At 45.6% G+C, this 279,438-nt stretch overlaps 13 protein-coding genes and 2 long non-coding RNA genes across 33 annotated transcripts in view; 7 read left to right on the top strand and 8 right to left on the bottom strand.

The window, feature by feature from the left end:
* KLHL26 (kelch like family member 26) overlaps positions 1 to 123 on the top strand; it is a 17,748-nt gene extending 17,625 nt beyond the window's left edge. For both annotated transcript variants that reach the window (XM_067312902.1, XM_013940258.2), the window contains one exon: positions 1 to 123. This exon is cut by the window's left edge and continues 2,849 nt beyond it. The gene's annotated coding sequence lies outside the window, so the exon portion shown is untranslated.
* A 9,460-nt stretch (positions 124 to 9,583) lies between these two features.
* CRTC1 (CREB regulated transcription coactivator 1) lies at positions 9,584 to 65,449 on the top strand. 4 transcript variants are annotated; one of them, XM_067312992.1, is made up of 15 exons: positions 9,584 to 9,739; positions 30,267 to 30,383; positions 34,900 to 35,037; positions 36,063 to 36,124; positions 36,973 to 37,067; positions 38,567 to 38,652; positions 38,991 to 39,034; positions 39,362 to 39,582; positions 43,040 to 43,176; positions 43,824 to 44,075; positions 46,248 to 46,349; positions 51,585 to 51,671; positions 52,463 to 52,643; positions 53,424 to 53,704; positions 65,275 to 65,449. In XM_067312992.1, the coding sequence occupies exons 1-14, from the start codon at positions 9,614 to 9,616 to the stop codon at positions 53,633 to 53,635; spliced, it is 1,860 nt and encodes a 619-aa protein (XP_067169093.1). In that variant the 5' UTR covers positions 9,584 to 9,613; the 3' UTR covers positions 53,636 to 53,704; positions 65,275 to 65,449. The 4 variants fall into 4 exon arrangements, with proteins under 4 accessions (XP_067169093.1, XP_067169094.1, XP_067169095.1 ...); XM_067312993.1 differs by lacking the exon at positions 46,248 to 46,349; XM_067312994.1 differs by lacking the exons at positions 46,248 to 46,349; positions 51,585 to 51,671.
* On the bottom strand, positions 58,498 to 60,568 carry LOC136994545 (uncharacterized). The gene is made up of 2 exons (XR_010886606.1): positions 59,756 to 60,568; positions 58,498 to 59,630 (listed from the first exon to the last, which is right to left on the bottom strand). It is a non-coding gene; the product is annotated as an uncharacterized lncRNA (long non-coding RNA).
* Positions 65,450 to 67,263: 1,814 nt separating the features above from the next.
* Positions 67,264 to 104,002, bottom strand: COMP (cartilage oligomeric matrix protein). 4 transcript variants are annotated; one of them, XM_067313056.1, is made up of 23 exons: positions 103,923 to 104,002; positions 101,398 to 101,562; positions 99,206 to 99,364; positions 98,486 to 98,629; positions 83,605 to 83,856; positions 81,118 to 81,203; positions 78,826 to 78,877; positions 76,421 to 76,593; positions 75,452 to 75,589; positions 74,600 to 74,677; positions 74,281 to 74,439; positions 73,604 to 73,708; positions 73,332 to 73,439; positions 72,587 to 72,746; positions 71,155 to 71,273; positions 70,651 to 70,703; positions 70,012 to 70,205; positions 69,379 to 69,557; positions 69,107 to 69,155; positions 68,649 to 68,845; positions 68,334 to 68,506; positions 68,017 to 68,156; positions 67,264 to 67,862 (listed from the first exon to the last, which is right to left on the bottom strand). In XM_067313056.1, the coding sequence occupies exons 5-23, from the start codon at positions 83,678 to 83,680 to the stop codon at positions 67,804 to 67,806; spliced, it is 2,298 nt and encodes a 765-aa protein (XP_067169157.1). In that variant the 5' UTR covers positions 83,681 to 83,856; positions 98,486 to 98,629; positions 99,206 to 99,364; positions 101,398 to 101,562; positions 103,923 to 104,002; the 3' UTR covers positions 67,264 to 67,803. The 4 variants fall into 4 exon arrangements, with proteins under 4 accessions (XP_067169157.1, XP_067169155.1, XP_067169158.1 ...); XM_067313054.1 differs by having other exon boundaries at positions 101,398 to 101,609; positions 103,923 to 103,988; XM_067313057.1 differs by lacking the exon at positions 103,923 to 104,002 and adding an exon at positions 102,640 to 102,965.
* UPF1 (UPF1 RNA helicase and ATPase) lies at positions 103,869 to 127,824 on the top strand. 2 transcript variants are annotated; one of them, XM_067313053.1, is made up of 24 exons: positions 103,869 to 104,106; positions 110,355 to 110,497; positions 110,983 to 111,072; positions 111,598 to 111,765; positions 112,717 to 112,897; positions 113,600 to 113,761; positions 114,437 to 114,521; positions 114,698 to 114,796; positions 115,266 to 115,374; positions 116,326 to 116,485; positions 116,602 to 116,720; positions 116,965 to 117,129; positions 117,452 to 117,566; positions 117,759 to 117,902; positions 118,366 to 118,579; positions 118,806 to 118,923; positions 120,592 to 120,748; positions 121,750 to 121,892; positions 122,636 to 122,810; positions 123,544 to 123,625; positions 124,139 to 124,300; positions 124,659 to 124,876; positions 125,122 to 125,244; positions 125,364 to 127,824. In XM_067313053.1, exons 1-23 carry the CDS (start codon positions 103,882 to 103,884, stop codon positions 125,239 to 125,241), a joined length of 3,354 nt encoding a protein of 1,117 aa, XP_067169154.1. In that variant the 5' UTR covers positions 103,869 to 103,881; the 3' UTR covers positions 125,242 to 125,244; positions 125,364 to 127,824. The 2 variants fall into 2 exon arrangements, with proteins under 2 accessions (XP_067169154.1, XP_067169153.1); XM_067313052.1 differs by having other exon boundaries at positions 115,257 to 115,374.
* Positions 127,825 to 129,942: 2,118 nt separating this feature from the next.
* On the bottom strand, positions 129,943 to 139,545 carry CERS1 (ceramide synthase 1). Of its 3 annotated transcripts, XR_010886615.1 has the most exons (7): positions 139,323 to 139,477; positions 138,583 to 138,763; positions 138,037 to 138,198; positions 136,951 to 137,098; positions 135,826 to 135,974; positions 135,028 to 135,343; positions 131,526 to 131,602 (listed from the first exon to the last, which is right to left on the bottom strand). XR_010886615.1 is itself a non-coding variant. In XM_067313059.1 (6 exons), the coding sequence occupies exons 1-6, from the start codon at positions 139,435 to 139,437 to the stop codon at positions 135,301 to 135,303; spliced, it is 798 nt and encodes a 265-aa protein (XP_067169160.1). In that variant the 5' UTR covers positions 139,438 to 139,545; the 3' UTR covers positions 133,027 to 135,300. The 3 variants fall into 3 exon arrangements, 2 of the variants coding, with proteins under 2 accessions (XP_067169159.1, XP_067169160.1); XM_067313059.1 differs by lacking the exon at positions 131,526 to 131,602 and having other exon boundaries at positions 133,027 to 135,343; positions 139,323 to 139,545; XM_067313058.1 differs by lacking the exons at positions 135,826 to 135,974; positions 136,951 to 137,098; positions 138,037 to 138,198; positions 138,583 to 138,763; positions 139,323 to 139,477 and having other exon boundaries at positions 129,943 to 131,602; positions 132,728 to 135,300.
* An 11,099-nt stretch (positions 139,546 to 150,644) lies between these two features.
* COPE (COPI coat complex subunit epsilon) lies at positions 150,645 to 156,523 on the bottom strand. Its single transcript, XM_067312777.1, has 10 exons — positions 156,366 to 156,523; positions 155,989 to 156,051; positions 155,468 to 155,568; positions 155,120 to 155,272; positions 154,586 to 154,639; positions 153,981 to 154,062; positions 152,423 to 152,578; positions 152,078 to 152,146; positions 151,515 to 151,589; positions 150,645 to 150,998 (listed from the first exon to the last, which is right to left on the bottom strand). The coding sequence occupies exons 1-10, from the start codon at positions 156,489 to 156,491 to the stop codon at positions 150,951 to 150,953; spliced, it is 927 nt and encodes a 308-aa protein (XP_067168878.1). The 5' UTR covers positions 156,492 to 156,523; the 3' UTR covers positions 150,645 to 150,950.
* Positions 156,524 to 156,706: 183 nt separating this feature from the next.
* On the top strand, positions 156,707 to 163,182 carry DDX49 (DEAD-box helicase 49). Of its 2 annotated transcripts, none has more exons than XM_067312870.1 (13): positions 156,707 to 156,854; positions 156,953 to 157,076; positions 157,165 to 157,250; positions 157,814 to 157,935; positions 158,036 to 158,223; positions 158,379 to 158,519; positions 159,065 to 159,140; positions 159,262 to 159,338; positions 159,850 to 159,947; positions 160,336 to 160,410; positions 161,030 to 161,118; positions 161,541 to 161,612; positions 161,900 to 163,182. In XM_067312870.1, the coding sequence occupies exons 1-13, from the start codon at positions 156,740 to 156,742 to the stop codon at positions 162,074 to 162,076; spliced, it is 1,440 nt and encodes a 479-aa protein (XP_067168971.1). In that variant the 5' UTR covers positions 156,707 to 156,739; the 3' UTR covers positions 162,077 to 163,182. The 2 variants fall into 2 exon arrangements, with proteins under 2 accessions (XP_067168971.1, XP_067168970.1); XM_067312869.1 differs by having other exon boundaries at positions 160,967 to 161,118.
* Positions 163,183 to 166,933: 3,751 nt separating this feature from the next.
* LOC136994504 (uncharacterized) lies at positions 166,934 to 171,272 on the top strand. The gene is made up of 3 exons (XR_010886577.1): positions 166,934 to 166,963; positions 167,764 to 167,818; positions 170,743 to 171,272. It is a non-coding gene; the product is annotated as an uncharacterized lncRNA (long non-coding RNA).
* Positions 171,273 to 172,418: 1,146 nt separating this feature from the next.
* On the bottom strand, positions 172,419 to 195,947 carry HOMER3 (homer scaffold protein 3). 2 transcript variants are annotated; one of them, XM_067312590.1, is made up of 10 exons: positions 195,335 to 195,947; positions 185,853 to 185,997; positions 183,746 to 183,902; positions 182,733 to 182,864; positions 182,287 to 182,394; positions 178,531 to 178,652; positions 177,454 to 177,610; positions 175,433 to 175,543; positions 174,431 to 174,511; positions 172,419 to 173,504 (listed from the first exon to the last, which is right to left on the bottom strand). In XM_067312590.1, the coding sequence occupies exons 2-10, from the start codon at positions 185,864 to 185,866 to the stop codon at positions 173,316 to 173,318; spliced, it is 1,071 nt and encodes a 356-aa protein (XP_067168691.1). In that variant the 5' UTR covers positions 185,867 to 185,997; positions 195,335 to 195,947; the 3' UTR covers positions 172,419 to 173,315. The 2 variants fall into 2 exon arrangements, with proteins under 2 accessions (XP_067168691.1, XP_067168692.1); XM_067312591.1 differs by lacking the exon at positions 185,853 to 185,997.
* A 3,918-nt stretch (positions 195,948 to 199,865) lies between these two features.
* On the bottom strand, positions 199,866 to 208,463 carry LOC106482779 (semaphorin-4E-like). The gene is made up of 14 exons (XM_013940407.2): positions 208,361 to 208,463; positions 207,814 to 207,959; positions 207,417 to 207,476; positions 207,104 to 207,202; positions 206,713 to 206,812; positions 206,423 to 206,533; positions 205,898 to 206,049; positions 205,387 to 205,562; positions 203,865 to 204,021; positions 203,291 to 203,513; positions 202,711 to 202,826; positions 202,109 to 202,275; positions 201,885 to 201,937; positions 199,866 to 200,801 (listed from the first exon to the last, which is right to left on the bottom strand). The coding sequence occupies exons 1-14, from the start codon at positions 208,461 to 208,463 to the stop codon at positions 200,062 to 200,064; spliced, it is 2,403 nt and encodes an 800-aa protein (XP_013795861.2). The 3' UTR covers positions 199,866 to 200,061.
* Positions 208,464 to 211,214: 2,751 nt separating this feature from the next.
* SUGP2 (SURP and G-patch domain containing 2) lies at positions 211,215 to 228,461 on the bottom strand. 3 transcript variants are annotated; one of them, XM_067312617.1, is made up of 10 exons: positions 228,189 to 228,461; positions 225,295 to 226,977; positions 224,202 to 224,319; positions 222,959 to 223,467; positions 222,673 to 222,784; positions 221,267 to 221,796; positions 220,295 to 220,359; positions 219,415 to 219,551; positions 215,825 to 215,945; positions 211,215 to 215,643 (listed from the first exon to the last, which is right to left on the bottom strand). In XM_067312617.1, the coding sequence occupies exons 1-9, from the start codon at positions 228,301 to 228,303 to the stop codon at positions 215,825 to 215,827; spliced, it is 3,390 nt and encodes a 1,129-aa protein (XP_067168718.1). In that variant the 5' UTR covers positions 228,304 to 228,461; the 3' UTR covers positions 211,215 to 215,643. The 3 variants fall into 3 exon arrangements, with proteins under 3 accessions (XP_067168718.1, XP_067168716.1, XP_067168717.1); XM_067312615.1 differs by having other exon boundaries at positions 211,215 to 212,787; positions 228,189 to 228,370; XM_067312616.1 differs by lacking the exon at positions 215,825 to 215,945 and having other exon boundaries at positions 211,215 to 212,787; positions 228,189 to 228,370.
* Positions 228,462 to 229,108: 647 nt separating this feature from the next.
* ARMC6 (armadillo repeat containing 6) lies at positions 229,109 to 234,881 on the top strand. 4 transcript variants are annotated; one of them, XM_067312888.1, is made up of 8 exons: positions 229,111 to 229,246; positions 229,648 to 229,803; positions 230,210 to 230,292; positions 231,144 to 231,714; positions 232,232 to 232,377; positions 232,969 to 233,100; positions 233,679 to 233,816; positions 234,078 to 234,881. In XM_067312888.1, the coding sequence occupies exons 2-8, from the start codon at positions 229,683 to 229,685 to the stop codon at positions 234,288 to 234,290; spliced, it is 1,404 nt and encodes a 467-aa protein (XP_067168989.1). In that variant the 5' UTR covers positions 229,111 to 229,246; positions 229,648 to 229,682; the 3' UTR covers positions 234,291 to 234,881. The 4 variants fall into 4 exon arrangements, with proteins under 4 accessions (XP_067168990.1, XP_067168989.1, XP_067168988.1 ...); XM_067312887.1 differs by having other exon boundaries at positions 229,643 to 229,803; XM_067312889.1 differs by lacking the exon at positions 232,969 to 233,100 and having other exon boundaries at positions 229,109 to 229,246; positions 229,643 to 229,803.
* Positions 234,882 to 237,196: 2,315 nt separating this feature from the next.
* Positions 237,197 to 259,765, top strand: SLC25A42 (solute carrier family 25 member 42). Its single transcript, XM_067312730.1, has 9 exons — positions 237,197 to 237,232; positions 247,248 to 247,370; positions 249,441 to 249,552; positions 251,897 to 251,922; positions 252,765 to 252,931; positions 253,604 to 253,720; positions 254,210 to 254,361; positions 254,753 to 255,074; positions 255,309 to 259,765. The coding sequence occupies exons 2-9, from the start codon at positions 247,287 to 247,289 to the stop codon at positions 255,334 to 255,336; spliced, it is 1,008 nt and encodes a 335-aa protein (XP_067168831.1). The 5' UTR covers positions 237,197 to 237,232; positions 247,248 to 247,286; the 3' UTR covers positions 255,337 to 259,765.
* Positions 259,766 to 260,925: 1,160 nt separating this feature from the next.
* Positions 260,926 to 266,304, bottom strand: TMEM161A (transmembrane protein 161A). Of its 2 annotated transcripts, none has more exons than XM_067312940.1 (12): positions 266,258 to 266,304; positions 265,602 to 265,705; positions 265,377 to 265,457; positions 265,182 to 265,279; positions 264,877 to 265,033; positions 264,567 to 264,718; positions 264,412 to 264,472; positions 264,172 to 264,315; positions 263,844 to 263,957; positions 263,488 to 263,662; positions 263,304 to 263,400; positions 260,926 to 261,272 (listed from the first exon to the last, which is right to left on the bottom strand). In XM_067312940.1, exons 1-12 carry the CDS (start codon positions 266,258 to 266,260, stop codon positions 261,115 to 261,117), a joined length of 1,344 nt encoding a protein of 447 aa, XP_067169041.1. In that variant the 5' UTR covers positions 266,261 to 266,304; the 3' UTR covers positions 260,926 to 261,114. The 2 variants fall into 2 exon arrangements, with proteins under 2 accessions (XP_067169041.1, XP_067169040.1); XM_067312939.1 differs by lacking the exon at positions 260,926 to 261,272 and adding an exon at positions 262,052 to 263,083.
* Positions 266,305 to 279,438: the final 13,134 nt, after the last annotated feature.

Raw genomic sequence — 279,438 nt, 5'->3', positions numbered from 1 at the left:
TGTTTCAAGGGCTTTGTTTTGTATCTGTATAAGTTTGATTCTGATGTATGCAGCCTCCTTTTTAGAGAAACTGTTGCATTCTGCTGTTAAATAAATACTGTGCTGTAACCTTTAGAGACAATATGTAATGTCTGTTTTGCTAATGAATCATTGATCAGGTCTATTTAAAGCATGAACTCCATACCTCAGATTCACTTAAAGATATTTTTCTCTGATAATTGAATCAAAGTACCTTTGTACATGATGGAGTGAGGACACATGCTTCTCAGTTAAGCTTGGCATCCAAATTTTAGTTAAAAGGATACATAGTTTTACCTGCATTTCTCTCTACTTGCTGGTTTGCCAATAATAAATTAATGAAAAGTACTTGTTGTTGAACAGTGTGCTAAAGCCAGTGGGCAAGCTCCACTTGCCAGCTCTTAGGCAGTTAATTTACTCCATTCTCTGTTCATTTGGTCTGGCGTAGAAGCTAGAAACACTGCAAAACAGCCTTGGCAGATAAAAAATGCATTTTGAAAGGAAGAAATGTAACTCAATACAAGCTTCAAAGTTGCAGAATAATGGATTTTTTTTTTTTAATTTAAATGCTTGCTTATGTTTATGAAAGGAGCGCTTCTTTAGGTGAGTAGCAAATGGAAGGTTACTTGCTTTCCTGTTTGCAGAATACAATTCAGCTTCATGCGAGTGTGCCATTCCCCCATCATTACCTCCCTAAAATACTTCAGTGTTCTTCCCTATTTATTTAAATCTTCCTACCAATAGTATTTCTATGGCAGCAAGTGATGGTTTGGGATCTTCTCTAATAACTGAGATTTTCTGAATGTGCAGCCTTAGTGCTCACAAGCCAATCTGAACCCACGCTGTGACCATGGTTAGCATCTCTTCGTAAGGAAACTGTTTTAATTTTCACCTCAAGCTTCTAAGGTATGTGTTTCTGTGTGTGTGTCGGGGGGGTGGATTGTGAAGGGGGAAAAAAGAAAAAATCCTTGAAAAATTAACTATGTTTGGTCTTACTTTTAATGACAACCTTGCAAAAACAGACTTAACCTCTATTGGTTCATGCTGGAGTGGTGGCTATGTAGACAGGAGGATTCACAAAGCCATTCTGTAATCGTGGTTTAATAAACACACCAACCGTTGCCTGCGATGCGGCAGACGAGCCCGGTACCTGCGTTCCCGTTCCCGGGCACGGCGGGACGGATGCTGGGAAAGGTTTCCAGACTTTCTCGCTGAGACCTGTGGCAGAGCACTGCTGTGCACCATCTCCCTTTGTTAAAGGAATGTGCTTTTTATAGAAATAATAAATAATTATTTTTCATAATGTTAGCTAGAAATATTCTAGCTGTTCTTAATTTAGCAGAGACTGGCTAAAATATTTGTGAAAGTGCATGTCATCGACATTGATAATAAAGTTTTACCCCTGTAAAATATGCAGCCATGGCTCTGAGCTGTTATATGCATAGACTACATGTTATTCTGAAAATAAACCAGTCTGATCCTTTTGTTATATTGAAACAACTTGATGCTGAGGTGAGGGTCTTCACATGAATATCTAAGTAATCTTGAACAATGTTTTTGCTATGGTGGGATGAAGTGCAAAGGGGCTTCGCTTTTAACACTCCATGGCTCGGCTGGAGAACACGCTTCATGAGATGCCCTGCACGAAATGCAGCTGGCCGGGGATCCTCTCTTCTTTGAGAACGAACAAAGCCAAATAAATGTTTGATTGCACTCAGGGTCATATATTAGTCTCAGAGCAGCAATAAACATTATGGGGGTAAACCTGATTTGGTACATTTTAAAATACCCTTGAACAGATGGGGAACAGTAAAAGTCCAGCATCGTTAGCTCTCGGTATTTGCGGAGTAAGCGTGTCCCATTGGGGACTCCCGTCACGGCCGGCATAACAGCTTCTGTCTTCTCTGATGTTTTATGGGCCTGAAATTGTACTTAAAACTATAAAGAAAGAGAGCGCTAGCGCTCTTGGCAGGGTGCAGACTAGCTAGAGATAGGGAACGTCTGCATCCTATTAATGGTGTCACTGACCCTTTTCCGAAGGATCTGCCTGCTCGGCATCCGACTGTCGCTTCTCCCTATCCGAGAACCTCACTGACTCGCACAGACTCTCGTACTGACGTCTCGGAAGTTTAGTAGCGGCAGAAATGCTCGTTTCTTTGATTTTGAGTGAATGAAGATGCTCCCTCTAGCTCCGAGCTCCCTGGTGCTGATTGAAAGTTATGCCGCGCGCTGCAAGTGGCTCAGGACCGCTTGTGAGCCCGGCAGAGCTACGCGGACGCGCCGGCTTCCACGTCTGCCATAAGGTCTCGAGTTGCTGAAACGCTGTGAGCTTTAGGGACGTTCATCATGCTACGATTATTGAAGCCAGGCTACTGTCAAAATAAATAAAACATGTTTCCCAACGCAACTCTAATTACGATTTTTAGCCAGTTGTGTAATGTGCAGAACTTTATTTACCATAAATCTTTTCGGTCGCTTGCACAAATGAATGAGGTTTCATCACTTGTGACTTAAGGAGCAGGACAAGTTAGTGGGACTGAACAGATTTACAGCTCAGCAAGGGCGCGCTGGCACGTCGGGCGCAGAGCCGGCTAGCGCTGCCTTCCTCAAAGTGCTCTGCCATCTTGAATTTCACCTGGGAGCATGTATAAATATATCTATCTTTCCCTTAATGTTATTTTTTACAGAGACAGCTTGGATTCTGCTGTGCATTTGAATATTGAGTAGGCACAGGATCATCCCACAGACTCCAGAACCTTTTTTCTCCTTCCAAACTAATAACCGCGTTTCAGTAATGCAAGGTTGGTGTTTTTGAGTTGAATGTTTCAACTGTCGGGAGTTTTATGGAGAAGTTTTAAAAGTTTATTTATGGGGCAGTCATGTTTTTAGCTGCTCCAACACTGAATGCTCCATGCAAAGACGGAGACCCTGCCTGGGCTTTCTGCCGGGGGGAGGCAGCTCGCAGGCAGCTGCTGCTTTAGCTGCGCAACCTGAAATTAGCCTCAGGTTGTAAGACAAAGGCTCAAGATTCAGTACAGAGCAATGGCTGGGGGAGGCTTGCGTTAGAGTAGTGTGTGCAGTTTGCAATGGAAAATAGAAAAGCTGCTGTGGCAAGAGTTTTTAGGAAGGTTTTATAAGCTGTAGAGAGCAAATCAAGGGTTCTTGGCTTGGTCCCTGAGGCTTTGCAGTTGCTATTTCACACCCAGGCCCCTGTCACGTAATTAGCTAAGTGTTTTATATGGCTTCTTAAAAAAAATAAAAAAAATCTCTTTTTTTTTTCTTCTCTTGTTTATGCAGGCCACCAGCCAGTCTGCTTCTGGCTACACTGCTTTATATCTGGAGTAATTCCTTTGAAGTCACTGGAGTTGCGCTAGATTAACGCTGGAGTACCTAGAGCAGAATTTATCCTTTTAGCTGAGTTGGGTTTGATCTATATCTTCCTGTCACATTGCTTTGAAAATGTACTAAAAAGTATTTTACACATGGTTATCTGATGTTTCTAATCAGGCTGCTAATCTGGGTCTCCCTACAAAGTTTGCAATTATTTGCTTTAAATGCATCCTCTTTTTTTTCCTCACTGTGGCCTGGGGTCTTGTTTAAACATGCGATTCTCCTTATGGAGGCAGACGTGCTCTTTGGCAGCATCAATACTTGCATTCAGTATTAGTGCCTTAAGGGTAGTGGTTTACAACTGGGTTTAGAAGGAGCGTATGAATTTCACTGAGGTTTGGAGGTGAGAAATTTGTCCTGTGGTGCAAGTAGCGTGCCTGCACCTTAATTTTGCATGTGTCAGGGTTCTCACCTTTCTTATGACAAAAGTGCGAGCTTGCTATATCTTAGGAAGCAGATGAAGGCATCCACCACGGGAGGGGCTCAGGTTTAGCCCTGGGTGAGTGGAGATGAGCTCTGTGTTGTCTGCTCATCAGTTGTGCGGCCCGGGGCGGTTGTCCTGTGCCGGTTGCGACAGCCTGTCTCTACTTTCTCGAGGGCTGCGCTATGTTTGAGGATTTCTTTTTGGTGTCTGAGTCTTTCAGAAAGCCAGGTGTGTGCTCTTCTGGGCTGCAGCAGTTGGTTTTAGTTATGCTGGGGGTAAAGGGAGGAAGGGAGGGACCCTGTCCTTCCCACGTTCGTTGATAGTATTGACATAGAAATGTGTCCGCCTGTTGTATCATCAAGGCATGAACGGCACCTTGTAGAGGACCAGAAAAGCAAACCTTGATCCCCAGCCAGATGTTGGGCAGGTTTTCAGCTGAAGGCTTACAGCTTGCAGTTGGAAACCTGTCATTTGCACAGTGAAAAACAAGTTGTTATGTTCCTTTTGAGGATTTTGCAAAGCAGCGACTAGCGTTCGAGTGAATGAGCTGCTGCTATCAAAGGAGCCTGAAATGAGTTTCTTAGAAATGCACTTTTCTCAAGGTATGGATCCTTCATCTGCAAAGCAGACGCACACAAGTGGAAGGCATCCTGTCCTGCAGGGCGCTCAAAGTGGTATTTCAGTCCACCGTACAGTTTGCTGTTAAATGTATGCTTAGGCATTTTCCTGAACTAATAATGATAATAATAACCGTGTGTTTGAAGTTGCCGTGAACTGATGTGCTTTGCTGAACTGCAGCCTAAAATGGCTACAGTCAGCGACCAGATCTGCGCTAGACCTTGCAGGATAACTCGGGGTGGGGAAGGGTGTCTCTCCCCTGACTGCCAAAAATTCGTTTTTCCCCCACAGAACTGCCCTAATAGACAGGTTTCTCAGTGCAGCTTGTTTTGCTTTGGTGGCAGGAAGAGGGAGGGGAAAAGTGGCGCTTTTACTTGCACAAAACATTTTTGCAAGTATGGCTGCATCCACAGAAAAAATGCTTTGCTGGTGCGGCACAGCAGTAATCCTGTCTCAGTAAAGCCATCCTCGCGTGGATGTAACCTGTGCTCCTTTTGCCTACCTGGCTGCCCGGGTGTGCCAGCGAAGGGGATACGCGCCAGGCAAAGAGCAGCTCAGTCCCAGGCGCCACTGGAACGGGACCACTGTGCAGCTGCCTGGTCTCCCACTGAGAAATCTGCTTTCCTGAGAGTGAAATAAGTGAAACGCAGGAGCTGCCTGCATCTAGCTGGCACCCTTGTCTAATTGGTCATCGGGTTTTTATGCAAAAATTACCGGTAGCTGCAAAAAGTTACTGAATTCTCCCCCCTCCCCTTTTTCTTTTTTTAATAACTTCAGCATAAAAAATGCAGACACAACTTCAGCCTTTAATCTGTAGGTAAACATCTGTCCTAAGGCATGGAAATAGCGGTGGTTGGTTTAGCACCGGGCCATAAACCGGGGAAGCGGCAGGCAGTTGGTTATGTGGAGCATGCTAGCGGCGGCTGGAGCAAGTGGAAATCCTACGTTTCTGCTGCTTTGTATTTTATAGCAGGCGCCAGCAGGACAAGGACTGTTCCTTGGGGAGTTTCACACAAATAATTGTTGCCTGGCCAATAGCTATTTTATAAAAAATGAGTGCTCAGGAAACTTCTGCAAAAAACTTTGGTTTTTAAGTCTGCTACTTATGACCCTTTTAGCACGTGTATCTGAAGCTGAGCCACGAGTTTTAAAAATAAAGTATTTTCTGTTACCTTATATGATTGAATGTCATCAAATTTTCTGAACTTTGGTTTGACGGAAGGCTATGGAAGGGAACATCTTACTTTCTGAGATGCTTCTGTGTCTGATCTACAGTTTGATTTGCAGTGGTGTGATCTCTTAGCGGCAAAAAGTATTTCCCGGTTTCCTGTTTGTTTCAATAAAGTGCACGATTCTTACTGGTGCCTCCCTCCTTAGCGCCGACTGAATATACCCGCGTATAACGCTTTCTGCCTACCGTTCAAGCGGTATCTTTGGAAAGATAAGTGGTTGCCACTTTACCAGCTCACCGCATCACCTTGGCATCGTGGGAGTACGTCTTGCTTCAGTGTGGCATGAATCCAAACCTCGATTCTGGGAAAAATAACCGTAACAGAATCCTTTGTGTGGTTGCCAAAGCTTTACAGAGCGCCAGCGGATAAGACTTGCAGAAATTAGAATACTTTCTTTTAGGAGTCTGCGTTTGCTTTCCTTCTATAATTCTGGCATTTACAGGGAATGGGAAAGAAACAAAGTTGGAAAGATGACAGTGGCATAATCTGGGGAATACAGTTTTTCTTCCCGTTTTCTCCCCCCCCCCTCCGAAAGAGAGCAGAATCAAGCGTTCTGTATGGTTGCAAGTTAGTTTGCTTGGTCCGATGAGGAAGATGAGAGATGCACAGACTTGGTGAATGGTGTAGAAAGGGCAATGTGGGTGTTTTTATCTGCCCGTGGTAATAAGGATATCTAAAATTAAGGACATGGTCACAAATTCCAAATGAAAAACAATTTTTTTCCCACGGAAAACACAATTTGGAGCTCAACTACAAGATACAGTTGAAGCTAAGGGCTCTGTGGCCTTCACAAAATACTCTTTTCTGAGGCTAATGGGAACATCGATGGGAACATTAAGTAGGACGGGTAAGAGATAAAATCTTCCTGTCTATAAGCAAAAAGTGGCAGCTTATTTGTTGGTCAAGGCACAATCTCATGTTGTTTGCTGTTGCATAAGTGGTCCAACCTCACGCCCTCCCCTGAAGCCTCCAAGGGAGAATAGGGAAGTAGCTGGATCTCATCTGCCAGAGCAATTCCAAAGGATAACAAACATGGGATAAGTAAACAAACCCTCCTCCCTGCAGCTCGCTCGCTCTCGGCTGCATCTGCGCTAAGAAGCTGCAGGTTGCTCCTCGGTAAGGATTTGTTTGCAACAAAAGCAGATGTGAACACAACACCCCGGTCCTCCAATGACTCTTTGTTTGCTTCAGAACAAAGCTCTGATTCTCCGTTAAGAGAAACTTTTTCATAACGCACGTCTGGAAGGCGGAGGGAGATAGAGCTGCTGTCTCAGGGGATCCCATCACAGCTTTCTAGTGAGATCAAGTTGTTCTCACATGGCCCCATATGTGCTCAAGGTGAAAACAGGAGGAGACATAAATAATACTTATGGTATGAGCTCATCATTTTGTCAAATGCATGGCATATCTCCTTTGGTGGAGGAAGAAGGAAACCTGGCACCGATCTAAAATGTCTCCTTGCCAGTGCCTTAATGCAGTCAAGATTTATATTGTCTGCTAGGTCATGCACTCAGCAGCCATTCAGATCCACCCACACCCCAAAATGCGGAGCTGTGAGTGGGTGAGAAATTCCAGAAGCGGATCAGCCAACACGAATGTTGTATTGAAGAGAAGTTTATTAAGCAAACCGTTTTAAAATCAAAGAATGTAAGAACAGAAATGGGATCCAGGTTGCGCACTGGAATTTAATCTGATAAAGCAATACAGGCAAAACAATAAGAAAAGGGAGTCTTCTAAAGGGAGGAAGTTGTAACCCCCCTCCCTGGCCATCTGCATTCCTTCCCTGGGAACCATGAACAGGAGTAGCCGTCGGAGGGGAGATTTCACTCTCTGTTCAATCTCCGGAGATGCAAGAGAGGAGAATTTATCAAGTCTCATCTTAGGCACTTAATCTTTTGGTGGTAAAAAAAGGCAGACTGACAGCTGGATCTACAGTATGTTTGATATTATCACCTATCGTATTAAATCCAGGATAACTTAACAAATTATTTATCTTCTTCCCACTTGTCAAGCAAAAAGCATTGTAGTTAGGTATCTTGGTGTTAAATCTTAAAACTTACATGCTTTTACCATGACGGACCAGTTTTGCAGGTCAAATGCTGTTCATGTACACAGCTAGCGAGTATTTAACTGAATATGCGTGCTGATGGTTCACTCCTGGTCAGCAGTGCAAGAGCAGGTTAGACTAACGTCTGTTAGGAGTGACATGGGTATGGCTGAGCCTGCAAGGGGGTGGCCTGCATGATCTTTCAAGTCTCAGCTCTGTTTTGCGGTGGTATCTCTTATCGCATTATAAACACTTTATGTGCAAGCTGGCAACTAGAATTTAGGGTAGGATGTGACTTTGTTGCTAATGCTAATCCTGACAGTTGGTGCTGAGCTGAGTTTCACCCATCCATCTCCAAAGGCCTTGCAGTGGTGGATAATTATAATCTCTTACTTTTATGTGGGCAGGAAATGCTTATAAATGCCTGGTAAACTGACTAAAACAAGGCCACAGAGGTGATCAGTAGTAGAAGCAAGAGCAGAGTCTAATTTCTTTGCTCTGACAGTTCAACCATTAGAGGATTCAGTTACTGGAGTAAGCACTGTTCAGGGGCAGAGTCATGCACTGAAAAAGAAGAGCGCCCACTTTACCTCTGTTGCTTCATGAAAAAGGAAAGTGTAAAGGCCAGCGCGTGGGTGTTGGGAAACAGTATCGTCAGGATTTATTAGTGTCTAATGCGTGTGGCTTGCATCTCACGGCACTTTGCACCAGTCTGATGCAAACACAGCTGGAATCAGTGGCTTAGCAGCCTGAGCTCATGCTTCGAAACATCTGCGCTCCCTGGAACTGCCCGCTCGCATCCCAGCGGGGCCACCGCTGCCCATCGCCCCGTTCTCGCGCCATCCCACGCGCTGCCGGCGGTGTCGTGCAAGGAATCCGTTTACTTGGCATCTTGGTGCTGAATTTCTGCTGGACGTACATCACTTTTCTCACAGTTTCCCATATCTCCTCTTGTGAAGAGGCAGCAATCGGAAAGCAGGAACTACTGCTTATCTTGAAAGTCTTGCTAATTAATTCTTGTTTTCCTCTTGCTTTCTCTCTCTGCTGCGCACGCTGCTCCGTCTGAGCGCGGGAAGGCGGCTGAACTGGGCTTGGGTATCTGCTCCGTGTCTCGGCAGGGGCCTGGTCCGTGTGAGGAGCGGAGAGAACAGCGGGTTTGTTCAGAAAATTCTCCTGGCTCCATTTTCTGGAGGGGGGAAAAAAGAGCCCTCTGAAACAAACCGCTGACCTCGCAACAGACGGGAAAAATAAGAGGAAACGGGCAAAGTTGGGATTTTCAACTTGCTGGTTGGAAACTATACTTTTTTTGGGGGGGGGATTTCAGATTTATTCCCCGCCTCAGGGTAAGAGCGCTCGGTGGGGTCACGCACCCGCATTTCCCCCCAAAAAACACTTCAAGCATCGCCTTTTTCAGCTGGCTCCGTTGCCAGGCTCGCTCCCTGTGTTACAGAGAGGGCAGCCGCCACGGGCAGCGCGGGAGCACTAAGGAATATGGGAAGTTTCAGGAAAACGAGGGAACGAAGGTGCCCGCGGCGGGTGCGGGGGCAGCCGGGGCCGGCGGCGGGGCGCCGAGCCGAGGCACCACCTCAGGGCGGCCGGCGCGCAACGCGCATGCGCGCCCCGCTCCCCGCGCACGTCCACGGGGGAAGCCCTTCTCCTGCGCATGCGCCCCGCGCGCCTCCCTCCCCCCCCACCGCCGGCCGCCTCCTCTCGCCCGCGCCGCCGCCGGCGCCGCGCATGCGCCCCGCCGCCTCCTCGCCACCCCCTCCCGCCCGGCGCCCCCGGCGCGCAGGCGCCCTGGGCACCCCCGCCCGCCCGGCCTCCCCGCCCGGCGCATGCGCCTCGCCCCCTCCGGCGCGGGGAGGGGGATGCGGACGGGGGAAGATGGCGGCCTCGAACAACCCGCGGAAATTCAGCGAGAAGATCGCGCTGCACAACCAGAAGCAGGCGGAGGAGACGGCGGCCTTCGAGGAGGTCATGAAGGACCTGAGCCTGACCCGCGCCCACAGGGTGAGCGAGCGCCGCCGCCCGGCGCGCCCCCGCCGCCGCCCGGCGCGCCCCCGGCGGAGGCGGGCGGGGGAGGGGCGGCGCCCCCCGCGGCGCCCCTCGGCCCGGGGGCAGCGGCGGCGCGCGGCGGCGGCGGCGGGGCGGGCGGGCAGCGCCCCCTGGCGGGGGCAGTTGGCGCCCTCCGCGCCCGCCCCCACCGCCTCCCCGCCGGCGCCGGGCCCGGCCCGGCCCGCTCCGGGGGGGGAAGGAGGAGGAGGAGGAGGAGGAAGGAGGGGGGGCGGCCGGGGTCTAGGGGCCGCGGCATCCTCCGCAGAGCGGCGCCTGCCGCCGACCGGGCAGGCCCGGCCGGGGGGGGCGGGGGGGGGAGCAGCTTCTCTCTCCGGTGCCCCGGGGCAGGCCCGGTTCTGGGGGGGGGGGGGGTTACTGCTCCCCCAGGGCAGGCCCCGGTTTTGGGGGGGGGGAAGTCCTATCTCTCGGGGCAGGCCGCGGTTTTTGAGGGGGGGGGTATCCCTGCTCCCCCAGGGCAGGCCCCGGTTATGGGGGGGGTGTCCCTGCCCCTCCGGGGTAGGCCCGGTTCTGAGGGGGGGGGAGTGTCCCTGCTCCCCCGGGGTAAGCCCCAGTTCTTGAGGGGGGGGTCCCTGCTCCCCAGGGGCAGGCACTGGTTTTGGGGGGGGGGTCCCTGCTCCCTCAGGGCAGGACCCGGTTTTGGGGGGCTCCTATCTCCCATGGCAGGGTCGGGAGGGAGCCCTCACTTCTCCCCTGGGAGAAGGCCGGGTCAGGACCTGCTGCCCCAAGGCGGTGTGTGGTGGTGGTGGTGGGGGCCCCTCTCCCCTGGGGCAGACCCAGATTTTTTTTTGAGGGGGGGGTCCCCAACCTCACTCCTGCCCGTGTCGGGGCCGCTTCCTTCAGCGCCGCGTGGAGCATCCCCTGCCCCGGCAGTGCCACGAGGGGCCGAGGTCCCTGCCCCGCGCTGCTTGCAGGTAAACCCACGCCGTCCCCACTCGGGGGGGGGGTGTGCGGGTGCAGGGGAAGCACCCACGGGTGCGCGGAGATGCTGAGAGAGCTGCTGGACTTAGCGTCGCTGAGGCTGTTCCTGTTATACTCCGGTTGTCGCCAGTGCAAATTGCTGCACTTCCAAATCTTCCTTGGCTTACAGTGTCTCTGCAAACCACATCATTAGAAATTAGCGGCGTAATGAATGCATTTTTCCAATCATCAGATGCGTTTTCTGGTTTAGATCTACATGTCAGAGCTTTTCTGTATGGTTCTTGTTTCACCTGCTTGTGTCAACATTTTTGTTTCTGTTTTAACTGTTTAAAGAAAATTTACAAGCTTGTTTGTGGTTGCATGGTAGCAGGAATGGGAACAAGAGAACAGAGAGTTGAATTTGCAGTAAAATGTTTCCTTTTATTCCTCTGTGTCAGAATAGGGTAAATATTTGCTTTGAATTCGTGCTGCTGCTGGTCAGATACAAAACAAAGGCATGCTACTTCTGCCGCTGTGGTGGGGTAAGGTGTAGGGTTGAAGCTTTGTTCGTGCTAAGCTATTTGTTGATATTTCACAGAGGATGCTGCGTGTAGTTACTGTTACAGTTGAGAGCGCAGTGAGAAGAATTTAGTGAACGTTTGCAGTTGCTGGTCTCGTTTCTTGAACCTGTTATACTTGTGTAGCTCAGTACCTCGCGTTTTTAGCCTTTTGATGATCAATCCTTGGATACCACTCAAGAGCTGGATATTCCTAAGGCGGAGAGTTCTTGAAATCTGCAATTATAGATTGTCCTTTAATTAACTCTTACTGTTTAGCATTCACCTTCTTCAAGGTAAGGAGGTTCATAAGTCAAAATCCTAATTCAGGTTCTCCCAAATGTGAGTGTTCCTAATCTAAGTTTGGCAGATAAAACTCTTAATTTCAGGAACCTGGTATTGAGAAAGGACACAAGATGAATAAGTTGTCTGAGGATTCTGGGTACTGAAGTGATGGAAATACTGACCAAATAGCTGAATAAAATGTCTCCTTTGTAGACTTTTTCTTCTAAATTCCATGATTTCATCTGTGTTCAAAATGCAGTATAAAAGCAAAAAGGGGTTAAGCACAACTTTGTTCTCATTTTCATTTGGCAACCGGCACTTTGCTGTCAGTTTGAAAATGCGTTACTCAGTTTGTGGAAGCAGCCCAAAATTTCTGTTGCCTTTTCATTATTAGTAATTGTCTTTTTGCAGTGTTTACCATCATGTCTGTTTTATTGTTAGTTACTGGTCATAGCAGCAGCAGAGAACTACCATTCCACCATTTCTTGTGCATACACATGTTGTTTCTGAGCCTTTTTTTCTGACTTGGTAGTCTTCCACCTATTTATACTGTTCAGTCCATCTGAGATTTTTAAGTTATGATACATCTTTCATGCCCAGTGTAAAGTAGAGCATGATATTAACTCCTTCTTTCTCTGTTGCCCTCACTGTACACATAGAAAAATATTTCTCTTGAAAGTTAAATCACTTTAGTTTCAAAGGTGTTCCCCTATTCTCCTGAGTGACAAAGTCCCGTCTTTCAGCTGGCGAATTCAATAATGCATTTTAGGTTTTCTGGGAGACACAGAGATTGGGAAGAGTCTTGGAGGTGGGTGGCTGATAGAAACACTGGATCTGGCTAATTGTCTTGCAAGTGAGACCTTTGTGTTTATAATCCAGAGATTTCTGTGAGTCCCATAGTAACAGAGTAGGTGAAAAGAGGAGGAGTTTTTTTCTATGTGACATTGACTCCTATATTGTGCTTAGGGGCCTGCTCCTTTCCTTTGTTATTTAACGCATGAACTTCTAGAACATTTTCTTGTGCTGGTTTCTCTGTTTCAAGGATTGGTTGTTTACAAGGGCCTACTCTGTTTCTGCTATAGCAGGGCCCAGCGATGCTTGCTGCTTTGCATGTATTTCCTTACGCAAGGCAGTAGCTGCCCTTTAAAACTGTATTTAACAAAACACTAACATAAATAGTGTTGAGTAACCACATATGGCTCTTCAAATGCTAGAAAATTCAAGGTTTTAAACAAAATTCAGGCATAGCTTGTGACCTGCATTTTAAAGGTGATTCTTATCCAGTTGGAAATGTTCTCAGAGTTCCAGTTTTTCCTTTATATATTGTTAAAGCCACTTGGTTTTGAGGGATTTGAGCCGGAGCTGTGTTTGAGCTCCCTCTTATGGACTTTGCAGTGTTACCTAAGAGAAAGACCCCCCTCTTCCCCGAAACCCCTGACCCTGAAACACCTGAGCCCCAGTTACCCCCCCACCTCCAAACTGGCTGGAGAGCTGTGCTGCTGTTGGGGATACTGGAGTGTAGAGGGGGAAGGAAACAAATTGGCTTAATTGCAATATTTGGAAATATTCTGCAAAATTCCAGCACTACTTGTCTAGCCTTGTCCTGTACACAAAGCCCCCGTGCAGGCAACTTGTGGAAGGTGTTTCAGTGAGCCTTACTACTCGTAACTGCACTTCGTAAGAGGACCTCTACTAGTAAGGTATATTCCTCCTTGACACAAAATTTATTATCTGTGTTCCAAAGTACATAATTCAATGCCTTGTCAATCCACATGATGCCACCTGACAGTGTTTGCCTGCATTTTTTAGGTGTTATCAAAAGTTGTGTACTCCTGTGTTGCTTTTTCAGTTTATTGAAATCTATGTTAAATAAAAAGCCAGTGTTCATATTTTAAACCTGAATGTTTTTAATATGAAGATCCAATTTTAGTTTAATTTTTTCAAGATTAAATGGAACATACTATAAAAGCATAGCTATCCATATATAGCCATTTGACTGAAGTGAAATTAAATGAAAATTAAGTAAAAAAATTCATAGTTTATACTCATGTGTGTACTATATATGTATATTTATACATATACACACACACAGGCATGCATCGCTCTGTGTCAGAATTTGTACTTATGCGTGAAACAATTGCTCTGCTTCGTTATTTGTTTCTACCTGCTGCAGAAAACATCAGAATGACTCTTTGTACATTCACAGATCATGCAGTTAGATGTAGATACTATGCAAAACAGTATTTAAAAGCTTAGTTAAATCAGGAATGCTAATCTGTACTTTTAAAAATGATGACTACTAATAATACAGTGTCGCAATGATTCCTAATGTATTCAGAATTTTATTAAATAATTTGATTAAACAAAATTCCTGAGTAGGTAATAGTATTTTTGTATGCCTGAAAGATATTAAAGAAATGCATCAAAATCGTGACTAGGCTCTGCAAGCATGGAGGTTAATGCTTTCAACTGGAAGTAGTTTTGTTCAAGTCAATAGTACTGTGAGTTTCTCCAAAATGTAAATATTAATTTTGACTTCTAGCTCTGTACAGTGGGTTTTTTTGTTTTGTTTCTTTCCCAAATACAGGGTTTGGACCCTGTATTTGCACATTTTCAGGCTAAGAAATGGGTCGCTTAGGTTTCACTCATAATCCTCCTCTAAACAACCTGACGAAGCAGGACACAGAACCAAGCCTTGACGCTGTAGGTGGCTTTCTGTGGGTTGACTCTTCCCTTCTCTGTCGCTCTTCTGAAGTCGGTTGGCTTCCATACAGGCAAAGACGTTATCCCCATTGCAGCGTCTATTCCGCTGGCTGCGGGCATGTTTGTTCTTTTGATCCACACGGGCTTAAGGCAAGTCATTGAACTGAATGTACCGAAATAATGGTGCTGTGTCATTAATTTTGAAAGAATTATTGTAAATCAGACAGTGAAATGTAAAGATGAACTGCCCACAAGGGCACAAAGCAGCTCTGTTCTTGTGCAGCCCTCTGCTTTCCTTAACTTGTCTGAGCTGTCCAAGGTAAACAGCACAACTCGACTTGATATGCCATGCTAGAGAATGTGCACGCTTTACTTAGCGGTGTAATATTTCTTCTTGTAAATGGACTCAGGTTTGGGGTGTTTTATTTTGAGGAGACAATGACTTTTTTCATTCTTGCATCACAGCCATGCACTACAGCTGCTTGCTTTTGCTGTGAGAGAAAGACACTTTCTGTACCGTGGCCAGCTTCTTCTAGGATCTAACAAATCTGTGATCCTTGGGCACAAGAAACTAAATTGTACGGCCTTGATGTATTTTAATATATTATTTGTAATTCATAAGAATAAGGTGGAACTTGATTCAGTGTGCTGCATTTCAAAGTTTTCTTTAGCTTCAGCAGTGGAGAATATTTGTAGTAGTGTATGTGTAAATGTTACGCATTTTGTAAGAGAACATGTTCTCCAAGTGACATACAGTCAGCTCTTCCAACTGCTGGAAAGTGATTTTTGAAGTGAATTACTGAGCTGCAAAGCCATTTTTGTGGAAATTAGCTTTGCTTATAGTTAATATCCTGAAAAGTTTTAGGTTTGGGAACTGATTTTTTTTCATCCTTGCATTTGCAAATTAAACTATGTATTTTTGATGACTTTGATTGCAAAATGTACAAGTTACAAACCTACTAGAGAAGTTACAAACACGACAGAAAAGTCAGTGAACGGGGTTTTACTCTGTATTGATGTGAATTATGTATTGGCATCAGTAGACTGGCATGCATAAATAAGAACTATCTGCATAAACAACGGATCGTGGGAGTAGACTACAAAACCATGCAGCAGCAACGGTTCCTTAGAGTATTTTTCAGGAATATGTTGCATTGAAAACTGATTGTAGTACTAATGTGGCCTAGATGCAAACAAACAAAAACAAAAACCAACCCCCCAAAACCAAACAGCCCCTTCCTGAAAAGTTCATAATATGATTGTGTGAGAAGACGGTGTTGAAAACCATTTTCAAATGTAGCTAAGTTTCTCAATCACATGACTCTCTTTCTTTTTAGTCTTGCAAACTGCATTTTGTTGTTTCCCCAAGGCAAAAAGGAAACGTGTACCAGAAATTTTCTTGGCACTTAGATTTTTCTAACCATGTTGGACTACCTGTGCTAATTTAGTAAAAACTTGTGCTGTTGGTCAAATGGCTACCTTTAGCGCTAAGCATTTGTATTTGCAGTTTTATAAACCATTTGTTGATCTCCGTGATTTTAGCTATGGAGCATTTACTGTATCTTAAAAAGAACGTGACCCTGATTCTTTGCTGAGTAAGCAGTGTCCCGTACGTTTTAGCTGGTGCAAGCTTCGCTTTTGCCGCAGGTAGCGGCTGCCCAGCACGCTGCCCCGTCCCGTCCCTCGTGTCGGGGCACGTTTCTGCGCGGCGCTGCGGCGGGTTGCGTCAGGGACTTGACCCACGTTAAAATCAAACGGCCGGGGCTGGGGCTTTTCTTTGAAGTGAGCCTTCGCCTGGGCAGTTTCCTGCTCTGACTAGACATGAAAGTTGGACTGTAAGAAATTATCAAGTACTTCTAGATACTTCCACTGTAGTATTAATAAAATACTAATTCAGCCAAAAGTAGACCATTTTTCTCAGAAGCAATCAATGGAAATTTAAACAAAATGTCTTAAAGGCTAAATATTTGTCTTAGCTTACTATTATTTATCTCTAATTGCGAAGGAGTGTTTTCTTGTGCTGAATTATAGCGGTTTTGTCAATCTCCCTGGAAGTATTGATCAGCGTATAATGGTATGTTCCATGCGGACATCAATATTTTTGTACCTAATGTACAATCTGAAGCTCCAGTATATTTCAGTGCACTTTTCAGCAGATGTGATACTCTCTCTTACAAAAAGCCTCTTTTTTTTTTTTTTAATTTAAAATCACATTTTTGGTTGTGATGGCTGGAATTTTACCCTAGCACTTCTGTAAATGTGCTGGGGTAGCTGTTGCTTTGCAGTCAAGAATATATGGTAGTTGACAGGACTGGAGTAAGTGGGTGAAAAGAAACAAACTGTCAGGATCTGGTGGAGTTTTTTGTGAACATGAGCTTGCAGCAGTGTTCGCCTTGTGACAGCAACCAGTTGCGACCTGAGTGCAGCGTCCCTTGTTTTCTTTTCGTCTAAACTGCTTGCATTTCAATAAACAAGTGCTGTCCCAAAGGCTTTTGGTGTAAACTTGAGGTGGTGGCCAAACTGTAAGTATCTGTTAACTCATTAGCTAAGGTCTGTGTATCTGATAGTGTGTGGGAGTTAATATTTAAAATGTTGCTTTGATTTGTTTTAAACGGTTTGCATAGCATAGTTAGTACTGTGTAAATGATACCCGGGAAGGAGATTTTTGCCAAGATCTCCAATGGCACTTGTTGAGCCAAATGAGCATTGCAAAAGAGCATATTTGCCAACCAAAGATATTTTTGTATGATCTCATTGTTACTTTATATAATTTATAAAGTTGTAACTGAGTGTTGATAATCTTGTTTTGTAAATTACTTCCTAGGAACTAAAAATTCTTTTGCGTGTACCAGAGCAATCCTTTGCAATAAAGAAACAACAGCTCCCTCTTGCAAACGTGGGTCTTAAATAATGAAGTAGAGGACAGTGAAGTGATGCATTCCGATTTTAGGCTGTCCTCACCTGTATTTCTTATCTGTTTTGTTACTAGGGAAATATGTCTTTAGTAAGTTTGGCATGTTATTGGGATGTGTGTGTGAACTGCAAAGATATTTTTCAGGGTTTTTTTGGTTATTTGCCATGTGGCCTTCCTCACCTGCAAATGAATATATTTCTACAGCACTTTAAGATCCTTGTATAGAAGTCTGTATTTTATAGGCAATTTTTCTCAAAATGTGTAGTTTCCTTTCTTGCCTTTTAGTTCTATCACTTTCGTGGTGACTGGGAAAATACCCTCTGTGGTCTCTCTGCTAGACTCATCTTTTTAGTATCGTTATTTATCAGTACATAGTAACAAGATATATTAATGGCAAACTGCAGTGATATTAGATGAATTTTTCCATTAATTTGGATACCCAGTGTACAAGTAAGCTACTATTAGTGGTAGAATTGTTTTCCTTAGATACTCAAGGATTCAAAGGGAATGGAATTAGAGTTGTTTTTCCAAAAGATAAGTATTTTCAGGCAGATAATTATATTTCACAGCTCAGAAAGTGGTTATTTGTGACACAGCTTACTGTACATTGATATTTCTTTAGTCATGTTGTGTTAGAAGCAGCCTCTTGCAGTAATATTAAGCTCTACAGAAAAGTCTTCCTTTTCCTGGAGTCGTTCAGGTGGTGTTTCTACATCTACTGTAAGCTGGATGAGGGTGAAAAAACCCTCTGTGGCAGAAGGGAAGACTATGCTTGCTTAATATATTGATTTTTCACCTTTTCTTTCCTTCCTTGCAAAATCTTTTGTAGGCTGTGTTCATGGTATTAATTACTGGAGTGAAGCAGCCATTAATTACTGGAGTGGTGTTATCAGGTTTTTGTTTTTATTGTTCATATGTTCAATGGACAGTGATTGTCCTTGTTGAAATCTTTTCATCACAGTTCCAGGAGATTATACTCTAATGTAATGCAAACCTCCTTCCCGCCCCCCGCCCTGACGTGCCTCCGTAGCGTTCCTCCACTAGTGAGGGAAGAGTAAAAATATCTTCAGTATTGCCCAAGTTGTCACCAGCCTACTCAGATTCAAATGTCTTATTGACCTTCTCATTGTAATTAGATTTTTTCATTTGTGCAGTGAAATGATTATATCGTATGAGCTTTTTGCATTCTAAGAATTTTGACTCTAATGACAGAGATTTTTTTAATACCTACAGTATTGTCTGATGCCTCATCCCAGAGCTATAAACAGTTTCTTGCGCTGTAATATGAGGGCTTAAGGCTGAGCAACAATAGGAGTAATTTGAGGAATCGTTGAGGGGAAGAACGTGCTGCAAAGGCCATGGTGTTTTGGGGGATTGAAGTGTTATCGTTGTATCACTGACTGAAGGTCGCTGCTAAATGGCTTTCTCTGTGCGGGATCCAACATGATACTCTGCAGCAGCTAAATCACATTTATTCTGTAACAATAGGTTTTTAACTATACTAGGTGTGCTTGTGGCTACCCGTGAATGTATGGAGAGGTGTTCCTGGTCACTACTAAACTTCAAAGAATGTAAATGTGCCCCGTTTGTCTTAATTTATGAAACTTGTAGGGTTACATAACTGAAATTTCATTCTTTGGCTAAAAATAAAAAATGGAACATAAAAGCTATTTTTGTCTTGCTTAATGAGGGCATCTCTGCTTTTATTTCATCTTTTCTGAAGCACTTCAATAGGAGAAGTGGGCATGGTCTAGGAGCATTTTTTTGGCTGGACCCTTCATTTCGTATCGTTCTCTGAAATGTTGTCAATCAACCAACAAACAGACATGTTGGCCTACCCAGAATGAGGATTTTCTTTAAAAGTACATTGTTAGCTAATAATGATCAATAAAATACTTAAGGTTTTGAAAGTGTAGCGCTAGATTTAAGTATGTCAGGAAAGCAAAAAATTCTTTTTGGTATCAAATAATGAACCTCAAGTATGAGTTCTCTGTGAAGTGTTATATTTAATTATCAGTAACATACATGCTTTACTTTATTTTGAAACCCTTTCAGAAAAGAAGGGTGGCACTTGCAGAACTGACACGGGATCTGGTTTGTTTTTAGAAAACAGTGCAAATCAGGTTTGGTTCATATTGTAGCTTAGCTTGGCTCGACGCCCAGTGATAGAGCAGAACTCTGAAGAATAGTCACTATTTTAAGTCTCTAGTTGTGCTGTATCCTGTTTTTACTTGCTACTCAGTTGTGACTGTTAAATTTTAAACTGTAAACTTTTGTTCACCAGAAATAGCAGAGTGTTTTTAAACACAGAATAAGAGTCTGTGTATTAAATTGTATTTTGTATTTTTATTTTATTTACAAATTCTGCAAGGTATGATCTTGTTGATTCTTGGCCCTCATAACCCAATGCATCAAATAGTTCATATTAGCTGATTTTCTGGAGAATGTTAAATATGCCTGAAGTGTAAAGAAGTGCCACACTTCTAAGTCCAACTGGTACCAAAAAGAATTTTAATTTTTTTTCCTGTGTTTAAATACTACCATCCTCTCTCTCCTCTCACTTTTTCTCTACAAATGTTAAACACTTTGGTTCATTTTGCTTGGATTCAAAAGAAAAAGGATTTTTGTCTGGAGTGTAAGGCAAACTCATGATGATATAAAAATAATGATTGTATGTTAGGAAGTGAGATCTTTTGACTTGTGAATGAATTCTTGAAGACATAATTTTGATAACCCTGTTTCACTCTCTCAATTCTGTAGCTGAGACAGTCTAGGAATTTGGTTTCAGCACATGAAGGAGAATCTAATGGTGCTACGGAATTTGTAGATGACTCATAACAGGACAAAACAATCCAGTTAAGTGATTTGAGGTCTTAAATAATCTCTTCACCAGGAAGGTGAAGAAAACATCATGAACTCATGAGTAATGATTGGCTCTCCTGGAACATGAAGAGTGCAGGGATCGCTGGTTGGCAGGGACTCAAATGATTCCTGTTTAAGTGTTGCTGATCAATATGTATCTCAGCTTTTATGAATGAAATTTATTTACTGGATTATAATGATTTTAACAAAGCAATATTACAGTTAGCAGTTGCGAGAAGTTTATTTTGAGTTGGTTCATAGTTGTGACCTTTTGCAACTAAACTCAGTTCAGCTGTCTGGGCTAGGGCTATGTCTGACATATTTTCAGATTTGCTTTTTCTCCTGTTCTGTGCTCTTTGCAACATGAATCAGCCAAGTGACCAAGGTGGCTTTTTGAAGAGACAAGCTTTAGGACAGCATAACTAATGCACAGGCCTTTTGAAACAGAGAAAGTCACTCCTTCCGTTTGCAGTTCCTTGTTTTATGAACATAGTGGCTGCAAAAACTAAATGGTTTTAAATAGTCCCCCAAACTAACGGATATCAATACTTTCTTCAGATGGCTAGCATTGTCATAGATATTAGAGATAAGAACTTGTTCCATCATCTCGTTTCCGCTTTTCAAAGCACAGACTCATTCAGTACTGCCTTAATCTTGTAGAGGTTTTGGTTGAGCTGCACGGGACTCCTGTAGGTGTTTGAGTAGACACACACCCTTTGAGCCATCATGGTTAGTGGTAAGTGACCGAAATTGTAGCGTGTTTGATTAGCAACCGCTCCTGGAAAACATGAGACAGTAAATGGTTCCCTCTCCATAAAGTCTGGGCATATGTACTGTGTCAGGTAATCTTTAAGCTTAATCAGGTTTATAAAATCTTAAGTCTAGGTAGCTTGTTGTCCCTCTTCCTCCATCTAGAGGATTTCATTATTCTAATGGTGAAAAGGCCACCTTCTCCTTTCCAGTTTGTTTTTTTCATGGCCTCTGGGGAGAGCAAGAGTTCTGGTTCCACGAGATAGAGTGAACTAATGTAAGGGATCTCTGTTGCCAAAAGGGGGAGGATTCAGTTTCCCCATCCTGTGCCTGCAGACCCTCGTACTCCGTTCATCCGAGCCGGGAAGCTCAGAGTCCGTAGCCTGGTTCTGGTCCTTCAATACGTGACCTTGCATTTTGCTGTTAATTTCTAAAGTTTTTGAGAGAATTGGAGTGTTTTTAATGCATTGGGAAAAGTATCAATTCTTGGACAGTGTTGTATTTGGTAGTACGCTGTGGCTATCCGCTGATAATAGTCAAGTGCAGTACTGGGCTTGCGTTTGGGAATTCTGGCTCCGTTTGGCTATTACCAGCGAAGGGTTTGCTGGGAAGTGTTTCAGCGTGGCAAAAACAAAGTTGTTGCTGTTTTGTGTCTGCTAAATTTCAGCAGGTTTCTTTCCCCAAATAACAAGTCAAATTTTTCCTTTTAAATTGTATTCTTACTGACTATGCTTGGGCTGAATTGTAGGGTTTTTTCTGTGCGTCCAGACATGTCTATGTGTTAATGGAACAAATACTTGAAAGTGACTTAAATGACAGTTATGGTGATGGAAGAGTAAACAGTGATGCAGCAATTCTAAAAGCATGGGTTCAAATCCAGTTCATACCATATGTCTGGATTTTTTCGTGGTAATTTTCACTTGGTTTGTAGTAGACATTTGGCTTCCTGTTTTGGCTTGGTAGTATTTTTCTCTGTAATACCTATTGCACTAGGATACTAATAGCATTATAAGGCCAAGTATGATTGGCAGAGGCAACAAGGGAAACTTTCACTCTACTTGTCCACACTTGCATGTTTCTAGCCAGTGTTAAAATCTTTGCTTTTATGAAAATGAAAACATACTAAAACTCAAAAAAACCCATTGCAAAACATTTTGTTATAAAGCTGGTGATGGAATATTTTAAATCCCAAGTGACCCAGACAGAGCAGCTGCTATCACTGCAGATTATACCTTTCCTCTAAACTTCAGGCTTCATTTCCTTTACCAGTCTTCCTGGAGAACAGCTGTGCATTTGGATCCGGTGCTGCTGTTGGATCAGTACTTTAAACTGCAGGAAATAAGTTACTTTAAGAATCTGGCTTGATGGACTTTCTTCCTGATTGTGACAGCACAAATGAGTGAGAAATGCAAGGGATTTGCTTTTCGTTTTCTTTGGTAAACTCATCTGTGCAGTCTGTCTCCATTAGCCGAAGGAACTGTGAGGGAGCTAGCTGCACTTTTTCTGTTCTAGTATTGCTGTGCGCGCGCATGTGTGCACTCGCTTTTCGCTGTTGTCATGAATGGTTGATTGTTCAGAAATACTTGAACAGTGTCACTGGCTCTGCAGTAGGAATGTTTAAAGGTGTTTTGGTTTTTTTTAGAATAGCACAGTTTTTTCAGGGTTCCCTTTTTATATCTACAGCGTGGATTAGCTTTAAGGGGCTGATAGCAAACTGTATACTTCGGTATATTTATAACTTTTTTTTGTCTAGCTCTGTGGTTAAGCCATTTTCTAGAGAATCAGTGTCTTATATCAGAGAACATGAAGTCTCTTTTCCTAATATTGCACTTTTTTCTCAATATTAGGCAACATAGCATTAGATGCTCTGAAATACAATCTAAAAAGAATGTTTTTACATCATATGGTTTATTTTTCATGTCCATCAGGACATATTTTGGATTGAAGAGAAACTCCTTTCGTATACGCACTTCTGTGGATGTAAGTTCCGATGAAAGGGAAAGTATTGATGTTAGTAAATTTCATCATCTAATTTTTAATTACTTGGAAAATGAAACTAAAGGGTTAAAATTTCACATAGACATCTTTCTTTTTCTTAGCCACCTATTCAGCTGTTAAATAATGTGTAGGTGGATTTTGGTACGTAACATCTAAATACAGAAAGTCTTTTAATTATTTGCAGTAAATTTTCAAAAACGTGATAGCACTATAAAAATGGGCAGTGTTAACTTATCAGTTGTACTCAGACTATAAGAGCATTATGTAGATTAAAAAGTCAAGCATTCCAGAAGTCTTTCCGGTCTTAATTCATCCCCTTGTGCATGAACAGTTTGCTAGTCTTTTAATTAATCTATCATATATTTCCCCACCCACACCCCCAATGAGGCTGACACCCCTGCATCTTTCAGCACAAACTAGATAATTCAATATCTTGCTTTATCCACATTGCTCAGCGTATAGCTCTAGGCCTCAGAGTGCACCGAGCAAACTTTGGGTTGGTGATAGGATAATGAAGCCCACAAGCAGGGTCTGTGTTGCTTACGTTATTGAAGACCCTGAATAGTTCAAGAACAACTTAATCTTTATACTATTCTGGTGTGATGGTTCCCATTTTGTGGAAGGGTGATTAAGATGCAGGCATTAAAATTAAAAAAAATTGATGTTTGAATGTCCAGTATGATACACTTGATACTCGGGGGGGGGGGGGGGAGAATAACCAACAGTGGGTCTTGAGTTTTTGAAAGTGCTTTATAGACGCACACCGAGCACAGGTCCTGTTCTCTTGGGGAGGAGTAACCATGACCCCAGTTAGCAATTTTGACAGACCCCAATATTTTGGGCTGAGTAACCTGAAAATTAGTTATTGCTGCTGAAAAATGTTTTCAGTTAGTCATGTAGTATCAGGAGGAGCTTTGGTGGCAGAAGGAAGATAGAAACCCCCGGCTGCTGTAACCCTGAGGCCCTCTTCTCTTCTCGTTCTTTTGACTCATTCTTTTCGTACCTTCCAGCTTCCGCAGGAGTGAAGATGAGGTTTATTCAGACATCAGCTTTCTTCAGTAGGCAATCCTGAAGTATAATGTGGAATTACACAATACAGCTGAGCTAGCCTAGCAGCTAAATGCTGAAGAAGCGGTCCTTTTCTTGGCTCTAGCTGTGTGCTCCTGTTTCCTCTCGGCTAGGAAAAGCTCCTCTGATTGTGGGGTGAGCAAGTGCCACAAAGCTCTTCTGCTAGTTCAGCTTCTTCAACCAGATGAATTCGGATGCAAGGAGAGGGGCAAGGATATACGGCTTTTCAGGGGCAGGCAAGGCAGTCAGAGCACGGGGACTGTGTTCTCCACGGCATGTTCTCCTTAGCTGTGTTATAAAACTATGTCTGCAGTCGCTTTCAAAACTTCTTGCTGCTAATAACTTTCTATTTCTTCCCATTATTGATATTAATTTTAAGCTCTTGGCTTTAATGACATTCCGTCTGGGTGTGTTGATACAGAGATGGACTGACAGCTGACTATCTGCTATAATTTATGAAGCTGTGGCTAATAGATTTAAATTTTCTTCCTTTTTTTGGCTTACCAGGGCTCTCTTTGATTTGTGAATCCAGCTTTGTTTAATTAAATAAATTCTAGACAACTTTCGTGGTGGGCTGTTTTAGTAAATGAGCAGTTGTTTGGATGTATGTTACTTTTGGAAATTAATTGGAAAGCAAGCACGGAGTTTTAAAAGTTATAATGTGAATTTCAGAATTTTAACAGGGTTAAAATATTTTAAAAGGGTTTTTTTGGGGGGGAAGGAGAAGCCAAACTGTTTTGTGGGTCAGAGCGGTTAGTTAATCATTGGGTAGTTTTCAGCAACATAGACACAAAAGTAAAGAACTTAAATTTAATAGTTAGATGGCTAATTAGGTGATTTTTAGCTACTGGCTATATTGCCACTGAGTCTAAATGCAATAACTGTGAATCACTAAATTGGTGTTAACTTATCTTTCTTTTTAAGACTGTATTTGCTTTTCTTATCAACATGAGGATTGTGAATGGGAAGAAATCTCTCTTTGAAGAAAATACTTCCATTGGGATTTTGAGGAACTGACTTGCCTTGCGGGTTTGTTTAATTTAGCGTTTAATTTCATGCTGGAGAAAGAAGCCAGATTAGTAGTTTTGGAGTCTCCCTGCCTTCTGCTCGCTCACAGAGGCGGCAGAGCACGCACACTGGACCTGGAAGGTTTCTCTCTCTTGAAAAGTCTAGTTCTGCGGGTAAGAGGGTACTTGGTCTCTGCTCTCTATTTTTAGCTGTTCTGCTGAGATGACTAACCAAAATGGCAATATAAATGATTTTTCATTGAGGTGGACCAAGAGTTGGGCTCTGAATTCATTCCTAGGGAGTGATCAGAAAATAGCAGTGACATATTAATGGGGATGTCAAATCAATCCCAGCCAATTTAAAAACTCCCGAGCGACCATAAGTTATTTTCTGTGGCAGTTCCTGTCTCTCCTGGTTGCTTTAGGAGAAAGCAAAGCATTCCTGAGAACTTCCAGTGTATCCAACTGGGAAACTTTGAACTGATTTAAACAACAGGATTTACCTGTAATTCAGTCCTTAAACTTTCAGTTAATCCTTTAAACAGAAATTAACTTCCAATTTAAAGCTTTAATGTTACATTTCTAATTTTAATCTGCACTCAGTTTGCTTCATACTAGCCTCAACATGCTAAAGAGAAAGCTTTTTAAAGCGAAAAACTTGAATTTATAAGAAAGCTTGGTATGGAAACTGCAAACCAGCAAAAGAGCAGTTATCATGAAATCTTGCTTCCTGTATTCATCAGACAGCTCAGTTTTTTTATCAAAAGGATACTCCACCCTTTTATTATGCTTGTGGGAATCAAATCTTTATGTATAAAGAGGGCATTTTTGAAGAAACAGTTATAATTTCTTCATAATAATATAATATATGTTAATTAATTTCTGTGTAAAATTTGCCATTTGATTACAATCAAGTTTTGTCCACAAACTTATAATTTGCCTAGAATTTTTTTGGAAGAATTTAGAGAAGTTCAAGTGTTGAATTTTAATAAATGCTTCCTTTGATTCCCATGTGCATGTTTTGGACACTCTAGAAGGTGTGCAGGAAGACTGGATACGCTTTTAGGAATATGTTTCTCCTTTTTTTTATTAGATAACTTGAATCTCTCCCTACAAACACAGCTGTATAGCCAGAAACTTTAACCCAATTTAAATGGAAACACTGAGGTAGTTCATATAAATGGTTTCACATTAAAAATGAATATCTGGAAGAATATGGCATTGTTAGTGATTAGAGCAAGTCCGTAATTAGGTTAAATCTAACATTTTTGATTTCTGACTAAAGTTGTGTGTGTCCAGAGCAGCTCTATTGACCTGAGCAGGATCACATAATTTCGCTCCAGTGTGTGTTAAGAACGTAGTTGCTTACAAATTCCTAATTACTGCATGAAAAAGTAATGATTCCTTTTCTCCATAAAGACAATGCTGCAGCCTCACAGATTGTTGCTCTTGTACCTTTGCTGGAATTATTTATTGGTTTTAATATAACTTCAGATCTGCAGATCTGGCAAACCAGTACTGTGCCTTTCATTTGGGGCACATTTACAGTTGTGCTTTAAAAAAAAAAAAGAAAAAAAAAGCCTGCTTATGCAAGAGCACTTGGTTTTAATGATTAAATAGTTCTAATTTTTTTTTTTTAAGTTAAAATCTGCATTTCTTTTAAGTAGCATAAGAGAAATGCTGGTGGAAGGGAAATTACTGATTCGGTTAGGATCAGTTGTTTGAGAAACATTCCTTCTCAACAGGAATGCCAAGAAGAAATAAATGGTTTAACAAGCAAAAGCTTTTTCCTTACCAAAAGCTTTCTCAGGAAAGAACTGTAATATTTAGCAATATTTTCAAATGTCAAGCAGCCGTTATCTTGGACACATAATATAAAAACGGAAAAGCTGTAATGTAGATTACATTAATTTCTTGAACCACAAGAACTTAATGATCTGGTGAACCCTAAGTAACCGTTATCTTACTTCACTATCTAAATTCATATAGAAAGCAAACTGCCACTAATCGAATCTAAAGCTAGAGTTGTCACGTGAATTGTTAAGAATGTGAGAATAGTCTGAATTTTTCTATTAAGAAAAGTTTTGTTTGCTTGTTTGTTTTTAAGATAAAACCCAACAATCCCCTCTTCAAACTTAACCCCCCCAAAGCAATTCCAAAGAACAACAAACCCAGCTTTTTTAAGTAAAGGTGATCAGATTATTTGGTATATTGAATTCATGTCATAAGATGTTTCAATGGAAGAAGGAGGAAGTGTTCGCTCTGGTTGCAGCCAGTGTCTGTTTTCACTTTTCGCGCTGCTCCCGCGTGGGAAGAAGCCTCCTTGCTAGGGCTCTCGACTCCCGAGCGATCCTAAAGCCCAACTGTGGAATTTGCAGGGTTGTTTTTTTTGCCGATTCTGTCTTCGCAAAGCCTTGAGCTGATTTTTCCTGAGATCCCCTGCTGGAATGACGGGAAGGGCTAATGTTTCAGTCTTGAGCGATGCTTTCTCACCCGGTGAAACGCCGGCGGCGTGAGGAGGCCCCGCGGCAGCCGGCCGGCCTGCTGCAGGGCGGCTTCGTGGTGCCGCGCTGCCGGCGGCGCTCGCTCGCTGCCGGGCGCCTGCGAGCTCCGGCGGCGCCCGGGGGCCCCTTGCTGTCGGGAGGAGAAGGAATACGCACATACGTGCTGATGTAATGATATATAATAGCAATAATAAGCAATCCATTTTTTTTATTTTTGGCACGGAGCTCCAAAAGTGTTTAGTGAAGGTAGCGCTGGTAAAATCAATGATGTACCAAAGCCGTTTAACGAGCTCGTTTTGGGAACTGCTTTAGTTCTCCGTCTCTCGTGTCTCCTCATTTCCACATTTCACTGCAGGGGAAGGGCAAGTGGTCATGACCTCCACATTACATTATACTTTGTGGTATATGCTGGGGAAAACCAAATCATTATTAAAAAACGTAAAGCGAACACTCCCCCCTGGTCCCCCCCAGTTCGTTAAAAGATACCAACACCTGTTGAAATAGTTACTCCAATGTTTGGCACAAATCCCAAGTAAGCCTTTTTCTTTTTTTTTTTCCCGTTAACAACAAAAACATATGTACAGGCCAGACAAAAAGCACAGCTAGTTCTGATATTGTGCTTTTAGTGCTCTGCAGCGATGATTTAGAGGGGGTGTGACTCATGAAGTGATACCAGTGCAGTGTTTCTCTAAATTCATGTATTGCTTAGAGAGCTGTATTGTAATCGCATGTCAAAAGACTGCAAAATAAAAAGGGGAGGGAGCTCCTTTCTTGCTTTTTAGACAGGATCTTTTTGAACCTCTTGATATTGCACGCTATGAATATTTTATACGTCTTCGGGCTGAGGGGATTTACATGTCCTTTTATTAAATAAAAACCATCAACCATTTTGTAATTGATATTCTGCATGCATCGTTGTTGAGGCTTTTGAGACTGGCTGTTCCTTAGAGAAGTTCCATCTCTAAGAACTGTCTAACTTTTGGATTCTTTCAGTCTCTCAGATGAAGCAGTAGATTTTGGTTAACTGTGTATTTGGAAAACAGTGGCTTCTAGGAGAAGTTCTGTCATTAAAGGATGTTTGAGTTGCTTTCCTAGTGATAATTTTAAAGTCATAAGAATGCATGCACTTCTTTCCATGGGGCATGTCGTTTTTTTTTCCTTGCTCTATTTAGGAATATTCTAATATATACACTAAAAGCGTGAGGCATAATTCAAGCAGACTGGTCCCTTTCTCTCTCAGTCTTGGTGTTATCAATGTGTGATGTGGTGAATACCTTCACTGTCGACTCTGCTTAGCATCCACGGCCATGGTATCGCTAGTTTATCGAAGGACTCTGCTCAGATAAGGTTTTTCAGTGTTAAAAGTGGCAACTGTCTCTCTGCTTTGCTATAAACATCTTCACTCACCCTCAGGTTTTGTGGTAAAGCCGAAAAGGTAGGGCCGCGTGTTTCCATTCTGCCATTTCCTTTGCTTTCAGAAAGCGTAAAGAAAGCAAACCACGTAAACATCCAGTTTTGTGGATGCCACATTTGCTATTGTTTTTCCAAATGTTGTTCTTCAAAATTCTGGCATTCCGAAGCAAAGGCTTTAAGATGTATTTGAATGAAACTACAACAGATTTGTTGGTGTACACACTGCAGTACCTTAGCAACCAACCTGCATCTGGTCCAAGATCTGAACATTTAGTCTTTAAACAATTCTTTGCTACCAATCTAGGAACGTTCTTGCATTTCAGAGTGCAAAAACAGCCAGTTGACATCTAGTGAGGAACAACATACATTATAAAATACCTACTCCTCCACAGTGGGCGGAGAGGGAACTTATGTAAGCGGGTTTCTTTGCTAGTTTAATTGTAGTTCCCTGAGTCCTTGGAAGATGCAGCTCCCAGAGCAAGACTGGTGTATTCAAAGGATTCCAGGCTCTGCTTTATCAGTGTAAAGCAGGGCTTTGGGAGCAACGCAGCATTAAATCTGGGTGCGTTGAGGGGAAGCGTTACAGAATTTCACCAGAAATAATTTTAAATATTGATACTACTAAATTAAAAAAACTGAAAAATATCACTAACTTTAAACTTCAGTCAAACATCCTAGCTCTTATTAGTGAGCTGTTGAGACACCATAGTTTTCTGAAAGAGTTGGCAATGAAAATAAGTTGAAATTCAAGTGGAAAAGAATTAACTTTCTCTTGCACGCTTTTCTATACACCAAATATCTATACAACTACAGGAAGGCATGCCAGAATATTTCAGTAGCCAGGTGTCATTCGGGACTGGAGAGTAAGATATCCAGCATTTATTGAAACTTTGCCACCTGTCACATTTATTCTCATGTACGCCTGTTGCAGTAAGGAATTCTTTGTTTGTTTGTTTGTTTGTTTGTTTTAAACCTGTATCTCTGCCCTTTCTAAAGGGCTTTTTCTGGTGCAAGAAACGAGCACCTGCCTTGGTGGAAGGCTACAGCTTGATGCAACATCTCTGCTATCTAGATTGCTTAAAAAATGTGGAAGTTTGGTTAAACAATATTCTATAAATTAAGATGACATATATATGTGTGTGTGTGTATATATATATATGTATATATATAAACAGACACATGAACAGCTAGCTAATTTTGATATTAACAGTCATGATCAGACTGACTTCACATAGTTACTTCTTTAAAGTTGAATATGATTGCTGACTCTGAAGTTGATTTCTTTTTTTCATCGCTTTACGCTATCACACAAGACTAAGTATGGCAGCTTGCCAACCGTGTTTAGTAGAGAAGATTGACATCCACTCGCAGAAGCTAAATTCGTGCTGTTTATAGATGGCATCCATTCTCAGTGATAACTGACAGTGTGTGGAATTGAGTTAGTTAAAACAGTTGGGGGGAAAAAAGAGTTGCTCTTACAGTTTCCCCCTTCTTTTCTTTTAGTTACAGCTGCAGAAAACCCAATATTTGCAACTGGGACAGAGTCGTGGCCAGTACTATGGAGGGTCACTGCCAAATGTGAATCAGATTGGAAACAGTGCCATGGATCTGCCCTTCCAGGTGAGGTTGATTATATACATTTTTTTTCTTTCTTTTTGTTAATTAATGCTGTGTCTGCATGTTGTTTTTTCCTCACAGGAGACTGTGAAATAGCTGCTGGTTCAGAACGTAGGACCACAGCCGCAACAGGCCACCCTAAATGTCCTAAAAATTCATACTCGTTTGGAACAGAGCACAGTTCTGTACGGCACGCATGTGTGTTCCTGCAGTGTCAAGTGCTGGTTCTCCTGTCCTTGATCGTGGTACTTTTGGGTCAAGCGTAAGCAGAGGCAGTGAAATTCCTTTGTCAGTGATTATTCATGGTACTGCTTGCCAAGCTCATAATGGGCTCTTCTGCAAAGACACTATAGATTTGAAGCGAAAAGTGGACGTAAATAACGCAAGGTGGTGTAGAAAGTGTTGGTAGCTGGGAGTCTTGAAGAGGAAAACCCGTGGCAGTGTGCTCCATGCATGGGTTTTAGGAGGAGAAGGGAAGGGGGAACGGAGCACAAATTGGTTTAAGAGTGGTTTCTTTTCTTTGGTGTGGCTGAAAGGAAAGTGTGGGGGTGTGGGGGTTTTTTGTTTTTGTTTTTTCCTCCCCAATCATGAACAGAAAATCGGTGTTTTGCATGCCTGTTTTGCTGTTTGTAAGCATGTTGGGACAGGAGATGATGTGTAGTGGATAGGGTTAGGTGATTGATGCTTTTGGGACTCCTGATTTCTATAGTTAGATGATTAAGGGTGCTCAAAGTAATTAAAATTTCTGTATCAGTTTTCCTTGTTTTAGAGTAGTAACAATTAGATTTTGTCTTGCAAGGATGTGATAAGAATGAAATTTTGTAGTTTGTGTTTTTTCTGATGAAGGCTGGCTTAATAAATACAGAGAAACTATTGATGACAACCTCTAACTATGCGTTTTGAAATACACATAGGCAAATGATTTTTTGGGCAAGAGGAGAAGCAAAGAGCTATTTTAATCTGGTTGTCTTTAGGGAGTACAATGCAGAGGTTTGTGATGTTATGAAGTCTTTAGCTTTAGTCCACAGGCATTTGGTCTTTTCAGGATCCACAGATTTTGTCATTAGTTTCCTGTTAAAGAGGTTAATGATTACTGTTCTTTTTAGGCAATAGTATTTGAGTACTTCTGTGCTTGATGACCATTACTGACAGTTATTAGATAGAATCTTTTTAGTTCTGGAACTAATGCAGTGCTTGAAAGTGAGTACTCAAAAAATTTATGGATAAAAAGAGGAGGATATGGAAACAAGTTGATCCTTAAACTCCAGGTTTTTATATGTTCTTTCAAAAACAAATCAAAAAATAAAAAAAAAAGTGATACTATTACAGATAAATGGTGACAAGCAACAAAATAAATATATGTACTGGTTTGTATCAGGTATGAATGGTTTCCAGTTTTCTCAATTTTAAGCTAGAGTACGATGCAATTATCAAAAGCTGTTTGTACAATGTGTTGATCAGGTGATGCCTGTGTGGTTGTCTTCAGTTAGAGGGTTAGTGATCTGAGAATCTTGGTTCTTTGCATTTACAGCACAACGGAGCTTTGGCAGAAGCCTTTGGAGCAGTTCCTGTCTCTTTGGTAAACAAACATTTAGGTTTGTGCAAATACGTATTTAGGACTGGTGTACTGTTTGCCCAGGTAGATACGTATTTTAGCACGTGTTACACTTTTTTTGGTATGCACAGTATTTATTTGATTCACCGTTACAGCTCCAAAGGAGTTATGGTCTGTCATATAAATACAGGTTTTGCCATGCATCCCAGTTTGGAACATGCATAATAATTCCTGTACAGACTCCCTGGACTTGCTGTGGTCTGTCATGTGATTACTTATGGTTTATGGGGGGGGTTAATTTGATGCAGACGGTGGTTTATTTGGCACTGTCTTGGCCTGTGATTTCAGCAATCTCTGAGCATGTGCACTTAGCCTGCATGGTAAACTCCCTGGGGAAAGGAAGAATGATTACCCAAATGCTGCTTGTCACCAAGGGGCACCGAAATGTAAGCTACTAGTAGGTACCACTCCTTCACTTTCCCCCTCATCTACCTTGCTTGTTTTTATTCATAAATCAGCCTTCATAAATCATAAAGGGACACTGCTGCTTTAAAGCACTGAGCTTTTTCCTTCCTGTCTGTAAGTGTTTAGCAATTTTTCAGTGTCTTGTGGCGTTTTTGGTAGGGTTCTGGTCTCAGATTTTTGAGTCTGTTTCAGGGGAGTGAAACAGTTGCACTTCTTCACTGTCCAAAAACAATTGACACTCGAATCTGTTCATTTTTATTGCAGTTTTGCAGTCTAGTTAAGTATCACGTGCCCTCCGGGGATGGGGATTTTAATGAAGGTGAGCTGCCTGGTGTTTGGTCCAGATTAAGTTTCATGTAATGGCTGCTAAGGGAAGCCAGAAGAGCTTTTGGAGGCGATGCCCATTTTCTCAGATGTTTGCTGCCTTTTGTGATTTGCCTAAGCAAGTTAGGGATTCACTTGGGATCGTTGTTCCTGGAAAGAGAGAGAACTGCCTTACCCAAAAGTTCCTTGCTAGCACGTTTATTTGATCATAAACTATAGCCCTCTCTTTGTGACTGGGGCATGGTCCGTGTTTACTGTTTCCACTGTTACATCCAAATTAGATTTTTGTTGTGATTTTTTTTTTAATGGAAGTTATGCCATAAAACTACTTGAAAACTTCAGAAAGAACAGTCTTTGCATTCAACTTTATGTCTGTATGCTCATTTGCATTGGCTCGCTTTTAAATTGCAGGTGAGGTCTGCATTCTGTATGCTTCAGACTGACTTTTCCTTTTTTAGTAGCATTGTGGTTGAGACCACTGACATAGGAAACTGCTTCTCCTGTTGATCTTCTGAGCACACATGTATTAATTTGGAAATCTTGCTGCTGTTTGGGATAGAGTTGGTGTAATAAGAGTACAAAGAAGAGTTTGAGCTTTTTTTTTTTTTTTTTGGTGTTTTGGAATTATGAGTATTTTTCAGTTCTGTGTGGGACCAGTTAGAATTAGATCGTTGCTTAGTATTTGCAGCAGAGGTTAAACCAACACGTCTTAATTTAGACTGCTTAAATTTAAGACACTATGATTTGAGGTTTCTAAATCTTCATACAAGAGTCATACTTGTTAAGGAGCTGAAGCGAACACCATCGTCTCAGTGAGGGGAGTATAGTCAAAAGTTACTGCGTTCCTTTTCTGGTTACGTGTTGACTTGAGCAGTATTCTGCTGCATATCCAGTGTTGGTCCTTAAGCAAGAAAATAAACAACACAGCCACTTTGCATCTATTATATTAATGCAGGTTGCGTATGCATAGAGGGAGAAGCTATTATTTGCTAAGTAGAATGGAGTTAAAAATATTAGAAAGATGCTTTAAAAAAGTTATTACAGATAGAACATTTAAATGTAAAAGTTTTTAGAAATAGTCACTTAAACAGCCTAACTGGACATTTTTTAAAAGATTAATGTGGAAGCCAGATGGTTTCATGGCTTGGCAGACAGGACAGTGCATTTGCCACATGTATCACCTGAATGGAAGAGCAAATTTTGGATTTCCAAACAGATGGTGTTGAGGGACTCGGCAAAGCTGTTCACGTTGGCAAGGAATGGCTTTTTTCCTTAGATGCCCATGTATTGCTTTTGAAGTATGAGGAGAGGCTGACCTTTTTTTTTTTTTTTTCCGGCTATACACTGGGATGGGCCTTTGAAAATATAGGAGAAGTTTTCCAGCTTAGAGCGGAAATTTATCTTCCTTATCTTTTCTGTGTTGTCCTACGATTCTCTGAAGTCAGTTGCTGACAAGTAAACGCTCTCAGGATATAGGTGCCAAAAAGATTCAGAGAGTGGAACTGACCCACCTAGGTTCACTGTGCAACCTAATGAAATAAACATCGGTTGCAAAAATGTTGGACACTGCAACTTCTTCTAGACAGAGGAAGGAAACTGCTTTTCTTTGTTTTTTTTTCTTTTTTCTTTTCTTAATTCTGTCAGTGTCCCCTTAGAATAATTACGCTGAGAGGAGCGGTGAGGAGAAGTCTTGAGAGACTTGAGAGTTCCTTAAAAGCTTCAGATGAATGTTAGGATCACTGCGCATCTTCTTCCTGCATCTCCTGCCCTTGTAGTTCAAGCTCTGGTTGTCAGCATGTTCCTTCTGGATGCATGCTGCATGCTACACCAAGGGAATGTAAACAGCAGTTGTCAGTAGGCTCCTTGTCACCATCAGTTCCAGTATTTCGGAGATATGAAGGTTGGAGAGCAGTGCTGATTTACGAGAGGGCAGATCTAGCATAGTCTGCCTCCCCTTGTCTCTAATCTCTGTCTGGAAGAGATAGCCTTGGCAATTACTTTCCATGGCTATAGTGAGAATGTTACTGACGGAAAAATTTACATGGTGTAGTTTGTCCATGTCTTCTTTGAGTTTTATTTCTTAAAATAACACAGCCGTGCATACAGTATTAATAACTTCTGGGCAGACAGCTCTGCATATACTTTTTTGCTTATGACTTTATGCACCTCTCTTAGACTCCTTTTCAGTCGTCTGGATTGGATACAAGCAGAACAACTCGGCATCATGGTCTGGTGGACAGAGTATATCGTGACAGAAATCGTCTTGGGTCTCCGCATCGACGTCCTCTCTCCGTGGATAAACATGGAAGACAAATATCCTTTGGTTTATGAGGTGGCAGTAAAAACTTGTCTTTTCAACAACATTACAATTTTCAGTTTTTGCAGTTTGCTCACTCCTCCCATCCTCACCTGTCAGAGATGCTTCCCATCTCTGTACAGTTCATGTCATCTGCTTTTTCTGAACTGTGATCCAGTCTATAAATATCTACTATTCTGTAAAGTAAGCATTTACCTTTCTCTGTGTCACTTTCTTCAGCTCTAAGTGGGGATAATGATACACACGGAGCTGAGAGGGATCGAGATCCTTTGATGAAACACCTAAGGCAGTATTGGTGAAAACTGAATTTCCCTTCAGAACTGAGTAAATCCAAAGTGGAATTCTTTGCAGTTCATTGTGCATTTTATTACAGCTTGATTCATCAGTTTAGCATCTGCCAAGCACTATTTTTCCTGCCATTTGTGAAAATGAATTAGCTTATTATTGCTGACTGGCTTAAAATGTGCCACAGTAAGACTGGGTTGAGGGGGCTAAAGGGAATGTGTAAGTGGGAGAGTGGAGAGATGACAGCTTCTCAGGAGAAAAGAGTTAGATGCTCAGAAACTGGAAAGGAGGATGGTCATCCTGTTGCTCAGTCATTATGACTAGCCAGATAAATGTGGTGTTATATGATCTCTTTAAGGGTTGCTTACCTTCAGAATGGGAGATCAAGAAAACCAACCTGGGAAGTGTCCAAGAACCAAGACTGAGAAGTTGTGAGGAGTCATTATGTCTTAAGGTGGTTTCTTTTGGTGTAGGAGTCAAAAGCTTGTCTCTGTATTGTCAGGCTTGATGTTTTAAATAGTACTCTTTCATTCTACATCAGCTGTAAAGCTGTATATTTTGGTTTGAATGTCCTGTTAAAATCGGTATGCTCTTCATAGAGAATCTGCTTTGCCTTTTTCTTTTGAGCTTAGTGGCTCTGGCAGGGTAATTTGAATTATTTCTTAGGAAAAGATTTCAAATAGGCTGGTTACTTAAGTGAGAAAGTGGTGTTCTTGCCCTTAACTAATTGAATCACGTAGACAGCTGTCCATATGGCACTGTGTATCTGTCACCTCCATCAGATACAAGCTGGAGAAGGTTAGTAGCATAACTGCATGTGTGTTAGTATTTGATCTGCATTCTCTGATACTGCAATAACATCTTCATGTGCAAAAAAGGCCTTTAATGTTCCCCATAGCGGTTGGTCATCTGAATTGCCATGACTTACTGAATTTAGAACTTGATTTTTTTCTTTTCTTTTATTATGCTTATTTTTTTAGATGACCGGCTTTTAAACTTAAGGTGTGTCAGCTAATGTGACTTTTGTGAAGGTAAATCTTGCCAGATGTGTTCTAAGGCATATCCCAGAACTGTGGAGTTGTAAAAGACTTGGATTTTTCTCACTGTACAGAAGCCGGCACTAAGTTGCCTAAGTGATGGCCAAGTGATGGTTTAAGGACAATTCATCATGTGAGAGTTGTGTTGGCTATGGAGACACCTGTGGTTCCTGGCTCCACAACATAGTGCATCCCTGAACCAGTCATTTTCCTTCCCTACAAAACAGGGATGCTTTTTCTTAAAGACTGGTAAAACCAAAGAAGTATATATAAATGGCTTTTGATTTCAAAGTTGCGTTATTTGGTCATGTACAATCTTAAAACATATTAAATGATTTTCTAACTATGGCAAACAATTTATCCGTGTGTTCCTCTAAGTTCCATTATTGAAACAATTACTCTTCAAGCTTGACCTAACTTGTTCTGTGAGTTGATTGTTTCGTAAAGAAACCTGTGCCTGGTGTTTACCATAGATAGATATTGTTTTTATTTTTTTAATACAGAGTGAATGCCAGAGTTTTTCCTAAGTTGATTACCTTTGTCTGAGATTAAGCATTCTTTAACTTAGAGAAACCGACAGTAAAAATATGTTTTTTGCCTTCCTCTCAGGACGAATTCTGATTCTGCCCTGCACCAGAGTACTATGACTCCAACTCAACAAGAATCATTTTCGGGAGGGTCGCAAGACATGCAGCAGAAAAGAGGTAAACAGATAAAAACAATGACAATATTTGTAACATTCAAAGAATTCTATTTAGATTATATGTACATATATCAATACTTGTCTCTTTCTGTATGCACATGTATGCATAAAATTTTCTAGATTCAGTTACACGGGAATTGGGACAAAGGACCTCTTTTTCTCTTCTGGATACTGGAATCCAGAAAAGTTTATATAAAGCTAAGGCAGAGCCTATCCTGTATCCCATATCCTGTCATTCTAAGGCCTTGCCCAGTGGGAAAAAGTAATCTGGGCTTGACGGGATCCTGGTGGTTTCTTTCAGGGCTTCCAGAGGTTTCCAGTGTGTAGTAACTTCTAGGCAAGTGTAGAGACCTGTCATTTCATGTGGCTCTGTGAACAGCTGTTAGCAGATAACAGCTGGATACTGTGTGCAACAGTGAGGTTTTCTTCCCCTGCGTATGGCTCATATAGTTTTAGGTATTAATTAATGCTCCAGGCCCTCAGTAATATCAGTAACTCTAATGGAGAAAATTGCTATAATAGATGTTTCTTTCAGATACTGGTATTAATTTGTCAGTTTTATTCTAATGAATTGGGACAAGTTTCACATTGGCAGCTTCATTAAATATTAACTATCAGAAATTAAATTCTGGAAATCGATCTTGCATTGAAATATTTAGGACTGCTGAATTTTATTTCTGGTAACCTAGTCTGACATATACCTGGCTTTCCATCTGAGACCAATGTTTTGAAATGCAAAAATGTAAATCTGTCCCAAAATTTACCTTGAGATTCTTCATATTTACCTGTGATTCTTCATACACAGTTCCTCAACTGGAAATATTGACTGCTGTGATAGAACTTAAATCTTACAGTGGACACACACTTAAGACTGGAAGGAAGGTCAAATTATCTTGGTCTCGTTAACTAGTGACCTCCTTATTGGGGATGGCTTTCAGAATTTCTGTTTTGTAAATTAGCCTTCATGAGCTAGCCTCTTGCATAAACACTGTGTCAAGCAGCAAAAGTAACCGGACATAATTAAGATACAATACCATACAGTAGCAAGATTGCATCTAGTTTTTTGGGGATTCAAGTCATCAGTGAGTATAGTGTCAGAGGCAAAGCTTGCAAACTGCTTTTTGAAGCACAGCCCTCAGGCACTAACAATTTTGGTGCCCTCTGCTGGCCCTTGTTTCTGCTGTCAGCTCAAGAGATGTTTTAAAAGCTCTTAAATCTGTGTAGAGAGATTTAATCCTTAAGTGTCTACCCAGTGATAGATGAACACAAAACAATCAAATGCATGTGCACTGTGTTGCAACTGTTGTGTTATGTATTCCATATAATACTTCTAGAACAATATAACATTGAATAGAGATCATCTTAAACAGTATTGCATAAATATGGATTTGATAATAGGAATTACTTAAGGTATTTGTAATGGTTACATACCTAAACTGAAAATTTCTTTTTGAAAAGCTTAGTATTATAACGTGATTTTTTTTGTGCTCATTTTTTTAGTTTTATTATTGACTGTCCCTGGAATGGAGGAGACCACCTCTGAGGCAGACAAAACCCTCTCTAAGCAAGGATGGGACACTAAAAAGGTAGAAATTTCATATTTCAAAGTGTAGAGATTTTATTTTCTAAACACGTTTAGGTAAACAAATGTTCTAAATATTGCTAACCAAAACAAACTACTTGCCAGGATTAGGGATTAAATGCTATATTTAGCCACAAATCACTTGCACATAAACTGCCTTTCTGATCTAATGTTATGTGTGCATGCCTAAAGCAGCAGCGACGATGCATCTCTTCTGAAGAGCTCCATAGAACTCTTCTGTAAAAATGTATTAAATTAAATAAACTTACTGATTAAAATTTATCCTGAACATTAATTTCTAACAATATCCTTGCCTTTAAAAATATCTTTTCTCTATTTTAGACAGGGTCTTCAAGACCTAAATCATGTGAAGTTCCAGGAATCAAGTAAGTTTTGAGGTTTTTTGTTTTTTGGGTTTTTTTTTTTTGTAAAGAGCATTGAGACCTTTAAGAAAGTGTGTTGTACCTTGAAAGTCCTCTTACCTTTAAGTTTTCTGAAAAGCCCTTGGACTGTATAACCCTGTAACAGCTACAGGACAAACCAGAATGACTATTAGAGTCCAGTTGGCTATTATGTCTCTAAACTGGTTTATCAAAAATACACTATAAAATTTTACATATGGCACATCTCCTTTAAAAATGATTTAAAAAGAAACTGTCCAGGCTAAAATTTAAAACTGACTTTGTGTCTTTTTTTCTCCCTCCCCTATTTAGCATCTTTCCATCAGCTGACCAAGAAAACACTACAACACTGATTCCTGCTACGCATAACACGGGCGGCTCCCTGCCAGACCTGACAAACATCCATTTCCCTTCCCCTCTCCCAACACCATTAGATCCCGAGGAATCCACATTCCCAGCCCTGAGTAGCTCCAATAGTACCGGAAATCTTGCTGCCAATCTGACTCACTTGGGCATCAGCACTGCCAATCAGGGTAAGACTGTAACTCTGAGAGATATTTACAGGTTGTCCAGAATACATCACTTGTCTTAAATTATGGAAGTTGCGTTGCTGAACATTACTGTTTTGTCTAAGAGGTGATTGTACCTCACTGTTGGTTGACCTTTCTGTTTAAGTGAGGTTTATTAAGCTGTTTCTGTATGAAGAAATGAGAAGAAGTGAGAAAGCTATAATTAGTTATTTGGCTTACAAATTGTCTTTTATTTTTCTCATGTTCTTGGTGCCCAAAACTCTTTTTTTTCTTTTTTCTTTTGGATAAGTCTTTGCAGGACAGACCCAGCATCCAGCTTTTGCCTCCCTTGTAATTCATTGTATTTGATCCCAACCACGCAGCATTTGCATTGTGGAAGTATCTTACCTAGGCCTTTTGTTTTCATTCCTTTAGGATGTCTTTTCAGTTTGAGGATTCTTTCAGTGAATCACCAAGTTTTGTCTTTTGGACAATCAAAATAATATAAAGCCTTTACAAGGTGTGTTAGTGTAAAGCTCTTATAAACTTCCCTGATAAATTTTTGAAAACATCCCGGATACTTCAGACTACGTAACATAGTAGGGCTTTGGGAGAGAATAGTAAGTGCACACCTTAATATCTAAAGACTTTCACTGTTGTGCCTTTGGGTAGAAATTGTTGCCTTCTTAGCTTTATGCAGTGTAGTTTTTATTGCAAGTTCTTGTCAAGTGCTGTTTAGCTGTTCAGCATGGGGAGCCTGAGTGTTGGGGCTTTTGAACTTCGCTGCAATACTGATAATTAAAAAATATATATATTTGCCATGCTGTCACTTTATCATTTGATCAGTATGAATATTATAATTTTGGGACTAGTTAACTTTATAGGTCAATGCCCTAAACTGGGGATTGTTAGTTTTGTAATAATTTCACTGGGTCATATTAGAGAATAGTGGTGAAGAGGGTTGGATTTTTTTGTCAGTGGCAACCACAGGCAGTTAGTTCATAAAATAGAAATGAGGCCTTGTATCCAACAACGCATGTGTATTCAGGACTTCCTTACCCACTTAAAAATCCTCTCACATATTGGCGAAAGGAAATAATTCTAATCAGGTTAATGTAGTGTTACAGCTAAACAGCGTTACCTAAGAATGAAGCAAGAATATGGCTTACCCATTTTAGTGCTGAGTAAATCAAAAACTTTCAGCATCTTCTAACAAATTTTTTGGTCTCAAAGCAGGCTACCTCTCTGTCACTTTACACAGATGCTTTTGGAGATGGGCTGGCATACAGGTAGACCTTAGCAAGTCTGTATTAAGAAAGCTAGTGTATGTTTAAAAAGAAAAAAATTATTTTTGTGGAGTTAGGCCAGATTTGGTTGCTAAAGTTTTTGCACTACCCATATTTAGCGAAGTAAACGTTATAAGACCAAACCAGTAAGTATATAATTGCTTTGAAGCCATTTCCTGATCTATCAAAGAATCTTAGAAATTACAAATGAAAAAGAGATTTGCCGATGATTTTGCTGCTTCTCTTTGGAGACTATTCCGTAGTTTAATCAATGGCATAGTCCATATTTGGCTTTTTTTCTCTGATCTTCCCAAACCTTCCTTTCATTGCTTTATCTTCTAACTCTTTAACAGAAAACATAAATGCTATTGAATCTTTTGCAGGAGCTATGTGCATTGTACAGACATGCCCTCAGCAACCCCAAGAAAAGGAGGGGAAAAGCACCTGTCAGGTTTCAAAGAATTGCCAGAAACGTAGACTACATGTTTGTGCATTTGAGTTTGTTGGTTCACTGACATGTTCCATGAGGCAGTGTTGATTTTGAAAACATTCTACGGGAAACCAGGCAGTCTTCATAATCTGCTCAATTTTAGCCAGTTTGCCTGCTGGCTCCTTGGCAGCCTGGACTTCCTGGCTCCCTGGCAGCCTGCCTGGAAGCCTTGAACCGTAGCCAAGTGCCTAGGAGCTCCTGGGCCCTTGTGAATTCCTCCTTTCTGGCAGCTCTAGAAGAACAACTCACTAGCTGGATTCTTCTGAAACCACTTTCCAGGGTGTCTCCGTTCTCTAGGGTGAAGGAGAAAACAGGAAATATTTTATGGCGGATTTCAAAACGGAAGCACTTTGTTTTGAATTTAAACAAAATGACAATACTTTGTCTGCTCCAAGAAATTTTACTGCGCTGGAATATCTTCTGCTGATGAACTCCTTTTGGATGATTCTGTTGGGTCCCCAAACATGAGCTCCATCTTATCAGAAACTTCCCTTGCTCTGCAAAGGGACCCAGACTGTCTCTTTCTTTGGCCTTTTTTACTTGTTTCCTGGGTGAATAGAACCTTTACAGCTCCCAAAGACATCACAACACTTAACTGCCAGCTAGCTTAAGGAGTTGCTTTTTCAGGTGTTGTGGGCTCTGTGTCTTGGTTTATCTGTTCTGGGACATATGATAGTGGAAATTAGTAGAGACATGTTTTAGAATGGCTCCGAGAATTGCTCTTTAGTTGAGCTGTCATAAATACAGATTTTAAGTGCTTATATGAGCTCTGCTGCCTCAGTTCCCTTGTTAATCTTAAACATCATTTGTGCTAGGTCACAGCTCTTTAGAGTGTGAAGAATATTTCCTGCCTTCCTGTGTTGGTATGCTATCAAAAATGGAGTATTTCCTGTGTAACCAGTTTTCTTCCTCATGTACCATTAAATAGATGTTTGTTTTGTTTTGTTTTGTTTTGTTTGATGTTGCAGGTGCCCCTTGATTAGTCTTGTTACATGATCTGTTATCTTCTTCCTGAAGTTTGAACTCTTAGAAACAAAACAGAACTGGATTCTTCTGGGTTCTTTGGCCATGTGCAACCCAAAGGGCGTACAAGAAGTATACCTGTGGTTTAGGGCCTTAAAGGCAGAGAATATAAAATATGAGAGTTGAGAATCTTCTCAGTGTGAGAGAATACATCATTCCTGAGGGCGTTATTATTACTAGTTGATTATTAAATGACATTTCCACTTGCTTAGAGAAGCTTTAATTTGATCTATGCAGATATTATCTAAAGGTGAAGTTCTGATTTTCCGTTTTTGAATGGCTCATACTGCAGACGCGCTTTTTACTCTTCATACTCTTCCTTTGCACAGTCGCAAATATGTTTCCATGAACCACTGAGGAAGCTCAGTAGTTTGGAAGCTGATCTGCATATTTCAGTTCCAAGCCCGTATCTGTGCACAAACCTGAACAACCGTGACTGTTTTTGATCCAGGATAAACTGCAGGGATCTTCCTCTCCTCCTGGTGCTCTCCAGCCTGACAAGATGAACTGCAAGCTCGCTAAAGAGCTTCAGCCTAACTGGCATAGGCACATTCAGCACTTTGCATTAAGTGTTTGTAGACTTCAGTCATTCATTTTTCATAGTTTATGTAATTACCTCTATACAGGTATCAATAATCCGTTGCTCTGTTCCCATCTAAGCTGGTTTATTCCTTACTGACAGGAATGACAACAACGCCAGCCCCTTCCCAGCAGCACCGCCAGCCAGCTGTCAGTCCTCTCTCATTGAGTGCAGACTCAAGACGACCACAGTCACAGCAAATGTCTCCTACGCTTTCCCCTTTGTCACCAATTACTCAGGTAGGAACTTGCTTGGAGAATGAAAATTTTAGACCACAGTTGATTTTGTTTCACCCTGCCTAGGGAGAAGCTAGCTGTAACTTCATCTTTCTTGCTGTATAACTTTCTTCTTTAAATGTGTTCATTAATTCAGTGTCTTACTTTATTTTTTTAAAGGACAAAAAGAAATAGGTTTGTAGAGGACATGGATTTTGCTTTCACTGTTGTAGAACCTTGGCAAATGTCACTAAGACGCTCTTTTCTTTGGGACTCTGTCCCAAAGTTAGTCTTGAAATTTGGAAGACATTTCTCTAACTCATGCGAGAAGTTCATTGAAGTGTTGAAGTTGTTTTCATGCGTATGATTTTATGACTGACTGGGTTGTTAATTCCTGATCCAGACATTCAGCTGGGCTTTTAGACAGTGTATTTGCTTATAGTACACTGAAAGTGATACTAAGTCCCTTGAAACATGTTCTTGACTGTTTAAACATATTTTTAAATGCATTTTGTTTATTTACTTGAAAAAATATTTTTATTTTTTTAAATGCAAGACTGGATAACTTTCAGAATTGCTTAGTCCTGTTTACCTGATATGAAACTTTTAGATGCCTGAAAATTAAGGGGAATTACCTGCCGGCATGCATAACTTTGTTTCTTCTCTTTAAGGCCGTGGCTATGGACGCGTTGTCTCTGGAACAGCAGCTTCCCCCATATCCATTTTTTACCCAGACAACTTCACAGCAACAGCAGCAGACCCAGGTGGCAAGTACCCTGCCTCAGAATACTCCTTTAATGCAGACCTCTGGTTTACAGCGAGGAACACAGCTTCCCCCACTCTCCGTCACGGTACCTTCTACCATCCCACAGTCACCTCCGGGTAGCCAGAGCCAACCGTCAATGGGAATAGATATCAACTCGGTAAGCTTTGGCGCAGCTGAAGACGATAGAGTCTTCGATCAGAAAACGTGGTAGTGTGCAGCGTAGCGTCAGAGTTCAAAATGAACAGCCCTTGTAATGCTTTCAGGGAGAGTCTGCAGTAGTCTTAGAGTGGGTTTGATTGAATCAATCTTTAAATGTTTTAAAGATAAAGAGCTTACTAAAACCAAATTTTAGGGGGGCCATCGTTTCAAACTGTGCCCCTTACGACCCCATACGTTTGATTAGACTAGCTTATATCTTGGATATCAGTATTTTTTTCATAGCTTGCTGTTGCATAGATGCATTTTCAGGGTGTTAAATGTAATGCACTCCCAGCACATCGTATGTTATGCCTGGAGTGCTGTAGACTCAAGATAAGGAGTTAACAGAACTTTGGTAAACCTGCTAACAAGCATTTTCGAAAAGCTGGAGAAAATCAGACACAGGGTATACTTTCTGTATTTAGAGCATTTCCGTTTTAAGGAATTTTGTAGCATACATTATTATCCTCAAAAATTGGATTTGTGGTGCCTGCTTTCGGGTCCCCCTAAGGAATGGAGGAGTGTAATACATATTGTGATGATTTACAGGCAGATTTTTTTTCCTCTTGCTTGTTTTACTGTGGTCTGTTGTGAATTGTTCTGTCTTTTTCTACATATGAAAATCCAAAACGCAGAGCAGGATAGGATAACAGGCTAGCCAGGGAGCAAGTTCACGGCTCATTCTCTGGGCATTCTGCTCAGCTCTAAAGGATCGTGGTTGTCTGACCTGTTGTGTCTTCCTGGCAGTGTTGTAGTGACAGTAATTGGTTTGGTAATGAGAGAATTCATTCTCTTTCGATCTAGCGTTTGATCATGAATTTCATTTGGGGTTGAGATTTTAAGTTTATGCTTCTTGAAAGAAGCTGCTTCCCTTTCAGGATTAGAAGGGAAAGAGGAAGGACAAATCCAGCAGTGGAAAGGATACTTGACCCATTCAAATGTGTCTGAATATTTTGATTCTAATAGTTACCAAGAGTTACCAATACAGATTATTCAGATTTTCATTCTTTGCTTTCTGTGTTGCTTTCCTCATCCTAAACTTCTTTGTGACCTTAACTTTCAGGGTCCTCTGCTTATCTTTTAAAGCAACTGAAATTGTATATAAATAAACTTTAAATTTAAAATTAGATTTTTCAAAAAGCCATTTGAGCTGTGGTACAGTCTCACTGACAACTTTTACACAGCTTTTTTTTTTTTTTTAGTGATATTGAAATTCATTTTGCTGTAGTTTGGATGTCTGTTTAAAGGGCAGTAGTGGTAATGCATAATAAAACCTGATAAGAAATATTTTCTTGATATCCACAGACTTCAGTGTCAGCAAGCATTGGATTGCAGGTTTTCCTCAATCATCTGTTAATTTCTAAAGGCGATATAACAGACAAGGAGCTCTACTTACTATTTATGTGAATTAGGGTGACATTCTATTCAGATGCCAGTAAGATTATTGATTTGTTCAAATCTGGGGTTCTTTGCCAAAAAACAAAGGAAAATCTTTGAGAATCTATTCTCAGGAAGACTGAGAACAGAGTTAATATAGCTAATATAAACCTACCGGACAGTGTGAATTCTCAGACGATGTCTGTGTCATGTACTAGGATCAAATGCCACTTTGAGAAATGTTTAAGTTGTCATGGTTATACACTTGAGTCTACGTAATACACCCGGGCTATTTAAGACTAGGGAGAGTAATATAATAAGGATTTCCTAAGCAAGTTATACCGAAGTGGAGAATGTGTGGGTATGGAAGTTGAATTTAAGGTAAATGACATTACTTTCGCGTTATTCCTGGATTTGGAGACAGCTTTTCCATAAATTGTTGGCTGAATAGATTTTTTTTTTTTTTTTCTAATTGGACACAACTGAAAACAGTGGAAAAAAGATTTCAACAGTTTTCCTTGTACGACAGCACTGCCCTGCTCTTAGACGTTCAGTCAGGCATGAGACCATGCCACAGTGGTATCTTAACTCTTTCCTTTTTGCGGCATTTTTCACAGTATTAGTGTCTTGATATATATCCAAGAGTTGCTGAAGATGATGATTTCTCCCAGCTTCCTCGAGCTGTACACCAGAAGTGTATAATTTTCCAACCTTCCATCAATCCCATGGTCTTTAATTCTGTGTTGTTCTGTAGGCTTCACTCCAGCAGTACCGCAGTAATGCTGGATCCCCAGCCAACCAGTCTCCCACCTCTCCTGTCTCCAATCAAGGCTTCTCTCCTGGCAGCTCCCCTCAAGTAAGGGACTCTGTGCTTCCACAGGCCTTGCTTCTCGTGTTTGTTTTCAGTTGAGTCTCTCCATTACTGACCCATAGTTGTCTCACTGTAACTGTATGTGCCTCATGCATTACTGATGTCTCATCTTGTTTGCAGTTTCATTCAGATCCAGAGTTTTTCAATAGCTGGTGAATTGCCTTTTTATTGATCAAAGCTACTATTTGAACACTATTAAAATCCAGTTGTTTCTTTTGGACAAAACCTCCAGGTAGATCCCTTTCAGTAGCAGCATCGCTTAGGGGTTGACAGATCAGGTTGGGAGGGTAGGGGAGAGAGCGATGGAAACTTGCTGAGTGCCTCCTGCAGTAGGACATCTTCCTGTTGCACTAAATGCCACTTGTATGACCCAGTGCCTTCAAGCAGGACCTTTTTTACATGGGAACATGCACTTTGAAAGAAAACACTGCAGCAAATGCTCTTAAAATTAGCAACTGCATCTTATGGCTTGAAAGTAATGGGTTAGGAAACATGCTTTCTTGCATGCCAGCTAATTTTTCTTCCTGTGTGTATATTAATTCATAAATTCACATCCTATATACAAGTCAAATTTGATGTGTATGTAAACCTATGAAGGGGAATTTTTACCAGTTGCAAGACAGTTAAGAAACAGCAAGGCGATCTTTGGGGGTACCCCTAATGTAAGGGAGCCCAATGCATTTTCAGCACAAAAATCTAACGTTGCTAGAATAGATCCACATGGCTGCCCTTTTTCTAAATCCCACCTGTAGTAACAAGGTGCAGGAAATTCTTACGGAGCATCACAACAGAGTCTGGAAATACATTTTCTGTTTCATCATTTGATGTTGAAGGCTGCAAGGAGGATCCTATCTAAATAAGTGCTGCCCCTTCATGGTTCCAAAGCAGAAGCTTCGTCTCTCCTTGCCATTAGCCAGAGACAGGTCGCTGGTAAGCTCAGTAATAGATCCGAGTGTCAGGACTGTCTGGATTTTTTTAACCCTTGCTTAATTGCTTCTTAACTTCTTTCTTCTGCCTGCTTCTGCCAATTCCGCTGTGTTCTGCGTGTGGCTCAAAGAAAACAAGCAAACTTATTTCTCTAGGCTGTCATGTAGAGCAAAGCTGTTGCCAGTCCTGCTGCAAATTCTCAGGTCCAGTTGACATTTGGGCAGCACATCTGATTTTGTTTTGATTTTCTTTCCCCCTTGCCTTCTCAATAACTCTTTCTTGATTTTGTCCACAGGCTTGATGCCACTGGTCAGTCCAAAGTACTGGAGTGCAGCAAGCACTCTCCGGTGGAGGGCAGGGCTGGCTGTAATTTTTCCTCTTGGGCTTATTTTATCCTCTAGACTCTTGCTCAGGTTTTGTTATTTTCAGGCATGACACTATAACTCATGTATGAAAGGAAGAGGATTTAGCTATATTACTTACCTTATTATTGGCTTCTTAAATATCTCCAAATATGGAAAACTGTTACAAAATACTTCAGAGAAGTTTTATAAAGAAGCTAATGCTGGGGCTTAGTTTACAGAACTAGTAGCATGTATACCGTCTAGTGAAAAGAAGCTTTAAGCAAAAGCCAAATGGAAGCACCAGAAAATAGTTCTTTTTTTGTTAAATTAAAAACAGTACAGCTTTCCTGCCTCCATCAGTGAGCCAAAAGGTAGTAGTGGTGAGAGCTGTCTGTGGTGGTGGACCTTTTAAGACTGTAAATACTAAGCGTGGAGAGAAGCAATGGGGGAAGAAAAAAACAGATTGGAAGAAAAATCTGGGTTCTGATTATGGGGGCATCGTCCAAATGGCAAGATCCATTAGACAACAGAATAATCTGCCAAGAGTAAAGGCAGATTGGTTACAGCATCAGAATACACCCGTTCGGGAACAGTCTGGCACTGGCTGACAAGAGTGGAATAAAGTAGGTGTGACCGGGTAGGCGTCCTCCATTTGCTCCTGTCTCTCTGATTAATTTTAGGTTAAATCGTTTTGCAGCGTATCAATATGATATGAACGACACATTCTAAAAATAGAAATCTGTGGTTTGATTTTTATCACGTATGGTTCATTCACCAGAAGTTATTTCTCATCTTTCCACATCTCCAAATCTATTTGCTCTTGTGTTTTAGATGTTTGTTTCTGTTATACGAAGGTCTTCCTGTTAAAACATGAATTGAAAAGCTCTGCTCGTAGTTCTCAGCTTTGTGTTTGCATGGCTTTTCATTGCCAGTGGCTTGTTTATTACTACTTCGCTTTTCTCCTCTAACACCTGGCCTACTGCTCCAATTAGATAGCAAATTGCTTTTTTAGTAGAATGGCTGAATACTGGATAATATGGTATGTATTTTCAGACTAATAATTTAAGCCAGGGGTTTTGTGGTTTGGGTTTTCTTTCCTTCCAGTCACCACATCATTAACCCAAGAAGATGTACTGTTGACAAAACAGACCTCGTCTAGTATTTTGTAGGCAATGGTGTTAGCAAGATGTTTTTCCACAGCGTTGTTGATAAATTATTCTAGGACTCCGAAGTGTTGAAGTAATGACGTTTCCAGTTGATTTCCTTTGGGAGCTTCAGAGCTTACAACTGTAATAACTGCTATACTTCAGAACAGAGGAAAAAATACAGGCCTCTGCATTTCATTAAGAGTTATTAATACAGACTTGCACAAATAGATTTTGGCCTACTGTTTGTTATTTCTCATGTTACCCAACTTTTTAGGATGGGAAAGATGCTTAGCGGAATACAAAAGTTTTAATTTGTGCCCTACTTTGGAAAAGCTCCTGTAAAAACGAAATGGCACAAATTAAAGGAAAGAACTTACGTGGTTCTGTCTGGAGCTGTTGAATGGCAACGGGGCTTCTAATGCTGCTCTAAAATGGCTTTGCCTCGCAGTGAGTATGTGACATCCTGAAGTGCAAATTTTTCACTGGAAAGCGTTATAAAACCTCATGAGTTTGGAGACCGTGCCTGCCGTTTCAGATAGGGACAGTTCTGCCATGATAGATTTAAGCTGGCTAGTCCTAATCCGCTTGCTTGAGCCTGCTCTGCGGTCTGTCTCCGTTTTTTTAAGTGGCATAAGTAACAGGCTGAATAATGTGGAGTTCAAGTAGCTGTTAAATGTGTAGATCAAAGTGTAACTGTGCAGCAAGTAAGATGTCAGTGGTTTAAAGAAGGAAAAATGTGTTTTATTTTTTGAAATATAAATTTGCAGTGGTGCCTTGCTTTTCTCTCATCAGATACCACGTGGCTCTTGCTCGGGACGTTTGATTACTTCCTCATGGCTTTATCTCGTGCTAGGGATAGGACAGCCCCAGCAAGGTTGAATACCGGATGATATATTGGAAGACCAGTTCCAGTTACAAGACTTTTCCATTTTACCTGTTTCTGGGAGGTCCTTGAGTAGGGTGATACATTGCAGGAATGTAATTATTATTCTGCGGTCAGAGCTATGACAGTTCATAAATGCACAGTAAAGTAAATCCAGTGAAGGAAATCTTCATTTTTATTTTTTGTCCATAAAATCCTGTTCTTGGCTCAGGCTCTCTTCCCTGACAACGATTTGCAGGCTGCTGTCCGCTATTTCTGACTCTGCCAATGTCATACTTTAAAATGCAGCGCCGCGGAGGTACTTAAGGCTTGTTGCAAGTGTTCTGATGTTTTCCAGCAGCGCTGTTCTGCAGTGTGTCCGTCCTCTCGAAGCCCGTTCGCACTGCATCCGCACCCTCGCGTGCAGCCGGTGGCAAACGCTTCGCAGTGATGCTCAGAGCAGGTCTCGGGTTGAGCGGGATCCGCTCGGCGAGGGGTTTGGTAGCGCCTGCAGCAGCAGTTGAGCTTCGGCGACCTTCCCCCAAGGAGTCCAGCTCTTGGGCTGTGAATTCCTCACCTGCTGCCCCATTTGTCTAAAGTGTCCGTATAATGTGATAGCCGAAGCCTCTGCCTGAAGGTGGGAAGGTTTTTGTTTGCTTTAAAAAGAATTTATTACTGTTTTCTCCATGATAGTCTCCCCTTCAGAGGGTGCTGGCAGTTTAGTTTTGTGTACAAGACTTCTGTCCTTCTCCTTGCGTGCTACCTGCGAATAAACTGGATCAAGATATGCTAGTGGTGTAGGAGGAGAATGTTGTTTGCTGAAGTGGTTTTTGCGTCCGCTGTTGTGGACCTCATCCCGTGTTTTTGAGTATCTTGATCCTTAAGTGTGTTCAGTGTTTTTAATTGTGGTGGTTGATGTAATTCTGTTCTTACATTTGCCAGGCTGGTGCTAAATTTCATATGCTGCTTAGCTGTCTGAGGAGAAAATCTGTAGCCTTAGTCTTTTAATGTGTAGACAAAACAGCTGGAAAATGCTATGCAAGTTATTTACATTTTTCTCCCCCAAGACTGATGCAAACTTTCCATGCAAATTGTCTTTTATGGACGCTGGCTTTTATGGAGGCTCTTTGTCGGTAGAGGGTTTTTTTCAGCTGGAATTTCAGAATTTGTTTTTGATAGTTTTACATATGTGGTTTCTCTTGTATCCGGCCTCAAATTCTTGGGCACCTTCAGAATAACTGAAGAATGATGGCAAATAACCGAGAAAAGACTGTTGGGCCGGGGGGGCAGTGCCATTAGCAGGGCTGTGGAATTCCTCCCGCCAGTCTTGCCTTGGAGCCGCTGATAACACGCTTCACCGGGCTTTCTCCTTAACTCCTGACCTGCAGCTGAAGCGAAATGACTTTATAACGTCAGTCGTCTTTTAGCATGCTGTTGTCTCAGTTAAGCTGGCTGTTACGTGAACCCTGGGTTGCGGAGCGAGCTAGCCACTGCCCGCGCGCGGGCGACGAGCTTTGCATTGCATGTCGTTGTCACGTGCGGTTCAGCGCTGCGCGGGGCTCGTCGTTCCCCAAAAAAGCGTTCACAAAACACGAGCCAAAGCTGCAGCGTGGTCTTGATTTCCCGTGTCGCCCAGCACACTTGTCTGCATTCATGATCAGAAGTTCTGTGTGTTGTGTGTCCTCTGTGAGGAAGTTTGTTGGGTTTTCCTGACTGTTCTTTGTGCTTAATGAAAGGCGGCCCGCTGTACAAGGATTCATGTTTTGGAGGGAAATGCTGAATGTTTTATGAATTTGGTGGTGGTCAGTGGTTGTTAATAACAAAGGGCGCTTCCAACTAAATTTGAGGTGCATCGGTTGGAAGGTGCGAGACACTTGCATACCGTGGGTACGTCTGTTTGTGAGACTCTCGCACCATAAAGACTCTGTTTTGTTTTCAGCATTCTTCCATTCTGGGGAGTGTATTTGGTGACTCCTATTATGATCAGCAGATGACAGCTAGGCAGGCTAATGCCCTATCCCATCAGGTGAGCAAATTCATCTCCAATTTTCAGCTATATTTCGGCCACTTTCAGCTTACAATAGTATAATTCAACTTCTGATTATTTTATGTGGGATCACATTTTGTTCATATTTTTAGTTTGTAGTACTCAGGTACTCCTATATCTTTTCTTTTTCCCTCTCTTCCTCTTCCTCCCTCTTAGCCATTATAGCAGATGTTTTTAAAGGTGTTCTGCCAAGCCCCTTGGATTAAAAATAATGAAAATAACAAAACCATTTCTGACAGTTGTTCCGTTTGGGAAGGTTTCACTTGTAGGTGGTAACAAATATGTACTTCTGAAACTGGCAAACGCCCTGTATATCGTACCAAAACCTGCCGAGCAGATCCATGCCCTCCGCAGCTGGCCAGCCAGGGCACTTGTTCATTCAGCTGTTAGATATGCTCTTGTAGCAGAAAAAAATGAGATGGCTTCTGAGAGAGAGTGCTTTGTGGGCAGATACCTGGTTTAGTAGCATAAATTGTTTTTGGTTTTTTACTGTCTTTTAAAGCTATCTTTTCTTTTGTTCCTATGATATTGAAAGCAACAGTTTTATTTTGGCATCCACCCTTCCCTCATTCTCTTGCACTCTGAATTTGGCAGTGAACTATTCTGGAAAGTTAAGTGGAAAACAGACCATATTTTGATCAACAAAACCTAAAGATGAATTTGTTTGCCTGTCTTTTTCAATGTCGTTTCCCCTACTTGAGGCTTGTAAGTTGTTTTGCTGTATTTCCTGATGATTAGAAGTATTAATTCCTTTGTACCTTGGTCTTCAGCTTGAACAGTTTAATATGATAGAAAACGCCATTAGTTCCAACAGCCTGTACAGCCCGTGCTCCACCCTTAACTACTCCCAAGCAGCCATGATGGGACTTACCGGGAGTCACGGCAGCTTACAGGACTCGCAGCAGCTGAATTACTCCAGCCATGGAAACATCCCCAACATTATTCTTACAGGTAAGAAAGCCACAGACTTAACAGACGAGTGAAACCTTCCTGCTCTTGGATTTAGTCTTCATGGTGTAACGCTAGCAATGAGCCAAAAAAAGGAAAAGGACACTGTTTTGTTTTGCCTTGAGTAAATGGTCGTGGTGCCGGTCGGGCGTTATTTCCCGAGCGCTTTGGCGCCTGATGGCCGTCGCTTAATCACAGCAAACGGGTAGAATGTGCGGCGGCAGCGCTAACTGTCTCGCAGACTTTCTCTGCCTCCGGATTTACCGCATCCTCTGTCGCAATGTGAGAGAAGCCATCAAAGCCGAACTTTGCTGCTCTCTTCAAGCTTGGCGGCAAAGGATTTCTTAGTGTCACATATGGTAGCAAATCTGGTCACGGTTGGACATTTGGAAAGAGTCTTTGCTCAGGTCACCGAGAAAAGAGTAGTTCAATCCATATTTCAGCCTATGACTTGTGCTGATTAGAATCATGTAAATTAGAGTTATTGTTCCTGAACTTACGGGAAAGAAGAGACTGGAGTGGCACCAATTTGCAGGCCAAAATATACGTATATGAATTTTCCTTTGTATTATGTCATTATTATGATTTTTGAGATCTCTGACAAATCTGTAATTTATCCAGCTGGATGTAAGAATAGATTTTTCTCATCTGAACTTCAATCCTAACTTGGAAAGCTATTCCAGAGTTTTTGCAAGCTGTTTTATCACTTTATCTAGATGTTCTGCCTAGAGAATAAGTGTTTGCTAAGGCCTACCAACGCCTCTTTCTTCCTCTTCACTCCAGTGACAGGAGAATCTCCTCCCAGCTTATCAAAAGAACTGACCAGCTCTTTGGCAGGAGTGGGAGATGTCACCTTTGATACGGATTCCCAGTTCCCTCTGGATGAACTAAAAATTGACCCTTTAACCTTGGATGGACTGCACATGCTGAATGACCCAGATATGGTCCTCACCGACCCTGCCACAGAGGACACGTTCAGGATGGACCGGCTGTGAAGCGTGGACACCAGGAGCTTGGGGATGGCGCTTGGTCCTGGAGCCCAGCCGAACTAGAGAGTCCAATGGGTCAGTCCCGTCAGAACAGGAGTTACTGAGAGCAGTAGCTCTGTCCTGTACAACGTGTACAATGAGTAAAGCTTGTCGTTCTAAGCTTGCCGCGCTGCAGACCCCTACTCCCTGTTGCGCCGTATTTTACCCCTTATCCACTCATTGCCCTTAATGAGTAAGGAGTTTCCATCAGCCTTCTCCTCTCCAGAGCCCCCCTCTTCCCCCACCAAAGTTCCAGCGTTAAGTTGTCCGTTTTCTCCTTTGCACTAGAAGGGGGTGTTTTGGGGCAGGCGAGGAAGGTTCAGAGCCGAGGGTGGAGAGATTCTTTCCAGCGTAGCAGGTCGTTGGCTGGTGCTGGCTGCTGTTGAAGGAAGCAGTTGTCTCCTCGCGAGACGGGGGGGGGGGGAGCTCTGACTACTGACCCCCCTCTTCCCCCACTGATTCGAGAGCAAATCTCTGCGTTGCCACCCTCTGGAACGGGCTGGGGGAGCTTTTGCGATTTTGACTCTGACTGCTTTGTGACAGCTGCTTCGTAGAGTAAAACGCTTCTTCCTTTATTGCTACGCCACGTTTGTTTGCAGGTTTGTTTCCTTGACTGTTGTCCTGCACCCACTGCCTGTTCTCATGCCCTGAGCAAACTCGTGTACTTGGCAAAGCAGAAAAGCAGCCTGGCAGCCCAACAGCCTTTTGTAGCCGGCTATTCAAAAAAAGAAAAAGAAAAGAAAAGAAAAAAAGAAAAAAGGCAACTGTAAACACTATTTTCAAAGCTTTTTTAAAATATATATATGTAATATATATATTTATATATATGTATACATATATATATATATAGCATTTCTGAGCACACAAAAAAGTACTATAATTCATTACTTGATTAGCGTGGAGGAAGGATCAGAACATTTTAAAGCAGCTAAAAGAATATAGGAGACTAACTTGCAGAGCACATTTCTAATTTTACTTTGTGAGAGATTCCTGGGCAACAGGAAGGGCATTTGTATAGCAATGCCTGGCTCAAATCATGATGACTATTTTTTATTTTTTATTCTTATCATTACTTATTCTGTTACCATTATTTATGATCTTTTTTTTTTATTTAAGTATTTGGATATTAGACAAGTAGCTAAACTACATACAGCCAATTGAAGCACTCTACATAATGCTTGTACAGTACATCTTTTTGTGTTTTTATTCCAGAAATATATTATATATATTATATATATAGGTATTTTTAACTAACTGGAATTTTAAACAGGTGTTGAGCAGAAGTAAGGAAGCCTAAGGCAAGTCTAAATGTTTTCCTTTTATATAGTCAAAATAGGGTGGCAGGAACTTAGATATTCCTTCTTTCACCCTGGGGAAAAAATAGCTTGCTCTACAGTGAAATAGTACTGTATCCTTGAACAGGTTGAGATTCTGTTAAATTTATAATAGACTATTTCTGTTAGTCCTTGTTAATATTCTGTGCTGCAGTGTAACAGGATGATGAATGACACTTTATCAATGGCAAATTAAAAAAAAAAAACACCACCACCACACCCATTGAATCTGAATTGGTGGTTTCACTTAAATGTCATGGCTGAAATTCATAATGATTCCCAGATCTCTGACACTTGGGACTCTATCAGATTTGAAAAATGGGTTTAAAGATTTATCAGGAGCTCAGTGCACTTACAGTAATTGCCAGGGGCACTGTTAAAACGCTGTATTCATTACACTATAATCTGCACAGTAATAGCACCTATAAGTAGATGCAGAAGTTACAAATTAACGTTATTTTGAGTTTTATTAACAAAATAAAAGTCGCATTATGCATAATACCCTGGATGTAAGGTGAATGAATACCTGCTAGAGGGAAGCCATGCAGTAGGGGTCGAACATCGAAATATATTTTTGTTAACTATTATCTCGAATAAAAGAGCCATTTTAGTTTTTATTTCAAGACGAGTTGTGTTTTGTTGCTTTCCCCCCCCCCCCCTTGGCATGGTGTTTCCCCCTCTGCTCTCTCAACGGGGTCTGCGTTATCTCGATTTGTGTTTTATCTAAGAATGTGTCAGTTCTTTCTCAGCTGTCGTATGACTTTTAAGCAAAAAATCCCCAGCACTTCTACCCCCCCTCCCCACCCCGTTCCCCTCAAGAAAGATCTTCTTGCTGTTTTCAGCAAGCAATATGCAGGTCCACGGAGGAAGTGGGCTGCTCTTAATGAGTTATACTAGGTTTCTGTGTGCTTCCAGAAATCTGTGGGACACTGTCCTGAGATTCATGCGGTCACTGCTGAGCAGAATCATTGTTGGGACTTACATAATTTGGGTGCGTGTTTGCTCACGTTTGTGCCATTAGTTGACCATTTGCACTAAAAATGTTACTGTTTTTTCTTTCGATCTCTTAGCTTGTGTTTGTCTCTTTCTTTCGTTCCTCCCCTTACAATTGCGAGATTATCCTGCATCTTCGTTGAAAATGTTTGTCAGGATTTCAGCCCAATATTACGTGTACTCCTGATGTCTGCTTATTTCAGATTGCTAATGCTTTTTCAATTTAGGGGAAAAAAAGGTAGCTTCAAACAGGAGGATACCCTAAAAGAACAAGAGTAATTTGGGCACAAGTGACTTGAGTCCTTTGCTTTGAAACAGCCAAAGGTACAGCGTGAGTTGAATATGCTTTTTGCGGTTCATAGTCTCTTTGACAGTACTGTTAGTTCCTTGATGGGATTTCTGTCTATATCGCTCTCTTGTTCAAATGACTCTTATGCATGTAAATTCTTGTTTGTGATCTATTTTTTTAAAACCAGAGTCACTTCAGAATGAAGCATCCAAGTAGGAAATCAGATTCCTAACTGGAGACTTTTACAGGGAGCTGTTGCTAAATGCTACCTTCTAATTTTTTTTAAACTACATGTGTATATAAGAGATCTTGTTTATTAGACTTGTAAGTAGACATTTAAAATGGCCTTAATTTAAAAACAACACGTCTGGATGCGACTGTCAAATTTAGGGACCATCTCGTTGAGAGAAATAACGGTTTTTGTTCCTTTCTTGCGGGGCGAGTGGAGAAGGGCGCTTCGGGAGCGGGAAGCAATAAGCTGAGGTCACCCGGGAAGCAGATGATGGCTGTGTTTGAAAGAATGTGCTTCATCTCTTAAGCCCCAGTCGCGGGCAGGCGAGCTGCTTTTATTATTAACCCTTTGAGAATCGGAGCAGTTATTTCAACAGTTCTTGCATTTTGCTTCCCAGAAGGCCGGTTTCTTGACGGCATCGTGTATGAGCTGTACTCCAGCAAGAGGGATTTTTCTCCCCCTCTCCCCTTAATTTTTTTTTTTTTAATATGCATACGGCTAATTTTAAAGCAAAAACAATCTGTTAAGTTGTCAAATGTAAACATGGAGGGGATCCCAGTGATTTCAGAACAAATTATTTTATTTTATTTTAAAAGGTATTAGTACTGTTTGCATTTTAAACTTTGTGTATAAAGGTGAGAGCTGTTGGGGGTGGTTGGCCCTTAAAATCCAGGGATGGATGAGACTGAAGAGTGAAAGAAAAAAGCATCACTTGGCAAAAAAGAAGTATTATTTGTAACTTTTTCAGTTAAATACTTTTGAAACTGTCTGGTGTCTCAAAGGGTTACTGTCCCAATATACCTGCTGAGTGAATCCCCCCCCTCCCTACAACATGTGTTTTTATATATATATTAAAAAAAGTTCCCAAGCTAGACTGTTGAATTTGCCAATATATTGGGGAAATAATAGGAATAAACTTTCAATGTATAAAATACTGTGATGTTATAAAGAAAAACAGACTTCTGCTGTTTATTGCAGTGTAAGTGGGTGGGAGGGGGGAGGCTCTTTTCATTGTACATAGTAGTCTGCATTCTCTTTCAAATGAATCTGCACAGGCCGAGTTAAGGTCATTCTCTCTGCTGCATGCACGACTGACCGCAGGCAGCATCGAACCTGTCGAGCTCACTACTGCTTTTGCATGTCAGTGAACACTTTGCCAGCGATCTTTAACTGTGCAAAACCTTTCCTGTACAGAGAACCTTTGGTTTTTTTATTTCCTTTTTTTTTTAAGAGGGGAAAAGGTTTCCAGAAAGAGGCTTCAAATTAATTAAAGAAGTTATTAATTATTTGTACATTTTACTACTGTTTTTTAAATTCAATTAAATTTAATTAAAAAAAAAAAAAGTGTGCCTGAGAACCCTGGTGCAAACCATGCAACAAAAACGCTTACCGAAGAACTTTCAGTTAAGAGAAGGAGCTGCCCCTCTGAGTTTGCATAAAAGCAGCATCTGATAACTTAAGGAATCCTTTAAACTTCTCTCAAAAATAAGATCTTAACTGTGTTTGTTTTTAAAAGCTCTGTTTTCTGTAGAAACAATAATTAAGACTTGCGATCTGCCCTTTATGAGCATGGTACTCCCCTTGGAAACCCTCTCTGTACAGTAAGGAAGAGGAAAGCCCCCTCATCATGCAGTAGGTCAAAATGTATGCTGTGCTTTCGGGAGAAAAGTGTTTATTCCTCTGAAAACTGAACCCCTGTCACTGTGATGGCAATGTGAAAGCGCAGGTAGCGTTTGTTATATGTGTATGTTCTTTTTAAAAAACAAAAAAGCAAAAAAAACTTGTAGTGTTCCTGTTCTTTGTATTTTTAGTTGCATATTATTTATACTGCGCAGTGTAGGCATGGATTGCATGTCAGTTTTCTATGCGGGCACCATGATGACATTATAACTGTGTATTATAAATCATTTTTACCTTTTTAAACAGAATCATTGTGTGGAATTTCTATACTGCAAAACAAAACACTACATTAAGTACTATATTCATTTGTGTTATTTATTTTATTATTTTGTGGGGGGTGGGGGGTGGTTTTAACTGTGGTGTATATTGCCTTATGTGGGCTTGACCAATTTTATCAAAATAAAGGCCTAAAGGGGTAAAATATGTTTACTGTTTTCTTCAGTAAAATGACTTGTGGCTGCCACAGAGGCAGCTGCAGAAAAGTACATAGCAGAAAGCATAAAAAGAAAGCAAATACATACCGTAGAAAATTTGTAAGAAAGAAAACGCAGCTGTGTAATATATTAACTACAAACAGCAGGGAGTGCTGGTCTGAAAAGTGATTTGAGTTTTACATGACAACTCTGTGTTGGTAATGATGTAATGAGTATTAAGAGCCTCGTCTAACCCTTTCAAATACATCTGCTCTATATTTTTCACTTTTAAGAAACTAAATAAATAGCCGTCTTCATTTGGACAAGCAGAAAAAAGGCGTTCTCGCGTGCTCCGATGTTGCAGAAAGCTGGCGCCGTGCAGCTGCTTTGTAGAAGACTGTTGCTCTTCATTTGCTGCAGGTTTTCTGCCTTTGAAATACGGAGCGCGTATGTGAGCGCTGTGGATTTCTGAAGGTTACAGGTAATGAGACCAAACGGGGGGAGAAGGGTGCCTCTGCCCCGTGTTCGGATGGCACAGGCAGCGTATCCGCCAGGGCCCGTGTGCTACGGACGCCAGCAGGACACGTGCCAGTACGATGCCTCTAGCTGTGTGCGGTAGTCTGACTTCTTCTGCAGCCTGGATTTTAGAGCGGATGGATGGCAACTACGTTTAGCTCCTTCTGTCCTTGGGTTTCCAACACGTAGAATCTGTTCTGCTTTGCTGTTTGTGGTACTTTGTCTCGGAATAGCATTGCAATGATGTGCCTTGCTTTGAGAGCCGGGTTCAGACAACCGCGGTAGGACAGGGGCATGGGGGGCCCGTGCAGTCGCGTGAATTCTGCTTTAATAGTTCTCAGTCCTGTAATTTCCTGGGTGTTTGGGGGAAATTTGTTCTAATTTCTCTCTGAATTTCAGCCTTCCCCGGTTACTGGTGTTTTCTTGGTGCGACCGCAGTGAAGAGTTTTCTGGCACAACGCTGTGTTCTCTGCGTAAACACTTCAGAACGAGGTCTGTACGGATCCTGCAGCGTTTAGCACAGAGAAGCAGAGGATTGAGCAGTTTCATTGTGTTAGACCAAATGCAAGTCTCAGTGTGGTCTTAAGCGTGGAGAAGTTGGGCTGCTCTGACACTGGGTCCATTAGTTACCTTATTTCGGTGGGGAGAAATCGGTGGCTTTCGTGTGCATGTTGTTCGGCTGGATTCTGGTAAAGGCTGGGCTGTCGCGTAGCTCCCCGCGCTGTGCTGCCTGCAGCTTTTGCCATTGCCCTAGACGAGGCATCTCGTGCGTGTTCTGAGGAAAGGGGGTGACCTTCTGCTGGAAAGGAACCTGGTGTCAACTGGAGAGGGTTTAGCACCCTCCTGCCCCCCAGATATTCTTTACTGAGAATATTAGAACCTTAACTGCACTCTCTCTTTACGTAGAGAGGGGGAAAACTTTCACAAACGCGTGCGAATCGGAGGAGCTCTGCGGCTCCTTGGCATTTCTGCTGCTGTAAATCCCCCCTCGCAGATGAGAGCTGGAGAACGGTAACCAAAGCGAAGGTGCTTGGCACTGATTCCTTCTGAGAGTGGTACTGTGCACTTGCTATTTACTACTTGCGTTCTGACCCTGAATGTCTCCTGGTAACTAGCTTAAACTGTTGCTTCTTCAAGGTTGCATGTAATGTCTTGTAACTAAATAGCAGGCAGGGGAATGCTTAAATAACGGTTTTGTTTGTTTAACTTGGCTCTTTTTACTTAAATTTTGCTATTAAGTAGCTACAGGAGAATAAAGTAAATGCTGTGTGTTGAATTTTCTGATGTATGTTTTCTGCTTGCTAGAGAATCACAGTGATCTAATCTTGATGTTTTCTGGTGCGTATGAAGGTCCTATTTTGTTGATTGTGTTTAATCTAGTAAGTGGTTCAGCTTTAACAGAACATAATTCGGGGCGAAACTTATGTGGTAAGATTTTTTTTTTTTTTTCAGATAAAGGGGAAAAATGCTAATAGTTCTTGACCAATATCCAGTCATCTGCTATTACAATATGCTTGTTAGACCTACATAGCAAGTTATCAGTATTAGGTCGGTAACTCGTTACTTTGAGTTTGTCCAATCCCTTGTCACCATTTCTGAAGAGCTTTGGTGGGATCATGGAGCAGGTCAGGGTAGCAGCCGCAGAACTGCCCGCTTTCAGTGCACCTTTGAACCTTATAAACGCTTTTAACCATGAAGACGAGATCCTCTTGTTGAAGGGTGAATTTGGGAGAATACGGTTAAACCCTGAAGCTGTTTCCCTGTAGTGCTGCTAAGAATGTGCAAAAACTAATGTGTCATTTGCAGAACTTCGATACTTGGAACAAAAGCAAACACCTCACGAATCTATTAGGAAACTGTCACTACAGTATCTCTGTATTTTCCTAAATATGGTGCTTGCCATAAGTATTTCTGCCATCACCGTCACGTACATGAGACACTATACTCTAAGCAATGTCAATACTTTCAGACATTTTCTCACAGCATGATGGTAGGATGGAAATGGAGATGACAGTTTAGACTCTTTCACTCCTTATATAGGCTGAAGGCAAGCAAAAATAACTTCCAGATATTTGTTACCTTTTTAAATTTGCAAATAATATGTCCTCTTGATGGCTGTTAGTGTGTTCAGTGTGGTGGCTTAATGGAGGCAAAACTGATAAAAGTATCAGCAGAAAAATTAATCATAGTATTTGCAGGAGCTGTGCATGGGACTGCCCTATGTTTAGGGATAAATCACAGTTTCTGACCATCCTAATCTCTTCAGCTTTTAGGAAACTGGGATCTGTCGTTGCAGAGGGCACATATTAAACCAGTTTGTATTGGAGCATGGACATGTTGACCTTTAGTTTGTCTCTAGTTATATGCTCTTTTTATTGAGCTCTTAACTAAAAATAACAATTTGAGCAGTAGGTTGAAATATAGACTGATTGGGAAAATTAGCTGTTGGGTTAATTATCTATTTCAAATAGTTTCACTGTCAGCTAACTATTTTATCCGTGTGCAGAAGGGACTTTTTTTTTTCTGAGCTGGTGCAGGGATTCGTCCTCTTCAATAAATAGGTTTCTCCCACACTGCCTGCTTGTAAATCAGGAGCAGGCAGCTGAGCCAGGCATATTAGCATAAGTCCTCTGGAAGATTTGTGAGTACTGAGCTTCCCACTCTGCGTTCACCTGGGAATCTGCTTCCTACCTGTAAAATCTGCTGTGCAGACTTTGGAACCAGCAGGCGTGTGAAGATGTTTCAACTTCCAGTTGCCGATTCCCCTTAAGCAGGGTGTTGTTAAGATGCATACTTCTATTATTTAAAACTCTGCTGCGAGGAAGCTAGCTCCTTTGCTTTGAGCTAATGGCTGGAACCGAGCAATTCAGTATTGAACCTTTGCTCTTAGTGTGTTTACAACCGCAGGAGCTCACCTGGGAGCCTGGTGCTGAGCTGGGGTGAGAGGCTGGAAGCTGGGCAGTTCTGTGCATCAGCGGCCTGGGAGCCAGGGCACTGCAAGGCTTTGCTTTGGATTTTGCTTTGCCTTGTTTTTAAGCCTGTCCAGGTACCGTCTTTTTGGAAGACCTTTGTACGTGTACGTGTCCATGCCTGCCTACCTACCTAAAACGAGTGAATTTAAAAATGGAGCAGTACTTTTCTATCCCTTTGGTGCTAATGACGGTGGCTTTCCTGTATTACAGTGTAAAGCTGAGCTTGACTTACGTTTTAATTGCGGTTGTAGCAGTGAAGGCAGCGTAGCTGGAAGACTTGAGCTACCTTTGGACTAGTTTCGATGCTGGTAACTGTGGCAGAAAGCTCTCAGCAAGGGAACCTACTCTGGGTTAATACAGGGATCTTGAGAAAAGGTGCTGCTGCTGTACACTTCTGAGGACACGAAGTTAGCCTGGGGGTCTCGCACCGGAGCCGGCTCGGTAAAGGTGGTTTGAGTGAGCAGGCTCGTGTGTGCGCCCGGTGCTGTGACTGCAGCCTAGACGTACCTTGGCTTTCAGTTAACAGGCATGTTCGTGTTAGTGTGGCTTTTGTTGCTCTTGTAATCATTGGGTTTTGTAATATTTAATGTGTTTGTTGGATCAAGTTTTTGTTTTATAGTATTTTTCTTAGTTTTGTGTGGCAGATGAGTCAGAATGAAGTGGGCCTTGCTATGTTAGAAACTGGTGGGTGGCTAACATGCTGGCAGATGAGTGAAATGACAATTGCTGTCTTAAGGTATTCTATCTACTCTTCTGCTAAATGTTTTCAAAACCCTAAGAGACTGTTTTTACTTTTTTTTTTTAAAAACAACTCAAATCTTGTTATCAAGATTTCATCTCCCAGTGTACCTTAGGCATCCTTCAGTAGGCATCCTACCTTAGAGAATCCTTCAATAAATAAATTAGGACAAACAGAACTTGGATTGCAACAGACAGCTCTCAGCATGTGAATCGAGACTGCAGAATTTGTCACAAAATCTCCCTTCCTGCTCTTGTTCCTGGAAATTTATGTTTTTCAAATGGGAGCTGTATTTGAGCCATATATTAACACACTTAATGAACAAAGAAGGATACTGTGTCACTCAGCTCTCAAAAGTGTATCTGAAAATGAGACAAAACCAAAATAGTTGGTACTTCTGCTGAAGAAATACAAGCCTCAGAATCAGAGCTCCTAAAGGCCTCCTGAGACTGCTTGTCCTAAACTGAGTCAATTCAGAGCTCATTTTTGTAATTTGTACAGGGCCAAATGTTCTCAGGACTTGACACTCTTTTGCAAGAGCAGAACTGCTCACTGCTTTATGGTTTCCAATTGTATTTTAAATGTCTCAAAAGACTGGGTTTTTACCACTTCCTTTGGGAGATGATTCATTGTGGCGCAAGGAAAGGAAAGGAGGGGATTGATCTGTATCATGTTGCTTGGAGGCTACTCTTCTATGAAATGCTCTCTAGTGGAACAGCTGTGTGACAACACATACATCAAATATAAATTTGCCTGACTGTAAGCTCTGGTTCCTATGATTTTTTTTGTATTGCATATAGTTACAACCTCATACAGATAAAGCTTTTAAGTCTATTGAAGGGCACCTTTTTCTGCAAGTAAGCTGAAAATGTTTTAATTGCAGTTGAGATTTTTAAATAGGAAAATGCAGTTACAGGGAAACGTATGTTCTGCTCCTGAGAATGTTATTCTCTACCACATTCAAATTTTGTTAAATCTTGATTTTAAAGATTAGTCTGAGACCTGTGCAGATTCATCCATCCTTCAGTTCTTTCCTTAAATGTGCAATAAAAGTTCTTCCCTGAATAAGCTTAAATTGTCATAATTGAGTAATGGCTAAGGGAAGTCTTGGATAAGGCTTCAGCTGGTGGTAAGAGGTTTATATTTGTAATGAATCTTGGCTAAATCTGTGAAAGTAGGGCAGGGGTTTTTGGATGTGAAGGCAGTCTGATCTAGTATCATTTAAAAAGCAAAGTACAAAGTGATATACTAAAGAAGTGCTGTACATGCTGTTGGTTCTCATTAGAGACATCTGCTTTCCAAATGCTGTATCTTACTCTGCCTTTTGAACTGCTGTATTTGTACAGTGAAATGTAAAGTTCATTTGTACATGTCCTATGGATTATTCAATCCAATTTTTTTATACTGTGGTTTAGAAGAAAAGGATTAAAAGGTCTCCATTTATAAATCTAATTTAAGAACTAGTTTCTGCAACTGTAATAGTGGAGTGTCAGTATTTCTTTCAGAAATTTTACAGGCTTAAACTTACAGAAATTGAGTTGAATTATACCATACAAAGGGCAATTTTTTATTAAACAAAATCTGCTCTGGCTATTTGTAAGGAAAGAAGAGCAAGCAGTTATCAAGGATCGTTGCTTATATATAATGGTACAAGCCTCCATTTGAAAGGAAAAGATTAAGCTTGGCTCAATTTTGAAATTTCTAAGACATTAAAAATAGGTAAAATGTTTGTTCTTGCAGAGTAGATGATGACTATAAAGTAATATGATAATATTTATGGGGCAAAATGTTGTCGGGGGGGGATAGGACTTCCTTCAACAAATCTTTCTTTACTTACTGGATCCTGAATATTCATAGCATGAGCATCTACACAGTCAGAAGACAACTATGTGTATAAATGTATTCTATACACATCCACCAATCTTCAGTCAACATTATACTGCGTAGTAATTAAAATACTGTATTTCAGTCAGCTACTAACTAATAAGACAGTGGATACTGAGGTTTTATTTTAGGAGGAACTAGTACTTTTAGAGACTTTTTCTTCTTACCTTAAGAGACACCTTCCCCCCCCCCCCCCAAATCTGTGGAAGGATTCCTTTTAGAAGTGGAAGTAAAATGTATTAATATGTGTGAAGGGAAAGTTTGATTTTAATAAAATTAAATACAGCTGCTTTTGGCAGCTCCTCTCATAGACTGGCAGCTAAAAACAACTTTATGTAGTTCATTGAGCTTGGGGAAAAAAGTCAGATTTATGCATTTTCAGAGACAGTATAATATACTGTTCTTTACAAGCTAAACTTTTTCTATTAAAATAATTTGTGGATTATTTCACTGATATATGCAATCCTATATTCAGCTACAGCTTTGGTGGCACAGGAACTCTGGAAAAATTGTCCCTGCGACATAAAACTCTTATTTATTGTGCTTTTCTATAGGTAAAGTGGAAAACTGAAGTTGGCTTTAAGTGTTTGCAATCTGAGAAATGATGTGAAAAAGCAGCTCAACTAAATGTACATTCTTTTCAATCTTTTCTTTTTTGTGTGAAGGCTTTTGTCTTTGTATCTTTGCATTATTTGTAAATGAAATGTAATAAAAGTTCAACTGTTTTTGTCTCTGGCTGCTTAGCTTTTTCTTACTTAGTTTAGTTTGTTTGGGTTTTTTTGACTGAAGGTTTTCAGTGTTGAAATGCTAAAGTGTTTTCAGTGCTCGTGGTTATAAGGAAACATCAAAATCAAATTATTTTGGTTAAGCTGGCTTCTTACAGCTGTGAACATTGAACTCCATCTTCCTCTTTAAGAGGAAACTGCAGACTGATCTAAAAGATGCAAAGTATTGTGTTAAGTCTCAAAATGTAAGCTATCTCCAGCTGTAGTCCCTTAAGTTTTTATGGCTCTTAGTGTCAGTGGAATGAGACTCTACTTTTCTTAAATTAGAGGTTTGGTTGCATTTTTGGACTGCTGTATAGTTTGAGCATTCTATGGTAAGCAGCATTTCTTTCTACCTTTGGATTGTTGGACTTCTGAAAGAGGAAATGAGCATGTAGATGTTCAGACTTGCCCGATTAGATTGTCATCCGTGCATCCTTTAACAGTTGGGTGTAACTTTAACTGCGGTAAATCCTGCTTTAGGTTGCTCATCAAAATAGAGGTAAGTAGAGCCAGTGATGAGAAGAGTTTTAGGTTAATAAGATGGTGCTTATCCTTAGCTGGGATAGGATAACCAGCTCTCTCAGCTCTTTTGAATGGAATTAATCCTTTTCTCTTACCATTTTATACTTGTCTGTGTGAAACTGTCACTGTGTTTTAACCTAAGGGGCAGGTGTGCTAGGTAGAAAGCTGTCATTCTAGTTCAGTATTTTTGTCAAGCGTAACTAAATTGCTCTGCTGTAAACTGAGTGAATGCACACCACTTTCCAGCTTAAGCAGCTCATTTCTGCTTTCAGCTTGGTAATACATCTCTGAGCATGCTGAAGTTTGAATCAGTTTCTTAGAAGCAGAATCATGTCCCTTTAGTCTGTAAAGCCATTTTGTAGAGGAGGTTTTGTACTTTTTTTTTTGCTGCATTTCTTCCTGTTGAGGAAAGATCAACTTAATGGCTTTTTTCATGGTAGTCTAGAATGGTAACTGAAGATACTCTGAGCCAGTTAGCAAAACTAGTGTTCTTTTGCAGATCTTTGCTTATGCCATTGCCTCCAGAATGCGAAATTCAAATGCAAATAGCTGTAGAGACTTGTGCTTGGTTAAAGTGCAGCTTTTGTTGTAAGCCAGCTTTCTGGGAGGAGAGGAAAGGTTCTGTTCACACATTACTTGTTTGGTAACATTTAAGACACAGCATGTCCACTGTGAGTGTACAGGATTTAACATAGAGCCTCACTCTGGAATGAAACTTAACTGTTTGCAAAACTGCACTGTTAAGTATTCAACGGGAACTGCCTTTCTAATGAAACCACGAGCAAGTTTCAGCATAATTAGCATGAACTGCTTTCCTGAAGCATCTTGCAAAATTGGGTTTTTGTTTTCTCTTTAGGCAAACTAGAATGCTGCTAACTTTCTGTTTATCTGGAAAAGCCTGGGCAGTAGTCCAAGTTACTGACTACAGAAGCCCTTGTGGTGCATCTGTGCATTCAGCTCAAGTGAGCACCTGTGATATTAATAACTTCAGTTTCCCCAGTTCCTTACCTGTCTATTTTTTGGACTCCTGGCACAGTGTCATAAGACAAACCTAGCATAAAGCCTTCATTTATCATTCTGAAACTAGCTGCCACTATCTGGAAGAACTAGGTAGTAGAAGAAGGAGTTTCTTGAATGAAAGATCCTATGCATTTACACTGCTAACAAAGCTATTAATTCAGCTGAGGATGCTTTAGAAGTACTATTGCTTTCAGCTTATGAGGACTTTTTTGTTACATCTTCATACCAGAAGCGTTTCGGAAGAAGAAAGAACAACATTTATTATCCAACATTCCAGAACAAAGATACTCTCCTTAAAGTGCTTTTTTATGTTTTGTGAGCAAATTGGACATAGGCTGCTCTCGCAGTATGCTCTTCAGACCAGTGCTGAGTTTGGTTTGCAGTAGGTCTTGAAAAGAATAACATTCACACTTGAGAGCCTCTGAGGGGGGGAAAGATTCCTGGGAAACATCTGTGCTAAACTTCCTTCAACAATTCCAGCTACTGCTGGTAGCTCCTCAGCACATCTTTTTCCATGTAGTGTAGAGAACTAGTGTTTACAGCAGCATAGGCTTCTATTCACACTTGATGTCTACACCTCTATTCCACTATGTTTTCATAGCATTTAAAGAAAGTTGCTGCTGTAGAAAAGATGCCAGATAATGCAGTGACACTTGGTGCTGTGCAGAGTGCAGTGGTACATTACTTACAGTTCTTTATACAGTATACCAGAGGCAATAGTGGGGCAGCTGAGCACTTTTTTTTTTTTTAAAGCAAGTGTTTTTGGACAGACATTTAAGCCAGAGGTTGGTCTTGCTGAACTCTAAATGTTTCATAATCTTCTGGAATAGTATCTGAAGAAGATAAGATTAAAGCAAATATAGATTAGAAGTGGAACTGGAAAAATAGAATGAGCTACTGCATGATATCCTGCTACAGTTGTATGTATGCTAACCAAGAAAACAAAAGTGCAAGAATTTCTGAACTTGACTTTCAAAGCTAACTCACCATTGCAGCGATAACGCAGGTTCGACCAAATAATGTTCTCCTGTGAGAAGCAGAAGACTCCTAGACGTCCTCCTCGCATAGTTGTATCAAGGACAACTCCAGTGTCTGCTACTACTTCAGGGCCTTCATAGAAGCGAGCTCTGGAAGAGAACAGGCATGTAGAGAACATGAGCACAAGATCAAGGAACCCATTTCTACAAGGGTGTGGTCAAAATCAGATACTCTCCCTCCTCTTTGCCACAACACTGCACCTGGGATACTTGTTTTGTGTATTAAACTTCCAGTCAGCCATGGAGAGGAAACTGTAAACCCCTTACCTGATGTATCCAACTTGAGGCCGATGTTGCAGGAACCAGCGATAAGAAGTCTTGTCCTTCCAGCCAGAATTGCGAGGGTCTTTCCACAGCAGCTTGACCTGGTCTGTAGTGTCTCCAGTGTGCCAGAGAGAGTTGCGGAGATATTCACCTGGACCTGTTTTAGACTTCACTGCCTAATGCAGAGAAGAGACTGGTAAATTGTGTGAATAAAGGCTTGATCAGCCATAGCTGCTGTCCCACTGTATGGGGGAAAACAGCAGAGCTAGGAAAAAGGCAAAAATCCATTACTGACTTCTTTTCCACTAGTTTCTTTACCTTCAGTTGAATTCCAGGTTCTGCTACTGCTCGGAAGGGGTTTGCCTGCCAGTAGGTCTGTTCCATCTGCTTCCACATGACTACATAAAAGCTGGAACTGTCCTGGTAGCCAAATATGAAGCCAACATAATCATCATCTGTGGCCGTGTTCACATGGAATGTGCCCTCGAAGTCCACTCCATTGAAGGCTGTATAACCTTTAGGTGGTAGGGAAACAAATATTTTGTATTCTGAGGTAAAATGTAGATCTGCTTCCAGAATCTGAGAGGGGAGGTGGACTGTGCTAAGCAAGTCCGAGGACTCTGCTTACTATACAGAAAATATTTCCCCCCACAAAAGGGGGCAAGTGGATGAAATCATTAAGTAGTGTCTTAAATACTTTTCAAAGTTGCACTGAGAAGAAAGATGGCCCATTAATGAGCCATAATATTCCAACAGAACAAAAATAAGGGCCTCACCTACAGCCAGGCCAGGATCACTATTCATGGTCTGAACAATTTCCATGCCCTGTGAAAGATGAGTGTTGATTTATTAGTAATATTGCAAATATACTGACTTTACACTCCTGTTAAACAGTCAGGGGAGAGATACACAGAGCTAAGACTATAGGATTAGGACATTGTTATACAGTAGCACTAAGCCTACAATGACTTTTAATGAAAACTACATCCAGTTTGGTACAGTCTTGTCACCACCTGACTCGCTAGCCAGTTCTGAAGCAGTCTCCTACCTGGTTGAGGACAATCCAGTTGGGGTCAATCTGTGCATCACCCTCAGGGTCCAATACAACTGTCTGGAAAGCCCTGAAGTCTGTTAGTGTCACTTCCGCATTCTCTGGGCACACATCAATTCTGTCAATCACCATGTCCCTGTCAAAATCCTCTTCACAAAGGTTTCCCACACCATCACCTGAGAGAGCATGTTAGAAGGAAAGTAGTGACAAGCTTTCATTATTTTCCCCCATCCTTTGCATCTGAGTTTTATTCAGCTAGCTTTTGGCTATCACAGTTTCAGGTGACTGACTATGCAAGGTTAGGAGGTGTTCAGAGCATGTGGGCAATGCTGCTGCATGCTTTCTTTTCCTGTGAGTCAGCTGTGAAGAAACCCTGACCCTTCCCTCCTGCTTGCAGAGATGTTGTGACTAGAAGAAACACCTTAAACCATAGATACTTCTGGAAGAGAACTCTTCCTCAACTAACCTGACGCCAGGGTTACTGGAAACCTGAAAGTGTCCTAGGACTATCTCAAGTCAGCACTGCAGAGATTTAACTTCTTGCCTATCTTTGGAGGTCAAGCTAATATTCATTGGCCTCCAGGAGTGGAAGAATCTCACGCAGAGCTGACATGCACCCATTCCCCTTACCGTCTGAGTCTTCTTGGCCAGGGTTAGGGACAAGCCGACAGTTGTCAGGGCCTGGAGGTTTATCATCTGGAATCCCATCATTATCATCATCATCATCACATTCATCTCCCAGCCCGTCATTGTCTGAGTCCAGCTGGGAGCTGTTGGGCACTGATGGGCAGTTATCCCGGGTATCTTGGTGGCCATCCCCATCACTGGTGGAAAAAAAAAAATGCATTATCCAAGTTAAGATTAGAAGCTGCCATGTGCTTTTAAAGTAAGCATGTAACCCCTTTCTAGGAAGCTGAATCCTCTGCAAGAAGAGGGAAAGTTGGTGATTTTAGCCTTATTAAGTCTTAAGCTATTAGAGTTACACATAAAATAGACCAGAAATATTCCAGCTGTAGTCTATGAACAAGTTTGAGGCAGACAGTGAAAAGCAAGCCTGCTGTTAGCAAGCTTACCTTCTCTAGTCTTTGGCCCATGCCACCCCTGGCAAGTTTCTTTGAGGTCTGAAAAAAATTTTCCCTCCCCTGTCTGATAAAGAAACAGGCTCAGGGCAAGCCTACTTACTGTGGAGTTACCAAAGCATGCCTCCCCCCCCACCCCATCCCCAAGATTTCGTGCAACCTAAGTATAATTTTTGCAGGAAGCTCTCACCTGTCCTGGTTGGTGTCACAGACATCTCCCACTAGATCATGATCAGTATCTTTCTAGCAAAATAAAGTAATAATCATTTAAACTTGCCATAGATAAACTGGAGACTTAGGAATAAAGGAGAACCAAGACAAGTCGTTAGCCTCAGTTATTTTATATTTTATTTATTATATAGTTATTTTGATCAAAAATGGAGCTCAATAGTGGGAGAGTTCCTTATGCAGTATTTGCAAGTTGCCCTGATGAACTGAAGCAGCAATAAACACCGATGTGCAGGGTAGGAAGAGATGCGTCCAAAATGCAAAGCTTCCTCTTTGTCATATTCCTTTGCACACTAAGACTTTTGATTTCTAGGTGCTGTACTTCAGTATTACAGGATGGTAGCTAAAATTTGCAAGTGGCAATTTTGGGAAGTTATAAAGTACGCAGACCTTGGGTAGATGTGAGCGCTGTCTTCAGCGAGAGAAATGAAGTGGTAAAACTGCAAAATTGGAAGTGCTTACTTACCTGGTCTGGGTTACTGATTGTTGGGCAGCTGTCACACACATCTCCTACTCCATCTCCATCACCATCTTTTTGGTCAGGATTAGGGACTCTTTTACAGTTGTCTGTTGGGTTTTTGATTCCTGTAAAACACACAAAAATGACCCATCAAGTAAGCAGTGCTATTAGGACGTATGCAGCAAGATCACCTCTGGATGTAAAAGACTGCAAAAAAATTAGGATAGCCTTACTGTTTGTTCATTGTTTAATAGATGCGTTCTCCATTGAACTCATGCAATAAAACATTTCAATTTTAATGTATATTTTACATACTTGTATTCATTTAAGTTACATGCTAGCAACCACTGGGAGAGGAAGAGATCAGCAGCAACTTAACTTAAAACATACTTCAAACTAACTGCACCATTATGGGTGGCTAAGCACACTACTGAAAATGAACCTGGGAGGAAATGACCCTAACTGCATTCCTTAGAGAAAGCTAAGGAACTGAGGAATGTTGCTCCAAACTGGCACCATATCCATGCAGGAGTGAGAAGCCAAAAGGATGAAGATGAAGCTGTCTGCGGTTCCCCAAACCATAACAGATTCTTTTTCCTCTAAAGCAGACATCTATATAATTATAAAATAAGTCAAGGTTAACTTTGGCTGTTTTACATGGAAGATTTAGACAGTGTCTTTTCAAGGTCTGAGACAGACAGGAACAATCTAATCAGCAACCTGTATGACTTCACTTCTCACTTTTCTGCATTTACCTACTACACCAGCAAATCATGCCGGCAGGGAGCTACTTGGCAGGAAGCAGCAAGACCCAAACAGCACTAGATGCACTGGAAATAATCTGTAAATAAATATGTATGTGTCAGGCCAGCAGCAGTTGTGATTTCTGGCTTTGGAAAGCAGGCTTTGTGTAAATAAAGCGTCACTAGTACATAGACTGTTTCTAAAGCCAGCCAGTTTTTTTTCCCCCCTGCAGAATGCAGCCCTGACGCATACTGCCTTGAGCCAGTAGCTTCTAACAACTTGGATTTCCCTGTACTTTTTCACAAGTTTAAATTGCAGCATAAAGTAGTGCCCTTGTCTGGGTTGAAATCTGTTTGTCTGGTACATATTTCTTTCTGAAGGATACCATAGCACTGATTTCTGAATGTGCACAGTAAGCATGCTAACAAAAATTGTTAGTGCAAGCCTGAAAATAGTGCGTGATGATAGACCTTTAAACCCTGCGAGAGCTGCACTGTGAAGGATGCTGGTTTGACTGCTGATCTTGGTGTCTAAGAACTGAGCTGTGCTTCATCCTATCAGAAACTAATTCTGTTCTGGCAGAGCTTAAGCTGGTTGCCCGCTGTTAGGATCTATAGCTGGGCACCAAATAGCTTTCTGGTTCTTGTATCAGTACAGGTGCACCTCTTGGGGGAGGTTCTCCAGCTGCTCTTACCGTCACCATCCATGTCATCGTCACACTCATCTCCTTTTCCGTCACCATCGATGTCCCGTTGATCATTGTTCTTCACAAGGCGACAGTTGTCACAGGCATCACCAAAGTTATCTTTGTCTACATTACGCTGGTCTGTGTTGCGTGTGTACACGCAGTTGTCCTGCAGAAGAGAGGCACTGTCTGAATAGAAGTGTTTGGCACTGGGCATGCTATGGAGGCATGAAAGAGATGAAGATTATGAGGTATGTCATCAGCTGCTCTGAGCAGCCCAGCAGTGCATCTGCAGGCAGTCTTGGTTTCCTCTATTTAGCCTAGTCACTGCCTCTTCAGTGAATACCAGTAATACCTATAAATATCTCCAACCAGAGCTTGATGAAGTGAGAAGGTTCCCATCCCTCAGAGGAACATGGCTTCCAGATTCCCTTCAGTCCCATTAAGTTCTCTCCTGCCTGAGGGCAGTGAGGACCTCTAACAGCACAACACAGAACAGCGTGTCTAATGGCATATTTATAACTAGGCCTTGTAAGTAGCCTCTTGTTCAGGTCCAGCACAAGATCCCCAGACCCACCAGAGCTCACTTAGAGCAGTCTGCAGAAATTGGCATCTTCAAACTATTCGGATAAAGAGGAAACATTGTATACTGTGACCTGCAGGTTCTCTAAATTCACATTAAAGATGCGGGCAGGTGCTTTGCAGGACCTCTGGGTACACTTGGGTATGTCAGGGTAAGTCTTAGAATCCAAACCTCAGCATTTAATATCCCGTCTCCATCAGCATCATCATCACAAGCATCTCCAATTCCATCCCTGTCTGCATCTTCCTGGCCAGAGTTGGGGACAGTCATGCAGTTATCCTGAAAGAAAAGCAACAGTCAAGTGCCAGGGCCTGCTGGCAAGTTGTGCATATTCTAAAGCCTTTCCGAGTTCTGAGGATGGGGTAGGTTCTAACCAGCACCAAAGGAAGGGTAAAGGCATGCCCTCAAATCAGAACCAAGTCTCAAAGACAAACACATCTTACCTTGCGGCATTTTTTGTCAGAGCAGCGTAGCTTTTCATCAGGGACTCCATCAATGTCTGTATCCTTCCCACAGATGTAGCCGTTCCCTGCCCACCCCACGAGGCACTGCGAGATAGCAGATAAACAAAGTGAGGCTGCTGGTAAGTCCTCTGACAGGCATTTGCCTCCAAAACTGAAAGTCCTACATGATAACAGCGCAGACCATTGCAAATCCAGGTACACAACACTGTGCTGGAAAAATATTGTCCGTAACAGACAATTATGCTGTAAATAGTATTTTAAGTAGCTCAGATACAAGCTCTCTGCTTGCTCCTAAGCTTATAAAGACAGATGCAGCAGCAAAACTTTTTGGCTCCAGCAGGATGCTGAACGGTACTTCCCCCTTCTCAGCTGCTGTGCAGTGCTCTGGGACTGCCAAGCTTGTCATGCTCCAGATAGATAAAAAGCCAGCACCTCTGAGGGGCAGTGCAGAGGTAACCTGCTGCTCCAGGAGCAGCCCACTTCTCTAGAGACAGCATTGAAAGAGGTATTGCTGTAGCTCAGGCGTCAGTGGGGAGCAGGGCTATGCTGGGGAGGCATGGTTTCCAGGAGAGGGCAGTGGCAGACCCAGGAGAGCAAGCACAAGGCGGGGAAAGAGAAGTGAGCAGACCCCAAGTGCAGGGATGTTTGGACCTTACCACGCAGGAGATGGACCCATCACGCTCCACAACACACTTTGCTTTCTCATGGCATGGACTAACTTCACCATTAGGGCAGCGTCTTGCTGTCTGGCTCTTGCACCCTGTGATTTGATCTCCAACAAAGCCAGGTTTACAAGCTCCACACTTGTAGGATCCCTGCAAGAAAAAGCAATAAGGAATTAACTATAACATGAGTCCAAGCAAACCTTTAGCTGTAACCTGTCCTCAACAGCTGGACTGCCACAGCTAACAGAGGGAAGCATTCCCCAGAGCCTGGAGGAAAGAGACCAACACAAGGCTTTCCAGTAATATTTACCCGTGTGTTGATGCAGATGGAGTTTGGGACACAATTTCTGGCAGCACCTGTCTCACATTCATTGATGTCAGTGCAAATCTGTCCAGGAAGAACAAAATAGACATTAACTTCATTCTTAAGTAGAAATCCTGTCAGGTTATAGAATTAGGGCATTATTAGCTGCAGGTATAAAGCCCCCAACACATCTTACTGGGACCCACAGCTCAAAGGTTTCCTTAAGTCAAGGATCTCAGCAATACTCCTCACTCCAGGCAAGTTTTTCATCTTCTACAGAGTCACCAGTGATTTTAGCCTGGCAAAATAGCTTAGCTCCGAGCTGAGCTGTCAGAGTATCTCCTTACTGTTAAAGGATAAAAGGGAGTCAATGACTGTCTCCTATGACCAGTTCTATGACTCCTCTCTAAATAATAGAAGCCACATGCTGTTCTTCCTTTTTTCAATATATTCTCATAGACGACACTGAGACTATATTTTTAATATATCTATCTATATGTTAAGAGAGTGAGTGTGTGTGTGTATATATCCAACAGCTGCATCAACTCTTCTATGTCCTAATATAAGGGATCCCCAGGTTGTCTTCGTAGCCATAGATGAAGGTGCCAAGACTTGACACTCTGACCAGCATAAACTCAGCAGAGAGAAGGTCTTGGCGTGGAAATTGCTTTGCTGCCGATGGGCTAGGACATCCCTGGCAAGTCTTTCCTTTCATTGCATTGCAGCCTTCCCATTAGCATGATGCAGTCACATATCTCCCTCCCATATCTTTGAGGGCTCCAAGACCCTTGGATTACAATTCTAGAGGAAAAAGAGCTAATGGCTTCTGAAGGAAACAGAAGAGTTTCTGGGCCTTACCTGTTTGTTGGCCCTTGCATAAGCTAGTCCAACCCCTTCAACCATTTGCCCAGTGAAGCCAGGAGGGCAGGGATCACAGCGGAAGCCAGGGGCAGTGTTAGTGCAGTGGACCTTTGGGAAGCAGGGGTTTGCACTGCACTGTAAAAAAGAAAGAGGTTGTGCAAACATTATTTTCATTGAATTCTCGTACTCTGTACTGGGAGAAGCATTACATTAATGCAGCAATTTCCACGTTTTGGGGCCTAACAGTCTACCATCAGCCCCACAATCTCTCATGGATCCTTTAGCTTCACTGGGTTTTTAAACTGAAACACTATAGAGAGAACCAAACAACTAAGGAATCTCACAGACATGCAAAACTAACAGCTGAGTAAAGCTTTACCCATGCAGAGAGCAAACTTGATAGAAAACCACATTTTGCTTTCTAAAAAGAGAAAGAGAGAGAGAGAGAGAGAGAGAGAGAACACAAAACAAACAACCCCCCCCCACACCCCCTCCCCAATATCTGCCTAGCAAGGTGGATTTAAAGGTACAAGTGAAGCAATCTAAACAGTGTGGTAATAAATACTGTATTCATGCATCTGTATTTGTGTAATGTTTGATTCTGTTCCACACATCATAAATCTCATCTCTAACAACTCATCAGCCATTAGCTCAATAGGTTGTAGGAGCAGAAGGGACTGTTTTGGTCTTCCAAACTCACCTTCTTGTGCAGTATAGACCAAAGGGTATATTTTGTTTGAAGCCCTGTATCTTTTAGAAAGAAATATCTAGCTAGACTAGATTTAAAGACACCATGGAACAGAGCTGGAGGCAAGGTGGGATACAGACTTCCTTCCAGTGAAATGATGTTTCTTTTGAACTGCTAAGGGAATTGCAGTGCTTGCATCAACCACAAGACAAACCCACAGCACTCCAAGAAAAGTGAGCCAATTTTGTAACTTCTGACCTGGCCTACTTGGTTGTTACCTCATCGATATCTGTGCACTGGGACCCATTGCCTGAATAACCTGGGGGACAGGGTCCACAGCGGAAGCCAGTGCTGGTCTCAGTGCAGGCAACTCCAGGGAAGCAGGGGTTTGGGATGCATCTGTTGAACTGTGTTACGGTGATGACAGGACCCGTTGCCTCGGTGTGCATGCCTAGAGGACAATAGAAACATTAAAAACTGTCACTGCCAGAGTCTATCATCAGGTGGTCCCATCACCTCAGCTAGAAGATCTCTGCATGTTTCACACACAGGATGCTTCCTTGCAGCCCTTCTGAGGGTTGAGCAGTTGTGGCTCTGTTTTGTAAATGGAGAAAAATGAAACCAAAAGCAGCAGCTTGACAGATTTCTGAGTCGGAGACGACAAACAAAAGACCCAACCAATCCAGAAGTTTTAACTCCCAGGACAAAACCCTGGTGATGCCACCCTCTTTGTTGGTGTAATGCCCCTGTTTTTGGAGTTCCACAGAGATCAGTTCTCTCCCTGGTTCCTTCACATCTACACCCCACTGGCAGCATGGGCTCAGACACCTGGCTAGCAGAAACCAGACAGCACAAACTTAAAGCTGGAAAACACTGTGGAGGACTGTCAGTCAAAGTCTCCACTGTAGAAGACAGACATCTTAAATAGGTCAGCTTGGTCTGTAGCAGGAGTGCACTCAGCTTCTGACTCATAAGGTTTTCATGGAACAGCATTATGTATAACGTGCTACCTGTTATCTCCAGTGGACTAGGAAACTTCACTTCATCCTGGCAGATGAGAAATCAATGTGTTAATAAAACACATTTGTCACTTCTAGGCTAGAATACAGCAATATGATATACCCAAGCATTAAGTATTGTGATACATAGGAGATTTCACCCCACACAAAATGCTGCAGCATTCCTACCTGGAAGCTCTGTAAACACATGAAGTCCATCCCTCCACTGCACACCAACTTCTCTTAGAATTTTAGGCCAAATGCAAGGTTTTCGTCCTTATCCTCATGACCTGATTTCAGAACATCTAAAAAGAACCTACGGGCACCAGAATCAAAAATATGATCGGGAACTAAACTCTCACAGCACAAGAGAACTTGAAAAATGAATCTGTGTGAGACAAAGAACTCCACTGAAGGCCAGTTCAAGACTGTGAATAAACTTCTCCAGAAACTAGAATTGTCACAAGTCTTCCATACCCACTACTCCAAGTGGCAAGTACACTTTCTGATCTTGCTTTCTCCAGCTTACAAGCCTAAACCTTAAAAAATCTGAAACAAAAATAAACCAACACCCTACCACCACCACCAGCAAAATCTTCATCAAGAAGAAGGCCTACTCTCTTCATGCTTCTCCTTCAGGAAATAATGAGAGAACAATACGATTGACGCAAGTCACCTTGTTCAATGCATGACTAAAAGAAGCTCTCTGTGGTGAGGAGTGCAGAAGAATTACATAGAGCAGAACAGCAAGCAGGGAAGGCAGAGATCAAGTGACAGAAAGTTCGAGACAGTTTTATGCGCAACTTATTTAAACAATTGCTGTGGGTGAATGCATTTCTGTGCTGTAGATCCCAGAGGCTTTGGCTAATCCTTTTTCCAGCAAAAGTCTCCAAATGTGGAAACAGTTATTGCTCTGCCCTTTGAGTGTACCAGCAAATAACAAGAGCATCTCCAAGAACCATGCTTTCTGAAAGCCAGATACAGTATAATGGAAGTAAGTTTCAGTCCAGAAAAATCATTTAATGGGGAGCAAGATTTATACAGGAAAATTTTATGACCCTGCTTCCTGAATCCTCTGTAAACAAGCTCTTTGCTTGGATGGTGACAGCATTAGGATGCAAGGAATAACAGAGCAATGACTCTTGGGAGCGATGTTCTCTTCCATTCGCAGCTCAAGAATAGCCAACTATATACCACAGGACACTCAGCATGCATTCCTGGGTAATTCTAACATGGGCCATAGGCTGGGTTATTAGGAGATACGTGGCTGGGCAGGTTTTGGCGCCTAGAATGCAGCAACTGCCCTGAGAAGTGCAGTGTGACATGTCATAGAACCACTAACAAACCTGATTTTGGAAACAGTGGAAGTAAACAAATGCCAGGGATTTGCTTGAAGGAAATGTAAGCTTTCTAGGCTATTCCTGCGCCCCACACTCAGCAAAGGGATAATAACTTCATCTGCCATTGAGCCACGAGAACAGCAGGAAGCACTGGTCCATGTGTCTTGGGTTGGGGAAGCATCGTTAACCTTGAATACTACCCTATGACACTCAGGACAACGGTGCAACAAGCCAATGCCTTTGGGCAGACAGTCACAGGTGGCACTTACTACTTGTTTGGACACAAATGTATGAAGCAGTTGGAGGAGGCAACTGGACACTGGGCATTTCAGTTCAGTAACTCACCACAGGCATCACACTCCATGACTGTGTTCTTCAGGAATGTTATCTCCTTAATCTAGAAGGAAACAAGAACCACTGCTTAGCTAAAGGCTGAGTTTTACTCCCACACAAACCAATAGCCCAACTGCCAGAAAAAAAAAGGTTGTCTCTCTGGAACTGCACAGCTACTTACAAGCAAATTAACTCTTACCCCAAAGTCTGTGTAGCAGACTTTGTGGAAGCTGGAGTGGCTTGTTCTCCTGATGTAAGTCACTGCTGCTGCAGTGTTCCTACAGGCTAACTAGGTAACATTATTCTATGACAGATGCAGGAAACACTGGATTTAAAAACAGAAAACAAGTGCCATAAAGAATGAGGAATCTACTTTATTTGGGTCTTATACTCTAGAAGATGCTGAACTAGCAGTCCTAGAGAGGTCTACTTCATCTGTAGCCCAGGTACTGCATAGGTAAAGTCAGGAGGAGATTCCCGTGTGCTATTTCTGCAGATATATCAATCATCTCTGACCTGGCTTATGCCATTTTTTGGCCCTAATCCCTTTGTCACGAAGGCATCTAGAGACTGTTCACAAAGGCTCCTCTTTCCAGACTGCCTCTGATCTCAAGGCTACTATTCCTTCAAGCTCGCTTCAGTAAACAGATAATCTGTAGCATCAGCAGTGAAGAGATGCGGTTCCTTTGGTGAAGAAAGGAATATGGGACAGGCTCAAAGAAGCATGTCAACCACAAGCTAACATTTCTGTTTCTCTGACATCTCAGATAGCAATCCTAGCAGGCGTCTTTCCTGCAAAAGCCTTACTGGCTATTTACAACTGATGCTCAAGAGCAATTACACGACCACTCTTCCACACCCTGTGGACTTCATGTTTCCACCATTAAATCATTTCACTTTGTGCTCAGATAAAAAACATCTGCTCATGTCTCTCTACCAGGTCCCAGGTATAACAGCAAGCTTTCATTCTATGTTAGATTCTTTCTTCCCTCCAACATGGCCTGGGGTCATGCACTTTTACTAGTTAATGGAGAGAGAGATCTAACCAAAATCCTCCGAATATCTCCCACGGTGGTGGTGATGGGGGGGTTAGAGAGCAAAGGGGAGCATTTGGAGTGTTGCTGATGGGTATCAGTAGTTCCTCTGTGCCAAGAATCATTCAGCCTGTGGGTCAGGAGAATAGACCTGGACTTTTATTATTACTCCTTTTGCCATCCTTATAGCCAACATCCCAAAATGCTGATACAAGGAAAATTAAGTTTTAGAACATCTTTGCATATATTAACAAATTATGAACTGCCACCTTGGCTCTCCAGTGACATATGCAAGTTTCTCCTCTGAGTGAGGCTTTTCTTGAAAGCACTGTTGAGAAAAAGGCCACGGATTAAAAAAAAAAAAAAAAAAAAAAGGTGGAAAGAGCAAGAGAAAGAACAAATATAAAACCTGTATGGAGAAGCAATGTTAAGCTGGAAGGGAACACTGGAAATCATTGCTCCAGGCTGCCAGGAACCATGTCTGACCTGATTCCTAGTAAACACTGGGTATTTATGCAGCAGCCTGAAATGTGAGTGTAACTCAATGCAACAGATGTTTTTGCAGATTAGAGGCCGCCCAGTTTGCACTGGCACAGAGACCTGTCTGCCATTCCAATTATCCAGCAGGCAGAGGCTGCTGCCCTCAGCTCCCAGAGTGGATAAAGGGAGAATGGAACCTTTTTCTATACCTAAAAAAAAGAGTTAACCAGAGAAACCGCCATCTCCTCATTAAAATGGGAAAAGATCTAAGCACCCAAGAAGTTCCAAATTCCCTTATAAACTACTGGAGCCAGACAGGCTTAGGATTAAAGCAAAAAGAGAAAAGAGTGAATACAGAGCTTGTTTAGACTCCATATGACTTCCCTTTCCAGGACCCTAATAGATGGCTGAAAGGTCTCCTCCATCTTCCAGGTTTGGCCTCTCTCTACTGATTTCATGAGCCCACAAAACCAAGGAAAAAGTGACTTGTTTTTCCAGTTAAACATATATCCGCTGTACATACTTTTTTTGTTGTTGTTAAAAGAGTTTGTTCTCTACTTATGCTGTTTTTCAGCAGACATGCTTCCAAGCAACAAAATTTGCATTCCAATGAATCTACTTTATTCCAGAATTACAGATCTGATTGTGAGACTATCTTGTGATCCTGATTTTCAAAGCAATAGAATCATTTCACCTAAAGCAAGAGGCCTTTCTATTCCACAGCTCAGCACATGAGGCAGAGGGCTCGGTGATCTCTCCTGTGCAGCAAGGAATTAGGTCCCTTACTCACCTGCTGTTTCAACAAGTCTCGAACTTCCATCAGCACACGGTTAGTTTCTCTCATCTCTTCCAGCATTTCAGGGCCAACTTCACCTCCTAAAAACACCCACATTGGTTGGAGGAAGAAAAAAAAAAGAAAAGAAAAGAAAAAAGAAAAACAACAAACCACACAGAAGAGCCATTAGCAGCACAAATCAACTGATATTAACAACCTCAGTTTAATATTAGAAATAAGGAATCCTCCACACCTACCAGTCCCTCCCAGTTGCTAACTAGAAATTTGCTGGAAGCAACAAAGTCTTGCACATAGGCTAGAATTTGCTCTGGGCAGGACAGACCATGATAATCAGCCATGCCTGTCATTCAGGTAGGTAACAGTTACCCCTCAGCAAACAAATTGGCCTGACATTCTGGCAGTTGTGGTAGCTGCTAATTTGGCATGCTCTGAGCAGTTCACACATAGGAAGGCTTTTCTGCCAAAAGAAGCAAATTAATAATTCAGTGCTGTGGAAGCTACCAAAGTGAAGCTCTTTGCTGAGCCTACCCCAAGCATGCTGAATGTAGAACAGGAATGGCACACCAGCCATTGCCTACCCTGGTTTCAAATAAGATATAGCAGGCTTTTTTCTTGCTGTATGAAGATGGGTTCTTTTTGGGTAGCGGCAACTTCAGATTGCCTTGCAGTGGCTTTGGGATGTATCTGCTTATCAATGCAACATTACAAAAGCCTGTTTAAACCATGTTGAACAAAGGATACAAGTCATTTTAAGAGGTCATCTAGGGCAGATTAACAAGACTCTTCACTCCCATCCTCTAGATTCTAGAGTTGCCTAGTCCTTTGAGACATGCTAAAAGTCTAGTCATTAATCTTCAGCTTTGCTGAAGATGAATAAACGAATATAACTCACTAGTTTCTAGAGACATGCAAGTTTTAAGAAAACCTGAACAGTTTAAAAAGAAAACAAATACCACAGGCGGAGGGCAGAGGACAGAAAGTTCAAATCTGATATTCTCCAATCTGACAGGAAATGAGAAAATACAACCTAATTTCTCTAAGTTTCTCTAGATCAGCTGATCCTCTTGATATCTTAGGATAATTTAAACAGCAAAGATATGACTGGAGCTCACATATCTACATCAGAACTAATTTCAGACTCACTGATAACAGCACAGCATTGGCAGCAGAACTCTGCATAGGTCAAATATCATCCAAGAATCTAGGTAAACGATTATCTCACACTGAAATCCATACCATCATGTCTATTTTGCTATCAGTACTCATTCTAGCTATTTTAAAGCTAGTGTTGATTCAGCTAACATTAACAGAAGTCACACCTTGACTACAGCTTAAGTAAATCTTTATGAAGGGAGACATAGCAGTATCTTCTGCAAACAGCACTGCATAATTGTTAGGGGAACATTAGTTGGGGTTAGGGGTCTACTTCCTCTGAGCATGTGGAATTTGCTAGGACCAGAGGCAGGACATCAGCCCATACTACTGACTTGGTACAGCAATTTAGGCATTCTCACATGACAAATGAGTCCAAAAGCTTGGTGATCTTCCCTGCACAGAACCAAGATGACTTGATGAATATTTGTAACCTCTCCAATACATTTTGGTTTGGGAACTAAACTGAAAGTAACACAAATGTGCCATTCTAAGACAAAAGTAATGAATGAAGTGACTTTTCTTTTTATTTAAAATGAGGAGCATCCACTTGATTTCTAACTTCAAGCAGAGATTTTGAATAAGCTCTGCATGAAGGCTTCAGGCAGCTTCTGTTATACCTAGGAAGAATTTTCCATCCCTAGGAACAAGATGTATTTTAAAAATAAAGGATTTGGATCTTTTTAAATATTCAAATTCACAAAAATGGGTTAACTACTCAGGAACAACTTCCAAAGGAAATCTATACATTTGCAGGCGTTACTATGCATCCTTCTCTACACACACACACCAGCTATGTGGTCTTTCAAGTCTGAGTCTGCTGGATCTCACAGGTCCTCCTGAATTTGAACAATCCCCTAACAGTCTGTTCAGAAAAGGAGAACTATTACAGTGAATCTAGAAGGGATAAGTTCCCAGAAGTCAGGGTTTCCCTAAGCTCTGTGTGCACAAGTAGACAGAATAGCCAAGGATCCTGCCATAGGACACTCGGTATCTGCTGGGTGTCTAAGTTAATCACATGCAAAATGCAGATTAACATAAAGTTATGTTCTGTAATGACCTGCCAGAGAGACATAATTTCCATTTGCCTTACAATATTTTTTTCACATTAAAAATCATCACTGTTCAGAAAAGGGGGGGGGGGGAAGCAGTCAGACTGAACATTTACACAGTTCAGCTTAAGGTTTCATATGAAACTACAAATCTGAAAGCATTGTTTCCAGGCTTCAGCAGATGCAGTTGAAACATTATCTTCTTCTTCACTTCCCTGCTGCAAAACAGAATTTACATAGCAGTCCAGAAAGCACAGAGATAATTAAAATTACTTACCTGCTCTTCTCTGTTGACTTGATGAAAAAGGACAAGAGAGGCAAAGGAGAAAAACTAAGGCTAGAGTTGAAGTCATCTTTGAATCTACAAGCAGTCTGGATGTACAGGCTTCTCTTGCAATGAATTTTTAACCTGCAGGTTTGCTTCTGCTCCCCATTAGTGTCTGTGGTTTGCTATTTATGAAGTTGCATTCCTTCCTCTGAAGTTCTTATTCTCTGATGCTGGATGAGGGGTGGACGTCATTTCTGGCTGCTAGTCCACAGAGAACGTTACAAAAGTAAACAATATGAGAAAGTCATCAGGAGTAGTTTAATTTTTTTTTTTTAGACCAGCTTGCACCAAAATAGGTCAGAAAATTCCAGAATTAAATGGATTCTTTTGGAATCAGAGTTTTTAATTTCTTCTTCATAGACATACGATAGACAGATGATTCATAGCCCTATCCCTCACAGTCTTTTCCTTCTAAAATTGCTCACAAAAGCTGTGGGACATCTGGACTTCACTAGAGTTTCAGAAAAGGCTCTTTAAACTCCCAAAAGACAGTTTTACCACTCATGCTCAGGGGTAGAATTATTGAATCATCTTCTAACTCCAGAGTTGAGCTATCACATCTTATTTCAGAAATGGATCAGCCAAGCGTACTAGCCCTTAGAGGCTGATGTTTTTATTACCCCCCACCCCACCCAGGGGTTTCTAGGGGCAGGATGCAGCATAGCAGTGACAGCATGAAGGAAAGGTACACTTTGCTGTTTCTTGTCCGTGAAGGAATGAGTCTCAATCCAGCACTTTCCATCAGTCAGTCTCAATCCAGCACTTTCCATCAGAAGACAAAGAGCGGATTGAGAAATCCATTTGGAGCAGCCAAAGAAAACCTGTCCATACAAGAGTCTTAAGCTACTACATCAAAGAAATTGCAAGTATAACTGTAACCTGTAGAAAGGTTAGTCTGAGGAAAGAACGACCAGTGAAATTCTTGATCATGTATTCTCACTGTTTAATTGTGAAATGTGCCAGCACGATGATCATACAATATCCTCGGGGACACCACAAACAGGAAAGCCCCAGAAAACAGTAGCTCAGTCTTTAAACTGTTATAGCAGCAGGAGGTGAGGTCACCTTGGGAACAATTTACATCAGATTTGCTTAGTGTGGAGAAATATATATCCATATAGATTGATGAGACTATCAAAATCTTGGGGCTACAAAAAGAAAAATTCAAAACCATTCAATACAAGGCAAATAAAACACGCCAGAGGAGTAATGGTGTTTTCTGTTATCCAAGTGAAATATTACTCAATGTTTTTTCTTTTTATGTCCTGATACCAAACAAACGAAACCCCAAACACCCTTGACACAGTGCTTGAAAGCCATGTTGCACTCAGTTCTACTTAAGTCCCTCTATACCTTATAGCCAAATCCAGACAAGAGAGGATAAGAAGCTCTGAACTTGAAAAAAAAAAAAAAATAAAAATAATAATAATAATTTTTTTTCAAGTAAGAGAAAGCACAGGAAGTAGATTGATTTGCTGGACCTGCTTAGCAGTCGTAGCTAGCTAGATACTTTTGTGTTTACAAGTTTTCAGAGGTCAAAAAAGGAATCCAAGTTTTTGAGAAGAGATACTGGTCTAACTGGAAACAACCATTTGTGACACCATGTGAAACTGGCTTGTAAAATAATGTGACCCCCAATCAGCAAGGAACTTGAATCTAAGAAGACTGTGGGGAAAAAATAAGGAGGAGTCCTGATTTCTCTGCATGGAGTTCAACATTTTTCTGAACACATTCATCTGCCCAGTATTGCAGGCCATATTATATTAAATTCTAGCACCCAATTATGTCCATTACTTAACACTCAAATTAACTTAGCAAAACCATAATATATAGAAGTTAGACCACCTTGTTTTTACTCTCACTGAAAAAAAACCCCCAAAACTGAATAATTGACAGAAAGAGAAGAAAATTCCCAGTTCTGGAGTCATTGCAAAGGACTAAAGCAAAAAGGGTAACCTCTCTTCTGAAGCTGCAAGTCATGGAAGCATTTAAAACATTCAGGGCCACCAGCAATCCTGGATCTCTTCACAGGGAAGAGAAAAGAGAACTTCTGCAATGTGGACAATCTGCAAGTACATCATCCTCTCTGTTCTCTCCTCCAAAAGAGTCACTAATAATGAAGCTATTAGCAGAGGCTGGAGAGTTTATTGAAATGTCTCTCATGAAGTACATGTCACTTAAAAGTAACTCTGCTGTTAGCAGAGTTAGCAGAGAGATATATTACAGCAAAAGAAGAAATCTGTGAGCATGTTCTTAGAAGCTGCAAGTTCAAGCCTCAATCAAGTCAGGACTGTCTGCTGCTGAAAAACAACATTCATAACCCTCAGCAAGAATTAATACGGGACAGCATAGTGACAGAATAATGCTTCTTATTGCCCACTTAATCTAAGCAAAATGAAGCAAAGCATATTAAATCTGAATTACACCAATTACAAGTATTTGAACAAATAGGTCTTCTGCATAGGAAGGCAGTGATCATATGTCTTCATGCTCTTTTTCCAGAAACCCAAGGCCTTTTCTCTTTGGTCTGCAACAGTTTCTGGAATCACTTCTACTCATTGATGGTAGCAAAATAACTACAAAGAAAAATGCAGCTAGATTCTACATAGCTTTCTGGAGTTGAGCAAGACACGGTGTCTCCACAGGGTGAGGTCATTCCTACCCTTATTTTCCTTGGAATCATTCTATATCTTTCTATATTCAGATCTGAGGGTTAGAAATCCCTGTAAATCACCGCTCTAACACAGCTTAAACACACAGTAGCAGATCAGAAAGTGTTCAGACAGAGTTCGGCTATTTTGGGGGGCCTGCGTCTGTTTAAAAAGGACAAATTAAAAAGAAGCTAATATATCTTGAACTTGTTATTATCTGATGTGATTCCAGATTTGTTAATACCACTTTTTTAAGGATTACTGATACAAAAAAAGTGAGCAGTAGCTAGTGTTTATTTAGGCTTCAATGTAACAATATTTTTGAACTCTGTACAGTGCCAGGTTAGTTACACCTTTTTCCCTGACTGGAGTTGACATCACAAGTGAAACTAGCACACAAACAAACAACAAAAAGAAAAGCTCATACTAGTTTAAAGCTTACATATTTTCCATCTCTGTGTTTTTAACTAATGTTTGCCAAGTGAAAGACAAAAGTCAGAAGGAAAAAGTGATTTTTCAATCATGTAAGGTCAAACTCTAAAAATAAGTGGAAAACACCTACACCCTCTGAAATAGTATGCTAAGTGTTTTACGGTGTTTCTTACACACTTATGGCCATAAGAGAACAAATCATGTAAAAGATGACTAGAAGGGACTTCAAAAGTCATCTTCTCCATTTCTTCCCAATACAGGATCAACAGTACTTATGCCATTCTTTAGAAAGATTTCTCTAGCCTGTTCTTAAATGCCTCCCCTGATGGAGGCTCCACAGGCACCCAGGCAACCTTCCAATGCTTTACATTCCTACTGTTAGAAAATATTTCCCAGGGACACAGTTTAAGTCCCTTGTTTTCCTTATGCACCAGGGACATAGAGAACAGATTAGTTCCTCCTTTGAAGACTCGCATTTCAAATCTGTGCTTTTGTAGAAAAGTCTAGTAATGTATGTAGCCTCCAAGTTTTATACATCCAATATAGAAAAGTAGAGATGGAAGGTCATCATAGTCGTTACAAATTATCAACTATTAGTCATTTTTAATAGGAATAAAAGTCCAAGTCTGAACTAAATCATAATCAGTCATAATTTTACGTAATTGTCACCATACATAAGCTATCAATGACACAGAAGATACATTACCTATTCTACTGAACTGCACTATTACAACTGAAGTTGAACCGACCTGATGTATTTATGCAATACTCATTTGTATTTCACTCATTAGCAACTAGTGGATCAATAAGAAACCTAACACATCAGAATTTTACAGCTCATTTTTTTTTCAGCTTCTACTTATTTTGAATGCTATATTCAAACACTTGCAAATTGCCAAGATATCCATTGTGAAAAGGACTGGACAGTGAGAAGTTTGATGCCTGACAGCCAACAGACTCTTCAGTTTGTCCTACCTTTCTAGTATGTGCTTCTGGGCAAAACAAAAAAAAACTATTATTTTCATAACAGCTTGAAAATCATGATTTTACAGCTTGATTATGTACAAATACTTATTTCATCCGTTGCTAAAACACAGTCTCAACAAACAGGATTCCTAAATGATCTGTACTTAGAACTATTTGCAGTCCTGAGGTAGCAAAGTTCAGGTATAGTTTTTAAACAATAGTACTGATGCTTTATGGAAGGCAGATTCATTATTTGGCATAAACACCTAGAGCAAAACAAGTATTATATACAAACTCCATCAGTGAACAGGTAAGAACAACCCCTCCCTGCCCTGTATGCCTAATTTATTGCAAGATGCAATATTCCAAAAAGGCTGTGCTTTGTTACATGTTTGGAGAGTTACAGCTTGCCACAGCCTGGTTCATGTCTCCAGCTTTAATTCCCTCAGAGAAGCAAGATACAAGGTCGCTGAAGACCTATTATAAGCACTTTTAATATTTCTTCCATTTAACCAATGGCAACTACGATGACAGAGAATCAATCCTGCAAGACATAGTGAGTGCCTGAGGCTTCATTATGCACTATGTTAACTCTATCATTCATTTTTATTGTTGTTTTCTATCAATTAATGGAATTTGACTAATATCAGTAAAGCCATTTACATGAGTTTTAAAAAAAAAGTCACACAACTCACTGTGGCAATTGGCAGAATGACATAATGTTGGGCCACAACCACAGTGTCACAGCAGTTGGCACATGGTGACATGGAAGTCTCCTGTGAGCAAGCTATTGCTTTACAGCACAGAAAGTAGCACCATCCTCAAAGTAAGATTAGAGTTCCAAAAGCATCAACTTTCCTACTTATTCCTCCAATACTATTAGAACTGCCTCTTTCGTTTCCTTTTATTCAGTGAATGCTGAGGTATGGGAAAGAGAAAGGTGCTAGACTGAAAATTTCCAAGTGTGTCATCTTCCGTATCAGGACAGATTCACTATGCCTCTGGACCTGACCTAGGAAGCTACCAGTACTAATTGGAAGCAATTGCAGTCCCACAGGCTTTTTTGTTTCTTCATCTCTCTAATGAGACCTCCAACGAGATAACTAATTTGTAGCAACCATGAGAAAGCTGAATCACCCAACAACTTTTTATTGCCACAGTACTCTTCTGAGGAAGAACGCTGCTTTACAGACATGAAACAGAATCACTCAGAAGTTAAGCAGCTTGTGCTAGGTCACAACATGGAAATGAATTGAACCTGGATGCCCAAGGCTCATGCCAGCACTGTAATTACTAAACCAGCTTTCTTCTCTGAAGGCGATGGGGGAGAGAAATTTTCATTTACAAACACTGGCATGTAAAGATACCAAAAATAAATGCACACACACATCCATCAAAATAAGTGATACTACATATTGTCTGGGCAGCCTCATTACCACTGTAATTTCCTGACCTTCCTGGAAGTGGCATATTCTGCCCTCATCAGCTGAGAGAATGACACACAACAATGTAGAAACTCTGAGGAGCATCAGCGAGAAAAGTTATACTTTTGCAAGAGAAAAAAAAAAATCAAACAAATAGTCCTTCAACAAATAAAAACTGCATAAGTGAACAGCAACAAAACCACCATTCAGTTTCATCAGAGATGTGATACTGAGCTTCAAGGACTCAAAGGGCAGCAGGAAACATGAATGAGGCTAACCTAGACTGGCTACTCAAGCCCAGAACACTATCAAAGGCATGAAAGAGAAAGACCCACATCCCAACTCCTGCATTTTGTCATGGAACAGCAAGAGCAGGACGAGGGGAAGACAAGCCAGGAACCAAGAGAGACCAAAGTATCAGCAGGGCAGTGGCCTCACTCACCAGGGCACAGTCTCACAGTACTTGAGCAGAGAGCAGGGGACCACTAACAGGTTCCATCAACAGTCTCAGACAAAGAGAGGTGACAAATCAGGTCAGGGTCCAGCCAGGGAATACAGTCAGGAACAACAGGAGATGAGGCCAGAGAGAGAGCTGTACACAGGTACACTACAAGTAACTCAGGCCAGGATTAAAGGCCGAGGCCTGAGTTCAACTGTAGCCCCAAACTAAAGGGCAGAGGATGTGGAGTAGAGGTCCCAGGTGAGGCTGGTCAGGACAATTAAGGACTATTAGTGCACCCAGGGCTGACTTGTTTAATGTGGAACCCCTCTCAACTGCGCCAGGTTCAACACACTCCTTGCAGCACACCTACCACAATAAGGAAGCAAGGAGTGGATTTCCTCCCTGATTATTCTCTGAAGCCCTAGAGTTTCTCTCTGCCTAGAACGAAAATCTGATATACTTGAAGATAAACAAAAGATCACTCTGGATGTTGTGCTTTATTTAAAATACATTCCAGTACTTACCAGTGGCTTGATGGATTTTGATACTGTAATTTCTTTGCTGCCTGTGGAAAGATCACAGCACTGTCAAATGTTCTGCGCTTCTGGGTCTCACACTGATAATCCTACACTTTCCAAAAATGCCTCAGACATGGTGTCAACATAATCCTGTCTGAAGAAAACTAAGACACCTGGAACTAAAACACTCATTACAAAATGGAGGGCAGGAGGCCAATCAAAGGGATTTTATAAGTCCCAAAATTTCATATCAGCCCTCATTCAGTTTTGCTTTGTCTCTCATTTAAGCTGCCAAAGACAAACTGTGAGAAATCAGAAGCCCAAGGGGCGGAAAAGCAGTGGCACACTCAGATCAAGAAGAGCTGTCTCCCATCCTTCCCTTCCTCTCACTGTAACGAGGCTTACAGATGGGGGTGTAAAATACTGCCAGAGCTCCTACTCCCCACCGCCACCCTGTTCAAAACTATTCCCCAGCATATGTTGTAATCATACACCCATGAGGGTTGTTAAAGGCCTTACAGGAAACATCTCACATTTTTTCCTTTACTATTCATGCCATTTTCTATTAAGGACAATAAAGACTAACAGTGGATTAAACTCATTTGCAACAATGAGCTACTATTGCTCCAGGAGCCAGTGGGAGCTCAGACTCATTGAGGGAACTGGGAATAATTAACTGAGTTGTACTGGAAAAAAGGAGAAGACTGAAGGCTGTTTTGACCAAGAGAGATGCAAACTGATGCTATGGTTAAGCCATCATGTCTCGCTGGGAATTATTGTTGGGAGTATCATTAATGCTTGGAGTATGCAGGTTTTTTTCAGTAAAACTGCTTTGGCCGTGGTCTCCTTTTTGGTTTTTGCTACTAAAAGACACCTCCCAGAGTCATAATGACAATAACACAGTTTTACTGATTGCTTTCACTCGTTGCTCAGTATGTACTAAGTCACTTCCCAAAACTCTCAGGGATGGCAAAGCTTAAAAACAAAAGCTGTTCTACACAGGCTGGCTTTTCTTTTCCCCTAAATGATGTATATAATCCATCCCTGTGGTCAAACCTTCCTATTGTGTAATCTAGGGGTCTTCAGCAATAGTGTAAACAGGAATTGTCTCATTACAGAAGGGACTGGAAGTGCTCAGGGCTCTGAGATCACGCATGTAGGTGGGCAGACAGCATGTACACTTTTTAATGGTCTAGGGACCTCTCTTAGGGAGCACTGACTTGCTTTTGATCATTTACCAAAACTTATTAACTCAAGAGAAACATCTGCTATTGACCCCTTCATAGGCAGGATACTGAACTTGAGGGACCCTGGATATCTACTCTGATTTGTTGCTGGAACTGTCTACACACAATCAGTTCAGTAGGTATACATAAATGCACATACCGTGTATAAATTATACTATTTCTGTACCATATATACAAGTATTACACAGACCAGTATTTGCTGTCCTCAAATTACTGCCTTCCAGCCACAAGCTGGCACATGCCATTAGTCCTTTGCCATGCAACTTCAAAAAAAGATCAAGTTTCCATAGCGCCTTTCAGCAAGGAAGATCCCAAAGAACCTGACAATCTATTCATACCTAATACCAGCAGAACATAGACACCTTTGGGACAGAGAGCACTGCCAAATACATAACAGAGTGCAGAACAGCAGAAAGAAGGAAACATTTTGGCTTGGGGCTCCAGAGAAAACCTCCCTTTTTATGGAGACAGCCAAGGAATGGTTAGCATCCATTCACAGGAGACAGCACTGTGCTTTCTATGGTCAGATCCCAAAGACCCACAGAGAAAATCTGAATTTCACAGTTTATTCAACCTCAGAAGTATGAAGTGGTAAGTTACCTTTTCCAACATGTTGGACCAGTAGTTCTACTAACTATGTTCACACAGACCACAAAGCTGTCCTTTCTGTGGACATCTCAAGGGAACATCAAGAAATTTTCCATGCCAGAAGTTAAATTAAGCAAAGCAGTTCAGGCCTCCTGGACACATGCAGCAAAAAGCTGTAGCTTTTTAATAAGTGTTGATTCAAGATTAATGATAGTTCTCTTGACAGTTCCGCTCTCACTGACTGTAACAGGAGCCATTTTTTCTTCCCATTTGCTCATTTTCACATAACCTCTCCATATCAATTAGCTCTACTGCTTACATTAAAAATAACCCCACCATAAAACAGAAGGAAGATATCTACCATGATTTAACAGCTGGAAATAAGCAAAACCAGCACCAAGCAATCAGGTCTTTTCAGGACACCAGTGATCAACAGACCACTGCTGAGGTACTCTGTAAAAACATAAACTGCAGTCAGCTGTTGAAAGAGATGCAAACTTTTTCAGTGCTGAAAATGAGAATTATCTTGTACAAAGAAGAAAGGATAGATCACATTGAATTAACTTAGTCTCCTTCACATCATCGCTGGCTGAGGGGATGCTGAAAGAGCTAGGTCAGAAGTCTAACCATTGCTTTCTCCAAATTCAATTCTTCAAAACACTGGATGGGAGACGCAAAGAGGGAAAAGAAGCTGATCACTAGATGCAATACTCCATACTTGATGAAGAGACCACAGACTTAAATCCAGTTTTAATATGAGTAGTTTAATACTTGCATGCAGAAATAAGAGTTTTTCTCATGCAAGGGAAGTGGGGAAAAAAAGCCTTTAGGAATTACGATGAAAATTCTTCTGGTGTAGGTGCTTTCTTCAGTTGCCATGAAATCAAGATGACTAGGAGATTCATGGAGAGCACAAAGAATGGAGGCATACATGAAGCACTGACAGGTTGTCAAGGCCGTACTCTAAAGTTGTCTTATTATCCATATGTAAAATGAGAATCTTGAATATGAAAAAAAAGGTTTATTATTTTAGCAGAGCCTTAATATTCCACAAAAAACATTCTTCCTCTTATGGTGGCAGTAGAGCAGAACATTGCCTCTCAAAATTTTAAGCTCATACTCCACTTCGACTCATTAGTGACTTTTGTTAGATTTTGGGCAAACAAGAATGAGTCTCCCTCCTGGAAACTCTTTTTCAGGCTTTTATTGCTTGTCCCCAAAACCTTGACCACAAAAGGACGTCCACTCAAGGATGAGCAGAGAATGATAAACCCAGTGTCTTCAAGACAGACCCCATTATATCACAGTATATCCTCCACACTGATGTCCCCCTTCCAGTATTTGCCTGAGGCATTCCATAGGCATTCTGTCAAAGATAATTACAGCTGTCATAGGAATGAAAAGACAAAAATGTTCACAGGCCCACGCTCTGGAGGTGGGGAAGGACAGTTATCGTCCTCAGAAGCAGGAGCACTTTGTCTCTCTCAAAAGAGAGATCTCATCTGATATAAAGACAAGGTTTCAAACAGAAATGAGAGCACAGACCTAGGCAGCTGAGCACTCATTCACATTTGGTTAGATAACAACATTAAATACTCAGCTGTTCTCATGCAAAAGGCCCCCACTCAGGCCTCAAAGCAGACAGGTAACGCTTAAAAATGTTATCCGAGTTGCAGCTTTCTCCATGCTGAAGGGTATGCCTGTGCTACCCGGCCCAGACCAACAGAAAGTTATTAACAGGTAGAAGTCAAAAGAATCAATTCAAAAGGCCTGTTAATACTAAAGCAGTTTCATTTGTAAAACTGTTTGTTCCACCGTTTGTTTCACTGACTGGAAACAAAGAAGCTACTGGCTACTAAATGCATGCTTTTCCAGACACAATATACTGTCAGTTTATCTTATCACACATCTCTTTTCACATGCACATTTTATTTTCATAACCTTTGAGACATTACAGATTATGTCTTTATTTGAAATCTGTGCTTCTTTGTACATCATTTATAAACTCACAGGAAAATTCAACATCATCCAGACTATGGGTTTTTTTTTCCCCCCCTAGAGAAATGGAAAAATGGCATGTACACAGGCTCACAAGTGGTGGGAAGTTCTCCAGAAAGATGGAGTCTGGAGGCTGATCCAAACCTCTTGAGTTTTCAAGAAAATATCAGACCAGAAATCTCAGAGGAATGAACTGGCTCTGGAGATTTCTGGCAATTCCTTTTCCTGGCCCCACCCAAAGCTGAAGAAACAGCCACAAAAGCAAAACTAATCTTTTTCACAATATTTTTCAGTGTCATGGCTGGGTAAAGATTCAGAGTAAGTCCTTATTTCATTTAAACTGCTCTTCCCATCCAAAGATTGCAAGGACACATATTCTGACCAGTTGCAACAGTCACAGAATTACTCTAATTTTAATTCCACATGGAAACTAGCAGTTTGGTCCTCTGTATTTTTGTAACGCTTCCTTCAACAAAGGCCAATTGCTTTTGGCTAGCACAGCAGTCAGTTTCTTCCATTAACCTTTACTCAAGCCAAAACTCTTTGGGTGTAAGCGACATTGAGTTCCTGAGACAATAACGGCCAGAGAAATACCTATCATGAGAGTGGAATCCGAGAGCTCTCCCTGAACTCCAGCTGCCTTGCCTCTCCTTGACATCTTTTCAGTCTTTGAATGCTCTCTGCACAAGCCATTACACCCTTCAACACTTCTTCCAGGAAAATGCACACAATTCCAGGAACCCCACGCCTCAGGTGAATAAATAGCAACCACAAAAGCAACTTTCTACTGGCAAGGCAGGAGACATTGTTGAAACTGTGAGGGTCTTTATATACAAATGCAGTAAAGGTTACAGCAAAGGCCTGCATTTCCCAAGGAAATCAAATATCAATGCATGGCTTGGATAGGAGATCTTCTGGAAAGAGTAATGAACATGTCTAACCCTGTATACTCAGCAAAATCTGATCTCACTGCCTGAGATCATTTGCTGGCTTCAAGTCACATCTGGGAGTTACTCCTCACATAGTGGGAAGAAACGTTGTTCTAGGGAGATCCAAGTTCGACTTCTAAATCTCCCTATGAAACAGGAGCTTTGGCCATTTAGTACTGCAGGTGCCCCCTCTTTTTTTTTTTTTTTTTTTCCTTAAGATGAGGTTTGTGGTGGCCTCTAGTGGAACATGGAAAGAACGGTATAAAAAGGAAAAGAGTGAAGCATGTGCAGCCTCCTGCAAAGCCAACCAGGCCTTCAGCTATTCATAGCTGAATTCAGTGAGAATTTGTTTAAAACAATATGTACTTGCTAGTAAAGGGTTAATCTCCAGACCACCACTCCCAGCCTGAGCGTGATCCATCAATTCAGACCATTTGTAGCTCCATAACTGGATCATACTATAATGAAAAAGACCTACAATAATACAGCTTTTAAATTATATTTTTGATGTTTCCTGATGGTCATCAGGTTATCAAGTCCACAAGGATAATGCCCCATGTTTTGCTTCAGCATTTCTGCTTCCACAGTAGTGAGGGGATGGATGCAGGGTTATCACCTGGGTTTGATTTAAGCCCCAAATGAATAGTCCAGTAACAGTCTTGAGATCACAGAAACCATCCATGTTGTTCCAGTGTTCCAGCTAGCCCAAGATTTGGCTTCCGACTTCAAGACACATGGACTGATCATAAGTGAATGCACTATTTGACTGGAATTGTAATCTTCCTCCCCTCTATTTTCTAATAAGCCCTCAAACTCATAGAAAATATTAGGTTATTTCCCCTGCCACTCCTCAGAATTCTTCTAATATGGTTTTTCATCCTTGACCTTGCATACTTTGGACTTTCCACAAGCTGTTTATTACTCTGTGCAACTTCTCCTGCTGTAGAAGGTCTTCTGCTTCTTGGCTAGTGGCCTTGTGTTGCTCTTGATCCAAAGGAGTCCATTGCTCAATGTTTAATATTACTCCTTTTGTTTAAATGACATCATTACTAAAGTGCTGTTTAGAATTATTGCTCTGCAGACCTTCTTCAGATCCTTTTTGCAATCATCTCTTCCAGTAGAGTCATACACTAGTCTGCTGCCAGGAAGGTGGCCTAATGTTAATATCTTGCCCGAGACTGGCACACCACTTACTTGCCAGAAAGTTTCCCATAGCACCTTTGCTCTGCCTTCATACTATAGCTGAAACCACGGCCACAGGATCTAGTTCAACAACATTTCATTTTCTTAATAACGTTTGCTAACAACTGCATAAAAGCATTCTGTGTTCTGGTTTCTTCCATATGATATAAGGCTCAGGGATTTCCAGACCAGAAGTGAGAAGCAGTTTGAAAACTTTTGTTTGATCATAAATCAAGCCCAGTAATTCACTTTTTAGTACACACAGCCCCAGTTGCACAGTGTCTGGACTTCATGATGGGTTCATAGGTTTGCCATGGGCCTTGCAAGAATTAAAGCAGACTACACTTCTATTATAGCGCTTGTAGCAGCTGCTGACACACTATGAATCTCAAAATCTCTGTTAAAATCTGGGACCCCACTGTCTTCTTGATCTTTTCATATGCTCCGTTTGATGAAATTCCACCAGTGGCCTGGGTACATTCCCAAGGAACTCATGACTTCTGGGAAGGCATTACACAGCTACACTGTAACCATTCATGACCTGTGTTCAGTACTGGCTTGGTTCCTCCTCAAATCCACAACATTCTGCAAGGAAAACATTCTTTCCACTTCAAGTAAACCTCTCCATCCTGAAACCAGTCTGGGTAGTCACCCAATCTCTTCTTGCCCTGCACTCACCCCAAGACATCAGAAATACAGGGTTTCTAATGGGAAGGCTTCCATGCTGGCAAAGCTGCTGTGACACCTAATACATTTGCTCTCCCTCAATTCTAGATCTGTATTTTCTCAGGCAAGAGACAGAGGAAAAACAATTGCTAATATTACTAGTCCTACCTATAGCGGTTACTATAGTATGGAAGATCTTACATTTAGTGTTTTCTGAACCTTTAATATATACAATGGGAAGACAAGGACTAGTTGGTAGATTTTGTATTTCACATCAAGGGGAACTGACATGTCTGTGAAAAAGCCAGAGAGAATAAATCTTGTGAGCTGGCAACCGGAAAATTAAACGGTTGGTATTTCAGGACCATCTTGGGTGCATGTGTCTAGTCCAACAGGAATCTGAACAACTAAGTCATATAGACACATTATATGGTTTAACACATGTTCTTACATGTATAACCTTCAGAAAATTTTAGATACTTACCAGCAAAACCCAGAAGGCAACAGAGCTAATAATTGGATTGCTTACATTATTTCATTTTTAAGACAAGTGCCAAATTAACAGACTTCTCCCACAGCAGGAGGAAGGATTCACTTGGAACATATGTTGAGAATGGAACCATGTTATTCACTTAAACAACTAGCAAAGAAAAAGACAGGGTGCGTCTCAAAAAAATACTGCTTTTCGAACAATTTATTCTCCTAAGATACTGTTTACAAAAAACAGCCTCACATTTAACCCTGTGCAAGTTACATTCCCCAAAGTTAAAAACATGTCTGTAAGGCAGTAGAGCTTTGAGAAGGAAGAAAGTTGTTACCACATTGGAAATCAGGTTGCTAAAACTCAAAGTATTTATAAACTTAAATGACACCAGAGATAACCTAAAAAATCACCACTCTTACATTTTCCCCACTAAAACAGAGGGAGACACACTAGTCCACAAAATTCAAACACACATCAAAACCATTTGTGAAGTACTGGATTTTACATTATACCAAAATAACCTCACTGCTTCTCCACCTGCCTAGGATAACTGCCAGAAATTAAAACAAAGAAAGATGTACAGTCTTTGTAGTCAATCAGGAGCTTCAAAATTTGTTTTTAAGCTGAGATAAAACAACAGCTGTTTTGAAGAAATCCTGTTTAAAGAACTGTTTATGCCCCTTTACAAACAGAATATTTTTAACAAGTCTGCTCCCTCTAGAACTCCTACAAAAGAAAGTCTTAATAGGCAACAGTTACTCTCAAGTATCCTCTTGAATATATCCATCAATTCCAGCAATTTTTTCTTGGATTTTAAAAATGATGCCTTTTTGCTAGCAATCTGAATTTTATGGCCAGTTAGAAGTAGCTCACTTCATCTAGTATTTTTGTTACCAAAAACTGTGCACAAAGCCAGAAGTTCTGTTCTTAAGAAGGTTTTTCCCCTACATTAGTTCTTTGAATTCAGATTCTGTGTTAACGTGGCATTGTTTAGGATGAACACAGTCTTCTGACATTCATATTCATTCAGCTATTTTCAAGGAGTGAGAGCTATGAAGGATTTAAATATATTTGGGGTGGAGGAAGGATTTCAAATTCTATATTAAAACAAAATATTTTTAATTCATATTTTAATATGAAATTACCTTTTCACAGTTTATTACTTTTTAGTATCCCCTTAGCTTAGACAGTAAAAGAAAATTGGTTTGTAGCACTGAGTTTATGACTAGTTTCATTTAGTGGCTTTCACGTACTGCTACAGTTATATCATTTTATGGCATTCATCACCTTAATATCTGAGTACCTTCACATTCCGGTAGTATAAGCAGAACCAGTCAAGATCACTGAAGAAATTTCAAGATCTTCTCTTCCTTCTCCTTCATTGTTTTAAGCCACTTATCCATGACTGGCTTCGGGAACACTTTTTACAGCCACACTGCAATTGAACCTGCAGGTAAATCAGTTGAAAGACAGAAATATTACACAATTTGTTGAAGGTTGAAAGAGCTGAGATTCCCCTAATAATGAGTGATGGCCTATCTCTGTGAATTTTCTGTGCTACGTTACTGGTACTTCTGAAATCAAAGCTGGGTTGCATTTACTGTCGCACCCGGATTTCTGACACCTTAGAGAAATTTTTACATTTGCACAATAATATTTCTCTGATGTGTTTTTAGTTCATGAAAACATTCCATGCATTAAAGGGCTTTCTAAAAATGACCATTCAATCTAATGCCACTTGACAGACCTTTTAATGATATGGTAAAACACTTACAGAAACATAAGCATTAAGGACTGAACTCTGTAAAGTTATAATAATAAAAAAAATCTTTAGTTCCACCTTACTCAAAGCAATGCTTTCTTCCAGAACTCTTCTTTATATATCATTGGCTCTGTACAGATCCCATAAACAAAGCAGCACGCCCAACTAGAGATGCCTTTGTCTCATCATGGCTGGAAGTAAAGCTTTACTGACATTAGGGATTCATAGACTGCACATGCTTAAATATGCATGCTGCGTTACCTTCGATTTAGTGCATATTAGGATTGTGGTTTTTAATTCCACAAGAATCCAATAAACCTTTCAACATCCACTTAGGGTTTTTTTTACGGTCCTCTTATTTCACGAAGGCATTTATATGAGATCTGTTCTTACGATATTTGCATCATCAGCCATTAGTTCCTGAAAATCAAATACAAGTAAACAAAAATAGCTCCATAATCTTCTTGTCCAGTGCCTATTAAATGCTCCAATATTTGTTGGTCCAATAGCTAGAGATGGAACAAAAATACAGCCAGCCCAACCAGTCCCTGTCCCAACACTACTACAGACATTCCAGTAGGAAAAAGGTCAGGAAAGATTATGAAGTTCTGGGAAAAAATCCATTTTAGCTATTAATACTTATTATTACATTTTATAAAGTCCATGAAGCTTTTTAGAGATTATTTGGGATGAAGGAAGCTATTGAAATGTTATGATCCCAGAAGATCCTTCCAAACAAAAGGAAAATATATGTTGCTATGTATCCGCATAAAGTTGTTCTTTTGATTTTTTTCCAATGCTATGTTAGCTTTCCTTCTATGTCCCTCTTGTGGTGACTGAGCAGAAGTGTAACATCTGCAATGGAATGGCTAGTTTACAGCCTTCAAAAATTTTTGCTTCGTTGCTGCATTTTTGGTGCTTTTTTCATTAGAAGATTTTCTCTTTCAAGATTCTTTGATATTGAAAATTTCTCAGTATACTCTGACAGGGAAATAGGTTTTTTTAAAACAAATATTCTCTGCTCTTTCATTTTCTAGCAGTCAGGCTGGGTAAAACTCCAAGGGATTTTCACCTGAAGATTTGTTTTAGGAGAGAGGCAAACAAAAGGAAAAACAGGGAGAGAAGAACTTTTAAGCCGATGAGAGTTACATGAATATTAAACCAAAAAGAAAAAATAAATAGATGCTAAAATGCAGATGTGCAGTGACAAAACTGATAGGAAGGTAAAGTGATTAAATATGCATAAATTTACTGATTTCATTTATAGTTCTATAATATGTTAATGTATTGCAAAATCACAGTACTTATTGTATACAGATGTGCAATGTGTAAGCATTTCTTATGAATTCTTTGTCAAGAACATGTGATCTCCACTTGCAAGATATCAGATAACACAAAAATGTGCTTTATACTTATTGTCCCCTAACCCTAAATGTTTTATCCCAGGATAAGAATACTTGATTTTTTTAGCCAACCCTGTCATTTAAAGTAGCAGCTCTGCAAAGATTTTTCAGCGCAATTTGATTGGCTCTGAACCCTTCACGTCATCATGACACTTCCTAACACTATCTCCAAGGCTTGGAGTTTGCAGAGACCAATCAGTTCATTCTTTTTTATAACAGCTTTTTTTCACTCTTCTCTTGTGCAGTCCTGAATGGAGGATGTTAGCAAATCCCAGCGCTAATGTGTCTTGGAATTGAAATGAGTTTCAAGGAAAATCCTTTGGCACAGCTAATTATTCTGAGACAGGACTGAATTATTTCTATCAACAGCTAAACTGCAGTACACATCATTTCTACACTTACAATCAAGAGGAACCTTTATTATCACCTCTTCAAGATAAACAGCTTAAACTTTCTTGCTCGTGGAAGCAAGCAAAAAGCATCCTCTTTAAATTCATCCATATCTGTTCTCTTGGACAGTTTCTTATGACTAAGTATGTCCTGCAAATTCTAGCTTCTATCCATGCATAAAAATGGTAAAACACCATAATCTTCACAGAGATTGTGTTCTCATTTTCCAAAGTGTTACCTTTTCAGATTTCATATCGGGCACACAGCAGTAAAGACCAATGACTCAGATGGCCATCCCTCTGCATGAGCCCATATTTAAAAGATAAAACTTTTACAAGAACATTAGATAAAACACAGCTCACAGAAACAAATATTGTCCAGGAAGCTTTGTAGTGTAGCCTGCATACATGTTTTATCTCAAAATACACCAGAGTAGTCCACAGAGTTTCTAGCATGCAATGAACTATGATTAAACAATTATGCCATGAGATACAGATATATCCTCTTCAGAAGTCATGCCTCTATATTGGTATAAACACATTAACCAGGAGCCCAATGGCCGCAACTAATTGCCAGGTTAATCTAGCTTGCCCTTGTCAAAACATATCAGAGTGAACTACAGGTTTCCCACACCCAGCTCACTGTGGTTTTACTTTTTACCTGTGTAACAGGGAAACGGAACCTCCTGGGGGGGTGGGGGAGCCACAGAACCTCTCTGCAGCCCTCCAATTTCAGCACCTTAGACAGCAGCGCGATTCTGGCCGAGGACACAGCCCACGTCGCTGGTGCTTCCACATCGCAAACTGAACGCAGCTTCTGATGACACTACGAGCACAGGACCTGCAGTTTTCTATATGTTCTCCAGCTAATGTCTGTTTGAAAACATTCTTATTTACCATATTATGCAGAGGACAGGGGAAAAAAATCCAGGCAACCATTAGCAACACATCAAAACTTTGATCAGTGTCCAAAACTTTTGAGGATTCTGTAAACCAGCCAAAAGTTTAAGTATGTTCTGTTTATTAATAAATAAGTGTCTATACCAAACGGCCTACCTGATTTTATAAATTTCTTCTTCAATTCTGTTTTCATCCTAAAATAGAGTTTATTATTTTCTCACAGTTAAACTTTTCCCTGAACTACAAAATAGTTAATTTCCAGTTTGCTTTATGGAAACACCTATTTGGTTCATCCCCTGCATGTTTTCCAGTGAGATTATAGATGGTTCTTAATTTAGTTGCATTTCACCTTCAGAAATCAAAAGAGCCTGAACATTCGGACTGTCCTGTAACACTGGTGAAATTATGTATGACTTATCTTGATGTCACCATGCAAAATAGCAGCTGATGTGGCAGTCGTAATTCTAGGATCAATTTTTCATTCTGCCTTTTGGTTTTAGTGGTTTGTTTGATTAACCTACTTTAATCTGAATCCTTAATTAGGATACTTTTATAATAAATTATTGGTGTAGTCCACTTTTTCACAGAGGCTCAAAGCTAAAGAGAAATTCAGATGGTTGGTGTGTGGAAGTGTATTCTCTCTACTTGCTTTTTTCCCCAATTTGGTGCACAATATTCCCAGGACAAGGGATGCATTTCAAACTTCAGCTTAACAGCTACAAATCTGGTACGACATTTTGTTTTGGTTCGAGGCTTTATCCTACACCAACAGCAAGAACAAAATTAAAGTTACTTATAAAAAGACAGTATGTATTTGCATCTTACAATTGTTAAACGAAGTCTTTAGTAGGGAAAAGGGATTGATTATCCAGCTTTTCATGTCAATGTTTTTCATAACACAGAGGTTATCTTAAAATAAGATATTTTCTTCTAATAAAAGGATGTTGAAATGAGGGCACCCAGATTTTTTCTTTCTTTATGGGTAGCAACATGTGATACTCACCTTCTCTGCAAGGTCCAGTCATTCACCTTCCTTGACCTGGAGGAATTTCCATGGCCCACTCCATTACCCTCACCCTGTAGCAACTCAGCTTTCTGACTATTATCACACTGTTAAATTACGACTATTACGAGCATAATAGGTATTACAGCTAGAGCAGATATTATTATAATAGCGGAGCCTTCTTAAGCATGATGCCTGTCTCAAAGCAGACCTAAAGCCCCCCCACATAACTCTCCTACCCACTCTCTGCGTGACCCAACGCACTCATTTCAAACGGGGCACGTGAGGCAGGGAGGCCGCAGAAACAGCGCTGGCAGCTCCGGGCTCAGGGTGGGGACGAAGGGGTGAAGGACCCCACGTTGCCTCCACAGGGGCAAACATCACCACAAGTCCCCCCTCCGCCCCCCCACACGGGCCGGGCACCACCACAGCCCCCCCCCCCCCGGGGCCGCTGCCTCCACAGGGGCCCCCCTGCAACCACAGGGACCGACCACCACCGTAGCTCGCCCCCCGTCGCCTCCACAAGGGCCGATAACCACCCCCCCCACACACACACGGAGACCCGTCGCCACCACAGGAGCCAACTGCCACCACAGGGGCCAACCGCCACCACAGCCCGCCCTTCCTCCTCAGCTCGAGGGCCCATTGGCCAGCAGAGCCGTCAGTCAGGGAGCAAGCCCCGCCCTCCACGCGCGGCCGGAGGCGGGGGAGAGGGGGGGAGAGGCGGCAGCGCCCCCCGCCCGCCAGGTGGCTCGCGGCGCCTCCCCCCCCCACCGCGCGGCGCGGCGCGAGCCCCTTCGCGCCTTCCGCGGGAGCCCCGCCCCCCCTCGCCTGCCCTCCCCAGGTGTGTGCGTGCTACGTCACCCCTCCCACGCGTACGGGGCGTGCTGGCGTCGTCGTCCCTCCGTGCGCTCCGCGTCACCGCTCCTGGCCTGGCGCGCGGCGGCGGCGGCGGCGGCAGCGGCCGGACGGTTCCGCTCCCAGCGCCTCGGGGCTCGGTTCCGCGGCGGGGCTCGGCCGCGTCCCTCCCGCCCGGCCCCCCTCCGCCGTTGGCTGGGCCGCCCGAGCGGGGCGGCGGCGGGTTCGTTGGTGGCCGGCTCGCGCGCGCGCGGCCTGGTGCGCGCGGCGGATCCTGCCGCTCGCGTAGCGCGGCGCCCGGGCTCCCTGAGGTGAGGCCCGGCCGGCTCGGGCTCGGGTGGGGGCGGGGAAGCGCCGCTTCTCGACGCCGCCGCCGCCGCCGCCATGAGCGTGGAGGCGTACGGCCCCAGCTCGCAGACCCTCACCTTCCTGGACACCGAGGAGGCCGAGCTGCTCGGCGCCGACACGCAGGGCTCCGAGTTCGAGTTCACCGACTTCACCCTCCCTAGCCAGACCCAAACCCCGCCCGGGCCCGGGCAGGCGGGGCCGGGGCAGGGCCAAGGGCCCCCCGGAGCGGGGCAGGGGCCGCCGGGACCCATCGAAGCACAGGTGAGCCGGCGGTGCGGGTGGGGTGGGGGGGGGTCAGGGCGTCTCCGCCACCGGGGAAGCGGGGGGGGGGTCCGGAAGGGGCGGGCGGGCCCGGCCGTGGGGCCGGCGAGGGGAAGCCCTGGGCGGACGGCGGGGCTGGGCGGCGGACGGGAAAGTGGGAACCGCGTGGTGCTGCCCCGAGCAGAGGAAGCTCCCGGCTCCGGAGCGGGGCCGCCCGCTGCCGACACGCCGCGGCCCGGCGCTGGCCGCCCTCCCCGAGCCGGCGGCGGGGGGGCGGGCCTGGAGCCCGTGCGCTTTTCTTCTGCCCCGGGAACAGAGAGGGAGCGCGCCGAGGAGGAAAACTTGTGGCCGCTCGGTTGCTGGTAAAGCCAGCAGCCCTCTCGGTTCGCATCGTGACAGGCGTGTCGCTTTTCGGTGCGATGCTGAAGTAAGAAATCAAATGCTTCGGAATGTGATCGCAGTTTAAAACAAATATAATTACAGGTAGTACTTGGTTATCAAAAGTTGGATACTGTATCTGTAGAAATTCACTGTTGCTCCCTCTAATTTATTCCTTTCTCCGACTAAAACCAAAAGATGCTTTTTACTTTTTTAAAAATTATTTTTATCCTTACTGTTTGCCACTTTTCCTACTGCACGGTTGCTAAGCTGGTTTGTTTTGGGTTGGTATGGGAGTGACAAGCAGTATGGCCTTATACTCAAGTTCAGAGGTCTGTTTCCTGATAGCTTAAAAATAAGTATTTTTTTTATATCTATGGGGATGGTTGGTAGATAAGTAAGTACTAAAAAGTATTTATTGTTTGACAGTAGTGGCTTTGCAGAAGTGAAAGCAAAGAGGGAACTGGGATTATATACTCACACGCCAAGTGTTGTAAATGAAAATGCTGTCTGTCTCTGTGCCACACCTTGGCTGTGTATGTAACAAAAAACCTGAGAAACTGTTCCATATTAAAACAAAACAAAAAAAGTAAAACTGGGCTGTCCATCTAAAGATCATGGAGTGTACTGATAAGTTTTATTACATCTAGATAAACAAACACTTATGTAGTTCTATTATTAATGACAAAATGATTGTAAATTATCCATGTTTTAAAATGTGAGCTTAAAGATGAGTTGAAATGCTGTAGATAAAAGTTCTTAATCCTGAAAAGTTCATACTTGCAAAGACTGAGGGATTGGGTTCCATAAATGATATAGCTGTGGATACACAAGTGAGCAAACTTAAAACAGGAAAGCTGTCCAGGTATTGAAAATCTACAGGTGTGCGGTACAAGGCCAAAAGTGGTATTATCCTATTCTAGCCATAGCAGATGTATCCCTGGATGAATTGAATGACTTTCTCGTGCTTTAAAATGCTTAACATACACCCTGGGCGTAGCTGCTATGGTGTGACTTGCTCCAGGTCAGCATGTTTATGTCCGTAGTCAAAGGTGGAATTAAAGATGTGACCCCATGGACTGCCCTTTCAGAGTTTTATTTTATATTCATTAGTAACTCGAATTTAGATTTGGCAGGGTAAACCTTTTGTCTATTTGAGCATTCAGGCATCAAAATTATTAAATATTAATAAAATCTATGTGTCTGTATACAGTCAGCATATGCATTAATTGGTTAAAAAGATGGCTTTAGTAAAATTTTAGTTTTTAAAGCTTTAATGGGTTGTGATCTTTCCAGAACTCATGGTAGAGAACTTTGAGCCAGAAGAACAAAAAAAACCAACCCCAAAATAAGCTTATGCTAAAAGACCAGACTAGAGGATTATTATTTTTTTCTTTGTCTAAACATGTTTGAAAAGCCTTTGAAGTAAAAAAAAAAAAAAAAAAGTATGGAGAGCTCATTCAGGTATTAAGAAGTCTGTAACCATCCTGGCAAAGGGGAAGGGTTGAAGGTGTGTGTGTGGTGTTTTTTTTTTTTAATTTATTTAATTATTTTTATTCTACTGAATACCTTTAAGGTGCTTTTTGCAAAATCTTTCTGATGCTCATCTTGATGCCAGAAATTAGGGAGAGGGGAATGAACCTATTATAACAGTAACTCCCCAAAACCAAATCCCTTGATCTGTTTAGGCTTGTACATTTCAACAGTCTCATCTGTGATAAGATCAGGAATTATGTATTTTTAAAGATTCTGCGGAATACTTTGTTGCTTTGAACAAATATGTAAACTTGTCGTGTCTTTTGGCAGGCAAAATGCTAAAAGTGTAACTTCTAAGGCCTAAAAATTGATCACATTCATTTTTCCTTAGTTAATTTTTGTTACTGTAATTATAACTAAAGCTAATTAAATGTATAATCTTTATTCAAAGCTGATAAACATTGGAGGCATGTCATTTTGCCCTGCTGTTCCAAATTCTGATATCTTCTTAGTGTTCTGATGTTTAAAAAGATGAGTTGAGCAAGACAGAGCACCTAATTTCTTAAAGAGTGGTTAAATCAATCACATTTTATTAAGGGCTTTCTTCCCCTACATATATATAACTAATAGTTTAAGAGGATGTTGTTGCAATAGATTAGCGTGCAACTGACAAAAGGTGGTGAGAGGATAATAGTGCAGAAGCAATTCTACTCTTTCTCTTTAGAAAACAGTATTTTTGTTGTTTACATGTAGCATATTTAGTCAAACCAATTCATATGTTCACTTTTAATGCTTTTTAAGATAAATTCTGATTTCTTCCTTATTTTCTGGCCCTTCTAGGCAAGGACTTAGTTACGATGATAGGAAGCAGTCACGTGTTCCTGAGTCTGTGATGGACAAGGCACCTTGTCTTAATGTGTGCTAAGCTGTTTGAGTGAGTGATTGAAGGAGGATGGGTCAGCGATTAGATTTTGGTCTAGGCTGGGGGCTCGATTTAATTTCCAGTTCTACCAGAGACTTTTTGTCTTAGCAGAATGACTTACTCTTTGTTACTCGGGTCCCCATCTGGAAATACAGCTTATACTTTGGAGGCTGGTTTGGAGGTTTTGTAAGGGTGAATATTCTCAGTAATGCACACTTTCTTATTTTGAAAAGGAGAACAAATAATAGATGATAGTAAGGTACAGTAAATATTCTATAGCTTTAATGTCTAGAATATTACAAACAACAAATGGTCAAGCTAAAGTATGAGAAAATTTACCTGAATTAGGACAGCATGACTAGGTGTCCTGTGCTTACTGTCCAGTGTTGGAACGTGTTGCCATGATTGATTGGACTGCAGTCTAACAAGAGTCATCTTATAGCAAATTATGTATTTAACTGTTTTTATTTCTACAACTTGAAGTGTGCCTCCTTAAAGTAGAACTACACTAAGTGGATATAGCTACATTCTTTTATGGTTCAGCTATAGGTGTAGGCTGGGTATGTTAGCCAGAAGTGCCACGAGAAATTGAGATGGTCCTTCCTTAATATCTTGCTGATGATGATTTGGGAACTCACTTGTATGGTCAGTAGGAACAAATACGTAAATTATTTCATCTAATTTACTGAAATGGGGTATTACTCTTCTGTAACGTGGTTCTGTGGACCTTGATTGTTGTCTTTTGGCCAGTATTTTAAGAGCTGAAAATGAGCAAGAGAGGGACTGATGCCTTTGTGATAGTTTGAGAGCACCTAAGTTTTCAGATTGCTTGATGTAGCTGTTAAACCTGCTTTGCCAGAAGTTTCAGTTAACGCTTCTAAAATAGAGAAGCGCGTGCCCCCCCCCTTATAAAACAGTTTGTGGTGCCGGATTTTTAATAATATGCACATAGGCTAACATCACAGTAAGTTTTAGAACAATAGTTGAGTCACTTCCTCATTGTATGGCTGCCAAGGCCTAGTACTGGGCTGCTGGAGTTTCATGGTAACAGGTGACGACACTGCTGCCTAATGCTCTGAGAGGGCAGGAGCTCCCTGGGGTGTAACTGATGCAGTCACCTGGTGTAGAAGTACAACACAGCTTGCAGTTGTTGTGGTTTCTTGTTTTTCTGTATTTTTTTTAAAAGGGCTGTAGAATTGTGTTACAAGTAATTACCTATCTGGCAATCCAAGCTTCCTGTGGGCATCCAAAAATTGATTAAACTTGTCAACTGATGTGTGTAATAATGTACTACACACATGTATTTTGGAATAGAAAATAGAAGATGCACCTATGAATGCCCAGTATTCATACTTTAAGAAATTCAAATCAATTTAAAGCTTCAGTATCCCATGTATTCCATGACCAGTTAATAAATTGCCTTCATATTTTGTGAAGTGGCACTTTATATTTAAAGTGAATATTTATCTTCCAACATCTGCAATGATGCTATTATGCAGTGAGCTAATCAGATTTGGGTTCATCATTCTAATGTGTTTTATATGTTACTGCAGTTCTTTTCCTTTTTTTTTCCTCCCTTGGTTTCTTTTGCACTTTCTGTGCTGAAGGTACGCCTCAGTTGATTCTTCTTATTAAAAGCCAGTCCTTGGAGATAATAGCAATAAAAAGTCATACCATTTAGACTGCACGTTTTGCAAACATGCCTTTTTAAAGGTAATAAAACAAAGCTTGTATCATTGAGTCCAATCTTCTACTGCTGAAGAAAATGAAACTAGTTAGTGTGGAATCTAAATTAGACTCTCAGAGAGGTATGCTTGTTTTGGTTTGCTTATTGAATTATAGCTCAAAAATGCTAAGGTGACTATGCCGAGGCATTTATTACTCAAACAAAAGTTGTCCCTTAGTATGCATCCTGGAAATAATGTGTCTCTTTTGCCTTGGCCTTGGGTCTGCCATTGATTGTAGGTAGCTCAAGGATTTTCTGAAGGAACTTCTCTGATAGAGGCCAACAAAATTCTGAATAAACATTGAAATAATCTCAAGGAGACTTGTAATTTTAAATGGATGTTTTCATAAAGTTTCTTTTAATGAAGATTATTGTGCTAATCATTGCAGTCACTGTGCTGTTTTATTTCCCATCTCTTCTACTTGAAGATAATGTAGATTAAACAGTATACCTGCCTCTTCTCAGGTCTTAGTGAGCTCTGGCTAAACCATGCAAGGAATAAGTGACTCTGAACAAAGTTTTTTTTTGAGGTTGTGGGGTTAGCCATCTTGAGTTTTTTCCCTGACAGCAGCACATTAACTTGCTGAAGCTTCCCTAAGCAGTTAGTGTGTGGAGATGTAGTACACAGCAGTGGAATTAAATTAGAACACCTCTAACTCCCAAGGGGCAATGGCTACTTTAGCCACACTAAAATCCAATATGTGAAATTCACACTTCTTCTGATGCTTCTTCCTGGTTGTAAGAGCACTGTATTGCTAAAAAGTTGAATTCTATATACCTCTGAAACTGTATAGTTTTATGGTACATGCTTTCTTTATACTTCTCCCTTGTGCTGAAAAGGAACCTACAAGGAACAATATTTATTTTTAATATGGCTAAGACTTTGTGTGTAAAATTTGCTGACACAGCACCAAATGTTGCAGAGCTTCATGGTCCTGGCAGTTAGTGTATCATTAGTCAAAAGAGCAGCAGCTTCCTTGCACACTTGCTTTATATATGGTATGCTATTCTGGATCTCTGAGAACTTTTAAGATGTAATAACTAGTTTTGATGACTTTGCAGTTTTCTTGGATAATCTATAGTGAGGCCTTTTTTATGGAAATCATAGCTAAACAAATTCAAAAAAATATTAAATAGTAATAGTCATACTTGATGTATTATGCAGGTATGTTTTAGACGCCTGTGGAAAGCTTTGAAAAATACTCTGCTGAGAAACAGCCTCTGTTATTTCCTGTACTACTTTGTTTTTAACTAGGCTTATATGAGAATAGGTTTCTTGCTAACCTGCTCTTTGTCCCTGTATCATGAAGGCGTGCTTCTGATATCCTGGAAAAAAAATGATTTGGTAGATAAAGAACAGCAAAAATAGATGAGGAAAGTCCTATATGCTAAAGATCCTGTTTTCAGGTCAATTCCTATGGTAAAATATGAGGGATGAAAAAACAATGTTTGATACTGCTAGAACTGTTTTAATGTAAACTTTTGTGTTATGTAAGACTGTAGGGAGAAAGGTATTCTGCAGAAAAGCAATTGCCTGCATTATTAACTTTTTTCATACTCATCAGTCAGGGTTTAAATAGTTCAGTAAAACAGGAACGAATGAAACAAGTGTTGATTATATAACTGCTATGTATTTCAGGTCTTACACACAAGTTTTTGTTTTGAGGGGTGGGGATTACCGACCTCAGCTTTATGATTTGGAGTATATTTTGATTTTGTAACTTAAACACTGACTTTGTGTTTCAGGTTAATGGACCTGATGGCATTCTGCAGAATGGAGCTGTGGATGATAATGTAGCTAAAACCAGTCAGCTTCTGGCAGAGCTGAATTTTGAAGAAGATGAGGAAGATACCTATTACACAAAGGACCTTCCTGTGCATGCTTGCAGGTAGGACCCAGTATTTACCCCCAGCTTAATATTTCCAGAGGGCAAAAGCTCAAGTTTCTGAACTGTAATTTTAATAGTGAGTTTGTGTGAATGAAAAGTATAAGCTGAGAGGATTTCTGGAATTTGAGAATAACTTCCTTGGAGACATCTACATACTGGAGGAAAATAGTGCCCTCTGGTGAGCTGTTGCATACGCTTATAGCTTCCACTTCCAATAGATCTTTGACCTCTCTAGAGGAGTACAAGGCAAAGCCAAGCTCAGGATGGTGATGGTGGGAGGTATTAAAGTATTTATAACTCAAAACAGAAGTTTAACTCGTAGGTTGAGTGGATGCATCTAACTGATGCTTTCACCAACACTCAGGTCCCCTAATTTTTAATTTCCCCTTATTTTTGTGCACTACTGGTTACTTTAAATTTTGCATTTGAATTTTCCTGTAAGCAGTCACCCAGTCACTTCCTGCTTTTTTCTTTCTCAATCCTAGCTACTGTGGTATCCATGACCCAGCCTGTGTGGTTTACTGCAACACCAGCAAAAAATGGTTCTGTAATGGTCGTGGAAATACATCTGGCAGGTAAATGATCAATGATGGAAATGACAATGACAGAATCTTGCTATAGAGTATGTTCATTTTGAAGTGGCATACTTGGTGCGACTTACCTTTCTTTTGGTGATAACTGAAGTCTAGTGACCTAAATGTGAATCTCCAACCTCCTTCTCTTTTGCTTTTCCACTATTACCAACATATGCCTTGATCTCAGTAAAGCTTGAATTACGTTTTGGGGTGAGCTTTCTGCTTCTGTGCGCTTGCAAAGCAGCATAACTGATATTCTTGACATGTGCTTTGTGGGGCTTCTTTCAGTTATCGGTAATATAACTTTCCCAGTCACCCTACAGCGTTCATGCTTTGAGAAAATGTAGAGACTGTGCTAGCAGTCATCCTTGCCTAGATGAAAACAGCAAGATCTTACCAATGTCTGCAGCCATGCAAATAGGTTCTGCTTTTATCTTTAATGTTAACTGCTATGTTGTCTTAAATTGGGGCTAAATCTGACTTGAATATTAACTTCATATAAATGTATATTCTCTCTGGTTTCAGCCACATTGTTAATCATCTTGTGAGAGCGAAGTGCAAAGAGGTGACTCTCCACAAAGATGGGCCTCTGGGAGAGACTGTCTTGGAGTGTTATAACTGTGGATGTCGTAATGTGTTTCTCCTGGGCTTTATTCCAGCAAAGGCAGACTCTGTGGTGGTTTTGCTGTGCAGGTGAGAGAATGCCTTTATTGGCACATTTGTATCAAGTCCATTGCATAATTTTATTTCTAACGGACAACTCTTGCTTTCATTTTGTACCTAAATATATTCTAATTTGCTACCATTCTCTCTTTGGGTGACAGTACAGACTTCATGAGTTCTACACAAGTAGATAATGCAATAAAGAAATGTTCTGTTATGCTGTACAAATGTCTTAGTAGTATAAAAAGAATTTCTTACAAATGAAACTGTTCTTGATGGAATAAAGGTATTCCCCACTCCACCCCCTGCCCCCGCAGGGTTAAACTGCTGTGGTTTTCAGATTTGGAAGAGAACCCAATCAGTTTAGGAAAAGACTCTAGATCCCTACCGGAGTAGTGTCAGATGCTGTTACAGAATAGTAAGTTTCTCTTGTTAGCTCAGAATTATTTGAAGATTAGAGTAATTGGTAACTGGTCTCTGACAGGATGTAGCAGAAGTCATGATTTCATAATTGTTTGTATTTTTATTCAGTGCTGTCATTTACCATGTATTTGACAGTAGAAGGTGTGTTTCTACAGAATGAGTTCTCCTATTTGTTTAAACAACAGATGGGAAGTAGTCCTGAGTGTATTCTGATATATTGTGTGTGTGCATAGTCTTAATGGACCGTAGCCACTTTTAAAGGTGAGTGTGATATTTAATACCTTAGGTGCTGAAACTTTCAGTTCTAGAAATACCTATGAAATATTACTCATGATACCCAGCCTCCCCTGTGTTGAAATAGCAAATAGAGGAACTAATAATTGAATTGGCACAGCAGGTTAGTGTGGAGGTTTTCTGCTTTCTTTTCTTTTTTTTTTTTAACCGAGGCGTTTGCAGTGTTGAAAAGCATGGTGAACATGATCTTGCATACTTCACACAGTAAGCTTGTTCTTACACTTGTCTAATTTAATAATTTTTTTCAATATCTTGGTTGTGCAGGCAACCATGTGCCAGTCAGAGCAGTTTAAAGGATATTAACTGGGACAGTTCACAGTGGCAGCCTCTTATCCAAGACCGCTGTTTCCTTTCATGGCTGGTAAAGATTCCATCTGAACAGGAACAGCTGAGAGCACGTCAGATTACAGCTCAACAGATTAACAAACTGGAAGAACTTTGGAAGGTATGGGCTTCTCTTTAAATATCAATAATGTTTAACCAAGTGCTAATTTTGTGGGTTTTGTGAAGGAGGGACAGGTTTCTTTTAGCAACTGGGAATTTAGCGGAGAATTCAGGGAATTGCTTATTTAAGTAGGAAAGCTGCATCCCTAGGTTTTTCAGCTCTTTTGAAGCTGCACTGTCAGGCAGTTTGCAGAAACAATTTTCCTTCCCTGTATTAGCAGTCCTTCAGTCTGTTCTACTTGAAATGATGACTGGGTGAGTAAGGAACTCCAAGTCCACACTTGGTTTTCAGTTACTGCTTTTTAAGAACTTTTTCTGTACACCTTTTAATGCAGAACAACCCAACTGGATATGCGTGCGCATGACATAATGTCTTAGTATTGTTGTAACAGGTTAGAATTATACCTTGTATAACTCTTTGTGGCAGTGATATGTGAACCTGCAAACTGTCAATGTCTGGCTTAAAGAAAAGTCAGAAAAAAAAAAAAACCAAACTTGATCGTAAATCTGAAATGAGAAACAACAGTTTTATGTTTTTCTTCAAAAAAAAAAAAAGTGTCTCTAATGGAATACATAACTTCTTTTGCCCTGGGGATTTATCCACGGGATAAATCATGGGATTTATTGCTCCTGTTGCACAGCGAGAGTTTGTCACTTCTATTCTTATAACTTTGAAACAAAGCACTTATGCTTTAAATTCTAGGAAAATCCATCTGCAACCCTTGAGGATTTAGAAAAGCCTGGTGTTGATGAAGAACCACAGCACGTCCTACTTAGATATGAAGATGCTTATCAATACCAAAATATATTTGGTCCTCTAGTCAAGCTTGAGGCAGACTATGACAAGAAACTCAAGGAGTCTCAGGTAGTATTCTTGAAATATGCCTGTTTGAAGAAATTTCTGACCAGGTCTCTGATATGAAATACCTCGTGATGTTTAACAGAATAGAAGCAAGGCTTAAGTGAAATAAACGTCTTTATTGCAGTACTACTACATTACAGTAGTAATGGTGATGTTTGATAGTGGGGAGATGATAGGAAAATCCTCAAACTGAGGTTTTAAAGAACATTTTTGAAATGCTTAGGAACTCTTGGGTGTTCATTTCTCTTCTCCAGAATCATGTTCTGTTTTAGAGCTGTTACTTGGCCACCTGTTATTAGGTTGTTATTGTCATAAGCCCCAGTTATGTTTCTGTTGCTTTTGGATTTAGCAAATAAGTTTCCAGTGAAACTTGTATTTTATGGGGGCATATAAGTACTTGACGAATGCTTAAAATAAAGAGAACAAAACGGGGGGTGGGTAGGAATTTGGTGCTCATTAACTGCATAACTTTGTATTAGTCAAAAGGAATTATCTTCTGCAGATGATGTGGACTCAGTCCTTAAGAATAAATACAGATATTTAGCTGTTGTGTGACATTGGCATGGAAGTTTTGTAGTTTTCCACTGTTTTTGGGGGAGGGGGGGAAGGACTGTGAGGAGAATTGTGATAGTAAACAGTTCTTTAAGAACATAATAGATGCCTTTTCTTTACCATTAGACCCAAGATAACATCACAGTCAGATGGGACTTGGGCTTGAACAAGAAAAGAATTGCTTATTTCACTTTGCCGAAGACTGATTCAGGTAATGACGGCTTAGCTGTATGTTTTAGTCTGTTTTTGTGTTTGGAGAATAACCTCAGTGTTTAAAGAACTGTGGTGATCTGGCCTGGGATATGAAATAGTTCTATAGGGTTTTTGTGTTGGGGCATGGTTGTTCATTGGTTGGATTTTCTGAGAGCTTTTTTTCTTCCTTTGTAGACATGCGTCTTATGCAAGGAGATGAGATCTGCTTGAGGTATAAAGGAGACCTGGCCCCTTTATGGAAGGGAATTGGTCATGTTATCAAAGTTCCTGATAGTATCCTTTACTTAAGCTTTTAAGAAGGAAGTTATATATAGATCACAGGTAGTGACTTTGTGAATTAAGTAGTTTTATCAGTTTGAATTTCAGGTGGGATAGCAACAGTACTTCAGAAGAAACAGATTTCTCTTAGCTCTGCTTATTACTACTTCCAGTACTGTAAGCAAAATACATGTGACTGGAAAGTCCCCTTCTTAAGAGTTCCCTATCTGTAAAATGGGTGAACAGAAATTTAAATCTTCACTGTGAAGATTATTAAAAGTTGCAAAGCATTTCTGTACTCTTGACAGTGGGGGCCTTAAACACTTAATGGAAGGTTGCAGTCTCTTAAACCAGTAAAAATGTACAAAAGTAATTTTGAAACCATTTAAATTTTTGTCAAACAGGGAGCTGCTAAATAAAATGAAATAGCGAAAAATAAAATTCAAATGTTTGCTATAGATTACTACTTAACGAGGTTCTACAGATTATGGTGATGAGATAGCCATCGAGCTAAGAAGCAGCGTTGGAGCACCTGTGGAAGTTACTCATAACTTCCAAGTGGATTTTGTATGGAAGTCTACTTCATTTGACAGGTACTGGGAAAGCAGTTCAGAACTTGGCAGATAATTGGTACAGTTGATGCATATTTTTTCATTAACTTCAGTGGGGATTTTTGAACAAGAATTGTTGGACAGGATGTATCGTGTTTCATAATGCTCACAATCAGAAAGAGCAGAATTGCAGAGCTCTGCCTATGGAGCTGCACTCTGCAGGTATCAGGTATACAAGCACATGACCTCTGCTTCATAGAGCAACGGACCTAATTTTTATTAGAACTTGAACTGATCTCAATACTACTAAACTACCAATATTTTTCATTTCGAAGGCACATTTAAGGCTTATTCCAAATATATCAAGGTAACATGTAAACTGAAGGGGAAAAACTTACCTGATACTTGGTTACGTTTCAAATATTATAAGAAGAGAAAATATTTTACAGTTCAGCAGCTTGCTAAACATTACTCAGTCATGAAGTGCTATCTTTTCTTAGTTACCCTACTAAACTTTGAATCATTTTAACTAACTGAAATTTCAAGGTAAGTGAATCAGCTGTGGGGTCAGTAGGCTTCAGACATGTCTGTACTGCATTTTGGAAGATAAGAATTCTTTTCTTATTCTGAAAGAAATGTTATTTGCAACTTTTTTTTCAAATCTTGCGTCTAAAATTACTATCGTAAATTCTATCAAAGGCTGGTTACTCTACAGATTTTCTGCTTATAACATTTCATAGCATGGATATGGGGGGGAACAAGGTTTGTGTTCTTGGACTCTAATTCTAGTCTGTCAGTTCTGCTAGTAGATGCTCCGAGTCACAAAAACGTCCTCCTTCCCCAAGGTGCTGATTTAAAAGATGCTGTGGGGTTTTTTATTATTATTTATTTTTAAGCTTAATGTGCATGATGTCTGGTTAACCTTTGTGTTGGACACTTTTGGATTGTTATGTTTTAACTCGTACTGATTTTTCTGTCCTTCCCTCCTTTCAGAATGCAAAGTGCTTTAAAAACATTTGCTGTGGATGAGACTTCAGTGTCTGGGTACATCTATCACAAGCTGTTAGGCCATGAGGTAGAAGATGTAATTATTAAATGCCAGTTGCCAAAGCGCTTTACAGCACAAGGACTTCCTGATCTCAACCATTCTCAGGTAATCCCATCCCATTTTTACTACAGGCAAAGAATATGATAAAGGATTTATGAATAGAGTTTGAGCAACTTTGTAACTACCTACACATGAAATAACAAACTTTTTTTTTTAATCAGGTTTATGCTGTGAAGACTGTCTTGCAGCGTCCTCTGAGTCTTATTCAGGGTCCCCCTGGTACAGGAAAAACAGTGACATCGGCCACAATTGTCTATCATCTGGCTAGACAGGGCAATGGGTAAGAATTCCTCTCTATTTTTTTTAATATATTAAAGTTACTTTATTAATGGTCAGAGAATCAACTTATGTTTGAACATTAAAATGAATGGAAAGACTTGTGCTTATTTCAGAAAACATTCTTCAGTAACTTATTTTTGGGGACGTGTGTGCTAACACAAATCTGATCTTGTTGCAAGTCTTTCAGAGAAAAGGCTATTTATAACTCATTGAGACTTACCTTGTCACTTTTTTTAATCTTTAAGGCCTGTGTTAGTCTGTGCTCCGAGTAACATAGCTGTAGATCAGTTGACTGAGAAGATTCATCAAACTGGACTGAAAGTGGTTCGCCTGTGTGCTAAAAGTCGTGAGGCAATTGACTCTCCTGTATCCTTCTTGGCATTGCACAACCAGATCAGAAACATGGATAGGTATGAAATTGGAGGTGGAGAGGGAGGGGGAAGAAAAAAAGCTTGGATCATGTGATGGAGGCAGTAATTAACTGTATAACAGCAGCAAAGAGCATTTGCTTGATGTGATAATTTTTTTGCTTCTGTATCTATGTGTCACTTTCAGCTTTACAGATGAGTTCTTAGTTTCTGTGGCAATATAAAAAGGTTTCCCCTGTGATCTGGCATGTACTGCTCCTAAAGAAGTGGCCCAATAAAAAAGTCAGATAAAAATCTGAAGTTTGGTATTGTAATATGAAGAAGTTGTTAATGGGGCTGTGAAGCAAATTTCTTTGTTTTGCAGCATGCCAGAGCTTCAGAAACTGCAGCAGCTTAAAGATGAAACTGGAGAACTGTCGTCTGCTGATGAGAAACGTTACCGTGCACTGAAGCGAACAGCAGAGCGTGAATTACTTATGGTAAAGTCTGTTGGTTCTAGTACCTTAAACAGTTGCCTCTTTTCACCTGAGGCTTAGTTGTAATTTGCTGATGAAGTTCAGAGTACAGTTTAACTTGAGGGGACTTCTGAAATAGTATTAAATACTTTTCCATATAGAAGTATTATCTGTTGATATTCTGCTTGATTGATTTCAGTTGTGTTTCTGTCTCAGAATGCAGATGTGATCTGTTGCACATGTGTGGGAGCTGGCGATCCAAGACTTGCAAAAATGCAGTTCCGCTCCATTCTGATTGATGAAAGCACACAGGCTACTGAGCCAGAATGTATGGTGCCAGTTGTCCTGGGAGCAAAACAGGTAGGAGCCATTGGATTTCATTAAAGAAAATTAAGTTTATAAATAGGTGAAGTAGCATTAAACAGTGATTTTCATAGTATAGGCATGTAGGAATACAAAATCCTTTTCTTTGTGGAAGACCTTCTTATAACACAGATCTAAATGACTTCGTTTTTTATTAGTCTCATTAGTTTTCTGTTTCCTTGGCATAATTTTCACCTAGAACATGTTGGCCCTGCTGGAACAAACTGGAGACTGAATAAAATTTTATTCTAAAATGATTAGTAATACAACTGGACAGTTAGTTCACTTAAAAGATTTATAAGCCTTAGGTTAGATCTGAAGCTTATTACAAGACAAACCAATTAATTACAAATATTTTATATTAGGATATTGCTATCACTTCCAGTTATTGGGCAGATTTCAGAACATACAAACTTAGGTATTTACATTGTCATCAATGGTGAATTTTCCTTTTCCACAGCTAATTCTTGTAGGTGATCACTGTCAGCTTGGTCCTGTTGTGATGTGTAAGAAAGCTGCGAAGGCTGGCCTGTCTCAGTCCCTCTTTGAGAGGCTTGTGGTGCTGGGGATCCGTCCGATTCGCCTTCAAGTGCAGTATCGCATGCATCCTGCACTTAGTGCTTTTCCATCCAATATCTTCTATGAGGGTTCACTCCAGAATGGTGTTACTGCAGGTAAACCTACAAATTGCCTTCTCTGCTATTTGTTAAGGATTATAGGAAGAATATTTAATCTAGTTTTTTTTTTTAATGCATTCCCTTAAAGAGAATTGCCACTGCTCTTATGGTTGTTTGGTTTTTTTGAGTCTTTAAGGTACTTTGATGTGAGAGGGGGAAGTATTCCTTCTAGTAAAGCAGTGCTAATTTTTTTTTTTTTACTTACTGTTTTTTTGTTCCTCAGCGGACCGTGTGAAAAAAGGATTTGATTTCCAATGGCCACAGCCAGATAAGCCAATGTTTTTCTATGTTACACAAGGACAGGAAGAAATTGCCAGTTCAGGCACCTCTTACTTAAACAGGTAAACAAAATTCAGCACTGAGATAGTCTTATTTAGAAATACTTCATCCCAGTGTATCTCAAATATAAGGGAGATTGATATATGAATCTGTTAATGATTCTGGAACATCCCTAGGAGAGAAAGTCACGATTAAGGAAGTTGAGGGGAAGTGAGTGGAATATACCATTCCTGCTGCAAACCAAATATCTAAGTATTTCCCTACCCTACAGAATCTCTGCAACTAAATCCATAGTATTTTTTATTCACTGTAATTTGTGATACCTTGCCGTGTCAGCAAAGGCCTAACACCTAACTGAAGGCTTGTGTTTTAGACAAAGGTTAATTTCCATTTCCATGAAGGGGGTACTTGTACTTAAAACCAGCCAGCCCACAGACCTTAAAGGTGTTGTATGAGGGGATACAGTTCTTCAGTGCTGTTTATTCTTATATTCTGCAGTATGCTTTCTAAACTAATAAAATGCTGTTTCCTACTAACAGCTACGATTGAAGTTGCTTGTGTGCTTTTTTTTTTTTTTTAAATAAAAGCTGCTGTCAACGATAGCACTGTTAGATAGGACGGATGCCAGCTAACCAAACTGCCTTTAGGAGATGATTTGCCCTAGGCTGCTTTTACAGTAAATGAAGAGAAAAAGGCATCCCCAGTGGGAGCAGTTCAGATCTTAAGTTGGTTTGAATTGTTCTCTGGAGGTGCGTGTTTTCCTTTCCTGATTGCATAAGGAACAGAGGGCAATTAAGTGCCTCGTGTAAGTGGGATGAATTTGGGCCAACTAGTAAACCGACTGCAGTTGCAACAGGAAATGCTGATTGACTCCTGTTTCAAAGCCCCAATTCCAATACTCTATATTTTAGAGTTTTGGGGTGAAAAAGTGGGAGAGAAGAAAGGGAGAGATGTGAATTTCAATTTCTTCTCTTCCATCCTTTTTTCCTCACATTCCAAAACCTTTTTCAAAGAGTATGTTTAAAAGATTTTACTCCTTTTGGGTTGCATGCACTTGTTCCTGTGCCTGAAAAGAAACCAGACCAGCTTGTGAAAAATAGCTGCTGTGGTATTTTTAATCTCAGTCTGTTTCATGAACAGCATGTGCAAGACTGAATGCAGCAAGCCAGATTGTGCACAAACAAATGGCACAATAGTTGGCTGACAGGGAGATTGGCTTAAAAACATTCTATATTTAAAACTTTAAGATAAAGCAATTGAAGGATCTGTTTGCACAGCAGGCTGGGATATTTTTAATGGTCTCACTCAAAGCGCACACGTACGCTCAACTATACTGAGAGGTTCCATCTTAGAAAGATGGCCACCGTGAACTTTGCTATTCCAGGAAGTTTGGTTGTATAGCTCTGAGAAAATGGGTGTACATATAAGAAATCTGTGTCATTCTAAGACCTTTTGAGGTGCTAGCTTTTGCCTGTATTTCTTTGGCTGAGAATATGCATGTGCAACCTAAGCCACAAGGTGATAGTGATGAATGTTTCTACAAAGCCTGAGCTGAATTAATTGGAGTGGCCAAGCAATGCAGCATAAAATTATACTTTTTCTTGAAGAGGCTTTCTGATAAATGGGTAGCACAGCATATGTGTTCACATTTTTTAGACCCGGTAACTTGCCAGAGGTATGTTAGATCTAATGCCTTAATTCTCCTTAGATAAACAAATCTCTTCTCGTAGGACGGAAGCAGCCAATGTGGAGAAGATAACTACAAAGTTATTGAAAGCTGGTGCCAAACCAGATCAGATTGGCATTATCACTCCTTATGAGGGTCAACGATCCTATCTGGTGCAGTACATGCAATTCAGTGGTTCCTTGCATACGAAACTTTACCAGGTACGGAGCAACTGTACAGACTTAAGGGAACGCTTGGATGCAAAGAAGCTAGAAAATTCAGATATTGTGAAACTTCCCAATGTGTTCATTTTAGTCTGGCGGCTTAGACATCAGTGTGTTTATGCTTCTCTGCTAACTTTTGTGTGCTTTAGTTATTTCAGGTAAAATTGACTAAGGGAAAGGGTTTCGGAGGTGTCAAATGCCAATAAGTTTCAGGAGAGCAGTTGGCAAGATAAAGGAGAAAACCCTGTTAAGGCCTCCACTGAAAGGAGACCCCCTGCAGTGACCCTCCCTGTTAGGCACAGAAAGGAGAGAGGTCACCAATGCTTCAGCTGCAGAAAAGCTTCAGTCAGAGCTTGTGTCTTTGATAAAAGTGTCCAGTTAGGAGACATGCAAGAAACCAAGCTCCATAAATTTTGTTGCTAATACAATTTATTTGCTTAGGAGTATGTCCTCCCATCAGTTGGCCTCCTCTATCAAACGCTAAAATTTGTTGCTACAAACAAGACAGTTGTATGTTTAATATAGTCTCTTTTGCAATATTAAAAACCTGGTGTTTTCACTGAACGAAGACTTGGTGGAAATAACTCTTGCTTCTGCCAGGAATGATCTGTCCTTCTGATTCAGGTTTCTCAGCTGGGAGCAACAGTGCTCATTTGGAGCTGTCTTACTACAAGGTTTTGGAATAGTCAGTCATTTTGGCAATGTACCTAGAAAAAGGATGCTTTCCCTGGTACAAATGTCAGTTTGGGGGAAGTATGAGAGCCATAAAGCAGTGAATATAAAAGTAATTTGTCCTAAACTGAGACTGTCTGTTCTCCCTTAGGGAAACTATTTAGTGACCAGTGGAATTATCAAATCATTCAACGTGACAAAAATAACATTTTTGTTAAATGATGGGTTCTGTTACTGTGCAGCCAAAGTGTTTTGTAATACCTGGTGGTAACGCAACTGTTTTTGCACTGTTCTTCCGTGATGTATGTGTTTTTCCTTCATTTCAGGAAGTGGAAATTGCGAGTGTGGATGCCTTCCAGGGACGAGAGAAGGACTTTATTATCCTTTCTTGTGTAAGGGCCAACGAACACCAAGGAATAGGATTTCTGAATGACCCCAGGCGTCTTAATGTGGCTCTTACAAGAGCAAGGTAAAGTAAAATTAAGAGTATTTTGTATGTGTTTTGGAGACCTAATCTGATCTGTTAAAATATTAATGCAGTCTGGCTAATGGAAGATCTGTTTTTTGTGCATGATATGCTTGCTTTTTTTTTTTCCTCCTGCTTAAGGGGCCCTTGAACAGTTTCCACGTGTCCCTCAATTTACAAGAGCAATCTAAGCTTAATCAGTGTTACTGTTTGGCGTCAGCAGTCTGTAGAAGCAGGCATGTCCCTCCCATGTTTGCGGGTGGGTGAACTCTTCTGTTCATCTGCTTCTCTATCTCTCCCATCTTTACCACTGCAGCCGTCTTTACCGCTGCTTCTTTTAAACAGATTTAATTACTGAGAAGGGCAGTGTGAAATCCAACATAGTTTTGACTTCCTTGGTTCCCGCAAGCTTTTGTCTTTAAGAATTAAGCTTTTAAACCACTATAATGTGGTTGGTTGAGTACACCGTAGGCTTGCCAAGCATGTCAGAAGAAAGCGTGTGAGTACTGAGATACTGACTGCAGCAGTCTCCTCATCTCGAGCATTTTGTCACACTGCAAAAACTTTTTCTTGTGAACATAACCATTGCATCAGGGTCTCCCACACTGACCTCATGGGCTTCTTAGGGTGCCTTGACTTACTGCAAAATAACTTGTTGACTCAGGCTGTTCTGACATTGATATGTAACACTACTTATTTTTAGTCAGAGTTGACTTTAGTTTCTCTGGTTATTTGCTGTTCTACAGGTATGGAGTAATTATTGTTGGGAACCCAAAAGCACTGTCTAAACAACCACTTTGGAATCACCTGCTGAATTATTACAAGGAGCAGAAGGTTCTGGTGGAGGGACCACTGAATAACCTCCGGGAAAGCCTTATGCAATTCAGCAAGCCCCGGAAACTTGTCAATACCATCAATCCAGTAAGTTGATGTTTCCTGTCTCTCAGATGTTTGTGGTATGAAGCGATTTGGGGTTAGATATCTGTTATAAAAGGATGGAGTACGCACTCTGCCACATACCCTCACACACTCGTATCTTTCCATTTTTGTTGCTTAGCTATTGGACTGTGACCAAGTAAGTTGCTTCCTCGGCTGTTTTTAAGTTGAGCACTTCTAGGAAAGCCTTTTCTGTACTTATTTTGCAGTAAGTAAAAAAGTTTGTGGGAGGTAATCTGAGGTGAATAAAACATCAAATCATTGTTTTGTGTGGAAATAGCAAGCTCATTAGATATGAGTAATTAATAGCATTATTGTACTTCTAAGTTGAAAATTGTATTTAGTCCTTTAACATTTGGCAGAGGGGAATAAGTAGCCATAAAACAGCTTGTCAGCCATCACCAAAGGACAACTATAGAAATAGAGCAAGGGAAAGCCATCATCAGAACCTCAAAATAGACTGAAAATTCATCAAATATTTCACAGTTTGAGATAGGTTGTCTGTAAACTCATAAGGTTGTTTTTTTTCCTAGTTGTCAATGATATAGTGGGATATTTTCCATGTATTAGAACAAATTTGTTTTCCTCAGCACTTGTAAAGTAGACATTATCTGCAGAGCTTGACTGTATTCTTAACCAAAAAACTTATATTCGAGTTGCAGTGCAAATATTAGTTTTCTATGCAAAGGCTTTGTCTAACTTCCTGTAATGCTTCCAGGGTGCCCGTTTTATGACTACTGCCATGTATGATGCGCGTGAGGCTATTATTCCAGGATCTGTCTATGACCGGAGCAGTCAAGGTAGAAGCAGCTATCAAAATCAACATCTTTATAGACTTTTCAATAGTCCTTGGGGGATGGTATCTTGCAGACTTCAAATTTTTAAATGTTTTTAAGAGTCACTACAGAAAAATGCAGAATTTAAGAATTGAGGGATTTTTCTCTCTGATTAAATTAGACTGCAAAGGCTTCTATAATGTCTGCAAAGCAAGTACAAGATGAGGGACTTGTGTGTGCATGTTAAGCATTTAATAGTCTTGAATTAAAGGTATATACAAGGCAAATGTGTGATAAACAGGTGTCTCTGAAATTTTGACGTGCAGGATAGATAGTGAACTAGAAATATCAGAGGTTCTTGGCAGCAATAGGCTTGTCCTTTCAGTTTCCAGTTTCTGATTTTTCCCTGCTCACAAGTCCTTCCGTTACTGTTAGGAGGAGGAGTATGAGTTGATTTTCAAATTTTCTGGATGCCTGAAATCATTGTGTGGGGGGGGTTTCTTTTTTTTTTTTTCTTTCTCCCCCCTCCCCTCCTAGGGCGCCCGTCCAACATGTACTTCCAAACCCATGACCAGATCGGGATGATTAGTGCCGGCCCCAGCCATGTCACTGCTATGAACATTCCTATCCCTTTCAACCTCGTGATGCCACCGATGCCACCACCGGGATACTTCGGCCAGGCTAATGGACCAGCTGCAGGTACGAGGGGCAAGGACAGAACAGGGCAGAAGCCTCATTTTAGGTCTCAAGTGGGAGAATTGCTTTTGCTGCTCTTGCAGCTGTGTTGATGAGGTTAGATGACGATGTGCTTGAGTAACAAGTCCTAGCTGTGTTGAATGCCAATACAGGAGCACTGCAGCCTCCAGTGAGAGTGTTCCTTTGCCCCGTCTGCCTTGGCACTTCTGCCTTGTGATTTCTCTGCACTTGCTACTCTGAATACGTACAAAGTATTGCCTCTTGCTAGCCACCAGTCAAGTCTTTGTAGAAGCAGTTAATTCCTGCACTTCTGTGTGTGTGTAAAAGTTCTCACTGATGGTTGGGATAAACGCTTTTCCAGGACGTGGGGCACCAAAAGGAAAGACTGGTCGTGGTGGGCGTCAGAAAAACCGTTTTGCGATTCCTGGAACTAGTCAGTCAAACCTTCCAAATAGTCAAGCAAGCCAAGACGTGGTGTCCCAGCCTTTCTCCCAGGGTCCACTGACTCAAGGGTATATCTCCATGAGTCAGCCATCACAGATGAGTCAGCCTGGGCTCTCCCAACCAGAATTATCACAGGTAAGCAGAACTTGATCTACAGCCTGCTTTTTTGAACTGTTGTGTTTAACTGCTTGTTTCTTCAGCAGCCAGTTATTGCAAAAAGTTTAATATTGTAGAAATTCTGCAGCAAAAAGGTAGATTTAAAAGCTTCTCTCAGATTTTATCTGTGACTTTGGCTGCCATGTAGTACTACTTTCTGCTCTGTAAGGGAGCACTTGAGCTTGATTACTAGTTGGAGGCTTAACAAATGCTCTCATTTGCAGGACAGTTACCTTGGTGATGAGTTTAAATCTCAGATCGATGTGGCGCTGTCACAGGACTCTACTTACCAGGGTGAACGTGCATATCAACATGGCGGAGTGACGGGACTGTCACAGTATTAGAGTGTAAGGCACTTGAGGTTCAGTCCTCTGCTGCTTGCTCCCTCATTTAAGTTCATAAAAACAGTATTTGTCACAACAGTGGCACCCATAATGCAAATGTTGTTTTGCTTTCTTGCTTTCAGGTTGAGGAAGAAGAGCTAAGCTTGTGTGGAGCTTAGTTCATCAGCATTTTATTCTGGGTAATAAAAAAAATAAAATAAAATGGATACCTGTTTTCCACTGCTAAAACTGAAGCACCACTGTGTGAGAGCAACAGGAGAAAGAAACCAACCAACGGAGAGGAGAGAGAGAAAGGAGCGCGCGCGAGAGAGCCCACTGCTAGCTCACTGAGACAAGGAGACTGACCGGAGAGGAGAGAGAGCACCGAAGGACTGGCTGGCGCCTCACTGGGAAGGCAACTCACCCTGAAATGAGTGGTCAGCTGAGTCCCTGCTCCCCCAGTCAAACAAGCTCGAGAGAAGGGCCTTAAGCAGGTTTCACTTCATTCCATACTTCTCTTTGCGAGCAGGGCATTACTTTTCAGAGCAGACGGGGAGAGGAAAACCCTCATCTCAGAGTTGTTCTCGTTTTAAAGGGGTACTATATTTTAGCAGTAACTGTTTACATTTTAGAAACAGAGTATCTGAGAGAGAGAGTTCCTGACTAAGTGACAGCAAGCCAAGCAGAAATCCAGCGGATCATAGCTGATGCTCAACTCTGAGATGCAGGTTTTGTTGTCCAACACTGGCTCTGAAATCCTAGTGTCATCGTGTCGCCCACATTCTGAACGGGTCTTTGTGACAAGGTGGTTTTAAAGAGATTCTTTCAAAGGAGCACTGAATTTTTAGAAGTTTGTCTCTGAATTCTTAGTGGTGGACCTGGGAGATCCTTGTTCTGAGAAGCTTAAAAAAAGTTTAAAACAAAACTAAATTAGAGCACCAACCTTGAGAACTTTCAGTGTGATTTAAAGTTGCAGCAATCAGCCTCTTCTTCCTACATTGGATAGCAGTTAGAGTGAAAGGAGCCTGCGCGCTCGAGCAGGAGGAGGGTTTCAAAGTGTTTTCTGTATGCTTTAATTGGCTACTGTCTGGACTCTACTCTGTGAAAAACAAGCCTTTCTGTAAGATGAACTGTGCGCTTAAAAGGGGATGGGTTCCTGTGCCCTTCGGCCCTGGAGGAAAAGATGCTAACAGGCCTGCTTTATTCACTCCCACAGATCTGGGGAAGAAGTAGTGGAAACTGGGGATTATATTGGTTTTGAAGTAAAGACTCTACAATGTTACCGAAGCAGGTTGGAAAAATGGAAAAAGCAGGCAGTTGTTGGAAGGTGGCCTCTGATAGATGGGTATAATTAGAGATAATGGGTTAGGCTTTTGTGTGGCTTCTTCAGTGATTAATGCAGATAGCTGAAAGATTCAGGTGTTTAAAAACGAACCCGGAGCCTATTTTTCAGGTAGTGGACACGGCTGTGCCATCAATGCTGGCTTGAGAAATAGCTGGAAGTCAAAACTGAAAACAGCACATAAAAGAAGCCATCCAATTTCTAAGTTGTACCCATGTCTTAAATAAGTCATATGGGAACACTGGGAGCATTTTATTTGTGTCTAAACCTTTTTAGAAACAGCGCAGAGAATTTAAATTCCTACAGACCCATTTTTATCAGACCCCTAAATTAGACTAACCTCTACCTCCTAATTGGCTAAGATCAGTAGAGTGTGAATTACTAACCTAGGTGTTTTTAAAGTTTGAATTAAGTTAGCTTTATACTCAAAGGGCTCCAAGTGTTTCTAGTCTTTTTTTGGGGGGAACTCAAAATACCTCTCATATGAATGTACTTAAAATGATGTAAACCCCACTTTTTGTAACTGGGGGGGAAAACCCTTTCATTACTGTCCTTTCTGTAGATTGTTGACCCGCTTTCATAACCTGTATTTGCTGTAGTTTTTCAAGAGTGTCTCTCCCCCAGTACAGATCCGGTGTAGCATACCCACAAACTGTGAGTAGTGTGCACATAAAATGGAACAGGTGTTCAAATTTTTTTCAGTCCTGCAGTGAACATAGTTCAAGAACTGCAAAATAAACTAAACTTTCCAGAAATAAAAACCATTCTTGTTTCATAAAAAGCCTCCAGAGTTTAGACTTCTAAAATGTGAAAGAATGGAGACACAGGCCACCTTCCTTCCTTGTAAGATGGACTGTTTTATTTATTAACATTGCCGAAGGGCTTTTTAATTTTTTTTCCTTCTGGTTAGGCTGCGTAGTTGCATAGTTTTGAGATAGGTTTAAGCTGTAACCCCCTTGTGCAATGCAATCCATTGAGTAATGTAACCCCTCCTCTCCCCCCACCCCCTTTATTTCACTGATTGGAATGCTTGCCTCTGCTTCGTGCTGTTTTTTTTTCCTTTGTAGCAGTTACTCTGAGTTTTATAAATCCAGACATCAGTGCTAGCACGGTGTTACTCTTTTTTGATTTTGTCTCAGTTTGTTTTAAACCTGTTTGTCATCAATAAAATATTAATAAACAGCTCTTGCATTCAAGGTGGCCCCTAACTTTCAATGATGAAACCATGAAACATTCATTAAAACTTAGTCTGATTGTATAAACTTCAAGTTTATTACTTTTTTTAAACACATACTAGTACAAAAGTGTGGTGTGTGCATAGCATACATGGATAAGCAAATGAACTGTGAAAAGTGTGTTAAATGCCCTACCCATGTTCCCTCCTCTGCCTCTTGACCAGTTAGATGCATGCCTTGAATTAGCTCGAAGGGGAATATGCTGGGCCTGTGCACTGCTGGGGGGGAGCTGCAGGATTATGAAGTGCTTTGCTTTGCTAAAGGTGACCAGTCCCGCTTGGAAGATTTCTTACCTCTTGCTTCTCATGCTCTGTGGAAAACTAAAAATTGCATTTATTCCTGTTAAGTAGTGGTTGACTGGCTCAGGTTGCTGAACCTGAGACCACCCTGTTTGACCTGAACAGTCCTTCAAGAATGGCTCAGCTTTTGCTGAAAATACAGCTTAGGAGTTTAGGTCTGGTTTTGGCACTATCCAGTGTGCTCAGGCAGCAGTCAGTGTTGGCAGTAGAAGTTAAGCTGCGCGTAGTTTTGATTTGACACAAGGTCATTACAGCTGGTCAGAAAATGTCTCAATTTCTAGTTGCTGTTATCACCTGCTCTGTTTCCTTGTGTGCTATAACCTGCTTGGTCACATGCTGCTTGGACAGGGCAGCGTATGGGACAGTTGCCCTCTGTCTTGTTGGAGAACAAGGTAAGGAGTCTTCCTTACCCCCTGCACCCTAATGAGCTGAGCCCCTCACTCCCACAGCCTGCCACAGCATAGGTTCAAAAATACCTAAGGGTTTTTAATGCTGTCCATCTTAAATTCAAAAGAAATGGCTCCTATTACCTCCTGCAGTGAAGTCCTCCTCCAAGTCCTTACAACATTGTTTGAAATCAATTCCAACATAGCTCTTGTTCATCTGTTTGTTAGAATAACACAGGGCTAAGCTTCCCCAGAGCTCCCTGCTTGTCCATGCCAGAGTCAAGAAACACGTTTAGACCTGAAAACATTAATAGGCTTCAAGACTTACGTAATGAATCAAGCTACTCCATTCTTGGTCACCTGCTACACAGTTCAGGCATGTTAGCAAAAAACACTGTTGTGGAGGGGCAGGAAGATGCTGCCTCTGCAAACTAAGGAGTGGTTAAACCTTTAGTGCGTCCCCATAGGGAAAAGGCCTAAGCTTGTTAACCAAACAGTTAAGACATTACAACATAGCTACAAAAAAAAATTCACACTACTTTTTCAGACTTGCATTAAAGAACAAAACAAAACAAAAAACTTCAAGTCTAATTCAGATTTCTTGTTTCTCCTCCTGCCCTCTTTCCTCACCCCCCCCCCCCCAAAAAAAAAAGCTGCAGCACAGGACAGGAGCAATGGCAATGGCTTAGTAGCTTTGCCCAGGCTGTAAATCTAGCTGCCATAAATGACTTCACAGCTCACATACATACTTAAAGGTGGAAGAAAAGAGGCAACTCCTCGTCAGTGATCACAGTTGCTCAAAAGAGATGATACAAAGCTCATTATTACATCTCAAACGATACTGAGCTGCTCTCTTGCTAACAGCATTAAACAGACTTGCTTAAGCGCGTGTCCACACTACTGCAATGGACTAGGGAACACAGCCAACAACTGCAGGTTTGACCTCAGGTCTGAAAAAAAAAAAACCCTCAAAAACAAGATCAACAGAAAAAAATACCTAAAAACCAACCCCTGCCCCCCAAAGCTGCACAACCACATTAACGTGGTGCCTGAATTCACGGCCATAACACTGCTGTGTGGAGCTACAGCTGCTGGATGTGCAGGTAGCAGCGAGGTCAGGCAGCCCGACAGCCCAGCGCTGCACTGCAGGCAAGTCCCCAGCTGCCGGCGGTTGGACCACGGACCCGGGCTCAGCGCGGCGCTAATGAGGTAAGTTAATTACTGCAGCTCACAGCAGTCCAGGACGGAAATAGATGCCACTGACTCAATACACACGGCCCTCTGCTACACAGCCCTGCCTCTGCTTCAGGTGCGCACCGAGCCCCCACAGCCCTGCGGACAGGGGCTGCTTTTCAGCCCAAACCTCCACAGGTAACGTCAGGCTGGACGGAAGCGATACGGCTGATGCTAAAACGGCCGCGCTGCGCCTCTGAACTGTGTATACTGCTGTGCCCCCCCCCCAAAATCAGCACCCGCACACTAAAAATAGCTCAAGCTGGCGTTGCCAGAGTAAAAGACGCACATGTACCGGCTGCCTGCGCTAGCAGAAGGGATTCAGTCACTGCGGAGCCGCAGCGAAGCAGCTCCTGCGGCGACAACATACCTCTTCTCGCAGCGGGGGCCGAGCTGCCGTGGCGCTTCCTCCCCGCTCTCCCGCGGCAGCAGCGCTGCCCTTTCCGCACGGGCACCTGGGCAGCAAGGAAGAATCACCAGCATCGCTTCACCAAAAAAAAAAAATGCAATTTCTTTTTTGCCCTGGGAAAGCAGCAGCATTTAGCCAAAAAGCCGAGCAGCAAAGCAAGCCGAGCCGCTTCCCTTCAGCAGAGGGTGCCTTGCTCCCCGAGCAGCGCAGGCAGCGCAGCAGGGCACCCGCCGCCTCGCCGCTCACCTCTGGCCTGGGCACGAGGGGGATTCACAAACCGGTGCCACCGTCGCCTGCGCAGAACGGACGAGCAGGCGGCCAGCGTCAGACTTGATCATAATCCCTGCGCGCCCAAGCTGGCCCCGGCCATCGGCTCCTTGGGGGAACCAAGCGCCCAGGTCCTATCGAAGCACAAGTCCAAACCTGGTAACGATGCCTTAGGGCCAGATCTCCTCCCTGGCTGCACATGGAGAAGGACAGGCCGGGGGGGGAGCTCCAGCCCCTCCATGCACCAGCAGCAAAGTCCCTAAACACCAGCACAGAGGGGATTCAACACATTTGGATTTATTCCATCACTCCTTCAACAGTGTTTCGTACAGGCCCCAGCGCACACATACACCCCCCCCCCCCCAGGCCCTTCCGCTATCTGCAGCCACACTCATCCACCACCATGTCCTCGTAGTGCCTCAGCACCACGTTGTCGTTGTTATCGTAGTAGAGGATGGAGATGGGGGAGAGCCTGACGGGGACGCAGCAGGGCTGGGGGGTGCCCTCGGGGTCCAGCGAGTGCACCATGGTTTGGAGGATGGCGTGGTTGGTGCTGTTCAGCTCAGCCGTCAGCGGGAAGGGACACTCTCCCAGGCAGTAATTAGCCATGTAGCCCTGGGGGGCGATGATCCAGTTCTCCCAGCCCACGTCGCTGAAGCTGATGTAGAGGCGCCTGGGCTTGCAGAGGCTGCTTGGCGTGACAGGGGTGTAGTAAGCGCTTCTCCTCCTCCTGGAGGCCTTGCACTGCTGCTGACTGAGGGTCACCACCAGGAGAGAGGTATCCAGGAAGGAGTCGATGCTGGCACAGAGGCTCTGCAGCCCCCTGGTCGCCAGGGCTGATGCACCATCTCTGCCGCCCACTGAGATCTCCAATATCAAGCCCAGATTCTTGCTGTAAGTGCGCCAGTCCTTTGCCACCCCGCTCAGGTTGAAGAGAAGAGACTTGTGCAGCTGGGCGAAGGACTGCTCCACCAGCAGCTTTCGGCTGTGCTCACGGGAGGGCATCCCCCGCAGGGACATCTGGGAGGTTTGGTACAGCCTCAGCTCAAAGACCTGGCCCCGGCTGGAGGTGTGGTAGGAGTTGTGGCTGAATTTGATCTCTAGCTGCGCCATCGTCAAGTGCTCGCCCTCCTCCAGCACGGAGAGGTTAAAGTACAGACGCTTCTGCAGGCACAGCAACGTCTGGGGCTGCCCGTTATGAACGAAGTGGCCTGACAAAGAAGGAGAAATAGAGGTGGCGGTGTTTGGACCCCATTATGCTGAGCGGGATCAACCTCCCAGGGCTCCAGCTTAAGCTCTTGGCTGCACAGCAAGAGGAAGATGGGACTGAACAGAGCCGGGCATCCAAATGCGCCCGCAGCCGTTGGACCAAGATGACAACGCTGCAGCGTGGACTATCGACCTAATGGCATGGCCTTTGGAGAAGCCTGGAGGCACAGAGAAGCCTGCTAGTCCAGGCTCTAACCTGCATCACCGAGATGCCAAAGCAATACTTTGCCTCTCGCTGCTGCACTCACGGCCTCGCAGACAGGGCAGTAATACTCCTCCCGAAACTACTTCACACCTTGGCGCGTTATTTTTCCCCAGTTGTAAATATCTTCCCCCCCAGGACAGGGTGGCCGTTGTGGGTGCCTGCAGTTTGGGGTGGGGAGGAAGAAGGGCAAAGAGCAGCAAACTGAAGCAACAGGTAAGCAGCCCTTTTAAGCCAGACCTAGATTTCCATTGGAAACCTTGAATCACAAGCGAGGTGAGCTCAGCAGTGTCTCAGGATGCAGAGGACACTGACCAAACAGTTCCCACATAACCGGGAACTGCTTAGAGAAGCCACAGGCTGAAAGAGCCAGATGCGCCGCATGGCCAGCGAGAGGCATGAGGACAACAAGGATGCGGGGGCACAGCTGAGCAGCCCCTGTCCCCAGACAAAGCTGGGTGCCCGGGAGATCCCAGCTCTCCTCGCTGCACCCGGATGGAGCAGCCGCGTTACCACCGCCCCGGCAAGGAGTCACAGCTCTGCCGCTGCGAGCCCGACAAACCAAGCCGCTCACCTAGGATTAAACCAGCATCTCTGAACCGCGTTAGGCGACTCCCAGCTGGCCAGGTGCCCGGCACAGCTCTGCACCCCCACGCGCCTCCTCGCCTACTGACTCATTTCTAAATTGGAAATGAGCACCTAGAGCATCCTGAGGGCCTGGAGTGAACGCAGCAGTGATTTCTCCTGGGCACCCCAGCCTCTCTCCTACCTGCACCCTGCAGACAGGAAAGGAAGGACTGGAGCTCCCAGCCCAGAGAGCAGAGGGGCTTCCAAAAGCAGGACCTAAATCGTGGCATTTCTGTACCTTGGTCAGCGAAGACACGGATGATGTTTCCAGGGACATTGAATTCCTCCACCCTACAAGCATCCTCCAGGCCTTTGTTTGTAGAAGGAGATGTCTTTCTGTTCTGGAAGATCCGCCAGAGCACAGACGGCACAGGAACAGGGGTTTTTGGGCTGGGTTTGGTGCTCAGACCCAGGGATTTTAACAGTAAACTTTCCTGCAAACTTAAATCCATCCCCAGAATCACACTAAGAAGAGCCCAGGCAAGGCCAGCACTAAAGCTGGCCCGGACGGAGCGAGGCCACATTGCTCAGCTTCCCTTCCCGGCAGACAAAGAGCAGAGCTGCGCTGGGGACCAGCTCTGGAGGGGACTGAAGACAGGGGCCAGGGGGGTGTTGATTGCCTGATTGGAGCCTTTGATCTGGTTAGTGCTCAATTAGCACAGAGGGATTCCCAGGATTGGGCAGAGGGTGTGAACAGCCCCTCCAGCCTCCTGGGGCCTGTTAACCCTTTGAGGGTGCTGCGTGCGTGCTGGAGGGCAGGACCCCCTCCTCCTCCCCCAGAGCGCTCTCAGTCTCTCCCTCATCTCCACACCATCAAGGTCCAACAAAGTCCCCGTTGACGGGAAGAAGGCTGTTCTCCTTCCCTACGCAAAGCTGCCAGCAAGCCGAGCTCTGGTCCCAGTGCCCCAGGGAGAAGGGTGGACCTTGCGGACGTCCCACTGAGAGAGATCCACAGGGAGTCACTTTGATCAGCGTCTCGCTGCCTTCCCCCAAATCAGCTTTTCCAAACCCGCTATTTGCGTCCCAGCGTCTGACGCTCCTCTCTAAACGCCGTCAACTTCCAGCACTTCAAGTCTTCAAACTCTCCTCTTCAGCTCGCTCCCTCACGTACCGTCCTGCCCACAAGACACGCAGCCCTGGGGCCAGTCCCCGTTGCGCAGAAAGCGATCAGCACCCAAACCCCCCGCGCAGGGTCCCCTGGCCCAGCTGCTCTGGCAGAGGAGTCGGAACAAGCCCCAGGTTGCACAGTCCCTTTCTGGCCATCACAGCAAACCCGAAGGCAGCGCGTCTGCTGTTCCACACACACACATCCACACACATCGCTGACCAACGAGTTACCCACTTTGGGCAAGCCGATAACGGGAAATTCAGTTCAGCCAGGCACGTGCTGACTGGCTACCGCTGTTACCCCGACTCGGCACCATCACTGCCCCTACTCTGCTACGACCGAGCAGAAAGATCCCTGGGGATATCAGCTTCCTTCACTGTCCCTCACGCCTGCAAAGCCATCTTGAGTCAAGAAACTAAAGCACCGGGATAGCCGAACATTACAGGTACCCTTCTGAGACCCTGCTACGGGGATACGAGTAAGAAGGTGACAGATCCTGTCACAGTTTGGGACGGTTTCCATCAGCCACAGTGACACTTTGATTTTTGTTTACCAAGAAACTTTCCCTGTGGCTCACGTAATGGGCCCAGAGTCAAATCAACATGAGACACCAAACAGAAAAACAATTAACCACCCTCTGATGCTTGGAATTAACGCCCTGAATTCCCCCTCACAGCCTGTTGTCTCTGCTCGGGAGGGACCTCCGCTTCCCAGGCAGCGCACAGGAGCTGCGGGGACCGGCCCTGCGAGAGGAGGGCAATGGGGCGAGCTCAGTCCGAGGGGCTGTAAAATCCACAGGGCCCAGGCCAGCCTCAGGGCCGGCGCTGCCTGGAAAACCAACCAACACAGCGGAGGCTCTTTGTTCTTTACTTTAGCAAGCAGAAATTGCCAAGCCAGAGTCTGGAGTCCCCTCATCAGGGGGCCCTGCAGGATTTGTCCCTAGGACTGGCTTTTCAAGCAACTATAAGACTTACATAAGCATTTTAAGCAAATTAATGTCCCAGCCCTCATCCTGGAAGGCAAGAGGCTGGAATAATGCTCCAGGGCTGGGTTTCCAGGCAGGGACCTGCACATGGGAATTGTGCCGCGCACTGTGGCCTCCAGATGTATGTGGGTAGCTCTGTATTAGTGACCCCTCCTGAGCTGCGAGGCTCAGAGGTGAACTGCATCACATCTTCTTTAGTCCCAGCTTAGCAGCGAGAGCAGAGCTGGCTTTGGGCTCCCCTTGCCTGGGATGGTGTTGCCAACGGAGGAGAGGACGTTTCCCTTCCCAGTTTGAAGGTGGGTCAAAGGACCCTCCAGGACTGCTCAGATAGGGTCCGTGGGGAAATCCAACAAAGACGGGGGATATCACAAAGGGACTGAGAATAGCCGAGGGATGGGGTGGTAGAGGAAACGCCAGGGGACCTAAAGCCAGCTCCAAATCCTACCTGGACCATGTTAGCAAAGCCACCAGCCTCCCAGCTGAACCAGCACCGACTGGTTACAGAAAGCGCATCAGCATCAGGCGAAGCCTGGTCACAGGCAAGGCCCAGGAGGGGCCTGTCGCTGTCAGTGGCATCTCTTCCCCAGCTCCAGGCAGGGGAGGAAGGGGTCAGGGCCATGTTCTCCTTGTGCCTTTCATTCGCTGGGTTTGAGTGTAGGGTCCTGGGTCAGTTCCCAGATCCAGCCAGGCTGCCCAGGCTGCAGCAACCACGCTTCCCTTATAATCGCTTGTCTTTTACAAGTCCATTCTTCAGGTGCATCCTGTGAAAGAGAGCACAGCAGAAAATGAGCCTTGGTCTCTGAACTGACTCTCCCTTCGTTACTTCCACAAATCACTACCGAAGTCAGATCTGTCCTGACAGGTTCATGAAGACAATTTGAGCCTGGTCCCCAGCCAGCCCCACCTGCCTGTGGGATCCAGCATCTCAACAGACTTTGTGTCCATCACATGAAGCACAGGAGCTGCTCAGAGAGAACAGCCCTCAGAGCAGGGGAAGGGATGGGTAAGGGTTCACGGGACATAAAGATGGACAGACACACCAGAATGCCCAAGGATGGAGAGATACAAAGTTCTTCCTGATCCCTGCAACAATTGTTTACACCCTGCGTCAAAGGGTCCTGCTCTTGTGTTTGCCAGCCCAATGTTGGGCCCTTTGACAGCTGCTCCAGGGCCTCAGGAGTCTGGCAGCACCCCTTCCCCCAGCCCCTGGGTGCTGTGCACGTTTCCCCTCCTCCCCACGCACCCTTCTTTCAGAGCATTGGGCAGCTGGAGTTGGCCCTCTTTCTTCTTGACCACTGTTGTTTTCTTGCTGTCCTCCACGTCGTACTCGCGCACATCATTCACCTCTTGCATCTGCCCCATCAGCACCTTGGCCACAAACAGGATGATATACTACGGAGGGAAAGGAAAATCAGTCACAGCCCTCCAGGCCCTGAGCCATTCCACCCAACCTGCTCACTCCCATTTGCTAATCAGGGCCTTTCTTTGCTGTCCTCAACCCCAAGAAGGGCAGCTCCCGTATGGATCGCCAATCTTTGGCACCCATGGGTGCAAAGAGGTGTCACCTCCTGTCCCGGGATGTGGCTGACAACCCACAGCAGCAGAAGGCAGCGCAGACAAGACACGTCCATCCCCGCAAGGGGCAGGAGTGCAAGGCAGGGCCTCTAGCAGGATAAAGGCTATTCCACATTATTTACCAGGAGGAAGAGTTCCCTCTTAGCCCCTCTGAGATGCTTTATCTTCAAATCTTTTTCCTAGAGCATCAATTTTTTCTTTTCAGCAAAGCATCCCCACTTCAACTCGAGGCAGAGGTGGCTACAAGACTTGGGGCTAAAGGGCGGACAGAGGGACAGGGCCAAGCACGCAGCCAGGGCTGGACTGAGCCAGACAGAGACTAAACAGCACAAACTGCTGCAACTACCCTTAGCCGATTTCCTCTCTGCGGGATGATGAACTCGGATGCCACCCAGCTCTGCCCGGAGCCGAGCTCGCTGGTGCGAACCCTGCAAGTCCACCCTTCTCACCCTTCTTCCCAGAGCTTCAGGGGATGCCAGAGCATTTACGCCCTTATCAGATTCCAGCCTACCCCGACTGCCAAGGAATCCCCCAGGGGATGGCATTCCCGACTGCTGTTACCGCTCCCTCCTCGTGGATCCCCAGGGTGCGAGACAGTCTGAATTCCAGCACAGAGGCACCGACATTGGTTTCCCCCCTCTCCCCCCAGCCCACCCCCAGTCCTCCCAGACCTCCCCCGTCCTGGCACAGTCTCCCCGGTTGTCCCAAGGACAGGCAGGCAGCAGGCACTACGCAGGAGCAGCTGAGGAGGGCAGCAGTTAGTGTAGGGGTTGCTGAGCACCTCTGCACTCACCAGAAACCAGTAGATGTTCATCAGAGTGAGGATGAAGAGTAGAGCATTGAAGAAGAAGTAGAAGGGGATGTTAGGGACCGACTGGAGGCTGGAGTGGCAGGTGGCGTAGAGCACCTTGAGGGGGAACCAGTAGAGACGGAACCAGAACCTGCCAGGGCAGAGGGAGCACAGTGGGTTTAACAGCCCACGGGGATCCCCGAGGAGACGTGGGATGCAACGAGGCTTCCCCCAGCTCAACCTCATGTCCCCAGGCAACCCGTGCCAGCTCCCCCTGCAGCTGGCAGTCCCTGCTCTTGGCATCTGGCTTGGGTTTAAAGGCCTGGTTCTAGACAGTACTTTGTCCAGGCCCTGTGAAAAGGTAGCTAATGAAGGGAGAATACTATTACTAACGGGCAGAAAAGACTTGGCCCCAGAGGCAGGACAGAGAAAGGGCCTCTCGGGGTAGAGAGACAGGTTTACAATGCAGAGATTATCTCAACTGAAGGGGGGACAGGAGAGGAAGATAGCTGGAAGGCCTTCTTAGCCCTCCACATCCCTAGTCTATCGTGAAAAGCCTTCCCTGCTCTCCTCCCTCTCAGATCTGTGGTTCTTGTTGCCACCCCTGCTTTTCAGGGCAGGCTGCAGAGAGGAAAGGAGGAGACAAAGGGATACATCAGGAGTGACAGCCTGTGAGTGACATCCCTGTTCTTCATCCGTCTCTCCTGCCTCACCCCAAGAGGGACAGCAAGGCTGGAATCTGGGACAGAACCATGTCCTGTTTCCTTCTTGCAAAAATGCTTCTTACTGTTAGAACCAAATGAGTGGGAAAATGGAAACAGCTCCTCCTCTCCTGGGGTCATTTGTCATGCTGCAAGCGAGATTTCACAGGCACTTCTGTGGTGACAGACGGCAAAGTGACTACAGAAGGATTCCAAGCCCAGCATGGGGTCAGGCTCTGCAGGAACCTCTTCCCAAACAGTTTATAGAAACAGCTTGTTCCCATGCACACAAAACCAGCAGGCTGTACCCTGGGGCACCCGGGGAATTGCAAAAGCTGGCAAGGATGGTTGGAAGTGGGATCAGGGCCAGGCAGGCGGACAAACTCACCAGCTGACACTGAAGGTGAGGCAGCCAATGTTGGAGATGACGTCGTTGAGCCGATGATAAACTCCCCCCCGGTGCTTGAAGTAGACATTGAGTTTAGTGAATTCCAGCTGCACATCGTTGACATCATGCAGGAAAAGCACAAGGATGCCCACGTTGTGGTACCTGCAGGGAAAAGGGGACCAGGGAGGGAGACGTGTGGGACAGGGGGTCAGCGTTTGCACCCAGTGCGCGTGGCCCATCACATCAGGAACTGACAGACTCCGTGAATAATCCAGACAGATAGGCCTGGCACGGCGCAGTGCGGCAATGTGCTGCACGGTGGGTCTGACACCGTGCAAGAGCTCATGAGCACTGTGACTGCAGTGACAGCACTGAGTCAGGATTAGCCCTCGGCAGGGGAGAAGCCACACCAACCCAGCAGGAGTCCTCCTGGCAAATGGGCACGAGCGGATGCGGGCATGGAAAGGCTGCAGCCTTTGCTGCATGTCTGCCCACGTCTGGGACCGGCACAGTGCAGAGGGGCCTTGTCACAGGCAGGGTCCTCACCTGAAAGCGTAGGAGAAGGCTATGAGGGTCAGTGTGACCACGTGATGGAGAAGCATGACAACCGAGTCCTTGCGCCACGTGTCCATGTAGGCGGTGGCATAGATAGAGTGTCCGTAGAAGCTGCATTGCAACAGGTAGGCGATGGCGATGTCCGTGGGCACGTCCATGCCCTTCTTCCAGTCTGGGGTGGGACAAAGAGCCCCAGGTGAACCCAGAGCCATAAGCACAGGGCCTCCCTCAGCATCGGAGGCACAGGAGCACAAACAGCAGAGAGCGAGCGGCAGCCAGAGCTGCTCCAAGCAGCCCTCAGGGCTCAGCTGTGCTCGTGCTCCAGCTCCCACTCAGCACCTCACGGATATAAAGGAGGCAAAGGCTGAAAGAGAACCCAGGAGTCCCGGCTCCCAAGCCCTGCCCTTGGCATTAGGCCTGCTCCCCCTCCTAGATCTGTGAAGGAAGCCTTGGCTTACAGTCTCCCTTACTTTAACTGCTCCGTCCCGTTCCCCACCACAGCTAAAGGCAGCTGCCAGGCAGCCCAGCCCCTACGCGTACTAACCACTAGGTGACACTCTCTCTGTAACGAAATGGATGGAGATGGCCTGTTGTGCCCTTTCCGTACCATAGCACCACAGAACAGGCAGTCTGGTTCCCTCATCCCAACTCCGGTTCCCTTGTTCAACTCGGATGTTATATGAACCTGGGCATCCTAATCCAAGCCCACTTCTCCCTCGTTCTTACCGTACCGTAAAAGACAGATGGTGGGTCGTAGAAGAAGGTATAGTCAGTGAAGAAGAGTAGGTAGATGCCATATGACCAGGATAACGTGTAGAAAAGCAGCTTCCAGGCGCTCTCAGGCATCTTGGCAGCATCTTTGGGCTGCAAGTTACACCACTCCCCAAAGGGCTGCAAGGAGAAGGGAGAAGCACCATCACACACAGGGCAGAAGGACAGGCTACGGGGAGCCCAGGGCAGCGTTCACCGTGAGAAAGGATCTCTGAGGGACTTGAGCACATGGGGTATGCTGCCAGACCAGGCACGAACTCACAGTGCAGATCATAGAGGTCCTCAGCACAATGACATGGACAGTCCTGAAACTTGTGTGGCAACTGCAGCTGGAAAGGTGGGTTTGATGTTTTCCCTCTTTTTATAATAACCCATCTCCCCTCCATGGCAAAAAAAGAGCAAAAACAGGGACATGAAATGAATTTTCCTGGCCTTCTTTGCAGCATGAATAAGGAGGAGGAAGAGGCTCCTAGAGGGAGCCTGAAGCAGGGCAAAATGCAAAGCTACAGATCCCGTCCACTCGGCCTTGGCCATAATGGAAAACTGAGAAAGCAGAGCCTTGCGAGGAAAGCATAAGCCTACGCCACGCGTCCCACAGCCTGGGCATCACTCCATCACCCTCGCTCCAGGAGCGGAGCTCACCACAGCTGGCTTTGGCAGAATAGACTCAATAACAAATAAATTAAGATCAAGTCCTATCTGCACAAGGAAACCCAGAAGAGGAAGCTGTAACATGACCATCCTGCACTTATGAGCTTTGTGGCACTGCCAGCTCTGAGAAAAGAGCCTTTCAACTGATAAAGCAAAGGCTTTGCAGAGTCCCAGACACGGCTGCTGCTGCTCTACTAAGCAGTATGTTACAAGACTCCCCTGCAATGGGCAACCAGCGCTGGAGGGAGGCCAGCTTTGCCGGTAACAGGTAGGCAAAGGCTGGGGCACTGGGTCCAAGAACCTGTTCTCTCACACAGCTCTTCTAGCTGACCAGTGCTGAAACGCTGCTGGGTTTTCTTTCCTGTGGTTTACAGAGCATCTCCTGCCGGTCGGGACTCACAGAAATAAGAGGCAAAGTCTCCCTGAACATGGGCAAAGCGAGGAAAGGGAGGATGAGTTCTGCAGATTGCTCACAGTAAGAACAAAACTTTCTCACTCTGAGTCCCCCACGCTCCCGAGGGTGATGAGTAACACACAGCTCTTCCAACATGCATGCTGTGCAACAGCAAGAAAGATGGGCCACCAAGGCCAGGGACACCTTGGAAATCCTAGTAAAAGCAAAGCCCCAGCATTAAACAGCATCGGCTCCCAAGGAGTAAAACGGAGCAGCTAAGGCTCTCCTTCACGTCAGACCATGAAGCGTCTGAAGGAAGAACGATGCTGCGCCCAGGGCACGTCCTTAGCTCAGCTGGGGCGCTGGGTGCTGGTGTTCTCCCTCCGCTGGCAGCTGAGCAACAGCAGGCAGCTTCTCTGCTTCTCATCACGAGAGTGACAGAGCTCTATCAGCCTGGCGGCCCAGGCAACCTCTGCAACCCCAGGCTGCGGCTGTGGGGGAGCAAGTCAACACGTGGGAGTGTGACTCGAGGCCCGGAGCAAATCGTCACTGCCTGAAACACAGATAATGCCCCAAGGCCCGGGGCCGGGAGCTCACCAGAGAGAGACCAGATAAGCTCGAGATGAAAACAAAATGCCTGTGAAGTAACCGTACCCTGCCTCAGGTCAGCACTTTCCGGAGGCAGCGCTTGGCTCCTCGATGCTCAACAGCTATATTAAGGCCCCAGCTGTCCCAGGGCTGTGGCTGGCCTGGCTTTTAGCCCCTCTCTGTGTCAGATTTGCAAAGGGCTCCACTCCCAGCGCTGTCCCAGTCTGAAAGTGCTTTGTTCTAAGCTCTGAATTTCCCAGCAGTGGTCAGGCCTGGAAGCGCCAGCCCTATAAAGCCCTGCCAAGTTGTCTAAGGCCCCTCCAGCTAACGAGGCACCGCTCTGGCCTCCCCCCACGCATCTCGCATTCAGAGCATGGCAGTCCTCGTTCAGACTGGGAACACACTGCTGGCAAGGCTTGTTCCAACCGAAGCCATGGCAGGAAAAAGAGGAGGAAGCTCTAAGGGTGAATAAATAATGCAGAGGCAGAAAGTCCCGAGCCCAGAAGGCATGAATTATTCGTGCCTCCATAAAGTGGAGCACAGGAGCGGCTCAGATATGGGAACAGCTCACCACACTACCATGAGAGCAAGCTGGAGAGCCCAAAGGCCACCAAGAGGCGACTCCTCAACTCCACACCAGTCCTGCGCCCTTTGGTTGGGGCTGGATTTAGGATGCAGAGCTCAGCCTAAATGCATGCCACCAGCCAAGTCATTTGTCGCCTCCCTGTGCCTCAGTGCCCTAGCTGTAAAAGGAGAAGGACACCATGTTTCTACCCCAGGCAGGCAGAGCTGCTGATGGGGACCATCACCTGTGGGGCAGGCAAGCATTACTGAGACGACGTGTGTTTTACTGACCCTTGGCAGAGATTGCAGCAGCGCAGCAAATTGCCACGAGCCTGCGGTCATGGCCTGGCGATGAACAGCCCACCACCGGCCTGGCAGCGGGTCACAGTCTGGAGTAAAAGCAAAACCCAGGGAGGGCTACTCCATTCTGACTTGCGGCAACTAACGATCCCAGAGATTGTAGCCCTCTCTGCACACACAGTGACAGGCCCTGGACAGAGCCCTCCTCCACTGAATAGCCACGGGGCATCTCGGCCTGTGCTCTGAGCGCTGTGCAGGAACGAGAGCTGGCACAGCAGCAGGCCCCGCGCCTCGAAGGGCTGGAAGAGGAACAGCATCTCCCAGAAAGCACTCGGGAGCCTGGGGGATGAATGATTGTCCCCAGGTCACCCTGGAGGCCCGGATGAAGCCCGGGGCCGCTCGCACAGGGAAGCGCCAGCCGCCAAGGCACGCAGACACCCACCCTGACAAAACCCGGAGCACGGGGAAAAACCAGCCCACGCCTCGCAGAAGCCGTGTCCCTGTCCTCCCTCTCCCCCACAGCGGGAGATGTGTGTGACGGAGGATGTCCTCCCGCTACCCAGCTGCCGTTCCCATGGCAACGGTGCAGAGATGCCTGTTGCTAGGGGTGATGGGTGCTGCGCGGGAACAGCGGATCTGGCTCCAGCCGAAAGAGCCCAAGGCTCCTGGCAAGTGATGTAATGGGGCTTCGCTTAAAGGGCCACCGGCTCTTTCTCCCTCCTCCCCTTTCCCCCACCTGCTTGTTAACAGACGCCTTCCAATTCACCTTTAAAATTCACTGGAAACGGGGTCTGGGGAACGTGACCGTTCCCACGCACTGCCTCGTGCGACTTGCAGGGCTGGGGGAGGGAAAGAGCAAAGCAGCGGGTGAGAGCACGCCGCAAGAGCAGCTTGAAACTGGAAAGAGAAACCAAATGGAAACCATCGCTGCCCACAGCTCTGCTGAACTGTCAAAAAAATACTCTTAGCAAAAAGCAAACACACTCGTTCCCTTTTTACAGCCTGCAGCACTAGAGGAAAGCAGTCCATCCCCTTAAATCCACAACCGGCTGAAGCAGCAGAGCACAAGTCCTTCCAGCCACCTGGCAGGCCAGTCGTGACGGGTTATGAATTGAGGCTTGTTACAGAGGAACTGTATCCCCCAGATCGCCCCCATCTCTTCGGCCACCTCCCCAGCCTAGAGACCAGCCAGATCCCAGCCGTGCTGTGCCTGGCTCCTGGGCACAGAGTTCCCCAGAGGAACACAAAGGAACGGCTGGCACGTAGCATCCTCAGCCCAAGGAACTGGCAGCTTTACATCAGCTTTTCCTCAATGCAGATGACAAGGATGAGCAAGCAGAGCTGTAATTCAAAACCTGGCCAGTTACTGCCTCTTCCATGGCAGTGGCGCAGCTTCCCCACGACCTGGTCTGCACCTTCGCAGAGCTGCGATGGCGCCTCTCCGCCCCGAGGGACTACGTCCCCTCCGCATCCAGCCTGGACACCGCTCCCAGACCTGCTGCCACCCCCTGCCGCACCGGGCAGGGTCCAGAGCCTGCCGAAGGAGAGACCCAGTAAAACATCACCTTTCTCTAAACCCAAAGAAAAGAGTCTCCCGGGCGCCCTGAAGGCCCAAGGACAGCAGCTGCCACCCCAGTATGAAAGAGGAATGAACCAAGCATGCCATGAAGGACTCCAGCTCTCCCATGGCTCCATCCCTACACCAGACACGGAGCCTCTCAGTGGCTCCGTTTCTCTGCCTGAACTGCAGCTAAGACACTGGGAACCTGTGTTAGGCTCTGGGTAACAATTTCTAGATAAACATACAGAAAAAGACATTAGGATGCTTGCAACAAACCAACAGACATTTTTTCCTCCTTGGTGTCTCTGAGAGCAGTAAGATTTACTCCTAAGAGAGAAGAGCCATAGAAGACACTCTGTGGAGGCCAAACACAGCTGCCAACAGGGTGCTGCGGGGGCTGAATAACCTTCTCATGCCTGAATGCTGACACAACGGCACAGGGAAAGCAGCCCCCGCTCCGAGATGCAGCAACACAGTTTCATTCCCTGGGTGAAGAAAGGGCCCATTGTTGTGGCTTTCTCCCCTCGAGTTTTCAGGGTTTGTGCTTCAAACCCTGGGCAGGGCACAGCCAGATGAGCTGGGGACATGGCGGTGCGTTCGAGCCTTCCCCCAACCTCGGCCACAGGAGGTGTCCTTTGCTCTCAGCAGAAGCAGCGGAGGTGGCGTCAGGTCTCGCGGTGGTGGGTTTGGGGGACAGCATTCCCACAGACTGATAATTACCCCCAAGGCACAAACCTAATTCTGGAACTTGGAAAAATAACTCTTGACAATACTGTAGGGCGGAGAAAGTAAGTCACTGAAAAGGGTAGCAGAGACCGTGGCTTTCCAGCTTCAACATGTTTCCTGGGGCTATCCTGATTACTTACCTAGGAACCCTGCTTTCCAGAGCATACATTTCAGTTTACACAGCATTTTCCCTTGCAGAGGTCACTGCAATGTCCTACAAATTTCAACACCACTAACAGAGCAAGTTGGCTAGTGCGTGGGCCAAAAATGGAAAACACTTACCAGCTGCAGAGAAAAGCCAGACAGCCATTAAGGACAGAGGTGGTATCTGACAAAGGACTTTAACTCCCAGCCGCACAGCAAAGGTGGCTCAGGGTAGCTGAGGGCTGCAAGGCGTCTGCCTAGGCTTGCCACAGCTGTCCTGGACCATCTTTGTGCACGAGTCCAGGTGTGCTCTCAGTTTTATCTATTCAAGGTCACTGCGCAGCTCAAGACCTGCTTGGAAAAGGAGACTGCTAGCACAGGCTTGCTGAGCTCCAGGCCCTTCACCCAGTCTTTCCCAAGGAGAGATGCCTGGTCCTGTTCCAACTGTGCTTGGCTTAGGCAGTTCTAGATTCAGCTGCCCTCCAGGATGTTTAACTGACGCAGAGCTCAGAGATGCTCACATTGCTGCTTTTTAACCAAACTCCTTCGAGTCCGGCTGCCGCTGCTCTCTGCATGGGGAAAACACCAAGGGCAGTGGCTTTCAGAGACCAGTGGAGCGCAGACACTAACCAGGGCAGGAAGGGGCACGCAAACCTAGGAGGAGGCTTAGACAGAAGGGAACGCTTGCCTAGACCTGGCTTGACCTTCTTCGCTTCCGAAGGTGGGCGGCAGCTCCAATGAGCTGATCTAATCAGATGTGCCGTGAGCATCATTCAAGCTCACGCACTCAGAAGTTAACGGGACAAAGAGCAGAGGCTCAAAGGGAAGAGCCCAGAGAGGAAAGACGTGTCCCTCAGACCTGCACAGGGACACCTGTGCCCCCAGCACAGCTGACTTCCGGGGCCTTCCCTATCCAGCAAATCACATTTGCTCAGCTAAGCGGGACCTTTCCTACGCAGAAACAATTCCTTTCTGTATTCATACCAAGTGAGGATTCTGTGAAAAAGAGGCAACAGGCCCAAAATTATCTTTGTTCCAAGGATCGCTGGAAAAGCTATGTCTAATGCACAGAAACAAACCCAGCACTTATAACAGGTGAAAGTCCACACTTTCAAATCCTAGCCAGACCCCTCCCATTACATGCGCAGTCTCTACCACTTCTTCTAACCAAATGACAATTTGTGACAAAGATGTTGCAGGATAAATGTTGCTGCAGCAGTCCTAGAAAAAGAGTGAACAACCTAGATTCTGTCCTCTCACTCCCACTGAAAAAAATGGGACGATTCAGATAATAGAGGAAGAGGTATATTGCTTTAAGGCACTTGTTTCACAGAGAAGCAGTCACGGTCAGAGCTAAGGTGCACTTTATGCTCCAAGCTTCAAGGCCTTGTGGTAAGAGTCATTTCCTCTTCAGACGCAGAGAATTACAATCCAAGCAGCAAGATCTATTATTTATAACTAACATGCAGGAAGGTGGCATTCTCAGGACACTGAATGAATTCATTTTATAAGCATGAGTGCTTCAGTTCTTGCAGAGAACATTAAGGATTCAAACTGAGGAAGGACCCTCTTTGAGTCTATACTGGGAAGCAAAGGGTCCTGAGCGTGGGAGAAATTTTGTTCCCAGGTTAAACAAGAGGTTTTTCTTTATACTTTCCTCCTCCCTGAGTGATGGAACCTTTTACTCTGCTGCTGAATGACCCACTCCTCTCCTACCTGCCCAGGAGTCATGCAGTAAAAACTGATTTCTTAAAAAACACTAGAGCTTTTAGGGGAAAGCCACAATCTCCAGCTTTTCCCATGGCAAGTCCAGCAGAATAAACAAAGAAAGTTTCAGATGCTAAAAAAACAATAAGTAGCCTCCTCTCCCTGCTGCTACCCCTCCACCTATCTGCTGGGAGGAAACTGATGCTATCACACTGTCACTTAGCATCTCATCGCTACAACACACTCAGGTTTAGCCACAAGAACCAGCTCCGACCAGCTCTCCTCATTCTTCTGCAATTACAATTGTGACCCACTTCTCCAAGGGAATTATACTTCAGGGTTAGTAAAAGTCACCAAGCGTCCTCCAAGGGTGCTGAGCGGACTCCACAGCTCTCCAAAGAGCTTTTTTCACCCTCTGATCACGGGGCACTCTGTGAAGGTGAGCCATGCCTCACGCAAGGAGGAATTGGAGCACAAAGGAAATTAACTCCAATTTGTTACAGCACCTCCAACCTCATTCAGACCAGGCCCAGAACTTCCAGGTGCTGTACGCTGCCCATCATCAGTAGCTACACCCAGACGGATGCAGGTACTAAGGTAAAGTTCAGTCCTACATAAGAAGCACATTACCACGGAAGCCTTGCCTGCATGTCATTTTAGCAGCTTCAAATGACTCCAGAGGCCTTGGACTGGAACTTTGCACAGGACAAGCACCACCTCACGCTATCAGATAAGCAAGGACAATCCTGAACAGCAAAGGCAGAGCCACTTTAAAGCCAGGCCTCAGCAGCCAATAGGGCAGAGAAAGGAAAGCAGTAATTTCTGATAGCTTAATTACTACAGCTGTGAAAAGGAAACTCCCAGTAGCTTTTTTCAATCTGTGAAACAGCCTCTGAAGGGAGCGGTTTCTCCAGGGAACAAGACTTGTCCCATGCAGCCGCAGAGAACCACACACGCTCCCATAGCTGCTCAGGGCCATGTGCCACCATATGCCTGGGTATCGCACAGCAAAGTCTACGGCACCTCTCTGGAAAGGTAGCGTGGGAGAAATCCCCTCTGCCAGGACTGAGCCATCAGGAAGAAAAGGAAGGTCTCATTTCGTTACAAACGCTTCTCACTGCAAGAAATTAAATGAAGCTGTTCTTCACCATCGGGGAAGTCCTGCTCATCCTGTCCCTTACAAAACAGAGGTCTAACGGGGGGGGGGAACGACAAATGGCCAGCAAACCCTTTCAGAGGCTGCGAGCATCGGATGCCAGCATCCCTGCATCCCCCACGCTCTGAGGAAGGTCGTCCCAGCACTGCGGTACAGCAGCTATCCCCACACCATCCCTCCTACCGCCGCACCGGGGAAGGGAAAGCGGCAAAGGACATTTTTCATGCAAACCGCAGGCGACACGCAGAAACGCAGCCCTCTCCCTCCCCCACGCACACCCAGTGCAACCCGGCCCTATGCGAGAAATAACCCCCCAAACCTCCTGGGTGTTGCAGTCCCGGGGGAAGGGGAGCGAACTCTCCCATGCAAGGAGACCCCCAGCCCTCCCGGGGTGCAGCCCTGGGGGAACGGGAATGGCATCTCCCGTGCAACAAGACCTCCCCACATACAGCTGCAGGGAGGGGAAAGGTGACAAGATCTCCCGCGCAACGAGAGCCCCGGGCCCGCCGGGATGCAGCCCTGGGGGAACAGGAACGACATCTCCCATGCAACGAGACCCCCGGCCCCGCCGGGATGCAGTCCTGGGGGAACAGGAACGACATCTCCCGTGCAACGAGACTCCCGGCCCTGCCGGGATGCAATCCTGGGGGAACAGGAACGACATCTCCCACGCATGCAGCTCCAGGGGAAAGATCTCCCGCGCAACAAGACCCCCGGCCCCCCCAGACTGCAGCCCCGGGGGAACAGGGATGACATCCCCCGCGCGATGAGACCTCCCAGCACGCAGCCCCGGATGAAGGAGGCCGAGCTCCGCCGTGCAACGGGCCCTCCCGGCATTCAGCCCCCCGCCCAAGAAGGAGGCCGAGCTCCGCCGTGCAGCAGCAGCAGCAGCAGCAGCCGCCGGCGGCGCGCACTGACCCGAAAGAGGCGGCGGGCGGCGGCGCGGCGCAGCGCGGTCCAGCCCAGGGCGCAGAGCCCGCAGAGCAGCACCTCGCCCCAGCCCAGGTGCGCGTTCTCGGCCCACGTCCGCCGCGACAGCTCCCAGCCGCAGTCGCCGCAGCCCCGCACGGCCGCCGCCAAGCTGCCGTAGCCGCTCCGCAGCAGCTGCCCGTAGCCCGGCATGGGCTCGGGCGCCGGCCCGGGCATGGCGCTCCCCGCCGCGGCGCGATCACCGCCGCCGCCGCCACGGCCACGGGCAGCGCGCAGGCTCCGGGCGGGGCGGGCGCCGCCGACGCGCCACCCCCCCGCCGTTACCGGGCGCGAGGAGCCGCCCCCCCCCCCCCCCCCCGGCGCCCGGCTCGGCCCCCGCGGCCACGGCAGCGCGCCCCGAGCGGCATCAGCTAAGCGGCTGCCAGTTAATCGGCAGCAAAACGCTCGCTCTCTCAAACGAGAAACAAGGCAATTACTCTCTTGCACTACGAGCCATGACAATAGCCTGGAATCGCTCCGAGAGCGGGAACCGGAGGCAAAAACTAGTACTTTACCATCAAGCGAAGACAATTAGTGATACAGCAGTGGAAAACAGCGGTACCTGCCAAGGTAGGGCCCTTGGGTGGCCACGAGGGCTCGAAGTTACCCGCAGGGCTCCGGCACCGCTGTCCAGCAGAGAGATGGAACAGAGGCTTGTACGTGTTCAAACCACGTTCAAAACCCATCACAAAACATTCATCCTTTAACATTTTGGGTTTGATATGCATACAGAAAAACACTCCTCCAGATCTTTCTCTTTTCCATGCATCTCAGCAAAGCAGACAGATTTGCCCCTTGCTTATACAGGGGCCAACAAGGCATTTCAGTGCAAAGAAATCAGGTGTTTTGCTTTTACCCCATAGCTAAACTTTTGCACCTGTTCCAAATAAGTGACAGAGGCTCTAGGATAAGGAGATGCACCTGAGGAAAGGCGAGCACGTACTATAGAAGGTGGTAACCCCAGCTGAGAAAGACTTTACTAAACACCCCCTCCAAAAGGCAGGCAGCTGGCACTCCAGCCAGCTGCCAGAGCATGAAAGAATACAAACCTCATTATGTATATTTGTAAAATTAAAAGCAATACATCCATAGTCACATACAGATAGTCAAAACACAAATACAGACATTCCCTCTGCTAGGAGTAGCATGAGTATAAGATGAAGATCCTCCTGAAATACTGAAATTTTTCTTATGCTCGGGCACAAGAACCTCAGACCAAAGGCACTGGAGTAGCAGTAGTATTCAGCTTTGACCATGGAGGGGCAAATGGAGTTCAGTTGTGCCCCAGCACACTAAAACTATTGGCTGAATTGCAGCTCTGAGATCAGTAGGGACAGAAAAAAAAAGAAAAAAAAAAATCATAGGCACTCATGAATAGAAAACCCATCTACGGAATTGTAACTTGAACCAGCTTGATAGAGAAAGAGAAAATATAAATGAGCTTTATGCCACTTAAAAGTCACTGCTCTGATCACAGCTGCTTTAGGGAGAGCCATTTTGCCTTCAAGTTCTCTGGATCTTCTCTAATTGGTCTGGGACATCAGTGAGAAAACACAACCTCATTCCTCTTGGAGGTCTGAACAACATGTTCCCCTATTTTCACATTGACAGCCCTGGCTCCTACTATGGCACTTGCTTTTATTGTTTACATTTTTAAGTCAATTTATCATGGCCCATCAAGTGGGTAATGGCTGCACTGAAAACACAAGCCCCTTTCACATCTCCCTCAGACAGCTCCACAAAGGAAACATTCATTCAAGACTGGACCATGAATAACCCCTCATTGAAAATAGCTGCTTGCTAAACAAGCCAAGGAAGGAGACAATGAGCCCTTTCACAGCCATCACAGCCGAGGTGGGCACAAAGGAAACGCCGGTTAGACACATTTACAGTGCAGCATAAACCCTTCTTCTCTCCCTCCCCAAACACAGTTCAAAAGATAATATTAGAGTTCAGAAGGTCTCAGCTGAGGGTTCCACTTGGACATCTGCTGTTTGCATTTCTGATACAACACAATCGCTCAACATAGCCAGTTGTACAGGAGTCAAAGGCTACAGAAAGACACATTTACATGATGTCGTATCACACATGTTCCAGGACATGCCAGGTTCAACAACTGTTACACTTTTCACAAGTGACTGGGGGCAAGTGCACTTTCACATGTATTGCAGGATGTACTTTGTTAAGGGAAGATCTAATGTTTTCCTGTTTCCACGACATGAGCTACTGGATTTTACCACCTTAAGATCATGACTGATCCAATTTTTGGGAAGCTTTCCCTCTTGCCAGCAGTATCCCCTTGCAGCCATGCACCCTTTCTACAGAGGATGCTGAAGTTAATGGAAGAGTCACCAGTCAGACTGAAACAACAGCCATAACTCAGGATTCACCCATGTACTGAAGGTAGATGCTTAAAATTAACCTTCGTATTCTTCCCACAAGTATATCCTCAGTACATATGACAGGGCTCAGTCAGAGAGGAATTACTTGAATTCCAGAATGCAAATTAAGGGCCACACAGATCCAGAAAAGGCTTTATTAGGAATGTTTAAGGTACAGTGTTGCATACTGTTGATCCGCACTGTATTTTAAACAGAGTTCAGGACCCAGCTAAGTCAGAACACAGGCTTTTCAGCTACCAAATTCAAGTGGCTACAAGTTATATACAAGATTAGCATTGGCTGCCTGCATTGCAAGACCCAACCATGCTGAGATAAGCCAGACCGACTTGCAGAGGGAATTTTTTCCATGTTGCCAAAGAGGCTTTGTGCATCACCCCCAGTTCCCAAGGTACCGTAGAGCAGATCCGCAGCCTCCTTCCCTTCTCCTCATGCGCTGGGGGCATACTGCATGACAAGCCGGTCAAAATCATTCTCCTCCAAATCAAAAACAAAAACAAAATGAACAAGTCTTGAACTTAACTGTAAATTTAATGAGACCTGCACTATCACTGAGCTGAAGAGAACATGATCACATCTCATTAAGGCATAAAGAATTCTAAGAAGCAAGACTGCCTATATCAAGTTGTTCTCAATTTTTTTCACTGGCTCCATTTTCCCTTCCCTATTATCCTTACCCTCCTGTTTCCTCCCAAAATTCTCTTTTAGAAGAATGTCCATCCTATTTAAGTGTATCTGATGGTAACAAACTTCTGACCGATAGAAGACCCATATCACAGAGCTATTATGCAAGATGTCACTAGGTTCAGGTACATCACTCCTTTGTTTCACATCTGGCTAATATTTCCCAACATCTCTCATGACATCAGAGAAAGAACATGGACTTGCCCCGCTCAGAACTGTGATCATGTTTACTTAAGAATCCACTTGCTCCATCAGACACCAGTATGAGCCCATGATAAATCTGTTTTTATATTAGAAAGTGAATAGTACCTTTGCCTGATACTCCTTTATGAATGGATGATTTTTATGTGCATCTTTCAACTGTGACAAGTAGCGATTTGTTACCTGAAAGGATGAGATAGATAAATTTAAATATTAAGATAAGACGAGGAAAAGCCAATGGTTTAAAAAAAAGACACTTCAGTGAACTTATTTTCAGGAGTAAAGATCTGATTTTCTTAATATTCTGAATGATAACAGTCCCAAGTGAAAACAATAAGACCCATGGAGACTCCTCACTTTTAAATAGACCTTAAATAGCAGGTCAAAGATAACAGCCAGTGAAAACCAGGCCCAGAACTCAGGAGCCAATTTTCCACCCAGACTTTCTTCTCAAGTATACAACAACTGTACTTCCATAAACACTTTACTGAATATTGAAAACATGAGAGAGAAAAAAAAAAAGAATTGTTAATACTAGTCTTGATGAGAACACGTAAGATCTCAAAACCTAAGCAAAGCTACCAAGTGCACTAGGAATACACAGCCTGCCCTCCACAGTAGGAACAGGTTCATCATACTCTGCTTGCCGAGTACAATAAAACAAGCCTCACCTCTGGTGGTTTGCCCAAGTGCTGTGACAGGACAACAAAGTTAATCAGGGTCTCAGGATGGCCACTGTCCTGAAAACAAAAATAATCATCTGATTCATCTGACTTACCTCTACTGTGACTAGCTGCAACAGCTTGCAGTGTTGCAAGTGGAAGCCAGTCTTACCTACCAAATTCATAACTCACTTTATTGGAGAAGGCAAAGCAGAAGAAAAGGTAGGTATTAACAGTGACAACCCTTAGCAACGCTTTCATGAAGCAAAATGGTGAAAGTCCTTGCTATTTTGCTCCATGTGCCTATGAAAGGTGTTTGAATTTAAGCTAATCTGCCTGCAAAACAGAAAATACCTTGTCCAGTGCCTCTTGAAGTACCCCCTCGGCATCATCCCACTTGCCCTGAGCCATATAGCAGGCTGCTTGTCCATTAAGTAGGAGGAGGGTGGAGGAGCATTTATCTGCCATCTCTTGGAAGATGTAATAGGCATCTTGTAACTTCTCACCACCCTGCAGAGAGAGGAGACAAATTAGCTACAGTTCCACTACACAGTGCTAAGAAGGCTGTACACTCTTGAACCAGCACTAACAGGTGCTGGCATTCATGGGATCTCCTTATCACAGTAAGATTGTAGATGAAAGAAATACAAAAATAGTAAACATTAAGAACCACTTAAATGATCAGAAGATTCAGGTTTCCATTAAAAAAAAAAAAAAAACACTTCAAAAGAACCACTTCAGATGCTTGAGGTAATAAGGCATTATGAAATGAGATTTCATAACTGAATGAAGGTATGGACACCTGGCTTTTCAGAAAGTTCCAGCTTCAGAAAGGTTCTACATGCAGCAGCTTCAACGGGTTAGAATTAACGTGGCGTCCTTAGTGGAAAGTCAGATTTTAAGAAAAATATAGCCATACACTATTATAAGGCAAGAACTACGCACGAGAGATTTCATAACAATGCCAAACGAGTGCTAAAAAAAAGTCTTAGCAGTTTCACAGTAGATTATTGCATGCATGCTTTAGTCTTTACTGAATTTTATGAGACTGCTTACCTCTAAACATCTGATATCTGGACTGCCATGTACATGTTTTTGTACATGTTTTTGGCTGCCCCTTTCTAATGCTAGGTCATAAAAAAACCTTCTTGCCAACCAGGGGCGAGCACCAAAAGGCTCAGCGCAAACAAGGTGAAAGGCAAATTTCCAGCCGTGCAGAGACAGGTTTCCTTAGATGAGAGGGAAGTTGAAGAATAAGAGATCAAAAGTGCCAAACATCTTTGCCCTCAGCTCTGGTTTCCTTTTCTCAGCAAGCAAGGAGCTATGGCAGCTGGTTCTATCAAGCTCATTTCACTGAAATTGAGTTTAGCTAGGGCTGTCCTGTTATTCCTAGGATCACAAATATGCTTAAAGACAGTCTGCTATGAGCAGAGAATTACATTTTTGTCTGGAGTTTAATTGCAAGGCCTGGATGCCAGTCGCACAGCAGCTTTCCATTTCACATTATGATGTTTTATGAGTCATTTAACTGTGGTTTAGCTCTTCCCTATGTGAGTTAAAGGCTAAGTAGCACACATGAAAAGGCCAACAGTCAAAACAGTCAGGTAGCCTGAAAAGTCAGCTACAAATATTCTCTGGGTGCTTGAAGGAAAAATACATTTCACAGTAACAGAGAGGGGGGAAAAAAAAGCAAAAAAAAAAAGCAAGCATCAAGAATTTCTACCCCCTCCTCCAAAATCAAACCAAACCAAACCACCCCCCGATCCCCCACCTCTAAACCGCATGCTTCTCTGAAAGCATGATGTGAAAAGGGCAATCAGGAACACAACAGGGAGTCTTGTGCCAGTGCTGTGCTTTTGGACAATGTTTCCTCAGATGTTGTACGCTAGGGATCCCTCTCCAAGATACTCACGATGGCTAGGTTCACCCAGGCAGTAGCCAGCTGAGTAAGAGTCGCATCTTCATCTTGCTCCTGCATCTTCTTAAGTTCCTTGCTGCAGAAGCAAAAGCGGGAGCCAGGTAACGGAAAGACAATGCATCCTCTGGAGTTCTTTCACACACAAACAAAAGGCTGCAGTTTCCTCTGTCAACTCTTCTACCCCTATAGCACAACAGCCACAGCAACCTGGTAATGTGGCACAAAGCTTTTATATTTTGCTGAAACAACAGTCTGTGGAAGAGTGCTCCCTCCCTGTTTAACTTCTTTTTGGGAAGCTAATAACCCAGGACTGGAGATTCAAACCACAATGTAGCAAAAGGTGAGATTAAGCCTAGAAGACAGTTTCTTCCTTTAGCTGTATGCAGCTATACTATCTCCAAAGGTCTTGCATCATGAAGAACAAGAATCTTGCACAGTGCACCCAAACCCACACAACACAGCTTCTTCTGCCCATTGCATGTGTTAAGAGAATTTTGATCACCTAGCAGTGCTTTATCAAGGACTTTTCAAAAATTTTCTAAACCCACTGCAAGAACACTGTTCAGAAACAAAGGGGTGCATACAAGGGGCAAACTTACCGGGCTAGATCAAGCCTGTCAAGCTTCAGAAGAATCTGTATCATCATTGCCATGCTGCAAGGAACAAAGCCAAACTGATTTTCACCGTTGTATGCTTTACTGCTCCCTACATTTTGCTTGGGAACCTGCTGTGTAGCAGAGAGACGTATGAGTGGTCACTAGGGACAAGCCTCCCTGCAGTAGAAAACCAATAAAGCAGGGAGAACGACCACCGGGACACAGAACAGGGAAGCTTGCTCCTAGCTCCCAAATATTCTGTTGCTGTAATGCCATAACACTCATTTCAGTGACCACAAACACACACTATTCAATAAATCAGATTCTTAAGTTTCGCAAGGGAACAATATACTCTATATTGCAGGAAAAGCACCAAATCCCTGATTACTTAGAAGGCAATCCTCAAAAGAGTTTCTTAATGGTTTCAAAGCTTTTCAGAGACAAGCCAGACCTCTGTTATTTCTATGGCAACCCTCCTTAGACAACAGAGACTTTGCTAACACACACCTCGATGATGCCATATTGAGTTACACTTACCATTCCAAGCTTTCTCCTTGATGCAGGGTGCGCAAAGCAGCATCAGGATTTTTGTCATGGAAATAGATGGAAGCAGCCATCAGCAAGAACGTAGTGTTAGCTATATCAACACTTTTTGCCATTTTTTTGTCCAAATCGGCAACAATTGCATCCCTGTGAAAAGCAATAGTAAGAATTTGAGAATGTTTCATTGCTAAACAATGCAAAAAGATTCCATTACTTAAAATTCCACCTTTTTGAGATTCACTGCAGAACCACAGACACAGACAACGCTTCTACTAGAAACTTTCCATATGGAAACATATTCCCTGACAGACAGTGTTTGTAATAACTTATTATCAGACTTACCTTTGACCCTCATTTGAAAGATATTCAGCAAACAACCTCACTGCTTGGAGCTCAGGACTAGCACTAGCTTTAATTTCATCCAGGACAACACCGTATTTTCTCTATTAAAGACAAAAAAGAATCTAGAATTTATTCATTTTAAGGACACAAGCAAGAACAGTTTGTTTTATAAAACCTTAGAACCTCTCCCCCCTCCCCCAATTCCTATTTTATGTCTCCCATCACGCTCCACAAACACAACCAGATTTCATAACCCTATAAAGGACTATTTCCCCCATACGCTTTCTTTGAAGATAAAGAAGTGCCTCTCAAAAAGGTCTCTTCAAGTCGCACTGCCCCTAGATACAACATGTCATGTTCATAACTGCACTACTGTTAACGAAGGCATTGTGTTCTAATGCTGAATGAGAAACTAACACAAACTGCAGGGCACTGAATCTGCAAGACTCAGATTCACAAGTTCCCGATTCCAGCCCTGCAGTCAGGCTAGGCTGCTGCATACGCAGCACTTCAAACCTCACCTGGGCAATGTAGGCTCGGAATAAGAAAACATCTCTCTCCACCTCCTTCTCCGGATTAGACGGCTGGAGAGACGACAGGAAAAACATTTCTCAGCAACCCATATAGCCATAACCCGAGCCCAGAGCAGCGCAGCCCCACCAGGCTGCGCCGTGGGACGAGTCCCCCTCCACACCCCTATTCCCGGCGCCCGGGGGCTCCCCTGCGCCACCGGCTTCATGCAAGCGGCACCGCAGACAGCCTGGAGCGAGGCGGGGGGCGCCGAGGAGCCCCGAGCTCGCGCCCGGAGGAGCCGCCAGGGCGGCTGAGGGGAAGCCGGCCCTGGGGAGAGGGGCCAGGGGGACACCCGGCGCCGGGGCCCCTTCCGGGCCGCCCCTACCTTGACCCGCTGCGCCTCGTTGATAGCGGCCTGGTAGGCGCCGATGTAGAAGTTGTTCTTCACGTCGAAGAGCTCGTCCGCGTCGCCACCCTGGCCGGCAGGGCCCGAGCCCGCCCCGGCCGCCATTTCCCTCCCCTCAGACACGTCTCCGGAAGCAGCTGAGCCCCGAGGGCTGCCGGGAGCCGGGGTCGCCAGGCCACTCCCCTCCCCCAGCCAATGGGCGCGCCAAGAGGCGATGACGCTCACACAGGAGCCGGAAGTGAGTGCTGGGGGAAAGCAGCCAATGAGAAGGCTGGGCAGGACAGTGACGCGTGGCGCGCGACCGGAAGCGGGGACCGGAAGCGGGGGCCGGGCCGGCCGCCACCGCCACCGGCATGGCGGCGTTCCGGGAGCTGGGGCTGGCGCCGTGGCTGGTGGAGCAGGCGCGGCAGATGGGGCTGAGCCGGCCCACGCCTGTGCAGGCCGCCTGCATCCCGCCCGTGCTGCAGGGTGAGTGCGGCCGCGGCCGCCGCTCGCCGCCCCCGTGGCGGCTGTTTAACGGCTGCTGGCGGCCGTTAACGGCCCGCGTGCCTCTGCCTCCCTCACAGGTCGCGACTGCCTGGGCTGCGCCAAGACGGGCAGCGGGAAGACGGCGGCCTTCGTGCTGCCCGTGCTGCAGGCGCTCTCCGAGGACCCCTACGGCATCTTCTGCCTGGTGCTGACGCCCACGAGGTGCGGGGGGGCCCCGGGGAGCCCCGGGCCGCCCGGGAGGGCCCCGCCGCGGCGCCCGGCCCCCCCTGAGCTCTCTCTCCTCCGGCAGGGAGCTGGCCTACCAGATCGCCGAGCAGTTCCGCGTCCTGGGGAAGCCCCTCGGCCTGAAGGACTGCGTCGTGGTGGGTGGCCTGGGTGAGTGGCGCTGCCGCGCGGGGCTTGGGGCCTCTGCTGGCCCCCTCCATCTGCGGCACGGGCTGGGCTGGGAAAGAACAAAGCAGCGGGTGAGCAACGGGGCAAAACTCTCTGAAGCGCGTCAGAAACGGCCTCTCTTTTGGCTGCCTGTTCCCTGCAGCAGCTAGATGGGGACAGGTTAATCAGCATTAGAGAGTTTTGCTGTCTTTTTGTCCCTGTGGGTAGAGGCCTGTGCGATTTATCTTTAAATGGGGAGTGTTTCCCTAAATGTGAGCAGCTGTTTTTATAGCAAGGAACTCTAAAAGGACATAAGGACAGTGCGTATTTTAAACCCAAAGCAATAGTTTTGTTTTCCTGGGTCACTGGATATCCGATGTTTGGATGACGCTTTTCTTTCCACATGGTGTGTTTTTTTTTCTTGCTGTGAAGTTGTTATCCTGTGCCTTAGGCTGTGTGAGGGTGGCAGAAATAAGGAGTGTTGTATTTTCCAACCTTACAGACCAGACATTATTTAGGGTCCGTATTCAGCTGCCCGTAACCTGGCCCTGTGGCTCTTGTTTCAGACATGGTGGCCCAGGCACTGGAGCTCGCCCGTAAACCCCATGTTGTCATTGCTACGCCTGGCAGGTTGGCAGATCACCTCCGCAGTTCCAACACTTTCAGCCTTAAAAAGCTAAAGTTCTTGGTAAGGCAGTTCTTTGGTTTTGTTTCTGCTTTTAAGGTTCCTAGCTCCATAGGTGTGAGGGCAGACAATCTACTGTTTGTTTATCTTTGGCTATGCCTAGGTTTTGGATGAGGCTGACCGGCTACTGGAGCAGGAATGTACTGACTTCACCGAGGACCTGGAGGTGATTCTAGGGGCTGTTCCAGCACGCAGACAAACGTTGCTTTTCAGTGCCACGCTAACCAATACGCTGAATGAGCTGAAGAGTCTTGCCATGAACAAGCCTTTCTTCTGGGAGGCTTTGTCAGAGTAAGTCTTCGCCTGCTCTACTACACATGGGATCACACTTCTTCTCTGTTATCTTGTCTCTTAACTGTTTTTTTTTTTTTGTAATCCCCTTCACGTTTCATCTTCGCTTGTCAAACCTGTGCTTTTTTGGTGCCTTGTCTTCCCCCTCCCTACAGGGTGCGAACAGTGGATGAATTGGACCAGCGCTACTTGCTTGTGCCAGAGACAGTCAAGGACGCGTACCTTGTCCATTTAATCCAGACCTTTCAGGATGAGCATGAAGACTGGTCTATTATTGTCTTTACCAAAACCTGCAAGTGAGTCGAGTTGCTCTTACTGTAGATGTGCCTTTGCATTTCTAATTCAGGTTTATTGTTTGTTAGGCTGGGATGGTGGTTGCTTCCTTAGTCTATGCTGAAATTTGGCAGATGAACACCTTTTCTTTTGGGCAATCGGGGGGGTGAAGGACTGTCTAGAAATGTAACACTCCAGAGGGTCAAGCTGCATTACCTCTCTTGATCTTCCCTTGCTCCTGCTGATGGATACTGGAAAGGGGATGGGGAAAATAGTGCTGTCTGTTCTTTGGTACTGTTCTCTTTCTTTAGGATTTTAGTTCCTGGGGATTAAGTGTGGTGCTGGTGACATTCCCCTGGCTACATGTGGGGATCCAGTCACTCTCTTGGGGGTGAGCGGGTGCTGAGTGTGGAGTGGGTGGTTCCTTACCTCTGTCATTGTGCTTCAGTAATTAGCTGCATTGTGGTAATTGTACTGTGAGGGGTTCTACAGGAACCCCAGCCTCTGTTCTGATCCATCTGCTTTTGAAGGCACAGAACATAACAGGGAAATGTATTTTTGTCTTAAGGGACTGCCAAGTCTTGAACATGATGCTTAGGAAGTTCAACTTTCCTTCTGTAGCTCTGCATTCCATGATGAAACAGGTAAGTGACAGGGTAGGTCTGGAGATGGATGCTTGTAGCTGCATCCCTGAGCCAGACGTCTGTCCAGGGCATGCAGCTCCTGAGGATCGCAGCATCTCTAATCCAGACTTTCCCTTTACAGCGGCAGCGATTTGCGGCTTTAGCAAAGTTCAAGTCCAGCATCTTTAGGATTCTCATTGCCACTGATGTTGCTGCCAGGTAATGGAAAACTGCTGTCTCTGTTGCCAAAGGTCTTAAACATGCTTTTTAAGCACCAGAATCACCGTGGAGGTTAGGGTGGGTTTAGCAAGAAAGAAGTTTTAAACTCCCTCTAATCCCCACTTGGGTAAGATCAGGTTGTTCCCTTTGATTATAGAATATTTTTAAGCTGTATGTTGGAGCTCATTTGTGTATGAAGTAGCTCTGATTCTGCCTTGTTTTGCTGCAGCAGGGGCGTATGCATGTGTTGTAGCAGGAGAATGATTTCTGCGAGGCTTAGCTTGTCCTCTGGGTCTAGGAGGGAACAGCAGGCAGTTGGTTAGGCTACAGGGTGATGTGCGTGGCAGGCCGTCCTGTTTTGCGGCTGTTGGAGAGTAGTGTGAGGAGAGGGTTTTTCCTAGGATAAGCCTGAACTAATAAAGGCAATATTCATGAGAATATTGGGCTCTTGGGGACAGCAGAGTACTAAAATGGTGTTTTTCAATTTCTGTTCTCTTTTCCTGCATTCCAGAGGTTTGGACATTCCTGCAGTGCAAGTTGTCATTAACCACAATACTCCAGGCTTGCCAAAAATCTACATTCACCGGGTTGGCCGGACAGCCCGTGCGGGTGAGCAGGGAAAACCGTGTGCCGTTTGCTGCAAGGTGGTGCTGCAGCTGGCTGGAACCGGGATCCCAGTGCGAGGGCTGTGCCCTGCCTGGGTGTGAGGAGGCTTCACAGCAGCTGCAGTGCAGTCTTTTCAGCCAGCATCAGATCTACTCAGATCACTGGCTCAGCATCCTGCCCTAAGATTGCGTTGGTGGTTCACCTTGAGCTGTGTCTGATCTGCACCAATAGTTAATTGATTTTGCAGAGCACATAAAGGTCCTTCTTCAGAGCACCCCGTCTCCATAATGTGCCAGGCTGACTCACGGGGGTGGATGGAATCTGGCATGGATTAGGCTTCATCTCCCTCTGCTTGTCAACATTCATATATTACTGTGTTTTCATCCTCCAGGTCGGCACGGAATAGCTATTACAATGGTGACGCAGTACGACATTCATCTGGTACATGCTATTGAGGATGAAATCAGTAAGTGGAGAGCATTAATGTTGCTAAAATGTGGGATGATACATGCTCCTCTGTCCTGGTGGTACTCGCAGCCTTAATTTCACGGGGCAGGATGTATAATCTGGAACATTGGCATAAAAATGGTCTCTGTTCCCTGACTGTGTGGCCAAGGCTTGGAAAAGAGCAGGAGCACTTGAATCTGTCAGCTTTGAGTTTGCTGTTGTGTGTGCCAGACACGAGCATGTTTGTCTTCCTGCTGTTTCTAGTGGAGGGGAAACAGTCTGTAGAGCTTGCTCCGTAACCTTTTTTTTACAGCAGCCAGCTCCTTCTTTCCTTCCTTCCTGACTCAGTGCTGTGTATGCTGAGGTGTACAGAAGGAATGGGATGCTTTGCGCAGATTCAGATCTCATCTGTGTTTGGAAATAGACCTAATAAATGCAACATCTTGTGCTATGGGGAATTGTGGGCAGAGGGGAGGATTTAATCCTGTGTTGTAGGACTGCAGAAGTCACAGTGATCAAAGCAAGTGACAGCAATTCCACTGACAATCAGTGAAACTATACTGTTTTTTCACTAGTGGAGAATCTGCTGCTGTATTTTGTAATGAACCATGTTCTGCAAATGTGTTGCCCCGATTTAGAACTGAAGCTGCAGGAGTTCTCTGTGGAGGAACGCTTTGTGCTCGACATCCTCACCCAGGTGTACATCACCAGGAGGGATTGTGAGATAGTAAGTGTGCGAACATAAGCCCCTTTGTTCAGAGGACTGGAAATCTTGGGTAGCTGGGTGTAACCAGGAGATTGGTCACAGTCTAATGTGCGGCTCTGGATATGCAGCTTTTTTTCTTGAGCATGTAGATAAGTGGTTTTGTACCTTTTTCTAATGGAAGCACTTGGATGTATGTAGGCTTTTTTTTTTTTTAATATCTTCCCTAGCATAGGGTTTGATCTATTATTGCACATTTCTGCAGCACTTCTGTGCTGCTGAGTGTTGGGGCTGGAGGCTGGTACTTTGGGGACAAGGGCTGCAGGCTACCAAAGGTGTGTGTGAAAGCTAAGGAGGCTCTGCTGGCTCCTTAGAGCAGTACTGCTTTTCTGTGTCAGACTCGGTGCTTGATTACTGATCACCTTGCTGTATTTTTGCTTTGACAGAAACTGGAGGGGATGGATTTTGATGAAAAGAAAGAAATAAATAAGCGGAAACAAATGATCCTTGAAGGGAAGGTGAGAGCTGCTGCTATATAAACTACTTTGATCGGTAGCTGGTATAACACCATTGACATGGAAAAGAAATGACAGTTCTTTCTTCACTGTTGAAGTTTGTCCGCCTCCCTTTTGGTGCTGAAGCTTATCTTAAAGGGTGACTGGTATGGAAAAAATGATTGGATTAGTGTCTGACTTCTACAGCCTACTCGGTCATGGGCTAGGGAGCAGAGTGGGCATCTGGCAAAGGCATGGGGCTGGCACTGTCCCTATGCATGTGACTAGTATCCTGGCATTTACCATTGCAGGATCCAGATCTGGAGGCAAAAAGGAAGGCAGAACTAGCCAAGATCAAGAAGAAAAACAAGCAATTCCATGAGAAGATCCAGCAAACGCTGGAGGAGAAAAAGCAACTGCAGTTGAAGAAGAAACTGCAGAAGAGGACAGAGCGGCAGAACAGACTGCATGCTAAGGAAGAGAAATAACATCCTTTGGCCGCCTCATAGGGAGCTTGGGAGCCCTGCTGGTTGGCTCTGACCACCCTGACGTTGCTCCTGCTTTGGGGATACTGGGACCTAATGGGTTTTAATTCTGACGAATCAGTGTTGGAGAGTACGGGGGAAGCGGGTGAGGGAGGATGGTACCCTCTGAAAAACCATCCCCGTTACTTTTCCTTCCTGCACAATGCTGCTTGCTTGAGTCCATGCTGAAAGGCTGGATCCATCTCCTGGAAGAATGTCCTTCAAAAGCACACTCCTTCCCCAAGCAAAGGAGAGCCAGACCTGAACTGTTGGTGATGTGAAGGATTCTCTCTCTCTTCCTTCATTCAGTCGTTGCTCTTTCCCTTTCAGGGGCTGGTGCTTGCCACTCTTGTTTATATCAACAGATTCTCCCCTGAGCCAGAGTCTAAAAATACTGCGACAGGATGAGCTCAGCCCCTTGGCCTGACATAGCCCAGGGTTTTCTGAGAGGAAAATTTCCTGGAACACATAGGGAGGCTGCACTTGGGGGCCTTCCTGTGATAATGCTGCTTTATGCATTTATGTGGCACCCTCGCCTGGTTATCTGCCTCAGTTTGGACTCCAGCACTGCTGATCAGTGTGGGTAGCAGAGTCATGGTTCCCTCAGGGCCTCATGGGCATCCTCATGGGCTGCTGGGAACTCTAGGTCTGATCTTGCTTTCCCCAGTGATCAGTCAGTTCAAAGACCTTCTCTGGTGCAGAAGGTGAAAAGCCCATGAGGTGGAGCTCCCCTGTTTCTTGTACCATCCAAGATTAACCAGAGTGGTTTCTGTCCAAGTCTGCTCTGTAGGTTTCTGGGCCTCCCAGCACAGATTTGCATCATGTATATTTGGGACAGGAAGCTGGTGAGAGGGTGATGAGCTCTTCTGAGAATCATTTGGCATAAAAGTGCTTCCCCACAGAGCCTCAAATTCCAGAGCAGGCTCAGGCCACCAGGTTTGGCCAGCTCTGTTCTGATGTCAAGTTTGGTCATCAGTGCCTTTAATGTTTGAGGAACTGTTATTTCTGTTCTCTGGTTTGCAAGAATAGTTTCTGTGGTCAGGCCCTAAATAAATACTTATTGCAACAGGTGACAGGATGTTTGACCTTCTCTAACACCTACTAACATGAGGAATTGTCATGGGTTTTCAGGGGCGTGGAACAGTACCTCGTGTGGGGAAACAGCTTAGAGATAAAATGGGAAACCTTCAGTTTTGTGTCAGGAAATCAGTTGGACAAGGACTCAGCTTGTTCTGGGTGTTCTGTATCCTGGTGCTGTCTTATCTGCCATGGAAAGCTTCTGTCAGTCTTTTCATCCAACCTGAGCCCAGCTCCTTCCCTGGGAGCATGTGGTCCCTGCAGTGCCTTTGCCCGCCTCAAAGCATGGTCTGTGCACAGGGAGGTCTTGCAGAGGAAAGCCAATGCTTCCCTCAGGGAAGATCTTCCTGCAGCCATGAATATCAGGGCCTCACAGTGCATTCAGGCCATGCAGGAGCTCAGCACTAAAGTGGGCTTGGCCAGTGCCTGTCTTTTTGGCTACCTGCTGGCAGGTGTGGGATGAGATGGGTGTGATACAGTTTGGGGTTTAGGAGATACCTGAACCATGTTTCTCACTTTGTCCCCTTGGGTGCCCTCTGGGAAGGAAAAGCACTCAATAGCCTGCCTCCTAGCACAGCTCCCTGTCACTGGTGGCAGCTGCTGCGGCAGCAGCAAATAGGTTTGTACCAGATGGATGCTACCTGAATACTAAATGCTTATACAGCCACGTGCATGCTAATCTGTGGAGCAAGCCTGTTAGTTGCAGACTAAAGAGACATCCTCCCTGGGACAGGCAGCTCTTGCCTCTCTGAGGAGGGTGGTGGTACTGCCTTTGAGCGTCAGTTGTTCCCCCCTCTCGCAAACACTTCTTAACCTGCTGTCTGAAGTCTCTGCTTCAGCCTGGTGGGGGTTTATCTGTTCATCTTCCAGCACAATGTGACATGTAGAGTTTGATCAAGGCTCTTGTCTTGAAGCTTTATTCAAAATTCCTTTTAATACATCCCTTTTCTTTCCTGAGCAGCCTCCTCTGTGAGGGTAGGACACGTGCTGGAAGTAAGAGCTTTCTGTAGTCTTGACGAGCTGTTCCTGCGTCAGATAATCTGTCTGGGGAGTGGCCAAGTAGGAAATGAGGTTGCTGTGTTAATTGAGACATAGAAAGGTGTCTTTCATTCCCAGATAAGGAATTTACATCTTTCCCAGGACCAAAGGACATCCAGTGACATCTCTTATGTGCTGTCAGTACTGTCTTCCAAGTAAGATGTTCCATCCTGGGGTTTCCAAGCCTTATCACAAACTTTTGGGATTCCCTTATGAATATAAGGGCTTGTCTCTCATCACAGGCTTGCTGGCAAAATCCAGGAGCACCCAGCCTCCCAAATTTCTGTGTCTTGGTCTCAAAGCCCTCCTCCTCTGTGTGCGGACTGTGTGGATTTGCCTGCCAATCCCCCAGGCAGGTGTTCACATGCTTCTCTGTTAGTGCTGTGTAAGAGCAGGTCTGAGAACCGATCCCTTTCTATGCCCTGCTGTGTCCGAGCGTGTGTCTGAGCCATACCTGCTCCCTCTCGCCCCGTTGCACTGCTACTCGCCGTGTGCCTTCCACATGCTCTGCACGCTCGGTTCTCTCCTCTCCTTCAGACCAACCTCCCGGAGCTCTGGGAGGGTTTCCCTGGCTGGGTTGCTATGGAAACCCTTTCCGATTCAGCATCTCCGATGCTGCCTCCTCTCTCACCCAGCCGTGCGCCGCTGCCGAGCGCGATGCTGCCGAGGGGGCCGTGCCAGGGTGTGTGCGAGGGGACAGTCCTGCCGGGCACCTGTGCCAACCCTCCTGATCCTCCTGCTGCCTTGGGGTGTGAAACCACTGCCCAGCCCTGCTTGCTCTGAGGGGCTCGCGCAAGCACGTGCTCCTCTGACTCCCACCTTGCATGGTGGTTCTGTCCGGCCTTTACACTGATCGGCCTGTAGCCATGCACCAACACTGGCTGTTTCTCTTGTGTGTTTTAGGAAGTTTTTGCCTGTTCCTGGAGCAATCCCCTCATCTCTGCCCCCCTTGGGGAGGAATGGATGCATCTTTGGGGACTGCTTCGCGGAAGTTTTGCTGGGGGAAGGGAGATGCTGTCTCCTCTAAATTGCAGGGTTAGGATCCTCCTTGGTGAGATATACATTTGATAAATCCTCAACAGTGGCGGTTCTGCAGAGCAAGGAAACTTGGAGGTGTGGAACAGGTTTGATAATGCAGCAGTCACCTTCAGGAGCTGGCACTCCTTCACACAGACTGGATACTGCATCAGCCAGGAAAGCCCCTGATCTCTGTGGCAAGGAAAAGGCAGCTGCAATGAAACAGTCTAGGATAAGCTTTGGGCTGGGCGCTTGATTTATTTCTGCTGAGGCAGAGCTGCACTGGAGCCCATATTCCAGCTTTGCTGCTGCTGGCTGTAGGCGCAGCCATTTTTGGCTCCCCACTCAAAACACGTGCTCTGGCTAGGACCCTGCCAGAGCAGTAGGTAGAAGCTCCCTCCTGGTCTGCTGTCCAGACGTAGCATCAGCCTGACGCTGCTGGGGTCAGCCCAGGCGTTCCTGCTCCTGCACCAGGCAGCGTTTGCTGCCCTTGCATTGGTCTGACCTATGCTGTGCCCTCACGGCGGCTGCAGCTGGGGCACGGGCACCAGCTCCGTGTGTATTTAACACAGTTGTACTTCCATGCGAGTTGTCCATGCTGTCCTGATGCCTTGCTGGTACAGCCAGCACTGTGTCAGCTGCTATTTTACCTTTGGATGCTCTTTGTAAACACCAGCTTAGCTATTTTGAAAGCCTTAAAAATCTGCTTAACAAGCTTTCCTGCCAGGAACAGCCTTTTCCCCTCTAAGCCTTTCTCCTGGGCAGCTTGCATGCAGTCCTGGGGGGCCCCACTGCCTGGTTAGCCAGTAGATGGCAGCTTGTGTGCTCCGGACGCCCTCGCTGCTGGCTCTCGTCCTTGTTCAGGAGGAAATACAGCACGGGGCCTGCTGGCTGGGCAGCTGGATATTAAAGATCCCGTTTGAGAAATCAGGGAGACAGTGGGGGTACAGGATTGCCCTGGGCCTGAGCCTTACCCCCACGGCAGGCAGGCCCCAGCTGGGTGCTGCTGCCGGCAGGATCCTCCCGAGTCAGGGCTCCAAGCCTCAGTGTTTTCCCTTTACTTGTAGGGTCGACTAGTGCCTCTGTTAACAGTGTTAGCCCATGTCTGCAGCAGGGCAGGACTGACCCTGTATCCCTGCAATGCTCCATCGTAGCTTTGGCTTTCTCTCCATTCCAGGGCTCTCTTCCCAGCTCCTTGCAGTTTCCTTGTTGAACCTCCACTTTCCCTGCTGCACCTTAAACCTCTTCCCTGCCAGTTTTTGCTGATTAATTAAACTCCTTGTCTGTGGCACACCCTCATTAATGGCTTGACTACCGCTGTCTGGACATGTGTGTCTTTACTCCGGGTATGATGTGGTTGATGCTGTAACCCCCCCCATCCCCACCTCCTCCCTGCCAGTGTCAGGGCCCCAAAAGGGGACAGAGAGAAGAAATACTGGGATTTTTTTTTTCTTTCATGCTAAGAAAACCTGCCTACTGGGTCTGTTTAATTCATGCCTGTCTCACTCCCTGCAGCAGCTTTCTCATGGGAACACACCCTTACGTGACTTGCTCTTGATTCCTGTCACCTCTGGGAGAGAAAGCAGTTGTTGAGGAGTAGGAGACTCTGCCTTGGCCTTGCGAAGAGAAGCGATGAGCGCAGCGCTAACCTGCTGCAGCAGCTCGTCCTCATCTCTCCAGTTCTGCTCACTGAGTCAAGCAGCTTTGTGCAAGTGTCAGGTGAGTGGAGACTGGAGCTACTGTGCTTGATTCTCACACTAGTAAAACAGACCATAGGCTAGTCCTATCCAATTCCTTCCTTTCTACATGACAAGACCTGAGCTCAGCTACTCTCCTGTTATAGCATAAAGCACTTCGCAGCATCATTCGTGCAGCCCCGAGCACAAACATCACAGGCCGTGCTGCTCCCACATTGAGAGCACAGGAGATGTGGCACCAATGCCACCAATCTCTACGTTTGGTTGTTGTTTTCATCTGCCCATACCACGGTCGGGGCATTAATCTCTCCAAGCAGTACGGCTAGAGTGAAATGACGATCCTCCCACATGCCTTTTTCTGTCTGTTGCCTGCTGGGATTTGAAACCCGGTTATCCCAGCATTGATGGAAACAGAAGGCATGGCCTAGATACAGCAACCCCTCTCACTTGTTGTTCTACCAGCCCTTGGGAGAAATAAGCTAATAATGGGGTGATCAGCTAGTGGAAAGCAGAGAGGCTGCCGTGTTCTTTCTGGAGCACACAGTGTCATGTGCATGCGGACTACAGGATGGGGTACTTGAGAAAGGGGTGACAATTCCCATTTGTGCCAGCCTGTAAAGTCCCAGTGACCCGCAAAGGGAACGTATTCCCCTGGAATAGCTGGTTCTGCAGACTGCAGAGCCTTCCCCTGTGTGCTTTGGGCACAGAGATGATGCCAGTGCCCTGACACCTTCCACATGGAAACTTCCTACAGCTAGAATTGGCAACTGACAGTGGCATCTGAGGAAAATGAATTTGATACCTTTGATTCTCACTTCCCAGGCTTGGAGTCAGCTGTTCCCGGGGGAGCTGAGTGGCTGTGAACTGCGCTTCAATTGTGAGCTGACTGGAGTGTGCAAGTGTTGCTCCTTTAGATTACCTGTTGCTGGAGCTGCCGCGTCTCTTGTGTCTGGAGTGTTGCTTGCTCTTACCACAAGTGTCTCATTTCCAGCCTTATTCCAGCTGCTGCTTTTTTGGTAGGGTGGAAGGAAGCTGATGGAGGAGGTAGGATCTTGTGCAGAGACGGTTACTGCTGTAGCTCACGCTCTTTTCCCTCGGAGCAGAAACTGCCTTTACACACCACAATCTAATAACAATAATAATTATAAATTACTCTGGGAAAGGAGATTGTGAGCCTCATTGGAGTTTGGGGCTTTATTATGTGTTTATGGACACTTTCCAAAATACACATTTAATTGCCTTCTCTGGTGCACACGGAAATCATCTTCCAGTGTGTGCATGTGTGGGGGGGGGATGTTACACTCGCAGAGAACACTTGCCTGTGCTGTGAAGTGTAAACAGACCATTTCTGAACTAAAAATAACCTATCCTCTGAGTAACAGAGCAGCTGATCTCCTCAACCCAGATGCAGGGAGCTCGAAAGGGTTAGGTCACCTATTTTCCATTTTTGGTGCCATTTAATTACAAATTCCCCTAAGTTTGAACCTTTGGCTACTTAACACAAAGTGCCTAGTTGCTTTCACTCCATCAAGGACTTGCTTCAGCCAGAACTGTATATTCTCACAAAAATACAGATATCAAAGTCAATCTGTCAAGTAACTTCACTGTGAGGCTGCCTAACAACACAACAATCATTACCAGGGGGCTCTGCAGAGGCATTTTGGGAAGAGAACGATTTTACCTTTTGTTTAAAATCACTCATGGACTTAGTGTATTAACCAGTCTGGCCTGTACTACTCTTTTCTTCTCCTGGCTCTCCAGGCACCTTATAGATGCTAGTAATTTAAGTCTCACAGCCCTTCAGGGAGGGTAATTATCTGCTTTGTGGAGGAGGAGGAATCAAAGCCCAGAGAGGTGTGGGAGGCTGCGGAGTGAGTCAGTGGCAGAGCTGGTAGTGGTCTGGCACTCTGACTGCCAGGCCTGCTCTAGGTCTGGATTGGATTTACATTCCTGTTCAGCCTGGGAGGCCTGTTGGCATCTGCCAGGTGGAGTTTGCATTAGACTCATCCTTTTTCGGAGGCTCTATTATTGGCATGTCCTGTAATAGCAAAGCTTCATTTCCTCTTGCTGAGCTGGTCAGAAGGGCCTCATCTCGGGTCCGGATTCAGAACGGAGGGTCAGAACTTACCACTACTATTCAGAACCTCGTGCACGGAGGGGGAAGTTGCAAGCTTGCCTGTTTGTTTGTTTGTTTGTTTGTTCATCCTGATCTCATATGTGACCCATTTCCCCCCATGTTCTCTTTATTAATCTTCTGCCCATGAATAATTAAGACCCTCATTTGCCAAAAGAATTAGGTCTCTCAAGGTACCTGCAATCTGTAGCATTTCTCCTCCAGCAAGGAAGCCACTGTTATTTAGTTGCTGACAGTAATTGTTATTGTGAGACAGAAGCAAACATAAAACTGCAGCTTTGCCATTCAGCAATGGCTTTTGTAACACAGGATTTTTCTCTTTTAAAGCAAGAAAAGCATAAGGAGGGAAGGCATGAGAAAGTGCATGGTGGTAATGTGTTAGAGTGCTGCTGTTCTTAAACACAGTCAAAGACCTTCTAAAATGCTCACTAGAGTGGGGTAGACAGAATTAGTGCTTTGCTGCCATACCAGTCTAAATGAGGTTGTCTCGCTGCTAACTGCAGATTCAGGGCGTTTGTGGAAATAGCTGGTGATTAATGGGTTTTCATTAGTTTAGAAGAGGGGAGGATTGCAACAGAAAGTGCCTCCCAGGACTATCCATCACACTGCCCTGCAATGCCTCAATAAAAGACTTTTAACAAATGCTGGGCACAGGGCAGATCTCATCAAAAAGCCACTATTTAGACTCTCCTGGCAAGGAAGAGAATTGCCACTAGTACCCGTGGGGAAAAAGAGTGTAAAGGAAAATGGCCTCAGTCCTCCTTGGTGCCTGACAACGGACGAGCAAAGGAGCACAGCCAGGACTGGGACTAGCTGACGGAGCAAGGCACAGCGAGTGCATGCAAAGTACTCCTGGCCTCGAGGTGCGCTCTGCACAGGCAAACAGCCTCCAGCATCCTGCCAGGGAGAGGGCAGCTAGGCAGCTCCAACAGCAAAGTTTCCAGAGGCAGACAGAGCTGTTTGTTTGTTTGCAACGAACAGTCTGTTCAGAAAGTTTAGTGAATGGGCTGTGCTTGTTCCTGCTGCAGAAGTGTTGATTTCACCAGAGCTGAATGGAGGAACTTGCACTTATGGATGGTTAATAATACGACTGGGTGCAATGCTCCGCTAGACAAAAGAAATACTTCCTTGGGGGTGGAGGGGTAGCTCCTCAGGACGCCAGATGTTGGACTGCTGAGTCCCTAGGGGAGGCACTATTTCGGGATCCCTGTTCTGACCAGCGCGTAGCACCCCATTCTGCTCCGTGCCCAGGTACACTATCTGCAGTTTGAGCGCAGCAGCGCTCTCGACTGGATTTTCCACACCATAACGACAAGAGGAGAGATCTGAGGCTAGGACTGCTTCCGTAGGCACTGTGTGGCTGCGTGAAATCTCACCCTGGCTTTGGCTTTGTGTGATGTATGAGGGTAAGTAGCAGTCTAGAACTTTTTCATAGTGTTGTGGGATTTTTCCATGGCGTTTTTAAATAAAGAGTCTGGCCCTGACTCTTAGCTTGACATGAAGAGGTCAAGCTCTGTGTGAAGCAAGGAGAGCTTCCTGCAAGAAGTCAGTTAAGTCAGTGGAAGATTAACTGCAGATTCCTTAAATTTATAACTCGTTGCATGACTTTTGGCTTTCTTGCACTCACTGAACCTAAACTGTCAGTGGGCCTGTTGTCTTTGTTGCAGGTCCGGTGGAATTCTCTGGTGACTCTAGGCTGTGCTTTGAAGGTATAAAACGCTGCATAAGGGCTGGGTCTCACCCCGTACTGCTGTCTGACCCAGCTCGGAGCGGGTCCTGGGGAGAACGGCAGGCAGCGCACTGCTCCACGGAGCCGACAGAGCGACTGTTTCAGCCGAGAGCCACAGCTCGCGTCTGCATCTCTCCCACTCCGAGGGAGTCCTGCCGGGATGTGCAGCAGCTTGACTCAGAGCCTCCCTCTCGTTCCTTGCGAACGGTCCGAGCGCGGCCTCCCTCCGGCTAGCTGACTCACCGGGGCGCAGCACGCAGCGGTCCGGTCAGCCCTGATCAATGGTGTTGCAACACAACGCAGGCGCTGGCCAGAGACATGGAGCCCGAGCAGGGCTATGAAACGGTCAGTGCCTGAATTTGGGACTTCCACATCCAGCTCCTTCTTGTGGGTTGCAGGCACAGAGGAGAAGTGCGAGAGGGCAGTGGTAGTCAGAACACACAAAACTGGCTTAACTTCCTTCTCCCACACCCTGAAATCCCACCTGCCTCCCCCAGTATTACAGTGACAGAGATCCAGACCAAACACACCTTTCTTGGAGCTGATCTCTATTTCAGACAAGGCTGCTCCTGTAGGAATAAAACGTGAGCACTGACATGGGGTAGTAAACAAGTCCCTAGAAATTTCTGCCACCCAGCTTACTTCCTTCCCCTCTTAAATACCCTGCAACAAATATTACTACAGTAGCTCCAGCCCCATACAGTCATGGGAACAGTTCATGCAAAAAGTGGAAGAAAAAAAAAAAAAACAACCCAACCCCACAAACAAAACAACCAAATCCCCAAACAGAAAAGCCCTTCCCCGGCTACGCAGGTCTGGAAATCTCAGCGTTTCCTCATCACCCCTGGGAGAGGGAAGGGCCTTGCCTAGACACAATTCAGCGCGCAGTCACCAGCAGTTCTCCGCTCCAGCAAATTTCCAAGGTGCCAGACCTATTTCTGCCCTGACTTGCAGGCGGTGTGTGAAGCAGCGGGTTCCTCTCTTGGTCACCAGGTGAGTGAAAGGAGAGGCAGGCCCTGAGGAGCCGTACTGCCTTTGCCCAGGTTCGCCAAGGTTCGGCTGGGCGCGGAGCAGGCAGTACTTGGCATCCCATGTTTGCTAAGTGCCAGGATTTCTGCAGGCCTGTGAAACGTTCCCAGGATTACTGCTATCTTTGCCTAACCTATAGCGGCAAAGAGAGCGAAAAACAACAAAAAAAAATCCAAATCCAGCAACACTCCTGTAAGGTTACTAACTACTACTACACAGACACTGCTTCATCATTCAGCACAGGGCTAAGCATGCGCCTAGGTAACTACAGAGACTTAGAGGGCACCTTGGGGAGACACGACTTTCCAGGTTCCCGCAGTGCCTCCCTCAGGCCTTGCTCGATTCCTATTACTAGACAACATCTATGATAACCCACAAACTTCCCACAGTGCCCAATGGGCACCGGTCCCAGCACACTCCAAACGCCTCATGTTCTTGTTTAATCCGGCCAAGCACGGCAAGCTGGGGCCTGTACCCTTACAAGGAATACTGCTCAGGCTGACACAGAGCGGGACATCTCTGTGGGCTGTTTCCCAATTAAAAAAAAGAAGGAAAAAAAAAGAGAAAAAAAACCCCAAGAGCAACTGCGATTTGCTCCATTTAATTCCAATTAACTGCAGTCCTTAGAGGCTGGGAGAGATACCAATCCAGCAATTGGTTGTCCACCCCCTTGGGAGTGTCCCATTTCTCAAATGCCCCTATCCCAACCAGGCCTGTGCTCTCAGCTTAAAGCAGTTTTAAGAAGTCATAAAAACCCACTGTGTTAAACTAAAAAGAGCTTTAAAACCTGCAGTTCCTTCTCCTCTGGAGGATGTGATTGAACCCGGGAAAGGACACGTGGGCAGGCAAGCACCCTTGTCTGCAGTGGGGACTTCTGCTACATCTGGAAGCTCCTGACAGTGACCAGCATTACTGGATCCTGTTAGACACGACGTAGTTAGGGCTGGGGAAGAAGGAAAAGGAACAACTGTTGTCCTCGGTGTGCTGGCACCTCTCCTCCCTCCCGAGGTAGGGAAGCAGAGGCAGCATATTTTGCAAAAGGCAAGTGGTTCCCTAAAAAACTACTGAAAAAACATGAAGGCTGCTCAGCCCCTTCCCTAGAAAAGAACTGTAAAAACATTGGAGATGCAGTGTGGCAACAGGGAGGCTGGGACAGACAAGCTGCTGAGCAGCACAGGGACAGCCTGCTGTCTCTGGGCCATGCCACAGCTATGGCAGGGTCCAGAGAGGCCAGGCTGTAACTTGTAGATGCTCCTTGTGGAGGATTCAGGAGCTCAGGTCCCCTCTGCCCTCCAACTGGGTGTTCAGTGGGCAGTAAGTGGCCGCGGCTGGTCTCCACGCTGTCCAGGCAGCTGCTGGTATGTTGGTGTATCCTGCCCGAACAGGCCTTGAGGCCGTTCTGTGACTACAGTTGCTGTCAGTGACCAGTCCCAGCTTGGGCTCCCCTCCTCCCGGAGGTGTCTCCTCCCTGAGTGCTGCTCCTCAGTTGCTCTCTACCAGCTTGGCTAGTCCCTGACGGATCTCGCTGAGCTCGAAAATCTTCACATCCATTATCTCTGCCACCTTGGTGACCTCGCTTTGCATCTTCTCCCTCTCAGCCAGGGTCTCGGCCAGCGTCTGCTCAGACAGGTGAAGGCGGCGCTCCAGCTCCGCGTTGCGTGTCTCCAGCTCCTGCCAAAGGATGCAAGTGCAGTGAGGCAGCTGTCCTGGCACCACAGCATCGACACGTGCTGTTCATGGACAACTACGCTTATCTCCACTAAACAGCTCTGCCGCTGTCTCGGTGCCAGGCCACCCACACCCAGCCACCCCCGGTCTGCAGGGGTTCTCTCACGGTGGGTCCTCCCTATCTTGAGCCACAGCACCCCAGCGTGCACATACATGTGAGCACACATGCCCCAAATCCAGGCATCGGCCCACAGTTCGCACAGGCGCTATAAATGTTTATCTCCCCACATGCCCATCATCTCCAGTTCTGATGCCATTTAACATTTGGAGATATTATCCTGCCCTGAAAACCAGTGCCTGTGTGCTGAGCTGAGCCTGCAGCAGATCCCCCGCGTCAGTGGGTGGAGGTGGGCACGGGCGGGCAGCGCCCCAGAGTCTGCACAACAGACCTCGCTTCCACCTGCGTCCTTGCCCTGAGGCACAGAGCAGCTTGCACTTCTCCCGCCTGCCCTTCTCTGCCAGCCGGACCGAGTCAGAGCTCTGCTCCCCACGGGGTGGCTGGCAAGTCTCTGCGGCCCCCCCAACCATCCCTGGCCATCCAGCGAGCTGAACAGGCACCTCGGAGGGATGGAGGTCACGGGACGCCTCCACCCCAGCTCCAGTCCCATGTCAGGGGCCGCAGTGAGCACTAGCAGAGAGTACTTGCAGGCTGGGTTTGCTATTGCCCGCTGACTGTGTTCCACGCTGTATCTCTGAGCGATACAGGGAGGGTGGCGGAAGTTAGAGACATAGGCAAGGACTAGTCCCCATCATCCAGGGGCAGGGACAGGCACGGCAGCTCTGTGAAAATCACTCTTTGGTTTAAACGAGAAACGGGGACAGATCTCTCTACTCCGAGTGCAGAGGTGTCCCAGATCTGCCATCCTTACCTGCAGCTTCTGCAGTGTTTCCTCACGCTCACCCTCTGCTTCCCATCGGCTGCACTTCTGGCTCTTCAGCATCTGAATTTCCTAAAACACAAGGAGAAAGATCATGATGCCAGATCCACCCCTGTCACAGCAGGGCCTGTTCCCACCATGTATCTCACCCAAGGCCCTCTCCCTCACTCCAAGGATCACATAATCACATCCAGCTCCAAAATTTGTCTTCCTTAATACCTTCCTTTCTGACCTTCCACTTCTGCTGTACTTGTTGCCTCTCTCTAAGCGCCCAATCCCTGATCAAGATGACCAGCTGAGCACCAGCAAGGTTCAGTGGCCTCTGCATTCTGCTTGAGAACAAATTCCAGGCTCTCAGGGTGAGGTCTTGAGTGAAAGCCTCTACCCATCCTGGCCCCTGGGCTTTTCCTCTGGCCTAGGTAGGTCTGGGGTGAGGGGAGAGATCTCTTCTCTCCAAGGAACAAAGAACCTCCAAACACCTGCGTACTCCAATCCTTGCAGTCTTGCTCCAACTCTAAGGCTCTGCCCACCCACCCTGCTGATGCACAGCCACCAGAGAGCCTGCTGATGTGCAAATCAGAGAGATTCTCTCCGTATCTCCCCTCCTTCACAGCCTCTGTAATTAAAACTGTGCTTTAAATCATTCATTTAAATGTAGTGAAAGCGAGAGACAATTATTACACTAACTGCAGCTGCAGATGGCTGTGAGGGGAAGGGGCAAGGCACAGCCCTGCCATTCGTGCGGTGGCTGAGACTCTCTGCTCAGCACCGTTTGCATGGGAAACTCCCAGCACTCACTCAGCTTTGCCTCTCTGGGGAGGGAGACCACTGAGTGGGCTGTGCTGGCTTGCGAGGCTCCTCGGCTTGCACAGGCAGCGTGCGTAACAGCGCAAGGTGTGCTCTGATCTCAGACAAGCTGTGATGACAGACTGGGTGTCGGTGATTCACAGTTAACCCTGCTTTGGGCTTCGCTCTGCTTTGGAGGGGTATTACCTCATCTTTTGTCTTGATCAGCAGCTCCAGCTCCTCCAGGGTCTGGCTCAGATCTTCTTTATTGTTCTCACTGGAGGAATCGTGAGCCCCCTGCGACTCCAGTTCTGCTACCTACATGGAAGCAGGAGTGGGGAAGGTGTGCTCAGAGATACAGGAACGTCCTGATGCCTTATCACTGACAGTCATTCTCTGTTGCATTTTGGCTTTGTCGCAAACACAACTGGGCTCACAACAGGGTAGCAGCTCCCACCCTGTGGCTGTTGGGCAAAAATTCCCTCCTTCCTCGCTGTGCAGATCATGCACAGAAACACATCGAAGCAGAAATCTGGCTCGAGATTCTCTCTCTGCCTTCTCCTGCAGTCTCACACTTCCAACAAAGTCTGGCTGGCTGACATCAAGCACACGAGCCTACAATCCACAGTGATGGCCGGATCCAGCTCCATTTACACCCCTGCGCAGAGACTGCTGAGGGCAAGGGAGTTGCTGCAGCTCTACCACAGCAAAGCTGGGGAGAAGGGTTTGCCCAGGCATTCTCCCCATTTCTGAAAAATGCAGCCCAGTGGCTTAAATTATTCATGGAGAGGATTCATTTTTAAAGGCTCATCAGATGGTCTGCAGCAGCTATTGCAGGGCCCTGAGCTCTCAGGAGGTCTGCACTGAGCTTTACGAGTGCAGCTTCAGTGATGGGCTCTCTCGCGTAAATGGGGCTTGAACCCCAGTGTGACACTCTCCTACAAGCAGGGGTGGCGGGGCCACGCTGGCCGGACTGGGCCTGCGCTGAGGTTTGTGTAACAGGAGTCGTGAGCTGTCAGGCTTGCAGAGTCACAGCCAGAATCAACCCTTCATGAACCAGCTCTTTTCCCAAAATGCTATGGTATAGGGACAAAAATCTGGATATTTCCTTGAGTTCTAATCCCGTCTGTGATTCTGCAAGGTCCCCAGTAGTTGCCCTTTGCCTGAGGCTCACGAGATCCTCACTCATATCTCCTGGCTGTGAAAGCAGCCACCAAACAGTTAAATATTCCCAAAGCAACGGCAGGGAAAGGGCAGCTTGTCCCAGCCAGCCCCCTCCCACCTCTGCATATGCATAATCAAGGTCTTTGCTATACCTAGGATGGGATTCTGCTGCAGAGGAGAAAACTTGTTCTGCGCAGCTCTTTTACTGTCTGACTTCAGCACTGAGAATTAGCAGTGGGCACAGTGAAGCCTGGGGGATGGCTGTTTACTGCACAGACCGGCCACACAACAGCCATCAAGCAGAAACAGCTGTTAATTGCTATAAATCCCTGCTGTCTTTTGAATGAGCGATCTAGAAGTGAAATAGCTTTATGCCTCCTTCACCAGGGCTCTAGAGTCCCTTCCCAGCCAAACCCCAAAGGTCCTAAAACCCTTTCCCAAATGCTTTGCAGTTCTTCCCTCCCAATGAGCCTGACCGTGTGACTGTCACTCCTCTACCCAGACGTGCACACAGGCCCCCTCAGTTGATCCGTGACCTCTCTGACATTACATAGGTCAAAAGATCCTATTATTCCAACCAAACAAGGGGTTGTTTGTACTGTGCCACCCGGGTTTCATGACGCTGCAGCTTGGATCCAAGCTAATTATAGCAGATAGAGCAATTTTCATCCTGTCTCTCAGCAGTCAAAAGACTGTCCTGATACCCAGCTCCAGGGGAGCGCGGCCCTCGTTCGATATTGCTGGCAGCTGGGAACCACTCCCAGAAAATCTAAGAGGGAAGCCTCTATTCTCTGGTTTTGTGCTCTGGCTTCCTCCCTTTATCCAGGGGGACTCAGTGCTCCCACAGCTTGCTTTGCAGAGAACAGGAGCTCTTGTGAGGGCTCCCTGGTTATGTGGCCTTATTCCTTGACATGTTCTCCCTGCCAGGTTCATGCAGCATCCCAGATCCGCAGCCTGACTTCTGCTGACGCCTGTGGAAACTGAGGGGAGCACGGGGCCAAGGGCATCATCTGTTCCTGGGACAGGGTTTCCTCTGACCAGCTCTGCAAGCACCCTCATCTTACCCGCTGCCTCAGCGTTTCCGTCTCCTCCTGATACGCAGCCAGCTGCTTCTTCCATTGGTCCACATTGGCGTTGGCTTCATGGAGAGCAGCCACGAGCTTGTTGTTGTTGTCCTGGAGGCTGAAGAACTCAGCTTCCCACTGGACCTCACTCACTGAACTGTGTGAGAGAACAGGAGAGTGTGCAGGGGAGTCTCACCATGAAGGTTTCTTCCCTCCAGTGCAAACATGCAGTGAACCATGCTCTTGGTAGTGCTGAGCAGCTCCCTGCTCCTGCATTGCTTTCAATTTGGCTTTGATTTTGCTTCCCAAAATTAAATGCATATTCCAGCCCTGAATTTGCATCTCTTTCCTCTATCCCCAGATAATATTTCACTTGGAGACCATGTGTCTTGCTTGAAACTGCAGAAATCACACTGTGAGTTTAATGGCTGGGGAGAGATACAGCTACGAGAAAGGGGCTTTGCAACGTGGGACTGTGAATCCATTTTTAAACCCTCATTAGATCTGAGTTTGCTTTGAATAAAACCGCTACCATCCCACAGTTAGGAGAAGGTAGCAAAGGACACTTGCTTTTAATTTAAATATATTCTAAGTGTTTAGTTGGGAGCTCAATGGGAGCTACAGGGCAGAATCCAGCCTGGAGTCTTTTGACTAGACAAAGACCAGAAGTAGCAGGGACTTTGCTGGAATCATCAGGGGAATTAACACAAATGCAGCCTTAGGCCAGCTGGAGAAGTGTGAACATCTTCTGGTATCACAGACTACTGATCTGTAGATAACTGGCATCAAGCTATCACTGCTGTGGGCACCAAGCATTCTCTTTCCCGCATTGCCTAAGCAGCGTATTTCACCTCCAAGCTGGAAAAACCTTGGAGAAGGAGGGAAATGGGTATGGCGGAGGACCTGGGACGTTACTTGGCTATGTGAAGAGGAAACACTGAGTCGACAGCATTTGGGCTGGGACCACCCTGTCATTCAGGGACTCTGTGAGCATTGGGATGACAGAGACACTCTCCAAATTCTTCTGGAATAGCCAGTTTAGGAGCCAGGAGCAGAGAGCACCCAAGGCAGCCTCACCCTTCCGAAAGCATCTTCTTCAGCCGCTCCTTCTCTGTTGTTATCTCAACATCGGCACTTTGGCTTCGGAATAGCTTGTCTTCCCCTGGTCCATTGGAGCTGATGATGGGGCTGGGAAGTACCTGGGAGAGAAGGAAGAGGTGGTTATCGTACAGCAGCAAGGACGAAGACATGTGGCCACAAGCTCTCTGCAGACTCATTCACAGGCTGGGTCCTTAACTGCCCCAGGGCTAGTTCTCAGCCACTACACTCTTGTGAGCAACTCTGGCTTTTGATCCCTAGCTTCTAGGCAGTGCTGTGCTCAACACGACAAGGGGTAGCAAAGAGCCTCACATATGGCTCATCAGCACCAGTCATGGCGTAATCATGATTTCAGAGGCTGTGCGGACAGAGTTCCTCCTCTGTTCCAGGGCGGCTGCTTTGCTGCTGGCTGTGCAGCAGTGCAGAAGGAGCGACAGACAACACAGCATCTATCCCAGCCCACCAGGAAGGACTAGAGCACAGCAGCAGGGGATTCCTCTCAGATAGGTAAGTTAGTGTGTGTCCTGCTCAGCTTCTCCCTTTCAGCAGCTGCCCTGCTGCCACGTCCTCCCTTTCCCTGTCGCCACGCCGTGCTGGGGCAGCTACCCCAGTGGACAGACACCCTGAGCACGTGGGCTCACAGCTTGCACACGGCAGCTATTCCTCCCTCCTTATTTGAGGTGGTGAACTCTCTGGCCCTCAACTTCCCCTTGAAAAATGCCAGTGATGTCACAGCCTGTAACTTGAGCCTTGTGGCTGGACACAACACACCAAACTGCTCAAGCTGGCTGTTTCAGGCATTCAGGGTTTTGCTGAGCCCTATAACAGGATTTTCTTGCTGTTTCTCAGTGCAGTAGAAAGACTTAAACTCTAAGAACAGACCTGACCGGCCACCTGGGTTCAGTTGTGAGTCCAGCTTCTGTACCTTGAATTAAGACACCAGGCTCAAGGGAGGGGGATGCTGTTATTGCTCAGAGGATTGCAGCACCCACTTCCCAAAGGCATGGGAGGAGAGACTTAGAGTCCCTGCACCAAAGGATGCCCCTTCTCTATGGCTCCATGCTCCTGCATACATCAGAGCTAGCAGAGACACACAATTCATATGCTCACAGGCTGGAAGGAACCAACAGGGGAGCAGACATGAATGTACAAACACCACAGTGGACTTTACTTCCTCCAACCCCTCCAAAAGACCCTGCCTTCACAGCCTCCCCTCACGTCTCTCGCAGCAGGGAAAAGACTTGGCACAGACAGGGCAAACAGCTATAAAAAGACACCCTGAGCACTGAGCCTCAGGGATACTAAAGTTGGGGGCTGTGAGACCAGGTGGCTGGTGAGCCTGCTGGACTTGATAGGTAGCCCTCAAATGCCAGTGGTAAGGACAGCCACCTGCCTTCGGAGTCAGCTGACATCTATAAATAGAGCCAGGCAGGGCCATGAGATGTATTGAACAGCAGCTTCAAGAAACCTTCCAGAGAGTGATCAAGAGCTGACACCTTCAAAACACAGATCTGCCTCACCTACAAGCCTCTTTTACAGGTGGAGAAACTGAGGCAGGGAAGGGGCAGAAGCTTCCTGTTCTGATGTGTGACCCCTGTGACTCCAGCTGAAACTGATGACAGTTAAAGATGCTCCACATTGTTTTGTTGCCTATACCATCCCCACTGACATACTCTGTGATGGAGATGCTAAACGGGATGATGATTGGCCTACAAGGTCCTAGAGAATGGGGGAGAGCTGCTCTCCAGGGATTTCCACAGCTCCGAAAGTCTGGAGCCTAAATAAACTAGCAGAGAGGCAGAAAATCAGGGAGACCTGATTTAATTACAGGAGGCAGATCTGCTCTCTCCTCACTGGCAAACAGCAACACAATTAATTATTCAAGGATGAGACTCACATGTGTAGCTCTAGTAATGTAAAGATTGAAAATCAGCCATGGGACAGTGAAAAAGGAGTATGTGTGTGCGCTGGCTTGCAGCGGGTAGATGGGCTGCCGCACGTGCAGGCTGGGGGAGGCAGGAAACACAGGGCAAGGTGCGCATGCCCGCAAGGCGGAGGACACGGCATGTGTTGCTGTGTGTCAGTGTGCTGGCTGCCAGATGGTTGCACGTTGGGGCCCTGCATACTTGTGTGTGAGCTCCGAGACGGGACATGCCGAACGGGAAAGTGAGTATGCATTCACGTTGCAGCAGTTTTAGTGCTGCTGAATCAGGTAAGAATGAAGAATCTGAGGCAATTTCCCTGATCTGTATTTAACCTTCACTTCCAGCCACCTTATCCCTTCTGTTGCAAGCTGCCATAGCAGCACAGGGAGGAGAGATGGATGTGTCCTGCTCTGACTCCTGACACATTTTGCGTGGTGTAAACAGGATAAGAAGGCGCGTCCCAAAACCCAGCCTCCGTCTCCCAGGCCAGGGGAGCTCTCATAGCTGCAGCCAACTGTGAATCACTGTCTTGGGCAACAGTTGCTGACCAGAGAGTCTTTTGCCTAAAAGTTTGGCTCTACTATTCATGTTCTACTCTACTCCTGCCTTCATTTGCCACCCATTAGGATGGGGCAGAGTCTGTGGCAGCAACAAGCCAGTCAGATCTTCCCCTTTTTTCCACCCCACATGGCATTTCCAGTCTCTGCAGAGCCACCGCCTCCACCTCCCCTTCTTTTCCCTGCAGGCCAAGGTACTGTTCGCACTCCCTCCTCCTCCTCTGCTGCCACTCCATCTGTACTCAACCAGGAGAACGCGGTGTCCTCCATCCTACAGCTTCTCTCCTACTGCCTGGAGCTCAGGGAAACGTACAGTCACCTCTGGAGTGCACCATTTGGGAGGGCAACTTTACTGTCACCTCTGAACTGCTGCACCATGAGGAAAAGAGGGGTAAAGTTCCCTGCAGCATATCCCCTCCCCTGCATCCTGCTGCTGCTGGAGGTGGTTTAGCTATACAGGGAAACGGGTAACAATTGCAAGTGCAATACACGCGAGAATGACCTGTGACGAGCGTAAGCTTTCTGCCTTGGTCTCCTGGGGAAAAGAAAATTGAATGACTGGCTGTCATGCTTGCAGTTCTACAACAGTGGAGAGTTGCAAAGGGGCAGAGTGATTTCTGCTCTCATAGCACAGCTACTTCTCTTCCACAGTAGAAATAAGACAGAAATGGAAAAAGTTTGGCCAGGATTCCCTAGTTAGTAGCTCTAAGAAATCACTTGGTCTTTCCATGGACCACCAGGGCCAGCACCTTCACCTATGAGACACTTGGGAGGGAACCCCCCCACACACATCCAGCAAGGGAACCAAATGGTTGCAAAAGCTATATGTTTTCCTTCCCACAGTCTTCATCCAGGTGACCTGCACTCCCATATGCTGCTCGCCCATCATTGTCACACTGAGCCCAGGGAGACTGAATAGCTCTGAAGAGCAAAATGACTCCTCTAGTGTGGCCTTATCAGTCATCAAGTGGTTTTGACACCTTAACTGGCAAAGAGGGAGGGGTATGAACCTTCCCAGGAGCTCCACTTAAGTAGTAATTAATTAATCCACTTCATCTGCCTCAGTAGAGTGATCTCAGGGCCATAGGCGTCATCAAAATGTGAATCTCCCCAGTGTGTGGCAAGAAAGCCCTCAGGGTGAAAGAAAGGGAGAGGCATACACAAGTTACCTGAGGAGATCAGCACAGTGACCATTTTCCCCAGCAGCCCTCTCTCTGCAATGTGCTTTTCCCACCCCCGTTTCCGAGCGTTACCTGATGAGATGTGATATTCAGGGCAGGATTGGTCAGCTCTGTTTTATCCTGGGACTTCTCCCTTGCCAAACGGGCTGCTTCTTTCACTTCCTGGAATTTCTCTGCAAACTAGAGGGGAGTGGTAAAGTCACTCTGCTGCCAAACTGAAATGCAGAACAAGCTAGAATTGATGCCCAGGCTATCCTTCCTCACTTTGCTACTTCATTCAACATGCTTTTTACTTGCTATTCAGTTAACAATAAAATTCAGGAAATAGCCCCTTCCCATCCCTACCCATGATTCTGGCAGTCAGGGCTGGGGAATTAGCTAAGCATTAGATTTTAGCACAGTGCAAACAGCATAACAGCATTACACCAGGATCCTGAAGTCTTTTCTCCTGAGGCTGATATCTCCTTCAGGGTTTCTGGGCCATTCCCCCTGCTGGGATCAAAGACCTACAGCATTACCTGGGAGAGATGTTGCTCTGAAGCAAAGCCCAAACCATAAACTGTGTTGGCTCGGCTGTCTGCCCATTGTCCAAATTTCTGGGATGTCTTTGTGAAGGTCATGTTGGGGGTGATAGTGCTGTTGATGATCGCCTGTAGAGAGAGGGAAGAATGAGAGTCAGAGGAACCTCTGTCCTGCTGCGCAGGGTGACAGTGTGGGACGTTTCAGGAGTGCTCTGACCACTGTAATCACTGTGTGCTCTAAGAACTGGGGGTAGGAGCCATGGCTTTTAAGTTGTTCAGGCTTGTGGTGACCAAAAGTCTTTCTAGTCTGGCTGTGTGACATGAAAAAAAATCTCAATTTTGCTGTCTACTGCAAAAAGCATAGTCAGCTTCAGTGAGCCTCCATTGCTGGAAGAAAAGATAAGAGACAGAGCATCTCTGGGGACTGAACAACTTTCTGATGTTCTCCATTTTCATGGTAAGTATGAAAAAAAGGAAAGGGCTTAAACAGCACTCAGAGCTAGCTATTATGAAACACGCTCTGTTGGTTAGGGTAGAACCAAAACAAATTGCCTGGGAAAACTGCTGAATCTGCCATTGGAGGTCTTCAGAAAAAAAATCAGGAAAACTTCTGTCAAGAACAGTTTAGGGAGAGTTAATCTTGTTTTGTGGACATGACTGAACTGACTACCTCTGAGAGTCCCTCAACCTCTGTCTTTCTGTGATTTCATTATATCTATGGGGGTTGGTTTTCCCATGGGACCAAGGCTCTCAGAAAGAAATTGTGCTTTGCATGCTCTGGGGAGAGAGGGCATTGGCCTGCAGGACATGCTTTTCACCAGCACGAAGTCTACTGTCTAATGCTAAATACACTTGAGCATGGAATTCCCACAGGGAATGGTGAAGATGCTGGAGTGCCCCATGCTGAAAACTGATCAGCTCAACACAGAAAGCATCAATTCCAGAACAGACTTTGGCTGGAGAGAAACTTGCTGTTAAGCTGTGCGATACTGTCAGCAAAGGTCCCCTACCTTGGTGCCCCCCACGCTGATGATCCGGTACACATTGCGTGTGGCATCGTAGAAATAGGAGACAGTCAAGGCGTGTTTGCTGGCAGGGATCCAGTTCCGTTTGGTGGCAGGGTCGATCTGGAAAACATGGGCCCTGGTGCTGAAGATTGGCTGCTCCCTGCAACGGAAACGAACAGAGCTGTCAGGGCAAAGGGGAAGCTGAGCAACATGGCAAGTGCACGACTTCCTTGCACTTGTGCTGCATTCTGCACTGCTGGAGGCTCTTCTGCTCTTTGCCTCCTCTCCAGGGATCCAAGATGCTAGGTGCTAAGCCCCGCAGCTCCCATGGACCCGGCACCTCTCAACAAGCAGCAGTTCACTGAGCCTCTGCACAGGGAGTAGCAACTGTCCACTATCTGGGCTGGTATCATCTAGTGTCCCTCCTTACGAGGAGAGTCAGGACCGATGTCCTCCATCAGTCCTGTGAGCTCCATTTCTGAGATCTTTGGCTTTCTCTGTGCTCTCCCAGGGAGCATCTCACATCCTTGGCATTCTTCTAAAACTCATGAACCGCTGGGGACTGCTGGCTGATGCTATTTCAAAGTAAAAGCCTCAGGGCTGTTTATGCCTCCTATTTGCCCACGACTCAGGCAGCATAATGGCAGCAGCTTTCCCTGCATGCTAGTGACCTTGGCCTATGAAAATACCCTTGCTATGGTAACAAAGCCACCATGGCCATTGAACTACAGGTAGAGGTTCTTACTTTCCTCAAGAACTTCTCTCTCCTCCTCTGCAGTCTTCAGATATTCCCAGAGACCACAGCCTGATCATGCCAGCAATATCTGGCTACTACCCTGAGGTCTCTTATGCACATATACCAAGGATGGCCATGCAACTTGCAGGCAAATATGCAAATAGGATGTCACAATCTCACATTTTGGGCGTATCAGACGGTCCTGCACAACACAGCTGGAGCAACAGAATTACACTAGTGACTTGTGGTTACAATATTTTTAGCCTGATTTGAAGCTTTCTTTCACTATCCCCATGCACCTTAGCAGGCAGTTCATGGTGACTTTGCCTGGTATATGATTCTCGGGCTGCTGCGTTAGCTGTGCTTCCCAGGAGATCTGTGAGCGGAGCTCTAAGAGAACGGGTGGATGTAGAATGCGTTTGGATATGAGCACAAAAAGTGCCTTCCCCTCAACACAGCTCTTCCTTCCTTGACTCATGCTTGGGAAGCGCATCCTGCAGTAAGAGGTCACATCACAGGATTAAAAGTGGGTCACTTAAGAATGAATCAAAGGAAACACTTCACCACACAATGTGCAGCTGCTGCAAGAGAGCACTGAACCAAGTGCTGCCTGGATTTTGTAACCAGTAATATGTGAGCGGAGCTAAGGAATCAAGTCTCAGGCATCAGGATGTAACATGAGCATTTCAGGAGGCAGGAAGGAATGTTTCCATGACACAACAGCCCAGGTGCATCAGGGCTTGGTGGTCTTTATTTGACTTTGCTTTAAAACCCCAGGCACTGGCCACTGTCGCATTCTTTACCTAGACTTGGTGGCGTCTGATGTGACTGGAAACATCCCACACACCCTCCCCAAGCACAACAGCTGCAGACAGGGCACAGTCACAATTCTGCTACGTGCAAGTCCCTGAAATCCAGAAATTTATATTCCTGCTCCGTTTCAAGGCCTCACAGCCGCAATGAACAAACCCTCCCCTCTACCTGAAGATGACTGTACCTGGTGCTTTCTGAACTCATCACCAAAGCTTAGGAATGCAATAAAATCCTCCCTTCTACCTTCCAGTCACCAGCCTGGTTCCCAGGTTGCAATCCTAGACTCAGATCTCTTGTTCAGAGGCAGACTGCAAGCAGGTCTAGACCAGCCCCTTCTCAGCATCCTCTCCGGCTGGTTTTAGCCAGCTGTAGTACGTTTTTGGAATGAGACTCAAATTCTCTGGGCTCTGCTAACAGATACTCTATTTTATATGGCTCATGGCTTTAGCCCTACCTCATCCTTTGAGACACAGCATCCACAGAGTTCAGACAACCTACATTTCTGCATCTTAATCCCCAAGCCCCGGGCTAGGGTCAGACAGAACAAAGGAAGGACATTACCTAGTTGTTGACATTTGTTAGTAAGGGTAAGACAGACTACAGGCCAGCGGAGTTAGTACGGGTCTCTCCTCCAGCAGCTTCCTTCCCAGGTCTCCTAGCTGGACTGAGGCTCCTTTTTGGTTTTGCCTCCACAGTGATTCATTTCCTAGCGATGGAAAAGTCAGCTGTTATTTATCACATAGAGAACAGACAGAGCGTGCAACCAGGCAGCATTTAGGGGGTTCATTTGTCCCAAACTCTTAAAGCTTGTAATTTGTAATGATTTCTTATCACTGAATAAGCTTTCTTCCCTGTCATGGGAGCTAATTGAGTGAGCTGTGTAACTGGAGTAAATCCCTTTGGCAGCAGGAGCCGGCTGTTGGGAGAGGGCCACAGGGGAGACTGGAAGGCTCCAGTGTTTCCAGTAATGCACACATGACGCCGGCTGCAGTGACACTGTGATGGAAAACCCTCCTCAGAGATAACCCCTCAAACGCACAGCAGTTATTCTTGTGCTCACTATTCATCAGTGAGACCTGCACCCAGAGTCAATGGAAAGCATCCTGCTGATCGCAGCAGGTTTCAGACCAAGTAATGTACCGGACTGTCCCCTGCCATGTGCCCCGACAAGGCCTTCTCCGACATTCCCAAAGATAACCCTTCCCTGCCCACGGGACGGTGCTGCAGCGGCACCTGGGAATTCGCCCGCTGTGTGCACCGCCTGCCCCGCGCTGCACAGAGCCAGGCGCGATCCCAGACCGCAGCGATGAGGAACCCCTGCTGCTGCCCTGTGCTGTCTCCCCATGGCATTTGAGACAGCTATGCTACTCGTTTGCTTTGTAAATTAGTCTCTCCAGCAAATGGCCCCCACCCCGCTCTGCCCCTTATCACCTGCACTTGACACTCCGCATGTCTCAAAAAGAAAAGGCAAGAAAGGGGTAAGATAGCGAACTCGTACTGTGAAGGATGCCTTTAGAAGGGGCAGGGAGCCCAGACTCCCCAGCCCCTCTGCTAGCGCTGCCTCCAAGCAGGTCAACTTTGAGCGTCTTTTAGTACCCGTAACTGCCCACAGTCTTCCTACTGATCACTCCAGGACGGAAGAGGCTCAGGGGGGCCATCAGGATGCCTACTGTCTTGTAATTACAGCGCCAGTAACCACAAAAGCCAGCATTACTTTCCTTCCAAGTACCAGGAATGGAAAATAAAATGCCACTGGAAAGCCTGTCAGACCGGAGAATAGCCCATCTTTACAGGTATTGGCACACGCTTTTTCCACTCATATCAGGCTGAGCTGACTGCTTCCTCAGCCAGCACGCGGCCCTGGGCATTCACACTCTCTCCCTGGCCTCAGCTATGCTGAAATATGCACCGCTGAAGGTGTTGATGGGGAAGGGTGCTCTACTTTTAATGCCTTTATGTAATCACTGCTGCCTTGACACACCTTGTATGTTGTTGATGCTTCATGGTCTTCCCTGGAGCAACTGCATGCTGCCTCAGAACGGTCTATCCAGTCCAGTTACAAAGGTACAAATCTCAAATTCTCCAAATAGGCCTGCTGCCAGTTACACCAGATGTGCTTCGTTTCCAACAGAAAGCAAACTGGCAGCAACAGCAGCAGGGCATGTCTGCAACTTCACCTGCCTGCCTGGTGCCAAGGAGGGAATTCCTGCACTCACGTACCTCTGAGGGAAGCAAAATATGCAGCAGCTCCTGAAATTATCTTTCATGTCTCCCCTTTCGTCACTGCAAATGGGAATAGCTGCTGCCAACTTGCACATCCCTAATAACGGAGCCTAGAGACAGCTTTATGGGGTTAGCACATCTTTTTCCTTCTCATAACTACCTGAGCACAGCGCCAGCCCGGCATGTGGACAGTGCTTTCTAGGAAGCAGTTACTTAAGCTCTATAGGTAGTGCTCAAGGGAACTTTGTGCTCTGCTTGAGGACAGCACAGAGATGTTCAGGCTCCTTTTGAAGTGCTGGTGTAGGGGAAAAAAATCTGCTTTTTAAATCCAGCAAATGATACAAAATGTATCCTGCTAGTAAAAGAAATTCATTGTAGGGGATTCTGGCTAGACTGGTAACCTGCCTTTCAGTGCTCACTTACTTGTCTGACAAGGTTAAAGCAAACCCTAGCAAACAAAAGCTCTCCTAGGGTCTAAGTGGTGGAGCACAACAAAAACAGAAAGAGAGAGAAGGTAGTGGTACGAACTGAAAGAGAGAGAATAAAAGCAAGAAATAGGAATTGAGAATACATTGATGTGGGAATACGGATGTGAGCTCTGGAGAGTTCCTGGGGACAGAGCCCATGAAGCCTGCAAATCTGGGGGCACATCTCCAACAAGGCACAAATGAAAATGGCTCTAACTCAGCCTTTCTACGGTTCTTTGGCAGCAAACCACCACAGCGCAGTCTGGCACAGTTCAGCACAGCTGAATGGAATAGCAAGGTGTGGGTGCAGGCAGGGTTGCCGGGTCTGGTGTACGTGCAGAAAGAAGCTCAGAAAAAGCACAGGTCCTGAAGGCCAGATCTAAGATGCAGGAGCAGAGTAATGTCTAAAGAGCGCTCATCTGTGTTCGGCTTGCTTCTGGCCAAGCCGCTGACCTCTTGCTTCCAAAAACACTACAAAGCATTTAAAAATAGTCTCACAAGTGCCTAGGATTCAAACTGTCATGTTCTCTCTCCCTCTATAGCCCTTTTTCCCCTCTGTGTTTTAAGTGCATATGCTGGATACTCCACACATCCCTAAACGCTGACACTTCTTTTCCTGCTCCCAGCTGGGAGTCCCTGTAACAATACAGACATAGCAGCGAAAAGGGCATGTGTAAATAAAACCACTTACATCCCCCCAGGGCTGTCCTTCGCAGATAATTAAGAAAAACGAAGCAAATGAGTGAAAGGACAAAGATCTGGCTTAAATACAGACATGATCAGCAAGTGCCTGATGGCAACTGGAAAGGATCCAGATCTTGTCTCTGCCAGCATTTGTTCACAGCCCAAGGGGGAAGGGCAAAATTTAGCTATTCCACATCCCACTGATAGCTTAAAAATGACCTGCCCTGATGAATGTTCTGTAATATTCAGCAGCAGACTTCCAGCTACTAGGCAAAACTGAAAAGTTAAAAACAAAATGAAGAGGTGATCTAACTAATCTAGCTATTTCTAATGGGTTTCTCACAATAAAAAAAAGCACCTTGCTCCAGAATGCTGTCTGAGTAAAGACCCTACTGTCTCCTCTTGCAACAAGATGTCATTCCGGTGATTCTCCTCAAAGAGAGAAGCTGGAAAAAGGTCACTGGGTATTTGGGGAGGACATGTGAATACAGAGTATGAATCAATCATCTCTGATTCGGTCACTGACTGGAGTCTCTGACTCAGTGGTCATCAAACCAATGTGTAAAACTGCATGCTGGTCTCATTTCCACCTTCGTTCTTATATTATTCCCATCACTACAGCATTCAGATTGATTTCTTAATGAATAGCTGCTTATTTCGCGATTGCCAGGACAGCAAATCATTATTTGTCCTCTTAATTTATGGTCTCTGCAGAGTAGCAAAGGACTGAACAGGCCAAAGGAACCGAGTTCGCTAACCGAACGAGGGGCCCCATCAGGTTAGGGCACACTGACATACCCCCAAGACCCTGGTGGAGAAGCAAACCCTGCAAGCGCTGCCCTACGCCAAGGAGGTACAGATGGCATCAATTCAGTCCCTGGCACCAGTGCCACATTTACCTAGCAGGGGGGACAGTGGGCATAAAATGAGGCAAAGTCTGGGGAAGATTAAAAAACAGTGCTGGCCCCTCTATTCTGTGATATTCTGAACACATATGTCACTGGATGTATGGACTGTCCTTGAGGGTCCTGCCTGGATACGGGCTCTACCCTCCTCTTTACAGGCTTTCCTGCAGGCCTTTCCATAAGCGGGATCTAACATAATCCAGTGCTGCTACACCGAGAATGCCCTGGAGAATTTCACTCGCAGCAGAAAGGGAGACAAGTCACCTCCAAGAGGTGCTGTCCCCTGATTGTCCCTTGATGCACCTGCAACGCACGCGCCCGCAGGAATCCATATATACAGGGGCACCACAGGAACACGGTCCCGCCACGTTGCAATAACACAACGTCCCAGCTGAAGCGGAGCTGCCGACACCAAGCTGCTGGGAGCTCGGCTGGCCAGCCCTGCCTCGCAGCCCATCTCGCACCTCTGCGCCGAGCGTTCGCACACACCCCTTACAGCAAGCCACCTTTAATCCCTTCGCTAGAGACGCCTTTAATGGAGGATTTCACAGAATTCATTCTCCAGTCCTCACGAGAGAAACACTCTTAAACCTGCAGATGAGTCTAACAGCAGAACAGAAGTAAAAAGGTGAAGAGATTTTTGGTTCAAGCCACGGGAGTCACTGACAGAGCTAGGAACAGGGCATATTCTCCACTCTAACCACCATCCTCCTGCCACAAGATAATGATATAAAATCCTATGAAGAAACATTTTCCCATTTTAAGGAATAACCCAGGTTAGATGAAGGGACAGCCTTTGCAAGAGCTGTTCAGAAAGACATTTATCTCTATGTCTGCATTTCTATAGCACTGTGGCGGCTCCAGTGTTTTTCACCACATTTTCTCTGTTCTCTCTCTCCCTCCCTCCCCCCAACCCCAATCTCAGATGCCTGTTGGGGTCTTTACACTGCATGGCCTCCTTAGAGAAAATTATGCTTTATTGCTTCCACTTTCTCTGGGTATTTCCAATGCAAATTGCATCTCTTTAGGAAAACCCTGTTTGACAGTTACAGGCTCACTCTCTTCAGCAGGTTCCTAAAACTAAGGGCAACTGCTAAAATGTAGCCCTCCTGCCAGACCTTTTCAAAAGGAAACCAGGTTTTTATTGTTTGCTTTAGATCTTTTATTGCATCCAGTGATGTCTTTGCCGGGTGGGTTCTTCCACAGAGGGTGTGGGGAGTGGTTTCTTTCCTACTGCACAGCTGCATTTGGCTTACGCTTTGTCCTTGTTTTTCTCCTATTCTTTGTGCAATCTGGAGGATTTTTCCCACTTTGAGATCCTTTTATTCTGCATCCTCATTAACTCGGGCCTCACTAACCTATCTTCCTGCCTGTGACATGCCTCTCTGGTTAACTGAATTACTTATCACATCCTGCTCACCTGCCCTCTTTGCTTTATGACCAGAGAGAAGAATCTTTGATATTTTTGCTTTGGAGAAGAAAGCTTTCAGAGTTGCTTTTCTCCAAACAAATGCTAATGTTTCTGTCCTGTCATCAATTCCAAACCGAGGCATGTGACGAAAGATAGGGATTTAATCCTAGACACAACTGTTACCTACAGATTTTTAAGAGACAGATTTGGCGGGTGAATCTCAGGATAAGCTTTCTCCCTTGAAGCACTCCAGGAACAGAAATATTGAATGAATAGCTCCGGGCTTTAGGAATAAGGCCTTTTTAGCCATGAAAGCAGTAGCTGAAATATGCTGGTGAGGCTGAGCTCAGTTCTCATTAACTGCTTTCGCCTTGGTGCTCCTGGATGGGGTTCAGCCAAGGGCATCCCTAGGAAGTTCTTGTGCTCTCCTCCAGCCTGCACCTCCTCTCTCTCACTGCGGCTTCTCTTTGCAGGGATATTCATTTACTTGTCAGAGAAAGCAGCCTCTCTGCACTTGGATGCAGACAGGGTAATCATTTTAAATACTTTGCTCTAGATCTAGGCAGCCTATGATCCTCCTTCGTCTAAAAAACAAACAAAAATGCCTTGTCAGCCACAAAGCACCACATCAGCACAATCATCTGCTTCCATGAACCGCGAGCACAGTAGTGCTCAGCCACGAGAGCAGGAAAGGGCTTGGGGGTGGGAGGGACTCCTGCTGGTGATTTCAGTGGCACGTTTCCTCCGAGCAGCAGAATACCTTCAGAGCACATATTTTTGCAGTGTGCCCAGTCTCAGTAAGCAGCCACAACGAACAAGCCCCAAAAGCACAGGTCGTCTGACAAAGGCCTGTTGCTAGTCACAGTACCAGGTTAGCATGGTAAGGATTTCCTAGCTGCTGTGGCGGGAACTTCTCAATCGACACTGCAATCTTTCTGAAAGTTCCTTCTCCCAGCAAGCAAAGTCTAGTTTCCTGGACGGGTGTCCACAGAGCCGCTTGTGCAGAGCAGAAAGGGGTATGCGAGAGCATGCGAGCATGAAAGATATGTGGCTCAGCTCTAGAGCTCGGCCCACCGCCACGCTGAGTCAGCTGGGAGGCCGTGCTGGCTGCGTCAGGAACTGGGCTCTTCCTTCTGTTGGATCGCCCAGCCAGAGCACTCGTGTGCGAGAAACCTACTGAGCAGCACTGTTCCGGATGAAATGTTTTTTTCAGGGGAGAAGTGCGTTTCAGAGAGACAGAGTCCAGTATTTCAAGAGGCAGAACTGGAGCACAGAGAGGGCATGAGAACTAATCCTTCCCTCTCCTCCTCCCCCACTGCTGTCCCTCTTTGTTTCCTTTTATCTTCCCTCAGCAGCCTGAATTGCTGCTGACTGTATGTCAGTGCTGTTTGGGGAGGAAGCTTGGGTTAATGGGACTGAGAGTCAAACCTCATCTCTTTCCCATTACATTTCTCCCCAAAGTCTAACTCTTCGCCTTAGTCAGGGACTGGGTGTAACTCCCTCCAGAGCCCTTGGAAACTACTGCTCCATTGCAAATGAGCGCAGAGGGTGTGCATTGATATTGCCTGCCTAGGATTTGGGCACTAGCCCCCAGGACACTGGCTGTTAGACACCAGACTGCGAAACCTCACTGCGCTGGGAACCAAGTTTGGGAGGGCCGATGCGCAGCCCTTTGCTCTTACCACCAGGCAGGTTTTCAAGCCCCCTTAGCTGCAGCTTTGCTTTCATTCCGTGCTGCATAATGTCACCTTGGGGAAAATGCATAGATGCTGCTAGTGTCCAGATGGGATTGAAGGAGGCCAGACTTCTACCCCGCAGCCACAAAGGAAACGTGGAGCAGTGCAGCTCCAGCAATGGAAGCTGGCTATGGGCTGCTTTCCCCTCTGCCTCCCCCACTCCCAAGGGATTACCCAGCAGGGTTTAGCACAGGAATGAAAAGCAGCTGCCTCCTGGCCTGCCTGCAGATAAAGGGCAGCATAGGAATCCTGGCTGAATACGCTCCTGTCGGATCAGCGTAAGGAACAGCGGCAAGCATGCAAGGTCAGGCACAGAGAAAGGGGATCAAGGTCATTTAAAGACATAACACAGCGGAGAGACAATTTTTCTGTTGGAAACCTGTCTCCATCTACAGAGTATCTTGGCTGCTGAATACCCTGCTACTGGGTGTCTATGACGTGATCTGCACATTCACGTTCTGGGACAACTGTTACTTCTGCTGCTAAGCTTCAGTAGCTCTTTCTTTGACACACAGACCATTGCTGGAAGGCTGGAAAGCACTTAAAGTTAAAAAATAGCAAAGCCAGATTGCACCTAATTCTTTATATATTCCAAAAAATACAGCCAGTAATAATTAGAACCAGAGACGCTGGAGATATATATGCATTTCAAAACCCTCCATGACTCTCCTGCGCCCAACATATAGTCTGCTTGTGCATCTTCTTTATGAACCATGGCATCCTTGGTGCTTCTAGGCAGGGATGCCTGCTCAGCTTTAGCAGAACAACTCGCTCGGATCTGGATCTGCTGCTGTTTTAGACCTGCCCTTGCCAGAGCTCCAAAAGCACATCCAGCAGCCCCTTTGGCAAGGCCAGTTCAACTTGCTCACTTAGCAGAGGTTGGTGGGATGGCAATATAGACAAGAGTGGGCAAATTCATCGTTTGATATACGTGACAAGTGAGTAAACTCTACACTGCACAAATTAGAAGCAAGTTACATCTACCTATGCTTATATTTGACCATACCATTGGCAGAAAGTCAGAGATGTTCATCTGAAATGCGAACAAATGTCTACCGAAGACTCAGCTAGGACATAACACTTGATCCTGACAGAAGGGAATTTAGTTATTTACAACTAGACTCTTCAAAGAAGAAGTGCTAATGCATTAATACCTACAATGCAGTGGTTACAAAAGAGTCCAGGGACAGTTTATCCATGAAAACCAGAACAGGAGGTTACAAAGAAATCTAATATGGAGGAATGAAGACCAGAGTCCCTGCTTTAAAAATAAGTTAACTAAAATCAACTGTCAGAAAGTGATGTAAGAGGTGATGCTCTGTTAATCTCTTTTGCACCCAGAGGAATCTAAATGCTGCTGAAAGCTACTCAATATTCCTATGTGATCAACGTACAAGCAAAAAGACACTAACTCAGGAGTTTTAAGTGAAAACCGGGAATTTGGGGTGGAAATGTCACCTCTGGCTTAACAATAGTCTTGCTACTACAGCACTATAATTATATAGCGAAACCTAAGCAGACTGAGACGATGACACTGTCTCAACATTTTTCATGGGAACTGGCAGCCCTCTAAAGAATTCACTTAGCTTCTGGGTGTAACCATGGTAGGTCCAAGAAGGATTCATCCCATAACCCTGGAGAATAAAGCGCTAGTCCCAACCTATCTGCTTGCTACACCCTTCCTGGCAATTCTAAGAGTTTTACTGTAACTTTGTGGATCACCAGAAGGTTACAGGAAAATAGGGACACTCTCTGATGTAACCTGGATCAGCATATACTCTGCCAACTTCAAAGGATCTATGTCAGATTCACACTGGTGTTTGATTTTTTTGCCTCTTCCTTTTCTGCCTCTTAAGTCTATGTTTTACTGTTCAATCATTTTATCTAGATAGTCCATGAGGAAAATTAGCAAGAGGAAAACAAGCCACTAAGAATTTTACTTATTTCTCTTAGTATGTCAAAGCCAAATGTTTGGAGGGAGTTGATCAGGCAGGCTTCCTACAGATCCACTGTACTTTCAAACACCCAGGAAGAATTTATTGCACAAGAAATTCACAACAACATGTCACGTCCTTAAAATTACATGATTGTGGCTTATAACTAGGGCATAAATTAAATACCAGGCTAAGCTCCTATTTCCATTCCAAAAAAACACTGCCACATCCATGCAGCATATTTCACCCTTGGAAAATCTGAGGGGATCATAAATGTAACCACCAGGGATTTTCAATCAGCTATTTATCCATTTAGAAATGCAAAGAGGATCCATTTAACTGTATGCCAAAGTCACAGCAGCCAGACAAAATCTGTAATTTCTAACTTCTGGGAAAGTTTGCAAACGCAGCCCAGCTCCAATCCCCCCACCCCCTCCAGTTCAGATTTAATACAACATATGGATCACTGGAGGCTTCCCTTACGAGTTTATTTAAAGAAGTTGCAGAGAGTTGCAATTATCTACTTTCTAACCCCTAAAATAAAAGGCACGTCTAAACTTTCGAGCTTGCAATAGGGAAAAAATGCATTTTAAAACCTTCATTTCTTTAGCTGTTACCTTAAAAATAGCACAGCTGCCATGAATAATAAAAGCAATGCAAGAATAATAAACTGCCAGTCTCACCCCATCTTTGCCTGGGTGTCAGCTTCTTTCTCTCCCGTCCTTTCTGTCGGCTGCCTTAGATTCTCTCCACGTTTTGATTTATTTCTCCCTTCCTCTTTCTTTCTCTGTCTTTCTCCGGATCCGGATGCTCTTTAAATTTCCTCCGGAATTTCACTTTGAAATCTGCTAGTTTTGCTGTTGGCTCGAAACGCCCAGTAATCCCCGGGCGTGCGGGGCAGCGAGGGCAGGGGCCGCCCGGACCCCCCCGGGCTGCGGGCGCCCACACCCGGCACCAGCCCAGGGCGCTCCGCAGGCAACTTCGGCACACCCCCGGCCGCCGCGACGTCGCAGTGCCCAGCAGGTCCCCCTTCTTTCTGGCTCCCAGGATCCCTTCTTCCCTTCAGCATGGGAGGGGAGCGGCAGGATTAGGTGGTGCTTTTGCAAACCCTTGCAGACAAAGCCGCCTGCCCGCTGCTGCTCCAGCAGCCCCCCAAGTTTTCCCCCGCAGCCGAAGAAGCGCAGCCACTTCTGCCGCTTCTCTTCTCGACCGCAATTTCTTTGTTCTTCTTCTTTTTTTTTTTTTTATCCGCTTCCTCCCTCTACCAACTGCCCCATCTCGGTCACATTTCTCCGCTCCTTCTCCCGACTTTATTCCCGGAGCCGGAGCCGGCTCGGCGGCACCACCTGCCGGGCAGAGCCGGGCCTGCGCCCGCCCGCGCCGCCGCACGGCTGCCCCGCCACAAGCCCCGGGCTTGATGAATTACGACGTGCTTAATTAGAGAGCTACAGTGGGATTTTAAAATGTGCTGGCTATCCATTAAAAAAAAAAAAAAAGTCGTGTTCTTTTATCTTAGTCTAGACATTCAGAAATAGACTTTTCTTTGTTGTTCTGTCTTTTATGAAGTCATTTATAAAAGTGGAAAATTAACATAGCCACTAATATGTTTTTATGAAATGGGGAAATACCCTGGGAAGAAGGGATGCTGAAAAGGCTTGGATAGTTAGCAATCAGCCACTCCTGGGTGCCACTGCAGCCAGAGGAGCTAATGCAGTTCTCAGCTGTGATAACCAGGCACCGAGCTGGAGGGAAGAGCTGTCGTCTCTGTTCCACGGTGGGAACCTCTGCCCTGCTCAAGGATGCCGAAAAACCGGACAGGGCTCATAGGAGAGCCATGAGAATGAACAAAACATGCTGTACACTGAAAGAATCAAAACTGCTTCATCTGTTCATCAAAGAAAAGGATACGGCGTGACTTGATCACAGCTACAGAAAACTTCCTGGTAGAAATCTGATGCAAGAGTGCTCTTCAGTTTAGCCAACACAGGTATAACAAGCTCTAAGGGCTGGAAGCAGAAGCTGAACAGGTCAGTCTAGAAATAAGATGCATTTTTAATCATGAAGGTAGAGATGCTGCATCAGTGCCCCAGTCTAATGAAAGCCGGAGCAGGAATGGACTTTTTAATATCTGTTCCTTTTCAACATTATATATAACAGGTTCTCAGTAGAGATTTTACATATAGCAGCTGCTCCTGGCATTGCTTGCTTTCTTCTGTAGACAAAACACAATGTGTGTCAGCCCTGGTGTTTCTACACACAGCAAAGACAATGATGGGGCCCATTTCTGAACACCACATATTTTAATGTATTTGTGACAAAAATCAAAATTGGTCATTATCAACTATACTGAGCTGAGGGAATCGATTCTATTGACTGTAATTATTCTGGGCTTTAAATCATGTCAGTAATGTTGGAGCTGTGGAGCGTGTGAGCACAGGCAGAGTTTTCAGAGCAGGTAATAGCTGTGCGAGCTTCCCATACAAACATGCCTAGTAATGAACCTGATGCCTGGCTTTGACAGGAAACTATTTCCACATTTCCTCGCAGACAGCTCTACCAACACATTCAAATCTTGATCGAACATTAATGCTTCTCACTGAACTCTTACTGCACCTCAGTTTCACTTTAGAATATTCTATTACTAAGCTTTCCATGAGCAGACTGCCAGTGGTACTGAGTTATGTTGCTACCGGATGATCCCAGTTCCCTTTATACTCTTTACTTACTAGGACGCTTGCTTTAATAGGAAATTTCCCCAAGAGAGGTTTTGTTAATCCCAGCCAGTACTGCACATTAATTTCTCCATGCATTAATAACTTCAGGATATTGCTGTGGCTTGCACCAAAATAGTAAGCTACATACTAGTAATTTTACAAGAAAAGGTGGGAGTAGCATTCATAATTCAGCAATATTCATATCAAACAGTAACAGCATAAACACCAGCAATAGCACAACCACTTGCCACTCTCCGCTTTCAGTGTATCATCTCCACCTTTCTCTGTAACGTCTTTAGAAGGGAGGTTTACCTAGCAGGTATTATTCTTCAACCTTGTGTTCATGATGCTGTTGCCCCTACTGCTAAGAGGCTGTGGTCTGCTGCCAGTAGTTTCAGGTATAACATCAGCTAGATGTATTCTGAGCACAATAAGGTGACGCTTTGAAAGAACAGCAGCAGCTAACAGCACAGAAGATTTTTGGCCTCATGAGAGCTGAAGCAACATTAGAAGCTAGGGAGAAGGTTTATGTTTTTACAGTGTATTGGTGTATGCTCAGAAAAGTCATTGCAGGACGTAAGCTGGAGCAGCTCCTGATGGCTATTCGAACCTGAGTCGGCAACTGAACAAGCAGCTCCAGGACTACCTTGGCTCTGTCACACTTACAGTTCAGCACCAGCACTCTTTTTGCCCCATATTCTCTGTCCTTCCTATGTGCAACATGGCAACCAATGACAAAAGGACTAAAATAAATGGCACTGAAGACACTACTGAAAGTAGGGCACAATATCTTTCATATCGACCTGTTAATGGTAAGTTATCTACAACTCTTCTTAAAAGCTAATTATTTTACACATTTAAATTAGGGTAATTAGATCAGCAGGAACTGAACTAAAACCAAATGCTTGCAGCCTTGGGAGGATTTTCTGAAATGGGGTTTTGTATTCCATCTACATTCCCTCCAACTGAGGGGAGACAGTCAGTGTCCCCAAAGATAGGAATAGAAATTTTGATCACTTCCTATGTTATTAGTTACATACCACTACCAGTCTGCATCATTAATCTCCATATAAGTCTTTGCATATAGGGAGAAGAAATAAAGGTAAAGGAACCTTATAAGGAAACAGAATCCCTTTCAAACTGTGAGTCAAGATATGAGCCCCAGATCTTGTTTTCGCATCACACTGATACCATCATTGAAATACAGCCAGACAGGCCCTGGCAAAATGGTTTGCCAGCTGCCATCCGTTCTTCTAACTTTCAAATGTCCATTTTTCTTATGTAATTCTCTTGCCCACACTTTGTGCCTATTACTTCATCTGCTAGAAAGGCTGACATTATTCCCACCTTTACATCCTTCCATGAAAAGTGCAAACATTAGTGTCTTGATTAGTATCAGCAAAATAGGCAGACACAGACATCTGTGAATCTGTTTCTTAGAAGTTCAACAGCTGGCCTCACCTTCTCTGGTATTTGAACAAAATACACAAGAAACGGTCATTACAAAGCATAACTGAAGGATAGTCTGATCCAGGGAGAATGAACACATCCAGAAAGAGACTGTCACTTTGCTTCAGTGTAAAAACGCTTATCCTGTTTATGTCATAAGGGAAAAAAAACATTGAGTAGCTGCTTATCTGTCCTTTCTTCCTATCCAGATATTCATATTGTACATATGATCTTAGTTTCTAAGAATTCTTCTCAGTTTAACTTGAGAGCAGGTGTCTTGCTATGACTGGTACAGACTTCCACATAGGAGAATCCACTTCCAAACAGATTTCTCCTTCCACAGCTACATGAGAACTGGGGAAAAAAAAAAAAAAAAAAAAAAAAAGAGCTCCGTCTAGGAGAAGAGACCTTGTACCTTGTACTCTATGCATGTCTGGCAAGAGACAGAGTGAGGCAGCATAGCCTTTTGTTCAGGGATTTCACTGATAGAGAACCCAAGTTATTTTCCAAACAAGAAAACATATATTAAAAAAAAAAAAAGTGTTTCAGACAAAATTCTCAATGTTCAATGGCCTTTAACAAAAGCAGCTACAGTGTCTGAATTTTCACTGCACCTCAGAAATAAATTTAGATCAACTATGCAGTACATAAGCTGATTCATGATGGTCTTTGGACAGAAGATGTATCATAAAGTTTATAAAAATGCATCAGAGAAATAAATGTATGTAAAGTGTTTTGAAAGCTTAAATAATAAAGGGAAAGGAGGAGACAACAGAAAAAGATAAAATATAGGAGGATGACTCAGGAACTTCTAACAAAGCGTCAGATCTGACACCTGTACTCACTATGGTCAGTGACAAGTCATTTAACCTCCTATGTAAAATGAGGATAAAATCAACCTCCTGGGGCACTGGGAGACTTAATTAGTTGCTATTCATGGATTAAGCAGAAAGTCTGAAGGTGAAAGCACTAAATGCTAAGCATTATTAGCTTCAGAAGTATTAATTTCTGTAATTGGGCAACCCCAACATTACAAAAAAGTGGATCAATGTCAATTTTAGAAATAAATTTATTTTTATAGTTCTATCATGTCAAAAAAGGTACCCAAACAAGGAATTTTGTTTTTAAAAGTAGTAACTAGAAACACATTTATATAATATACAATGCAGCTTGTCATCTTGAATTCTGAGCTTCTGACTCCTACCCAAATTTACATTCCACGTTCCTTAACAGGAAACATGTTATCTTCAACCAAACAACTCTGCGAGTTGCAAGCTCCCGGAGCTCCCTGTAAAACTTGCACTGTGCTGTGCATCAGGGCTGCACTTCCCTTCTGAGGAAAAGCTCACAAGTGGTATTGATTCATTGCCAGAAGACAGGTTTGCTCGTGTGGCTGAACTTTTCCTTACACAACCTGATCCCTCTGTGGCCAATCCTGGACTTCCCAAGCAATCTGCATTGGCTGTTCTTGAGCCGGTTTCTCTACGCTTCCAAGGTACAGATAAATGCCCCTTGTAAAAGTTCCAAACCAACAAGAAAGAAAAAAGAAGAGCAAAACCAGCCGCCAGAAGTTTTAAAACAAGCTTCTCTTTTTGGTTGTCCATGGATTTCTGTTTTGCTGCTTCCTTTAGTAAAGTTGGTACTGAAGACTTAACACTCACAGCTGCCGTTTCATTAAGTGCGTTTGTTGTGGCATTAACATTTGCATTGTCTGTCTTCTGTCGGGCATAAAGGGCATAGCTGGCCACAGTGATAAGGAATTCTTTCCCTTTGGTTTTCTCTATTGAGAGACAATCATAGAATCCAGCCTCATCCATCGTCACATTAAATATTACTATTCCTCCATCATAGAGGAGGTATTTAGAGTCCTCAGCCTGAAGTCTGCTCCCATTAAACTTCCACACTACGCTTGCCAGATTTGACAGAGGAACACATTTGAGATGAACATTATTTCCAAGGGTAAAGAGAAATTTTCTCACATTATTTTCTGAAATTATGAAGATTATTTTTTAATCAAGAACAGTGATGGTTTACTTTAACTTACAAAACCAAATACATAAACATCAAATTCAACTCACTAGTCTAACAATGGGTAATGAATAGGAAGGGCTAAAGACAAAGAAATCCCATTACTAACAGGTCTGACCACCTCTCAGTGAGATATAAGGGCAGAGAGTGCATCTTGCTGGCTTTATTCCCACTGACAACTAGCCGAATGAATATGGAACTAGAAATTGAACACTTCCAGATTTTAATCTGATTTTTCCTCACTTGTATATGTAGCCACCCATAAATAAATTCAGCTCTGTACGCCTAAACATTTACATTGGTAAATGATGTTTCTTCAAAAAAATGCTTTGATGTTTAGATCTAACTGTACTATGTTTATTTCAACTAAGCGTTCCCTAGCTGTCCCGCTAATCACCTTATTATCATTTTTAGTGCAGTCTAAAATATACAAGACTGAAGACAATGCTGACTTTAAAAAGACATAAGTGAAGGTGAGGGAAACATCTTGTGTCATGGAAGTAATGTATCTTGCCATTCATTACAAAGTCACTAAATAATAACACCAGATCACACATCTGTTAATCTACATTAAAAGAAATTAATTTCCCAATCCCATTCAAATAATAAAAAGTCATCTTAAATGGCTGCTAACATATAGCCTTCTTTTTAAATGTACTTTTGAATAGTACTTGTTGTGTATCTGCAAAACAGTATCCTAAAGCAGTGACAGATTTAATAGGATGGCTGACGAGACATGTGGTTTCTGCAAAGTGGGTGTCGGGGAGATACCAATAACCTCAAATGGGTCACATTCATGCTTCCCTTGAGAGCAATAGTTTCAATCCGAACAAGAGTTTTCCGACATCAAAACTGAGGGGATTAAGAATATAAGGCAGTATCAGTGCAGCATGGGGTGGTTTTTTTGGTCTTTCTTAGTTCAAAAGTAACAATCAGCATGTTTTTAACTGTGTGGTTTTCTGTCACACAAGAATTCCAGTGACCACAAATTGAAAAAAGCACTTTAAATTGTGTAATTTTTTTAAAACAAATGTTCACGTACCTACACTAAGACAGCTGGAAGCATCTCCATATTTAACACTTTGAATTAAATTCCTAAGGGGAAAAAAAAAACAGATTAAAAAAAAAAACAGACAAAAAGTGTTCCAGCTTGTATGATACCATTTCTAGGGATCATCCTAGTTTTGTGTTGCAGACAGTAAGAGTGCATTTATAAAGCAATTTCACATCAGGTGTACAGCTAAAAAACCCCATCTCTTTACTTACTTCCTATCACCAGTTTGATTTGCCAGTAGAACACATTCATTAGAAGACTGAGACCACGCGCAGTAAGGATCCCGTGCCAAGATGCAATCCAAGCAGTATTTATATTGGCGGCATTCAGAAACTGGAAGCTGCACCACTTGGGACTGAGAGCCTACATAGAGCATTCCCTAGAAATGCAGGAGGGAGTTCTTATTTTATAATGGTGTGTGGGATTTTAAAACTGTTATTTTCTAATATGGATCGTAAGAATTTCTGGTATTTACTAAAAAAACCTGTAAACTAAAAATCTTGTAAGAATAGATGATGATATAAAAATAGATGATATAAAAAAATCTAGCTTTGCATAACATGCAAAATGACAGAGTTCCTTCCCTATTTTTTTTTAAATTAACATAAAGGCTTGTTTCAGTTGTATTTTGATACACAAAAAATCTACAGATAAAAAGAGGTATTGTGCTTTTGTTATTAATGAGTTCATGACAGAAGTAGAATTATGAGACATTTACGGAGCATTTAAGAGCCAAAAGAACAACACAGAAGAGGAAGGCCCGAGGCAAACTATTATAGCAGTCACTTTGCATCTGTAGGGACAGAAGTTCTACCTTTTTAGAAGACAGCTGGAGAGACTGTACAGGCTCAGGAGACAGAAACAGCTGTAGCTCTTCCACAATGAACATTTCCCCATCCCAGTTGAAAGCTTTATGCAAATATCCATCAGCTACATAAAATGAAATGTATTTTTAAGGAGAAATTTGTTTAAACATTGCATAACATTTTAGTTTTAAAATTCATGTCAAAATTAGATAGAGATTCACAAGTCATTCTTGGGGATAAGGAATTTCTGAAACTCTTCCAAACAATTTTTAATTTTATTTCAATAAGAGAGAAGCGATGGTTTTTCTCAGGGAAAAAAGACCCCAAACAATCCCTGAATTTGCAAATATCATTATGCTGAGTCTCCTTTGATATGGAAAGTTTCTAATGAGAGCCTTTTAATGTTCAACAAACCAAACACATTTAATCTAATTGGGAAGAAAATATTAAACTAGCAAGGCAGCTTCTGAATGCAAAACTTTATCTGAAGTTGATGAATGTTTTTACTTTTCAGAAGTCTCAGAAAAAATTTTTGAAAGAAAATCCATAAAAATGTATAGTATTTTTTCCTAAAATAAAAGCACTTACCTGTTCCTAGAAACATAACATCATATGTTTGTTTATCAAGGCCAGTGACTCTGTCTACCACAATCCTGGTATAGTTTGAACCTCTTTTCAGTAGCACTGGCCTATTACCAATTGGATTTACAGAATTATCCATTAGAGGGTGATCTCTAACAAACTGCAAAACTTTGTCAGGCAAGTCAGAAGAAGTGTTATATCCAAAACTCCGGGCAAAATTATCAATGCACTAGAAACAAAACATAATGAACATGATTACAATTCCTTTTACATTTCACCCAGGTATAAAAAAATGCTGTATTTTGTTTCAAACATGCAGCTATTTCTACTTATCTTCACAAGAGAAAAATAATTATTTTCCTCACACTCTAAGCATAACCGCATGTTCTTTGCGGAGCAGAACTGTAAGTAGCTTTTCTAGGAACCTCCATATATACCTATAATGGGATAAGAAGGCAGGTATGCCTTTGCTGATTATAAACACTATATTTCTACTGGCAAAATATGAACTGATAATTTGATACCAAAAAAGAAAATCCAGAGACTGTTCTTTAATAAGAACAAGTAAATTCATATTTACAGCACCAGGACGTGGGACTGGCACTTCTCCCCTGTATACCACCCATTTAACATGGGAATGTTCCACAGTTACTGGTCCTTTGTAGTTTCCTTTGGAGAAGACTTCTTGAATATTTTTCATACTGTATGCACAAACAGCTGATATGTCCAATCTTCCCCTTCAAAGAATAATAATAAAAAAAAGCATGTTATATTGGCTTTTAAATAGAAAGAAGAGCTGTAAAACAACCTGCTCTCCACAGTGTGCACTGTTATATCTTTTTGAGGATTAGTCAAAAGATATCTAATACTAAAAATACTTCCCTCTGGCAGTTTTCATGATTCATTAAGAAGGGAATAAAGCAGAGATATTTCTACAAGATTGTATTAAATATGTTTTTCTTAAAAATCAAGTAACAGTCCTCACAAACTGAAATGGCTGAGATGATGAGGTCCTTTGACCATCTCTTTTAAACAGATAGGTTTCCCCTCCCTCTGGCACCACACTTCAGACATACACCATTAATTCCTCTTGTAATCTTTCTAATTCATCTTGTTGGAAAACACACCACTCTTCCACTTTGCCTCCAATTTTAATGTTTTTCAAAATGACAACCAAAAGTTTACCTAAACTTTTAGGAGTGTATGGTTCAGACACCAATTTCATTTCAGTTCTACCAGGGAATATGAAGTGATATACACAAAGTCTGAGTCTCTTTACCATACCCAAAGGAATAAATGTTGTGGTTTTTAAAATGCACATCTGCAATTTCCTATTTTAGCACACATTGAACCCAATCGGCCATAACGAGAAATAAAACTGTCGCATAAGCTCCAGTGGGTATAAACTGTCAGATAAATAATACTGACTGAGCTGCATTCTGAGAATTATGATGCTTATTATAAAATATGAAAATTATGTACTCATAGTTACTTTGTCACTGGTAATTTTTGACATATAAAGTTTCAAGACACTCTGGTTTCTCTTCATTTGTCAGAGCAGCGAGAAAAAGCTAGTTAACAGCAAAATATGAAAGGAAGAACACTGGAGTTCTGTTTTTATTTTTACAGAACATTACATTAGACAAGTAGGCCATGAAAGATACTGCTTTTGAATAGAAAACTAATTCTGCACCCTAAAATGCCAGCTACTTCCCTTAGTGCAATAAAGACCAGAAGAATCTAGGGCTTTCTGTAAGTAATTACGTAATTTTATATGTAATTAGTTTTAATTGCTCCACCATCTGAATGGAGAAAACATTAACTCTAAATATTTGGCTTAGGAAGAGCTTTTGGTTAGTCTTTAATTGAAGGCTTTGGCCCAGGAAGCCAACAACGTTTTGTTTCAGAAGATGGTAATATTTGCTCATTTGGATCAAGCTGCAAGGAAAACAGATGTGGTCCATTAAAACATGCAGACTAGCTGGTAACCTCTTATTCTGAGTTAAAGACAAATGGCTGCAATCAGGCCTTTAATACTGAAGTGAGAACCCTTTACTCAGTTCATTACAAACTCTAGTAGCAGATGTAGTCCTTTATCTCACCATTGTTGGGAAAAAATTCCATAAAAAACACTGTCCTGCCAGTCTGTTCTCCTAAGTAAAAAGATGTCCTGGATAATATTGAAATGGAAATGTAACTCAGGAATGGAACAGGAAAGTCGGGATTTTAAAAATGATGTCCATCTTCTCTGCAATATGCGTTTTCCACCAAGATCACCCTGAATGAAGGAATAACACCATCACTGTGGAATGTATAAAGAAATAGATATAATTTTCACCTGATAGCATTGCTGTAAGGAAAAACATAGTTGGCCTTTCAATATAAATCTAAGGTCAAAGCCAAAGAAAAAAGGTTTAAATGTCATATGCAACCTGAACAGTTGGTTCTGTTCTAGGAGAAAAAGGAGGAAGCTAGTTTAGAAATAAATATGAAATAAAGGGTGTATGATAGAATTTCAACTGGTGAGACAGTGTAGATACCGCTGTTAATCACTCAGCTATGAAACTTCATTTGAAATACACTAAACACAATCTTTATACTACAAATATTAACCTTGCAGATACGGGCAATTCTGGACACCAGAAGCTTGTCATAGAATTCAAATTCAACAGCTGTTTCAGTGAAGAACACATAAATTTTATCATCATCTCCATTTGGATTAGATTCACTTTCCTGTACTATCTCCATATTGACAAAGCTTGGTTCTGAAATACATGAATATACAAAACATTTTAAGTTTATTTATGAAAACCCATAAGTGCCAGATATTGTTTTAAAATTAAGTATCTAATTCACCCTTTTTGTGGAGCAGTGGACAGGGAAAGGCTGGAAAATATTTATGAGTTAGAATCTATCAAAAATTAAGAAAGAAACTGTGCTTTCATAAATGGGAAGAGACTGTGGTTTGTTTCATCATTGTAGTTCTTAGTGACAAATTTATTTTAAATTTTGTCCTTAGTTTAAAAGCTCACACTTTCTGGACATTGCGAAATCAATACATAACATACACTATTACGTTCTACAGATAACTCACCAATATAAGCTCAAGAGACTGAAATAGGTATAACAACTTCTTACCATTTAGCCAAGATGTTTTAAATTCTGTTCTTACAGGGTTCCTCATACTGCGAAGTATTATAGGTTCTGTTCCCAAAAAATTATTTGAAGTAGCCGAATAAAATTCACCATCTGTTAAGTTTTGGAAGAAATAACAAAGCATAAAGTACTTATTTTTAAAATGCAAAGAAACAGCCATAAGAAACAAACTGGGCTTGACATTTCATGCAAAAATAGAACCAGGATAACAGTAGCCAAAACCTAAGGTTAGATGAGGAAAACTTTCAGCTTGCATGTCAGTCCAAACATACCTACAAAAACAGAAGCATATTTCAGAGTCGGTTCAAATGGACATTTTCCTCTGCTGTCTTCAGCTTTTCCTTGCAAACTTATGTTTGTCCTATGGATAACCTATGGTAAGCAAGCATTTTAATAGGATGAAAACCAAGGCCTCCCATGTGCTAAAATGAAATGATTAGCAAACACCTTTAAAGGAGATGATCACAGAACAGGGTTAATACAGAAATGTGAATTCTGTGCAAAAAGAAATAATGCTTGGTAACCACTTCCCTGGTCTTTCATGCTTTTATAAAAGAATTATGAAAGTTTCAAGTTTTTTAAAAGGAATATTTTTAGAAAGGTGCTTAAAGATCTGCCATACTATTCAAACATCTTCAGTAAAATGTACTCAAATATAATTACCATATGATCGCAAGCTGGATGATAAGCGTTGGTTCCACAAACATATAAGTTAGAGTCATTTATCTTATGGAGGAATAGGATGTAGTTCTGGCATCTTATCTAAAATAGAAAAATAAAAGGAGAGCAAGTTTACATAGTTTAGGTAACTTGCATTTGAAAATTTTCTGGTGTCTTAGCAGCAAGCAAACAAACCTGTAAAATTCAAATGAAACTGCTTTTACTTCTTTCACTAAAAAAAAAAAAAAGCTTGACATTGTAGCTATTTTTTGTCTTAGTTAACAACTTAGAGGGGGAAACAAAGGTTTTTGCCTACCTTGTCCTTTCCTCTTTGAATACATTCCAGCTGTCTTTCCTGTGTAGCAAACCAGTATTCCTACAAGCCAAAAATACATCAAAGTCGGTATGCTGCAATTTTTTGCACAAAAATTATGTGCAAAACTAAAAACAAACCTAACTTTGAATCTATTAGGGGCAAATTAACAGTTCTATGTATAGAACTGTATGTATATGTATGTAACATATCCGGCATACTAATACCCTGAAGAGATGTTTTATCTTACTTCAAAAAATGATATTGTAATAAAGTTACAAGTCTTGAAATTATAATACTTTGATATATTTAAAATCAGACCACCAGGTGATCCCAAATACATAAAACCACAGGCAAGATATTTTTATAAAGCAGGCATGAAATAAGATGTTTAACTTACCCTGGCTATTTCTCTAGAAATATTATTCAAGTCAAGAGCAAATACAGCATCTCTGCCTCCAACAAATAAGGTATCAGTTTCTTCACTCACAAGGAGAGTGGAAACATTGGATAATCCTTGTTTCATAAAAGTTTTTATATTTCCAGCTATAAACGTAGAGGATAAGTTATTTTTAAAATGTTTATTACTAGAATCCCACCATTACATAATCAAAATTCCAGACAAATAGTAACAAAACAAAAATAAAGTTTATACACATTTCCTGAACATTTTCTAAATAATATGAAAATATTTGGATAGATGCATGGATAGTCTTTTCCTACTTTAATATAGGAAAATAAACAACATAGTATCACTATTAGCTATATGCCCGAACCTCCAGCTACAACAATTAATGTTCAGGAATTCCTCATTGGAATTTGGACAAGTGCATGCGCTGTCACTGAGGTGAAACAGTCCATAGCATTCTTTCCTGAGACTAAAAAACTAAAGCCCCAACCCTGTGCTACATTGCTTTGTGTTGATTAAATTACTATTTTTCACTTACTTTGGTATTTTACTGTTTTTCTGGGAATGCAGTTCACAACAGATGCTTCTGTCTCTTGCATTAATTGCAAAACAAGATAAATGACAACTGCAGTTCTACCCATTTTCAGAGATTTGACTAGAAATAACTTCTTTCCAGTTTAAATTCCTTGACATTAAATAACCACAGTCAGCAATTTCTTCACAGTTCTTGAGAAAGTTCTGCTAAAGACCTCCAAAGTAGATATTTGTAGTCGTCAAACATTTTCTGAAACTTGTGAAATCAAAGCAATCTCTTACATTTTCCTTTCCAATAACTACTTCCAGACATCCTAAAATTAAAAGCAGTTTAAGTCCAATGTAATATTTGTTTACCTTCATTTTTTTAAGAGATGGACAACCACGCCCTTTTACAAGATTTTTGTCGCTGTTATCTATATTGTTGCTATTCAGAATTAGATCCTACTCTGATGGCAATTCCAGGCTAATACCAGCAAACAATTGCTTATGCATCTTTTCTTATTTACATTTTTTAATACCTGGTCACAACAAAGGTGAATTATCTAATTATTTTTTCCTACAATGTATTTATTTCCTAACTTTATGCCAAGTCTGAGATTCTCATTTGCAACCTGAGATGCTTCAGATTTTCTGCAGGGTATCTAAATATTATTTTACGAAGAGGAAGAACTAGTAACAATATTTGCAGATTGCTAAGATTGTGTTCTTCTCTACAGCAATTCACCAATTTATACATATATGTATGTATATACATACATACATATATATATCAACCACATGTTAGGAAGAAAGAATTTATATTTTATTAATTTAATTAGAATTAGGTACTTTTATGCCTGAAATCTTGGCAGTCTGTCTAAATGAATATGCCCTGCAGGCAATGCTAGAAAATTAAGCAAAATTAAAGCTAGGTGGTTGTAATCCGCAATTACCAAAACCACAAAGTAAGATTCCAAATCTGCTTTTATAAAGACAGGAATTGGTGCTCTTTATGCACTTTCATCTTTAGGCAAATGCCGACAGCAAAAGAAACTGTTTGCATTAGCCTAAGCCAAGTAAGATATTGTTTGGATTAAAGTATTTTTAAATTAATAAATCAGGTTAGAAACTTCAGAAAGCTATTAAATAATTTCTGTTAGCCCCTGTACTGTAACCCAGGGTATGACTCTCCACAGATTTGGCCCATCTCCTGAAGCACGCACGCTAAGACACTTTCACAGCCCACAAACACAGGTCTCCTAGGACACAAAAAAAGACTTTTCCCACAGTCTTGTTTCATACTTTTCTGCAGTCAGCTTTGTTTACAGCACCTGGGACCGCTAGTCCTGGCAGTAAGGGACACCAGGTGTTAGCGGTTCACCTTCCCCATCAAGTCTTTTGTTTCAGCTGCAGAAACCTTACTCATGACCCTGCACTGCCACCGCAGGGCTTGCCCTAGCCCCTTCCCTTGGGATGGCATTCAGGCTTGTGGCACAGAGGGTCCGGCCTGAGGGACAGGAGGCTAAAGGAAGCCCGTGGCTCCAGGATCCCCCAGCTACACCCGGCCCGGCATCACCCCACGGAGCCCCATCGCCCCTCAGGGAAAGAGGCTGAAGCGCCCTCGGCAGGACACCCACCCCGCTTTCCCCTGGGCCCGCGCGCCCCTAAGATGGCGGCACCTCCCTTCAGCCCCACACCACCTCAGGCGCGACCGTTGGCGCCGCGCGCCCCGCGGGTCACGCGACCGCCGCCGCCTGCGGGAACGTGGCGCCGCCCGGCGGCGCGCGCGGCCCCTGCAGCGCGGCGCGGCGCAGTGCAACGCGGCGCAATGCAACGCGGCGCAGCCTCGCGTTTCCCGCCGCCGCGCGGGTGGCGGGCGGCGCGCGGCCCCGCCGGGCCCCTGAGGTGCCACGCGGGAAACGGAACCGACCTGCGCGCGGCGGAGTTAAAAGGGCTTTTAGAAAATACTTATTTAGTATAATCTTCCCTAAGGCACTGGGGCGGACACGCCAACTTCCCTGCGCTAGTTGCTATATCGAAGCCTAAGAAGAAATTGTGGGAGAACAAAACCAGTCTCCGTGCTTAGCAATAGAGCACGTCTCCCCCGCTCCTTTTACTGATATTTGGCTTTTTGGGAGATCCATCGTGGTCGAACCAGCGCATGGAAGTTACTGCCGGTTTCGCAGAAACATTTCATTTCTCTCTCGTTGTCAAAGCGTACCCCTAAACAATTTATCTTTAGTATTTATGTCCATTTTTGTCAGTTAGGGAAATATGGATGAGAACAAAACTGCATCCTCACAGGGACTTAGATTTGAATACCAGGATTGAACAGTAAAATAAAACACAGATTTTGCTGTGCTTAGTGTATGCAAAAAATCAGAACTTAACAGAACTGACTCTACTAACCTTCCATTAAAATAATATACACAAGTAATTAGTAAGGTATCAAATAAAGCCAGACTTACAGATTCGATTTTCATCTTAAGTGTTGTGTGACCTCTTAATAGCCTCACATTTTAGAATTTTTTTTCAAAAATCTTATTTCCCATCCAAAAATTGGTCCAGTTTCTATAACAGGTCTTGAAAACTGTTCAAAGACAGGAACTTTTGTTAACCCCACAAATAAAATATAATTAACTACAGCCAAAAAGCTGTTTTAAAAATAAGACTTTCTTGCTTTGTATTTTGTGCTTTACTACTACTTTATTACCCAGTGGCAGAGTATTGAAATACTGCTTTCCTTTAACTAACTGCTGGCCCTTCCTTCAGAGCAAGGTCTTGCCTAGGAAGGAATTTTCAAGGAAATTAGCAGAACCTTCTAACGACAAGAATTAGGCACAAAAAGCTGAAGAGAACACACTGTGTGCTAGCACTTTCTTAAACAGCAGTAACTTTATTGCCCACAGATAATGCAAACATTCTCCACACTTGCTGCAATTCAGCAAGTTACCTACTCAACACAGTTCACAAAAACTATTTATTTCCGAAGTACCCTATTGTTCTTTGAGCATGTTCTCATTTAGGTGTTTGTTATTGCTCAAATGTACAGTCTGGTTGTGATCGGCCACTCAGTCGTGAGATATGCAGAATGAAAGATGGTACAGGACTTCCAGAAATTCGGTTTGAATTATAAAGTATACCTACTTATAGGACAGAAAACAATTCAAAGTATCAGTATTTGAATTTAAGAGTCCAGACTTTCTTTGGGCACAAAATCAGAAGATGTATAGAATGAAATATCAATAGAAAAAAATACTGTACATTGATTTTGAGAAATAATATCTCAGCACAGATTAAGTGTTCACACTAAGGATGCTGTAGTGTTTTATAAAAAAGCAATAAATAGGAAAAATGTCATTGGTATTACAACAACAATCTTTGAAAGCAAAAGAATGAAAACATCTATATTAGTCCAACACAATTACTCCAATGTAAAAATACTATGACTGTAGTTCTTTTACTCCATTAGGGCACCTCCCCCAAATTGGGGATCGCCTCATTTCTCTCCCCTGAGAGCAAACTTCCTTTCTTCCAGAACCAGGTCCTTATATTTAGTAATTTTTTTTAAGGAAAAGATAGCTAGGGCTTGAACTTGCCTCAGTAATGCTTGCTATAGCTGTCAGTAGAAAAGGAAGGGACATGAGACCTGGCTTGAATCTTTAGCAAATGAACACTCTCACTTTACCTATCAATAGAAGGCTGCTGTAGACGTGTTAAATTTCAGTTTGTTGCAATTTTTCCCCTCACATCCTTTCTAAAAAAGAATTTGAATTTAAAGTAAACCACACATACATGTAAAGAGAAAGTTTTGCTGTCTTAAACTCAGGGCACTGAGAAAATCAAAGAGACGACTAATTCCTCAGATGTGAGTAAAGGGCAAAACTTTTGCATTTTGACTGGAGAACAACGATTTTGGCATTCATGTTGCACGTAACACTGTTATGCATGGGTTTCATGCACTGGAACCCATGAAAAAGTAACTAAGAAGTGATTTAATGGGTATTCTTTACAGAAACCATTTAGCAGCACAGAAACAGAGGGACCTTCCTTCCCTCACACGCTATAAAATCCTGTTTTACACTAAAATAACACTGCATAATCTCAATTCCACTTGTTAGTGCCAAAATGATGCATATCTCTCACAAAGGGCCAAATTCACAAGCAAAACATTTAAACCAGAAATTGTTTAGTTCTACATTTATTGCAGATATTAAAAGATTAACAATGCTAACGTTTACTTACACTAAAAAGAAATGTCAGTTATCCAATAACATAAGCATCTAATTGTTACTAGCTTAGCACTACTGCCAATTTGCACAGAACAGAAACTAGCAAATTGCTCTACAAGATTAATGGCAAAAAACAACCAAAAGACAGTAGACACACCACTGAAGTTAGTTAAAATGTTCACTGAAGCTTGCAGTCTTCATGGAAGAGAGCCTGGAACTAAAATAACAGAAAAGAAGCTAGTAAACTTTAAACAAGGCAATGTATCTGCACAACAAATGTTTCACATGTACATGTATTTAAATTTTCAAATCAAAGCTGCCTGCAAAAGCAGGTCAAAATAAAAGGAAATTCCTTTTGCAAAAGGAGTGTAAGGTCATCTCTTGGTAAAACAAGATAAGAGTGGCAAATGGTAACCCACTTGAGAGCAACACTGGAATCTCAGCACCAGGGCTGCTCTGCTGCTATCTTGTCCAAAATTAAAGTTTGGCACAAGAAAGATAGACCATACTACAGTCATCCAGGGTAGCAGGTTAAGATTTTCCCAATGTTCATCTTTATTTTCAAGACAGCATTATACTCTAAACTGAATTGCAATCAGAAAAGGAAGGTACCATTTTCCAATCTGGATACCAACAATTTTCCCAGATTGGGAAGTAGGTGTTTAGCAAATGCACCCCAAATGGTACTATGCTTAACAATCTCAGGTTAAACCAGAACAGCACAGAATGCTGATCAGGGTCTGAGAAAGTGGATTTCAATGTAGTGTGAAACAACACTTTGCCTTGTGCCTTTCTGCAAATACTGTGGCATACAATCAAGAATGCTTCCCAAACGTGAATGTGAAAGAAGAGGTGAACTGGAAGTTTGCAGGGAAGTAAAAAATTGTGAACAGCAACACTATCAGCTTCATCAATGAAACTAAAAGAAAAGCTAAATTCTTATGAGTGGGTCTGAGAAATAACTCTGGGGCCAACAGTATCTCCTTTTTGAAAGGCTTAAGTTTTACACTGTGTAACTGCTCAACAGGCACAGGAAAGGAAAGAGGGGCATTGGAGAGCACATCCAAATAGGAATTTAATAGATAAGCATACACTGCCAAGTACTGTAATAGATGATCTTAAAAGTAGCCTGTGGTCCAAAACGTTCATGGACTTAAGATATCTCCAAGCAAAGCCTATGAGAAATCTCTGGACTATCAAATGTCTTTAATCAAGTGTGATAACCAGATAAAACTTGAGAAACATATCTGTGTTTATGGTCTTGATGCTTCAACTTCTTGTAATATAAAGGTGAAGACACACATGTTCACGAAAAAACAGAACTATCAGCATGACATTTTTCCATACCTGCCATTATGGTTTTATTTAGTGATCATGTGCTCCAAAGCAACTAAAACTGAGCGATCAGAAAATTATACTGTGACATGATATTGTAGCTTTTGGTTTCACAGACCCATACAGCAAAGAAAAATCTTGCATTCACAAACTAAAACTGGTTGTTACAAGCAAGGAAAAGTTTGTTGCTACAGAATGAAAATAAGACACTCCCTTTCAACCAGCTAGGTTTTTAATGGAGAGAGAATATCATTTTGTCCTTTAAACAGCAGGCACAGGCAAGTTGATAACTGAACACATTTTCTTGCACATTGTCAGTTAGGAACTTGAGATGTTGCCACATTACTGTGGGGCGCTATTAGTTGCATACCACAAGCTCTTTGCTTTACAAGAAGCATGGTGCAGGATGAAAACATCAGCAAGACAGCACTCACTCCTAGTAAGCAAAACATGCGTCAGCTCAAGATAAACTCTTTAAAGAGTGAACTTCACTGAAGTATTACTATAACGTTCAAGTGAAGACTTTTGACTAGTTTTAGAAAGGTAATGATAGAGAAGGAGTATGCTAAAAAGTGGGATATTAAATTGTCACTTTCAGTAATCCAGTCAGATCCCTTATTGATATGCAAGTCTGAAAAGGATGAATGATCAGACCTTGAACATTTATCTGTAGTAACACTGCTAAATCTTTCATTTCTTCAGAACTGCTTCACCAGGAAGTTAGGTAATGCTTTTTTATTGAAGCAGAGTAGATTAATCCAATCTTCTTTCAGTAAATTCTAGAATAATCCTTTAAACTTACAAGCTTTTTGTCTTATTTCTTGGGATTTATTCAATAAAAGAACTTCTGCAAAGCAAATATTTAATAGAAACAGAAATGACTCTCTAAACTGATGGTCTTATACAACTGATGATCCACTTCCAGATGATTTCTGAACGTCTGACTTCCAAGTATTTTCTTCAGTATTTTCTGCAGACACATGAATTACATCTGTTCATGGCTTAAACTTCTTTGAGAAGGAAAGAAATTATTCAAGAATTTGTTGAACAAGAGCTGCAAATTTGTGTAAAAACAAAAAGTACACTTAAAATGTGTACTGCTTGTTCATTACAATGAAAAACCTTAGCAGCTGAGGTTTTCAAGCAAGAGTTTAGTGTTCTCAAACTTGGATGAACCATTATCCATCCTACACTTAAAGCAGAGAATCCTATATAAAATAAGCATGCAGGTAGAGACTGTTCTTAAAATTGTTGTATGGAGGAAAGGACTCTGCTTTCCACAGACTCCAGAAGTAGATCAAAAGATTAGCTCATCAACAAAATTTAGTAAAATAAAAACTGAACTGCCTTGCAGTAAGATCTGAATTTGAGAAGGTTCTTGGCTTCAGAAAGGAACAGAGCCGAAGCAGGATAGTCACATTTCTAATGCTGCTTATTCTGTTTGGAGAAAGCCATCTCATCATGTAACAGGCAAACTTGGCCAAAGAGAGAGGTAAACAGGCACTTCCGAGAACAAATCAGTTGTTTCTTCCTCAGAAGATGACATCCAAGTCGTTAGCTTGCACAATTAAATACAAGGCTAACTTTAATCTTGGAAAATGTTTTCATACGTCAGTATTCAAGTCCAATACTATAGAACAAAGCGTTCTTCATACTGGCATACTCTGCTGAAGATCTTTCACACAGCAGCCTTTGCATATCCGTGCACTTTCTAGCGAGCGAGTCTCTTATGTCAAACCTAGAAAGTAAGATTTGCGGGTAATTCAGAAGTTCAAAGTAGGTCTGGATTTTCATGACAAGTAAGAAGCCAGATATACTCATGGAAATAGTAATATTTTCTTGGTAAAGGAAGACTTAAAAAACCCTGGTATTTTAACGTTTGCAGGAATTCATAAACCAGACGTGTCCATTGCACATACCTATTTACTTGCTCTTTTCTGCCTGTACATTTGTATCATTCTTTGACGGAAAACATCAAATGCATCTTCTTTATTTTCTTCCCCTGCAACACCCAAGCCCTCCCCTGCAGAGGTAGCACCCCTAGGGAGTAAAATGAATAGTTAGAACACACTGTTTCTGTTACATTTGACAATGTGCAGAAGAGATCTAAACAACAGCTTCCAACATAGACACAATTCGAGTGGTATGTAATTCTGTTTACTTTGGGGGGGAAGGAGAGCAGAGGCTTGGTCCTTGGCATACCATATCAACTGTAAAACAATCCCCACCTCCCATCACACATGCAAATATCCACAAGAAGAAAATGCTCCCGTGACAGCAAGGGAGAAGTGAAGATACAGTCACCTAGCAGATCAAATTCTTACATGAACTCTTGTAGTAATCACTTTATTCACAGTATGCAGAATCCTCTGTTGAAAAGATGGCAAAAATTGCCATGTTTCTTCAATCTTAAAAATGATTAAGTCAGAGACTTTGAGGAATGAGCAGGAAACACCACATAAGTCTGGATAAAAGATGAAATCTTTAGCAAAGGAACATAATGCTGCTTACTTAAAATTTCTAGCAAGCTCAGGTCTTGCAGGACCTACACAATGGAAAAAACCTGCAGCTCCTGCCCTCTCAAAAAAGTGAGTCATTAACTCATCTCTCTTCATCCAATATGCCAACAGAAGCAGAGGGGCTTCAGCAAAATCAAAACAACTTTTTATCCTGGAAGGAGATGGGAAGTGATGTCCCACAAGAATGCTGAGATACCAAATATTAAAAGCCATCTCTCTTTCTCCAGGTTGTGTGCATAGAACATACACTTCACACAGCTAAGATTAATGAAACCTCTGATTTAGGAATGATGCCCCATGTAAGTTCTATCCTCCAGGCCAGTTACATTAGTATTATCTATTAAAAATTTCACTATGTGAAGTAAGAAAAAATTTCAGATTGCCCAGTTTACTGAAATTGGGATTGCTGGGCCATCAGGGTAAAATTGGAGAACCTTAAGTAGTATAGATAGAAATGGTTCTTATCCAATTTCTGTAATGACATATCCACTTAAGCCAAATAGATCACTGTGCAGTTCTAAAAGAATATTCACAGACTCTTAAAAGGCAAATTCAACTTTGCATTCCACAGTAGAAATCTTGGATACTGTTTTTTCTTGTGAATGGTATTAGAGTCTGCCTTGGCAGCTGTATGATCAAGTTAAGTCTCATTTTAGAGTACACTTAGAAGTAAAGCCACCTAAAGGATCTTGTGGTTTCCTCATTTTAATGCATGCCTGTTGTTCCCACATGGAGTTATATGCTCTCTGCACTAAAGATCTGCTCAAAGAAAAATCCACAGATTCCAAAAACAGCAAACATCTTACATATATACCTTGTTAAATCACCTATTTGGACCTCCAATTGCTGCCCTTTGTTTTCCATCTTTTAAAGTATGAACTATTTGAAGGAGAGAGTTTTCATTTGCTGTTTCCATTATACAATGGGTGCTTAATACTTACGAATAGGAAGAACAGATTTTTTGATACTTACACTATAGTTCCCCTTCTAGCTTACTTTCAGAATAAAAGTACTAATCAAAGACATCACGTAATTACTCAAGAGGATCTATCCCATAAAAATGTTCTGCCTTCAACTGTGTGGGTGGTTTTGGGGAGGGTTTTTTAAGCTCTCTTCAGCTGTAGAATTGGTCAGACCCATAGTTGTGACAGTTAAGTTCCTAGGACAGAAAAGAGCAAAACAAGACTAACAGAAAACTCAACTGAGAATTTTCTGGAGCCATAATTTCCATCAGGAGACACCATGCACCCCATATATCTTTTTACAGTAAAATAAAGTAAAAATCTCCTCAAACCTCCAAATATGACTTGCTCTCTCAAGCCTTTCAAAGACAAGCCTTAAGCTTTCTTAATAAAAAAGGACCTCAAGTTTCATTGTATAACAACTGACTCTTATCAGTTCTAGAGACCAGTGCTGTATGATAATGATCAAAAGATGTTCTACTCTGATATTGGAGTGTCTCCAATTATTAATCCAGCCCCTTTCCTCAGAGAAGATTAAACAATTTGTGGACTTGTAAACAAGTCATCAATAGAAGAGCTGGTAATTTTAAAAGGGGAAGAAAGAGTGGAGACTGCAGATTGCTAAGTGAAAAAAACTGCACTGTATCAAAGCGACTAACAAGAGAAAGCAAAATTTTAAGTTGCACTGGTTTCATCCTGACTGAGATCATCTCAAAGTATTGTCCAAAGAATGACTCTGATAGGAAAGTAAAGAGAAGTGCAAGCTGTGAAAGCAGTCAATGATACAGAGTTACCTGAGTAACACTCTCTATGCTACAGAAAAGGTCAACAAGTTTTTGTAAGGGTTACAGAAAGCAGATCTTCACTGCTCTTTGCAGCTATCTTTACAAGAGTGACACAGCAATGGACTTGAGTTGGAAAAAGTGTATTTTCACCTATTAAAAATGCAGTTCTTGGGGAAGGCCAAAAACTTAGAATGTGGTGGACTAACCGTCAAACCAGATACACGCAAATAGCTTATTATTAGCTGTGCGGTGAGACTTGCACCAGGAGCTATAGAAACCAAAAAGTTACTCATAATCTTTGGTCTCAGCAAGTGTTTTGGGATTAAGAACCAAGATTCCAACACTGGCGAACACAGGAGAGCTATAGGCAAGTTAACTTTCTCATTGTACATTTGCTGCTGAAGAAAGAAATACGGAAACTATAGTGATGGCTACTGGAAGGTAAACAACTAAAAGCTGTTTCTACTGGACTAAAATGACCAGTACTGTCCAAGGCATGAAGAGAAAATAGAAAACCCTGGAGAAAGTAGACAGTTAACCCACAAACTACTTGTGTGAACTAGAGAGCTTGTCATATGGTTTCAAAGAGAAATAAATTGTTTCTGCCTCATTATTCTGTCAGGGAGCTGAAGGACATAATATCCATTCTCTGTGCAGGCAGCAGTGGACACTGGACACAAAAACTTTAAAAGACAAAACCAAGATTCAAAAACAAAGTATGTTCTAAAGAAAAAAAGCACACTTACCTTCTGATAGATGCACTTACCTCTTTCAGTATGCGGTGGAATAAGTCACATATTTACAGTGAAAATGATTTTGCTGCCTAAACTTGGTAGTACAGTGTATGATATCCCTAAAGTCTGTTTATATGTTATTATGTACCTGTCATCGCAGCAAGGAGATCCCCAGGGTAACACCATGTGTTAAAAAAACAACTCCTCCCCACCAAATATCCTGAAGGAGGGGGACACCCATATACCTTTAGAAAGCATCCGTACACTGCAGCATTCACACTGCAGCCTTCAGATGTCAAACTAGACAGCCGCCTTCTAGACCATACTTTGCCCAGTTTAGCCAGGAAACGCGTGAAGTCTGCATGCTCAACTTTACTGAGGCCAGAGATAAAGAGGAAACAAAACCCTGAACTGGCCATAGCCAGGTGGGTTAGATTCCCATAGTTACTGCTAGAATCCCAGCCTTTTCCACAGCTGTCAAATTTCTGCAGTTTGTTCCCATTACATACACTTTTACAGGCTCTCTGATTCCTTTTCCTCGTGTACCAAGGCCATGTCCTTCTTGCCAGCCCATCTTCTGAAGCATCTGGAAACCCACATTTTTGTTTGTCAGTTTCTTGTGTGAAAATTCTAAATCTTTAGGTTTCTGTGGAGAGAAAAAACACAGAGAAACAAGGGTGGACTTTTTTGTTATAGAGAGAGAGACCATGGATTTAAATTCCTCCTCCTCAAAAAAAAAGTAAATTAAATGTGTTTAAATTTCTGGATATACAGAAATATCTTTTAAGCAGCATTTCTCTATCCACACAGAAAAAGTCTATCAAAGAGTAAACATCTGCTTGGCCAGTTTAAACAGTATTAACAAATGTATTTCAACTTCTCAAATTCTTTAATTACATTATTAAAATAGAGTACACTCTAAAAAATAACACCCTTTTATATTTTAAAAGGTAGTTATGTTTCTAATAACAAATACTGAATGATACGATGACTGCCTCCCTATTACAAATATAGAAGCGGTCAAATAGCTTTTCACCAATTTTGGAAAGCTGTAACATTTTGCCAGAGAGCGATTCACCAATTTCTTTTCTTAAAAAAAAAAAAAAAAAAAAAAAAAAGCCCAGTTTGTCCATCAAGAGATCTTACCACAGGTAAATAAGTTTAATGCACAGCTGTTCAGTAAGGCTCTAACTTAAGATGTTTTTAATTTTGACAGAGATAGTAAGAGACAACAGGAGCCATGGCTCCCCTCAGATTTAGTCCAGCCTTTTCCAGGATCAAGCTCTTCAGGTTTTAATTGATTTTAAGACAATACTCATTTACAGAGGCTGTCTCTCTTAAAGACAGTTGATTCTCAGAATGCAATAGCAAACCAGAAGAGTTCTTTACCTTCTTCTTCTTTGTAACTGGGCAACCACGAGGCCTATCATAAGCGATTCTGACAGGTTCATGAACTGTAAGTCAAATCAAAGACAAAACTCGGCTGTAAAGACAACCAATTTTAATACAGAACTCCAAAAATACATACTCAAGTGGGACTCTAACTCAACACCTCAGTCTAAAACCAGTGCCATCAGGAAAGATCAGAATGAAAAAGAGAGTAAGATGCCATGCCAGCAATACACTGGTGGATGACATTCTGTAAGAACTTCCTATCTTTTATTTCCATGAGCTTCTGTAATGTTCTGATAGAAAATTCAGACTGGACTTAAATGAGGTTATTGTACATTATTTTCATAACACCACCACCAACATTTATCAATAAACATCATTATGCAGATAAAAGACATTTGTTAAAGTAGCTGCAGAGCACATGCAGTAATAAGTTTTAAGTACTTGTCTCTCAAGTCTTAAAAATATTGTGACACAACCCCCTCCCCCCCGTTGCCATATTGACAAAATTTAATGGGTGAATCCAAAGTAGCTCTGGATTACAGCTTTTTGATCTAAATATATTCAGAGCAGTCAAACATTCAAAGTATGCTCACTGCTAGGCTTAAGATTGTTTCAACCTGCCATACACTGATGGAAGAAATGCCCCCACAACTACTGCTATGTTTTTTTAAGCAGCAGAGAAAGGATAACATTTACATAGAGAATTTTTAGGAATGACGTTTGACAGAGGTTATCTCAAACTAGAAGCAAAGCTTTGCTACTGCCCTAGAATACAAAAACTCTTACCCATTAATCAGATTTTCCTGTGTCAATTGAACGAACATTTTAAATGAACAGCATGCTCATTTTTGCATTAAAGAGATGTAATTCTTTCAGCCAATAACAATCAGTAACACACTACAAAATACAGAGAAATGCAGGAATTTCCTGTTGATATGTACAAAATATCTTTCAAATAACATTCACCTTTTGGTTCTTCTATGAGGCATATCCTTTTAGAGGCAGGAATCATACCAACTTTCAGTGATTTGCTGCTGATTCGTTTGCGAGGAAATAGGGTACCAGGAACAGGAGTAGATGCCTGTGTTGACAGATTTGGTATAGTACCATCAGATGATGTGGCTAGCTGCATTTCACCTGTTGAAATTTCCTCTCCTGTTTTGGAAATCATCTCTTCAACTAGGTTCTCCTCACTTCTACCTGCTGAGAAGTCCTCCTCTTCTCCCTCCTCTGCTTGCTCCATCTCCATTTCCATTTCTTCCAAAGGTCGGGAGATATCCTCTTCAAACTCAGCTTCCTCCTCATTTTCTTCTTCCTCTTCTTCTTCATCTTCTTCCTCCTCCTCTTCTGAAATATCCAGATTTCTCTCTTCAGGTTTAGTACCTTCCCCAGCATCAGTTGTTTCTGACACAGCACTGAAGTTAATAGATGGACATAACTCATAGACTTTCATTCGGTAGAATTTGAAAGCAGAACTATTTCGATCCTGTAGAAACCTGGGCAAAAATTACAGTGAAAATAATGTCAAAGAGATTTTCTTTGGTTAGCATGAAGCAAGATACTATAAATATATCTCTTATTCATTTTTGAAGGGTCATTCTAGTGGTGTTTTGAAGCACTGTAGGATTCCCTTACAACATGTAATAAAACCAGAGATCATTCTCCTGAAAATCTTACAGAGCAATATTCATCAGTTCTCAAACTGTTTTGGAAAAAGATATCAATATAATTATCTTCATTATATAGATGGGGAGACTAAAACAAAGACAAGATGCTAGTTCAAGATCACCCAGCAGACAAACAGCCAACCCCAGAAGATTACTCATGTCTTCCAAATTTCAGTCAAGTGGTCTATGTGGAAAGAGGTTTATTGATTCTGAAGAAGACGGAAGAGGTAGCAGGGCTCCACTTCTGTTTGCACAGTACCACTAAAAGTGAAAAACTTCTGCTAATTTACATGACAGTGCTCAGGAACATTGTATTTAAAGCCTCATTTAAAAGAAAAAATTAATAAGATTGGAAAATACTTTGTCAGAACACTGTTTCAGGGCAAAAGCTGATGACTTAGGATAGAAGAGAAAAAAACGTATTTCAATACATATGTGCATTTAGGAGAACCATTTATCTTTCTTCTCAGATATTTCAGATATTGACCATTAATGGAGGTGCTGAGTGGGACAACAGGGAGTAGCACTCAAAATCCCATGTTCCCAAACACATTAAATAAAAACATGCATCTCTAAGTGACCACAAGATAGACAAAGAGTGCTAAAACAAATAATAAAAGGAAATATCTCTTTAATAATTGTTTAGATGTATTTTTATTTTTCTTATTGGCCAGTTTTCCATAGATGAACGTGTAGGTTACTCACCAAAGATCCGGGTTATCTGCGCTGTTGTCTATGCTGAACTGCTCAATTTCTGGTCCTACTTGAGCAACAAACTTGGCCAGCTTCTCAGCAGTTTCCATTGTTTTAGCATCCACTGCAAGAAACAGAATGTTCATGCAAAGCCTACAGCACTGGAATGTCAGTACAGTTGAGAACTCTATCTACTTTAGCAAAATAAATAAAGATTAGAATTTCCAGGAGAACATTCTATGGAATCTTAATTCTTTTCTTGTGTCATTTTAAAGTCAAATCTTGCATCTTCACTTACCATCAGGAAACTGAGAGGACAATGGTGGGAAAAGTTCAGGTGGTGCCAATAAATCTTCAGAATCTGCCCCTTCTTCTGCTGGCAGAGAGACTTCTGGATTAGTGGCACATTGTGAGGACCCAGTTGTATCCAAGGAAGAATTCTTTTCGGCCACGTTGGTTTCTGATACAGAAGGCTTTGACTGGACTGAACCTTGGATGTGCTTGTCTTGGTGTTTCAGCATTGTACCAGCTGACAGCACAGTCTGTGTCCCTATTGTTGCCCTCCTCACCTTCCTTCCTCGAACTCCACGTTGTGCAATAATTCCAAGCCTTTTTCTTTTAAATAGTCTTCTCTTAATACTTGCTACTTTCCTGGCATACAACATGGCCCTTACCGATTCTGTTGCAGATTCTTCTAGTGTTCTGCCCTCACCACCTGCTTCCTTGCCAGATGATGTCCGCCTTTGCATCTCTGATAACTTCAGTCTGTAATATTTGTATTCTAGACTATCTTCTTCAGACAAGAACCTAAATAAAAATGATATAAATAAAATGAAAGCCTAAGCCAAAAGCACAACTAATCTCAAATTCTCAGATCAGAAACTCAGTAACAACTGACCATTTTTGAGGGGTATACTCAGGTTACTGCACTAACAATCACCTGCATAGGTTTTCCCTCAGAATAAAAGGTAACTCCATTTCTAAAGCAGTAAGTAAAGAAAATTATGTCAAGCAAGCAAATGACAGAGGGTTTTGACATAAATTATCTGGCTAGTAATTAATCAGCTATGCTGCAATTTGCACATAGAGACATGTTGTCATATTAAAGATCATTACAGTTGGAGTGTCTTGGCTTTCTTTTTCCAGTATTATTTGTAGAACACTAGACTCATAAGTCTGTTACATACATACATATATATATATACACGTATATATGTATGTTAACTACATTTGCTTAATATCTTCACCTTGTAAATGTAGACTGCTTTTAACTTCTTGTATTTGGATTGACTTACAGTCATTATTGACAGATCAAAAGGAATGTGGTCTACTAGACAAAACAAAAGCACCAGGACAATTTCCAGGGATATAAAGAAGTGTAATTAATTAGCTTTGAAAACATTTTCAAATAGTCGGGTGAAATATACCATAGGCTTTGATCTTACGCCCATTGAGCGAAATATTAAAATTCTAAGTATCTTCAGTGGAGCAGAGCAAAGTAGTATTATGACATACTGTTCTAATTGCACAAACACGCCTACCAATATTCAGGACAGTTCTTTTGAGCGTTTCTCTCTTTGGCAGACAAGGTTCCTGAAACAATGCTATTCACTAGCTTTTCAATTGTCTCTACAACTTTCCGATCAGCTCGCTGTGGGACTGTAAGAAGAAATAAAACAGAATCATTTCATTATTCACAGGGTATCAATATATCCTCTTTCTATTCTTGTGACATATTGACATTTACAATTTTTCGACATATCAACACAAAAAAAGGCTGCACTTAATATTAGAATAAGTTAAGGAAACCTCAGAAACTTTGTTTTCTCAACTCACCTTAGATCTAGAACAGTTCATTATGGGAACCATCATGGTTTAAGAAACTTATCCTCTGCCATACTGGGCAAGATAAGTCATCTTTTAAGTGGCAATTACTTATAGCACCAAAAGGATTTTGTGCAAAGTAAATATATTTGAACACTACTTCGAAAGGGTAAGTTGCAAATTATTGGTCACACAGCATCAGTGCTGTAAAAACTCACTGCTGAAGTAGCTGAAGTCCAAAGAGGAAGAAACAGATGAGTATAGTAAGGAATAAGCATACTTTAGAGCGGATGAAGTAGATGGCCTAATACAGTAAAGGTGGTACTATTGCTAAAGATAGTAGTATATAAACAACTTTGAAGAAATATGCTTGCATCTGGTAAAAGTGGTAATGGTAACATCTCATAACTTTGCTTACTTGGAAATACTTATTCTGTAACTTAGCCAACTGCCAATTAGTTGGTGGGCTATGATGCGCAGATGTGATCCTGGGCTCCCTAGCTCGAGGCTGTGACGTTGGATGGTAGGACAGCTGAAGTAGCCAAGGGCACAAGCTGAAAATCCTAAATTTGAAGTACATGCAGTAGAGGGGAGGAAGGAGACATGCTTTCATCTGCATAGCCTGGCAGGGAGCTGAAAGCTACTGCTATAGCAGATAGTATTACATGCTGCACCACTGCCAGGGATTTGCATGGAATTCCCAGCACTAGGAATTCCTGACCTAATGAAACCATGAAAATTTGAGGTAAAATCCTGGTGAAAAGTAAAGAAACTCTGTACTGGAAAAGTATCTTACAGCATTTCACTTACTCTTAATTTTTGTGTCAGGAGAGGGTTTTTTAAGCTGTACTGTGGACTCCGGTTCAGCTTTTTTCATCTGAATTGGATATCCACTTTTCTCCAACCAAGCCTTCAAATTTTCTATGTACTCTCTTCCAAACAATGTTGAATCATCAAAATTTGGGAATAATGTTGGTGCGGGAGCCATTTCCTGGAGCCCTACAGCTTCGAGTATTTTCTCTTGCCTGAAAACAGATGCTAATGCAAAGGTCTGACCCAGAAGTGCTAAAGACTTACGACAAAGAGAAACAGTGGTCTCAAAAGCATTTGCCATTTCTCTGGGATTACTGAAACCACTTGTCTTAATGCTTAATTCATAGGCATTGCAGGCCATGAGCAGAGGTGTAACACCTTTTAGTAGACGGTCTTGGAGCCTCATTATGTATTTATCAAAAGGTTTTATTATTTCAAAGAAGCAGTTCTTTGTTTTCACAGCACCCTTATCCAATAGCATATTTAAAAACTCATTGTCCACTTTGGGAGTTTTCAGAGCAGCATGTTGTAAACTCTTGATAGTAAAGAAACAATAATCTCTGTGTTCTGGCTTTAGTGAACACTTGAATGAAGCAAGCATTTTTGCACAGGTTTCTGTCTCTAGCTCAAAGAGAGCTCCAAAGAGCCGAGAAAATTCTGCATCATTTTTTATTGCATGAAATCCTGCCCATTTTATGATTTCTATTCCAAATGTTGAAAAAATGTCAGATTTGTCCACAAGGTCAAAACTGAGATTTCTGAAAACATGTGCAGGCTTTGGAAGTCTGAGGATAGGTCTCTGGGTTGTTATAGTTGGTCTCTGATTAGGTCGTGGAGGCAGCTTTTGATTAGGGCGCTGGACGGTCACCGGCCTCTGGTTAGGATGCTCAGCAGTCTCTGGCATTTGATCAGATTGCATAGTTGGCTTCTGCTCGGCCTCTGGTTGCAGCTTTTTAGTGTTCCATTTTTTTAGGGGAGTTTTGACATCTGCTTTGAATACTTTAGTTTTGGCAGTGCCCCTTGTAATACGTTTTCCTCGCAGAACTCTTCCCCTGCCAATGCTGCCCCTCCGTACCGGGGGTCTGAACTCACTGTCAGACTGAATCCCAAAGTCCATATCATACTCCTGACCTTCCATGTTACTGTACTCATCTTCCATGAGTCCTGGTGATCTAAAATCACCTAAAATATCTGAAGAACTAAAGTCAGTTTCATGTGGTCCAGTGGACTCCCAAGGGTCAGGATGGCCATAGTCCTGCTCATGAGAAGCCAGGTCCCCATACTCCCGGTCGTGAGAAACTGGGTGCCCATATTCCCGGTCATGAGAAACCGGGCGCCCATACTCCCGGTTACGAGATGCTGGGCGCCCATACTCCCTGTCATGAGAAGCCGGGCGCCCATACTCCCGGTCGCGAGATGCTGGACGGCCAAATTCCCTGTCATGAGAAGCCGGGCGCCCATACTCCCGGTCGCGAGACGCTGGGCGGCCATACTGTTCATGGTAATAGTTATCTTTCCTTATAAGAGGGCTGCTAGATCTATAAGAAGGTCCTGGATACTCATCTCTAGGGTCTTCACTCCAGTCATCATGTGGATGGTGTTGGATGTCATCATGAGTGTATCTTCCCTCATCATGAAAACTGTCTTCATATCTTGGTCTTGGGACTGGCCTTGAATGAGCTGCAATGATAAAGACCTGAATACATGTCTTGCACTGCAAGTAGTATTAAGAAAAAAATTCACAAGCAATTTGGACACTTGAACAGTCAAGACTCCAAAACTTTGAGGTACAGTATCCATATCTAACTTTAGGATATTCCTATTTACTTTCGTATATGTCTTGAATAATTCATAATAACCAAAATCAACTAATGATTAAAAATGCCTAGACATGCATGACAAAACAATTTATTAAAACCTTTTCAGATACAGTTAAAGCAGAAATGCAAGTTCTGCTACAATCCCCTTCTTTTCCCCCTTGCTCACTACTTTCTCAGCCTAGGAAGATTCAAATATCATGTTCATAATGCTTCTTAGAAACAAACAGACAAAGATCTAATCAGGCTTCTCAGATATAAAAATACTGAAAACATGCACATTCTGTTTTCATACTGAATGTCAGAATAGCACAACTGAACAGAAGACTCTATTTTGTACAAATTGATACACATTTCACTGAGATTTAAAGAACAAGTCAGTTTTTGAAGGAAACTGCCTCTACAACATTAAAGACAGAAACGCAAGGAATTCCTGCAAAATAGCCAGGAATCTCGCCCATTTCCTAATTCCAATAGCTGAATTCAGAAAATAAAGGATACATGAACAGACTAATTATTTAAATTAAATTGTTCCTCCGAAGCTTAGAAAACTTTAAGAAAACATAACAGATCTTATTTTAAAACACCTAACTTGCTATGAATGCAATCTGTTTAATTACTCCAGACATTCTGAATATGAAATTTAGAAGAGAATGTAAAAGAATGTGCAGATCAGGTACTGTACACATTCACCTGTTTAATCTCTTGCTTTTAGCTTTTTCTTTCTCTAAGAATAACATGATGCCGAGAGACCCAAAGGCCCCAAATGCACTCCTATGTTCAACTGATCAGACATCAAGAGAATTTTGCCCTGCGACGCCGTCTCCAGAGACCTCCCTGAAATCGGACCCACTCTCAGACGCAGCCTGAACGAATTCCATTGTTTGGAATTCAGTTTTTCCTTGGAATTTGCACTCCACATTGGAACGGTGGCTGCCACACTGAGCGGTTATCCTCTTAAATAGAAAAGGACGTGGAAAAATATTGGTGCAGGTGCTCCCGTAGGCAACCAAGATGAGCACTGCCACAGCAGCTGTTACAACCCAGGGCACGTCACGCCGAGGTTTTTATTACCTTTAAAGTGATGGATGGTGTCTTCCATAGCATCGCTCCGCTCCATCCGGTACCTTTTAACTTTGTCCTGCACTACAGCATCAAACGTCTCCCGTGTGATCCGCCGAGAGGCCATTTTTACCCTGCAGCGAAACAGCACAAAGCCGCCCCTGACCTGGGCACGGAGGCGGGGAGACGCCGCGGAGCCCCGGCCCGGTCCGACACCGGGCGGGCTCCCGCGGCCCTTTGGGCTGGTCCCTCCTCCGGGCGCCGAGCGGCGCAGCCTGAGGTGAAGCGCGGCGTGAGGGGGGGGGAGTCGTTAGCGCCTCCCGCCTTCCCGCCCCTCACCGGGCCACCGCCGGGCCGCGCAGGCTCCGGCACGGGGTGTGGGGGGGGGAAAGCGGAGGGGGAGGGGGCCAGGCCCGGGCCCGCCCCCGCCCCGCGGCGCGGCCCGCCCCGCCGGGAGCGGCCCTGCCCTCCGGCACCGAGGCGGCGCCTCCGCCCCGGCCCCGCAGCCTCCCCGCCACACGGGAATCTCCCAGCAGCACCCGCGGGACGCTCTCCCCCCCCCTCCCCTCACCCCACTGCGCCTGCGCGCTACAGGCCCCACCGAGGCGCAGGCGCCGCCGCCCCTCTTCCCCCCCCACCCAAGGCGGGTGGCTCTCAGGGAGGGGGAGTCCACGCGGGGAGGCGGTGGGGTTCAACAACGAGGCCGCCGCCCTGGATCGGGAGGGGATTAGGCGGGAACGGCTCGCAGCCTCCCGTTCCTCCGGGGGCCTCCGACCCGCCTCGGCCGCACTGCGCCTGCGCAGGAGGCGGCCGATCGCGTGTGTCTGGCCTGGGCGCCCTTTAAACGTCTTGTGGCGCATGCGCGCTGGGAACGCCGGGCTCCGTCTGCCCCCGCGGTGTTTCCCACGAAGGGGGTGAGCTGGCGCATGCGCACTGAGAGAGCTGAGCCCGCGGAGGGGAGCCCGTGTGCCCGCCGCCTGCGTACGGCGGCCCGGGAGGGTCAATCTCCTCAGCCCGCCGCTCTTTGTCAGCCGGGAGGAGCCCGTCGGGGCGCGGCGCTGCGGGCCGAGGTGGGTAGCGGGGAGCGCCGAGGCCCGCTGCGCCCCCGGGAGCTCCCCCGGCGCCCCTCGCTGCCGGGCCCGCTCTTACCGAAAGGCTCTTGGGGAGCTGGGTGCGCTGAGGGGGAGCGCGGGGCCGAACCGGGCCGGGGTGGGGGGGTAACGGCGGCCGGGGAGGGCCGGGCCCGCCCCGCCCCGAAGTGCGGGGCCCGGTGTGCCCGGGCAGGCTGCCCGCCGCAGTCTTTACTGATTAAAAATTAAAAAAAATCATCCCATTGGCGCTGTGTTTTTGGTTTCGAGTTCGGTGCTTTCATTTTGACAAAGAGCGAGTTGATTTCTTTGTCTCTGCTCGACTGAGTCTTTAGAATTTTTTGCACCAAAACTAATTCTGGGCTTCCCTAATGACAGGACAGGAAACCAGTTTGTCCCATTCCAATACTTCGATAAAATGGGATCCAAGCAAATTGCCCAGGAAACGTTTGATGATGCAGTGCAAGAAAACATTATGGAATTTGAAATGGATCCAGAAGAGGCTGTGAGAGAAGCTGTGCAGCAATTTGAGGCCCAAGGTATTGCATACTTATCTATTTTTTGGTGTTTCAGGTTCTTGCAGGCTGAAGTTTCAGGTATCACAAAATGTAAGAGAGTATTCATGCAAAGATCGATCATGCAGTACTGAAGTGAAGCCTTTGTGATGTGGAACATAGATACTATTAACACTAACCTGGTTTTATGGAGTAGTTATGACTGAAAAACTCCTTTAACTGTAACTGGAAGCTTCAGAGAATGAAATTGAACTCTTTTTTCCCAATTGACATTTAGCTAGAATTGATGCTAGATAGACAGGACTTTGGCAACCTTTTGGTTTCATGATGCACTGATCCACGCTTTTCTTTGTTTACTGTGATTTAACTTAACAAATTTTACTCAAGTTCCTATATCTTTATTAATCTTGTTTTAATTTTTGCTTCTTAGGTGTTGATTTAAGTAACATTGTGAAAGCTGTGCGGCACCCTGCCTCTGAAAATGGCCAAAAGCAAAAGCATGAAATTTTGCTGGTAGGAGTAAACATTTCTGTTGCTTTCCAGCGATCAGTGTTGTCTCATAGTTTAAGTAATAGACTAAGAGTCTCGAGACATGGCTTCTACTTCTACTTCTGCCCAATTTCTGTATGAGCTCTTGAACAAGTGGTTAATCCCACCTACCTGCAAACTAGCAACAATATAAGTGTTCCAAAAGCTAGTTGCATTTGCTAATTGAAGTATCTGTGTGAGTACAAAATATCAGTATTTCCTGACAAGGAAGTGCAGAGACTCTCTCTTGTACTTACAAGCAGATTCTGTTGTGACCAGGTAAAGTCAAACAACACAAGAACTTTACTGAAAGAGATAAAAGTAACCTAAATGGGGTTAGCTAGCCGTTCTGCAGATAGATGGAAAGATTCAATGCAGTTCCTCACCAGCAAGAATATAAAACTACTGGCGCATGCTGTTGCCATTTGCGGAATGTATTAGTGTGACCCAGGTCACTTACTAATGGTCAGAGTGACACACAGCACAAAAATGATCACTAGAATTGGTGTTTCCCGACCAGTCCAGGCAGAGAGGCCAAGAACTGAGTGGAACTTGCAGAGCAGACTAAATTTCCTCTGTGTACCCAATTGAAGATCCTCTCTCTCTCTAAAATAACATTGATGGCAGAAGTACAAAGAAACCCACATTCCTCCAATTGTTCTGTGCATATAGACAAAATGCTGCTCTTTGGGACAGCTGCTTCTTAGCTATGCCAAATTTGTTTTAAATTTAAAAGGAGAAAATTACTGTAAGCAAGCAAATATGACTGATTGTAAAGAATTGCTCTTGTTCCTCCTCAGTTCAGATGAAAAAGTAATTCTTGTTCTCTTCTTCAGACTTTAGATTCCCTCAGGAGATCTGTTGCTGACTCCGATCTCACTGAGATGGCCGAGCAGCTAGTGCTCTTCACTGAGCAATGCAAAGAACAGCTGGCTTTCCGCTACCTGGCTGGGCAGCACGGTGCCTATTCTGTGGTATTCCCTGCCTTCCAGCTGGCTTCCGGAGACAGAAATTTAATGCTGAAAGTTTTTTATGCTCTGTCTGCCGTCCTGGATGGGCAGCCAGACCTACTTGACTCTGTTGGCCAGGATCTACTGCTACAAACTCTGAAAGAATATGCAGAGGATGCTGAAATGACGCTAGCTGCGATCCGATGCATTCGACACGCCTGTCTGAAGCATGAGCAGAATCGTCAGGACCTCGTGAAAGGTGGGGTTCTGCCACTTCTGACCGGAGCTATAGTGCAGCACGGAGACAGTGCTGATGTCGTTCGAATGGCCTCCTCAGCACTCAGGATCATGACGTTCGATGATGACATCCGGGTGCCCTTTGGTCACGCTCATGATCATGCCAAAATGATTGTGTTGGAGAATGACGGGTTAAGGGTCCTCATTGAAGCTGCAAAAGGTAAAGTTAACCCCATGACTGTTCATTCTAATTTCAAATCGTCTTTGCTATCTTACCTCGAAACTGCTTTGTAGTAATTGAAGCTCCTCAGAGGTGATTTTGAAATATGCTGCTAAAATGGTGTTTAATTCATTTGATAAAATGTGTCCTGAAAGAGAAAAATATGAGTGCTCCAGAGGCCATTGAATAGTACCAAGGTGACAGTTGTAGAGCTGTTTGTCAGTCTGTCTAGTGAGTATTTTATAGCCCAGTGCAGGTGTAGACACCCATTATCCCTGCCAGGGTGCCACATTCTTGCTATAAAAGACCTCTGTGAGCCAAAGAAAGACATTCTGTCTCAGTTGAGATATGGAGCGCACAAGGTGTCATCTGTGGTGAAGTGTTTTAATACGCAAAGTGAAATTCACTCTTTCCTGCTTGATTTTTTTTTTTTTTAATGAAGCACAATAAAACACCTTGATTCTGCTAGCAGCCCTCCTTGCTTGTACTTACTCCATTCATCATCTCTCCTCTGCAGCTTTCACAGATAACTCCAGTGTTCTCAGTGAACTGTGTGCCACTCTTTCTCGCCTTTCTGTCAGAAATGAATTCTGTCAAGAGATTGTGGACCTTGGGGGCTTAAATTTTATGGTGTCTCTCCTCGCTGACTGCATTGACCATCCAGTGAGTGAAATAAAGTGTACTTGGGTGGGGAGGTAATGCAACAGAGCATGCTTTTCCTGGCTGTGAATAAGCCTTAGACTATGCGTAATTTTAGGTGCAGTTAGGGTTGAAACCCAACCACCGATACCCATTTGCTTCCCTTTTTACAGCCTGATATACAGAACAAGGTTACATGTGCCCTGTCAAAGCTAAGAATGCAGTAATTCTAATCCCCTTGCTCATGGTTACTTCCTCTGTCCTCCCTAGTCCATGAGCAGAACTCTCATTGCTCCCAAAAAAGCTGAGCTTCTGGTTTCCCACAGCCCTGGCTAGAAGAGGTCCAAGAGGATTTAGACACTTGAGTCCCAGTGGGTTGGTGTTTGATTCTTTAAGCTTCTTTGAAAACCCCTTTCAGTCCAAAGAAGGTTCCTTATTATTCTTTCTAGCAAGAAACTGTACCTGAGATGTGAGTGACTGAGAACAACGTTGCTCTTCATAGCTGGGAATTAGAACTGTTTGAGTGGAGTTGCTGGGGTCTGTTCTGGTTGCCTTTCAAAAGTTCGTGAAAAATTTTCTCCTGCTGTCTAAGCTATTTTTTCTTGATGAACACAGGATGTGGTGAAGCAGGTGCTGAGTGCCATCCGAGCAGTTGCAGGTAATGATGACGTGAAAGATGCCATAGTTAATGCTGGGGGAACGGACCTCATTGTGCTGGCTATAAGCCATCACCTTGCCAACCCTCAGGTATGCAGCAAATTGGTTGATGATGTCCCACTGAAGCTGAGATTGGAGATCGGTTTTGGGGCTCATAATATAGCAGTGTTATCTTCTGTGGGGCAACAACCCACAGTATTGCTTTGACTTGTGATAAAGCAGTCTATGTTAAGGGCAGATCCATTCTAAGTATAGTCATCTAAGTATAGTTGTTAATGATTGCATTTAACATTCTTTTCCTAACCTGAACAATGTGTTAAACCTTTAATATCCACTTGTTGTAGAGTGGTTAAGTGCATGCTTTGGCAAATAGTTGTGTAAACATAAAGATATACACACCTTACCATATTATGTTGTTTCCTGTCCGTGAATGGAATGGATATGGGATAGTCATTTACATCTGTGTGGCTGCAGGTCAGATTTCAGCCACTACCGAAATTATTTTCGATCTGATGTAATTGACAATATGGAACTTGGTTTACATGCCAAAGGAGCAGGAAGTTTCAGTGGAAGAAACTTAAAAAATACTAGGAAATCAAAACCCCAAATATTTTTCCCTTAATGCAACATTTTCAGCTGGTGAGTCCCTCTTTCTCTTTGTTTTGCAGATCTGTGAGCAAGGTTGTGCAGCCTTGTGTATGTTGGCTTTACGCAAACCTGAGAACTGTAATGTCATCATGGAAGGTGGAGGGGCTTTGGCAGCTCTTCAGGCTATGAAAGCACACCCAAAAGAAGTGGCTGTACAGGTATTTGCCTCAGAGCTCTTCATTATTTATTCAGGATTAGTGCTGGTAGTGTTCCTTGCCTCGTAGGGATTTTGTCCTTTACTGACAAATATCAGAAGGTTATGAGTATGTTGGGAAGATAGCTGCAGCATCTTCCTAAGAGTCCACTAGACCTGTAAGAATTGGAAAATCTTTTATGGGTATGCAGGACTCCCTACATCTGCTCTTCCTTCCGTTTCCCTACAAAAGATGCTAATATCTCTCACTTACCTCTCTCCTCAGAAACAGGCTTGCATGCTGATCCGCAACCTAGTCTCTCGGAGTCGGGACTTTTCTCAGCCCATCTTAGAGATGGGAGCTGAGAACCTAATAACAGAAGCTCGTGCAACGCACAAGGACTGCGATGATGTGGCCAAAGCTGCGCTGAGAGATCTTGGCTGTAAAGTGGAGCTCCGAGAGCTGTGGACAGGTCAGAAGGGAAGCCTAGCTCAATAAATCATCAGTCTGTTGAGCACTGGAGCTACAAGGCATCTGTGTACGAGAAGTCTGAGGGGGGAAACAAAGTGGCATGGATTAATTTGCAGTTACAACTAAGCTGGAATATCTGATGCAAATGCCTGGCTTATGAGGCTGCAATGAACCTTTTTTTTAATGGCAGATACAACTGAAATGGCTTTATGCGTTCACAGGCTGGAAATCAACTCTGTATAGTAATCATTCCCTGAATTATCTAATGCCTGAAGACGATCTGTTCTCCCCTGTTGTTTTGTACGTTACTCATTTACAGAACAGGGCTATTCCCGTGTGCTCTGTTCTATACAGCAAGAGCAAAAGTGGATCTTATTAGTAGGAATTTGGTACACACTGTGGCAGCTGGTTCTGGTTTGCTCTGCTCCCTGCCAATGGAGGCTAGTAGCCTGATCTGGTAATGGAATGGATGAGGAGGGATCCCATGGTTAGTGAATGTGTTCTGTCCTATTTTACTGTTCTTATACTAACTGTTATTTTACTGCTGTTTTACTACTGACCATATTCTGTGTTGCTTCTTTGTGTTGGATTTTCAGTAAACACAGTGTTTTAAACAAACGTGAAGTAAGAAATTCAAACAGTAAGGCCCAAATCAGCATACTTTATTATGTTACCATTTGCTTCCAGGAGGAAAAGTTATGTTCTCCTTCAGTGAGATGAGCAAGTCAGGGACTGGCAGTGAAGATGGTAGTTTTAAAAGCAGGGACAAACTGGCAGTGAGTACCACCAAAGGGGAAGCATCTCTGGGGGGTTCTTGGTAGGGCAGCACTCCCCTGAAGCCAAGAGTGCTGCTGCTAATTGTAATGAAGAGGCTGTGCATCTCACGGACTGAGGGCAAGTGCAGATTTGGGAGCAAAACAGGAGAGGCGAAACATCCAGAAAGCTTCTGGAATCTCAGCAAAAGGCAACTCTGTGCCCCCAGCTGAGTGGTTCCTAATTCTTGCTGTGCTACGTTGTTACCAGCTCTGCTCTGGGTGCTGATACAATCTTCCTCCTGCACTGTTACTTACTTTTTGCTTGAATCAATATTTTCTAATGTGATAGTTTCTGTAGGAATGTTAACCCTATAAAACATAAAAAAGTTTAAGCATGGTCAGCTCTTTATGGAGCCTTTTTGAGACAGGAAAAGAAAGGTGGTAAAAAAATGTCTCGGTGCCGAGTTTATAAGTAAATGCTACTGCAGCCCCACGTTATCTCCTGGCAGATAACAAAGGTAAATGTGTTCTTCAAAGGCCATGCTTGCTCATCCCACAAGCAGTGTTTATATGAGCAGAAGCTGCCTAGGTCTCCTCTGTTCTTGTTGTGTAAAAAGCTTGGTATGTTTGTGCGCTGCTCTGACCTCCTAGCTGAGATCTTCCTGTGAAGGTGCCCTGCTCGTTTGTGGCAGAGCAGCTGAGAAAAGCTGATGAAGAGGCCCTGAGTTACCAAGTACTGTGAGTGCTGTGTTGGAGAGAGCCTGATCGCTGTGGGGAGCGCATTTGATGCAGCCTGGCTTTTTCTGGCTTTGCCCCACCAGTGGTTCTGGGAAGGGAGAGAAATAGCATCAACACTGAATGTGGTGCTGTGGGGGAATTGAAAGTGGGTTTTCCCCCAAATGACAGGAAAGCTTGCATTACTTTTCCTTCTGCTTTAAATAAGTGTTGGCGTGGTGCTGTGCTTCTCCTGGCAGCTACAACCTCTTTCTTGTTTTTCGTGTCAGTCATGGGGTCCTGTGCGTCTGGAAGGATGGTTGGTGCATTGATTTTTTTTTTCCCATGGGTTACAAGTGCTCAAGTGTCCAGGATCCCTCCCCCAGGATAATACAAGCTGCCCAACCAACTTTCCTTTCCTACTTGGACAAATTGTTTCAGCAGACCAATTACTTCCAAAACAATCTCTACTTCATTCTACTGCAGAAAAGAAATACACCTTTCAGCAAGAGCGGATGGGAGGCTGTGGTTTCATACTGGAGGGCCTCCTCCAGGTCTCTGTCACCCAGCTGAGCGGGGATTGTAAACATGACTGTCACGCTCATCAATGACCCAACCTGTAATGAGAATGAAGCTCACATGGCAGAGCCAGGTATGAGGCTGGGTGATAACTTGGCTTCCTGGAAGCTTCATGGATTCAGTAAAAGGGATTTTCTTGTCAGTGTGGGGTCTGAGGGCTCTGCTGAGCAAGACTGGCCGAAGCTCCTTTCAGGTGCAGGGGGATGGAGAAGGGGAAGCTTTTTCTTCCCCTGTCTTTCCTCCCATCGAGATTTATTCTGTTTTCATGTTGAAGCAACCAGAATCCTCCAAGGTGGATGCCAAAGTGAAAGCACTACTGCAACTCATACATGAGCGCTGTTTCCCCCGCTGCAACTGCCTTTGAGGAGCGTGGGGAAAAAGCTCAGTTTCTTAGCTAGGCGTTGCGGCCAGGTCTGATTTGGTGTGGCGGTGCTGTCGCAGGGTCCCACAGGGAGGGACAGGCCTCGTGTCACCCAGCAAAGCCCCACGGGGTCACGGCTGCAGGCCGGGCACGGCACGCTGCCGTGCAGGACACATGTGCCAGGCGCTGCACGCTGCCCCAGGGGACCCCGGGACGCGGCCTGGCCGGAGTGGGGCCGCACGCAGGGGGCCTGCGCGCTTCTTGCGCGGGCTCCGCGCGCCCCGGCGCCGCGCTGCGCCGCGCGCGCCCCTCCCCCGCCTTCCCACCCCGGGGCCCCTCCCCGCTCGCCCCGCCCCCTCCGGGCGTCGGTTGGCCGCCGCCGCCGCCCATCTGCGGCCGCGCGGCCACTCCGCGCGCCCAGCGCCGCCTCCGCCCCTGGGCGTCGCCTCGGCGATTGGCTGGGCGGCGGCGCGGGGCCCCGCCCCCGACGGGGGCGGCGGGGGAGACCTGGCGGCCGGGGGAGACGGCGGCTGAGGCGGCGCCGAGCGCGGAGGGAGCCGGTGAGTGCGGCCGCCGCGGGCCGCCGCCGCCCGGGGGGCGCTGACAGGGCTCCGGCCGGCGGGGGGGGGCGCCGCGGGCCGGGCCGGGCCCCCTCCCCTGCCCGCCCGCGCGGGCGGCGGCGGCGTGCGGGGCCGGGTGACATTGCCGCGGCCTCCCGCGGGGTCACCGACGTTTTCCCCATTCGCCCCCTTTTTCCCCTTAATATCGCCTCGGCCCGCGGGGGGGGGGGGGCGCCGCCGCTGCTGCCGCAGCTGCCGCAGCTCCGGTGCCCGGCGCCGAGCGGGAGGCTGCGGCCGCGTCCCGCGCGCGATCGCGCCTCGGGCCGGGGCCCCGCCGGGGGGGGGGGAGGGAGGGAGGTGTCGGGGCTCCGCACCGCGGGGCCTGCCCGCCCCCTGCCTGCCCTACTGCCTGCCCTGCTTGTCCGCCCCCTGCCTGCCCCTCCCGGGCACCCTGCCTGCCTGCCACCTGCCCTGCCTGCCCCCCTGCCTGTCCTGGGCAATCTGCCTGCTCTCCTGCCTGCCCTGCCCACCCTACTGCCTGCCCCCCTGCCTGTCCTGGGCAACCTGCCTGCCCCACTGCCTGCCCACCCTGCCTGTCCTGGCACCACTGCCTGCCCCCCTGCCTGTCCTGGGCAACATGCCTGCCCCACTGCCTACCCTGCCTGTCCTCCTGCCTGCCCCACTGCCTGCCCTGCCTGTCCCACTGACCACCCCCTTGCATGTCCTGGGCAACCTGCCTGCCCTACTGCCTGCTCTGCCTGTCCTCCTGCCTGCCCCACTGCCTGCCCCACTGCCCACCCCCCTGCCTGTCCCGTGCAACCTGCCTGCCCCACTGCCTGCCCCCCTGTCTGTCCTAGGCACCCTGCCTGCCCTCCTGCCCACCCTGCCCGCCCCACTGACCACCCCCCTGCCTGTCCTGTGCAACCTGCCTGCCCTACTGCCTGCCCCATGGCCTTCCCCACTGTCCACCCAGCCTGTCTCTGGCAGCCTGCTTGCCCCACTGCCTGCCTGCCTGCCTGCTGCCCGTTCCTGCCCCCCATGCTTTCCCTGCCTGCCCCACTGCCTTCCCTGCCAGCCCCGCTCCTCAGGGGCAACGCGGGTGTCAAGCATGGCCTCCTCTTCCCTTCAAAGTCTTGATCAGCGCCGTGTTCTGGGGAGCGTCTCTCCAGGCATGCGCTTAACACGTGCTGCGAGTTTTAGTTTAAGTTGACGTGAACCTGCAAATGACGCGAGCTCCTGTCCCTCTGCTGAGGGATAGATACTCGGAGGCCTGGAAGGTGTTAAATACTGATGTCTGAATGTCTCTTTTTGTCTTGGTCCAGTGTAATCAAAAAGTTGCTGAGCAGGGGTGGCTTTCCTGGCTTTGCCCTAAAATGTGGAGATAGAGGAAGTGTCTCAGCTTGGCTTTAAATTTGGAGACAAAAAGATGCTTGGGAAATGTTGGATGTGATTGTATAGCGTTAATAAATGCTATTCCCCTCTTTCTGCTGCATGCGAATGTGTAACTCGCTGTGCCCAAAGCATAGCGGTTACTCTGTTGACCTTAAAACTGCTCTCCCCTGAAGCCTGGAGGAGGTAAAGATGCGTTTCTGTTTGTTGACTATCTTTTTCCTGTTGGCTGTTAATTTAGCTCACTGCGTAGCGTGGGGTTTGGAGTCCACTGTCGCTTGGACTTTTTTTGTTGCGTTCTTGTGCTTCGTGGTCACATTAACAGCAACAGCAAGGCTTTTTCTGGAGGTTGTGTGCCCTTGAGTGTTTTTTTTTTTCTGTGGTTTGATGAATTTAGAGTGTTTTGAAAACATTCTGTTTTTTAAATGGCTCTAGTTTGGGAGAAGGGTGCGTGTGTAGAGGAACAGAAGAGATGTCTGTGGGTGTTGCAAAACAGCTGAGGGAAAAGAGACTATATAATAAGGGTGCCAGAGGGTTGGTATAATCACGCTAACAACCTGTGAGTGCATGTATGTAAAAAATAATCTTATGACTGGGTGTCCAAAATACCAGGGCTGGATTCTGGGAGGCTCTGAGCATCTTCACGTCCCACTGGAGCTGTGGATATTGGACGCTCTTCCTCTTTCCCCCAGCAAATTGAAATTAGGACCCCTGAACGCTGGTCTTGGGGAGAGCCACTCTGGAGGGGAGGACGTGGAGCCTCCTTGGCGTTGTGTTTCAGCGGGAACTCTGGGAACTCCCCGGTCCCAATGTTGCCTCAGGCAGAGGAAACTTAGCTTCACAGCTCTCTTGATAGCACAGCAGCGTGAGTCAGAAGCTGCAATAATCTCTTTTTGCCTGACCTGCAGCTGTAGTTAGTACTGTGACTTCGGCAGTCTCAGCTGAAGATGGATGTTTCAGGCGTATTTGGGGTGTTGACCTTAATGTGAAGAGGTTACAAGAAACATAAGGTGAGCACCAATGCAGCCTTGAGCGTGGGGTTAGCTGCTGAAGCAGATGGGCTTGGTACAGGTCAGACAGGTTTACTGTGAGAAAAAAAGCTCAGGAACCAGAAATACTTTTTCTAATAACTTTTCTGCTAATTGTACTAAGATGCATTTAGGTTTGTACCTTTCTTAAGTGAGACTGATGCTAATACTTAACATGTAGTGCTGCTTTCCATTTTCAAAGTGATATATATATATATTCTTGGTAGCAGCCTTAGGAAGGGAGATGATCTTTGCTGTTGTGTGGAAGGGTGAACTGAAATGCAAACGACTTACTCGAGGTCACAAAATAAATCAGGGCTGGAGTAGGGTTAGAACTCAGGAGCTCTTTGGTCTCTTGTCGTGCTCTTAATCCGCTAGTCCTTGCTGCCGCACGCAGCGGTTAATAATGAAGGTGCGTCTGTATCATGCGTTAGTTTTGCTAGGCCCAAGTTACTGTAAGGGGTGTCTGCAATGCGCTGCCCAAGCAGAACCGATGCTTAACTTTTGCGTTAAGCATTTGTACAGTATAGGGTGCAGTGAGTACAACAGATAGGAGGTGACTAACTCACGCTCTAGCATTTAAAATAGTCCATATATGCAATGTGGAAAAGCATGGTTGTTAGGAAATGACACCCACCTGGGACACTTGTAGATCGTCCTCTTTAATGATGGAAGACTTTAGTTAATGCTTATCCTTTTTTTTCATGCCCTGATGCATTTTAAAACACTGTTTTTTTAGGTTAGAGGTTGTAATCCATTACTGTGTTGAAATAGTTCCTGGCAAGGATTGCACAGGTATTGACGAGGAGTTGCTTGTATTCCAAATAATCTCAGTTTGAGTTCAAAAATTCCATCCCTGCTGGGTCCTTCTATCACTCGGGGACCTCCTGTATGCCTAGGGTGACATTAAGGTGAATAGGCTTAAAATCTACTGATAGGAAAGCTTGTATTTGCATGGGCCTACATGACGCTTGCTGATTGGGAGTTTTATACTATAAATATATAGTATTTTACTAACTGTCATTTCCTTGTGTCTGCACCTCTGGGAGAAATACTGTTGAGAGAAGGATTCAGGCTGGGAAGACGTTTAATTTTTCTGCCCTCCCCTCCTGGAGGGAGGTGATTGCCGGCTGCCAAATGGAGTGGCTTTGGCAGAGGGACTCTGTAACTCTGTCCTCTTGTTTGACTGTTCCACTCCCTCTCAGATAAAGTTATCTGTCTTGCAGATAAGGAGCGGTCTTCAGTTTCTGCCTGTGGAAAGCATTGTTGTGGTGCTCCCAGCAACGCTCTTCTTTCAGAAACTGAAGAATGAAGCACTGTTTTTTCTTGCCAAGATTTCCTCTGGTCTGTGGCTCATGCATTCCAAGCTTAGCGCAAAATGCAGCTCTCCTGGGCTCCTCTGAATAATACTGCTGGCTTTGTTAGCAGGGCTTTTAGATATAACCATTTCTCAGTCTTCGGCAACTGGCTTAATTCAAGTCAGATAATCTAAAACCATACAAAGAATTTGTATCCTTATCCTCAGTTTTACTGGCAGACCTGAGTTTGTGTTTGGCTGAGTGAGGCAGGAGGAATATTTATCTTGTACTTTGGAGCTAAGAAAGCATGTAAAAAATCAAACTCTTCCAGACAGTGTCATTTAGTGAATCTTTTAATTAAGCTGTCAATGATTCTTTAAAATTATGCTAACAGTTTCTGTGCAGACCTTTAGAAGGAAGAAGTGCTATGGACTATTCATAGCTAATGTTTTGGGATGAAATTTGTATGCAGCTGAAAGATGAACATGACTGAAGAGAGCTGAGTCTGCAGGGCATATCTGCTTTTTGTTTTTTAATGGCTTAATCAGACTGGAAGGCAAGGACAGACCTCAAGGGGCCATCTAGTTATGTAGTTGATCCCTCTGCTCTGAGTCTTTCAGCCCTTTTTTTCCGTGATTTTCTATGATGGTTTTGCTCCAAGGGTGAATTTAAGGCTGCAGTAATCTCAGCTCTTACCAAATCTCTTTCTCTGTCAGGCTCAATTGCTCAGTTTAACAATTGAAGGAAACGTAATTGAGTGACTTCCCTGGGTACTGTTTAACTTCAGCCTCCCTGGGAAAACGTGTGAAAATTTCTGTGGGAACTCTTTCAGTTTTCTTTTTTCCTAATTTAATTATATACTTTCATTAGCGCTGTTAACAATGCATTTAAAAAAAGAACAAACAGGAACTAGGTAGCTGTTGAGTAATGAGGGAAGCTGGCATATCTGAATGGAGTTATGCAAGTAACTTTACCTGTACGAAATTGAAATTCTGCCCCAAAGGTGAACTATGACTTCATCAAAGTTCATGTAACAGTAGTGTCTGCAAGCTCCTAATCATGACAGAGCTGTACAGTCCACAATAATCTGCGCTTTCCTTCTTGAGAAGGTTATAATCTGGGACACTATCTCTTATAGATGTTTAAACGTCTATATATGAGAGGCAAAACTGAAATCTTGCTACTCATACTAGAATTATTAGATCTTTAGAAAGTATAAGCAAGAGAAAATCTAAATATACTGTCTTCATTCAGTAAGTCCCTCATCTTGAATTCATCTGCAGCTTTGGTTTAATGCAGCATCTGTCTATTGTTTTTGTGTGTCTTTGTTTAGTCTGTGCTTTTTGTGGCTCTGTTTCTGGGATGGTTGTTGCACTCTGTCCTGGTAAACTTGCGAAGGGTTCCAGGTTGAAAGTCACGTGGATGTGATTGCTATAGAAATACCATTTTACAGTTCACATTTTAGTGGAAGGAGATTGCTGCCAGGGCTGCAGCAATCTTCCTTCATCACCGAAACTTCCTACTCGCAACTCCCAATTATTGAATGAGAACGGTGTAAGCTGCTGCACGCTCCTTGTCTTGTCTCCTCGGGAGCGGTTAAGCAGCCTCATTTTTGGCGGTGATTAAAGAGAAGCGGGTAGCAGGGCTGCGTTTCTTCTGCCCGTCTCACAAAAATGGTGCGTTTCATGTGGCATAAAGTGATAGCAGCTCTTGCCTGCCGAAGCTGTGTGGTTTTGCCATTGCCTGCCTGTCATGCCTCTCCCACATCCAAGGCTCTGAACTGCTTTATATATTCCTACCGGGGCTGTCCAAGGAGAAGGCAAATATTTCTTAGAAAATAGCTGCCGTTGGCATTCAGATAGCTGATGGTGCTGACTGTTTGCTTTGCGGTGTCTGTCCTGTCCTTGCCGGATAGGTGACATTCTTTCTGAAATCTTAGTGTTTTGTGACAGGTCTAAATTCCACTAGGGAATATCAGGCAAACATGTTTTTCAATAATGACATATTGCAAGTCAGTCTCCGGGCTGCATGCCCAGGCTGCTGCTTTTTTCCGACTACGTAGTAATGTGGAAACTGTCACGACTGGGCCTGCTTTTGTAGGCTAGGTGTTTTGCTGCTAACAGGTAGTTTGAGCTCTGCCAAGGCTGTTGGCAGCTTGGGAGCGGTTACGACGTTTGAAGTGGTGGAGAGGACGGGCAGCGTGGGTTCCTCCCCGATCAGCTGCGAGCCTTGTGCAAATATAACCAGGAGGAAACCAGCTCTACTGCTTCCCTCTTGCCTGCCATTCCTGGAAGTCGGAGCCTTGGTCTGCAACGGGAATGAATGTTGATGCCTGGCCAAATGCTTGCAGGAGGGATTTCATGGAGGTTGTGTCTTAATGATGCGGAGTTCACCTTTTGAATAAGGTTTGATTGCAAAATTTGTTAAATAGTAAATGTATAATAATCTGCAAACCTTTACTTTAGCAGTGTGATTTTGATTTTAAATACCATAACCAGAGAATTTGGCCTTATCCCTTAGTTGTGATGTTGGTCTTTGAAACTCATTGGTTCTTTGGCTGAGAAATTAATTATGTTAAGACTGTGTAATTTAAAATACGATCAAATGGCCAGAATTGCATCATGACCGGGTTCACAACAGGCTTGGAGAGCTAGACCTCTCTTTCTCTGAATGTCTTCTCCCCCACTGCCTTTGGGCGATGAACTGGTACCTGCCTGTATGACATTCTTCCTAGCAGGTTGCTTTTATCATCTGAATAACTTGATTCTGTCTCAGCTGTCCTTTTAATCAAAATCACCACCAAGAAAAGCAGAATGTCTAACTTGTCAGAGAGTCAATTTGACAGCTTGATTGAACTTGTTCAGGTATTCATTAAGCGCCGCTAGAGAGAGCTGGGAGAATGGACGGGAAAGACTAACAGTGCTCTAGCTCTTAATGTGCATCCGGAGGCACGCGGGGAAGGAACTCGTTTTAGCCCACAGGTGTTTCTACAATTGCTCGAGCATGGGCAGGATACCTCGAAGGAATCCCAGGGCTCAAAGGACCGTCACAAAAGAGACCGCCGCAGCGAAGTTCATCCCACTTTGCCTAAGACGCCACTGCCAGAAGGGAGGGCCTGAGCTGCCCTGTTTCACAGTTTGGTAAATAAACTTAAATCGCAAGACTCTCTGAGTTAGCGCGGCAGAGGTACAGGCAGTGGTTTTTGACAGAGTTGAGACTGGCTGCTGGAATAAGTGCTTTGTACTTTCAATCAGCTACCAGGAATTTTGTTGTAAAAGCACGGTGTGTGTTACTCATTAAACTTGCTTAACTTTTGAACCCATCTTGACCAGAAGTTTTGCTTTCTGATTATATATTCTCCTAGATGGGGAATGTTTTACTCTGCAGCTGTATGGCATATAGTCCTGAGGAGTCTGGATCCAGATGTGTGGCAAGGGCTGGTGTAGCTACAATTTAAGTAACACAGAAATGTGTTATAAAGAGTAAATCTAATTTGCAGCTCTCTGTTTTGTTTTCCTGTTTACTGTGGCTTCTTAAACGTAAGTAATGACTGTGTATGGGCTGTACAAAATACAAGGATTTTAAAAAATGTCAAGCTGCTCCGTGTTGGGTTTCTGTGGATGACTTCATGAACAAATCAGTGATGTATATGCAAAGTAATTCTTGGTTTCTAATGGCCAGGGCCTACAAATTCACACTGAATCTTTCAAGCAAAACTTTATTCTCTGTGGCTCCCGTGTGCATCATTGGTCATAACAGCCAGAAGTCGGTGATTCAGCTAAGTCAGGATTCAACACAGCTCCAAAATAAAATATAGCTGTATTGCTTTGCAGAGAGCAAACATGAATAAAAATACTAAACGCTACTTTTACATGTAAGCCTCTGCAAATTCAGGCCTGTGTTTATGTAGAGCATGTGGGCAGTTTTAATATACAAAATTAAGCATACAGACAGGTGTTTGCAAGATCAGGGCCTTAAAATCGGGGCGCTAAAAAGAAGAACATGTCTGAATAGGACCAAAGAGAATATTGTTGCGTTAGTGGGTATCATCTTTATGCATGTGTATATTCTAAAATAAGTCCGGGCTTAATAACATCGTTTTAGTATTTAAAATTTCCAAACTAGTTTCGTTTTAGTCATCTTTTTCTCAATCATGTTTCAAAATCGCGTTTTAAAGCCAAGTTGTGTGTTGCATTCCTAAGCTCTTCAGCATGACTTCTATTTTTGTGGTTTTATTTTCAGCAGAGATAAATCTGATATTGTGACCTACATTTCTTTAATTGAGATAGCTAGAGATAATATTTCTGCTTCTGATTTCTTTTGTGCTTTTGCTTAAATTTTTTTTTTTTAATGATAAAATTTTCAGGTATGTGAGATGAGAAGGAAATGAAATGACTACAGTTAGTAATTAGAAATAATCAGCAGACTGTGTTCTTCAGAACAATATAATGAAGTGCTCTGCTCCGCAGTGTTATGAATTGTCTCCAGTCTTGATCCTCATGAGAATTTTAGTTTGCATGGTCTGATGTGACCAAGCTCCCACTATAAAACTTTTTAAGTGCAAACAGTGGTACTGTTTGCTGTTCAGGTCATGCTTTGGACTCTCAGATATTGTCTTTCATTAAAATTTTGAGTTATTACCCTCTGAGCAACATCCTGAGAGCTTCTCTTTTCGAAAACACCCGTAGGAGTTGTAAACACATTGATATGTGTCTTTCCAGAGCTCTAGCAAGTGATGTCTGGCATTAAAGATACCCAGGCGTGTTTGTCCTCCCTTGAAGTGAGTGCGTGGGTCACGCATAGCTTCATCATCACAAATTGGTCATGCACGAATACAGACAAAGCTGATCTGTCTCTGGCTTTGTGTTAATATCTCTGCTGCAGCCAAGGGGTTTTGAAAGTGAAGTTTGGCACTAATTTATGAGAGCGATGTGGAAAAAAAAATAGGTCAGCAAGTATGAAAGGTGCTGACAAGCATGTAACGCCTAGAGATTGTTAAGAAGGGGAAAAAAAAGTCTTAAGAAATCCTTTCCAAGTAAGCAAGCTGTTGTGCCGCAGGTTTCCTAGACATCAGATGAGGGCAGAGATGAAGCAACTTGCTTGACGACATGCAGGAAGGCTGTGGCAGAACTGGGGAGCAGTTCAGGAATTCAGATTTCCTAATATCACCTTCCTTGAAAGGAGGCTAATGAAATGGGAAACTTTGACTATTTGAGCAGTCTTGTTGCTTAGAAAACTGATCTTTATAGTTATACCCCATTTGTGAATGGGTTCAAAACAATCTACTTGCTTGGAGAGGCTTCCTTTCTGTGCTCGCTCAAGTTTTTCAAACTTTAGCTCTTTCATTTTTGGATATTAGAGGATGAAAAACTCAAATCATAAAAGCAGAAATATTAGAAAGTTAGATGCCAAAGTGATAGCTTCTATTTAAGTATTATCTCTGCGCTTATACTCTGTAGCTAAGGTTAGACTGACCTTTCATTTCATGAGGCAAATGAGAGCATATATCACAGCCAGAAACATCTGTGCAGACTGCGCTGATTCACTAGCTACGAGCACATGTGCATTGCAACTGTGGAGAAATGAAGTTCTGGAGTCAATGATGTGCTGCTTTTAGTCAAATCGCTAGCATCATCAAAATAGCCTTTATGGCACGTGTGAGGCATTGGATCTGTCTGTTTCCTAAAATATCCTCCAATTGCTTATGTGAGGCTTTCTGGAGGTACTGCTGTGACTATTTTTTCCATTTTCCATGCCTGGGTTTTAAATTTCTGCATGTCTTCTCCCATATCTAAGTGCTGAGCAGTCAGACTGAGTAGCAACTGGGATCCTCACTGTAAGTGATGGAAGAAGACAGGGCAGAATCTGATTCTTCACTCCTAGAAATTATGCACGTTTTGATATTGTCCCCAAGAGCTGGGTGTTTAAATGTCACATCTGCAATGGAAGTACATGCTAGGCAGAGATGCAATGGACTGTTTTTTCAGTCTCCCTGCCAGCGCTAATACGACTTGCAGCTGAGTTCCTTGGGGGTAGAAAAGGATGATGTTGATCAGTGACACAAATTTTAGACAGCACCAAAGCACCCCTCCTTTCCCCTCCCTCCAAACTTGTACCCCAATGGGAAGAAATAGCATTAGGATTCTGGAAATGCTCTTCAACTTGGTGCTTGGGATAGGGTTTTTCCTGCTGAAATGGCCTCTGGAGTAGGTCTCTCTTCCCTCCTGTACAAGCTTTTTATGACCTGGCTATTCACTGCTTTTGACATTAACTCTTGCTTTGCTCTTGTTTTCAATTTAGGAGACGTGACTCTTCTGCTCGTTTGTAAGTGCAACTGGTATGGGTAATGGTGTGAGAGAAGGTCAAGTGGATTTCAAGCGGCAGGATGTGGAGCCAATTATATCAACTCATCTTCCATCAGAGGTAAGAGCAGGAGGTGGCTGGGTATGCACAGAGGGCTTGAGAGGAGAGCTGGGCGGCTATTCCACAAAAGAAGCATCTAGATGGGATTTGAGCTGTGGAGGCCCGAACGAGCTGCCGTGTACGTGCAAACCATTTACTGTGTAGCTGTTGCTTCCTCTGAGGCCTGCTGAGCAATTCGGGCTCTCTGGGAAGAGGCCAGGCGTAGCTCACGTCTGACAGGCAGGCAGGGCTACGTTCCTTATTCAAGGTTATGTCTTGTTATGTCTTCAGTGGCAGAGCTGGGAACAGAGTCGTAAGTCTTGGTTTCTCTGCTCTCGCTGCTGTTACAAGACTCCTCTTAGAAACACTGGAGGAGAAAGCGACACTGAACCTTGCTCTGACTTAGGTCAGGGTCTCTGCTCAGATGAAACTGCTTCAAAGCCGAAACTCAAGCTGAAATTCAGACAGTGCTGCCTGAACCCTGGTGCATAGCTGCCCTTACATTTAGCACCAAAGACTGGAAGGGAAAATTGAACTGAACAATGTTTTTCATTAAAATATATATATAAATTTTTTAGCTGTGAAACAGCATGAGAAAAGAAAAATGTTAACTCACTTGTCTTCTCCATGAAAACACAAAGCATATCAACAGTTAACATTCTTAAGCCTTGTCTTGACTTGTCTTTCAGTTCATAACCTTCACAGTGTTAGATTTCAAGTTTTTTACTTGCTCTCTGCCCGTGTGTTACAAGAAGATAGCTGGTTTATAAATATGAGCTGTGGCAGGAATGTCAATAACAAAAACACTTCCATTCCGTTTATCGTAGTGGGAAACCTCTCTTGTTTTATTCTTAGGACCTCGGGGACAACATAGAAATAAGGTTCATGTGTTAACTAGAAGGGCAAGAAAGAAATTTACCTTCTGTATGTGGCTAAATCAAGAGGAGATAGTGAGATAACTTTTAGAAATGTTAATAGGGAAGAAGCAGTGCATGTAAGAGGTGGCTGACTTTGGAACTTCATATCTTGGCAGACAAGTCTAATCTTTGTTCTTTGTGATCTGACCTGTAATTTACTGTGCTTTCATTCCATTTTGGAGGGAATGTTGACATTTCCAAAATGCTGGCATTGATTTTTTTTTAGCTGTCTGAAGCCTTTCATGAAGGGATTTTGTCAAAGAAACTGAGCATCTGAAAATGGGCAGTTGCTGTTTCGCATATGTTGAAGGGAAGCTAAAGCAAGATCCCTAAAGCATATTGTAGTTCCCTTGGAAGAGGGAGGAGACAGCTCTTTAGCTGAGTGTTCAGAAGGCTTTTTTTGGGTGTGATCCAATTCTCCTGTGCATACACGTTGTTTCTTACCTCTGTTTGTGTATGCTCTGAGCATAGCTTTGCTTATCTGGCTGGCAGTGGTATGGGTTAATGTTTAGGTTTCATTTTAATGTGGGCTGTAATGTTGTTATTTTGTAATTTGTTTTTCAGCATTCATATACAGTACTAATAAACCCTCAAAGTGTTTTCAGAGTCCCCTTGCAAGTATTTTTTGCACCTTTCTCTCCCTCCAGTGCTAGAAATCCCATTTCATAAATGGTTTAGAGCACAAATAGTGGTACTGGCATTTTCTTAGGCTGTTTAGGCTACTTTCTGCTGCTGTCAGTGTGAGTGTTGTAGAAAAGGCAGCTGAAACACAGTTTTTTCAGTAGAGCTGTGCCTTGGCACCATTTGATGGACAGAAGCAGAGCACAGGGAGAGCCAAAAGCACTTTAACTTATTATGCTGGCAGATAGAGAATGTTCCTACACAGGGCTGGGAAGGACAGAGAAGTTGTTGCAGAAAATGTGACAAAACAACTTGGAGTAATGCAGCACTGAAATATTGCACTATACCCCGGGAAATGTGAGCAGGTGATCAGTTTGCTGTATCATGGAGCTACGTTCACAAGCGTGACTTAGGTTGCAGGACTGTGTGGATGCTCACACATGGGTTTGGATGACCCAAGTCTTTGGACTGGGATAAATGCTGCAGCAAAGGTAAAATATTACAACTTTTGGTTAGGACTGGCTGTGTCACACTGAACAATGCTTTGTTCCAGGGAACACAAGAGAAGAAGAAAGTACTCAATTCTCTGATGTCTGGTGCATTGGCCGGTGCTGTTGCTAAAACAGCAGTAGCTCCGCTGGATAGGACGAAAATCATGTTTCAAGGTAAGTCCTGCTGGCTTTCGCAAAGTAGCCTCACTTTATTGTTACAGAATCCAGACCAGTTTGTCTAATCTGTTCAACCAGCCCATTCTCAGTGCTCTGCCCTCCTTCAGCCTGCAGAGACCTGGCATGATGCAGGCAGAATAGTGATGTTACCACAGCGAATTGAGTCTAAAAACCTATTGTTTGATTCTTGGTAGCATTATTGCAGGTGTCAATCAGCTGTGTATTTGGCCAGTGCTATTGGATTCAGCTCCCACAGTAGTCAGCAAGAGCTTTGCTGTTTCACTGTAATGCAGCTGCACGTTTGGCTGCTTAGAGACAGATGATTGTGGCTCGTGCATGTTGGCTGGCCACGTGCATTCTCTGACATAAGGAAGTGTTTTGGAGCGTAAAGTAAAAAGACACTGTAAAGGCTGCACTTAAGGAGGTGAATGGTAACGCTTTGGATTTCTGTGTCTGTTCAGTTTGGAGAAATATGGCAAGGAGAGAAAAGCTGTGCAATTTCCTTTTTCTTTAGAGGAGCAACGTAAGGAGATGTGAAACTGGAAGGAGGGAATTGAGATGTTTGAGTTTCTTGCTACAGACTGGATGCCAGGATGTGCTTGCTCAAATGTATGCAGCCTTTTCTAGTAAGAGTTGCATTGTATTTGAGCTAAATTGCTTTGGTTCAGCATTGAAGTTAATTATGAAAACTGCTGCAAGAGACAATGAAGCTGGCATACGTAGCTTTGTATTACAAAATCCTTTCTGGAACCCATAAAGTAAGAATATATAATTGGAAATGAAATTCAGCTGATCTGAATAGAAAATCCTCATGCATTTAACAGGGTTTGGGATTCAGCCCCAACATGGGCTCAGTTCAGTTCTCTTGTTTCAGTGCAAGAACTGTCAGTTGCATTAATTGTCCCAAAAGGAAGAGTGCAGGCTGTTAATACAGTAGACATTTGGCAAAGCCACAAATTTAAATGTGGTCGACATCCCAGATTAAATGAATTGGGTAGGTTTAATCTAATCCCTGGATGAGATTTAATTTTAAGTTGACTTTCATGTGACATGATTTTCATCCTTTGCGTAACAGGGATAGCGGGGACACAGATCAGGGAGTTCAAGCCATAGGGAGCTCAGGCCGGGGGTGGCAGCAGGCTGGGATTGCAGGCTGTGACCAGATGCTTGGGCAGCAATGAGTACATGCTGTGCTTCCTCACCCGAACAAACAGTGTGGTTCATCTAAGGCTGGAAATGTCAGGATCAGAGGTGAGATGGAAACTGCAGAATTAGGGTGAGTCAACAGCTGTCCGTATAAATCACCGTTAATTTGTACAGGTCTAACATTTTATGGAAAATCCTGTTTGGTTTGGCATGTTAAACTCACTGCAAAGGATATGATTAAAATTTGTCTGTTCTGACCAGTGTCTTGGTATCTAATGGGTTTCCTACTCTCTTGCTCTCCTAAAGGTTTTTACTCTAGGGTGGCTTCCCTGTTTGTGAAGAGGGATGGCTTCCTTGGGTCATATGAGAGAGGAAGGCTGTTCCGTGAGCTAGAGACTGAAGAATTTTCCTGTGGGAGAAGGGAAAAGAGCTGTTTTCCTTTGCAGAGCTAGCCGCAATTGGTTATTGAGGTGGTGTTAGTTTAAAAAAAAAAAAAAAGTGTTGAATTGCATAAAGGAGCAGCGTGGTGAAAAATGTATTTGCATGTGACTGTTTGATACACTTGAGAGGTTACAAGTCTCAAAGGAATCTGAAAGAAAGTGCACAGACACTTAATTGGAACCATGTTATATTAGTGTTGCCATTCAGGTTTTAGCCTGGGTTTCCTTCCTGCAATAGGAGCGTTACAAAACACAGTTGCTGTATGCCAAATAAATCTTGCTTCCAAATGCTGTGTGTATGACATAGTTAAAGGGTTGCTGTCAGTTTGATTGGCTGCAAGGAGAGAGACTGAGTGCTCATCTGAGTTTTGTTAGGATGAAACCATCCTTGCGTGGAGCCTCACTAAACATCCTGCTCTTCGCTGGATTCTGGCATTAGCCTGGAACCAGTGCATGGAAGTGCTCTACTAAAATAAGCTTTTTTTTGGTGCTTCAGAGCAAGAAGTGTGACAGAGATTGAGCATTTTCATAGCAACAGATAGAGAAATGAACTTCTCATCTGCTAAAAAGAGTTTGGAAACTCCTACCTGTGGTAAAATCTTTGTTTGTTATAAAGAAGCTCTATTTTTTTCTTGCATTAATTCTTCTGCTTCTATTTTTATTCCTTAGATAAGAATGCCTGTATGGTTTCTTTGATCCATCTAAATGTATTGCAAGACCTAATGCTCGCTTTTTTTTTTTTTTTTTTTTTTTAGTGTCTTCAAAAAGATTTTCTGCCAAGGTGAGGCGATGTGTCTGTCTCCTGTTGACTTGACATGTTTGATTAATGGTAGTAATAGTACTAAAAGCATCCTCTGTTTGTACTGAACTTTCTTGCTTGAGTTTTATTAGCTGTAGAGTGAAAGAGCATAGAGGGGAAGACTGGAAGCAGTACTGTTTATAATGCTCCTTGGGACAGTGCTTTTTCTTCTTCACATGTTTGTCCAGCGCCTAGCACAGAGGAGCCTCAATCCTCATTCATGCTCCAGGTTCCACCTGTGGCATGGACAGTAAATGTTGTTGTGGCATCGCTCTGGGCCATTTCGCTAGGCCTTCTTCCCTAGCAGTTGCTTTCTTTCCCCAACCACTACTGGAGCTGTTGCAAAGTTTATAGGAAATCTGAGTCTGGGAGCTGATCGCTAATGTGGCTTGCTGAATGTTTTGTTGCATGTGCATTGCAGATGCTCCATGTGTGCTGTGCTAATATGTGTAATCCAAATGTTTCTGTCTTATACTAAGAAGATTAATTTGGGTTGAGAAGTGGTTTGTGCAAACATCAGTCCAGCTCTGTGCCTCTCCCTCAGAGAGAAAATGAAGATGCTGTCTTGAATGTAAAACTCTGTCTTCCTGACTGGTTCTTTTTTGCTCTAATGTATCTGATTCAGTCTCCCCAAAGAAGTGATTTTAGTTGTCTTATTCTGGAGTCAGGGGTGTGAGCGTAAGCATCTGATATCAGCTTGCTGTGTGTAGGGTGGGAAGGAGGATTGGAGGAGGTTAAGCTATTGGGTCACCTTTCCCCCCTCTATTGTTTTTACTCCCTCTTATCATGATCTGCCTGTCTGACCTTTGATCCGTTGCCTGCAGGAAGCCTACAGGCTGATTTATCGCACCTACCTCAATGAAGGCTTCTGGAGTCTCTGGCGAGGGAACTCGGCCACCATGGTCCGTGTGATCCCTTATGCTGCCATTCAGTTCTGTGCGCATGAAGAGTACAAGCAGCTCCTGGGGAGTTACTACGGCTTCCAGGGAAAGTAAGATGCAGCATGGCTTTGGTCCTCGTGATAGCAGAGGAGGATGGAACAGTTTGTGGGACTCTAGACTGTAGGGAGGGAGCACGTTTCTTTGCATTGTGCAGGGTTTCTGCTGAGCTGAAAGCTCTGTTGGCCCAGAGCTGTGCAGGCCCCTCTCATGGTGGCTTTCTAGGATTAGGGTGTGTGAGGGGCTAAGCAATGGACTGAGCTTCCAGTCTTGGACAGGAGAAATCTTTGTGAGAAGACCCTATCTTCTGGAGGCGTGAGCAAGAAGTGGCCTAGACAGTGAGTTAGCACTTCCCTGTGCTGCGAGTGGGCAGGCAAAACAAAGAGCTTTTCTTTGCAGGAGAAGCAACAAGATCCAGCCTTGCGCTGATATCTGAGCCTTTATCCTCTGCGCGTGTGGCCTGAGCCTCTTGCTCTTGGGCATGTAGTGTCTGAGACACCCCAGTCGGGCTAGCTGTCCTCCACAGAGATTTTCTGTAAGCCTCTGACTTGAATAGTTGTGGCAAACCACAACTGTTTCAACCCCTGCCCCCCAACCCCCAACTCTCCTCAGTGCACAGGCAGGGAAGGGATTCAGTAGGTGATAGAGTAGAGCCATGCTCAGAAGCCAAGTAGTATTTCCATCTCCAGGTGATCTGTTTGGTCTCTTCTCTCACCTTACTTTAGAGCGCTGACACCCTTTCCTCGATTCATTGCTGGCTCTCTGGCAGGCACAACGGCTGCCATGTTAACCTACCCCTTGGATATGGTTCGAGCTCGAATGGCTGTCACGCCGAAGGAGATGTAAGTGCCTAACGAAAGCAAGTACAAGCACCACGAACAAATGCAGAGCTTTCTTTTAAGGTCAGATGACTTTATTGCCATTTTCTGGGTCACTTCTTGCTCGGAGCCTTTGGTGTAATAAACCTCTTACAGCTTGGGTCTGAGCACTGATTAAATGACCAGAGCCCTGGTTAGTCCAGGGACTGGCAGGAGATCGATACTGAAAGACCTCGCTAGTAAACTTCTGTGTTCGCTTGCTAGGAGGCCAGCTGGCACAGTACCTCTGGAAGAGCTCTAACAGACAGGATAGCATGTTGGGATAGGGCTCTAGGAAAGCCAGTGACTGGCTTCTCCATTTGCAGACAGGTTTCTTAAATCCCTTCTGAGCTGTTTGATGTGCTCAGAGAAAAATTAATTAATTGCTGATCCTCCAGAGTCCGGTTGAAAGTGTTACCAGTGTGTGCATGCACTAACCAGCACAGGTTTTGTTTTCCTGTGTCCACGTGCTAGGTACAGCAATATTGTTCACGTCTTCATCCGAATATCCCGGGAGGAAGGATTGAAGACGTTGTACAGAGGGTTCACACCAACCATCCTTGGAGTGATTCCATATGCTGGTCTTAGTTTCTTCACCTATGAGACGCTGAAGAAACTACACGCAGGTAAAGGCAATTTTGTTTTCTTTGCTTTCAAGTGACTTGGTGTAGGCTTTTGGCCAATTTGAGATGTTTGCACTCTGTGATACAAGACCTTTTCCTGGCCTTGAAGCCAGTTGCTAAGTTCAGTGCTTGCGGAGAATGCCTTGTGCCTCCCTCTCTCCAGTTCCAGACTTTGAAGAAGGTAAGCTGTAGAAAAGCAGCATCTCTGTCGTGCAGAGGGACGCCTTGATGTGGAGGGACTTGCTTACATACCTGGTCAGTTAACAACTGAGTTGGGAACAAAATCTGAGGAGTTCTGGCACTCAGGTCCTCTCTTTGGCTCTCTGCCCACTTGACCTTAATCATGTGTTTATTACGAGAAGCTTTCTCTACTCTGCCACTTTCTCTTTCCCAGATCACAGTGGGAAATCTCAGCCATCCCCTCCGGAGCGGCTTTTGTTTGGTGCCTGCGCAGGCTTGATTGGCCAGTCGGCTTCTTACCCCCTGGACGTGGTTCGCCGACGAATGCAGACGGCGGGGGTTATGGGACACACGTACAGCTCCATCCTTCTCACCATGCAGGAGATTATAAGAGAAGAGGGACTAATCCGTGGCTTGTACAAAGGACTCAGCATGAACTGGGTCAAAGGGCCTATTGCAGTGGGAATAAGCTTTACAACCTTTGACCTGATGCAGATCCTTCTCCGTAAATTACAGCACAGCACTAACATTGAAAGGTAGTAGCTTAATCCCCACAGCCCTTGCTGGGGAGAAGTGCAACATATGTGTACAAAGAGCAATGCTAGCATTCCCTCACTTTGTACATGCTCTCCTGCAGCTGAGAACTTACCTTTCTTGTGTTTTTTTTCTTTTATTGTTGTTGTTGGGTTTTTCCTTTTTAACGAGCCTCTGAGTTATTTGGAAACCTCGACCTGAAACTAACCTTTTCGTATCTGAAATTCTTCTTACAGTTCTGCAGAGCTGTGTCCTCTAGAGTAGCTGCCTCATCCTTCTGCTTTGCTCTTTGATACCAGGATTGGAGCCTCTCAAACAAACATGTGCTGCTTCTGGCTCCTCACCTGGTCTCTCTGGGCAGATGGCGTGGTGGATGATGAAAGAGAAGATTCGGTGCTGTTCAAATGGGCCCCTGAATCTGGAAAGTGACTGCTGCTCTTGGTAGGCGGTTCTTAGTTACTGCACGTGTGTTAGCTGGAGGCAGTCTGCCAAGTGCAATATTCCAGTTAATCTGCACAGGGAGTTCCACATTCCTCTGACCTGTAAGCATTGGTTTCCTTGAAACAGGACACAGCTGGATTTAACAGGTTCAGGTCACTTCTTTTACTCTGAAAGTTGATTGTGAGCTCTGGTTGGAAATGCTGCCCTTTTTCAAATGTTCTTTTCATTTCTGAGTCGAGTTGCATAAAATGTCCCTTGTTTGCAGTGTCCCTCTGAGATTACCAAAGACTGTAGGCAGCAGGGGAGGAAAGGTCTGAGCAGTTTTGTAAATCAAATTCTCGTGTCTGTTGTCAGTGTTGCTGACAAGGGGCTGGACCTGGGCTCACAAACTGGATTGAATCAAACTGCAGTAGTGCTTTCGGGCCATCTGAACCCTTCATTGTTGTCATGGTCTTAAAGGCAGCATTTTCTGAGGGGCTTGGCAGTTTGTAGTGATGATGCCCTAGACTAGAAGAGGAGGTGTTACATACTTCAATTTTAAGCAATTATTTCCTTCAGTATTATTGTTGCTGCTTTATCCGCAATGCGAGAATGAACAACTCGGAGATGCACATGTGATGCAGACTTATCTATCTTGAAAGGCTATTCATGTCTGACGAATGCAGCATAGTTGTTGACTAAAGCTGCTGGCCGTGCTTCCAAACAACGTTGTTGTCTTTTGGTGCCTGCTGTGTAGGTTGTATCACCTCTGTACATTAGTCCACACCTCAGCCCACTTGCTTTCATTCTTAGAGTTCTTCTGGACCAACAGTGTCCTCAGGAGAGCAAGCTCCACAGCCAGTATTGACTCTTCTGAAATAATATATAGTGCCAATCATCTCCAGTTGCAATCTGCAAATGAATGGGAACCTTTCAGTGTTTCTATTTTAAGTCAATAATTTTTAGTGAAATGGAGATTTGAGGGGGGTCTTGTTTTATGTTTTCGTTCCTGTATTAAATTTGGAGGGCAAGAGAGGTCAAAACAAACTTTAGACTTCTCTAAGGATCGTATTCTACAAGCCAAGATTAAAATCCCTTTCCAGCTGATAGAATCCATATAGAAGGGAGATGAGATGTAAAAGAAAAATAAGGTAGGATTTAAAAGCTGTCCTTCTCTGGTGTATATACTTTACCATTGTAGTTTGAGCCTCGTATCATGACTTTATTAATGGGAATGAAGGTAATTGCACAATTGGTAGAAATAGCTTTCTCCTTTCTTTTGTCTTTGCACTTGTTCTTTGGAGCATAACTTGCTTCTAATGCCAAATATTTCCTTAGGAATTAAGCACCTACACTTCCATTTTGCGGACATGGTGGAGAGCCAGCATACTGAAGTATTAGCATGCATGTTGTTCCCAGAACACATGGGATCAATCATACTTTAATGGTTGTGGATGGGCAGGGTATTAACCTCAGCAATTTCTGCCTCTAAGCCCACAAACGATTATTTCCGTTGTGAAACTTGACTGCAATCACTGATTTACCTTGTAGTTAAAGAAATGTTAGGTGTTGTCTTTTATAAGTCTGTATAGATGATAGCCACAAATTCTGTAAACTTTTTGCTCCCATTGCTAATGGAAGATTATCAGCTGTTCTTTTCATATGGGTGAATTTTTTAGTCCTTTGCAAGAGCTCCGTGTTTTTGTTTTTTAGTTTTTTTTTTTTTCTCCAATGGAGAAGCCAATTACTTCTGCTCTTGTCTTTATCACGTCTGACTCAGTGAGGAGATATTAAGACAGTTGCGTCTTACCACGAAAGTGAGGTACAGACCAACAGCTGGGAGTGTCAGCAGTTGACTCGGTGTGTACATGTGCGTATGTGTGTCCGACTGTGTGTGCAATCCATGCCAAGTTCTCTCTCAGCTTGGAGGCTGCCGGTGCAAAGAGCAGTCCTTTCCGAGTAGCTGGTGGGTACTACGTGAACACAAGACGAAGCTGAACTGTGGCATCTGAGTTAGAGGGGGCTCTTTTGCTCTGCAGTGGGGTAGGTCGGCTCAGAGGCAGACACAACAGACCTTGTCTTATGTCGAGCATCACTGAACCCCTGTGGCAACAGAGGTGGCTTGATTCCTCCTGGGTCCTGACCGAGCAAGGATTTACACTGGATGACTAGCCTCTTGTTTGGGACTGAACGGGAGGGCAGATCTGCACAGAGTACCTTCATCCGTGTCAGGATTGCAGCTCGTGTATTAAACGAATGTGAAGCCTGCGGAGGATGCAGCTTCTGCCGGGTGATCCTGGGGGAGAGCCTTCTGGCATCACCCTCTTTGCAGCCAGAGCGCGGTGGGGGCTGAGAAAGGAGACTTGAAGCATGGCAGACTTGGGAGCATCGGCTCCAGAGAAGTCGTTCCTTAATTAGCAGCTGCACCTGATTTGTACTTCAGTGGAATTTTAGCCAATCACGTTTTTCCAGACTTTGCAGGCTGAGTGCTTGTTCAGAGACGGATCTGAATTCAGTCTGCAATGATTTTGGTGCTCTTGTTTCTTGGGCAAAAGTTTAGAGTAACTGTGTGTCTTTGTTTGGGGGTGTTTTAAATGGCTTTTGTTTTTTCCTCTGATTTGAATGTAGGAGAGGAGAAACAGAATGTTCTCTTCCCTTCTCTTAATCCTTGCATGAATTGAGACATGTTCCACATCTCTCTGCTTCCTGGAGTGAGTGCCTGAGGAGTTTTGGGCACGCTGATTGGAGAGGGAGGGTGCCTGTGTACTGGCCAAGAAGGTCAATGGCCTTTAGCTCTAAGAAAGAAGGCAAGTCTTAGCAGGAATCTTCTCTAGTTCTTTAGATTTTTTTTTTTTAAACTGTCCTAAACTCCCCAATTTTTCATGTTACTCTTCTCAAATTTCTTGCTTTTATTTTGAAGTCATGTGTCTCGTTGTTCTTTAATGCATTAGCAGCCAAATATTAACTTGTGCTTCTTTCTTGTCTACTCTCCCTCCCTGCTTCTGCACCTTTAGTCCCGCACTAGCACTTCAAGAAAATCAGGTCCAATGAAATGCATCCAAAATGACAAAAGTGCAGCTTTGATAGCTGTTCCTGAAACAGCCTGCCTGGGCTTCCTACTCAAAGGCGAGGATGTTTGTGTTTGGGGGCAAGAAATTAAAGGCACTAGGTGCTGGAGCAAAAGGTTTTTTTGAAAGGTTCTTGAATAACTTGTCCTGTCTAGCACCTTCCCTTCTCCGCACGCTGTGAGATGCTGCTGCTTCTTGTGATCTCCTTTTGGTACCTCCACGCGATGCCCGCTGTGCTCTGTGAAAGTGATACTTACTGGGTGGATAACTCTGGGGGAGCTGGTCGACACTGAGGGTAGGTTAAGGAACAGGAGAAGCGGGATCCGAGCTGGCTTCTCGCAGACCCCTTTGCCCTGCGTGCCCCATGCTGACCTCTGCCTCTTCTCCAGAAATACAGAGCTACCAAGGAGCAGGCTGGTTGGTGCTGGCGGGACCATGGTGGAAAGATCAGGAGAGGAGTCACGGCCTCCTGAGGCATAAAGTCACTGAAAGCCGTGGGATGGGTAGTGTGGTGTAGGCTGGAATATGTGTTGTTACTCCAAGGTAGCTCTTTGAAAAGTGGTTTTGGTTTCTGTGGAAAAATGATGGTACTTCTGTGAACTTCTCCTTATAGCCTTTGGCCTCAAAGGACTTAGGTGCTACCATCTTCATCCCATGGCGTCTTTAACTCAAATACAGGTGAGGTGTAAAGGGAAACTTTCAGCAGAAGCACTGTGGCAACCCCAAGCGAGTCTGGGGCCAGTCATGGGTGGGCAGTAGGAGAGGAAACCAGTGTGATTGCTTCCCATGCAGTTTCTGCGATGTCTGGCTGGGTACCTCAGCTCCGTGGAGAGCTAAGGTGGATGGTATGGACCCAGAAAAGGAGGTGGCCTTCCTACAAAACAGCCCTTTTCACTGTAGGGGCTGATTCCTCCCGCTACCCCCGTTTCCCCCTTCCATGCCGTGCGATGCAGGGATTCCCAGCACTGTTCACTGCCTGTGTGGTCTATGCATATATTAGCACAAACACTGTTAAATGCCTTTTGTCAAGATGTGTCCTCACCATCGATGTGTGTGTGTATGTGTGTGTGTCAATTTTGACTGCTTTTCTTGGATCTGGAGTTCTATTTTATTGCAGTGAAGACACTTTGTTATATAATGTTTATATATTTTAAGATTTGTGCCAAGAGAGGATGTATATTTAATAAAAAATTTAATTGACTTTGCAGGCTCTCTGAGGATGTCTCCTGTTATACTTTGCTCATAAGAGAGAGGGGCCTGGTGCAACTGGGTGGATTTATCTGGGGATTAAAGCTGCTGTATTTCTCCCTTTGGCAGCAAGCAAGGGACCAGGATTTCGCCTGCGCTGCAAGGCTTTGCCAAGTTTGCCCTTGGCAGCACTGAGCCGTGCGGGTCCCTCGTGCGAGGAGCTCCCTCCACGGTGTCTGCGTCAGTGCTTTGGGTCACACGTGGCTTCGCGTGGAAGTGGGGGGAAGCCTGAGAGACGGGAAGGAGCTCTGCAGCTGGTTCAAAGCCCATGGTTGCCCCGGGGGAGGCCCGTGCTGTCCCCGTCCCCAGCGCCGCGGTGCGGGATGGGGACGGGCGAGCAATGGCAGCAGGTGGCACTGTCGGCTCAGGCACAGCCTAGCGGCTCCCCAGAAGTTGGGGGTCCTGGCTGCGCTTCAGCCCTGCTCAGCCCTCGGGGCTTTCAGCTGTATTTCAGGTCTAGTGTGGATGCGAGACTGCAGTGCTTTGCCATTTTATGCTCCTTGCAGGACAGGAAGGTTTTGGCAGTGAGGGCAGATACGGCCCTTCCAGTAACCTCCGTGCAGCCCGCTGCCGCTCTCGGTGCTCCCTGCACGGTGGCACCGTGCTGAGGTCTGGGCTTCACCCCCAGGCAAGCTGAAACACCAAGACTAAGACTTGCAGAGCTGGAGAACAGCCTGCTTGTGCTGCACGGTGCCTGTCCACCTCCCCCGGACCAGCTGCCTCCAAATCCTGCCAGCTGGGGCTGCCACGTCTGCCTTGGGCTTCTGAGCTCCCCATGCAGAGTGGAGTTTGGGGTGCGTTCACCCACCTGGGTTAGTCTGGGCTCTGCAGCACGGCCTGGGGCAGGCAGGAGGGACAGCACGGGGATCTCATTCGGGATCCAAACGAGGTGGGAGGGCAGGGATCACCGCCTCGCTCCCTGCCAGGGCACGAAGGGAGACCTTCAGGAACCGCTGCTACAGTCAAAGCCTCTTCCCCAGTTTGGGTTTCTCGCCGAGCGGCGCGCAGCAGCGCTGGAGGTAGGTGTGATGTGGGGCAGAGGCTGGGGCACCGCGGGGGCTCCTGGTGCCCGCGGAGCCTCAATCCAGCCTGTGCAGCACAAAACAGCCCCTTGGTGCCAGCTGCTCCCCTCTCCACTGGGGGCCTGAGTGGGGCCCTTTGTGGAGTAAGGCCCATATTGGAAATAAAGCGAAGAAACGGAGGCTAAAACAATTCTGGGGAGAGGAAGATGGGGGGAAAATCTCTCATTTTATTTGATGTCGCCCAACTCCAGTGCCTGTGGCTCTGTCTGCTGCTCTCGCCTAGTCTATCCGTCATTGTCCCAGCCTGAGAGGGTCACGTCTGGGCAGATCTCCAGGGAGGAACCGTCTGCATGTCTGAGCGCGGCCAGCCCCGGCCCTAGCAACCGCCGCCTGCTGCAAACGCCTCCCCGGGCGCTCGGCCCCCGGCCCCTTCCTGCACGTGCTGAAGGAAAATCGGATAAATGAGGCGTTGGGGCAGTCGGACTGGCTTCTAACGGGGCAGCGCAGGCTGGAACGAGCCTCTCTGCATCTTCACCCCGGGGAATCTCCTCTTCCTCGCCCCTTTCCACCCAGCCCTCGGGGACGGTGCTGCTGGAGCTGGATCCCTCCTCGCTCCGAGCTCATTTATTGGTGCCTTCCTGGGCTTCAGTTTCTCCAGAAGGGGAATTTCTTGCCCATTGGGAAATTCCCCCTAATGTTTTGCCAACGGGCTGTTACCATGTTTGCTGGCTGAGGACCCAGCCGGAGGATGGCTGTCCAGATTAGCCCTGTTAACACGGAGCGCACGGCTGCTTTCTCATCCCTTCCCTTTGCAAGAGGGAATTAAGACCATTACAAGGCTATCAAATAGGATCAGAGCCCCTCTCCCTTTCTCTGCGCAGCCCAGACCAGCTAATCCTGTTTCACGCAGCTGGACCAGCACCCATGGTGCGGTGGGGAAGAGCTCAGCCGGCCTCCGGCAGGGAGGATGGGGGACACCTCCCCGTGGTCCTCTGAGCAGTGCTTTATCCCCTGCGATTCCTGGGCAAGGGAAAGGGCTGGGACCAGGCACCGAGTCCCGCTGCTGTGGGGCGAAGCTGAGGGCTCCTCCGCCGAAGGGCTGGGCTGCGGCGCTGCTGCAAGCGGTCGCCCTCGCCCCGGGGCCGCGCTGCTCTCCCGCCTGCCCCGCGACGCGGGACCCCTGTCCCGAGCTGGGCACCGACGTGCAAACAGGGCAGCAGGTTTCGGAGCAGCAAACGGACCGGGAGCTGCTTATTTATTTCTAAAACAGCCGTAGCCAAGGCTGCTGGGCTGAGGCTTTCGCACGAAGCAGCAGAACCGCCCCAGGGGCTCCGACCCTACAAAAACATGCTCGTCCTCAGCCAGGGGAGGCGAACGCCAGCCGGAGCTTCCCTCCTTCGCATCCCGGAGGAAAGGCAAGTGCACGGAGGAGCCTCCCAGTGCCGGCTGGGCAGGGCTGGGGTGTCGCTCTGCCCCGGCTCTACAACACCAGGGAGAGCCCGGCTGGGACCCGCTCGAGTCCTTGGCCTGGCGCGTGACGCCCGGGGTGGCCCTCCAGGAAAACGCAGCCGCGGGACGGCGGCAGAGCGGGCGGCCCTCGACCCTCGGAGCTGCGAACGGGCAGAGGGGCCGGAGGGAGGCAAGGGGGAGCCGCCGGGGCGAGCGCAGGCACGTCGGTGATCGTCGGCAGGAGGTGGCCGGGGACAGCGGCGCCCACGCCGGCCCCTTCGTCCCCGGACCGTGCAAAACCTGCCAGGCTGAGAGCTGGCTGCAAAAGCGTCCTCGCAGCGTGTCCTCGTGTCCGCAAGCGCCACGGGCGCGTGCAAGCAGGCGAGCCGGCTCCGTTGTACCCGGCGGGCACCAGCAAAGGCAGGAGCAAAGGGGCGAAGGCGAGCGCCCCACGGACACGCAGACGTGGGACACGCGTGGACGCGGACAGCAGCGGCCGGGCACCGCCGGCGCCCCGAGACAGGTCCCGGCTGCCCCCGCGTCAGGAGGCCGCCAGGTACTGGTGGAAGTAGAGGCCGAAGAGGCTGGTGACGACCTGGCAGGCGGCCACCCACCAGGTGAGGAAGGCGAAGAGTCCGCGGAAGAAGAGGGGCGTGAAGATGCCGCCCAGCACGCCGGTGATCTGCTCCACGGCGGCCCGCACGTCCTCCCCGGCCCCGGCCCGGTCCGCGGCACTGCCAGTCCGCGGCGCTGCCGCCGCAGAGATGGGAGAGGGCTCCGGGTACAGCCCCCACGAGTGGTTCCCTGCGGGACGGAGGGGCCGGGCTCGAGCGCGCGGGGGGATCGGCCCCTGTGCTGCAGCCCCATCCCCGTGGGCTGAGTCCCAGCACGCTCGCTGCATGCGCCAGGGCCTGGAGGAAGGTCTGCGCCGGCTGCTCGCGAAAGGCTTCGCAGGTCTGGCACTGGCCCCGCTGCAGCCCCATCCCACCCTGCCCCGAGTGTCCCGCCGCCGTTTCCGCCTTACCCAGGGTTTTGAGGAGCAGCGTGCAGTGGAGGGTGAGGATGACCGGCCCCAGGTACTGCAGGCTCACCACGGACACGTAGCAGTAAATCCTCGTGATCTGGAGACAGACGGGCAGCGCGGATCAGCCGGAGGCGCCGGCAGCCGGGCCCGGAGCGGCTGGCTCCTGCCGGGGCCGTGCCCGCACCTTGCGCTGGATCTCCAGGACGGGGATGCGTCCCGCTTCCCGCCGCATCTGCTCCACCCAGCGCTCGGCCAGGCCCAGGTAGGCCTGGAGGTGGCAGCGGGTGACGGCCAGGCGCAGCAGGCAAAGGCCCACGATGGTCCAGAGGCGCACGGTGTTGTAGGCAGAGTCGGACATGCTGTGCCGAGAGGACGGGGCAGTGAGCTGGGGGCCAGCCCGAGGGTCTGGAAACCTTCCCAGACCCCGGAGAGGGGCCAGATGGGAGAAAGCTGGGGCACGGACGCCTCTCAGCCCCGTGCCTCAGTTTCCCCTCGGAGCAAGGATGCCGGAGCAGGGACCCCGACCCGTTGCCCGCTTACATCTGCACCGTCTGCTTGCCCATGGGTGCGTGGAGCACGAAGTCCCGGGAGATGGGCTTGATCCACATCACGACCACGATGACGGGCGCCAGGAAGCTCACGTGCAGCAGGACCCTGCGGCGGGAGCCGTCAGCGACCCCCTCGCCCGCCCCCCCGTTCCTTCCGCGCAAAGCCGACCCGGAGAACGACGTGAGCCGGGACCAGCTGGTGCAGAGACCCTCCCCGTCCCCCCCGCGGGGCCCCAGAGCCCCCCCGGCGCGGGGAAGGGGCTCCTGACCCCCCCCCCCCCCGCCCACCGAGCCGAGCCGAGCCGCCGGCGTCACCCAACTGGGTCAGGGGCTTGTCGGCCGCCATCCGGAGGGCGTCGAGGTGCGTCTGGGCCAGGCGCAGCCCCGGGAAGGTCAGGCAGGCGCCCAGGAAGGAGCACAGGGCCACCAGCCCCAGCTTGAAGGCCAGCTTGGCGAGGGGGAGCCTGCGGAGAGAGACCCGGGGACCTGGCCGGTGGGTGCTGGAGGAGGGTTTTTGCAAAACCTCCAAGGCACCCGCGCCGCCCCGGCCGCCGGCTTACATCCAGTCCCATCCCCGTGGCTTCAGGGCGCTCTCCAGGCTGCTGCTGACGCTGGCCAGCCCTGCGGGGAGCGAGCCGCCGTGAGCCAGGGCTCCCGGCCCACCGCCGCCGGCCTCAGCCCCCCCTCGGGTGTTCCCCCACCCGCCGTCACCCACCGGGCTCGAGGCCGAACTCCAGGTAATCCTCACGGACGACCAGGGCCACCATGGCGAGGAGGAGGAAGAAGAAGGCGAAGGTGAGGCAGACGGAGCGCTCGCCGCCCTCCTCGGAGCGGAAGTAGTGGCGCATCACCGTGAAGAAGACCTTGCTGCGGGCGAGGGGCGGCCATCAAGGAAAACAGCGGCTGCGGGATGCCCCGGGCGGGCTCGGATGCCCTGATGCAGGGACACGCGGCTGCAGCGGTGCAGGAAAGCCAGGCAGCACCGGGACAGGGACGTCCCGCCGTCCTCGCCAGCAGAAGGATACACGGAGAAGACGACCGTCAGTAGGCACCAGAGCACCCCGATGTTCGTCTCCTTCTGGGGGTCCGCCAGGCAGTAGTAGCCTTCGGTGAAGACGTACACGGCGGTGGAGTAGAGGGCAAAGTCCACGAACCACTGGTACTCCAGGAAATAGCGCAGCACTGGGGCGGCAGAGAGGGAGCGTCACCGCGGCGCGGGGGCTCCCGGCTCCCCCGGCACACGGGCACGAGGTCTGGTCCGTGCCGGATCCTGGGCTGCCCGGGGAGCAGGGGGAAGGGGTGCCGGAGCCGTGGCGCCGCGGGGAGTCACCGAGAGCATCCACGGCGGTGATGGGGCTGGTGTCCAGGCGCAGGTCGATGTCCCGGGGCACCGAGAGCGGCTTGTCGTCCGCCGCGCCGTTCGCCCTCCTGCAAGAGCGTCGTGGGCTCAGGGCGGCGGGGACGCCGCGGGGAAGGGGCTGCCTCCCCCCCGCAAACCCGCCCGGGGCCGCGGGCGCGAGCTGACCTGTCGCGCTTGCTCCTGGGCCGCTGCTTGCCCGCCAGGGCGCACAGCTCCTCGTCCGACGGGTGCTTGTAGCGGTGCAGGCTGCAAGGAAGACGGCAGCGTCGGCGGGGCCGGCGCGTCCCCCAGGCCCCGACGGGGTGCAGGAAGGGGCTGGCGGGATCGGCGGGTGCCGACGGGGCCCAGCGGGGAGGGAAGGGGCGGGAGGGGAGCGGGGGGGCCGCGTACCTGCCGTTGCAGAGCAGCCAGCGCGCGAAGGAGCAGTGCGGGGCCATCTTCTGCATGATGCTCGCTGCCAGCAGGCTCACCACCACCTGCACCCCCATCACCGCCTGCGCCGGGGGCACCCTCAGGGGCAGCCCAGGGGCACCCGGCCTCCTGGAGCCCCCGGGCAAGCGAGACACCTCCCTCCTCCCCCAGGCCTGCAGCACCGGGGCTGCCCAGCCTCCCCCTGCTCCTGCACTGGGACAGTCCAGGCAGCAACCCCTGGGCATGCACCCCCAGGCGTGCACCCCCCCATCAGGACAGGCTGGGCATACACCCCCCAGGCATGCACCCCCCCCCCCCGGGGGACAGTCCCTTGCAATGCACCCCCCAGGGACAGCCTGGGCATGCACCCCCGGGCATGCATCTCTTGGGCATGCACCTCTAAGCATGCACACGCCCGGGGACAGCCCGGGTATGCACTCCTGGGCATGCACCCCTAAGCGTGCACCCCCCAGGGACAGCCTGGGCATGCACCTCTAAGCATGGCATGCACCTCCGGCCATGCACCCCTAAGCATGCACCCCCCGGGCACGCAGCCCTCCCCGGGCCAGCCCGGGCATGCATTCCCCCGGGCAAACCCCAGCCCGGGCAGCCCCGGCCCCGGCGCCCGCGCTCACCATGCCGGGGTCAGCGCAAAGGCGGCCGCAGGAAGCCTGCCCGCCACCGCCCGCCGGAGCGCCCCCACCGCTGGCCAATCCGCCGCCGCTCTGCAGGTGATCGACAGCTTCTTGACCAATGGTAAGGCGGAATCGGAAGGGGAGGCGGGCTGGCCGGCGGCTCCCGGGTTCCGCGCGCGCTGCCTCCTGGGAGCTGTAGTCCCCCCGCAGCCCCGGGGATCACGGGTTCGAGCCCTGTGGGCGCCGCCGGGCTGGCGCGGCCTTACCGTGCCGCTGGGAAGGACACGCGTCTATTGCAGGGCACATGGGGACAATCCTAAATAGCAGCATGTATATATATACATACATAGACATATCTATACATTTTTGTATACGTATAGGAATTATATATATATATATATATATATATATATATATATGTAGGTATGCACATATCACCCTCATGTCTGTATGTGCACACACATGCGGGTGCATATTTGCATCTAAAAGGCCCCTTTTGGCCTGAGGCTCTGCAATACTCTCCCTTGCACATGAACAAGGCAGGCAGCCCCCTGCATTGTATTTCGAGGGAGCCACTGTGGGGACGGCTGCCGCCCTGCGGAGGGGCGAGCCAGGGCCTGGGGCTCTGCGGGCTGAGCCGTCGCAGCCTGGGCGCACTCAGGGCACCTGAGCTGGTCTAGGAGCCCCGTGCAAAGGAGCGCACAAATTACCGGGTGGAGGCAGCTCGACCTGCCTGAAACAGCTCATGCAGGCGGCAGTGGGGAAGGGGGTTTCGTGCAGACTGGGGGGGATCTGGGGGTGACTGGGGGCATCCCGGGGCTCGGATGCCTGCGTCCCCTCCCCGTCTGCTGCTGTGGGTGCCCGGGGGCTGGGAGTTAGCAAAACGCCTGCTAGCAGCCCCCATTCTCCAGTGCAGAAAAGCTCCCGCCGGGGGGTCCCGGGCGCTGCCAGCCTCCCCCTGCCCGGTCCAGCCCGGAGGCGTTGCCATGGAGATCCCTCTCCCGGGCGACGGGATGCTTCCCGCTAGATGTCGCTTCCGCCCGTGTCCCGGCGGGCTGGGATGCCCCAGGGCCGGGGGGCCACGGCGTCACCCCCGGGGATGCTGTGCCCGCGAGCAAGCTCATCCCCGGCCCGTCGCCCCCTCCCAGGTGGAGGCAAGGATTGAGCCCTGCTTGGCCCCAGCACAGGCCAGACCCTCGCCCAGTGCCGGAGCTTCTCGCTCCTCCGGATGGGGCCTGAATCTGCCTGGTGCCTCTGAACGTCCAGGTCCTGAGTGCCCACCAGCCCCGGCCGCCAGAGCCTGGATCCCGGCAGAGCCCCGTCTCTGCTGGCCCGGCACAGCCAAGCCGCACGCCCCAAGGGTGGTGGGACGTGGGCGATTTGGGTGATGCCACGAACGGGAAATCTGCAGGGCTGCGGCCGGGGGCTGCTCGGGGGCTGCTCGGGGGCTGCTTCGGGCTGGGGGCTGCCCACGGTGCTGGTGGCTTTCTGGAGAGGGAGCCGAGGTTTTGGCGAAGGCAGCGGGTTCCTATTCCTCCCCACTCATATTCCTGCCTCCGCCGGGGCCTCGTGGGAGCCAGGTGCTGCCGGGCGCCCGGAGCTGGGCACGGCACGGCTCGGGGATGGCCGGGGCTCAGGGATCGGCGGCCCTTGTATGCAGCCCGGAGCCTCCAGCACGGTGTCCCCCAGCATCGGAGCGGCCCTGGGGGCTCCCGCAAGCCTGGGCGACACCGGAGCTGCAGCCGGTGCCCCCAGCCCCTTTCCCGGGGCCGGCACGAAAGGGTGGCAGAGCACCCAGGGAATGAACACCAGGGCCTGGGGAGCCCAGCAGCCCCCGACGGTGTCGGGTTTCAGCTCCTCGAGACAAAAAAAAAAGGGGGGGAAAGAAGAAAGATGGATGCTCGGAGCACCCCGGGCCCGGCTGCCCTCCCGGGGGGACACAAAAGCCCCTTTGAGGATTGATTTTACACCGCCCCCCCCTCCTCCTGCCGCCCTTCCCGAATTAGCATCAGCAAAGGGAGCTGCCACAATGGGCTGCCGCCCCGGGAGCCCCGGCGGTACCCGGACGCCGGCGATGCAGTGCCGAGGCCGGGCCGGGCTCGCCGCACCGGGAAGGGCCGCCGGACTCTCCCTCGCTCCGCGCGGCCGCACCGCTGCACCTGCCGGCCCGGCAGCCCGGTGCCCCCCGGATGAGCTTTCCCATTCGGCACAAAGGCGGCGGGGCTGCGCCTGGCATTGTCCCGGCTGCATTGCATTACCCAGGGCCGCCGGAGAAATCGCTCGTATTTCACACCCCATTGAGCAGCTGCCTGTATATATTTTCTGCGTTGCACTTTTAGCATGACAAAGGGAGAGGGCCTGTGAACTCCTTGCTCTTCAGACCTCTCCGACATGTGCCCTGAATGCAGCCCCCCCCTCGGTTAGCATAACAACCTGCCACGCTCCCTCCGGCGCGCTCCGGCTCCCTCCGGCCCCGCGCCGCGCTGCGCCGTGCCGGGGCGATCCAAGATCCAGCTCGGTATTCGGGCGCCTGGGCCGCTGCTGCCCCCGCTGGGATGGGATGGGACGGGGCGGGAGGGCGCGGGTGCCGCCGGGACGGCTTCGCCCTGGCTTCCCATCCCGTCCTCCCACGGCCGTTTCGGGGTCGGGAGGCTGCTGCCCATGTGCAGGGGGGGCAGGAGGGTTTAGCCCCCACATGCAAAGGGAGCCCGGAGAAAGCTCCCAGGTCCTGTGGGGAGAGGATGGCTGGGGTCCACTCCATCTGGGGGAAACGATGCCGCGGGAGACCCGGGAAGCCCCAAATATGCTGGGAGACTTCGAGTTGCCTCCGTGCGCGAGGGGTGCCCGCGTGCGCCATGAAGTCTCCCGACATGTGTGGCTATTCCCACCGGGAGTCAAAACCAGGGATGCAAACCCTGCTGGCGGGGGCCGCCGGTGAGCAGGACCCAGCAGCAAATCCACGGGGCCGCAGCCGGGGCCGGGCGTCTGCAGGACGGACGGACCCGCAGGAGCCGGGACGGCAGAGCCAGCCCGGATGGAGGCGCTGAGCCCGGGGGCAGCCAGGCCAGGGAGAGATTCCCGCAGGAGGGAGAGCCGGCGCCGCCTGCGCCCGTGGGCGGCCGGAGCACCTGCGCGGACTTTAGCTGCTCAGCACAAGGTTTGTGGGATGGAAGCTTGAAACTTTATTTAAAGGCAGGAAAACGGGGGCGGCGGTGCTGCGGGGGGTCTCGGGCACGAGCCAGAGCTGCCTGCATGGCTCAACCGGGCTGGGCAGCAGCGCCAGCGGCATCGAGCCCAGCCGCCGTCCTGGCCGGGCGCCTCCTGGCAGAGCGGGACGGACCTCGCCGGACCTCGCCGGACCCCATCGGACCTCGGCTCCCGTGGCTTTGAACACCTTCGATGCCCTCCGTGCGCGGCGGCTCCAGCCCCTCCGCTTTGCCGGCTGCGCGGGCATTCCCAGGAATGTCACCCCGTGCCGCACCGCCTCTGTGACCTCCTGCACCGCCATCAGCCACGCGACCGTTTCCACGGGAAGGGGCCGAGCAAGCTGGAGAGGTGCTGGATCCAGGTGGGATTCGGCTCCACCAGCTCACGCCACCTGCCAAGTGGAGAAACCGGTGAGGCCCTGGCCCGGGGCAGCGGGGACCCGAGTGCCGCAGGGCGGCCGGGGCTCCGTGACGCCGACCCCTCGCCAAAACCTGCCCGCGTAGCGGAGGCCGTTTTTCTGCTAATTGCTGCAGGTTTGGGCATCTTTTGAACCGCTCTGTCCCCCTCGCGGTGCGGGTAGCTCCGGGGGGATATTTTAACGGGATCTGGCTGCAGCTGGTGGTTATTGCTAGGAAGCACGTGGGCGGGAATTTGGGGTGGCATTTCTCTGGAAAACCTTGGGAGAAAGAGGGCAAGGGGCCGCGGGGGGCACGAAAGTGCGGCGCTGCCGGCGCCTACGGGACGGGAGGGCAGGAGAAGGGGATGCGCCGCACGGCGTGGCCAAGGCTTCCGAGCGCAGCGAGCACTCGGGGAGGAGGTGTTGGCCGGGCGTCCGGCCGCGGGGCCCCGGCGCCTGCCGGCAGGATGCCGCTTTCCCTGAACTTCTCCGGAAAATCCTCACCTGGAGCTGTGCTCCGCGACGGGGCGCTTGCGAACCGGCTGCCGGGGGGAGCACGGTGGCGGTGGCACATCTTCGCCCGCGTCCTCGGTGCCGCGCGGCGCTTCGGGGGCTCCCGGCTCCCCGTCCGCAGGGCTCAGCCGGAAAATCCCGCGGGACGCGGCCTCCTGCAGCTGAACACACGGCGCGCATCAGCCGCCGGCTGCACGGGGCCGCCAGCGCTCGCGTCCGCTTGCTCTCGGTGCAAACATCCCTCCCCGAACCCCGGTTTTCCTCCTGCGCTTCCCCCTCCTCCCCCGGGGTTTCGGACGTGTCCCTCCTCCAGCGTTTGCCTTACGCAGAGCTTTGCAGGGCCTGAGCCCAAATTTGCTCGTTAACTGGCTGGTTGAGGCACCTTGGGGCTCTGCCTCTGCGTTCAGCCTCCGCTCTCGCTTTACGGGGTGCTAAACCTGCGCTGACGGCCGCTGCATGGCGTCAATCCGCCCGGAGCGCACGTGTCCTGCCGGACGCTCCGGCTCATCCCGCCCTGGGCTTGGCCGGGTTTAGCTGCCGGGTTTGTCCCATTTGTCCCTGTCCCTCTGCGGGACGGGGCGGAGAATCGGCGCAGGATCCCTCCTCCCGCTGGGCATGCGGTGCTGAGGTCCCACAACATCGGTGGGAATGTTGCACTTGGAAAAGCTGCTCCCCAGGGCGTTTTTCGCTTGGTTTTTGGTGGAAGGGCCCGGCTGGGCTCTGCTTCCGGGCGCAGCAAAGCAGATCCCAGCTCTTTGCAAACCCCCAGCGTGCTGAAGCCCTGGTGCCTTTCCGGGCCCGCCGTGCCCGCTGCCCGTGCTGACAACGCCGCGCCTGTGCCGGCCTCAGAACAGCCTTGTCCCGGGGAGATCCCTGTCCCGGCGATCACTGCAGGTGCCGGAGATTCCCCTCTCCGGAGCCGGCTGCATCGCCGCCATCCACACACGGGATCGGGGCCAGGGGATCGCCCTGGGCAGAGAAAACTCCCTTTCCCTGGGAAAAGCTGGGCTGGGAACAGCTTGAGTGTCCAGGCAGGGAATTCATTTAAATAAATTTCCATAGGGATGAACCTCGCCTCTGCCCAGCGGCGCGGTGGAGCTGCAGCCGGGGGTGCTCAGCGCCGCCGTGCTGCCCCGCTCCCGGGCCGGGGGCAGTTTCTGGGCTTGTTTTTCCCATTTCTCTCGCTTTATCCTCTGGAAGCCCCTGGCACGACTTCACCCGGGGGTCAAACCCGCTTGAGCGCGTTTCCTCGCGCGCTCGCCGGGGCCTTGGGGATAAACTCGCCCCCCCGGCGCCAGCACCTGCAACCCTCGTCTCTAGCACCCGGGGATTTCTGAAGCCGCACAGCAGAGCCGCGGGGAGCAGCCGCTTTTCCCTGCCTTTTGCTGCCGGCGCGCCCAAAGCAGCTTCGGTCGGTCGGGCCGGGGCAGCGCGAGTGCAGATGAGCAATGCCGCAGAGCAGCGATGGGACTGGGCGGCCCGCGGGGATGCAGCCGGGTCCTTCTGCTGCCGAACGTTCCCGCGCCGCTGCGAAACGTCCTCACCTGCGGGGGGGGAACCAGCCACGGGTCTGGCCCGCGGGGCAGCACCGGGAGTAAAACCAGCAGAACTGCGGCTGGAAGCAAAGCTCGGCGGCGGTGCGGCACGGCACGGCATGGCACGGCATGGCTTGGCATGGCACGGCTCGGCACGGCACGGCACGGCAGCCGTCCGCTCTTTGCCATGGAAACGAGCATTGCCAAGGGATTGCCCTAATAGGCAGCAAAATATTCTAAAATGCAAGTTTGCGCGGCACCGCACGGGGGTTAGAGGCGCCGCGCCGGGGGCTGCGGGGCCGGGCGGGCGGGAGCGCTGCCGCGGGCGCCTCGCGTGCTGCCCTGCGCCTCGGGGCCCCCGCGCCACGGCACCGCCGTCCCGCGAGGGGCACGCGCGGGGCCCCCCCTCGCCCCCGACCCCGGCGCTCGCTCGGCGCCCACGGCCTGGCCCCGAAACATTTACGGAGTCCGCGCTCGCCGTCCCCATCTCGGCTGGCCCCCGGCTCTGCTTCCAGCCGCGGATAGAAAGCCGGGCTCACCCCACGCTGCTTGCAAGATTGGGGGAATTTGAGAATTTATTGCCCGGAGAGTTGCTGTTGTTGAGCCGCAGTGTCCGGAGCCGTGACGCTGCCTCGCGCCCCTCGGAGAGCGTTTGCGTGTGCGAATAACCCGCCCCGGCTTGACTCCAGGCACAGTTTGCAGCGCCCTGAGCTCCCTTTTCCTAAAAAGAGCGTGTTTTAAAACCAGTGGCGAACAAATGCAAGAATTCTCTTTGCTTTCCCCAACTCTCGCCATGGCAGCCTGCCCCCAAGCCGGCGTGGAGGGGACGTTGCTGATTTATTTTATTTCATTTCTGTTTGAGGCATAACCCCCCCATCAAGTAAAACAAGCGAAGGGGCACAAAGCTCCTATTCTGCAGGCGCCGCCGTGGACGTGGTCTGGCCTGGCTCCCCCTTGGCCGGGGCGGCACGAGGTCTGCCCAGAGCCGCGCGAATCCATGGAAAGCTGCCCCTGGGCGCTTTGAATCGGGAATTCCCTCATTCAGAAAGGGACCGACCAGGGGAGCCTGAAACTGGGGGGGAAACGAGGAACGTCGAAGGTGCAGACCCCAGCGCGGGGCTTTGGGAAACCTGCCATCGACGCTAAATTCGCCCTAGAGTGAATGACCCTCAGTCCAGCTCAGCGAGAGGAAATTTTAGCCCAAATGTTGAGATTTGGGGCAGTTTTGGACGGAATTCAGGCTAAATTGTGAGCGTTACCCACCAGTTAAGTAGGTATTTTTACGCCTACGAAGAGGAAGGTCTGACCTGTGCAATGCGACATGATTCCTGCAATCCCCAGCAAAACGGGAAGAGACGCAGGTTTCCCGGGCCCCGGCGGGCATTGCTGCGCACCTCCCGCCGGCTGCGGCTCCCCGTCGCCTCTGAGCACATCAATATTCAAGGTACATAGAAGCTGCTCAGCTGAGTCCGATGCTATTCCCGAATGGGTAAGAGCACACGCTTGTGGGGCGGGAATACCTCCAGCGTGGATTAGACGCAAAGCGATCAGGAGCTCGGCACGGAGGCTCGCTTCCTTCTTGAGGGGGAAAAAAATCCACCAAACGCCCCCAAAACAGAGGCTCCGGCCCCGGGACTGGCGCTAGCTGCTTTTCCAACGGAAAAATGCATCTTCAGCTGCCCTAAATCACCACAGAAGCTGTATTTCGTGGCTGCTTCACTGGACTTCGCGGAGCCTTTTGGGAATGCTGGAGGGAGCAGTTCTGCACAGGCCGTGGGATGAAGGAGCCGAGCGGGTCCTTTTCCAGCTTCGATGCAATCTTCCGATAACCCCGCGAGTTTGGAGCCCGTTAGGCACCAGCCAGGCTCGTGCGCAGAGCAGAGGGATCCACCAGCACCGACAGGCATTTTTGTGCTGCTCCGGCACTTCCAGTTAATCAGACTGGAAGACGAGGGGCAGGAGCGCAGCTGGGATGCTGCATTTGCGAGCAAACCTGCGTGGGAAAAAAACATCCTTTTGGGCCATTTGATCCCAGAGCTGGAAGGTGCCGCGTGTGCCGGATGCCAAGCTGGATCCGTGCAGCCAAGAGCCGCTGCCGCTCGCCGGGGCACCGCGCTGGGTTTTCTCCGCCGCTCGCACCGCGGAGCATCTTCCCGGTGGCCCCGGCTGTGGATTTATCACCATTCCCCTTCCCGGGGGTGCGCTCCGGGAAATGCTGCGGAAACGGAGCAGCCTTGCAAAGGGCAGGAGGAGCCGGGGGTGATGGGGAAGGAAAGGGAAAGTCCTGGAAGGCAAATATAAACCTGTTCTGTGAATCCGGAGCTTTGCGGTGCTCGGGGACAGATGAACAGACAGATGCTCACGGGAGCGCAAAGAGCAGCTTGGCCTCTTGCTAATTCTCACTGTAATTTCTAAGCTCTCTCCATCCTCCTCCTTTTCCCTCTCTCCTCCCCAGTTCGGAGCTGGGGCAGGGAGCGTTTCCTACCGGCACATCTATCACATATTTTTTTTTGCCTGCAAATTGCATGGTCGGATCGTGAGAGCTCTAGGGACCGTGCGAATAACCGGGAGCCGAGGGCCTGGCAAAGCCCCTGGGCTCAACCCCACCGAAACACGGCCGCGTGTCGGGACGGGCCCCAGCCGGGTGCTGGCGCCTCTCTTCCCGGCGGCAGCATCCCCTCCCGGAGGCTGATTTTAAGTTGCAATTGCCCTTAATTATATTTAAGGGGAAAAAACTAGAAGGGTTTGTCCCTGTTCTTTCCCCGTGGGAACGGGAAGAAAACGGCGAAGGGAGGGAGGCGGCGGCGGGGAGAGGAGACAAAGGAAAGCAGCTCCGCCGGCTTTCCCGGGCGCCGGCCCTTTCCCTCCCTATCACCTCGTCTTTCCTTCCTCCCGCTCGCTCTGCCTCTCCGCCGTGTCCTCTTCCCTCCGTCGCGTCGGGGAGCCAGGCCTGGTGCTCCGCACCCCGGGCCGGGCGGCTCGCGCGGCCTTTCAGCCTGAGCCGCGAAACCCCAGCGTTTCCGTGCATCCCGGGCGAGCGGGAGCTGGCCCGCGTCCCGTCCTCGGTGCCGCGGAGGCGCCCGGCTCCGAGCTGCCCCCGAGCGCTGCCCTGCTTCTTGTTAGGCTGCTCGGAGAGAGGAGGGAGGCTGCAAATTCCCGCGGGATCCCCAGCGCAGCCGGGAAGGCAGCCGGCGCTCTCCGGGTGCTCCTTGCGCGCCCCGGCTGCCGGGGGCGGGTGGCCCTGCCGGGAGCCCGGCTATGTAGGTCACCCCCCCCCTCGCCCCCCCGGGGCAGGTGCCAGTTTGCATTAAATTGTGATGCCTTTTGCAGCGCAGGAGCCCTTGGGGGAGAGCAGGGGCTGCAGCCCGTCTCCCCCTCGCCGGGGCTTGCCGCTCCCTGGGCACACACACACGCGATAAATATATATATATATATATATATATATATATGTGTGTGTGTGTGTGTGTGTGTGTGTGTGTATGTATATGTATATATGCATGCATGTGTTTTTTATATATATATATATACACATACACACACACACATATATATGTATGCTTTATATATATATATATATATATATATATATAAAAATAAAATCTAGGGGTTTTTTAGCTTATGTTGCTATTGGTAATGCAAGGAGCAGCGGGGTTTAAAACACGGCTCAAGTCTGGGGGGAATTAATTGCGGAACGACTTCCCACCGCAGCCACGTGCTGCCAGAATCCCGCTCCGGCAAGCAGGGCCGATCCCGAAAGCGCCGCCGGCTGCAAAGCGTTGGGAAAGGGTGCAAACGCCGCAAATGCGAAAAGCGCGGGCGGCCGCGGGGCTCGCCGCGTCCCCCGGCCCGCCGGCGTCGAGGGGCACCGGGGAGGCGACGGCACCGCGGCGCCGGGGCGCTTCATTAGGATGCAGGAGCGGTGCTGGGGGTGCAGAGGCGGAGGGGGAAGGGTTAAGGGGCGGCGGGAGCGCGGGGCGAGAAGAAAGCCCGAAGAATAGAGCCAAGCTAATAGCACCGGGCGCGGGGAGCGCGGGGCGGGGGGGGGGGGGGTGGGGGGGTGTTGATGGCTTAATTACCATATTCAAATCTAATTAATTCTCCCTTTGCATAAAAAGGCCAGGCCGGGCGTGGGACCGGCCTCGCAGATGGCGTCTCATGCTCAGCACCATTTTGGGGCCGCCGGCCATCTTAGCGCGCGGCGTGGAGCCGGCGGTGCCGAGCATCTGCCGGGGGCGCCCGCCTGGAGTGCCCGGCGCCCGGCCCCTAATTAGGGCCTTAATGAATATTGCACGGGGCGGGGGGGGGTGCTGCAAAGAGGCGGGGGGGGAAAAGGCCCGGCACAGGGGAGGGGGTCGGAGAGACAGGGCCGAGGGCGCAATTCGGAGGCATCGGGTGCCCCCTCCGAGAGCGAAGGCTCCCGGGGCGCCGGGGCGGTGCCGGCAGTGGGGCTCGGCGCCGGGAAAGGCGGAAGCCGCTTTCCTAATGCTTCAGACAGCTCCGCGGGAAGCGCGGCGCTGCCGGCGGCTGCTGTTCTCCTTGCCCCGCTCCCAGGGATGCGCCCGCATTCAGGGGGCGCCTTCCCGCCCCGTCCCCCTTCTCCGCCGCGGCTGCAGACGGCGATCACTGCGGTACCCCAAGCAGTCAGTTATCTACCCTGGAGCCGTCACCCAATATCCCCATCCTCCCCTTTTGGGTGGAAATCGAAGCATTTTCAAGGAAAAATAACAAAATAGGGGGAAAAGCTTCTTGGAACAAAGCGATTAATGGGAAAAAAGGGGGAAACCGTGCCGGTGCCCAGGCTTACCCCGTGCAGCAGAGGCGTCCCGGGGGCAGCACGGGGATGGTGCTGTCCTCGGCCGCCCGCGCGGTGCTCACGCCGCGGAGGGGTCGCGCCGAGCCACTAGCCGAGCACGGTGCTGCTTGCGTGAGCCTCTTCCCGGCCTGGCGGCTCCCGCGGGCTCCCACGTCCCCGCCGTGCCGAAGGACCGTGCGTGCCGACGTCCTGCCTCTCGCCATCCCGCTTCCCGGGCCGCGGCGGCCGCCGAACCCCGTGACCGGAGCGGGCTGGGGGTTTCTCCTCTGCAAAAGAAGGAAGGAAAAATAAAATAAGGAGGGTATAGAGCAACATCCTGCCAAGGGGAAGACGGAGCGGCGCGTGGGGCGCTGGGCAGGGCGATCGCCTCTGCTCCCGCTGCGGCTCGAAACCCTGTTTTTTGCAGGTGCTTTTTGCACAAGCCAAACGGGAGCGAACCTGGAAAGAGGGGCACCTAGCCACCCCCCTCCAGCCAGCAGCAAAACCGCCGCTAATCAGCCTTGTGCTGGACCCTGGTGTTGCCCATCAGAACGTTTCCCTTTGGGAACCGGTATCGGAGGGGCGCAGGGATGGCAAGGCAGCTTCGGAGGTTCCCCTCGTTACCCGGCGAGATGCAGGATGCCTGGCGGGTGCCCTGCTCCCGCGGCAGCCGGACACCGGCCCTGCCGCCTTCCCTGGCGCCTCGGAGGGAGCCACCGGCGCTCTGACAGCAGCTGCATCCAACCCTCCTCCGTCCATCCCTGGCCGGATGGCGGCGGAAGGCCTTGAGGTTTCCGAAGCCCGCGTTGCGCAGCGCGGCCGCGAAAACGCTGCGGCAACGGGGGGTGGAGGAAAAAACACACTGAGCGGGAGGTGTGGGGTGAAAATGGGCCTTTCTTTCCCAGAACAGCGCAGCTTAGATGAGGACAAGCTGTTTGGAAAGAGCTGTTTTGGGAAGTTCCTGGAACACCTCTGCTGTTCAGAGTGCTGCTTTTCCTGAGTCCCAACACGCTCGTGTGCGGAAGCAGCTCCGTCCCCGGCTCATCTCCCCGGAGCCCCTGGCCTGCTGCCTGGGGTCTGCGGAGAGGCTCCTGACTGCGGCTGCCCTGCGGAGACGGCACCGGGAACGAGTCTTGCGCCCATTTTACAGATGGGAATGCGTGGCAAAAGCAGGGGAACAGAGGCAAACCTTCGCAGGAGCCGGCGAAGCGGGGAACGGTTGTTCCCCATTCCTCGCGGAGCAGGAACAGGCACTGCAATGACCGGCAGCAGCGTAAATTCCAGAAAGGAGGATTTGCTCCCTGGCACAGCACACAGTTAACTCGGGAGCGTGTTCCCAGGGGCGGGAAACGGCGAGGGGCCAAACTGCGCCGGACCTGCCCGCTCCGAGTACGCCGCCGCTCGGCCCTTTTTATCCTCCTAAAATACCTGGGGGGGGGGGGGGGTCATAGCACAGTTCGGGACGCGAGGGCTTTGCAGCGCCGTCGCCGCAACGCGCGCGGGCTGCGGCTCCATCCTTCAGGCCCCTTCGCTCCCGACAAGCGTAACCGGCTCCCCGCAGCCTCCCAAGCCGCGGCGCCCGTCGGGCGCTTGCAGGGAAGAGCCGCGTGCGGGGAGGGGAGCGCGGAGGGCAGGTCGGGCGCCGCCGGGCCGGGGGGGGGGGGTCCCGGGTTGGGGGGGGGGGGTCCCGGGACGCCCGGGGAGCCGCGGGGCCGGGGCACAAAGCGCCCATTGAGGGGCCGCGCCGCGGGTGCCGGCCCTTCCCGCCCGCGCACAATAGGGGCGGCCGCCGGCCCCCCCCCCCGCCCCTCCTTATCCCTCGGGATAATGGATCCGCTCTGCGCGCTCGGCTGCGCGGGGACTTTGTTCGCGAGAAAGAAACGGCGCTTGTCCGTCGGAAGAGCTCGGCGGGGAAAGGAGCGGGGAGGAGCGGCGGCCGTGCCGCGCCGTGCCGTGCTGCCGGCCACGGCGTTGGCCTTGCCCGGCGTGCGGGAAGCTCCAGCCGCCTGCGGACGAACCCCCGCGGGGCCGTAAGCGAGGGGCTCGGCCGGCTCCGTGGGCTCCTCCCGGTGTCCCCCCCCCCCCCCCCCCCGATCCCACCTCTTCCCGCACGTAGGAAGCGAATCGGCCCCGGCATCGCTGCTGCCAGAGCTGCAAGCAGCAGGATTAACACAAAACAGGCTCTAATTTAGACATCCCTGAGCGCCGGCATCCCCGTTCCGGCACGCCGGACAGCCGGGAGAGAGGGGAGCCCTGCAGCGCCGGCTCCAGCCCCCCAGCGCCGGCAGAGGGGGGGTCGAACCTGTCTCAATTAGCGGGTGTCCCAGCAAGGAAGGGGGACAGCAGTGGTGGCATGGGAGGACACCGGGATGAGGGATGGAAAGCATCCTTAACCCTTCGTGCTGCCTCGGCCTCGGCCTTTATTTTTGGTGGCGTTAATGCTAAATGGGGCGAGAGGCCGGCGGCCGGCGACGGCACCAGGTTCGCGCCGGCGCGAGGGGCCGTCCCCACCCGGCCCCGGCCGGCCGAGGGGGTGATTAAACACGGGGCTCCCAGCTGCCATACATTTTTAAATAAATGAATAATACATAGCGGGGGCGATAAATAAATAACGGCCGCACATTTGAACTTCGCCTGCGAGAAAAATCCTTTCAGTTCAAAAGGAGCGGGGCGCGCGGGAAGGCAGCCCATGCATTTTGAATGGGCTGCCACCGAGCGGCGGGGCTGCGAAAGGAGA

The sequence above is a fragment of the Apteryx mantelli genome, chromosome 30 (genome assembly GCF_036417845.1).
Source record: "Apteryx mantelli isolate bAptMan1 chromosome 30, bAptMan1.hap1, whole genome shotgun sequence".
Classification (NCBI taxonomy): Eukaryota; Metazoa; Chordata; class Aves; order Apterygiformes; family Apterygidae; genus Apteryx; species Apteryx mantelli.
This window is presented reverse-complemented; position numbering and strand designations above follow the sequence as displayed.

Bases quoted from the DNA above. Each gene is read 5' to 3' on its own strand.
- CRTC1 (XM_067312992.1), top strand. From the start codon at position 9,614: ATGGCGGCCTCGAACAACCCGCGGAAATTCAGCGAGAAGATCGCGCTG. The intron at 39,583-43,039 runs GTAAGACTGTAA...CCTTACTGACAG, and splicing joins CATCAGCACTGCCAATCAGG to GAATGACAACAACGCCAGCC. The intron at 51,672-52,462 runs GTGAGCAAATTC...CTTGGTCTTCAG, and splicing joins CTAATGCCCTATCCCATCAG to CTTGAACAGTTTAATATGAT.
- COMP (XM_067313056.1), bottom strand. From the start codon at position 83,680: ATGACTTCAACTCTAGCCTTAGTTTTTCTCCTTTGCCTCTCTTGTCCT. The intron at 73,709-74,280 runs GTAAGGTCCAAA...GCTATCTCGCAG, and splicing joins ATGGGTCCATCTCCTGCGTG to TGCCTCGTGGGGTGGGCAGG. The intron at 73,440-73,603 runs GTAAGATGTGTT...CTTTTCTTTCAG, and splicing joins CTGACAAAAAATGCCGCAAG to GATAACTGCATGACTGTCCC.
- UPF1 (XM_067313052.1), top strand. From the start codon at position 103,882: ATGAGCGTGGAGGCGTACGGCCCCAGCTCGCAGACCCTCACCTTCCTG. The intron at 111,766-112,716 runs GTGAGAGAATGC...TTGGTTGTGCAG, and splicing joins GTGGTGGTTTTGCTGTGCAG to GCAACCATGTGCCAGTCAGA. The intron at 115,375-116,325 runs GTACTGGGAAAG...CCCTCCTTTCAG, and splicing joins AAGTCTACTTCATTTGACAG to AATGCAAAGTGCTTTAAAAA.
- CERS1 (XM_067313058.1), bottom strand. From the start codon at position 133,013: ATGTGGCCTCGCTCCGTCCGGGCCAGCTTTAGTGCTGGCCTTGCCTGG. The intron at 131,603-132,727 runs GTACAGAAATGC...CTTCTTTGTCAG, and splicing joins CCGTGTCTTCGCTGACCAAG to GCCACTTCGTTCATAACGGG.
- COPE (XM_067312777.1), bottom strand. From the start codon at position 156,491: ATGGCGGCCGGGGCGGGCTCGGGCCCTGCCGGCCAGGGTGGCGACGCG. The intron at 155,569-155,988 runs GTGAGGTTTGAA...TGTCTTTAATAG, and splicing joins TCCGAGCCTACATTGCCCAG to AGAAAATACGGTGTTGTCCT. The intron at 151,590-152,077 runs GTGAGGCTTGTT...TCATCCTTTCAG, and splicing joins ACTTGGGCAAACCACCAGAG to GTAACAAATCGCTACTTGTC.
- DDX49 (XM_067312869.1), top strand. From the start codon at position 156,740: ATGGCGGCGTTCCGGGAGCTGGGGCTGGCGCCGTGGCTGGTGGAGCAG. The intron at 156,855-156,952 runs GTGAGTGCGGCC...CCTCCCTCACAG, and splicing joins CATCCCGCCCGTGCTGCAGG to GTCGCGACTGCCTGGGCTGC. The intron at 157,077-157,164 runs GTGCGGGGGGGC...CTCCTCCGGCAG, and splicing joins CTGGTGCTGACGCCCACGAG to GGAGCTGGCCTACCAGATCG.
- HOMER3 (XM_067312590.1), bottom strand. The intron at 175,544-177,453 runs GTAAGATGAGGG...GCTTCCATGTAG, and splicing joins CGGAAACGCTGAGGCAGCGG to GTAGCAGAACTGGAGTCGCA. The intron at 173,505-174,430 runs GTAAGGATGGCA...ATCCTTTGGCAG, and splicing joins AAACACTGCAGAAGCTGCAG to GAGCTGGAGACACGCAACGC.
- LOC106482779 (XM_013940407.2), bottom strand. From the start codon at position 208,463: ATGGGTAGAACTGCAGTTGTCATTTATCTTGTTTTGCAATTAATGCAA. The intron at 204,022-205,386 runs GTGAGATAAAGG...TATTCTTTGAAG, and splicing joins GGAATTTTTTCCCAACAATG to GGGAAGATTGGACATATCAG. The intron at 201,938-202,108 runs GTAAGTAAAGAG...TTTTCCCCTTAG, and splicing joins AATCAAACTGGTGATAGGAA to GAATTTAATTCAAAGTGTTA.
- SUGP2 (XM_067312617.1), bottom strand. From the start codon at position 228,303: ATGGCCTCTCGGCGGATCACACGGGAGACGTTTGATGCTGTAGTGCAG. The intron at 224,320-225,294 runs GTAAGTGAAATG...TTCTTCTTACAG, and splicing joins TCCTGACACAAAAATTAAGA to TCCCACAGCGAGCTGATCGG. The intron at 219,552-220,294 runs GTAAAGAACTCT...TTCTCTCCACAG, and splicing joins CAGTTACAAAGAAGAAGAAG to AAACCTAAAGATTTAGAATT.
- ARMC6 (XM_067312888.1), top strand. From the start codon at position 229,683: ATGGGATCCAAGCAAATTGCCCAGGAAACGTTTGATGATGCAGTGCAA. The intron at 229,804-230,209 runs GTATTGCATACT...TTTGCTTCTTAG, and splicing joins GCAGCAATTTGAGGCCCAAG to GTGTTGATTTAAGTAACATT. The intron at 231,715-232,231 runs GTAAAGTTAACC...TCTCCTCTGCAG, and splicing joins CCTCATTGAAGCTGCAAAAG to CTTTCACAGATAACTCCAGT.
- SLC25A42 (XM_067312730.1), top strand. From the start codon at position 247,287: ATGGGTAATGGTGTGAGAGAAGGTCAAGTGGATTTCAAGCGGCAGGAT. The intron at 251,923-252,764 runs GTGAGGCGATGT...CGTTGCCTGCAG, and splicing joins CAAAAAGATTTTCTGCCAAG to GAAGCCTACAGGCTGATTTA. The intron at 252,932-253,603 runs GTAAGATGCAGC...ACCTTACTTTAG, and splicing joins TACTACGGCTTCCAGGGAAA to AGCGCTGACACCCTTTCCTC.
- TMEM161A (XM_067312939.1), bottom strand. The intron at 264,719-264,876 runs GTATCCTTCTGC...CCTCGCCCGCAG, and splicing joins CTGACGGTCGTCTTCTCCGT to CAAGGTCTTCTTCACGGTGA. The intron at 264,316-264,411 runs GTAAGCCGGCGG...CTCTCTCCGCAG, and splicing joins CCACGGGGATGGGACTGGAT to GCTCCCCCTCGCCAAGCTGG.